Source organism: Dendropsophus ebraccatus, chromosome 3 (assembly GCF_027789765.1).
Source record: "Dendropsophus ebraccatus isolate aDenEbr1 chromosome 3, aDenEbr1.pat, whole genome shotgun sequence".
NCBI classification, from domain to species: domain Eukaryota; kingdom Metazoa; phylum Chordata; class Amphibia; order Anura; family Hylidae; genus Dendropsophus; species Dendropsophus ebraccatus.
The window spans coordinates 137644510-137918554 of NC_091456.1; the positions used below are offsets into that span (position 1 = coordinate 137644510).

At 42.9% G+C, this 274045-nt stretch overlaps 2 long non-coding RNA genes across 2 annotated transcripts; both read right to left on the bottom strand.

The window, feature by feature from the left end:
- Nucleotides 1–122764: 122764 nt before the first annotated feature.
- LOC138787347 (uncharacterized) lies at nt 122765–227894 on the bottom strand. The gene is made up of 3 exons (XR_011362348.1): nt 227785–227894; nt 210661–210772; nt 122765–123244 (listed from the first exon to the last, which is right to left on the bottom strand). It is a non-coding gene; the product is annotated as an uncharacterized lncRNA (long non-coding RNA).
- Nucleotides 172704–183486, bottom strand: LOC138787346 (uncharacterized). Its single transcript, XR_011362347.1, has 4 exons — nt 183405–183486; nt 181839–181981; nt 174344–174472; nt 172704–172794 (listed from the first exon to the last, which is right to left on the bottom strand). It is a non-coding gene; the product is annotated as an uncharacterized lncRNA (long non-coding RNA).
- Nucleotides 227895–274045: the final 46151 nt, after the last annotated feature.

Below are 274045 nucleotides of genomic sequence, written 5' to 3' on the forward strand. Positions count from 1 at the left end.
TTACTTCCATTTCATATAAATTAGAATTTCTACAGTGAATGCTGCTGGTCCAAGTCCAAGTGGAGTCAGCCCAATGTCAATGCAGATATCTTGTGTGTCTGGGTGGAATTCTGCTGCACACTGACAATAGCCAGATTATTATAAATGACCTTCACTGAACACGATTGCCATTGGTGAGCATTCAACCCATTGCCGCATTAATTATATAGATTATTACCTAATGTGATTAGCTGTCCTATGTATGGGTATATGCAGTGTCTCACTGGGATCCCTGCGGGGCCTGTAGTTGGGTGTCATCTGGAAAAGTGCTTTGTCTCATATGTGCTGTGATAGTTATGCTATTTTATACTTGTTTGCAATGTCTAATGTTTTACCAAGCTTTAGAAAGTACATAGCACTATTATTGTGATTGACTGGGCTATGAGCAATGAAGGTTTAACACATACATATGCATTGTCCTATTCATAAAAGATGGCAGGACTATTGTACAAATAAAGCACTTTAGTCCTTCTTCCTTTTGTCTCTAACCCTTTCCTTATAGATTGTAAGCTCTGGCGAGCAGGACCCCCATTTCGCATGTTTGACTTGATGGTTATTATCTGATTTTGTTCATATCTGATTTTGTCTATGTATGTACCCCCAGAATTGTAAAGTGCTCATATCCATATTAAAGGCCTAATTCTGATACAGGAGTTTAGATCTAATAGAAAAAGCCTTATCCCAGGAGTAGCCGCAGCCGCAGCTCTGACAGACAAGCTTTGAAGAACTCTTATCACCTTTCAGATAAAACGGCACGTGTTCTCTTTCATCTGCGCATTGCCCACAACAATACCTTACACAGGTTACTAAATTACACACCGAGATCCTTTACAACGTTCAAAGGTTAGTAGTGATAGATTAGATATAAAAGGGGAAATAACATTGTTACGTCTCCTCCGTCATATTGCTTGTGTTCATATCAGTTGTAGAGGCACTCTAGGAGGCTCCACAGATAGCAGCCACAGATAATAAAATAAGGCTATGTTCATATTCCATCCTAATCTTCTATTGGAATATGGCATTGGGAGTATCTCCTGACATATAGCTTACATGGAAGTATGCCATTGTATAGGCATTTAAAGGGGTAGTGCGGTGCTTAGAAATTATTCACAAAATAAAGCACATTACAAAGTTATACAACTTTGAAATGTATGTTATGTATGTGAATGGCCCCCTTCCCCGTGTTCCCCAACCCCCGCCCATGGACCCGGAAGTGTAGTGTATTATACATACTTGATTCGTGTCGACCCCCGTCCGCCGTCTTCTGACAGTGATGTAATCTTCGGGAGGCCGGCCGCCCCGCTCCTGCCGTCCCTCATGCCTCCTGCCCTCTGCCGCGTCATAACTGTGCTCAGCCAATCACGGCTGAGCAGCTGATGACGTGTGACGTGTTATAATGCCTTCTTTGTGTCCCCACTCAGTAACAGTGCCCCCTTTTGTCCCAATTGTTAATAATTCCCTCTTTGTACCCCCACTCAGTAATAGTGCCCTTTAAGAAAAAAAATATATTTATACCTAACTTCATGCACAAGATGAATTCTTCCCATGGCTTCTTCCTCTTTTTGCCATCCTCTTACCGGCTGTTTTGGCCTACAACCTACAAGAAAACGAGTACCCTGGAATATGTTGGCAGACCATATCGAGCTTGGCAAGCCTGCTGCCCATGAGAACAAATGTCAAGGCTCTCTGCTCTGCCAAAGTTTTCAACTGCATCCCAACTACTGTATGTGGTTACTAGGGATGCTATGGTACTACTCAGTGGCGTAGCTACCATAAAGGCGGGGCACGCAGTTGGGGGGGGGGGCGGGCCACCCATAGAAAAGCATGGCCTGCTTTTATGATGCTATGACATGCATATCATGATCCGCCCCGCCACCCACCCGTGCGTCGGCAACGACGCCGTGTTGGCGGTATATAGAAGCGTCCCCAGTGCTGCCCCCTCCCCAGGCTTTTCTCAGCCATCACCCCGCCCTACCTGGCATAGCTGCAGGAGCGGCCCACCTCTGTCAAATCCCCCCCTCCGCGTCCTGCCAATCAGAGCGCCTCCCCTCCTCTTCCCTGGTGCAGCGTGTCGGCGCGGCACAATTGCCACAGATACTGGTCCCTGCCGTCCCTCTGCAACCCCCTAATACTGCAGCGGTTTCCTGGAGCCCCCCAGATGGTGTTTCACGGCCGCCCATGACCCCCCCCCCCCCCCCCCCCCCCCCCGTTCTCCCCCTCCTCCTGGAGAGCCAGAGCAGGAACCAGGTCAGGTAAGATTACCCATAGAGAACTATAGCCCCCCCATGTCCTGCTAATAGTGCATGGTGGGAGTTGTAGTTTTGTACTACAACCCCCATCAAGCCCTATTGGCAGTACATAATGGGAGTTGTAGTTCTGCAATAGATTAGAGGATGACTTAGTATGGGGGGAGCAATGGCACAGTAATATACAGGACTACATCTCCCAGCATGGTCTGTGATAATATAAAGGACTACATCTCCCAGTATGGTGTGTGATAATATACAGGACTACATCTCCCAGCATGGTGTGTGATAATAGACAGGGCTACTTCTCCCAGCATGTTGTGTGATAATAGACAGGACTACATCCCCCAGCATGGTCTGTGATAATTTACAGGACTACATCTCCCAGCATAGTGGGTGATAATAGACAGGACTACATCTCCCAGCATGGTGTGTGGTAATATACAGGACTACATTTCCCAGCATGGTGTGTGATAATAGACAGGACTACTTCTCCCAGCATGGTGTGTGATAATAGACAGGACTACATCTCCCAGCATGTTGTGTGTGGTTATATACAGGACTACATCTCCCAGTATGGTGTATGTGGTAATATACAGGACTACATCTCCCAGCATGGTGTGTGATAATATACAGGACTACATCTCCCAGCATGGTGGGTGATAATATACAGGACTACATCCTCCAGCATGGTCTGTGATAATATACAGGACTTCATCCCCCAGCATGGTGTGTGTGGTTACATACAGGACTATATCTCCCAGCATGGTGTGTGATAATAGACAGGACTACTTCTCCCAGCATGGTGTGTGATAATAGACAGGACTACTTCTCCCAGCATGGTCTGTGATAATATACAGGACTTCATCCCCCAGCATGGTGTGTGATAATATACAGGACTACATCTCCCAGCATGGTGTGTGGGGTAATATACAGGACTACATCCTTCAGCATCCTTCACCCATAGCAAAGCATGGCCTGCTTTTATGATGCTATGACATGCATATCATGATCCGCCCCGCCACCCACCCGTGCGTCGGCAACGACGCCGTGTTGGCGGTATATAGAAGCGTCCCCAGCGCTGCCCCCTCCCCAGGCTTTTCTCAGCCATCACCCCGCCCCACCTGGCATAGCTGCAGGAGCGGCCCACCTCTGTCAAATCCCCCCCTCCGCGTCCTGCCAATCAGAGCGCCTCCCCTCCTCTTCCCTGGTGCAGCGTGTCGGCGCGGCACAATTGCCACAGATACTGGTCCCTGCCGTCCCTCTGCAACCCCCTAATACTGCAGCGGTTTCCTGGAGCCCCCCAGATGGTGTTTCACGACCGCCCATGACCCCCCCCCCCCGTTCTCCCCCTCCTCCTGGAGAGCCAGAGCAGGAACCAGGTCAGGTAAGATTACCCATAGAGAACTATAGCCCCCCCATGTCCTGCTAATAGTGCATGGTGGGAGTTGTAGTTTTGTACTACAACCCCCATCAAGCCCTATTGGCAGTACATAATGGGAGTTGTAGTTCTGCAATAGATTAGAGGATGACTTAGTATGGGGGGAGCAATGGCACAGTAATATACAGGACTACATCTCCCAGCATGGTCTGTGATAATATAAAGGACTACATCTCCCAGTATGGTGTGTGATAATATACAGGACTACATCTCCCAGCATGGTGTGTGATAATAGACAGGGCTACTTCTCCCAGCATGTTGTGTGATAATAGACAGGACTACATCCCCCAGCATGGTCTGTGATAATTTACAGGACTACATCTCCCAGCATAGTGGGTGATAATAGACAGGACTACATTTCCCAGCATGGTGTGTGATAATAGACAGGACTACTTCTCCCAGCATGGTGTGTGATAATAGACAGGACTACATCTCCCAGCATGTTGTGTGTGGTTATATACAGGACTACATCTCCCAGTATGGTGTATGTGGTAATATACAGGACTACATCTCCCAGCATGGTGTGTGATAATATACAGGACTACATCTCCCAGCATGGTGGGTGATAATATACAGGACTACATTTCCCAGCATGGTCTGTGATAATATACAGGACTACATCCTCCAGCATGGTCTGTGATAATATACAGGACTTCATCCCCCAGCATGGTGTGTGTGGTTACATACAGGACTATATCTCCCAGCATGGTGTGTGATAATAGACAGGACTACTTCTCCCAGCATGGTGTGTGATAATAGACAGGACTACTTCTCCCAGCATGGTCTGTGATAATATACAGGACTTCATCCCCCAGCATGGTGTGTGATAATATACAGGACTACATCTCCCAGCATGGTGTGTGGGGTAATATACAGGACTACATCCTTCAGCATGGTGTGTGATAATAGACAGGACTAAATCTCCCAGCATAGTGTGTGTGTGTGTGATAATATACAGGACTACATCTCCCAGCATGGTGTGTGGGGTAATATACAGCACTACCTCTCCCAGCATGGTCTGTGATAATATAAAGGACTACATCTCCCAGCATGGTGTGTGATAATATACAGGACTACATCTCCAAGCATGGTGTGTGATAATAGACAGGGCTACTTCTCCCAGCATGTTGTGTGATAATAGACAGGACTACATCTCCCAGCATGGTGTGTGATAATATACAGGACTACATCCCCCAGCATGGTCTGTGATAATTTACAGGACTACATCTCCCAGCATAGTGGGTGATAATAGACAGGACTACATCCCCCAGCATGGTGTGTGATAATATACAGGACTACATCTCCCAGCATGGTGTGTGATAATAGACAGGACTACTTCTCCAAGCATGGTGTGTGATAATAGACAGGACTACTTCTCCAAGCATGGTGTGTGATAATAGACAGGACTACATCTCCCAGCATGTTGTGTGTGGTTATATACAGGACTACATCTCCCAGCATGGTGTATGTGGTAAAATACAGGACTACATCTCCCAGCATAGTGGGTGATAATAGACAGGACTACATCTCCCAGCATGGTGTGTGATAATATACAGGACTACATCTCCCAGCATAGTGGGTGATAATAGACAGGACTACATCTCCCAGCATGGTGTGGGGGTAATATACAGGACTACATCTCCCAGCATGGTGTGTGATAATAGACAGGACTACTTCTCCAAGCATGGTGTGTGATAATAGACAGGACTACATCTCCCAGCATGTTGTGTGTGGTTATATACAGGACTACATCTCCCAGCATGGTGTATGTGGTAATATACAGGACTACATCTCCCAGCATAGTGGGTGATAATAGACAGGACTACATCTCCCAGCATGGTGGGTGATAATAGACAGGACTACATCTCCCAGCATGGTGTGTGATAATAAACAGGACTACATCCCCCAGCATGGTCTGTGATAATTTACAGGACTACATCTCCCAGCATAGTGGGTGATAATAGACAGTACTACATCTCCCAGCATAGTGTGGGGTAATATACAGGACTACATCTCCCAGCATGGTGTGTGATAATAGACAGGACTACATCTCCCAGCATGGTGTGTGATAATAGACAGGACTACATCCCCCAGCATGGTGTGTGATAATAGACAGGTCTACATCACATAATAGGAGTTGTAGTTCTGCATCAGATAAGATGATGACACAGTACACGAGGGAGAGACAGTGGCACAGTACACGAGGGTGAGCCAACACCACAATGTCTCACAACTCATGTGCTCTGCCTTCATGGCGGCTCACATCACGTTGCATGGCAGAGAGGGTTTCTTTTGTGGTCAGAGGCAGCTGTGCACCTCCAGCCATAAGAGCTCCCCCCCCCCCTCCACCATACACATACTCACTTTGCCCGGCGCAGCATTTCTTTATTCTTCCGGCTCCATGGTGCACGACTGGCATGCCGGGGAACTGCGCCAGGCGAGTATGTGTCCGGCAAGGGGGTGGGAGTGGGGGGCCCATAGAGTTTTTTGCTAAGGGGCCCCATGAATCCTAGTTACGCCTCTTGTACTACTTACACCATTGGTTGATTATATAACATACATTATTGAAGGAATATTATCCCCATTAGTAATACACATTATAATTTGTTAAAAAATAACCAACAAACCTTCAGTATTGCAGCTAGCTCCAATGTTATGAATAATGTATATTCACTCAAAAATCCCCAAATCAGACACACATATAAAATTGATTAAAAAAATAGGTAGATCTGCATTTTCAAACCAGAGGCATTCTCCTCAGTAAGATGTTCAGTGTACATAGTGTACAGGGGGCAGTGAACCATTGTTATGAATCAGCCTGGATGCTCAATAGCTTGGTAGCAATTAAAAGCACTCCAGTGAGCATGCAAATTGCAATTAGTAATGCAGAAAGAATGTGAATGCTGATTAGATGCTATAAAGTCACTTACTTGTTAATTCATGTAAATGCAAAACAACGGCCGGGCAGATGTAACATTTATTTAGTTGTGCTACATTCGATTTGATTAAAAAAGAAACGAGAAAACAATTAGGATAAGTAAAGCAACCATAACCCACCCTGTAATTTCTAAGTATTGTATGGTTGCATTAATGCCGGGTAACAATACTGTGGATATCAACATTTCATATGATGTAGAGACATGCGGGTGGCAGCAAAAAATATATTGATATACCATGTAACGTACATTTTTTCTGGAGTCTGAACATATGTTAAGTAATGGTTTATTTTTCTCTTTCACCTTTCTATTTTTCTATTTTTGTATTATTGTGAAGAAGGCGGCCCTGCAAAGGTCAGCTTGACACATAAGGAAGAGGATAGCATCTAAATTGAGTTGGCCCAGATGATTTGTATTTTAGGAGGTGCAGCTTTACAGCTTTAAACACCTACGGTTCGGTAAGCTGACATGGGGTAAAAATAAAAAAAAATCAGCCCCCGCATTGAGAGAAAGTCTTTGGACCAGATTGTTGACTTGTTGACTGGCAATAATAACCAGAAAAAATTTGCATGCCGCTCTGCACCTTGATATGTGTTGTAACTCAATACAATCTAAGATTTGTAATGTTGTTGATATAAAACTAAGCTTTAAAGAGTGTGGGTGATTTTGACTAGCACGAGTAGCGGGTGAGTCACAGTCTCTTTATCCCACTAAACCACATCACATTGGTCGGCTGCTGAATTCAAACACCTGGGTATTTCCATATCACTAGAACAAGGCAAGCACAAAAGATGAAGGGATCATTTCCACAATCCTAGCCTTTCATCTTTGGTAGAACATTGGTTTTCTGTTCTTGTTATGGAAATATCAAAGCAGTGTTGGAGAGACTGACAATGAAAATTTTTCACTTTATTTTTTCTTAAAAACTTGATTAAAGAAAGCCTGTCAGCCTTCATCTGGACACCCAAGGGTCAGGTGTTTGTTGGCCCCTTCAACAGCCCACTCAACCAAAGTCCAAAGAGCTTGTTGCTTGTAGGACCCCTCTCTCATGCTTCACCTAATTTGTAGGAGATAAGGTAGACACCAAAAGGTTTTGCCTTACCTTTTTGTTCCTAGGGAGGTCTTGTGTAGACTCTACTCAACTACAGAACAGATTTATGGGTCAACATGATGTTTTCATCTATTGGCTTTATAGCATCAAGGGTACTCCCTATTGGAAGTTATGCCCAGTGGGGTACCTTTAAGCCCTGCTTCACACTGTCCATTATGTGCTTACAGTGGAGACAATTATTTTGATATTTTACAATTGCCAGTACTGGAGCCCTTCGGGCACTGTTCTCCCCACCTGCCTGTCTCTCTTAAGGAATATCCATTCGTCAGTCTGCAGTGCTTTGCGGTCGAAGTGATGTCACTGCAGAACACCACCTTAATATTCATGAAGAGGCAGTGGGCAGATAAAGAAGTACATGACTGAGTGCTTTTTTACCTGTTCTCTTGCGTGCATGCCCAAGACGGTCCTATAGGCTTATATTAGGAGTTCCTCTTGGTCACATGGCAGAGAACTGGGAAAAAAAGTGCTTAGCATGCACTCCTCCCAGCTCATTCTAGCAATGGACTGGGGTCTCAACAACTAGACCCTGACCAGTCAAAAACGACTTTCGACTCTCACTTTTCAAGTGACAGTGCCCATTTAAAAGGAGTTATCCAGGATTAGAATAACATGGCTGCTTTCTTCCAAAAACTACACAACTCTTGTGCTCATTTTAGGTTGGGTATAGCACCGTTGTATTACCATGCACAACCTGTGATCCAAATTGGTATTGTTTTTCGAAGAAAGTTGCTTTAGTTTTCTAATTCTGAATAACCCCTTTCAGAACTTTTATTTGTCTTAAGGCCCTATTCCATGGAACGATTATCGTCCGTATTCGGCCGATATCGGCCGCTATGGACGATAATCGTCCCATGCAATAGAGTGCAGCGATCAGCCGACATCGTTCATGTTGAAAAACAAGCGACTGATATAGCAGCCATCTGCTGCCGTCGCTCCGTTGAATAGGAGCATCGGCAGCAGACGCTGCTGTATCCTATGGGCTGCCCGGTCGATCAGCGATCACCCGGGCAAGCCCCCCCCCCCCCCCCGCAGCTCCCCGCCACCCCTCCCGCACTCACCCGCTTGCTGCAGCCGCGTTGAATAGCGGCGGCAGCGAGCGGGGAACGAGGAGCAAACGCTCCTCTTAACGACCCGTGGAATAGGGGCATTACAGTGGAAAGGTTCTTTCACAGATACAAGATCAAACCAGACAGCTGTGAGCAGACTGTTATTTTACAATGTCATAGAACAGAGTTGGTTTCCTGTAGGGTTGAGGGGTGTGATGACTGACTGTTTTCTCAATCACAGTTATCTTTGCTGCCTTTTTCTCTCTGTCGATCTGCTGATAAGCGCTCAGAACCTGTGTGTGAAAGGAAAGGAAGCAGGAATTCCTTTCGGAAAGGGCGACCAATCAATCCCAACCATGCTTAAGGCAGATGTTCTTGGCAGGACTCTATTAGAGAACATTTTAAAACCATGAAATGCTGCCAAAAACACAATTTAAAAGATTTTTTGGCCCTACATTCTTATGTTGATGTTTAAAAAAAATATATATATTGTGTGGTGTTAACACCTTTAGCAGGAGTGTTAGTGATTAGTGAAAACCCTTAAAAGGCTTGGCTATACTCCCCGCACCTCCAGGTTTCCTTGCTGGGACAGTCACTCCCTTCTCGTGTTGTCAATTATAGCCGGAAAGTGGTTCAGATTCTTAATGACATTGCAAGTTAAGAGGGGCGTAGAGAAATCATAACAGTAACACAAGCTAAAGGAAACCCTCTGGGTAAAATGCATAGAACATCAGACACAGCTACCAGGGTGTGCACGAGAATTCTTGTCATTTCTTAAATTGAAATTCCAAGAACCCTGAAGGGAAAAAGTTACTTACTTCACATTAATTGTTTATTTTTAATACCAGGCTTAGATGCAGCCAAGGTCAGGTAATAAAGCCCTTTCAGCCTTATTTTTATTGCACAATGGCCTGCTGGCTGAATGCTGAAGATATTTGGGGGTTTGTTTATAAGCTTTTAGAGCTCAAGGTTCTCAGTTTGTACTTTAAACTTTTATTCTTTACATTTCTACTTACTTTGAACTTATTCTGTATAATGTAATATGGATGTTTTATCTATTATTATATAAGATGAATGTTTTATGTATTATTCATTATGCTTCTTCTGTAGCATTTTCGTTTATTAAAAATAAATCAATAAGACAACCCTTTCCATCTTAGACATCAAAGATGGAGCTCTCATTCAGAATTCAGAGTATAGAGATGCTGACATGTTACATTGTTGGCTGTTTATTTGGGTTTAAAACTACATCCCTCCTGCAGCGACTACAGTTAGTATTTCCGAGGGAACAGACCCATCTAGCAGTTGTTACCTTTCCAATTCCCTGACGCTTATACTCCAACAGTCCCCGGGTCCCTAGTGATCCCTATTTTCTTGTCACTCTCTCAACACAAGCAATGCCCACTCAGCCAGTCAGACCCACTATGGCAGATGACCACTATGACCAGCAATTTGCTGAGTAGATGCCATATTTCTTGTATGTCAAGATGGGGACCAGGAACTAGAGATTAACAGAAACCCAGCACTGTCTGAGCATAGCAGTGTGTGATCACTGAGGTAAGTATTTTAGTATTATTAATTTTTATTTAATTATTTAGTTTTTAACCCAGTCTACACTCTTTTGTAAAATTTTGTCCCACCACACATCTCTAATAAAAAAAAAGTATTGTATTGCCCCCTAAAAGTTATACAAATCACCAATATATAATTATTACGGTAAATGCACATAAAGTGCTTTTTTCCCTGCTCTTACTACTGCATTAAGACTTCACTTCCTGGATAACATGGTGATGTCACGACCCAACTCCCAGAGCTGTGGCTGCTGGAGAGGATGATGGCAGGGGGACACTAAGGGACACAGGGCACTGGAGGGACACTGAGCATCCCCCTTCCATCATCCTCTCCAGCAGCCACAGCCCACACAGCTCTGGGAGTCGGGTTGTGTCATCCCCATTTGATCCAGGAAGTGAAGCCTTGATGCAGTAATAAGTGCAGGGAAAAAAGCACTTTATAAGCATTTCCAATAATAAGTGTATATTGGTGATTTGTATAACTTTTGGGGAGCAATACAATACTTTAATAAAAATTTCCGCTGGACTTCTCCTTTAAGTGTGTAAATCTGAATATTGGCGCAATAGCCTGGATAAAAGGTATGATATTGTCACAATAATATTGAAGTATTAAGCTTAATATGTTGGTACTATAAGTTATGTTGGTATACTATAAATATGTTGGTATAAATAATGGATATTGAGATTTTTATTATAAAATGACTTGTTCTATGAACTATGTATTCTACTAGACAAGATCCTAGCAGGATTTTTTTTTTTTTTTGTTAAATCAAGGGGTTCTGTGATACCTGACACCCTCACTGGTCAACTGTTCAGGAAAACTTAGAAATATGCAGTGTAAATGAACCAGAAGCCTGTGTAGTGGCATTGGGTACTGCAGATCAGCCTTCATGGAAGTCACTGACGGACTGAGTGCGGCAGATCCTGTGTGATCAACCGGTCACAGGAACCCAGAAGTGACCAGTGGACCGGGAGCACCAGTGCAGCAGCTGTGGGGGTCCAAGAGAGGTGAATACAGCTTGTTTGTTGTTTTACATCACCACCAACAAAAAAAAACATGTTTTTCCTAGACAACCCCTCCTCAGGCTATCAATATTATATTGGTAGGGGTCTGACTCATGACAGCTTCTTCAATGTGTACAAAGGCTCTGTGTCTTCAATTGGTAGCATTGGCGCCAGCTAATTCAGTGATATCTTGTTCATTTCAATGACACAATGCGGCAATACCTTATACTGCGGCTACTAATAGTATGCTAATTGCAGGTATAAAGCACTTGGAAACATTGAAGCGCTTATATGATGAGTAAGCTGATCAGCTGATTAAAAGGGGTGCAATGAATTGGCCCCCTGCTGATGTAATATACATTGCTTATTAAAGCCGTATTAACTCCTTAATGGGAATCCCCCTTTGTGTAGGGGGAATCAAAATTAAACTGAGATATGCTAGACAACGCTAACGCTATATATATAGCATTAGATTTGTGTGTGTGTGTATATATATATATATATATATATATATATATATATCTTTACGAGATTTCCTCTTCTTTTTTGCTAAAATCACACAAAGGAAGGGAATGGCAGTGACCTAAATAGCAGTCATCAATCAAATGCAATAAAGAACATGTAACAGAATTCTGGCAGAAGAAACAAAACCTTATTTAGAGCTAAGTAATCGTTCAGTAATAATTACTACAGCTGATAATTACTCTGTGCCGTGACTAAATCCATTCTCCAGGCAATAGGAACAGAGAGATCATAGACTGGCATCCTATACTGTAAGTGCAGCCAACAAACAGAAAAGCAACAACAACCAGTAGCAAAAATAAACAAAAAACAACTATGGCAACAACAGCAGGGGACCTGTATACAGGAGGTTGTTTGAAGATCCCTCCATCCCTCAGTGTGCTACCATATTGGGCCTTTGTTTGTGGTAATGATTTTTTGTATTTAATCCTTATAAAAGGTACCAACACACTGCCCTACACACATGTACAATATATATATACACTCACCAGCCACTTTATTAGGTACACCTGTCCAACTGCACGTTACCACTTAATTTCTAATCAGCCAATCACATGGCGGCAACTCATGCATTTAGGCATGTAGACATGGTCAAGACAATCTCCTGCAGTTCAAACCGAGCATCAGTATGGGGAAGAAAGGTATACAGGACCCCAAAACTATATACTACAGGTATACAGGACCTCCACCAACTATATACTTCAGGTATACAGGACCTCCACCAACTATATACTACAGGTATACAGGACCCCAAACTATACATTACAGGTATACAGGACCCCAAAACTATACACTACAGGTATACAGGAACTCCACCAACTATATACTACAGGTATATAGGACCCCAAACTATACACTACAGGTATACAGGACCTCAAAACCATACACTACAGGTATACAAGACCTCCACCAACTATACATTACAGGTATACAGCACCAACTATATACTACAGGTATATAGGACCCCCGAACTATACAGTACAGGTATACAGGACCTTCACCAACTATACACTGCAGGTATACAGGACCTCCCTCAACTATACACTATAGGTATACAGCCCCCCAACTATGCACTACAGATATGCGAGACCCCTAAAAACTATACATTGTGGGTATACAGAACCCCTCCAACTATGCACTACAGGTATACACTAATTCCACTGATTAACTCAGATGAAACAATACCTTTAGCTTGGCCTCCTGGGCACCTTAGAACAAATCTAATTAACACACTGACACTTTATACCCGGGCAGCGCTGGGTAAATTTTCTAGTATATATATATATATATATATATATATATATATATATATATATATATGTATATATAGATATATCCAAAAGTAGGTGGACAGTATGTGTAATAGGGTTACAAGTCGGGGGAGATTTATCAAACATGGTGTAAAGTGAAACTGGCTCAGTTGCCCCCAGCAACCAATCAGATTCCACCTTTCATTTTCCAAAGAGTCTGTGAGGAATGAAAAATGGAATCTTTACACCATGTTTGATAAATATCCCTATTACACATACTGTCCACCTACCTTTGGACCACCATATATATATATATATATATATATATATATATATATATATATACATACACACACACACACACACTGTAAGTATTTGTTATACACACACATACAGTAAATGCCATTTACACAGAAATCTTGTTGAAATAACCGAAATTCTTGACTCGTCGACACCGGAATCCTCCCAGGCCATTAGGTTTTGATGAAGGTAAAACCAGTTTAGAGAGAAAATAAGAAATCTTTTCATGGGATGGGTTAGTCTGTGGTGTTCGGCCTTGTGTGTTTACACAGGGGGATTAGAGAGGAAGCCATTACAGGACACATGGATGTAATGAAGGAGAATTTCAGCCAAGTCCTGGGCCGTAGTTCAGCAAAGGGCATGCTGATCAGGAAGCAGGTACCTCGCGTGACGTCAAGGAAACTTGGTGGAGTAGTGTTAACCTACAGTACAAGAGAGCTCAGCAAAAATAGCAAAACTATTGGCAGATGTGTTTTTATTTATTGCTGCTGACACATTTCCATAGTTGACTACAGACTTGTGGTTAATAATAGTATTTTATTTGTGTTATATTTTCTATTATAAAAGTACGGGACATTCTAGACAGGGGGACTGCATGTAACCCTTGCATCTGCCAAGGGGCCCAGTAGGTAAGGAGTCTCAGTAACACTTTAAAAGGAGATTTCTATTGTACATTAGATTGCATGAATCGATAATGGATAAAAATCGACTGCTGAATTCATGGAGAAACTTAACGGTCAAACAATGTGCCACCTTATAATAACCAGTGTGATCTGGAAAAACAAAGTCATAAAGTCATGACAACTACAGTAGCTGTCTCATTTCTCTTCAATATGCTGTCCACTGCCTGTTGTCAGGGGAAATCTGTCTTTAAGGACAGCTATATCAGGACAAATTACAGGAAGTAGGTGTGGGTTTTATTATGTGATCTGTGCAGGAGAGAAAGAGAGAGAGAGAAAGAGAGAGAGATAGAGAGACCAAAATAGCATGGATTGAGTAACCTGAGGCTGACCCTTGAAGTGAAGTTGACCTTCACTGTTCTAAAAGGTAAATTAAGGCTTCCTTCTCATCTCTCACCACCGCTTCTGGGCAGCTATTCCTTTTGTAAATAGTAGTGTTGCTACTGCTGTATGCTCACGGTGCTGCAATATTGTCTCCTCCTCCACTCCTTCACCCTTCACCCAACAGTAGCAGTTCAGTGCTTAATGTAATGCTTTCACTTGTTGTATTCCTGCTGCTGTTTATTTCCTTTTTCTCAAATCTTGAAATCCCAGTGTATCATTAAGTCCTTGTTTTTCACATGCATCTATAGTACAGTACTGTGTAAATCGTCAACTTAGCATTGTGCTAGCCTCTTCATGTGTTTAGTCTCCTTTTTTTCAATGAGCATAAGACAAAAAATCTGCCTTCACGGGACTGGACCTGGATACAAGTAAGTATAGCTTTGTTAAAAAGCATGATAAAAAAAAAAGATTGTAAATGTCAAACATGCTTTATATTACATCTAGTGTTGGTTTAGATTTTAAAAGGTATAAGAACATTGACACTTTAAATCTTTTGAAGTGACAGATACACATTTTCCCACATTTTTGCTCAGTATTTTGCAACACAGAAAGACTATGTTCACACAATGTTGAGCGAACATGCCTTTCTGTGTTTTCAATCCACTCCTAGTTTTGGTTGCAATATACTGAGCAAAAATGCTGTGTGGGAACATAGCCTAAGAAGATAATTTCTGATGAGCTATGGGAGACTTAGTGGTCATATACTGCTTTCTCTGTCCACCCCAAGGTAATGAGTACACACACAGATGCAAACAGTTAGTGTGCCAAGTGCACCTCTTACTTTCTTAGGCTGGGTTCACACTACGTATATTTCAGTCAGTATTGTGGTCCTCATATTGCAACCAAAACAAGGAGTGGATTGAAAACACAGAAAGGCTATGTTCACACAATGTTGAAATTGAGTGGATGGCCGCCATTTAATGGCAAATATTTGCTGTTATTTTAAAACAACGGCTGTTATATTGAAATAATGGCCGTTATTTACTGTTATATGGCGGCCATCCACTCAATTTCAACATTGTGTGGACAGATCTTTTCTGTGTTTTTAATCCACTCCTGGTTTTGGTTGCAATATGAGGACCACAATACTGACTGACATATACATAGTGTGAACCCAGCTTTAAAGAGATTGATCATAAGGGCCTTATTACACCAACAGATTATCTAACATATTTTTTTTTAAGCCAAAGCCAGCAATGGATTTAAAAAGAGGAGAAATCTCAGTCTTTCCTTTATGACCTGATATCTGTTTATAGTCTGTTCCTGGCTTTGGCTCAAAAAAAATCTGTCAGATAATCTGTGGGTGTAATAGGGCCCTAAGGGTCCCTTTATAGTAGAAGCTACAGGATGCCTTATTGCTAGAAACAATCTGCGGAAGACAGTGATCAATACCCCTACAGCACCACCACAGGGGAAATTACACAATACACAGTATCCACTGAAATCTAATGATCTTCTGTATGATTTGAACTGTATGATCTACCTATCTTTAAACATAATATTCCTTAAAAACCTTAAATATAAAGTTTTCTGATCTAAACATCCCCATTAAATCTATGGATCTCCCTCTCTTCAGGCGGACAGCCCTCGTCACTGGCTATAGCAGCTGGCTGTGTATATATCCTTGAAAATGCAGGCACATATCCCTGCAGGAAAAACATTGTTTCCTACCGCCTTCAAACCTTTCCCTGTCAATGTTTATCAATAGCGGTCAGTGATAGTGGTTTATTTTGAGGCCATGTTCATTGATAAGAAACAAAGAGTCAGGTCTCACCACCTGCAGCATCAGTCCCCAAACCAGCATCACACATGTAGGAACTAGATGTATTCTGGTAATTGCATTGTGTTGATATTAGAATTTCCTCCGACCAGGGCTTCAGTGCAACATTATCTAGTGCATCTTTCCAACAGTGTGAGCTGCATTCCATAAGTCTATGCAGGATTTAGAAGAGTTTACCCATCTGAGCATGTTACCCCCTATCTACAGGATAGACAATAACATGCTGATCAGTGGGCTTCTGACCACCAAGACCCCCAATGATACCAAGAACAACATAAAAAGTCCCCGAAATTAGTGGTGCATGTTGCATGTCTCCAGGTGGAAATCTGCTCATTCTTTATGGAGCTATGGATTATTTAGTGCTTGGAAATGTTTGGAAGCTCCATAGAGAATAAAAAGAACACTGGCAATGAACACAAAGGGGGAGATTTATGAAAGGGTATAAATATACACCTGGTGTAAACTGCCCACAGCAACCAATCACAGCTCAGCTTTCAGCTCTGGTAAGATATAAGAGGAGCTGTGATTGGTTGCTGTGGGCAGTTTACACCAGGTGTATATATTTACACCCTTTCATAAATCTCCCCCAGGGTGCGCACAATTCATAAAAAAAAAAAAAACATTGTCCCTGCTTTTGGGATCGGTGAAGGTTCCAGTTGTTGGATGTTATACAATCAGCATGCTATTGCCTATCCTGTGTAACGGGGATAACCCTTGTAATACCCCTCTATAGCTCAATAGCTATTATTGTAAATCTTGACTTTAGAGCTTGCCCTATATTGTATAGCACCACATGGTGTACAGTCTTTATAGGAGCTGTCTAGAAAGCAAAAGGCTTCAGCCATCTTCTACTTGCTGGACAACCCCTCACTTTCTGAAATTCCATGTCCCAGTAAGCCTTCTGAGATGTGACAGGTAGGACTAAGAGCCGATCATCGTGTGGGTGAAACTATGTCTGCACATGGAGGGAGATTTATGAAAGGATGTAAACATACACCTGGTATAAACTGCCCACAGCAACCAATCACAGCTCTTCTTATATTTTACCAGAGCTGAAAGCTTAGCTGTGATTGGTTGCTGTGGGCAGTTTACACCAGGTGTATATTTACACCCTTTCATAAATCTCCCCCATGATGTCTAATAGCTGCACAATGTCTCCAATATTACTCTCATGATTACAACTTAGCCCCGCTAAGTAGGAGATCACAGGTGGAGGTGGTGTCCAACCTCCATGGCCCCCCGTGGATCTCTCTATCGGCAACCTGGCTCCTTTCTAACAAATCTAGCCGCAGATTCGTGCATGACCCGCGGCTCCATTCATTCTCTATAGAGTAGTTGAATGGAGAATGAAGTAGAATAGGAGAATGAAGTCGAGTACAGCTCTTTCTGGGGGCTCCAATTTGTAACAAAGAAGCCAGATCACGATAGAGAAATCCCTGGGGGGCACAGAATGAAGTTCTTTCATTTCAAAGTAAAAAAAACAAACATAATTTGCACCTTCAAAGTGGTTGGTATGTTTGGTACAGCGATTATAACAACTCCCCCCCCAAAAAAAAAAAAATAAATAAATAAATAAATAAATCTTTGTAAATTCCAGGTTGTAAGGCAACAAAACAGAATAAAAACACAAAGGGGCATTTACTAAGGAGTTTAATGTGTGCGACTATTCTAATGTGGGTTGATGTTTATTTTGTTCCAATATATTGTGTGTGATTTATGGAAAAGTCGAACTGTCATAGTAAATGCGTCTATATAAAAAGTTGCTAACATATTCACCTGGTACTGACCAGTTTTTGGGGCGCAATTCACGGACTAATGCGAAATTTGGGGTAATTACTCAAAATAGGCAGATTAAAAAAAGTCACATCTAAATAGGCGCAAAGCCCTTAATAATAATAATACATTTTCTCCAAAGAGCTAAATACATTAAAAAGGCACTACGTATGTTGTGGGATTCCTACAGAACAGAAATGTGTGGAAACATTAGATGATCCCTTCTACAGTGTTCAGACTGTACAACAGGGGCGGGGAGGATGGGAGGCAGAGTTGTGACTCACAAGCATCTACATTGAATATAAATCAGCTGCAGAGGAGACATTTTTTACATCAATAAATAATAGGAAAGATATTTTCGGTTAATAACAGTTCTTTTTATGATTCACCCTATGACCGCGCGCTGCTTACGATTTGAAAAGGAGATTTTATCAGAACATTTGAATCACTCCTGTCTCCACCAGGAATTGCTGCCTTTCCTTGTTCACTGTTCCTGTGTGAACCAGCCCAGCTCTGTGTGGATACAGCTGTATACTATGTGTTCAATGTGTTTTCATGTGATTCTTGTGTTTTTCTTTTTGTCCTTGTGCAGATAAAATAAAAATAAGCCACTCATGATGCACCTATGTACTGGTTTAACCCATGCTATGTTTTTAATTATATATACATATGTTTCTGGCTGTTTAGTGATTAGCTTTAGCCGTCCCCATTTTAGAAGATCATAGTTAAGGCCATGTGCACACACTGTAAAAGACCGGTCTCTGAAAAGATCATCCTGGCTGCTACTGCAGTACTGGCAGGATGATCTTTTCGGCCGCAGGGTTCTGATGTGGGCGCAGCAGTGCGCATCCGCATCAAAACTCCGCACAGCAGCCCGTCCAGAGCCGCTCACTCCACAGTGTGCACTGACATGGGTTTTCTGCGGCCACTATTCACTGAATAGCGGCCGCAGAAAACTGACATGTCAGTTGTTTGCGGCGCCGCTAGGGATCCCGGCCTGATCATATACTATGCGTATATAGGTAGAGGTATCGTATATTTTCGTAACAATCACGGCCGTTCTATAATGGCCATGATTTTCTTAAAATATACGTTGTGTGAACATAGCCTAAGACAGGAATACCAGTGAAAGTGTGCTGGACAGAGGAGGTTGGGGCTAAAGGAACAGCTATGTGGGCTGGTATATGTTATGTATTTTGAAGCTAATAGATGGTATGAAAACAGTGAAGGACAGGTTGGTTGCTTGACTTTTCTTAATCAAGGGCCATCTAGGTAGGATGGGGTCAGAGGGAAACAATGGGGTGGGATGGGGGGCTGTTCAACAAATGCCCCAATATGTCTAAAACAGTGGCATTTCCAGGCTGTATTTGAAACAGTGAATGAAACACAGTAGAGCTTACAGAGGACCTGTGGTCAGTTCCCATAAATTATATTTTTATGCAGTTATATAGTCTAGAATGCCCTGATTGTTTTTACTCTATTACTATGCCACATTATTCTTAAGAGATGGGGATTTAACTCTTTGGTTGAATTAGTCGGAACGTAATTCTGATTCATACCCCCTTAGCCTCAAATTAACAACCCCTGATTCTAGCATTCACACACCATCTTAAAGTGTCACTGTCTACATAGAAAACTTTTGATCATTTTCATCATCAAAAGTTTTGATCGGTTTAAGTCTAAGTGTTCAGACCTGTACTGATCAGGAGGATGAGCTGGGGGAAGATAACCCTGTAGCACATCCACTCCCTGCTCTGCGTCTGCTTAATTAGTCAGGCTCCATAGACTTACATTTTAAACCTTACTGATCATGTGAGCCGGGAGAGGACCACTCTTAGCATGGTCTTCTCCTGGCTCGTTCTCATGATTGGTACGGGTCTGACCAATCAAAACTTTTGACATGTCTCTATGACATGTCAAAGGTTTTCTATGATGACGGTGACACTTTAAGACAATGATCCACCCATCTTATTATTCAGTAATAATATGCAGCTAGTCAGTCAAATAGTTAAAACCCTTTATCTCGACGGGTGGCCTTATTGAGAAAGTAAAATACCATTGGAATATGGGCATTGTTTAGGGAGTGTTTAACATGATTTTAAAAACTCACCACTTTTTAAGTGGGCACTGTCACTATAAATAAATTTTGATGTGTCGTCAGACATGTCACAAGTTATTGATCACAGTTGGTCTCACTGCTGACGCCTGCTCAACCAGAAGATATAGCGTTCTGAGCTCTCCCCGGCCGGCAGTTCAAAACATCAAAATTTCTCATAGACTTCATTATGAATCTTTAACGGACAATCCCTGGCTATATCTTCTGATCAGAGCGGGTGTCAGCAGTGACACCCGCAGTGATCAATAACTTCTGACATGTCTGATGACATCAAAAGTTTCTTTTAGTGACAAGTATGCTAATTAAAAAAAAAAAAAACAAAAAACAAAAAAAAAAAAACGACAGACACCCCCTTGTGGTTGTAAAGGACAAATATGGCATTTTACCTTCCTTCTCTTCCAATACATTTTTGGGAGCGAGCAGTCATCAGTTCATAACCCTGGTCTTGACCTCATGTTTCTTGTTTATAAATAATTCCTTTATACTGTAGTTCTCCCAATACAAAAGCTGCACACGAACAGATGTATAATATATATGCAAACAAATTCTCCTATTCTAGTGACAAGGCCTAATTAGCATATCAAGGCCCGGCTGTGATACTCTGCCAGCCTGCACCATATCAGCCTTATAAAATTTGCCTCTAGGAAATATTTAGGATTCTTAAAACAATGTAATTGTTTCCATAGCAACACATGAGTCAATGCCCAAGGGTAGGACTGGAGATTTATTTATTTATATTTCATTGCTAAACATTCAATGAAGCAAGAAATGATTGGTCTGACATAGAAGGAACAGGCTGTTGGATGGCCGCAAAGTGATTTAATTGTGAAAAATGATCCTAAAAATCCATTACTTATCCTCCAGGCTTCCAGTCGAAAACCTTTTGTGAAATCTGCCTCCGTCTTATGTTAGGAAAACAGCTTTAATATCTGTGAATGACATTGGGAATGACAGCTCTGTTGCTATGATACATGACAAAGTCATTAAATATTCCGTATCGGAATCTGTCATGTTAACATACAGTGTTCTGTAACCCGCTCATCGAATTCTTACAATTCCTCCATACACATTTATGTATATTTATTTTTTTACTTTTGTGTTGTTCCTAATATGATTATAAATCATTGGAAATTATTGTTGCTATTACTATAAATCATTGGAAATTATTGTAGCTATTACTATAAATCACTGGAAAATATTCTTAGGTTCACACTGTTGTTTTTGCTGTGCTTTTACAGATCCATTTTTAAATGGCTACTTTTAACATACTGTACACATAAACATGGTCAACCACTTTTTTTGTGTACGTTTTTTTAAATAATGGAAGTCTATAGAAAAACGGAAATGCATTTATAACATTAAATGCATTTATAACATTAAAAAACATCCATTTTTGTTTTAATAATGGAAATCAAAGGAAAACGGATCTGAACAAATGCACACACATGCAGCTGTTTTGCATATTTTTTCATCTGTTTTTCCATTTAATGGATATGTTAACAGACTGCAAAAATGCAGCATGAACCCAGCTTAAGGCTATGTTCACATAACGTTTTTTTTTTTTTAGCTCCGTTTAAAATTATGTCCGCCATTTTGAGTCTAAAATAACGGATATTATTTAGCTGTCTGGTCTCCACTTAGTGCAATGACTGGTGTTTGTACATTATTCTAGTTTGGGTTACTAATTGGCCTTTGGATGCGGCTTAATTGAAAAGTCCATTGGATTTAATAGTAAAAACAGAAAGAACGGTGACAAAAGAAAAACTGTGTGAAAAACTAATAAAAAATGTCTGCTGTTTGCAAAAGACATCCGAAAATATTGATCATGTTCATTATTTTGACGTCCGTGGTAAAAACGTCCATTTTTGCATTGGACGTCCATCTTCCCATTGACTTTAATGCATTGCCATTGCAATCAGTTAAATCTATTTATGACGTTGTGTGAACATAGCCTAAGGATGAAAATAATGCAAATGGATGCAAAAATGTGGATTTTGTTGCTCACCCCCGTTTGGGCTGCGTGCTTCTCCGCCTGTGCCATAGACTCCATTCTATGCACAGGCGGATTCCGCCGTCATCCGACAGACTGAACCTGTTTATTCTGTGAGTGGATGGCGGAATCCGCCTGTGCATAGAATGGAGTCTATGGCACCGGTGAAGAAGTGCACGGCCACGAGCGGGGGCTAGTGGCGGAATCCGCGAACGGTGATCCATAGTGTGCACATACCCTTAAAGAAAAAGGATCAAAACAGATACATTTTTATAAAAATGTTTTTGTGTACATTAAAAGTAACCATTTATAAACATTACATGGTGTGCAAAAATGTAATGTGAACCCAGCCTAAAGAATAGAGTCAAATTTTTTTGAATCAGGGATTATTTACACAAAAGTATTTTTACTTCTTTTTTATTGGTTTTATCTTTTCATTGGGTTTTCATACAGGCAAGGATATATCAGATTTTACAATACAAAACATGTCAATAATACAGCATCTAAATGTCCTATAAACAGGAGATCAATTCCCCATCTTTCCTACTACCCCCCTCTCCATTTTCCCCCCTCCATCTCCCCTTGTGCTCGCAGATGAGAAGATGGAGAACCCTGTAGGGAATAATATCAGAAGTAACAACCTGAATATTTATCAAGACATTAAAGTGTCATTGAACGTTAGAGTATTTTTAACTTCCCCAGAGTGCCGGTGATATCAGCCGTCAGCTACCATTGTGTGTATTGGAATTAAGTCTTCAGCGCTTTTATTTCTATTTCTGTCAAAGGAACTTACAAATAAAGGATTTCCAGTTTTTTAAAGATATTTTTTTTTTGTTCCTTCAGTTTCTAATTTTTCCCTGCCTAAATTATGTTTTATCTGTTGAATCACATTATATTCTGTGGGGACCTAGGGCTGAAGTCACTTCATCAGGGGGTCATCTTTTGGATGTTAAAGGGATACTCTGGAGAAAAAAAATGTTTTCAAATCAACTGGTGTCAGAAAGTTATAGAGATTTGTAAATTACTTCTATCTAAAAAACTCATATCTTCTAATACTTATCAGCTGCTGTATGTCCTGCAGGAAGTGGTGTACTCTTTCCTTTCTGAGACTGTGCTCTCTTCTGCCACCTCTGCCTATGTCAGGAACTGTTCAGAGCAGTAGAAAATCCCCATAGAAAACCCTCTCTTGCTTCGGACAGTTCCTGTCATGGGCAGGGGTGGCAGCAGAGAGTCAAACTGGAAGGGAAACTTAATAGAGATGAGCGAACCTCAAGCATGCTCGAGTCGATCCGAACCCAAGCTTTCGGCATTTGATTAGCGGTGGCTGCTGAACTTGGATAAAGCCCTAAGGTTATGTGGAAATCATGGATATAGTCATTGGCTGTATCCATGTTTTCCAGACAACCTTAGAGCTTTATCCAAGTTCTGCAGCCCCAGCTAATCAAATACCGATCGTTTGGGTTCGGATCCACTCGAACCCGAACCCGGTTCGCTCATCTCTGAAACTTAATTTTCTGCAGGACAGCAGCTGATAAGTACTGGAAAACTTGATATTTGTTTTTAACTATAAATAATTTACAAATCTGTATAACTTTCTGACACTAGTTGATTTGAAAACTATTTTTATTCTCTGTAGTACTCCTTTAATGTGAGTGAATGTGAACCATGGTATGTTTGCATCATTATAAAATCACCAACAGCTTTGACCATTCTGTTCCACTATACTAGTAAGTAATGCTGCGTTTACACGGAACGATTATCGTTTGAACTTTTGCAATAATGATCGCATTTGAGCGATAAACGTTCCGTGTAAACACAGCAAACGATCAAGCGATGAGCGAAAAATCGTTCATTTTGATCTTTCAACATGTTCTTAAGTCGTCGTTCATCGTTCCCTAAAAATTCGCAGATCGTTTTGTGTAAACAGTCTTTCAAAGATTCACCCTATGTAAAAGATGGGCTTAAGCGATCTTAAAAACGATCGCGATAATGATTTTTGTTACGAATTTCTTACGATTTTTTCGTCTAAACGCTGATCGTTATAAAAACCAAATTGTTGATCCAAAATCGTTAAAGGATCGATTGGGCGAATTATCGCTCCGTGTAGCATAAGGTTCCATTTACACAGAAAGATTATCTGACAGATTATCTGCCAAAGATTTGAAGCCAAAGCCAGGAACAGACTATGAACAGATCATAAATAGTGATGAGCGAGTACTAAAATGCTCGGGTGCTCGTTACTCGAGCCGAGTATTTCCCTATACTCGAGTGCTCGTTTCAAGTAACGAACCCCATTGAAGTCAATGGGAGACTCAAGCATTTTTTGAGGGGACCCAAGTTCGGTAGAGGGAAGGTCGTGTGAAAACCTGTCAACCTCAGAAATTGATGGAAATACAACGGAAATGGACAGGAAACAGCAGGGGCAGCATGTATGCATGCCTCTGAGGCTTCCTAATGGCACCATTGTGCTTAATTTTGTGCAACAGCCTGGTTAAAACAGAGGTAGGCATAGGGACCATCCAAAAACTCAGCCTGACACAGCATGGCATTGAGAACACAGGGAACCATTAAAACAGAGGTAGCTTATCATGAACCACCCAAAAATTCAGCCTGACACACCATAGCGGGGAGGACAGAGTGAACAAGGTAGAAGCGGTAGCCTTCCAGTATGGATGCCAGTAAAGGCCCCCGCAGTAGTCAACATGGATGCCAGTAAAGGCCCAGCAGTAGTCAACATGGATGCCAGTTAAGGGCCAGCAAAAAAGGAGGCAAGGGCAGGCACACCTAGTGAGGCTCCCTAAAACTAGGCCAGACACTGCAGGGCCTTGAACACACAGAGAGCCATTACAAGTGAGTGAGGAAGCTAGTAAGGCTCCCCAAAACTAGGCCAGACACAGCATGGCATTCAGCACACAGAGAGCCATTACAAGTGAGTGAGGAAGCTAGTGAGGCTCCCAAAACTAGGTCAGACAGTGCAGGGCCTTGAACACACAGAGAACCATTACAAGTGAGTGAGGAAGCAAGTGAGCCTCCCAAAAACTAGGCCAGACACTGCATGGCATTCAGCACACAGAGAACCATTAAAAGTGAGTGAGGAATCAAGTGAGCCCACCCAAAAATTGGATTGAGTCCAGGGGCTGGGATATGTAGTGGACATGAACCCGGGTGCTGACAGCTAACTGGCTAGGCCTGCTCTCACTCACCACTCACCATCAAGAGTACTCTTGATGCCTCTCGACCGGGGGTGGTGAGGCCCCGGCCATGGCTAGACAAAAAAAAATAAAAATAAAACAGCTGGCTGGTTGGCGGGGGCCCGATCTGCGGGCCCCCGGCAACCAGTCCTGCTCCTCCACAGACGTAGTGTGACGTCAGAGCATGGCAGTGAGGACACAGAGAACCATTAGAAGTGATACAGAAGCAATACAGTGTAGTGCCCACTAGTTTATGGGGGGCCTGGCGGTGCTATCTGGTATGGGCAACAACTGTACACATTTTGTCACCCCAATACAATGAGCAGTGAAGTAAGTTCTATGCAGGATGCACTACAAATCCCAGCTATACAGTGCAGTACACACTAGTTTAGGGGGGGCTTAAAGGTGCTTTCTGGTATGGGCAACAACTGTACACATTTTGTCACCCCAATACCATGAGCAGTGAAGTAAGTTCTATGCTGGATGCACTAAAACTCCCAGCTATACAGTGCAGTACACACTATTTTAGGGGGGGGGGGGGGCGGCTTGACGGTGCTATCTGGTATGGACAACAACTGTACACACTTTGTCACCCCAATGAAGTAAGTTCTATGCACTACAACTCCCAGCTATACAATGCAGTACACACTAGTTTAGGTGGTGCTATCTGGTATGGGCAACAACTGTGAAGTAAGTTCTATGCGAGATGCACTACAAATCCCAGCTACACAGTGCAGTACACCAGGACCACCAGCCCCAAAATCGAAAAGGAGTACACTGAGCACTTCTTAGGGGTGTGTATGCAACACCTAATGCCCCCTTTCTGCCAGCAGCCGGTCACCACAGTGTGCTGGTTAAATCGCGGTAGTAGCACTGCAACTCCCAGCCAGCAGTCTCTAGTAATAGTAAAAGCTTTTAAGCCCTAAAAAAGGCTGTTTGTTTATATTGCTGGTATATACCCTGCCTACTGGAACGCTAAATCCTACACTGACGCTCTCCCTGACCAGCAGCAGCTATGTCCCTGATCTCTCACAGCATGCGTCTGCAGCAAGCACTGCCGGCGCCCAGTTTTATATGGCAGGGTCATCTGATCTGGCCAACCAATCGCTGCTATCGACATGTATGGGTCCAACGTCAATCGCAGGATGTACCAAAGAGTCTCCTGCATGTTTATTGGCTGAGAAATAGAGCCCAAACTTACAGGAAATGGATGATGAGATTTTCTAGAGTATCGCGAGATGCTCGTCCGAGTAACGAGTACCATCGAGTACACTAATACTCGATCGAGTACCAAGCTCGGACGAAACACGTTCGCTCATCTCTAGTCATAAAGGAAAGCCTGAGATTTCTCCTCTTTTCAAATCCATTCCTGGCTTTGGCTTCAAATCTTTGGCAGATAATCTGTCAGATAATCTTTCTGTGTAAATAGACCCTTGGATGTGTTGGCAATTAAAAACAGATTTTGGATATTACAATACCCCTTGATGGGGTTAAAGGGAATTGTGTAGTTCTGTTGAAATATAAAATTTCTTATATAATTTCTGATTTCTCCAGAAATTATTTGGAGGACTATGGCTGCATACGAGGGATGTGAGCTCTAGTCCTAATTCATATCCTTGGATGGGCTTGTAAACAGCCTATTCTTCTTACAGCTTTGTTTCATTAAATGTGACAGTGAATTTTATGGCAGATATTCTGAGCTTGTCTTATAACTTGTTTCACTGGGACAATGGGAATATTTCTATAAATTTTGAATGAAAGTCATTAAATATTTTATGTATGCTTTATATACAGTCATGTAACTTAAATCTATTTGGGCCCGATTCAAAATATGTAAAAGGGGCAGTAGCTTTTGTAGCCATAAAAAACACATCTTTGTGTAGTCCACACCTGATGGTTGTCAGATACTGGTGCCCTTCATGTAAATCTGTCAGCCCTTCTGCACACAATGAATGTAGATATGGGCAGATAATGATGCAATAACATGAAGGTTACCTTTTATAAAGTTATTTTACACTGAATTGTCAAGGAGGCGGAGCTGAGCAGCATTGCAGCTTTTATCCTCCTATCAACCTACTCTGTATAATAGACATACATGGCTATCCTGTCTGTATAATTATAGGGTAATGAGATAAAATGTGAAATATTTCCATAATAATCCTGCATTAAATTCCTATAATCCTATGAGATATTATTCTTTTTTCTTGATTCCAGGAAAACAAAAAGCACATTACAGTAAATCCCCTGTAGTCTCCTCCTACATACATAGTATATACAAGTGGATAGCGTCAGCCATTGACATGTGTCAAGTTGCGGAAATGCCTATTGATTTAAAAATGATCATGAATATTTGATATTGGAGCAGAGACGTCCTGCAACAGATGACAGCGGACGTGGAAACAGGATTTGGCTTCTAATTATCAGCTGACAAGAACACAAAATTTTCCGCACATTTCCACTTGTCTGTCACTGACAACCTAGATGAACTTGGATGCCCTTAGTCATCTGGGCTGCATTCCTTGCAGACAAGCTCTGTAATTTTTCTCATCTCTTCAAGGTTCATCTACAGTATATGAAAATATCGTCTGGATGCTGCTGACTGTCTGGTGGAGGATGGTGCGGCCCTATACATCATTCGGGCTGTTAATAATGCTCATCAATCTTTACTGCAAAATATTTGAATATAAGCTTGATGCTATTTTAAAATGAATTCTAGGGACCAGCAGCATCAACAATATCCCTTGCAGGGGAATATATACCATACATGCAGTCACATGTGTCACCTTTATTTACAATTAATCTCTATAATATATGTGAATATACTAGACTTCCCAGACCCTAAATCCTCTATCTCCATGGATCCTTACAATGTGGTAGTAACTGGCTTAGAGTTTAGAATTAAATTACTTTGAGCTACAAGGGGTTCACATACCTTTCTTCCTGTCTAGGTCTACGCCTATACTTACTACAATGTAATTGTCATAAAAGCTCCATATGTAAGTGGGAGTGTAGATACATTTGCAAAGTGGAAAAATGACATTCTATCCACTAATGCACTGCCTTTCCATTATGCACAGACTTACTCTTGACCCTAAAGCTGGCCAAACGCACCAGTTAATAAATGCATGTGCGTGTGTTCTAAATGTGTTCTGAGAGGGGTTAAAGCCAGACTCTTCTAGTGATGGCAACAAAATGGACGTTTCGGAATCCAACATGTCTGACCTTTTTCTTCCCCGACATGCTGTGAAGTCAGGCCTCCATTTACATTAGTTAGTCTCAATAGGAAGGAAAAGTAAAATAATGATGTCTCAATATAAGTATTGATGTGACAAAATGTACAAGAACGGGGCAAGGGTCCTTTTACATGGCCAATATGAGGCAGTGCAAGGACATAAGTAATGCAGTAATTTTGCAGTGACTTAAGAAGGAACGATAAAAAGTGAGGCTAGACCGCACAAACGATCACTGTATCATTTGTGTGATCAATTAAATACATTCGAGGATCAAGTGTTTTTCCGCACCTTGGCTAATCGCTGACCCTTTTACATGGGTCGATTATCGGCCAAAGTAGTGTTTCTAACAAGGCTTCTTGCCAATAATTGGCATGTGGAAATAAGGTCTTAAAGCGGTACTCTAGCGTGGGTACCGGGGAGGAGGTGGCAGAGGGAAAAGACGTCCACTCACCTCCCCGGTTTCAGCGGCGGGTCCCGCATTGCGGCACGTGATGTCTCAGGTCCGCTCAGCCACTCAGTGAAGGGGCGGGATCCGTTTCAAGTCCGATCAGATCCCGCCTCCTTCACTGAGTGACTGAGCGGACCTGAAACGTCACGTCTCGGGCACGCGTCAGACATCCGGAAGCGGCCAGGAACCGGCCACCGGAGCGCCGCGATGCAGGACCCGCCGCTGGAACCGGAGAGGTGAGTGGACGTCTTTTCCCTCAGCCACCTCCTCCCCGGTCCCAGCAAAAAAATGCCCCCACGCTGGAATACCCCTTTCAACTGGCTTGCCTGTAGTATTTTCTAGTGCCAAGGCTTCCATTTCTACAATAAATATCCAAATTTTATACATAATAGAGTTCACAAACTACAAGGACACCAAACCATTATATTAATGCTGGGATTATCCATTCCTCATTAAAAATAAAAGGTTTATTCAGACAGCTCTTGTAGGGTCGATGTCATCTGACATGTTTTACTCCCCTTTTGTAAGACTCTTCTGTATGACAGCATGGCTGTACCTGTAGATAGTGACATTTAAAGTTGCTTAACCCAATGGAGTGTTTTTGTCCAATTGTGCTATTGTAACTGTCCGGAGTGCTGCCATTGTTGGCCTTGTTGTCTATAAGGCTTCAATTAGTGTTTTTTTTTTTTAAGAATACAAAATACACCAGAAAAAAATAGAAATTTACTAAAGGATTTAAGATCAGGTCTTAATCCCAGGTCATGCAGAGGATGCAGCCAGATGTATACAGGGTGTTTTGTGCAAGTCCCATCATGTTTCCAGCAAAATCATCACAAGGGCACAAACTGTATAAGAGACTGTGGGTTATGCAATAAGCTACTATATCCCACTCATGAACCCGAACGCTTGGCATCAGATTCCCGCTGTCTGCTCGCTCCATGGAGCGGGCGTATACAGCGGGAGTAACGCCTGGAAAACTGGGATACAACCTATGGCTATGGCTGTATCCCAGTTTTCTAGGAGGTCCTCCCGCTGGATCCGCCCGCTACACGGAGCGGGCAGACAGCGGGAATCATTACCGAGGGTTTGGGTTCATAAGAACCTAAACCGAACTTGGTTCGGACCATCCCTACTTATGACCAGGGCCGTATTTGCCACTAGGCACCCGTGGTCCGGTGCCTAGGGCGGCGCCTTGCGGGGGGCGGCACCTGCAGAGAACAAAATTTTTTTTAACCCCCGCCGCCCTAGGCACCGGACCTCGGATGCCTAGTCCGCGCCCGGGGGGGGGGGGGGAGGGTTGGGTGGTGTCCGGGCCCGGCCGGGGGTGAGCTTCCGGCACACACTACCTCTATTACAAGCCGGAAGCTCATAGCTGCAGCCCCGCGGTCCCGGACTTCTCCCCTGCTCGGCGCGATGACGTCACGTGTGCTGCTGAGCAGAGGAGAAGTTCGGGACCGCAGGGCTGCAGCTATGAGTTTCCGGCTTGTAATAGAGGTAGTGTGTGCCAGAAGCTCACCCCCGGGCCGGCCCTGAAACTAACTAGCCTGCTTCTGCCCCTGGGCCCTGGATGCTCCCCGGCTGCTCCTTCCCCCCAGCCTCTCCCCCTGCACCTCCCCAGCTACTCTCCGTGTCCCCAGTTTCTCCTCCAGCCCTGCCCTCCCAGCTTCTCTCCTTTTACCTCCCCAGCTGCTCTCCGTGCCCCCAGGTTCTCCCCAGCCCCCGCCCCCCCCCTGCTGCTCTCTATGCCCTCAGGTTCTCCCCCTGCCCTCCCAGCTTCTCCCCTGCACCCACCCCCCAGCTGTTCTCCCTGCCCCCCAGGTTCTCTCCCTGCTCCTGTCCCCCAGCTTCTCCCCCTGCCCCCCCAGCTGCTCTCCCTGCCCCCCAGGTTCTCCCCCTGCTCCTGCCCCCCAGGTTCTCCCCCTGCCCCCCCAGCTTCTCCCCCTGCACCACCCCAGCTGCTCTCCCTGCCCCCATCTGCTCCCCCCCTCTGCACCCCCCAGCTGCTCTCCCTGCCCCCAGTTTCTTCCCCAGCCCTGCCCTCCCAGCTTCTCCCCTTTTACCCCCCCAGCTGCTCTCCTTGCCCCCAGGTTCTCCCCAGCCCCCGCCCCCCCCTGCTTCTCTCTATGCCCTCAGGTTCTCCCCCTGCCCTCCCAGCTTCTCCCCTGCACCCCCCCCCCGCTGCTCTCCCTGCCCCCCTAACTTCTCCTCCTGCACCCACCCAGCTGCTCACCCTGCCCCCCAGGTTCTCCCCTGCCCCCCCAGCTTCTCCCCCTGCATCCCCCCCAGCTGCTCTTGCTGCCCCCCAGGTTCTCCCCCTGCCCTCCCAGCTTCTCCCCTGCACCCCCCTCCCAGCTGCTCTCCCTGCCCCCCCTTCCCCTAGCTTCTCCCTCTGCCCCCCAGGCTCCCCCTGCCCCCATCTGCTCCCCCTGCCCCCAGGTTCTCCCCCAGCTTCTCCCCCTGCACCACCCCAGCTGCTCTCCCTGCCCCACAGGTTCTCCCCCTGCTCCTGCCCCCCAGGTTCTCCCCCCGCCCCACAGCTTCTCCCTCTTCACCACCCAGCTGCTCTCCCTGCCCCACAGGTTCCTCCCCTGCCCCCATCTGCTCCCCCTCCCCCCCTGCACCCCCTAGCTGCTCTCCCTGCCCCCCAGCTTCTCCCCCTGCCCGCATCTGCTCCCCCTGCCTGCCCCTCAGCTTCTCCCCTGCCCCCTCAACTTCTCCCTTGCCCCCCAGCTTCTCCCCTGCCCCCTCCAGATGCTCCCCCTGCACCCCCCAGCTGCTCTCCCTGCTCCTGCCCCCCATTTCTCCCCCTGCCCCCCCCGGTTCTCCCCCTGCACCCCCAGCTTCTCCCCCTGCACCCCCCCAGCTGCTTCTCCCTGCCCCCCAGCTTCTCCCCCTGCCCGCATCTGCTCCCCCTGCCTGCCCCTCAGCTTCTCCCCTGCCCCCTCAGCTTCTCCCTTGCCCCCCAGCTTCTCCCCTGCCCCCTCCAGATGCTCCCCCTGCACCCCCCAGCTGCTCTCCCTGCTCCTGCACCTCCGGTTCTCCCCCTGCCCCCCAGATTCTCCCCTTGCACCCCCCCAGCTGCTTCTCCCTGCCCCCCAGGTTCTCCCCCTGCCCCCCCAGGTTCTCCCTCTGCACCCCCCCAGCTGCTTCCCCCTGCCCCCCCAGCTTCTCCCCCTGCACCACCCCAGCTGCTCTCCCTGCCCCACAGGTTCTTCTCCTGCCCCCATCTGCTCCCCCTTCCCCCCCATGCACCCCCCAGCTGCTCTCCCTGCCCGCATCTGCTCCCCTTGCACCCCACCAGCTTCTCCCCTGCCCCCTCAGCTTCTCCCTTGCCCCCCAGCTTCTCCCCTGCCCCCTCCAGATGCTCCCCCTGCCCCCCCCAGCTTCTCCTCTGCCCCCAGCTGCTCCCCCTGCCTCCCCAGATTCTGCCCCTGCCACCCCCATTTGCTCCCCTCCCCATCACCCCAGCTACCTCCCTTCCCCAGTCACCCCAGCTGCCCACCTGCAGACTAGTTGTGGTCGGAGAAGTCTTCATGATGCTGCGCCAGATGGAGAAGAAAGCAAAAAGTGAGCGAGGGCAATTGGAGAAGACGTCACCTGTGAGTCATTAGTAACTGCACTGTAATCACTTCTATAGTGTGCAGAGCCTGTGTACCGTTGGGGTCTAAATGGGTCATTGTATGGTTTGCGGTAGTGTACTGACACAGCCCCGCGGTCACTACAGTACACTAGCACAAACTTTTAAACTAGAATCAAACTACAACAGCTGCAGGCACTACAACTCCCAGCATATCCTGAGGTCTGCAGACTGTCAGTACATGCTGGGAGTTGTAGTGCCTGCAGCTGTTGTAGTTGGGTCCTATACACTGGATGCCTTGTGGTATATAAGAATACATAGATCTGTGGGGGCTCAGTGCAGGGAAGTGACCCCAGAACATCACTAATAGGGGATAGAACAAAAACATCTCCCCCTATCCCCTATTAGTGATGTTCTGGGGTCACTTCCCTGCACTGAGCCCCCACAGATCTATGTATTCTTATGTACCACAAAGCATCCAGGATCCAACTACAACAGCTGCAGGCACTACAACTCCCAGCATATCCTGAGGGCTGCAGACTGTCAGTACATGCTGGGAGTTGTAGTGCCTGCAGCTGTTGTAGTTGGGTCCTATACACTGGATGCTTTGTGGCATATAAGAATACATAGATCTGTGGGGGCTCAGTGTAGGGAAGTGACCCCAGAACATCACTAATAGGGGATAGGGGGAGATATTTTTGTTCTATCCCCTATTAGTGATGTTCTGGGGGTTACTTCCCTACACTGAGCCCCCACAGATCTATGTATTCTTATATGCCACAAAGCCTCCAGTGTATAATGCACCTAGGACCCAACTACAAGAGCTGCAGGCACTACAACTCCCAGCATGTACTGACAGTCTGCAGACCTCAGGATATGCTGGGAGTTGTAGTGCCTGCAGCTGTTGTAGTTGGGTCCTAGATGCATTATACACTGGGTGCTTTGTGGCAGATCAGAATACATAGATCTGTGGGGGCATCCAGTGTATAATGAACCTAGGACCCAACTATAACAGCTGCAGGCACTACAACTCCCAGCATGTACTGACAGTCTGCAGCCCTCAGGATATGCTGGGAGTTGTAGTACAGTGTAGACAGATGTATTGCTGGACCCTCAGGGCTGATGGTTGTCACCCACAGATTGCAGCCACCAGGAGCCTCTGCACACAGAGATTTATTAAAGGGTTGTCCTCTCAGAGACTACAACTCCCAGCATACGCTGAGAGCTGTATAAATGTAGGGATTTGTCACAGATACAGATAAATCCAGGAGAGGAGTGGCTCAGCATGTTGTGTCTCACTGGTTCTATATTGGTGGGCCCCAAGGATCATTTCCTCTGGTGGGCCCCAGGTACCCAAGTCCGACACTGGATAGAAGCGGTCCCCAAAATAAGACGTCCCCGGCCTCCTTCCTTCCTCCATCATGTATGTTTCATGAGAAGAGCGGGCATCAAGCAGAGCGGCACCCAAGTGCCAGGGTATATACCATGCATGTAACCTGCCAGTGCCGGGGGGAGGGGGGCGCCTCAGCATGCAAAGTGCCTAGGGCAGCATGAACTCTAAATACAGGCCTGCTTATGACCTATGGACGCTTGAGCTTTATGTAATGCTTATATGTGCTACTATGTCCTCTTTGATCCCTGAGGGCTGAGGTTGTAGGGGGTACTGATTACTGACATGCTGCTTGTCTCTTAGGACAAGATAAGCAAGGATTTTCCATAGAGAACCATGGAAAGCTAAGATTACATCCTGTGTATTGAACTGTCTGTACAGACACACTGAGATATGGTGTCTTTCTTATTCCTATCCTGTCTGTCTTGCATACCGTAATAATTTTTGGGTGGTTACATGATGACATTGTCTTTTTAGTGACCCTATGTCATGCATGAATACCATATTTTTGTTGCTATACCATGAATGCTAACGTTGTGTATGCTTGACCGGTCACTTGCTTGATGGTAACGTGTGACACCACTTCTGTGGAGGTTGGTCAGAATATAGCGCAGCCAGATGTTAGATTGTGGTGACGCCAGTGCCGGTTGGGCACAAAAGTAGTGTTGGTGACCTGCTGGGATGCGAGGGGGTCCCTTGGGCACTTATCACTGTGGTCCGGAGTGGAGTTGTGACCCACCCAGACTATTGGTACCGCCACCGACAGAAAGGGGAGATGACCCAAAGCAGATGCAATGGCTGTGTAGGTGCTTAGTGAATAACCACCGAGTCCAGTTAAAATAAATAAACTCTTCTTTACTGCAGGAAGGCTTAATACAGTAATATACATTAGGATCTGGACTTGATAATATACTTTAATCTTTAGTGACACGACCTGTGCTGATAGCTGAAGGAGAGGTGCAGCCGTGCTGACTGAGTTGCATGCTAAGAGGTAGAAGACTCTTTGGTCTTTGCCTAACTATTGCCCACCAGTGTCAGGCGACCCGTCCTAGAGGGGGACACAAGACCCAGACCTGGTTACCTGGGATGAGCAGAGTGGTCAGAGTTCTCTAGAGTACGTAGGCTTCTAGCAACTTTGCTCTATCCGGATAAGTTCCCCTTTCTTCAGGATACTGTCATGCACTTTTAGACTGGTTCTTGGCGCTTACTTGTCCTCTCTAAGTGCCTAGTGTGTGGAAGTGCTGCTGTCAAGAAAAGAGTGCTAAGGTATCTCATGTGCGTCCGTTCACTACAGAGACCAACCCAAAAACTCCACAGGGTACTTGGCATAAGCCAGGGCCCTATTTGGCTACTGCAGAGACTGTTTTGGCTTGCATCCATCCTCTACCCAAGCCAGCGTAAGACTAACTAAGGTGTGGCTACAACTCCTCTCCCCATGTGACTTCCTCCTACAGCGTCTGTAACATGTGCTGTAAGTGGGTAAGAAAAGAGTGCAAGAGAAAGAGAAGGCTTAAAAAAGTAGAAAAAAAAGAGCTCCCATTAGTGCACAGATCCTAGAAACAATAACCCTTTCCTTACCAACAGCTGTGCAATACTTAGGTACACAATATACATACTAGCGACATCAAGTGGAACAACTTAGGTACTACTTCATTACCAGTTTTACTTTGAAGTACCGACTTTTGTGAGGGATGTAAAAACAAGAAACACCCGCGGTGGGACACCACACTAAGATGTCAGCATATATCGTACTTAAGTGCAACTGTGTTGGATATTGTCTTAAAGGCACATCATGGACTCCTCACCTCTGTATTTAATTAAAAACTGAAACTATTGCTATTGTTAAAATTTGGCTTAAACATGCCAACATCACCTTTTATTTGACCTGAGAGATCCGTTCAGCATGATTTATAGGCACAGCTGCAGGCAGCAGATCCAGCCAAGTCTCTGACTTATACAGTGCACTTACCATCTCATTACTATGAGATATGGTTTTTGGCTCAAACATGATTAAACCTTAGGCAATCTTTAGCCAATGAGGTAACTCAATGGGCCCTTAAGTAACAATTTTAAAAACAGAGTCTTCTAACACACCACTTGTATTCTGGCACCCAACATACACAAAGACAAGAACAAGTTAATTCTTACAGGAAATGGACAAAGCGACATGTCTAGTGCAGCTATATCATAGGGCTACTTTCTAATAAGTGTACTAATTCAATGGGCTGAAATAACAGTTGAAGGATGAAAGTGAAAATATATATTTTTAACATACAGAATGTACACATAAAATTATGTAACATAATGTAATGTAACATAAAATAAAAAAAAATCTGCATAGGGGGAGGGGACCCTGCCTCTGGGGGCTTACAAACTAAAGTATAACCGGTACTTACCTGCCTTTATCCCCATTAAAACAGCCACATTCCCCCCAAAACAATAGTACAGTAAGAAAATTTACAACAATGGCTGTGATTTGTACAAAACATATGTTCTATTGTAATTAATGGAATCCCGGCCGGAGTGTATACACATAGTATACACTCCGCCTAGGATTCCATCCAGCCGCAAGAAAAATGGACATGTCAGTTTTCTGCGGCTGCTATTAGTTGAATAGCGGCTGCAGAGAGCCTGTCAGTTCACACAATAGAACGTGCAGCTCAGGCGGCAGGCTACATTGTGTGCAGCAGTGAATTCGTATGCGGGCGCATACCGGCCGAGATGATCTTCAGTAACACCGGCCATTCTGTGATCCGGCCAGGTCACAGAACGGCCGGTGTTATACGCTACGTGAACATGGTCTAACAGTGACAACTACAGTACCCCACAACAGTGACAGCCACAGTGCCTGTGTAGCAATGACAGCCACCATGTTTACCATAAGGCTATGTTCACACAACGTCAAAAAAAGAAAAAAGGCGGCCGCTTTTTCTATTTCAAGACGTCTGTTATTGCCGCAATGCATTGAAGTCAATGAGATAATGGACGTCCAATGCACACAGTGTATTAAATGAAAGACATTGTGTGCATGGAAATCAAAATAACGCTCATGGCAATTATTTTTTGACGTCTTCGCAAACAGTGGATGTTATTTCCACAGTTTTTCTTTTTCCATGGTCCTTTCACCATTTTTACTGTTTTCAAATGCAATGGCTTTATAATTAACTCCTAGACGACTCAGGGCGTAAATGCCGCATGGCCCCCCTAGTATGCTCTGGCACAGCTAGGGGAGTTCAGAGGGGGGCCATGCGGCGTCCCCGCTCTGAACCGCCATGATTCTGGCTGCTATGTGCAGCCCAGGGCCGCGGAAAATTAGCGGGCAGCAGTCCAATCGCCAAGCCCGCTAATTAGCAATTTAAATGCAGCTGTCAAAGTTGACAACTGCATTTAAATGATACTTTCCCCCCATTCCTGATGGTCTAGTGGGGGGGATCACCCCTGTGCCTCGATCCCGGAGGAGTGGTCCCACCAACTTGTCCAGCCGGGGATCTGCGCCGCAATGGCGCTGATCCCAGCTCGACAATCTATTGGTCTCGGCTGCAGCAGGCCAGAGCAATAGATCGCCGATCTCGTTGATCTATACACTATATATGTACTGCATAAATCTCAAAGAGAGATCTATGTAGTAATACTATAGGTCCCACTGGGGGACCTCTAGTTAGTTTGTAAAAAAAAATAATGTTTTTTTTTATTAATAAAAAATCACCTCCCCTAATAAAAGTCTGAATCACCCCTCTTTTCCAATTTTATAAATAGAAATAAATAAATAAACATACAGTATTTGGTATTGCTGAGTGCACAATTGCCCAAACTATTAAAGTATCACATTCCTGATCTTACACGAGAAATGGCGTAAGCGCAATAAAATTTCAAAGTACAAAATTGCACATTTTTGGTTGCATCAAATCCAGAAAAATTGTAAATGATCAAAAAGTTGCACATACGCAAACAAGGTACCGATAGAAAGTATAAATCATAGCGCAAAAAATGACACCTCACACAGTCCCATAGCCAAAAGCATAAAAGCGTTATAAGGATAGGAATAGAGCAATTTTAAGGAACATTTATTTTTTAAAAGGCTTTAATTTTTTAAAAGCTGTCAAATAAAATAAAAGTTACACAAGTTACATATCATTGTAATCATACCAATTCGAGGAACATGTATAACATATCAATTTTACCATAGAGCAAACGTCATAACTCCCCCCCCCCCCCCCCAAATAAAAAAAAATATTTTCAATTTCACCGCACATATATTTTTTCTCTGGTTTCGCAGCATATTTTATGCTAAAATTAAGCCTGTCATTGCAAAGTACAATTATTGGCACAAAAAATAATGTGGGTCTCTAGGTGAAAAAATGCAAGCCAAAATGTACCAGCAGCTTTCATTGCAGCTGTCATTGCTGCCAAACAGCGAAAAGACGTCCATCATTTTAGACTCAAAATAACGGATGTAATTTTAAACAGAACTGCGAAACTTTGTGTGAACATAACAGTGACTACTACAATGCCCTCACATAAATGATAGCCATGGTATGTCCCCATTACGTGCCATCTGCAGGTGCACTTTTAGCAGCAGCCATAGCCTTTCTATTAGTGCCAGCCAGAGTGCCACCAATAATTGCTTGCCCCAAATTAACACCATCAGCTGTAATGCCCATCTGCAATAATACTTTATTTTCCCCCCTTTTTCAGCTGTTCCTTTCTTTATGGAATTTAGGACTGTGGGTTGTACCTTCCTGTTGTAAATGATTGACATGGGTGCACTGGCTGAGAAGCCCCCCCCCCTCGGTAATTTTCATAAGAATATACGGTAAGGGGGGGGGAGCGATCGGGACCCTGCTATGCATAGTGCTGAATCAGAGCAGGGGATCAGGGACAGATAGGGCTTAGATAGAACTGTAGATCCCAACACATATGTTGGTAGCAGCAGAGGGGCTGTTTCACTCCTTACTGCTGCCAGTCAACGGAAGTGTGATGAGCCCCCGGATGGTGTTATAGCTGTGGGACGGCCATTCACTTGCTAGATTGAAGTGTGCCGCCACTCCTGTGGTGGATGGCCGAGATAAAGCCGGACCTGATCTTGTCCCGTGACGCCAGTGCCAGGTGGGCACATAGGTGTGATGGCACACCTGCTTTTAAGATGTAAGTCAGGTTGTACCCTTTTCCCCTCCACAGAATCACGACTAAGACTCCTTCACCCAAGGGACTAACTTCCAATCCAGTGTGTAAGACGTGCTGTGGTTGGGTGAAAAAAGTGCAACAGAAGATCAGAGAGAAGAGGTGATAGGACAGAAGAAATTAAAGATTCTACTGGTCCACAGATTCTGGTACACACAAACCCCATTACCCTTTAGAGACACTTCAGCTGTGCAGCTTCTAGACTATAATGCATAATATAGCGACATCTAGTGGTTATCTCTTAATACTACTTTGGCTGCAATAAGACCACAAATAAGCACAGACTTTTGCGAAGGGTGTAAATAATAGTAACAACCCTATTGGGACACCACAGAAGTATGTCCGTAAAACTATAAATCTTTTTCAAAATAAAGTTATATTACAAAGTAAAAAAATTCCTTAAGTCTCCGGAGCACCCCTTTAATGGGAGATAGGTATAAATAAAGTATACAATACTGTAAACAATTGTTGGCATTATATTCCACAATAGCATATGTTAGCACTATAGCACATACTATACAGACACAGCAGGACTCATTTATTTGGTGCTGTGACAGTGACTGCAGACAAGCCCCTTACAGTCCCTCAAGCTGAAAATGATACTGCCCAAAAGAGTTACACCCATCTCTGCTCCATCATGACATATACAATGACCATTCGTCTTTAAATTCATTGAAATCTAATTGGAAACATTTCAGATGTGGTTTTGAAGCCTCAGAAATGTTGAACTCATATGTACATGCCCTGAAGGTCAGATATCACATTAACATTCGAGGACATGTGCCATGAGACAGAACTAGGCCACATACAGTAATGGGCAACGAATGCATTTCCGCTTGGAGCTAATGTTGTGTGTCGCTCCAAAGTATCATCATCTTATTGAAATTTGCAAGAAAAGGCCAAGTTAAGTGCAAGCCGCTGCCACTCTGATCATGGGCTTGGGATGAAATATTGACGTTATCTGGATATTATGCACGCTCTTCTCACTGTTTCCTGCTTCATGTTATTGTTCTTGGGATTTTGGCTTTAGGCTCCTTTTGACAAACAGTGACAGATAAGATAATGTGCGCTGCGATGGTGGCCAGTGATGGCCAGTCCACTCCTATTGTTACGTATCTGTTATTTTTGTCACGTTCTGTACATCACTAGCATAGTTTTGGGTTGAGATATCTGAACAGCTATTCGGGGGCTGAATTTTTAACATTTTTTTTGCTCCAACTTTATCATTTTATAAATATTTTCTAATAAGAAAGAATAAATCACCAGTAAATATAACTTCAAGTTTTTTCCTGTTATATGTGCTTCTGGGAAAGCAGGTTAATGGACCAAAATGGCCCCATTACTGCTCACAGCCATTACTGTCATGTTATTTTACAATTAAAGCCAATTACTAAAATAACTTTCTTACTGTAATTCTATTTTTGTACATTGTTATGGGGGCTGCCATTAGCAGCGGGCACCTTCCCAAGAGCACCAGCAGGGCATTGAGGGCAGATATATGTGTTTTATTACACCCACCACCATCACCACTATGAGCACTTTAAATATAATATTTCTCTCAACAACCTCATTAAATGAGTTTCATATACTGGAAGAATCATTGGTGCCATTTCAACTTACAATAAAAGTACAGTCGTGAATGATCATTATGAACTTTTTATTTTTATTTTACTTTTGACTTTATTTTAAAATAATCCTGAAATCTCGCAGTGTCCTTTCTCTTCACTAGACCTAAAAGTAAGCTGAGACTTACTGTTCTGTCTGTGATAATAGGGAGGAGGCTGCTGGAATGTGTTCCGTAAATCATTATGATGAAAGGTGGCACTAGTGGATAGAGGAGATCATACAGTAGATAAAGCTCACAGCTCAGCTGCCCCCGCCCTGTAAAATGACCTTTTAAAAGCCTGTTCCCAGTAATGATTTCCATGGATGTCATCGGGACATGTTCCTGGGGATTGCTGTAAAACAGAGGTGTCAAACTCGTGGCATTCCAGCTGTTGCAAAACCACAATTCCCATTATGCCTGGACAGCCAAAGCTTTAGTTGACCACCAGGCATTACGGGAGGGTCTCAGGTTAATATCACTAAAATGTGTTAAAACAAGACAATATAAAAAAAAGTGAAAAGAATGTTCTAAAAGCCGGCAGCCTACAGGGGGAGGGGGGAAATTGATTTCACCTATGCACTGACCTCTTCCTGTGCTCGCAGTGAGTGGCTGAAGCAGCTGCAGGATCCTAGTTAGATGTAATTTTGTGATAAAGTTGTGATGACATCACTGCTCATGGGAAAAGGGCTGTCCCGGGTGATTGACTGGCTGTTCAGCCAATCAGTCACTGGAGCGGCGTCCCGCCCCAGCCACTGAGTGGCTGAGCAGCCAGTTTATCAGCCGTGCCATAACGTGGACACCCTGGATAACCCAGAGGCTGCCAGGGGTCCCGCAGCCACTCCTGCTGCTTATTGTGGGCACGGGGAGAGGTAAGTTGCTACCCTCCCCCCTCCCCCTGCAGGCTGACGGCTTTTAAAAACGCCAGACTTTTCCTTTAAAACTAAAGGGTAAAATCAGGGGCCTGGCTATAGGGCATACCTCCCAAGTGTCCCTCATTTGAGGGACAGTCCCTACTTTTGACCAACGTCCCTCTGTCCCTCTTTGCCCTAGAAATGAGATTTCCTTTAATAAACTTTCTATGTTGTTCTAGAAAGTGTCTGGTTTCTTACTGTATAATAGACCCAAACTTGTATATGCTTCTATCATGTGGTGCAAGTTGGCTCTTAAAAAAATTGTTATAATCATATGAATCATGTCACATTATGGCCCTCTGTCACACATCATTTCACACATGTAGACTCTGATCTCTATGGTCCTATACACATGTCTGTAGGTGTTACAGATCTGTTTTGGGCACATGATCCATGCCACAAAAAAAATAAGCCATTGTGCGTCCGTGTCACCTATATGACAATGGTCCCTGCAAATGCGCACAGTTACTGAAACACATAGTAATCCTGTCCGTAGTTCCGTAATCACAGATAGGGGTACTGATGTGTGAATAGGAGGCAGTCACACATACAGGATCTGCTGCAGATTTGCAGATATCAATGTAACTAAATGCATCAATCTGCAGCAGATCCTGTATGTGTTATTGCTTCCTTGATTTAAAAAGTATAGAGATGTCTGTCAAATTTTCCTAGACAGAACCACAAGTGTCCCTCTTTGGCCATCCAAAAAGTTGGGAGGTATGTATAGAGGATGCAGAGGTAGCAGCTGCCACCAGCCAGCTTTGTGTCTGCGGGGATCTGAAGCTTCAGAATTACACCTCAGTGTAACAGAGCAAGCAGTTCAAAGGGCCCCAAATTCTGTGGATTGTCTCTTTAACCAGTGATGAAGGGAACAGAATTATGAAGCCGGCTTTTTACAAATAGTTTATCCAGAAAGTATACAACCTTTTCTGACCTGAGTTCATGTTTAACAGAGCTCAGGGTCTGTGTAAACTGTGGGGCGCAGATGTGTATTTTGCTCTGTGTAGATTCCCTCTGCATAGTAAACATGGATCTGACTGTAAAAACAGAGTCAAATGTCGCACAGTCTTCTTGGAACTACAGAGCTTCTTATCTTTTGTTCTATTATGTATTTATTTCTCTTTAGGCCATCATTAGTATAACTAAAGCACGTTGCAATGTGACACTAGTGGCAGTGTAGCTGAGGGTGTTGTGTGCACTAGAGCTGCACTCATAGGGGAATGCTGAACTGTCATTAAAGGGACTAAAAGTAGTAATTCTAGAAGATGTATATGAAAGGATCTTTAGTGTACAAATGTAAAAATGCTTTTAAATATCTTTGCTGAACAATTATTATCATACCTTCCAATGTCTCAAAATAGGTATCACCCTACCTGCCTACCAGGGGTAAAACTATGGCAGGGTGATATTCAGTTCACAGTTCACAAAATGTTATGCAACTCTCTCATATACTTTGTGTATCAGTTTATTATCCACAGATATCCTACAGTCATTTAATTGTGGCCATCATTGTTTACTCTGATTTAAAAACCAGTCCTGGCTATGATATGATCACAGAGGTTAATGGTTCAGGAAGGAGTAAGGTGTTATCATCACAAACCAAAAGGTCGCATTTCCGCATTGCAGACACTTAATATGGCCAGCACCATGCCCCCATATGGTCACCAATGCTGGATCAATCCCTGCAACATTGCACAGCTATTGTTAACATGGGGGTGTGGTTTCAGCTATATGCGGTGTCTGCAATGTGGAACTACAGCTTTATGACAATAGTAAATTGAAGAACTTTACACAGTTATTTGGGTGCAGCTTTAAGGGAACCCGTACTGACAGACATGCCACCAAAACCTCTGGTACCGTTAAGATAACTTTTTTTATTTGCATTCTCATTGCAGTGTGAGCAATAACATTACTTTGGTACATAGCAATAAAAGGGCTGGAACTTCATCATGGGCCTAGGGCATACATTCTTTAGTCCATACCTCAATAATACTCCACCACCGGAATAAGGGTAGCTTCACACATACCGTAACGCAGCGGATCCACAGAAGATTTCATCTAAATAATTGAACACAACATCAAATCTGCACCATCAAATCTGTTGCACATCCTGTATGTGTGAATGCACCCTAAAAGTTGTTTTTATCCCGAATACCAGCTCCAGCAGACATACAGACCACTTGTGTCCAGAACACTCCTATAAGTGTATTGTGACCAGAATACTCCTATAATAGATTGTGACAATAATCATGAGTGTTTCATTAAAATCTAGTGACTTTGTCTCTACTATGTCCAGTATTATTATTTATTGAATGCGGCTGTTCTCAAGGAGGCCAGATGATCTATTCGGGTGAATTGATCTATTTGCTTGTCATTATATAACATAAAGTGTTCATAAAAAACTGATATGGCACATTCCAAAACTCAGTGTAGCTTGTTCTGAACACATAATGTGTATGTAAGAATGTGCTAGATACACAGTATATATATACGTGGCTGGTGACACTGATAAAATATACAGTATCAGGCTATGTTCACATTACATGAACACCCGGTCGTTCCGTGACCCAGCCGGGGTCACGGAACGGCCGGTCTCAGCCCAGATCATCCCGGCCAGTACTTAAGTACTTAAGCCGGGTGATCTTTCCGGTGGTCATCAGCGTGCGCCCGCATCAGAGCTTCCCATAGCACACAGTGAAGCAAGCAGCCAGAGCCGCTCACTTCACTGACAGGTCTTTCTGCGGCCGAAATTCAGTGAATTCCTGACATGTCAGTTTTTTCCGGCGCCGCATGGGATCCCGGCCCATTGCAAATAAGGCTATGTTCCACCCTCAAAACTACGGCCGTAGTTCTGCGTCAAGAACTACGGCCGTAGTTTTACGTAGTGTGAACATAGCCTAAGGCTGAAAGGAAAAAAAAAGGGGGATAAAATACTGCTAGAGATGAGCGAATAGTGAAATATAGTCTATAGGAGAAAAACACTTGGGAACTCCTCTGTACGAAACATCAATACATCTAACAGATGAAGAGATTATTTTAAAAAAATTTGTTCTGCAATGCAGACTGTCACAAATAGGCTCTGTACCCACTCAGGATAAATTTAACTACCAACTCCTCCGTACCAATGATTGATTCATCTAACAGACTATAATATTCCAGACTATCGGACTAATATTAAATACTACATGATTGATATTGCAGACTACAGGACTCGTATTCCAGACTATCAGACTGATACGCCAGACTACAGGAGTCATATTCCAGACCATTGAAATGATATTACAGACTACAGGACTGATATTCCAGACTATCGGATTGAAATTACAGACTATAGGACACATTCCAGACTATTGGACTGATATTTCAGACTAAAGGACTCATATTCCAGACTATTGGACTAATATTACAGACTACTGGACTGATATTACAGACTACAGGATTTATATTACAGACTACAGGACTGATATTCCAGACTTTAGGACTAATTAGATGTACGATTAATTACTGGATATAACAGATGTTAGCAGACCAAAATACAATTTTGGGCACTATGTAAAAATTGGCAAATCCAATATGCAGCCTGCAATACCAAAGCTAAGTCTTGCTGTGACTGCAATGCAGTCTATGGACAGGAAAGTGCTTGTTGCAAAAATGCTAGTCTAACCTTGCTAAACACCCCACTAATCTCACTAATTTCACTGATCTCCCTAATCTCACTTCCTATCTGACTAATAAAAATGGCGGGATTCAATGAAACAATGAGACACCGAGAGAGCACTCTTTCCAGCACAATGAGTGAGCTGAAATTGGCGCCCAGAACACATCACAGTGATATATTTATATGACATGGACATGTGATTTTAGAAGCCAATGAGACCCCTACACCTCAGCAATGATGTTTCTGACACTTCTATGTGCTCTGCACTGATTGGCTGGCAAAAAGGCGCTCAAACTCTAACTCAAACTCGACCGCTAACTCGAACGAACAGTAAAATGTTCGGTTCAAGTTCGAAAAAATCGACTCAAACCTAACTTTTCTCGAACAGTTTGATCAACACTACTTGTCTTTAGGTAATCTAATACTATTTTCATTGCACATAGACCAACCGTTATTCTCCGTGTACTTGCCATCCTTGTATATTTCTCCTCTGAGAGTGCTGGACAGTACTTGGAAATGCAGCTAAAATGAAACTCTGACATGGATATTCCACAATTGTTGCTCTAACACCATCTTCCTCTGTGCTTCATAGACGCATCCTGCATCTATTATATAGTAATGTTCCAATTATTGTGACTTTAGTGCTTCAGCCTACTCACACAGCTGTCAGCCAGTCTCCGTCTTATCTTGTGTGTGGCCTCATGTGTCTCCGACTGGTTCTCTGCAAGTGCCAGCAATGTGCACTGTGGGTGGTAATGTTTTTTTTTTTTGTGTTCTGTACTTTTTTTTTTTTAATCTTCTTTTATATTGTTTAATGTATCACATGGAATGTCGTATAACATCTTATAGTGAACTTACAGTAGCACATATATACATATATCTATATATATCATATGGAATGATGGAGGCCCAATGCACACAGTGTATTAAATAATAGGCGCTGTTTGCATGGACTTGAAGAGCTGTTTGCGTGAACGTCAAAATTATTATCAGTTATGATTATTTGCGTCTTTTGGAAATAATGTACGTTTTTCACAGTACTGACTCAGATTATTGGCAACATTGCTAAGCTATTGGTGGAAAAAGAGGGCGTTCACTGCAAAAAGGGGGCACTCACTGCACTGCGTTTAGAATGGATTCCTAACACGTGGCAACACAGCCAAAATTTCAGAGCCCACATAGGCAGTTAGGCCCTAACTATGTTAAGAATAGTGATGAGCGAACATGTTCGTAAATGTTTGTATGTTGGTACGAATACGGCGCTAATTGTTCGTGTTTGCTGATCCTGAACAATTTGTTCGATGTTTGGAATGGTTATAACAATCATTTTCAAACATATTCTAACTTGTCAACGTACACAACTGCAAAATTTACGATTTGCGCCTGATAATTATGTGTGTAACTGTAGCCGAAACGTATGCAGTCTGTACGCAACTGTGTATTTAAATGAATGCAAATAAAATGCGTACGCAACTACGTAATTTACACTTTGTTATTTATTTGTGAATGAACGACGAACACAAACCAATCATGAAATTTTTTTTTTAGGTTTGGGTTTGGGATCTGAACCGGATGTTTGCTCATCATTAGTTAAGAAATGCAAAAAAACTGCAAATGTGGGAACAGAGCCTAAGAGCAGTCCTATACTTTCCTCTTCAAACTGGAGCCACTTCTGCCTTTAGTACATTTTTTGCAGCAGAACATAAGCAGTGTATCTGGAATAAGTCTCCTTTGTATCTGTTCCTGTGTCTCGCCAGGGGTGACAAGCTAATGCCAACAGAAGAGAACAACATATTTAAGAAGACTTCGTACAACTTTGTCCTCCATTATTCACTGTCATGGCTAACTTCACCCTACCCCTGAGTGGAGATGGGCCTCCTTAGTTACTGGGCCCCATAGCAGCTGCGGTGTCAGCTACCCTGGTAGTTACGCCCGTGTCTGTTCTTTATGCACAGTAATTAACACAGGTTTTCCAAGTATTCCTCATTAGCTAGAAGACTATTAAAATACCTGCCAACAGATCCAGTACACAGACATTATTAAACTCAACTGGCGACATGGAGTCAGGTAAACTCCTAAGGTCACAAATCATATATTTTTTTTGTAAAGCAGGTTACTTTTTTGTGCCGTGGACTTGTATTCTATGCAAAATAGAAAAATAACACTTAGGGGAAGATTTATCAAAGTGTGTAAAATTTAGACTGGTGCCAACTGCCCACAGCAACCAATCACAGCTCAGCTTTCCTTTCAGCACTGCCTAAAGCTGAGCTGTAATTGGTTGCTGTGGGTATTTTGCACCAGTCTAAATTTTACACCCTTTGATAAATCTCCCCCTTAGTGACTTAGAAATAATATATGAATATCTGTGTTTAAACTTTTATTGACTAAGTATTTTGTACTACAATATGCACTGTTTGGCTATATTACAGTTCCATACAAGGTTATAGGCACGGTATTCTGTGTCTCCGCCTCAGTGCCACAGATTTCTTTTGTATAATAAGATTGTGATGATGTATCTGTTACAATTCTTGGTAATTTTTTTGTCTTTGGTCTGTCTAGCCCAAGAAAACTATTACACTCGGTCTGCTGTTTCTCTGCTAAGGCCCGTATAATAGGACCTCTAGGCCTATGTATGCTGTATGACTAATTACCATGTTGCAAAACGATGCATGTTTTACAGCAGTTACAGCATTACAGTTATGTAGTTATTGGATGCATGTTTTTTTTTATTTGTTTCTTTGTTTTTTTCTTTTCTCAGGTCTAAAAATGAAGGTTCAGTGCAATTTTTAGTCAGTTGAAATAAAGTGAATTGTTCGTGCGGAGACACAAAAAAGCAAGCTTGCAGACATGATAGCTTTAATAGCCAACAAAAATAAAACAAATGTTGAATAGAGAGCTTTCAACACAACTCGGGCCCTTTCATCAAGCATGATATAACAAAGAATTTGAAGATATTAATCTTTATGACCTTGGAAGGTAAATCCTATAGATAAGCAGAGTGAGTGTTTTATTGTTCCTATGTAATCCTAATGCCCCCACTATGTCAGGACCACATTTCTGTAGAGTGCCATAAATTCCTCAGACAGATTCAGTCCTGTGTTCAGTATCAAACACTGCTATACACCAGTATTTAGGGCCCATTAATTTCAATTGGGCTGTTTACACCCTCCGTATATTTACGGATTCACAATCTGCAAAAATTGCATCTGAAAAATTTACTGACAAGCTCTAGTTTTTGCATATCCCTAATTTTTACAGGCAAACATCCTTAATGTCTGCAAATCCGTAAGAAATATGGATAAGTAATAATTTTACACATTTACCATTTGTTTAACTATCACCTTCCCCTTTTTTGCTGATCCACAAAAATATACAGTCCTGAAAAACTACAGAACGTGGTGAATGTAGCCTTAGAGTCTTCTAACTTGTTGTTAGGCCCTTCTTAACACATTCGTTTAAATGTAGACAGCATGTGGACCCATTGATTTATATGGCCCCATACACACATCTTGTTTTCTTTCCAGTGTGAGGCCATGTTCACACAAGTAGGTTTTGTATAAATCACGGCCGTTGTTGACAGGTCAGGAAAAACTAACAAGTCAGTTTTCTGCGGCTGCTATTCATTAAATAGTGGCCAAACAGAACATGCCAGTTCACACAATGGAGCATGCAACGACAAATTAGGATGTGGGGGTACACGGGTGCGTCAGCATCCAAATTCACCAAAAATGAAGATCATCCGGCTGGTACTGCAGTACCGTCCGACATTTTCTTTAGTAACACCGGCCGTTGTTATACAATGTGTGAACATGGCCTAAAATTGGTGTAAAAAAAAAGTTTCAAATATTGGTGCAATACTCAAATATTGGTGCAAAACATGTCTCATTTTTCTGTAAACATAAGACTAGCGCAAGCATTTGTGACTACACCAGTTTTCTAGTCTAAAACGTTTAATAATGTCCCTAATTATTCATGTCCATGTGTGTGATATTTTGCTGGGCACAACAATTCATTTTTACATCAATGTAATTTGCCTATAGTACAGGAACTCACATACTACCATTCCCATTGAAAATATCTTCCATTCAGATATGTGCTGCTGATACCCAGTGTTTAGCACATGGCACAAGTCACTTTATTGACATGTGATGCTGGTACTTGCTGAATAAGTGCAGTGTCATGCTGAGATAAGCTGGCATAGGTACAGGGTTCAGTGCTGTCAGGGTGTATTACCAGTGACACTACATGATTGTCAGACTGTGAGACTGTGCTCCAAATATTTACTCTCCAAAACAATGTAGATTAAGTACATGTAATATACTGTGGTTAGCACTCTTAAAGGAGGCACTGTTGATTTTAGTAGTTGTACTTTTGGGGGAACTGTGATAAATAAAGGTCATATTACACAACCTGCACTGCTCTGTAAAAGAGTACCCATCTCTCAGATTGTCACTTGATTACAGAGCCTGTTATACTGTTAGGCTGCATTCACACGTTCAGCATTTTTCCTGGTCCCTGATTGGGGTCTGCTAGCTACCTCCATGATCCGTGCGAAACCATCTGTGTTGTCATTCGTTTTTTATCCGTGTTTTCACAGATCTGGTTAAAATATTTTAAATTACATTGATTACATCTAGGGATGGTCCGAACCTGCTGAGGTTCGGGTTTGTACAAACCCGGACTCTCAGCAATGATTCCCGCTGTCTTAAACCTTCGTGCAGAGGGTGGATACAGCTGGAGGACTGCCTGGAAAACTGGGATACAGCCACAGCCATAGGCTGTATCCCAGTTTTCCAGGCGGTCTTCCCGCTGTATCCACCCGCTGCACGGAGCGGGCAGACAGCGGGAATCATTGCCGAGAGTCCGGGTTCGTACAAACCCGAACCTCGGCAGGTTCAGACCATCCCTAATTACATCACATTTGTGTACATGCTTGAAAAACACGGATCTCATTGATTTGTATGGGAATCCATTCCGTGCTTCCGTTACGACTTATGACATGTCCTATTTTTAAACGGAACAGATTGGAGATCCGTAAAAACACTGAACATGTGCATAGCCCAATACAAAGCAATGGGCTATTAATGTGTTCGTGCGCACGGACAACTTTACGGAACATGTGAATGTAGCCTTAGTGGATCATGCAGCCAGGGCTACATCAATGATCGTTTGATTGTTCTGCAGCTTTTTGCTTTAATCAGCTGCAGATCTATTACATGGAAAGATTTTACAGATAACTAGCCTATGTAATAGGGCCTTAACTCTTGGGTAGTGATGAGCAAACTTGCTGAACTGTTCAGGTTTGGCAAGCAAATTGAACCGCTCAGCATTTGATTACCACAGGCTGGAGAAGTTGAATGCAGCCCTACATAGTTCTGGAAAACATGGATACAGCCATAGGCCATGTTCCCACATTGTAAGACACCGGCTGTTCCGTGACCTGGCCGGGTCACAGAACAGCCGGTGTCAGAGAAGAATTTCCTGCTGCACACAATGGAGCGTGCGGCCGGAGCAGCACGCACAATTGTGTGCACTGACAGGTTTAGTTTCGTGCGGCGCCACTAGGGATCCCGGCGGGGATTCCTTAGAAGACAGCACTACGTAAGTTCCAAAACTTACGTAGTGTGAACATAGCCTCAGGTTGTATCCATGTTTTCCTAGCAGCTCTAGGACGGCATCCAACTAGGAGTCATATGTCAAGTGTTCAGGTTTGGAGAACAGTGCCAAACCTGAACAGTTCAGCAAGTCAGCTCAACACAACTCTTGGGGCACTATGGTTGGTACTCTTATGGGGGATTGTTGGTATGAGGCCCCAAGACATACAGTAGATTCTCATGTAGCTAGCACTCTAGAGGGACTGACATTTCATGGGTTACTGTGGCTGATATTGTTATGGCCTATACTGTGAGGGATCTGTGGGGCACATGACAAGTTTGACCAATCCATGGTTCACATTTTGCATGGTAGCAACTTTTTCTTTCCCCTAAGAGCATTATGAACAGATCCGACAGAACATTATCTAAAAACCACTAGTATTCCAGAAAACCTATTATTTCACCATTCTTTTCTTGTAACATAAGGATGTCCACATGAAAGCCCACATGCATCTTGGTAGGCAGAAATGGCCATACCTCCTCTCTTTTATATTTCAATAATTTTTACAGAGCTCATTGCTTGAAAAAATGAAAGGTAGATGGATATGACCAGTGTACAGTATACAGTATATACGTAAGTAAGTAGTGTTTTCCTCAGTTATGGGAGTGGGCCTTTCCTTTACATATCACTTGTTTTCAGTATAGGGTCTGTGGAGTGACCTCAGCTGCTGTGTGGATCATGTATAACACATGAGTCGTGCTACAAGCAGGGATGCAGGTGTCCTGATATCGTGGTGCGATCTACCGTGAAGCTGATTGGAGTTCAGTTCTTTGACTTCCTCCATGAACACAAGGAAAATGGCTAATTTTCCTCTCAGGAAGCAGGCTGGAGGGGGCAGGAAAGCTGTGTCAATACAGACTGCGAGCAGAGGGTTTCCTTATCAGCCCGGATTGTTTCATGCTGTAAATATTATGCAATGTGCTGCAGAAATGTTTTCCTAACCAAGCGCCCTCACTGCTGACATCTCAACAGGGGGAGAGGAGAACTTTGATGTAAACTTTATATCAAAAGCAAAATAATGGGAGACAATCCTATCTGAAGAGCGGGAGATGCCAAAGTAAAATGCATCGGGCCTGTTAGTGCCTTCATTCTGGCCAAACCGATCAGCATATTATTCCAGTGTCCAGTACCAGATCTGCCGATAACACGGAGGTTTATGAGTTTGACAGCCAGATTCACTGCTCATGTCTCTGTAGTAAACTGATGAGTCCAATACATAAAGCGAGAGTTACGTAATATGAACGTAATGTAATGTAATGTAAAATGTATGAACAATGGTTCTAGCCTGTGCTGTTATTTGTTAGTTCTATTTATCCAAAAGTAACCCATATTAATGTCCACTGTGACCAGGGCCATATTTACCACCAGTGGTCCAATGCCTAGGGCAGCATTAGGGAAAGTCTCCCCCTCCCGTTCATACCCGGTGTCTTTTCAAGAGAGGGGGGGGGGGGTATGGTGGTGTTATCCAGTCACAGTATAGGGTTATTGTTCAGGTCTGGTGTGGCAGTGTTAAATGTGACGCCTGGAGCTATTACCTACCAATCTGTGAAAATGTGGGAACACGGCCTAAGACTGTTCAGGTATCAATATGATGTTATGAAAAATCGCGATGCTAATTGGTGAGTGAAGATGGGGCGTCTTTAGGTTTAGTGACTAGGGCAGCAGCAGCTGTTAATATGGCCTTGACCGTGACAGCTCCTGGTCACTACCACTGTAATGTACTATTCAACGATTAAAGGTGTCTTTGGTTTGTTGAAAGGGTCTCTGATTATAAACTAATCCTGCAAATGCTATAAACTGTGGTGTGTAACTGTTCACTACCACTGCAGTGCCTCTACAGGAGAAGTGAAGCATTACACATTTGCCAATGAAATCAATAGATAGGCCCATCAGATTTAGGCAGAGAGTATATGGAGATTCCCTTTTGCAGAACACAGGATGGATTTTTTTTGTGACTGTGGGTTCTATGTGATTCACAACTTACTTTTATGAGTTGCACGAGTAGGCAGTGGTTCTTGCCCACACAACAGGGAATTGCTGGGAAGCCTAAACCTCAGAGATGCTTGCTGCACCCAGGGTCTTCAGAATTTCCCAGAGGGGTTTTCTCTCCATGTCTCATACTACCGCAAGTCCAGTCCTGGCAAACAAGTAATACAGATTAATAACTGAATATTAACAAATAAAGAAATAAATTCAATTAATTCCAACTATGTCATATATAGATGGCTTCAGCTCTCTAGAAAGGGAGCAGAAACGGGGTAACTATCCTATCACACTGTGTTTATTGTCCTTATTCTCTCAGCCACCTTGTTTTGCCCCCTAACAGCATGGTCAGCTTTGTTACTTAGAGGTATACAAGTAGTGATCTACGTGTATTATACTGTACATTGCTTTTCAATACATGTCAGCATTTCTTTGTGAGGTTTTTATCTATCTGCATAAGGTTTTTGTACCTTAGGCTCATCAACCTTAAATGATAGTACATCTGACTTAGTGGGGTTAGTTCACACGTCACCGGCTTTTGCACTACAAATTGCCCCCTAGACAGGTATTGACGATTTAAATATGACGTGTTCTGTAGATGATCACCTGCACTTCTGTATATGCTGTGGATCTTCAGGTGATACGCTGATAAATCCGCACCCTTAGATTTTATGCAGTCATGATTTTTTCTTTTCCATTGAACTTAATTCAACTCAAGACTTCTACATTACAGTTCATATTCTAGGTAGAAAATATCTCCATAGCATGTGGATTAGGATGTAACCTGCCCTAATCTGCAGTATGTCAGACCAGTGTGGCCCTAATGTACAGCTACATGACATTATAAATTGTAATACAGTCAAAATTCACACACTAGGTAGATGTTAGTGCCCTCTAGTGGATATATATAGTAGTTAGTTAGGCTGTTTATTTCAGCCATGTCTAAAGCTTAGCTCCAGCCCTCTAGTATTCCCAACACGTCATGTGTTTGGAATGATCTTAGTGTTGCACAAGGTGATACAAATATTATTAGTACATAAATTGCTACAGGTGTTGTCTTATGGGATATCCTCAAATCATGACCTGGTGTGGGATCCTTACTCAGTGGCGGATTAAATGTACCCTGGGCCCCGGGCTGTCCACCCAACCTGCCCCCCCCCCCCAGTCAATTCGCCCACATTATAATCTGCTACTGCGTCCCCCCCCCCCCCCCCACTGTCCCCAATAAACACTGTCTGCCTGCCTCCCCTCCCTGCTGGCCCCAATAAACATAATGTTTGGTCCCTTGCTGCTACCCCCAGTAAGCATTGCCCACCCCACCTCCACTGCCCCCAATAAACATATCGCCACCTCACCTGGTCCCCTGATGTTGCCCCCCCCCCCCCCCCCAAGGTCACAGCAGCACAGAGGATGTCAGGAGAGGAGGGTGCTGATCTTATAGGAGAGGTCCAAGCAGCAAAGAGGATGTCAGGAGAAGAGGGTGCTGATCTTATAGGAGAGGTCCGAGCAGCACAGAGGATGTCAGGAGAGGAGGGTGCTAATCCTATAGGAGATAGTCCCCCTTTATAGATGGTCCCCCTCTTTCCCCCCTTATAGATGGTCCCCCTCTTCCCCCCCTTATAGCTGGTCCCCTCTTTCCCCCTCTATAGCTGGTCCCCCTCTTTCCCCCGTAATAGCTGGTCCCCCTCTTTCCCCCGTAATAGCTGGTCCCCCTCTTCCCTCTCCCCCTTATAGCTTGTCCTCCTTTTCCCCCTTATAGATGGTCCCCCTCTCCCTCCTCCCTCATAGATGGTCCCCCTCTCCCCCCTCCCTTATAGATGGTCCCCCTCTCCCCCCTCCCTTATAGATGGTCCCCCTCTCCCCCCCCCCCTTTATAGATGGTCCCCCTCTCCCCCCTCCCTTATAGATGGTCCCCCCTCCCCCCCCTTTATAGATGGTCCCCCTCTTTTCCCCCCTTATAGATGGTCCCCCTCTCCGCCCTCCCTTATAGATGGCCCCCTCTCCCCCCTCGCTCCTCGCTTATAGATGGTCCCCCTCTCCCCCCCCCTTATAGATGGTCCCTCTCTCCCCCCTCGCTTATAGATGGTCCCTCTCTCCCCCCTCCCTTTATAGATGGTCCCCCTCTCCCCCTCCCTTTATAGATGGTCTCCCTCTTTCCCCCCCTTATAGCTGGTCCTCCTTTCCCCCCCTTATAGATGGTCCCCCTCTTTCCCCCCCTTATAGATGGTCCCCCTCTCCCCCCTCCCTTATAGATAGTCCCCCTCTCCCCCCTCATAGATAGTCCCCCTCTCCCCCCTCCCTTATAGATGGTCCCCCTCTCCCCCCCCTTTATAGATGGTCCTCCTTTTCCCCCTTATAGATGGTCCCCCTCCCCCCCCTTATAGATGGTCCCCCTCTTCCCTCTCCCCCTCCCTTATAGATGGTCCCCCTCTTCCCTCTCCCCCCTCCCTTATAGATGGTCCCCCTCTCCCCCCCCTTATAGATGGTCCCCCTCTCCCCCCTCCCTTATAGATGGTCCCCCTCTCCCCCCCCCTTTATAGATGGTCCTCCTTTTCCCCCTTATAGATGGTCCCCCTCTCCCCCCCCCTTATAGATGGTCCCCCTCTCCCCCCCCCCCCCCTTATAGATTGTCCCCCTCTTCCCTCTCCCCCCTCCCTTATAGATGGCCCCCCTCTTCCCTCTCCCCCCTCCCTTATAGATGGTCCCCCTCTCCCCCCCCCTTATAGATGGTCCCCCTCTCCCCTCTCCCTTATAGATGGTCCCCCTCTCCCCCCCCCCTTATAGATGGTCCCCCTCTCCCCCCTCCCTTATAGATGGTCCCCCTCCCCCCCTCCTTATAGATGGTCCCCCTCCCCCCTCCCTTATAGATGGTCCCCCTCTTCCCTCTCCCCCCTCCCTTATAGATGGTCCCCCTCTCCCCCCCCTTATAGATGGTCCCCCTCTCCCCCCTCCCTTATAGATGGTCCCCCTCTCCCCCCCCTTATAGATGGTCCCCCTCTCCCCCCTCCCTTATAGATGGTCCCCCTCTCCCCCCTCCCTTATAGATGGTCCCCCTCTCCCCCCTCCCTTATAGATGGTCCCCCTCTCCCCCCTCCCTTATAGATGGTCCCCCTCTCCCCCCTCCCTTTATAGATGGTCCCCCTCTCCCCCCTCCCCCCTCTCCCCCCTCCCTTTATAGATGGTCCCCCTCTTTCCCCTTCTTATAGCTGGCCCCCCTTTCCAGATGCCCCCCCAGTGAGTAAATAACACAAAAATAACAAAATATAACTCACCTACCCTGCGTTCCCCCGTCGATCCTCTCTCCGTCTGATGCGCGGCTGCCGGGGGTGTCCCGTACTCTCCCCGGCAGCGCGCACATCATACAGCTCCTAGTGCCGCCTGGGACCTGACTTCCGGTACGTGCGCTCCCAGTATCGGAAGTCAGGGCCCCAGGCGGCACTAGGAGCTGTGTGATGCGCGCGCTGCCGGGGAGAGGACGGGACACCCCCGGCAGCCGCGCATCAGACGGAGGCAGCCGGAGACTCTTGTGACCGCAAGCGAAACAATGCTTGCGGTCACAAGAGTGCAGTGGCGGGCCGGGCCTCCCGGGCGGCATTATAATGTGGGCGGCAAGGCATGGGCCCCCCCGGAGCCTCGGGCCCCGGGCGGCCGCCCAAACCGCCTACATTATAATCCGCCATTGTCCTTACTCACTGGCTGTTGTGAAAGGCTAATGGTCCTTTTACACGGAACGATTTATCGTTCGAATTTGCACGATAACGATCGAATTTGAACGATAATCGTATGTGTAAATGCAGTGAACGATCAAATGACGAGCGATAAATCGTTCATTTTAAACTTTCAACATGTTCTCAAATCATCGTTGATCGTTCGCAAAAAATTTGCAGATGCTTCCATGTAAACAGTCTTTCAACGATTTCACCTATGTGTGAGATAGACTTAAACGATCGCAAAGCGATCACATAGCGAATTTTCCGTACGATGTATCGTTCCGTCTAAACGCTGATCGTTATAAAAAAAACATTGTTCGTTTAAAATCGTTAATCGTGCGATCGTGCGAATTATCGCTCCGTGTAAAAGTACCATAAGTGCCAGCATGCACTACCATTTACTGGAATCCTATAAAACAGTGATCTCCGTTGAATGGAAGTGCATTCAGGAATTTAGCTTTCCACTACAGCCAGTGGACTAGTACAAACAATAACTTAGCTCTGCTTCTATACTTTAATGTACTATCAGCTTTTGTATTAACACTATCATTGCATTCTATTCATAAGCAGGGAAATATAAAGTACAGTGATACTTCTGTTCTTGAACTTAATTGGTTCTGGAAGGCAGATTAGTAAGCTGGGCTGGGAACGGCAATGGGAGGGTCCGCATTATGGAGTTTGAGTAACCCTGGAAAGAGTGCCCTGGGGATCAGAGGGTGGGACAGGCCTCGGCTGGGAAGGACGCAGGGAGAGTCCACGTTAAGGCTCTGAAGTAAGCCTGGGCTGGGAAGGGCGATGGGAGGGTCTACATTAGGGGGTCGGGGCGGGCCTGGGCTAAGAAGGGCGCAGGGAGGGTCCGCGTAAGGGGGCTGGGGCAGGCCTCAGCTAGAAAGGGTGACGCGAGGGTCCATGTTATGGTACTGGGTATGCCTGGGCTGGGAATGGCGATGGGAGGGTCCACGTTAGGGGGGTTGGCTTGGTCCTGGGCCCGAAATGGTGCAGGGAGGGTCCAGATTAAGGGGTTGGGGTGGGCCTGGGCTTGGAAGGGCACTGGAAGGGTCCCCGTTAGACACTGGGGCTGTGTTAAGGGGTTATAAAGAGTTCTAGGTAGGTTTTAGCAAAGCAAAGGTAAATTAAGGGTTGGGATGGGTAATCGGGTTAGGGTGGAGGGGCTCCCTCATGGTGCCTTTACCTTGACGTGGTGAGGGACCTTGCGTGCCTTTGTGATCCAATGAGCTAAGCTGGTGGGAGTAGTACTCCTGGCGGGGTCACCCATGCCAGACAGGTCAATGGGGAATAACCAGACTAAACAAGGCACCTAGATGAACGGGCTGGCATCCTAGAAATATTAGAATATTTAAAATATTAATGGGCGATTAATCAAATTAATTCTATTAATTTGCCTATAATTTTAGTATTATTTTAAATTTCTTCGAAATGCGATTTTCAAAAAAGGAAAAAAATTTAATTAAAATATGTGTGATCTGACCTTCATGGGGAGCAGTGGCGCCCAGAGCCCGGGCATGTGGTCTTCAGCATGAACAGGGCCTGGAACGGCAAGCTGCTCCTTCTGAAGGTCAGAGCGCGGCCTGCTGTGCCACCCCCCCCCCCCCACTCACGAGATGCCCGCATGCATTAAGGAGATCACATTTGACAACTGTCTCCCATCCCCCCACCCACTAACCTACAAAATTGCCACCCTGCCGCCCGCCAAATGAAATGGTAGCAGCAGCCCTTGGGGCAGGAGAGACCCAGAGCGCATGAGAGCGGATGAGGACTCGGCACTTTGCCCCTTCCCCCCCATGCCTACCAGGTAACTGCTACTACTCCCCCTACTACTGCTACTACTTCCCCCACTCCTGATACTACTACTCCCAACACTTCTCCCACTAATATTGCTACTACTAACACCACTTCTGATACTACTACTAAAATCACTATTGCTACTCTTACTCCCACTCCTGATACTACTACTCCCACTATTATTGCTACTCCTACTCCTGATACTTCTACTCCCACTACTATAGCTACTACTACTCCCCTTATCTACAACTACACCTCTCATCTTCTAAACCTCTACTATTACTACATCCCTCATCCACCAAGCCTCTACTACTACACCCATCATAATTAGCACAAAAACAACACAAAAAAAAATAATCAAGATTTCTATCAAGAAAGAGGAAAAGAAATAAAAAAAAAATCAAGATTTTATTTTTTGGCCATATCATCCAGCCCTACTCTCACTACATATATCAGTCAGCAGAACACACCAAACAGTTTTCATAACTGTGTTTTTTAACCCCTAGACGCACCAGGACGTTACTGAACATCCTGGCATGGCAAGGGGGGTTCGGAGGGGGGTCTTGTACAATGCTATACTGTATGGTAGGTCTCACCAGCGATAAACTCACTACGTACAATTGATGATCCATTCTAGCAAAAACTGAGCAAAGTTTGAGTTCTGAACGTTACTTCCAGGTAAATTTTTGTTCATGTACCGAACAGTTCGAACTCTAAGGTACCACCGTACTGTCTCGTTCCTAACAGATCCCACATAGATTTAGCCTTCAGGCTAACTGGGTCACATTCCATGGTGGCCAAATACCATTCCACAAACTGCAATTACACAACTTATATGTCACAAATATTGACCTATTTTGTCCCTCCAATTAGCATTCATGGCATGTTCCCATGCATGCAGTATTATACAGATATAATTGTTTTGGCTGATGGTACTATTGCACTATAATTTGCACCAGAAAGCTGGCACACATGCTGTCTACCCCATCTGGTATGAGTATTGTGTGCTTTTTCTGCCACATCATATAACAGGGCATTTTTTCACTGGATAGGAGCATGGCTTCACTATGACCAATCTGACCAAAAAATTCAGGTGCAAGAAAGGCCAGGTGGTGTAAAGTTAAAGCGTGCCACATCTATCATACAGCCACTGTAATAAATCTGGTAGATTATACAATACCACATACTTCTACATAGGCGCAGATTTAATATTTCTAATGCACTAAAAATAAACATCACTTGCATCAATTTTGTTATGCATTTTGGACACTCTTTAGGCACTTACATATTGTTTGACAAGGGGGTGTGGCTTGGTGGGGAAGGGGTGTGGCTTGTGGAAAAACAGCATTGCTTTTTGGCAACTCTATGTACCAAAAAAAAAGACAACATTTTTCTGTACACTAAGTCAACCGATAGGTGCTTGTAAATGCACCACATTTATTATAAAGCAGAAATCAATGTGATAAATTTGGCACATCTTTAGATTGTCTAGTCTAAATTTTAACTTTGCAATCATAAGGCTAGGGTTTGGCCTTTAGTGTAAAATGTAGCGGGCTCTCCTGAGACACCACCGACAGATTATGTCTGTGGAGATAGGGGTCGGCAGCATGGAATATCGCTGCCCAACCCCTTTGTTCTCTGAGAGATAAAAGCTTACCCCCTCCTGTTAGAGAACACAGGAACGCATGGCCACACCAAATGTTCCTATGTGTGGGGAAGACAGAAGAGATAACTGTCGGTCAACATGGCCACCATCACACTGCATTCCACCTTTGGTCCTCAGCTGTCACCCTGTGAATATTGTGCCATCGTAATTTCATCGCTCTGTTGTTGTATGGGTTACTCATTTGTGGCTACAGGCAACACACACGCCTATTACGTAAAACTGTGCACAACCCAAAGGCTCAGGTAATTTTGCAGATGAAGGCATTGGCTGTAATCATTGTAGAGGAGATGGTTTGTTCCCACAGGAAGGCTTGCTGAGAAGCACAACCCTACATCTCACTTCCCAGCAATTACAGGAAGAAGCCAGGATGCAGATGAATGTGGAAGCTGTAATTTACTGCTAATTACATCTCCTTAATCTGCTACCCAGATTGGAGGTTTGAGCTGCACTAGACTCCTGCGCTGTAACTATCTTGGCTTCTACATGACAGCGATATATTTATCAGACGTCCACATAGCTGCAAGTGACATCAGTGCACCCGGTCATAGCAGGAAGCATGAAGATCTGTCAGAGTGACGAGACGACTCAATATTACCGATTTTACCATCCAGATAATACATAGAAATCAATTAACATTGCCTTCTACTATAAGGTTTTATTTAAATTGCAGTATATTATTATTTGTATATGCGTGTATGGGTGTGTGTTGGTGTGTGTGTGTGTGTGTGTGTGTGAATCTATTTGTTATATTAAATGGGTACTAAAGAAATGTTTTTCTTTTCATATGAACTGGTGTCAGAAAATTATATAGATTTCTAATTTACTTTAAAATTTAAAATTTATTTTAAAATGTTAAGTCTTCCAGTATTTATCAGCTGCTGTATGTCCTGCAGAAAGTGGTGTATTCTTTCCAGTCTGATACAGTGCTCTCTCTTGCCACCTCTTTCTGTCTCCAGAGCAGTAGCAAATCCCCATAGAAACTTCTCTTGCTCTGGACAGTTCCTGTCATGGACTGAGGTGGCAGCAGAGAGCACTGTGTCAGGCTAGAAAGACTACACCACTTTCTCCAGGACACACAGCAGCTGATAAGTACAGGAAGACTTGAGATTTTTAAATAGAAGTAGTTTACAAATCTGTATAACTTTCTGATACCAGTTGATTTGGAAAGAATTCTTTAACTCAATAATGAATCATGGAATGGTACATAAAATGGTGAAGCATCACTCGCAGCCAATCCCTGTCTTTTCTATCCACTTTAAATGTCCATGTCCAAGAGAATATGACTGAGGTCCAATTGTAAGCAGCAGCTCTATATATCAATGGTAGACCCCCACACATGTAATTTTTGCAGGTTGAATTTACACTAATGAAATAAAACAAGGTTTAATATGTTAAAGCCAAATTTCATAACCCATATAATGAGTGTGTTGTTGATACTTTTTATGTTGCCGTGGTTGCAATAATGTGGTGAGTAGTCACGTAGCTCGGTCTATGAACATGGTCCCCTGTACAGTCTCAGCAATTGTCTGCCATATAAATGGTGGAATTCTCAGTGTTGTTAATTGTTAGAGGGAAAGCGCGCTCATTGTTTCCTGGTGGGTGTTACTCCATTATTAGGTAGCACACTGGTGACTAACCCATTCGGACACCCTAGTGGGCCCCTTATAGCCCTTGCTGCAACTATTGTGCAAATAATAAATGGCTGGAGATATTCCAATCATTAGCTCACACTTTGTAACATGTTCTATATTTAAAATATGACTTCAGTTCTTTAGTGAGTTTGCAGTGTAGCGAGCGAGATGCCCATTACGAGTAAGCCTTGTATGTGAGTGTAAACTACTATGGAGGAAAACCCAGAATGTGTAGAGGATTGAGAAACTAAATTATAGAGGTAAAAAAATTATTGTTTTTATAATTTAGTCTCCAATGACTTAAAGCATAACTATCATTAGAATACAGTACGCTGTTAAAATCCGGCTGCCGCTCTTCAAGCACATGCTCGAGGCGGAGTTCTTCTGGCAATGTTGTTGACTGCATTGACTAAATTGGCATCCATATATACCAATGGTGTCCCACTATAGGTTGGGGGAATATAACCCTACAATAGCTAAGTATTGTCAGTGTGGTGTGTTGTGTAGGTCACAAAGAGAAAGAGATTGTCTAGCCATCAATGGTATAATAACATTTTTTGTGTTATAGATAGACCAATATATACAGTAAGACAAAATGTTCTATGGTTCTAGTGGGTGATCAGAAATTACACCCCACGTCTTCCGACATGTTTCTCCCGCTCAGTTAAACGGATTCATCAGGGAGGTGGGGCGATGTAGTATAATGCATAAGTTTCTATGTGACGGCCCAATATCAGATGAGTCTGGAAACTTTCTTAGTCTTCCTTATTTGGGGCAAATCCGTTGGTTATGGAGGTTACAGAACAAGAGACCGTACCCCTAGTAACAATGCTTGCTTGTAGATTTAAAAATAAATGTATATTCTTAGTTGTAGAATAGTGTAGCATCAATATAATTGATAAATTATAGGTTGGAGTGGATCCAGAGCTTGGAAATATATTAGTGTGTCCACTCATGGTACCTTGATATGGTGTAAGTGCCTTGGTGTGGTGTAGTCATTGCTTAGGTACAGCGTAAATAGTGCCTGAAACCAGTATAGTTGGTGCCTGGGTGCGGCATGGACAGTATAACATTCCGATTGTTGTGTCACAAATGCGTGTGAAACATTGGGTCTGTGTGCTGGATGACAGATAAGTGCTGTGAGTGTTGTGTTCATAGATAGGTAAGTTAGGAGGCGTCCTGGTAAGTGTCCCCCATTCCTGGCTGTCTTCACAATGCGGGATACAAGCGCTGGCGTTCGTGGGATGCCCACACTCAGGGGACCTTGTTGCCAGGTAGGGTATAACAGGTCACCTCTTCAGTCACTGTCTATCCCAAACCGGGATTTGTTATTCGATTGTTTATTTTACTATACCATTCCACTTCTTTAGTGGCATTTTTTGTACATACCAAATAAAACTACGTTTTCATTCACTTAGTTGTGTATTACAGTTACTCTGCTTGTTCTGTTTGTAAATTGGCATCCAGCATCACTAACTTATACAGGATCTCCGAAATGCAAATATAAGGGGGATGTGTAAAAATCACCAGGTATGCCACAGAAGAGCCCAAATTTTAGAAACAGCCCATCCTTTTAGAAAGCCTTCAGAAGTAGCAGCAGCATGGAGAACATTATAAAACAGTACTAGCAGGACTCTCATTTGTTTAGTGGTATCATTTTGGGGCACCTATATTAATTAGCTTTTAATGAGAAAAATAAAAGAGAAGAAAATAAATACTTCCAGCATTTTCTTTATTTTTTGCTTTTTAAACCCATTTATCACACAGTATAAGTTACATTTTAACTTTGAATTCTACAGGCGGTTACATTTACAGTATATTGCGGTACATTTTTCTTATTAACATATATACATTTTTTCAGGATTTTTTACTGTATAAATAACATGTTAACTGTGTTATGTGTTACGTGTGCCAGTATCAAATATGTATATTTATTTTATTTACACTATTTTGCACTGCATGTAAGTTTTTATAGGATTTAAAAAAAAAAAAAAAATGATTGCAAAATGCTCTGCTTTCTTTATTATTTCATTGCAGGTATTGCAGGTATATTGCACAAATGCTAGGTAACATGGTAGAAACTCAGTGGACATCATAAAAGGGAAACTGTCAGCAGGTTAGACAAATCTAACCTGCTGATACCCCCTATAACCCCTGAGACACTGAGGAGGAAGGTATGTGTGTTACCTTCCTCCTCGGCGCCGGTCTGCGATGCTAGTCGGCGTATTCTTTGTCTGGGAGCACTGTTAGGTGCACTGCCCCCAATGGTCATCCTGCCCATTGATCAATGGAGCTGGTTGACCAAATTACATTGTGGGGGCAAGGCAGTGCTCCTAACAGTGCTCCCGGACGAAGAATATGCCTACATTTGTCTAACCTGCTGATAGCTTCCCTTTAAAGTCAATGTGATCCATCAGGCTTTGTTGATGTCAAGCATGTAAGGGATCCTGCATTGCCATTGCTTTAGTTCCTCTACCTCTGTGGGGGCATTGTGAATATGGCCTTAGGCTATGTTCACACATTGCTTTTTTTTTTTTTTTACTTTTTTCTTATGTTAATGGCAAAAAAAAAGTGCACCAAAAGCAGGGGAAAAAATAGTTTTTTTTTTGGTCAGAGTTTTCAAAGTGTTTATGGCTAAAAAAACAACAACAACAAAAAACTAGTCAAACTAGTAGTGTGTGCTGGTTGTACAGTATATTATTGCCTCAGTATTTTATTGACAGGCAGCTTGTTAAGCATTACCTAAGGCCTAATAGACAGATACAATGTGATGTGGAGTCTTTGTTCGGATGACAGTTGCCATGACATGTCAAAAGCACTTTGCAATGGTGTCAAAATGGCTGCTATTAGTCTGACAGAGGACAATAGCAAATGTGGTATCTAGGGGGTTAAATTGCTGGCACTGGTGTTAACACAGGTTGATGTCTCTTAGTTCAGTAAGCCTTATTACAGCTCCTGGACCCACACCATCATCATGTAATCTGCTTACTATGATGTACTATTACACCAGGAAGGGGTTAAAGTTAATGGGACTGAGTTGCTATACCAGACCCAGCAATGAGTAACGTGTCACTGTGGCAACGTTGCTTTAAGGGTCTGTATTGCTTCAGCAGGCGTCATTGCCATCTTTGTTAGATGTCCAAATGGGAGTCCAGTGATGAAGTATCCCAAGAAAAGATCATCAATGTAAAATCCCCCTTGAAGGGTCTTACCACAATAATTTACTAAAACTCTCCCACAAGGAAAGTCCTGTACTTCCTCTCCTCACAGTAATTCCAAATCTCAATGGGAAGTTTATTGAGGTTGTGCTTCTGCTGCCATGCAATCATAGGTGTTTCTCTAGCCTAGGCGGAACAAGATACACCCTAGTAAAATCTGCTGCCTTTGCTACTATCCATTGTTATTAATATCTAATTAATACAGGGCAAACAACCAGCTTTACAGAGAGGAATACATTATTGTCTAAAGGAATTTCTCATTGAGTTTCTTTTCCTTTTTCTCAGATAAGTGATCACTTGGTTTCGGATCACTACGATCATCTGTCTAACAGCACGTCTACATTTACTTAAAGCACCACCACAGGAGATAGGAAGCATTACACAGAGCGCATTGAAGTGCTTTGGCTATCTTTGCAATTTATAAACATACAGAGTTGTTTTCTTTGTAGCTTTATACATGGTGCAGTTTTGATTAAGTATATTGATACATTTTTGCAGTCACATTTTTTGCATCTGATACTATAACTAAACAGAATATATAGGAGGATGCAAAGGATTCATGGTGTTTCAGGATAATTGCAGAATAATGTAGTACCTGTAGACTGTATTGCTATACAAATGATTATTTTCTTTTCTGGTAAATTACAGAGATCATGGCATACAATGACAGGTGAAGAGAGCAGTGGTACATGATCTTGCACTGCAGCTCGGGAGCTTGAACTATTTCTTTGCTACTTCTCTCCAAGCATAAATACCTAATGGATGTTCCTTGTCTAGTCCAAATAATGATAGCCTATAATCTTCTCCTGAAGCTCTGACTACAGGCAGCCGTAAAATTGTTATTGAGTGGTCAGAGCGAAAGAACAAGTATTTAGAAATTCTGCTGCTGCAGCTCTTTGGTGTCAGATTAAAGCTACACTGGGAAAAGCCATAAATAGGTTTTTTGTCTGGTCATATGGTTTTATGTGTTTATTTTATGTGTTTTAGTTGATATACTTATGGTACTTCACAATCGTAATGTTCAACATCATGAAAAATGATGGTGACAAAGTTATTGCTGCTTTATTTGTGTAGACCTTTGTCTGATATTGCGCACTACTTTTCCCTTTGTGTCATGAAAAGATTATTTGTTTAAATAATGTTTTTATGTTAAACATAATTTTTAAGGCTTTGTGCTGTGTACCTCTCTACCTGCTCTGTGTGACATGCTTTTTCTAATGACAGGTACACTTTAAAGTGACACTGTCACACCCTTGTTGCATTCTGACTTCTCTACACAGGTGTAAAGGGCAAATTTAGCAGTTTTCATATCTTATTTTGCATCATACGTCATGGTGTTTGTTCAAGTACACGGCAACAGCACCACCATAGGCCCACCCCTCCATGGTGTCATCGACACATAGGCCCCGCCCCCTCGATGTCCATTGGTATGGGCCAACCTAGAGGGGGTGGGGCCCTAGACCTTTAGGCCAGCCTCTTCTAGGAAGAAAAGTCAGAATGCAGAAAGGGGGTGACACTGTCACTTTAAGTTCACGCCCATTTGACTATTAACTGAATTGTCAGACTGTAAAAACATATAAGAAACTGTAAAAAGTTGTGTAATTAGGGTACAGAAACCTGTTTAATCATAGTAAAATATCTCTGTGCCCAAACACCCTTTTGTCTGCCTCACCTGCAGGTTTATGGGACCCTCCTGACCGACCACCAACAGATGATGTTGTTGAAGATAGGGCTCGGGTGTGATGGAAATAACCACCTGGCTCCTTTGTTCTGGGAGAGACTCTATCTTTCTGCGACTTAACTCTCAACTTTCCACAGAGAACTCAGGAACATTCGGCCGTGCTAAATGTTCATGTGGTGGTGGTGGGGGTGGGGGTGGGGGGGGGGGGGGGGGGGGAGGGGACGGTTATTGAAGGAGTATGAGAACCTTTAAAGGTCGACCAGAAAACAACCTCATTTGGAGTTTAGACTTTGGAGACAGTAATTTGCCACTAGGGTTTATTTCTCATGTTCTGAGTATAGTACGATAACAAAGCTTTTGATAAAAAATAACAGATACGCATATGATCAATGCAGATGGAGGGTGAGCAATACCAATTATTTCCTATGGCAGGCCTATAAAACCCAGTAGAAAAACAAGAAACTAATAGAAAAGGCATCAATAAATTTGGTAAACTTTGGACACCCTTTGTCCACTATTACTATCTGTTCATGGATGAGAATGAACACACTAGTATATGCTGAATTAATGTGAAACCTTAATGGGAAGTTTACCACAGAGGATTGTATTATATTTATAATACTGAGCTGAACTTTGTAACATTTCCCAGCTTCCAGCACTTTGACGTTCCATACACAATTTCTTGGCTTCAAGCCTCAGGCTTCTTTGAAGAATCCCATTTTGGGACCTGAGGAATTTGAAGTTTGAGGTAATGGTAAGAAAAAACATTGCTTGTTCCTGTCACATAGCGAATCTAGGATTCCCCGACATCTCACTTGTATTTTGTGCCATTTTGCATTTACAAGTAAGTTTAGGGGAATGCATTTAGGGGAATGCATAAGTTATTAGGAAAAATTCCAAGTTATTTGTGGCTACCAGATTCCCCAAGGATGAATTTACTGTAAAACATTATAAGTAAAAGTTCACTGTTTCAAATGTGGTTTCACTATGCCAGTTACACTACCGTTCAAAAGTTTGGGGTCACATTGAAATGTCCTTATTTTTGAAGGAAAAGCACTGTACTTTTCAATAAAGATAACTTTAAACTAGTCCTAACAAATACACTCTATACATTGCTAATGTGGTAAATGACTATTCTAGCTGCAAATGTCTGGTTTTTGGTGCAATATCTACATAGGTGTATAGAGGCCCATTTCCAGCAACTATCACTCCAGTGTTCTAATGGTACAATGTGTTTGCTCATTGGCTCAGAAGGCTAATTGATGATTAGAAAACCCTTGTGCAATCATGTTCACACATCTGAAAACAGTCTAGCTCGTTACAGAAGCTACAAAACTGACCTTCCTTTGAGCAGATTGTGTTTCTGGAGCATCACATTTGTGGGGTCAATTAAACGCTCAAAATGGGCAGAAAAAGAGAACTTTCATCTGAAACTCGACAGTCTATTCTTGTTCTTAGAAATCAAGGCTATTCCATGCGAGAAATTGCTAAGAAATTGAAGATTTCCTACAACAGTGTGTACTACTCCCTTCAGAGGACAGCACAAACAGGCTCTAACCAGAGTAGAAAAATAAGTGGGAGTCCACGTTGCACAACTAAGCAAGAAGATAAGCACATTAGAGTCTCTAGTGTGAGAAACAGACGCCTCACAGGTCCCCAACTGGCATCTTCATTAAATAGTACCCGCAAAACACCAGTGTCAACATCTACAGTGAAGAGGCGGCTGTGGGATTTTGGGCTTAAGGGCAGAGTGGCAAAGAAAAAGCCATATCTGAGACTGGTCAATAAAAGAAAAAGATTAAGATGGGCAAAAGAACACAGACATTGGACAGAGGAAGACTGGGAAAAAGTGTTGTGGACGGATGAATCCAAGTTTGAGGTGTTTGGATCACAAAGAAGAAGGTTTGTGAGACGCAGAACAAATGAAAAGATGCTGGATGAATGCCTGACGCCATCTGTTAAGCATGGTGGAGGTAATGTGATGGTCTGGGGTTGCTTTGATGCTGGTAGGGTGGGAGATTTGTACAGGGTAAAAGGGATTGTGAATAAGGAAGGCTATCACTCAATTTTGCAACGCCATGCCATACCCAGTGGACATCGCTTGATTGGAGCCAATTTCATCCTACAACAGGACAATGACCCTAAACACACCTCCAAATTGTGCAAGAACTATTTACAGCAGAAGCAGGCAGCTGGTATTCTATCGGTAATGGAGTGGCCAGCGCAGTCACGAGATCTGAACCCCATTGAGCTGTTGTGGGAGCAGCTTGACCGTATGGTACGCCAGAAGTGCCCATCCAACCAATCCAACTTGTGGGAGCTGCTTCTAGAAGCGTGGGGTGCAATTTCTCCAGCTTACCTCAACAGATTAATAGCTAGAATGCCAAAGGTGTGCAATGCTGTAATTGCTGCAAATGGAGGATTCTTTGACGAAAGCAAAGTTTGATGTAAAAACAATGTTATTTCAAATACAAATCATTATTTCTATACTTGTCAATGTCTTGACTCTATTTTCACAACGTATGGTGGTGAATAAGTGTGACTTTTCATGGAAAACACAAAATTGTTTGGGTGACCCCAAACTTTTGAACGGTAGTGTATGTGTTGCAAATATTATTTTAGTACAATGCCTAATGTGCCATACAGACCTCAAATAATAGTTGTATTATTTATTCTATTTATTCCCACCCCAAAAATGTATGTCATAGCCACAGGATATGCCAGAAATGCCTGATAGGTGCAGATTCCAAGTGTGGGATTCTGACCTATTGAGAAAATTGTAATCTGGTGACTCCCCCCCCCCCCCCCCAATATGTTATTTCCCAGCCATTCCATGCTTAGCCATATTATGGACAATACCGTAAAAAGGTAACTTTCCACCAGTTTCATGCTACCTTACACTATCAAAGTCCCCCTGTGCAATGATGTATAATTCATACAGCAGTCATTGTGCCGGTCCACTGCGGCTTCTCCCCACCTGGCTAGTCCTGATCGAGCCATCCTTTGCCATACTCATATAGGAAGAGACCAATCAATCAGGTCCAATGGGTTGGGAAAACAGCACTGGGAATGCTCTGAAGGAATCCGTTCCTGGCTGTGGAACTATCTGTGTTTGTTCCAAAACACGTAAGCATTTCAAAGTGAATCATATATTACAATACAGAGGGATCCTGTCAGTGTTACATGCTGCCCATGGTTTGGAGACCAGGAAAAGCGTTCCCTTTGACAAAGCTGCACTGGTTAATGTGCAATAAAAACTTTATTTCATGTAGTTCATTTTGACATTATAAAAAAAAGAAAAACAAAATTATACGACCTGGAGGTCTGAAAGTAGACATTAAAAATATTAGTTGCCAGGGAAACTGCCCACACAAGTTCAAGGTGATGCAGCTAAATTTACTTTTGGCTGCTGATCTATAGCTTTCATTAATGATCTGTCTGTTTTGTATAACGTAGAGTAAGATATAGTAATTTAATCTTTTTTTTTTTTTTTTTTTTAAATAATACATACCTACATTCTAACTTCTTTTCTCTGTAGTTTATGTGAAGCTCCAACTTGAAGTCACTTTGAGATCTTATATTAAGGGGGTCTATTAACACTTACAGGGAGAAGCAGGCAGGAGTGCAAACAGGTAAGCATAGTTTCTTTATTGTTTTTAATGTCTCAGGAGCTAAATAGTTTTATCCAGTGTTTAATTTAAATATATATATATATTACAGCCCTTTTGGTAAACATAATAAACATGTTATGCTTACCTCTCTGTGCTCCCCTGGTGTCTTGATGTGGCCTATCCGCTATCCCCCACTGGCTGCAGCTCTGCTACTTCTGAGACAACTCATCCCGGGGTGCTATGCCATCTCAGCCAGTGACTGGCTGACTGGGCTGTCACTCCCAAGACAAGACAGATTTCACGCTGTGAGTGTCACAGTGAAATCTGCTGTAATACCCTGCACAATTACAGTCTATGGCCCTGCATTCTCACAGCGGATTTTCATTCCACTACAAGAATTTAATGAAAGCCATGGAATGAAAATCCACTGTGAATGTAGGGCTATAGACTGTAACTGTGCCCAGTATGGCAGCAGATTTCTCTGCAAAACTTGCAGTGTGAAATCTGCTGCTGATGTGGTATGTGTGAACACACCCTTAAAGGGGTAGTGCGGCGGTAAAGAATTATTCACAGACTAACACACATTACAAAGTTATACAACTTTGTAATGTATGTTATGTCTGTGAATGGCCCCCTTCCCCGTGTCCCACCCCCCCCACCCGTGTACCCGGAAGTGTGGTGCGCTATACTCACCTGTCACGTGCCGACACCCGTCTTCGATCTTCAGCGAGTGACGTCTTCTTCGGGCGGATGGCGAACAGCTCTGACTGTCCCGAATGCCGGCCGCCGACTGCAGCGTCATTCGATGCTCAGCCGCGATTGGCTGAGCATAACTGTGCTCAGCCAATCGCGGCTGAGCAGCTGATGACGCGGCCGCGTCATCAGCCGCTCAGCCGCTACTGGCTGAGCATAACTGTGCTCAGCCAATCGCGGCTGAGCACAGTTGTGACGCGGCGGAGGGGTAACGGGCGGCAGCGACTCGGCCGTCCGTCCGAAGATGACGTTTGGCACAAGATGGCAGACGGCCCTCGACACGGATCAGGTAATGTATAATGCACCACACACATAACATGCATTACAAAGTTGTATAACTTTGTAATGTGTGTTATTCTGTGAATAATTTCTGAGCGCCGCACTACCCCTTTAAGAACTAAGATGGTGGAGGAATCCAATTTCCAACCATTTGTCAAGAACAAGAAATTAAAGGGGTTCTCTAGTTATTTCAAATTGATAATCCATGTTTACGATCAGTATTAGACTAGAGGGGTCTAATACTTAACAATCCTGCCAATCAGCTCATAGGAAAAAGGCATTCTGGTCGTCTGGCCATACAATATTTTCATTGTAAAAGTCCCAAAAGTTCATACTAGTCATATACATGTTCATTTTACAAGGAAAATCTCATTCCAAGATACAAAATGGGTGCAGTATTTTAAATGACTTATAATGTGACTATAAGAACATTATATTACTCTATCTGTTCATTAGAAAAGTAGAAACTGTCAGAAAGTGTAGTCTGCTAAAAGAGCCTTCTTGGAGGTTGCAAAGCTTTTTCTGCTGTTCCTTTGATCTGCTTTTTGACTTAGTGGTATTCGTAGGCGTTATGAGGAAATTTCTGAATCACTAATATAATTTTTATAATGACTGCAAATAGGAGCTTCACTTACAAGTGGGCAAAGTTTGCTATGAACTATGGGTAGTAGTCAAAGGCCACTTGGGAGATGAGGTATCTTGCAGTGCTGTGCTGTTTGCAGAACTCCCATTAACCTTCAATAAACTGTGTAGATTCCCAACCACCTTCGGCAGCAGCAAGGAAGCCAGAGGGAGTCGAAAGATATCTTCTGTATATGCCAAAATGGCCACATAGTAGAACCCCTTTATGACTACTTATTCTAGGCCAGGGGTCTCAAACTCGCAGCCCGCGGGCCAACTGCGGCCCTCGGGACACTACTTTGCGGCCCCCACCTCAATGGTAACTTTACTGTAAGTGCCGCCCTGTGTCACTGACACTGTGCTCTCTGTGCTCTATGTAGTGCAGGCTGAAAGGAAGGAATCTGATAGCGGCTGTCTGCGTTCATGTAATAGGGATTCCTGGCTAGCCGAGAATGTGCCAGACTTTGCATTTATTTGTGCCAGACTTGTGGTGTGAACAGTGAGCTTTATGTTAGGTTGTGCAGGAATTAAAACAATACGGCCAGTGTGTGCCCCACTTGCTCGCATCGTTTTAGGGTAGCTTCAGACGTACCGACTCGCAGCGTTAATAACTCGGCTGGGTCCTGGCAGATCACGACTGCTGCGTGTATGTAATTCTGCCGGCCGCTTAACCCCTTCAGCTGCCGCCCGGCTCCCGCTGCGCTCCCGCTCTGTATACATTACTTGTCCTCGCTGCATGGGGTCCCGGCGTACTGCTCTCCCGCCCGGCCAATCAGTGGCTGCGGCTGGGCAACACACTGATTGGCCGGGCGGGAGAGCAGTACGCTGGGACCCCGTGCAGCGAGGACAGGTAATGTATACAGAGTGGGAGCAGGAGCTGGGCGGCAACAGAAGGGGTTAAGCGGCCGGCAGAATTACATACACGCAGCGGTCGTTCAGACCGCTGTGTGTATGTAGTAAAAGTGATCTGCCAGGACCTAGCCAACTCGCAGCGTTATTAACGCTGCGAGTCGGTACGTGTGAAGCTACCCTTAAGGTGGATCACTTTTCTCTTTTCTATTACAATGATTGCACTGTGTAAACAACATTCAAATTATCAGATTAAGGCTATGTTCACACTGCGTATGATTCCGGCCGTAGTGCAAACCGCGAATATACGCACGTAGTTTTGAGGTTGATGCGGTCGCTTGAAAGTATATGATATACGCCCGCACAATGCACACTACGTATAACCTTACGGCCGGATCGTATGCGGCGCCATGAAAAATGAACACGGCCATTGTTTGAGGACGGAAATGTTGAAACTCACGGCCGTGGATCTCCATGCGGTCCCGTACGAAGTACTTATTTCAGCCAAATTGAACTTGATTTTTCGATCCAAAAGTTTCTGTGTGGTTTACGGGGCTGGGCGAAGATTTCCAAGTAAATGACCTGCCTCAGATCGCTTCCAAACAAGCTAGGGAAGCATAACTGTACTGCGGGCGTATGTTCGCGGTTCGTACGCATCCGGCCACATGTCTATTTTTCCCACGCCCGTAGTTTCAGCCGCACATGTACGGCAGCGTACGAAATTCGGCCTGACTCGTACGCAGTGTGAACATAGCCTAAAACAGGAATTAGGTAAACGTATTGTTTATTTTGGATGCGCCCCTGGTGGGGTATAATGCTCTCGGAGGCGGGACATCAGCCGGGCTTATTGTGAAATTGCGCCATTACCCCGGGCTCAGAAGCGGAAAGGACCGTGGAAATTGCTGCTCAGCAGGAAAGATAAAAAAGCGGAAAAGAGGCTAAACACAGTGAAACCAAGTGAATATATATTACACAACCCCAAACATGTCTTCTTCTAAGCCTGCAGTGAAGAGAAAGGTTGGTGATGAGCACAGACAATTTCAGGAAAAGTGGGAAGTGCAATATTTCTTTGTTGAGCACAGGAGCATCCCAACATGTCTTATTTGCACAGAGAAAGTTGCAGTGCACAAAGAATACAATTTGAAATGTCATTACACAACTAGACATGCTGAAGAGTATGAAAAATACCAGGGAGATGAGAGAGCAAAAAGGGTTGCTAATCTTAAAACAAATCTATTGAGGCAACAAAATTTATTTAAGAAAGCAACCAAAGAGAATGATGCAGCAGTCAAAGCTAGCTACGTGGTTAGTGAAATGATTGCTAAAGCAGGAAAGCCATTCAAAGAAGGTGAATTTGTAAAAAATGGCATATTACAGGCTGCAAGTATTGTCTGTCCAGAAAAGAAAGAGTTTAGCAACATCAGCCTTTCTGCCAACACCGTAGCAGAGCGCATATCTGACCTGTCAAGTGACATTTATGACCAACTGTGTGAGAAAGCAAAATGTTTCAGTGTATACTCAGTCGCTCTTGATGAGACCACAGACATTACCGACACTGCCCAGCTTGCAATCTATGTTTGTGGTGTTGATGACAATTTTGAAGTCATAGAGTAGTTGCTCTCAGTAATTGCAATGCATGGCCAGACCACCGCTCAGGAGATATTTCATCAGCTGTATGATGCCATTGAGAATGCTGGTTTGCCTTGGAGGAGGTTTGTTGGAATAACAACTGATGGAGCGCCATCAATGACGGAGGAAAAATGGACTGGTGGCACTTGTTCAGAAAAAACTGGAAGAGGAAGGTGTGGAGGAGGCCATTGCACTGCACTGCATTATCCATCGGCAGGCCCTTTGCAGCAAATGCCTGAAGTTTGACAATGTGATGTCTTTCGTTGTGAAATGCATCAGCCAAATCAGATCTAGGGGCTTAAAGCATAGAAGGTTTTGTGCTTTTTTAGAGGAAATGGAGTCAGAATATGGGGATGTGCTCTACTTCACCGAGGTGCATTGGCTCAGCAGGGGAAACATGTTGAAGATATTTTTTAAGTTGAGAGCAGATGTGAAAGCCTTCATGGAGAAAGATGGGGTTGCTGTTCCCTTGCTAAGTGATGCAAAATGGCTCATGGACTTAGCATTTTTGGTTCATATTACACATAAGCTTAATGTACGGAATAAGAAGTTACAAGGCCAGGGGCAACGTCAGAGCATTCTCTACAAAACTTATGCTATGGAAAGCCCAGCTTTCTCAGACAGACCTTTGCCATTTCCCAGCATGCAAGGAACTCATGGATGCAGGCACACCATTCAGTGGTGAGGAGTATGTGGATGTCATTTTGAAGCTACAGGAGGAATTTGATCACAGATTTGCAGACTTCAAGACGCACAGAGCGACATTTCAAATTTTTGCAGACCCCTTCTCCTTTGATGTGCAAAATGCCCCTCCTGTGCATCAAATGGAGCTCATTGACCTGCAGTGCAACTCTGAACTCAAAGCCAAGTTTAGGGAGGTGAGTGGAAAAGCAGACAAGCTCGGGCAATTTTTGAGGGAATTGCCCCCTAGCTTCCCTGAGTTTTCACGAATGTTCAAGCGGACCATGTGTCTTTTTGGGAGCACATATTTGTGCGAAAAGCTCTTCTCTACCTTCAACTTTAATAAGTCCAAGTACAGGTCCAGACTTACTGATGAGCATCTTCAAGCCCTACTGAGGGTCTCAACTGCTTCCTCCCTTAAGCCAAATGTGGCTCGGCTATGCCAGAGTAAGCGCTGCCAGATCTCTGGCAGCAAGAAGTTGGCAGAAAAAGCCATGTTCAATGTTCCATTCAGAAGTTTATGTTCAATGTTCCATTAATGTTCAGAAAGTTAAATGTTAAGGAATTGTCAATACAGACATTTGAATCTGAATAATAATAATTACATTTCTCTAGTCAGCAACTATATGTGGTTTTAACAGATGAAAAAATAAAAACATTTGATGACATTGGAATGTTTTTGTAAGAGCTTTTCTCACCCAGATTTTACCTCCAGCGGCCCCCAGGTAAATTGAGTTTGAGACCCCTGTTCTAGGCGTAGTAGACCAATAAGTGGTTTTAGGCATTGACAGACTAATCCGTTACTGGTTAGGACCACCCACTGGTCTGTTAAACCTAGAATGAGGAGGGATTTAAGTTATACTTAATATTTTCCCTCAAAACAATATATACATGCACCCAGCTCCTCCTGCTCCATAACATGCTGGCCTCAGATCAAACTGCACTCTGGTTTCCTTTAAGTAGAGAAAGTTTCACCCATGTGAATAATTAGTTACAGTCAAATTAGTCACCATATACATTCATGAGAACCCGTAATCACTGGCTGAGAATGTGTGGGAAAAAAATGATGTCAGGTGGCCAAGAGGTATTTTCATCTGTACTGGGATGTGTTCTATTCTTGTCTCTATAATGAGTCTTGGTGTTACCCTGCCCTCTGTATATACACTAAGCATTCCCACGCATTCAACCTGTGGCATAGGAACGTGCTTAGCTCTAGGCATCCATGGCTCTAGTAGTTTCAATTTTACAAGTTCAATTTCAAGTTTCTATAAAAAGTCAACCATACTGTAAGTCAGCTTGGTTCTTTAGAGCGACAGGGATAGTAATATTTTCCTACCAACAACTGAAGGCTAAACGTTTGGCACCACATGGAGAGGACACATTTCAGAAATCCTGCCCTGGTCACCAAGAAAGCTTGCCCACCCAGTTAGTGGGTGCAGTGGGGGAGTAATACAACTCTTAAAATAATATTATGGCTTAAATTAACTTATTCAAAAAAGAGGTCCATGGAGCCTTAGTCACAACTGAGGATCCACGGACCCTTTTTTGTATATTTAAATTTATAGGGGGCAATGGAGACTCTTGAGTGAGTACTTCATTGGATTTTTTTCACTGGTCTCCCTGAGCTCAGTGATTGCTGTTTTTGTTTTGTTAAATTAACTTATCCTTTATCCACAATATAAGGGAGACTATAAGGGAGACTACTCCTCCCCATGATCTCCAGAACAGGGACTAAGCAGTTTTGAATTTTATTTTGCATTAGAGCAGTGGGTCAGCACACGCCATGCATTGTATTCTGTCATCTTCAGCAGACCCATAGAGAATGACTGGAGCAGCGGGACAGATGACAACATGTTGCCCATTCAAACTAAAAGAGGTCTTATTCCAGAGATAGCCGGAGTCTCCAGAATCTGGCCCCTTATGATCTCATACTTATCACCTATCCTGTAAATAAGGAATAAGTTGATGTAAGTTGGAGTACCCCTTTTATTTCTTGCTTTTCAGTAAATATAGGCTCATCCTTTTTGGTAGAGGTAACCTTTATAAACACAATAACAAGGGTAGGCCTTGAGGAATTTTGGTCCTGTAGGAAGTGTATGCCCCCAGGTCGATAAATTGCACTTCTTTCTTAGTATAAGCATTGCATGCACTTTTGTTCTACCCTTCTTTTATATTGAGCGTTTGGTCTAAAAATTGTACTTGATTATACACAGTATTAAGGAGCTCAGTATAGAAAGGATACATATGTTGAATGAGTCAATTCTCAAGAAAAAGATATATATGTTTCCTGGCACGTAAGACTCTCTTCCAGCTTGTTCCTTGTTCGGTTACTATAATAAAACACGTCTTTTATTTGTAGACATAGGTGAACGTGCCTTTATCTGAGTGATATGCGAGGAAGTGGAAATTGCTTCTAAAAACTGAATGCAGTGACAATGTTGTTTTTCCTGTTGTGCTAAATAAAGATCTCGCTGACTCTTTCATGCTTCCTTTTTCAGAGGAATAAACATTTCCCAGGCCCACAGGGCAAAAGGCATTTTCCTTGTTTCCCAAAAGCACCAAATGTAACTAGTAGCTGAAACCTGCCTGGATTTTCAGGTTACTGAAGAAATAAAAACTTGTACAGTGCATGCGTCTTGTTGAGGCATGTTAGGTTTCAGCTTTTCAGAACATAGAAAAGCAGGTAGACTGGAACTCCCCACAGTATACAGAGGCTAACTTAAAGACACATCAAATTTAAAAAGTTCATATGACTTTTTGGATAGTTTGTGATCACATAGTATCCTAATAGGGGTCACAATTGTCGCAATCTTATTTTACTATTATGTGTGTTCTTGCATAATTTGCCTTTCATTTGTCCATTGGAGTAGACAAATTTATATTTTCTTTCTGTTAATGTTCTTTGAACACCATTGCACACGCACATATGTTGGTATATACATTACATTTTATATTCTGTACTGAGGCTGACATTGTATACTACTGTCCACAGCTCCAAATGTAATTCTGATGCTGGCTATTCGATACAAGCAAAAAGCTTTCTCAACACACATATAACAACTTAGCTCCTATATCGTGGTGGAGCCGTGAATTTTTAATATAGTACATGAGATTACTGTACCATGTCTTGTGTAAACAGAAATCTTCCCAGCATACAAATCACCAGAGAAAGCTCTAAACTGGGAGGAACTAGGAACTGGGAGGTTTAAACTCTAACATCTACAAAATTATAAATAAAGGTACAGGTACAATATACTGTATATATATGATAACTTAGATTAGCACAAAAAATGTATATATGAACTGTTTAGAGATGGAAATTATTATACAGGGAAGTGATTTTTTTTTTTTTTTTTAGATATTTTGCTGGGGATGTGTTAAACATGGAAAAAGCTATACTCACCTACTCAATTCCCCCACAGCAACTGGTCTGACATCTCCCAGTCCTCACTAATATCCACTACCTACTGATTCCTGTTGATGCATTATCTCAACAGGAACTGCCTGCTCAGTCAATCACTGACACTGGGAACACAGAAGCAGCCAGTGTTTGGCTGACTGAGCAGTACTTACCAAAACGACATCTTAACCAGGAAGTAGTAAAGATGAGTAAAGACTGGGAGATGTCAGACCTGAAGCTGCGGGGGATTAGGCTTAGTGAGTGTACCCACACGTCTACAGCGAGTAGGTAAGAGCGGGGGGCTGCAGGAGGTGCTGCCCAATCTTTAGATCATCTGGGCAGCCCATAGGAGATAGCATCAGTATGCTGCCGCTACTCCTATTACATGGAGCAACAGCCAACAAACCATCGTTATCGTTGTAAATTTTTTCAACATGCTAACATTGGTGTAATAGTTAACATTAGCTATTACACCAAGCAATTATTGTCCGTAACGGGCGATAATTGGTGTAACAGGACCTTAAGTCATGGTTCCAAAATGTGCGCATTCCAGTTTATACTGTACATCTTCATTGTTTTCTTCCCAGTTATGTTTTTCTCACAGTTGGCTTAACATTTACTACTGGTTACAAAACATTGCCTATAAAACTGCTACCATCTTAAATAGTCTTCCTGTTGTTACCTTTTGTAGGTATATTTTTGTTGTTAAATTTAGAAAAAGTTAATATTAGTTTCTGCTAGTTTGACATTAGGGTAACATCAGAGCCAAAACAAGTAGTGAAAACACATGAGGGTCCATACGTCCAAGGATGTCAAACGTCACTGTAAGTAATGACTTACTGGTCAATTAACATTGTTTTCTTTAATAATTTCTTGAAGGGAACCTGTCTTCTTTCCTGACATGTCTTTTATACCATATTTCTCCGACAATAAGACAGGGTCTTAAATTATTTTTTTGCTGAAAAAAATTGGCTAGGGCTTATTTTCGGGTTAGGTCTTATTTTCAGAGAAACACAGTAGCCCCACTCTATATGGTAGTTAGCCACCATACTATATGTCCCACTGTTGCTTCTTTTTTGTAAGTTGCCATGTAGTTAGGCCTCCATACTGTATACATCCAGAAATGCCTCCTCTGTAGTTCTTCCTTCATACGGTATACATCCCCCCTCTTCAGGCTTCAGGTAGTCCCCATACTGTATACCTTCCTTCCGCCTATTTATTTTTTACCCCATACTGTATACATCCCTTCTCTGCAATAAGGCCCCCCATACTGTATACCTCCCTGCCTCCTCTGTAGTTGCTTCAACATACTGTATACGTCCCCTCTGCAGGCAGTCCCCATACTGTTTACCTCCCTGACTTCTCTGTAGTTGTTCCTCCATACTGTATACATTCCCCCTACAGTAAGGCCCCATACTGTATACCTCCCCCCTCTGTAGTTGTTCCTCTATACTGTATACATTCTCCCTCTGCAGGTAGTGCCCATGCTGTAAACCTCCATCCCTCCTCTGTAGGTCCTCCCCCATACTGTATATGTGGTGTCACACTAGGGGTGTTACTGTTGCTTACACCCTTCTCAAAAGTCTGTACTTTTTGTGGTCTTATTGCAGCTGAAGTAGTATTAAGAGATGACCACTAGATGTCGCTATAATATGTATTGAAGTGTAGAAGCTGCACAGGTGAAGTGTCTCAAAGGGTTATTGTGTTTGTGTGTACCATAATCTGTGGACCAGTAGGATCTTCACCTTCTTCTGTCCTATCACCTCTTCTCTCTGTTCTTCTGTTGCACTCTTTTCACCCAACCACAGCGCGCCTTACACACTGGATAGGAAGTTAGTCCCTTCGGTGAAGGAGGAGTCTTAGTCAGGATTCTGTGAAGGAAGGACGCAGACCAGATTTCTCTCCACAGTGGTCTTACCTGGGCCCTGGCCCTCTGCCAGGTCCCCCCGTAAGGAAGAGGAGTAGTCTTAGTCAGTACCCTGCTTGGATAGGACGCAGTGCAGTGCTCTGTTACAAACTTCTCTCTCAGTGCCTATACCCCGTATGATGCAGTGTTAAAGCTCTCAGAAGAGGACTAGCCAATAGATCTCCTCAACCCACACCGTGGACTAGGAGAAACAACAGTGCAGGACAGTATCCACTAAAGAGCCAAAGAGATAGGAACTGATCCGGGTGGAGCAAAGTTATTGTAAAAGTCTATGAACTCCATCTCGCAGCGTGAGTGTCAGCCAGGGAACCCTCAGCACTCTGCTCATCGCAGGTAACAAGATCTGGGGCCTGTGTCACCTATCAGTACGGTTCAGCCTACGCTAGTGGGCATAAGGTGGTGTGAAGATTCTAGAAAGGTCAATACACAGGCACAGGTTTTCTCATTCTTCTTTTTTTCTGAAAGTATTCTACTATATACTCCAACATCCTGGCAGAGCACATTACTACTTGGGTTGAGACTCTCACGGCACCCACCTCTCTACTATGCTACCTCAGTACAACTCTACCAACACTACTACATCCTACTCAGCAGTTATCACACATATCTGGTGGTTGTATATTTTGTATTTGTATTGTGTTGTGTTGTATTTATTGGAACTTTATCAAGTGTATATATCCAATCTCATCTGTATTGCCTGTTGCACATTTGCCAGTAGTAAATCAAGTCAACGCTATCCACGGAGTCTGTGATTATTCACTACCACCTACACAGCATATACACCGCAACCTTGGGACATTTCCCTTTTCTGTGGGTGGCGGGTGCTACTATTCGGGAGGGTCATTACACCGCTCTGGCCACCTGTGACTGCATCATCCGTGACTACACTATCCCAAGGGACCCAAGGATCCCAAGGTAGCAACCCGACAGGACACCCTGAAAAGGGTACAACCGACCTAACACCTTAAAAGCAGGTGCCATCACACCTGTGTCCCCACCTAGCATGTGACAAAACCTTAAGTTCCACAAGGAGTCGCTTCACACTTCCATCTGGCAAGTGACTGGGCGTCCAACCACTGTAACACCATTTGGGGGCTCACCACATATACAGTGCCTTCCCCCTCTGTAGTTGTTCCTCCATACTGTATATATTTCCCCCCTCCCCCCTCTGCAGGTAGCCCATATACTGTATACCCCCCCCCCCCCCCCCCCTGTAGTTGTTCCCCCATACTGTATAATTCCCCCCTTGCAAATCCTGCAAAATGAAGATTGGTCTTATTTTTGGGGTAGGTCTTATTTTCAGGCAAACACAGTAGTAATTGTTTGAATTCTGGATTTAATTACAATTCTGGGGCATCTTTATCTGAAAATTAAGAGAACAGGAGAGCTGACACATCCTTTCTAACTTGTAACCAGTATAATTGCACATCAGATCTGCATCATATCCAAGGACACTAAGAATAATTGATTATAATATCATAATCTGATACATCAAACTACTAACTTAGCTCTGCTATCTCTTCAGACTATTATTATTATTGCATGCTATTTTTATATTGTAGCGTAGTGGTTGAGGAGTATTGGGAGAAACACGTGTGTTGCCAAATATATTCAGATTAATAGCCCTGCCCTTGAAATCTTCAGTCACAATAGTTTATCCTTCATATTCACGTGAACTTTATTTATTAGTAAAATGTTTAAATGCCTTATAAAGTCTATTTATTCCCATAGAGTCTTCTAAGAAATCACTGAATTAGAGCGCAATCCTTCCTGTTTTATTAAAGATTTGCTGCATCATTGTTAATATACAACGGACTGTGAGCTCAGACAACATCCACTGTTCAGTGAGAAGAGCCAAGATCTGACGTCAATCATTAAACTACAGGGGAAATGCTGGCATCGACCACCATATCGCTAAACCGCCATGTCATGCGCACATTGGAATCATAGCTGTGTCTACATTATCATGTGAGGTGTCTGTGTACTGTATCCTATTAACCTTACATGACAGTGAGAGGGGACATAGAGATATCACAAGGTCAGTTATCGACTTGTTGCAAAATAAAGCCGCTGAACTATTTTATTATAATTGTCAAAATTGTCATTGGTTAAAAGCATGGGAGTACATGGTGGGTGGGAAATCTGCATAGTTTGTGCTCTATTGGTGTTTCTCAGATCCCCCTAGATACATGGTATTGTAGTGGGTTGCAGAAAGTAAAGTGCTTCTGATTTTGGAACAGCGACAGCAACACTAAAAAGATGACTGGAGCGGCAGTAAACATGCATAGACATCACTACACGTTGATTCATTTTTTAGGGCATCCAAACAATTGTGCATGTTGAGTTGTTATTTGTTCAGAGAGGACGTTTGTTCTCTGCCTTAGGTTCAGTGAGATCCGACCAATGGTACCTCTACTAATCTGCTAGTTATTCCCTATCCTGAGTTGCAATAAAATGGGTAACTTTAAATAGAACCTCATCTACATACTGGAGGCATATATCTGAAGCTGTTACAACAACAGTACCTAGTGATAGTAGATGGAGTCAGTGTAGTCAAATATGCTAAAGGGGTATTCTGCTTAAAATTAACGTTTATTATGTTGCCTACCCGGTACACACTCTTTCTGCTTAGAACTGCCTTCCCTGGTGATCAATAGACTTATTCCCAGTCCATTCAGGAATTTAAAGGGGAATTACTCTCAAAACATTTAATATCTTGCTCCCATTGAGAAACATACCAAGCAGCCTATTCTTAACTCTCTGAATTCACCTGGTGTCCTCCTGCATCATTTATGGGTTCCGGCTGAGCCATGCTGCCTCCACTTCCAAAACTGACTCATCTGGCAGCGACAGCCCACTCAGCCAATCACTGACCGAGATGGGACAGCACCATTACCAGTGATTGGCTGAGTGGGCTAACATCGCAAAGAAAATGGAGCCTGCACCACCAAATAATGGGAAAAGCAAAAAAGGAAGGTGTACTTCCTAAGACAAATCAATAGACAAGACACTAACAGAGAGAAAAAGATAGGTATAATTTAGGAGCACACCCAAAATATAATGTTAATAAATAAATAAATGTGTCAAAGATACAAAAAAAACATAAAAAAATGGCAAAGACAGACAGATCCCTTCACATTAAAAACATTTAAAATTCCCAAGAAGGGAAGACATGGTGGGACCCACACTGTAATAGGGACCCCCGGGCCAGCACACGGTCATGCAATGTAGCTCAAACAACTATGGGCTGTGACTATTAGATGAGTCCATCTTGGAGGTGGAGGCGGGATCGCTCAGTCTATGTTTCTTGTTTCTAAAATGCATGCAGTGCTGAGAACATTACTTGGTGAGATAGCGTTCAAGACACTTCCACTCATTAAAACTTATTGACATGTCTATTGTCTGATGAGATACAATGTATTAGTGCAGTGTCACAGCTGGATAGACATCATTTTCCTTCCTTTTTGGAGACCTGGATTTCCAGATCAAGAAGACAGCGGGATGAGCAGAAACATTATGTCATCCTTGTAGATACACAATGTATGCTGACACAGAAAAATAAGGAAGTGTTGTCCTGAATGCTGGGTACAAATAACAAGGAAGCTGAGAATTCATAGACTCCAGGGAATCAACAACCCTTCTTTGTATTTCAGCTAAATGACACATGGACATCATAGAGTAGGTTACTAATCCAGTAACCTTTCATTTAAAAGAAACCTGTCAGCTCCCCCTAGTGGAGGCTACAGGCAGTCAGAATTTTTACTTGTTTTACATAGGGGATTCAATTTTTATTTCCTTCTGGCACCAATTCACAGGTTAAACATCTTGTATGTTAATCTCTGGCCTTACTTAAGATACATACTGTAGAATCTGATCTAGTGCCTGTCTACCATCATGGACATCACCATCAAGTATATTTGTCAAGAAAAAGAATATTTCACAGGATTGCCCCAGCAATCCTGGGTGACTTTCCCATGCCCCAGACATCATTTATTACATGGACAAGTATTAATCTAATTTTATACTGTTTTCTACATAAATTTTGCCGGGATGTGTTCACTGATTATTTAATGCAGGAGATCTTTGGCTTGGTCATTTGGACATTGCATGTTTCATTATCGCTTTCTAGCTAATAGATCAATTCAGTTTTGTGTCATCTACACATTAATCATGCTGACATTTATGTATAGAGCTAAAGGCTGCGGAAAGCAGAACTGATCAGACCTTCCACATTCTTATTATTCACCAGTAACTGATGCAGAAACTTCACAGAATGAAATGTTATTATATTATAATTATTTTAAACTCACAAAACAATGTGGCTTCAGGGCAATTCTTATTTATATCCTATATTGGATCCTATGTATACTGCTTTAACAGCTAAAAATGATGTAATAACTTATACAATTACTGTACTTTGCTTGTTTTCCCCTAGCATTAGAGAAGTGCCATTTTTTTCTGGAATGATTTTACGCAAGAAAAGAATAAACTAGAAGAGTTATTGGCAAGTCAGCAGAGTTGAGTGACTTACAATCTAGTCAAAATTCTGTAGGAATGGAGCCATAGGGCAGGATAAAGACTACCACAGAGACAGGATACGAGGAGATCTGGAGCAGAGCAATAACAACACGTGGAACAGGATCTTATATATAGTGGACTGATGCTCCTTGGAACTGGATACCAAAAACAAGTAAGTGATGCTCCTTGGAACAAGATACATACAGTACCAGAAATTGGAAAGTGATGTCACGTGGAATATGATATTATATGCAATGTCTCTGAGCAGGGTCCACTGTCTTTTTCTAGCAGGAATAGGTCGGTATCCTGTATATGTGTATGCACTGCAATAGGTAAGTGTAGTATGCAACTCCTGATATTTGGTGTCACTGTTCTACAGTACACTACTCAGGTTCAGCTGAAAGTCAAAGCTATATAATGGGTTAACTGTTTACGATTGATTATATGCTGTGGCCTATGACAAAGCTTATTTGTAAGTTGTCCAAGATCCAATACTTGTAAAGGGTACCACATACAACAACCCCCCCTCCCAACACACACACACACACACACACACACACATACACTATCAGAGTCTTCTAATTAAGTCACAGGGTTGGTTTTGACCAATCCTACACCTCCCTGGGGATGTAAGTGAATAAGTAATTTCAGTCCTGTTCTGTTCTGCCTAGTCTGAGGAAAAAGGAGTATAGACTAGTCAGGTATCCACAGAGTGAGTTATTGAGAGATTACTAAAGAGTTCCAGAGCTAGTCATGTCTGTCTAGAACACCTTTAGGAGAGTTAGAGAGATAAAGATAACTTATTAACAGAGAGGGACCATTAAAGAAGGAAAGAAGGAGGATTTTGTCCACAGTCAAGCTGTTTCAACTCAACAGCTAGCTGGGAACTATTCAAGCCAAGACTCTGCTTTAAGTCACTAGTGTTCCTAGAGGGTCGCCCGGACAACTAGCTTACCCAGGTTTGGGGCCTGCATTCCCTGATCCTGTGTCACTCCATGCCTGCAAGATAGCAAAAGGCAGACATTCATCCCTTTTGAAGCAGGTACTGTTCTATCACCACCCCCAAAGTGATCAGAGTCTCTCTTGTAACTGCCCAACACCATGTCAAGTTACCCTTACTACCTACACCTAACAACATTTAGCTGCACCCTAACTAAACTACCTATTCAAACACACCACAGAGCAACCTTGTATAAAGGGGTCTTTGATAATGAGTTGCTTATCAACTGTACTGTTCACACTACTGTGCAAGAAACGCATAAGTTGTACTGTTTACCAAGCTCTTCAGTAAAAGCATTAACTGTTTAAGAACCGGAGTGTACAGTATTTTCAATCTCACACAACACTCACTACTCTGCCTAACTGCAGCAACTACAACTCCTAGTAGCTGTGGTGGTGCCCTGACAGCGAATCCAGGGGTGGCTAGCTGGTCACACTCCTGGCTTAACATGACAAGTGCTTGAGTGGTGCTCCATTCTATACCAACATCTGCCCCCCCCAGGTTTTCTGCGCCTCAGCCCGCTAGATATATACAGAAGAATGATATCCCTTGGAACAAAATATCTAAAATGGAAACGTGATGTCATTCAGAACTCGATACCATACAGAAATGGTGTCAGGGCATAGCTAGGATTTATGAGGCCCCATAGAAAGAAACTGTATGGGGGCTCCATGAATCCTGTATAGGAACTGCCCCCCCCCCCATACTCACAAGACCCAGCGGCAAGTGCAGTCCCACGCCATTCTCCCAGACACCCAGCATGCCAGTGACTTCACTCGAGCTGAGAGAATGGGACACTGAGGTTGCGGTTCACTTTGAGACGGTGGTGCTTGCTGGAAAGGGGGCCATGAGACGTTGTGGCCCAGAGAAGGTGTGTAGTTTGGGTCTGCTTTAACACAATGTGCCCATGGGGGCGGGGTAAGGCGCCCCTGAGACACAGTGCCGGGGGGGGGGGGGGGGTTCAGCTCTGACATGCTTTGCCAGGGGTGGGGAGGCTTTAAGAGCTCTAAGCTCTGAGTCGCTGTTGGGTTCAGCTGTCCCCCCGGCCATTTAAATATGAGATAACAGGAACTTGGAATATGAGATAACAGAAATGGGGCCAAATGCCAATAACACATGAAACAAGATACCAGGTACAAGACAAAGTCTAGGATAATGGGAAAGTGATGCCACTTATGAGAAAGGAAAAAAGAAACACAACAGGGTTGCCATTTGGAACTTGCTTAAAAAAAAAACAAAAAAAAAACAGGACAAGACAATTATACCACCTGGAGCAGAAAAGGGATTTTATTTGTAAAAGAATCAGAAGAACAGGTCAAGAATACTAAGCTTGTGTTATTATGGCTATCTAGTAAATTTTAAGTGGTCATTACTTTGTGTTATTATGGTTGTCTTGTACATTATAAGGCACCGTTACAATCTCTGAACTGTTCTACATACAGTATAAATAATGCAAAATGAATACGGCAATACAAGGTGCAACTTTTTAATTTTTTTTCACCTGCTTTACAGATTTTTTTTTGAATGAGTCACAAACAGCTTATGTATTTATGCTATATTTCTGTGTATCCCAACAATAGGAATAGGAGGCTTATAGCTGAAATGTTTCCCATATGAGCCAATTTTAAACTATGAGAGACAGCTTGAATCATCTGTTTAAATTCAGCACAACACTTGTTCTGCTGTCTCCATGGTAACAAGTCGATACGTAAAGACAGTCCTTTTAACTTAGCATTCTAGTATTCTAGCCTTTTTGTAGTAAGGAAAGTCATAGAGGTCTGACACCACCAATAAGAAGACATAATACTCCAAGAACATAGAAATGTTTCACTTTACTGCTTCTTTCCTGTGATGTCAGCCGGTGTGTCTAATGTTCTCCAATGAGAGCTCTCATGCAGTCATTAGGGTATTTCCAGCTCATCTCCGGCAGCTCCTCTCAAGGGAAATTAAAGCTTAGTAGATGTCTATCATTTCATACAGGTACAGAATATAAAGCACCAAACCTAGCGGAATTTCTACCTCTCAAAAACACCCTTGGTAACATTACATATGTTACCCGGGTGTCACCCGGACTGTGGAGTCCCTATAAAACAAATGCGAGATGCATTAAATTAACAGCCAGTGGAATGTTGTATAAGACAATACAGACCCCCTTGGGTTTACTGCCAGCAAAAACAATCTGCTTTAATGGTATGCAATAAAATATGTGCAAAATCTTTGTAGACTCCAAAACGGTAGCATTCCTGCACTATATTAACTGCTGGAAGAAAGACATGGCATATATTTCTCATACAGTTAAACCTATCCAAAAGACTATCTTTTTGAAAAGAGCATCACCTTATTCAGACAATATCTTCCATGAGAAACTGGCCAGCATTGCATTAGTTGTTGTCAATGCAATTTGGGTGGTCACTACAAAGAAGTTATACTGTACAGGCCTTCCTGACTTATTGCTTCTGTATGAAGTGTCTATGGGGCCCTACAGACAAGTATATTACATTTTTGACAGCCCCAGCCTGACTATTGGTCTAATGACGAAACTTGACAACTCAGTATGGATCATCAAACCTACCGTCAGGACTGGTTGCGGTTGTTATACAGATTCATATATCTGTGTGGAACTGGCCTGAAAGGTCCTCACTGCTCTGTGCTGGTCTCCACTGCTCTGTTGTCACAATTACCTTCCTGCTCAGCTAATCAGTGGGCTAAGGTGGGACACCACGGCACCCACTGATTGGCTAAGCAGAAAGATCCTTGTGTTGACACCACCACAAGGAAGCAGGGACCAATAAAGTGACAGCGGCAGTGGTGGGGGAGCAAAGAGGGTAAGTATAGAATTATTTTTCTTTTGAAAGAGACTCAGGTTGGAGAAAACTGTTTTGTAGAAAGTTTTTTTTTTAACTAAACTAGTCCGGGCTCAGACATTTTATTGCAGTGCTAGACAACCCTTTTAAGCACTTTCACTTACTAAATGAGTTCTAAATATCTTGGGACTATATCATTTGGACAACTGCTATTCTGACTTTGCATTAGTTTTCTACCTCTTGAGGCTCTAAACATATTTGGAATTGATTCATAAATAAGGAATAAACTTACATGAGTGACAGATTTATTGGACACAGTTTTGTGCAATCCACAAACCAGTGAAAGTTGCAATTTCTTGCATCAGGAAACCGTGAAATAAAAGTTTAGCTAAAGAGTCTGCAAAAACCTGATCTATCATCCTACCAGAACTGTCTACAGTGGCTGCCTTTAAATCTCATTTACAGGTTAAATCTATAATTGTATATATAGCAGGAATATACACAGCGTGTCCTGTGACCTGACCATATGCTAGGATTATTTCTTTGTTTCTGACAGTCATCCCTAGGTAAATGACAGTCTTCTTGATGTTACTTCCAAACTACACAAACTCACCTGTTCAAATATCCCGCACCAGTCAGATGTCGGAGCTGGCAGCTTTTATTTAATTGTTTTAGAATTATCCTTGTTGCCAAGGTTTGTCTAGTTAAACTGATCTTTTCTACTTTTAAGTCTGATCCTTTCAGGTGTGTAGACAGTGGGGTGGAGGTATGATGGGTGACAGGGACAAGAGTGTATCACGAACAAGTCACTCTAGCTGAGATCCAAACAACACTGCAAAAGGAAATGATTAGGAAAAAAAGGCCATAACTTTTACAAGAAAACTAAATACTCCTCCATCTAATACATGTACAAACCACTAGATACCTATAGAGGTGCCCCTTCTGTTATATTTATATGTCTTTATAGTATACAAGTCTGTTTTTCCAGAATCTCTGGAAGACTCATAGACAAGAATGCAAATGTGCCTAAAAGGGCATGTGGACTGAAAAAATTATAACAGAACAACTACTCTAACCCCCATAAATCACCATGTACCTGACATTGCTGCCTCCTTTAAGATAAAATGTAACCTCCCTGCAACTACTACTCAAAACTGCATAGTAAATGGCTCTTATAGAAGGGGGTTCCTTTCTAAGTAGATTCCCAGTATGGAAAATATAAGATGAAAATGGAAATCAGTTAAAGGAAATTTGGTCTAGATAAAGGGGTGGACGTCTGGAGAGGATGCACTGTAAATAACAGTGGTCTGGCTGATGACCAGTACCCTCCTCGTAGTCTCTCAGCGACAAACATCTCAGATAACTTTTCCCTTCACTCCCTGTTTTTCAAATATCAGATGCAGAATCGCTTTTAAGGATATTATGTGACAGGTCATCCTATCTAATCTTACAGCTGCAAAGACCAAAATAAGAGTTATGACTAAAAGGGATTTCCTCCTGGCCTGTGGTTAAGGCTTCCTAACATGTGTCATGAGGAGAGCAGAGCAACTGAGGTCATTCCACTTCACAGCATTGTTCTCTGTGAGGCTACGTGAAGTACATGGGTGCGAGGGGGAGCCCTCAGAGTTCCTGAAGTTCCTATTTCTCACCATTGAAATATGTTTGTATTCATATAATAATAAACACTAAAGGTATCAACGGAGACCTCCATCATTGTTCTGCATTGTCAACTCTATAGTCAGGTTAAACTTTGTGTTATGGGGCTGTACATAACCACAGCTACTTAATATTCTTAAAGGGAATCAGTCACTAGGTCTATGCTGCTTTAAATGAGGGCAGCATAAACTAGTGACATAAATGCTGAATAAAGTGGTGTATTACTTACATCATTCTGTTCATCTGTTCTCCTGATATGCAGGAGAATGACCTTCATGCCACACCACTCCCTTCGCCCACTGGCTGCTTATAGACAACTGTCTGCCTATACACAGTACATATGCAAAATATAGACAGACAACTGCCAATCAGCGGCCAGTGGGCAGAGGGATCTGGTACTCATGAATATCAAGGAATACTGAGCACATACACATAATGGAGAGGACTAGTGTGTGGTGCTGAGAGTCCTCTTGTTCAGAAGGATAACTCCAAATCAACTGCACAGAACAATGTGATACATCATTCTTCTCTTTCATTCATCTTCTCTCTAAAATAAAGAGAACATTTGCAAATAGACTATCAAATATTTCCTATCGTGCTCAGCCTGAGGCTCCTTAGTAGATTTACTGAAATTTTGCGGGAATGGACAACCATTTAAAATACAAATACATTAAAAGTTATATAGATGTGTCTATATAATTTATTACCATATCTGTGCGGTTCTGCCACACTGGTAGCTGATTGCCATCTAGGAAGTGAAGAAAACTGGCCTCTGTGCAAATCCACATTGTCTCCTGTTCCCACTGCCCCCCTTCCCCCCCCGAGGAGACAAAGATTACATGCCTTTGCTGAACACAGGCTGATGATGCAGACAGGGGGCAGGGTGTGATGTCACATGAGGCTTGGCTGGATCTTGTCTCCCAGTGAGTGATTCACCATCTCTGACCATCCTCTCCAGCCTACACCTGAGCAGGCAAGGAGTGATAGAGGCAGCTGCTGCAACTTCACTGACTTTAAATGATGCAGTAACACAATTAAATGATGTTAAACAGGAAAGAGGATCCGGCACTGCCATTCCCACCTGGACAAAAAAACAAGTATATCCCATGTAACATAATATCGGATAAAGTCCTTACTGTGGAGCTCAACTTTAAAGATAAAAGATGCTTGATCATAATACGTGCGTGGAGATTTTTTTCTTAAATTAAATTCAAAAAGTTTTTTTTTTACTTTATTCCAATATCGGTGTTACAGGTAGAGAATACAGGTAGCAGCCTAGATGTTCTGCAACAGTGTTAGGTGGGAAATATGCAGGGTGGAGGACTGTGATGCACTGCATTCTGGAGCCTGTAGTACTGCGCACAACTGCTCAACCAGGAAGTACAGCCACACAATACAGAACGAAGACCCCAAAATCAAATAGATTTTTGGTAGTTTCGAAACTGGGTTAGATAGGTAGGCAATGCTATTTGCTTCTGCAGCAGGTTTATTTATTTTTTTTACCTTTACCTGGAGTTGCCCTTTAAAAAAACAGACCTCGTAGTACAGTATTAGCTCCAGTGTCTGTCCCAAATCGGGTTCTTGGTGCCATTATTGTTCACTGGAGGATCCTCTGGAACTATGGTAGATTTGTCCAATCCCAGTCATATACATAAAATAACTGTCAATAGAAGGCTTATTCCAAAGCTATCTCTCCCGACTCCTCTATTCACATGAACCTACTCCTGGACAATTCTGGTGGCAGGTTATCTTCCTGAAAACAAAATAATTCTTTTCTCCCTTAACATAGATAGAAAAGGTGGCCATACACCTTCAATAACTGACAGCCGAACGATTGTTCAGTCAACAGTTATCTCTCCCATCTGGCCCTGTCTTTCCCAAAAAAGGGAACGTTTGGCATGGCCAAACGTTGCTTTGTTCTCTCTGGGGAGAGGAGAGTTAAGCTGCAGTCAGAGAGCTCTGGCTGCAGCTTATCTCTCCTAGAGCAAAGGGGTCTGGCGGTGTTTTTTCCATCATGCCTGACCCCTATCTCCACTGACATCCTCTGTCGGTGGTCAGTCGGGAGAACCCCATACCACACACCCTATACTGATGCCAAACCCGCCGCAAGGTGTATGGGGACCTTTAGGAGGCCCCCATATAATTTAGATGATAACTTTCTCTGTGAATTTTGGTATATCTACTTAGGAGCTGCAGACTGGGCAGAATAAGATATATTAATTAGAGTCTATTTCCAAATGTTATATTTATTTTGGAAATGTTGAAATAAGAAAAAGATCAAATTGATAAATCTAAAAACAAATCCTGTAGAAATATCAGAAACATATACTATAACTCTTTTCCTATTGGATCCTGTCTGACCCCTTTTTCTGCTGTCCTCTACTAATTAAATGCTTGTGAAAACAACAGAAGACCACAGAAGAACTTGGATCATCGCCCTGTGCAAGAAAACAAAACCCTAATTTTGGCTCCTTTACTAAAATAACTTCCTTGTTGTCGTATATTAGGAACATTGCATTTCACTTAGCAAACATAACATATGAAATGAGTCTGAGAATAGATGTTATTAATTCTTTGATCTTTTATGCCAGTGATGACATTTGCTTTTTTCATGCACTTAGAAAATGACACATAATGTAAGTATATATATACAGTATTTTGTTTAGATTATTAGATATTATATTATTTAGATTTATTTCAGGGAAGATTTTACATGCTCTTATGTAGTGTCCCAGTACAGGTATCACTAAGTCTTTTTCCACCTGTCAAGGTGTCACACTCCGGGATGATGGGTGCCTTTCCGCACCATCACCACTTGGTGTCTCACTCTCCCCTGTCTGTTGGCACAGCTGAAGGTATGCTAGGGATTATCTTCTATGTTCCACTGTTATCCAATCACTAGCTTGAGTGCCACACACTGTTCTCATCCTATCACACTCTTACACCTCACTCTTTCTAGCACTTTTCCCACCAATAGGAGGTTAGTCCAGGTCACCCCTATTTAGGAGTTAGTCCCTGGTAGGAGGGGTCTTTTTCAGTTGTCTGCAGTGAAGGAGATACAGAGAGAGAGTTGCTGCTGCAGGTTACAGCCACGTCTGGGTCATTTTCTGATAGTTCGAGAGAGAGAAAACTACTTAGGTGGGGTAATGGTCACCTGGGTTCTACCTTGCCTACACCTACGATTTGTCCATTGAGAAGAAAATAGCATAAGCTGAAGTACTCCATTGGTTCTTGCTTGGTCTACTCGGTTAATCTTGAGAGGTTAGCTTCACTCAGTTGTTCAAGTCTGAGACTTGTTTGGCAAAAGGCGGTCTTCTTCTTTACTACTTAGACAGTCCCTGAATCTATTTAGCTCAGCTACACTTCTCAACTCAGCTACACTTCCTTACTTACTATCTTCATCACAAGCACTCAAAGTAGAAGTTCTGTGTTGTTCATCACATTGTCAGTTGTGATTATTTTTGGAACACTTTCATATACAACAAAACTTACGACTGTAAAACACGAACTGGAGAGGAAGGAACGGCTGCACACCCCATCTATGGCTGATACTATTGCCGCTAGGCCTATATTAAAAATCAACACCAGAGTGTCTGTATATGATTTGATCAAGCCATAATAGCCCCGTGTACCACGTGCAGGTCCTCTGGTTCACTAGGGTCCCTACGCTAACTCCACACCGTGTCGGACAGTGACCGCCAACCCCCGCAAAGCGTGCACGTGCAGGGAAGGGAGGCCATGGAACGGCCCTGCAACCCCCATGTCACAGGACCAGACCCAAAAAGCCACACCAGAACCCGGCCAGCACCACCGGCGGGGAAGGCTGCCCCAAAACGACACAAGTATGGATATGGTATTACACTTACCATTGCTGCTCTCACAGAATGGGGAAGACATAAGGTCCAGACATGTGAGCACAGGCATATCCTGCTGATTATGGTCATGTGGGTCTTATAAAGGAGTGCAAGCTGTTCAGAGAGGGAGAACTGTAAAGAACGAACTAGAGAGGAAGGAATGGCTGCACATCCCATCTATGGCTGATACTATTGCCGCTAGGCCTATGTTAAAAATCAACACCAGAGTGTCTGTATATAATTTGATCAAGCCATAATAGCCCCATGTACCACGTGCAGGTCCTCTGGTTCACACGGGTCCCTACGCTAACTCCACACCGTGTCGGTCAGTGACCGCCACCCCCGCAAAGCGTGCACGTGCAGGGAAGGGAGGCCATGGAACGGCCCTGCAACCCCCATGTCACAGGACCAGACCCAAAAAGCCACACCAGAACCCGGCCAGCACCACCAGCGGGGAAGGCTGCCCCCAAACGACACAAGTATGGATATGGTATTATACTTACCACTGCTGATCTCACAGAGTGGGGCAGACATAAGGTACTGACATGTGAGCACAGGCATTTCCTGCTGATTATGGTCATGTGGGTCTTATAAAGGAGTGCGAGCTGTTCAGAGAGGGAGAACTGTAAAACACGAACTGGAGAGGAAGGAACGGCTGCACATCCCATCTATGGCTGATACTATTGCCGCTAGGCCTATATTAAAAATCAACACCAGAGTGTCTGTATATGATTTGATCAAGCCATAATAGCCCCGTGTACCACGTGCAGGTCCTCTGGTTCACACGGGTCCCTACACTAACTCCACACACTTCCTTACTTACTATCTTTATCACAAGCACTCAAACTAGAAGTTCTGTGTTGTCCATCACATTGTCAGTTGTGATTATTTTTGGAACACTTTCATATACAACAAAACTTATGACTGTATTGCACTGAAGAGTATCCAAGTAAAGTGTTATCCGTATTTAAAGTGTCACTGTCGTGAATTTTTTTTTTGCAGAAATCAATAGTCCAGGCGATTTTAAGAAACTTTGTAATTGGGTTTATTATCCGAAAAATACATTTTTATCATGAAAAAGCAGTTTGCAGCTCTCCCCCCTGTCTTCATTGTTCTCCTATGGAGAGAGCTAAAGTAAAGACCAAAACAGGACAACAAAGAGTTAATCTACAAATCCCTCACGGGATATCTCTACTGACCATCACCAGTGACCTGTCTGAGCTCGGATTACAGCTGTCACCCAGCTCCGTGCCTGTAATCCTCTGTTATCTGCTTTCTGCTGCCGGCTAACTCCCTCCTTCCTCCTCCCCCCTCCCCTCTCCCTAGAACAGACAGGGTACGTCTCCTGCAACAAGTCACAATTTTCTGATTTTTCAGAGTGGATGAAAAAGAGGAAGGAGGGGGGGACCTGGGAAAAGGCTTTTTACATGCAGATAATGGCAGATTTGGCTAATAAACCCAATTACAAAGTTTCTTAAAATCGCCTGGACTATTGATTTCTGCAAAAAAAAAAAATACGACAGTGACTCTTTAAGAGCTGGACTCTGTGTTCTTTAGTCTCAGTCACACCTGAACCCACACATTGGGGGAGATTTATCAAAGGGTGTAAAATTTAGACTGGTGCAAGCTGCCCACAGCAACCAATCACAGCTCAGCTTCCAGCACTGGTGAAAGGAAAGAGGAGCTGTGATTGGTTGCTCTGGCCAGTTTGCACCAGTCTAAATCTTACACCCTTTGATAAATCTCCCCTATTGTGTTAACTTTACAGAGCCCAGTGCCAGTGTATCCGGAGTGGGTATCACCACCACAGCTTCTCACAGGAGCTAGCAATCTGTCAAGAAATGGTCTGGTGGTAAAAGTACTTAGTTCCGCCACCTTTTATACACACAAATCTGTGTAGGGTGCCTGTTTAAGTTGATGTGTATTATTACTGTGGCAAAAAAGCTGTTACTCTGCGGAGGGGTGGTTGGCCAATGGCCTTGACCCTGAGAAGGCCACATGCTGGCCCAAGGCCTTACTATAGTTCATGCCGGGTTTTGACGACAGAATTAACCTCTGTGTTGCAGAATCAGCATGCAATGGTTGATCATGTTTCTGATTTATCCGTGTAAAGGAAACACGTGTGTAGCTGTGACATTTACAGTGAGAGTATTAGTCACCCACCCCCACCACAGACAGCTATGTGTCTAGCAATAACTTGCCTACTGGATTACTTTTAGTTAGCAAGGTTTCAGTACTCTGAATAAGGAGAATAGGGCTTTTAGTATGACCTATTACATCAAACAATTATTGTCCAAGTAATCGTTTGGTTTAATAGGGCCCTTAGTAAGTGTAAACTAGACCTGCTGCCTGACGCATCTAAAGTTTGGCTCTCATGACAGCTGCTCGCACCCCACAATCCTGTTATGGGGGTAAAGGCAGAAGGAAAGAGTGATAAGATGATAGTGATGATAGTGGGCCTTCCTTCTGTTACCTTAGATGCCATGGTCAATAGAGATCTAAGCAACTGGGGTTATGTAGGACGCACATGTACATTATATGTCGGGATGAGGTTAATACCGCCCAGTCACCCCTTACCACTATTCTGCATAGTTTGGTCATTGATATGATTATACACTGATAGGACCATTTATGTTGTAGCAACGTTCTTGAAGACTGGAAGATGAGCCGTCCACGCTTGTTATTGCTATCATGCTGCAAAGCAAATCACTTTGACTGTAGTGACCTAGAGGAACACACCCCTTCTCAGGCAGATCATGGTTATACAAAAGGTGAGCAAAGCATCCTGCTTTCTCTGTGCCCCATGCAAACATCTGTCAGATGCAGTTTCACCTTCTGTATACCTAATGTTAATCTCTCCATTACATCTAAGTAATATGAGTCATACAAAAGGTGGTTAACCCACTCCTGCCCTCTGTTGTGAAACACAAAAACATCAGTATATATATATATATATATATATATATATATATATATATCTCAACATGTCCGACTTTGCAGCATAGCTACAACCTTCATAGCTGCACCAGATCTAAAAGCTGAGGGTCATTTGGATCATTGGACCATTTCAGCCTATGGGGCACTGGATGAATCACCAGGTGCAACAGGTCCAGCTTGTTGCTTCTGACATTCCTATCCAGGATGGCTTAGTATCACCAGACATGTAAACTTGTTTCTTTTGCTGGACCATGACTACCTTCAGAACCTGCTAGTCCTTCTTTGGACAGATCTGTTATCTATCGGGTTTACTATGATCGGCATGGCCTGTGCAGGGTGGTATACAGCACTGTACTCTGACTCTGGAAATCTCTCACCTTCCAAATCATAGCAGATCCACTTCATGCTGGGGCTTGCATCAGGGGACAGGACTTTGGATGTAGTCTCTTCACAGCTGTAACCTCTCTCTCCCCCAGACAGTGAGGCTAAACTGTCCCACATATGTCCTGCTCATTTCTTCATGCTCCCTGCAGTCTCTGTTAGCCCTTGCGTTTCCCATCCTCTGCATTCCTGCTATAATGTGCCTACACTCACACTCAGCTATACATACTGCTGCTATAATGTGCCTACACTTACACTCAGTCATTCACACTGTTGTATAAAAAAGTTTCTGTCTCTGTCCCCCTTCACAGCTCTGTGATTCTCACTTCCTGATTAGTCACTGATTAGAACACACACACCTTCCCCATTGCTGTCATATGACCACACAGACCTCTGATATCAGTCCTGCTTCTCTTTTCTAGCCTGTTGTACTACACTACTGCATTATGGGGATCTGTAGTTCAATCTTGTATCTACAAACTGCTGCTGTGTTTTTCCAGGTTTATGCACTTAATATACATTATACTCCACATGCTGATTGCTATATTGTACAGTAACTTATAATATAACATATTAATCTCTTTCTAAATGTTTGTTTCATTTGTTTTACATGTTATTCATAATTTTAAAAAATATATATTATTTTGGGGGTGTGGAACCAATTGTCTGCATTTCAATGATTAAACATTTGTGATTTGCCTTGAGGGTGACTTTCTTTTATGGAGCTGTTGTACATTAACTTCTTACAGGACAATGAAAGTAGACTATGGATACACAGTCCTGCATTTACACTATTGTCCTATGTGTGCAAAAACATCTCTATATGTAGTTGTACAAAGGGTTAATTCCCTTACTAGCTCATTCTTATTTCTGATGGCAGAACATCAGTGTATAGTCTATACGATACAGACATAGTTGTGGTTCTTGATACGTGCGGTAAGTGTTGATGCCAGTGTTTCCATACAGAAGAGAATCACACTGTGTATCTCCAATGAATGACTTGAAAAGCTTTGTGAGTAGAACACTTGATGTGAAATAGCTTTGTCGATTGAGAACATTTCTGTTCCATGGCTATATTAAGCTTTGCTTGGGCACCGTGGAAATACGTCAGAGCAGAGCATTTTGTTTTGTGTCTGGCAAGGTCAGTGGCGATATCTCTTAGTGAGTATTGAAAATCATAATGACATATTAAATAGCGTTACTGTCCAAGAACATAGTCATATAATGAGAAGGCAATTTGTTTCTTTCTGTCTCTTCTGTATAATTGCCTCAGCCCTGGATGTGAGATGTTAGAAAAGAGAAGATTAAGTGGTGGCCAAGGGAGCAGTGACATCATGTTTTATCTGTCCTGGAACTGATGGAGAATCAGTTTGTTGAATTATATGTTTTCTTTGTCTTTTCCAAAGAGAAAGGTGCAAGAAGACAAATGAATGACGTGAGCTCGCCCTGAGCACACCAGGCCACTTTATTTTAGTATTTTCTTACATAAATAAGCTTCTTTAAAGAGACTCCAGCACACTCTGGCAATTGTGTATCTATGCTGCACATCTGTCAATCAGCAGCTGGGGGCCCGGATAGTAATACAGTGTTGTTTATACTGCCTTCATTTAAGGCAGCATAAACCTACTAACAGATTTACCTTAAAGGGAACCATTCACCCCGTGGCCCCCGTTAGAAACAGACAAACAGTTACATAAAGGTCAATATACTTACCATATCGCTCCCGGTCCCGTCCCGGATCTCGTTGTTGACACAGAGAAATCGCCGATTCTTCTTCTCCCGCCCATTATGGTAATGAGCTGAGATGAGTCCAACGTCCATAGGAAACGACGGACGAGTCCAACTTATTCATGAGGTCCTCTTCTCGTCGCCGCCCATCCACGCCTCCTGGAACTTGATTGACGTCTTCAGTCTTCAGTCTCCTCACGAATTCCCGCGCAGGCGCCGTTGCGAAGGTCTCGTCATCTCTTCTGCGCCTGCGCGGTAAACAGGATACGTGCTCGTGACGTTCCTGTGTACCGCGCATGCGCGAAGTCCAACACGTCACTTCAGCTCTGACAATCGGCGCACGCGCAGTAAACATTGAAGCTGTGGAGCGGCTTCAATTGTGAACTGCGCATGCGCCGAAAACGACCGTCACGGCGCCTGCGCGGGATCCGGCGAGAAGAAAGAAGACGAGGAGGAAGAAGACCCGGCGTCAATCAAGTGTCGGAGGCGGGGAGAAGGCTGGACTTCGGGCCGGCGGCGCTCATTACCATAATGGGCGCGAGAAGAAGAATCGGCGATTTCTCCGTGTCAACAACGAGATCCGGGACGGGACCGGGAGCGATATGGTAAGTATATTGACCTTTATGTAACTGTTTGTCTGTTTCTAACGGGGGCCACGGGGTGAATGGTTCCCTTTAACTACTTTCTGCTTTAGTCATAGCCAATGTTACTAAAGGCTTAGAAGGTCTTATACTAAATAAGGTGTTTTACGTTGACCGGGGGCTGCACAATGATGAGTGTTGATGTTGTTGCTTAATTATGAGTCTTTAGATTTACACAGAAAGATTATCTGACAGATTATCTGCCAAAGATTTGAAGCCAAAGCCAGGAATGGATTTGAAAAGAGGAGAAATCTCAGGCTTTCCTTTATCACCTGATCTCTGTTTATAGTCTGTTCCTGGTTTTGGCTTCAAATCTTTGGCAGATAATGTTTTAGATAATCTTTCTGTGTAAACGGACCCTTATGCTATGTTAACACGAGGCGATTATTGGCCCGATAGTACGATTAACGATTTTAAAGTAACGATTTTTTTTTATAACGATCAGCGTTTAGATGGAACAATATATCGTACAGAAAATTCGTTTTGCGATCGCTTAAGCCTATCTCACACATAGGTAAAATCACTGAACGACTGTTTACACGGAACGATCGGCGAATTTTTTGCGAACGACGAACGATGATTTAAGAACATGTTAAAAGATCAAAATGAACGATTTATCGATCGTTCGCCACGTTTACACGTACGATTATCGTTCGAATTCGATAGTTATCGCGAAAATTCGCCCGATAATCGCTCCGTGTAAACTTTGCATTAATCATCTCAATCCAACTGTACGCTGGGCCACACCAATTATCTTTGGGTCATTCATACAAGCCTTTTATTTTATCATTGTCAGAAGCATATCACTGGTTAACACTGAGGGATGTGCGACTAATAACAATGATTAAAAGGGGTTATCCAGTGCTACAAAAACATGGCCACTTTTTTTCAGAGACAACATGACTCTTGTTTTCAGTTCAGGTGCGGTTTGCAATTAAGCTGCATTCACTTTAATGGAACTGAGCAGCAAAACCCCCATCTGTGCAATATCATCTACAAACGGCAACTATAATGACTCCAGTTATGGATTGCTGTTATTGCTGTGGAAAGTGAAGTGAAGATTTTCCCTGCAGAAATCACACGCCACTTGCAATATAGTTTCACACATGTGTCTTGCACCTTAAATAGGGCTATATAGAGAAACCACAACTTTTCCTGCAGAAGTGTTAGGCTGCATTCACACGTACAGTGATTTTCCCGGTCCGTGATTGTGGTCCGGCAGCAACCTCCGTGATCCGTGCAAAACAGTCCGTTTTGCATCCGTTTTGTATCCGTGTCCGTTTTTTTCACGGATCTGTCTTACAGCATTTTAAATGACATTGATTACATCACATCCGTGTTTTTCACGGATGAACACGGATTTCACATCCGTGTACATCCGTGAAAAACATGGATCTCATTGATTTCTATGGGGAATCCTTTCCGTGCATCCGTTCCGAGTAATGACTTGTCCTATTTTTTAACGGAACGGATCACGGATCCGTGAAATCACGGAACATCTGAATAGCCCCATAGAAAGCAATGGGCTGTAAAATTGTCCGTGCGCACGGATCGGTGAGCACGGACAACTTCCCGGAACGTGTGAATGCTGCCTTACTGCACTCACACGTTTATCTGAAGCCTGCCAGATTTATAAAGTATCATATGAGCCTTCTAAATGTGCGTGCATCCGTATATATGAGTATTTTTAGCTTGTTGTCTGACATAACGCAGCAGGATTTGTTAGATGTATACTGCTCCACTGAGAACACTATAAGGAAATGATATCATGGCTTTGATGGTGTCACTGACACACTGTGATCTCAGCAGGGGACTACAATGATATCGTACAAGAAATAACAATATAACAACCTCTTTTCCTAATCTCCTTTGTGATCTTCATGTAAACCGGTAACTTCCCATAAGTTGAGGAATATTTGAATATGAGAAATATGTCCGCTTACCAGTAAAGTCATAAGGTGTTCAGCCCCTTTTTCTAGGGTGTGATCCAAATGTACAGCCAGTAATGAAGACTATTATGATCCAGAGTAGACGCCCCTTCTTATAATCAATTTGGTTCTCATCAATCAGCTATATATTCCCTATTCTCTGGATAGGATTTTTTTTTAAATCTTGGGCTTTAAGCACACAACAGTTAGAGATGAGAGAACCTGCCAAGGTTCGGGTTCGTATGAACCTAAACTCTCGGCTTCTGACTGCCACTGTCTGCTGGCTCAGTGGAGAGGGTGTATACAGCCGGAGGACCGCCTGGAAAACTGGGATACAGCCTAGCTGGGTTCACACTATGTATATTTCAGTCAGTATTGTGGTCCTCATATTGCAACCAAAACCAGGAGTGGATTAAAAACACAGAAAGGCTCTGTTCACACAATGTTGAAATTGAGTGGATGGCCGCCATTTAATGGCAAATATTTGCTGTTATTTTAAAACAACGGCTGTTATATTGAAATAATGGCAGTTATTTACTGTTATATGGCGGCCATCCACTCAATTTCACCATTGTGTGAACAGAGCCTTTCTGTGTTTTTAATCCACTCCTGGTTTTGGTTGCAATATGAGGACCACAATACTGACTGAAATATACGTAGTGTGAACCCAGCTAGCTGTATCCCAGTTTTCCAGGCGGTCCTCCGGCTGTATCTACCCTCTCCACTGAGCGGGCAGACAGCGGGAATCAGAAGCCGAGAGTTCAGGTTCATACGAACCCAAACCTCGGCAGGTTCGCTCATCTCTAACAACAGTGTGACACAGAAGGAGAGGGGGGCTTAGCTTAAATTAGCTTTCATACTAAAGGGGAAACCAATAGATACAGTGGAGATTTACTGCGCAAAATGTTGGCATGAATGCGCCAAATTTTGTGTATTATAATGTGACTTAACCCCTTAACGACATAGGGCGTATATTTACGCCCTGATGCCGTTAGGGACGTTCAGAGCGGGGCCGCGCGGCGGCCGCGCTCTAAACCGAGGCGGTCCCGGGTGCCCGGACGCAGCGTCATCCCTGGTGTCTAGTGGGGAGATCGCTCTTCCGGGATGTTATCCCCGAGGAGCGATCTCCGTTTCTGAAGCCGGCCGGGGACCGCTCCAAGATGGCGCCGTCCCCGACTCGGCACTCGTTTACTTCTGGCTGCAGCAGCCGGAAGTAAACGAGTGCCTATCTCATGGATCTCTGCAGCATATCTATGCTGCAGAGATCTCTATGAGAGATTGAAGTGTATATACTAGAAGTCCCCCAGGGGGGCTTCTAGTATAAGTGTAAAAGAAAAAAAAAAAAGTGTTGTTAATAGTAAAAAGCCCCCTCCCCTAATAAAAGTCTGAATCACCCCCCTTTTCCCAGGTTATTAATAAAAGTAAACAAACAAATAAATAAATAAATAAGCATGTTTGCTATCGCCGCGTGCGTAATTGCCCGAACTATTAATTAATCACATTCCTGATCTCGCACGGTAAACGGCGTCAGCGCAAAAAAATCCCAAAAACCAAAATTGCGCATTTTTGGTCGCATCAAATCCAGAAAAATTGTAATAAAAAGCGATCAAAAAGTCGTATATGCGCAATCAAGGTACCAATAGAAAGAACACATCATGGCGCAAAAAATGACACCTGACACAGCCCCATAGACCAAAGGATAAAAGCACTATAAGCCTGGGAATGGAGCGATTTTAAGTGACGTATATTTGTTGACAATGGTTTGAATTTTTTACAGGCCATCAGATACAATATAAGTTATACATGTTATATATCGTTTTAATCGTAACGACTTGAGGAACATGCATAACAAGTCAGTTTTACCCCAGGGCGAATGGCGTAAAAGTGAGTGAGTAAAAAAAGAAAAAAGGAGTACATACTCACCTGCCCTGATTTCCTGCTGCTGTTTTTTTTTGTGTTTTTTTTTTTTTTTTGGGGGGGGGGGGGCAGAATTTCCCCTTTGAAATGTTTTTCTGGAGATTCACATTCCCAAAATGGTTTTTGGGGATTTGATTCCTTGGACTCTCATTGATAAGCAGTTTGAGGGAGCCCAAGTTCTTTTTAATTTTTTATTTTCCCTGCAGTGACAGTGGCACATCCTTGCCAAGTCTATGCTTAGCACTGCCCATTCCCATTTCAGAAGAGCTTCATTCACACATACCATACATATAACATTTGATTTTAGTAGATGACTGTCATATAATGATGCAGTTTTTGCAGTTATAAAAATTATAACATAAGACATGATTTTGTAGACCCTCTCTCATAATTTACACATCTGAAAGAAAATTGCTTATTAAGCAAATAGATTATAATGATGAACATTGAGAGATAAGAAAAAGTCACTGACCACTAAGAGCCTCTATAGAAACTGCAATGCTGGGAAAAAGGAAACTGAGGATGCGTTCAGCAAGACTGATTTCCTTACAGGAAACTGACAACTAATGAAAGCAACAAGACCTTCATTGCTATTTCTGTGAGCAGAGTGTTTCCCCTGTGCATGGGAATGCTCAGCTGCGAATCTCTCCATGGTTCAGTCTATCCACAATAGCTGGAGATTCAGAGATTATACCAAACACTCGGGGGTTACAAATCATCACAGTGTATAATAGCAATTGTTGTCCTATCGTACAGGAGAAATGATTTCAATAGTGGAAAAGAGGAGTGTGCCCTGTTCTTTCTCCTCCACACAATGGACGAGAGAATAAAGCACGTTTGTAGACAGAAGTAACAAAAGAAATTTAGTGATAATGCATTTATATTTGGAATGATAACAAGCTCTTAATATTGCAGGATTTTGATACATTTAGTTTTTCAATATATTAAAGAGATGCTGATCAAAGTCTATGGGACTTCCAGGGTTCTCTAATTACAGCAGCGGTCTCTGGCAGTCCCATAGAGCTTAAATGGAGTCAGCTCTCTCGTCGTTCAACAGGGTGTGCATGGGATTAGTGCCCATGTTATTGTTGGGGGATCCCAGCAGCCAAAATCCACTGATCAGACACATAGCAGCTCTCCTGTGGTGCTCAATTTTGATTATGGGAAAACCAGGGTAAATTTTAAGAAGGTGGAAGACCCAGATAAAAATGTGTGGAGGCTTCAAATGATTTGTCTATCTGCTGCCGCAGAATGGGTTTGCGATCCATGTGTAAATGCTATCTCCGGTCAGTGCACTGTCTAGTGTACACACTGACCCTGGTCAGTTCATAGCTTCGTATAACCGCTGTTCTTAGTAATTCCACAGCCTAGTTTAAACATTGGCCCTAGTCAGTCCATAGTTTAGTGTAAATGTCGTGAGCCCCCGTGGTGCTATGGTGGAGGAATGGCCGGTCAATTGCTAGAGGGTGAGATGTGACGCCACTTCTGTGGTGGTTGGCCGAGATGTAGCCGGACCCTGAGATGTTGTGTCGTGACGCCAGTGCGGGTTGGGCACACAGGTATGGTGGCACACCTGCTTTTATTAGGGATGAGCGAACATTTGAAAAGTTCTGTTGGGTTCAATCTGGGAACTTTCGTGAAGTTCGGATTTGTACGAACCGAACCTAAAACGAACCTTGCTATAACGGCTGAATAATTGCAGCTATAATAGTGGGAGTCTGATAGGGTATAGTTTCGTTTAGTTGCAGTTGCTATTACAATGAAAAAAGTGGAAAAAAAATCAAAATCAAAATAGTGAAAAAAAATTAAGGTGTAAGTGATTACACGGGACATAGGCCACAAAGTTCCTTTGACCCAGAAGGGTGGAAAGCAGACATTTGACAGTGGAACCAGCAGCAGTAATAGTACTGTATTGGACCCAGTATGGTTGAGAACAGACAACTGACGGAGGAGGAGGAGGCAGCAGCACTTGATTGCACCCAGCTCAGTATGGTTGAAAAGAGACTATTGGAGGAGGCGGCACCACTTAATTGCACCCAGGCCAGTATGGTTGAGAACAGACTATTTGAGGAGGAGGAGGCAGTACCTGATTGTACCCAGGCCAGTATGGTTCAGAACAGACAATTGACAGAGGAGGAGGATGTTCAGCCTTGGAGTGGTGGCCTGGGAATCCTCGCTGATGATGTTGTTCAGCGCACTTTCCAGAACACGGACAAGTGGGATGATTTTGTTGATCCTATAGTCATGCCTGCTCACAAACAGAGTCGTTTCCTCAAAAGGGATCAACAATTGGCAGGACATGTTCGAAGAAACCTGTGCACTATGAGGTTTATCACATGTGCCATACAAGGTGTATGACTTAGTCCTCCCCGCTGCACTGCAGAGACAATGTTGCTCCCTTTGTGGGCTACAACACTTCTCATCGTTAGTTGACCTGGGGTCAGCCATTCATATATCTCCTCCCTGATGGTCCGGAGGAGCTCCTGCCCACTGTGGTTCTGTTCACCCAGGCTCACAAAATGGAGGAAAGCCTGAGCGCGCTGGTCAAAGTGGCGGATGGTTGCAAGGTGGTGAAGGCAGAACTGGCCCCCCTAAAGCACCGGGGAGGTGACAGTGGCAAGAATGGGCTAACTTTCTGATGGTCTTCTGGGAGGATGTTGACCCAATGGGCAGTAACAGACATGTACTGCCCTTGCCCATAGCTAAAGGACCAGACATCAGCACTGGGGTGCACGGTCTTGGACACCAAGAATCCCAATGAGTCGCCAACATTTTTCTAAACAACTGTGCAGTGATGGGACAGTGATGAGACTTTTTTTGGACTGTCTTTTTTTAACTTTTATGGTTGCGGCCAAACAGGGTTTCTTCTATTATTTTTTGAAGCTTTATTGTAAAGATATAAACTGAGATTTTCATTTAATAAAGTAGATCAGCTTGAACACTGAAGTTGCTTTTATGTGTCTTGGTTGATACTCACAGACAGCTGTCACATTACATTTTTGATTAGGCAGCACCCAGGTATATCTGAGGAGACTAATTTAAGGTCTCACCCTAACAGGGATGGTAGATGAAGTGTCGGATCCTCGGGGTAGGCGGGGACCACAGGAGCCAGAATGACGGCGCTTCACGGCTTCAGGTTTAATTAAGTAAAACGATGAATTTTAATGGTCTCATAAACAACGCGTTTCGAGGCATAAATTGCCCCTTTGTCAAGTAGAGATGTCTCTCCTACTACATGTTCGAAGAAACCTGTGCACTATGAGGTTTATCACATGTGCCATACAAGGTGTATGACTTAGTCCTCCCCGCTGCACTGCAGAGACAATGTTGCTCCCTTTGTGGGCTACAACACTTCTCATCGTTAGTTGACCTGGGGTCAGCCATTCATATATCTCCTCCCTGATGGTCCGGAGGAGCTCCTGCCCACTGTGGTTCTGTTCACCCAGGCTCACAAAATGGAGGAAAGCCTGAGCGCGCTGGTCAAAGTGGCGGATGGTTGCAAGGTGGTGAAGGCAGAACTGGCCCCCCTAAAGCACCGGGGAGGTGACAGTGGCAAGAATGGGCTAACTTTCTGATGGTCTTCTGGGAGGATGTTGACCCAATGGGCAGTAACAGACATGTACTGCCCTTGCCCATAGCTAAAGGACCAGACATCAGCACTGGGGTGCACGGTCTTGGACACCAAGAATCCCAATGAGTCGCCAACATTTTTCTAAACAACTGTGTAGTGATGGGACAGTGATGAGACTTTTTTTGGACTGTCTTTTTTTAACTTTTATGGTTGCGGCCAAACAGGGTTTCTTCTATTATTTTTTGAAGCTTTATTGTAAAGATATAAACTGAGATTTTCATTTAATAAAGTAGATCAGCTTGAACACTGAAGTTGCTTTTATGTGTCTTGGTTGATACTCACAGACAGCTGTCGCATTACATTTTTGATTAGGCAGCACCCAGGTATATCTGAGGAGACTAATTTAAGGTCTCACCCTAACAGGGATGGTAGATGAAGTGTCGGATCCTCGGGGTAGGCGGGGACCACAGGAGCCAGAATGACGGCGCTTCACGGCTTCAGGTTTAATTAAGTAAAACGATGAATTTTAATGGTCTCATAAACAACGCGTTTCGAGGCATAAATTGCCCCTTTGTCAAGTAGAGATGTCTCTCCTACTTGACAAAGGGGCAATTTATGCCTCGAAACGCGTTGTTTATGAGACCATTAAAATTCATTGTTTTACTTCATTAAACCTGAAGCTGTGAAGCGCCGTCATTCTGGCTCCTGTGGTCCCCCCCTACCCCGAGGATCCGACACTTCATCTACCATTCTCCATTCCCTGATCTCCTGGCTTGGGATCTCGGCATCTACCCTTGGAGCCTGGCTGCTACGGCTACTACCTCTCTCTTCACTGATACATACAGGTGTTGTGTTCTTAGCACAACACCATCAGGTGAGCAGTTTTATTATCAGCTTGTTCGACCTACAATCTGTCGTTTACGTTATCACCCTATGGCGCCCTTTCCACTTTTTTAGCCCTACCCTAACAGGGATGACGTCACACATCTTGATATTCACAGAAAACCAGGATACAGGGTAATAATCCGTTGTATCCTGGTCTATTCTGTGATTTTAGTTGTTGTTGTTTTAACTAGATTAGTCACAAACTCTGGTTCTTTACAGTTCGGTTCGCTCATCCCTAGCTTTTATTTTAAAGGGCCAGTTACACCTTGTTCCCCTGTGGTCAGTGACCTGCCGGGTTGCTGTGGGGTCCCTTGGGTTGTTATCACAGTGGGCCGTAGTGGTGTAGTGACCCTCCCGGACTATTGGTACCGCTACCCACAGAAAGTGGAAATGTCCCAAGGATGTAGTGTACACTGTGTGGGTGTGAGGCGAAGAATCACAGAGTCTCTTTATCATAAATAAGCTCTTGTTTACTTTGAAGGTTCTGGTGTACAGCAGAATATACAGCTGTGCCTTGACAGTATACGTTTCTCTTGAGAAACCCCTTGATAATACACTTGATAATACACTGGGTAATACAGGATCCTGTTCTGTGATAGGAGTATAGTGAAGAGTACAGTCATGCTGACTGAGTAGCGTGTTGAGAGGTACAAAAAATCAGAGGAGCAGAGAGGAGGATGTCGTGAGAGTCACAACCCAAGTAGTACTGTGCTCTGCCGGGATGTTGGAGGATGAAGTAGAAGAATACTTTAGAAGAAGAAGAGAATACTTGTGCCTGTGTTTTGACCTTTGGGACTTCGCACGATCTTATGTCCACCAGTGTCGGGTGACCTGTCCTATGAGGGTGATACAAGCCCCAGACCCTGTTACCTGGGATGAGCGGAATGCTGAGAATTTCATGCTGACAACCGTGCTGCGAGATAGAGTTCCTAGGCTCCTAGCAACTTTGCTCTATCTGGATCAGTTCCTAGCTTATTGCTGTCTGTAGATACTGCCCTGCTGTGTGACTCTTCTAGTCCACGGCGTGGGTTGATATGATCTCTGACTTGTCCTCTCCTGTAGGAGTTTAACACTGCATGATGTTGTGTAGAGTAAACCAAGGAGAAACTGTCAGCTGTGTCTTGTCTTGCTTCCTACCCATACGAGGACCTGACTAAGACTGACCTTTTAGGGTGAGGGGACCTGGCAGAGGGCCAGGTCCCAGAGGGACCACTATAGAGAGCTTTCTAACTTGCGTCCTTCCCCTACAACATCCAACACAAAAGACTTTTACACTTCCTCTACCCATGTGGCTTCCTATTTCCAGCGTATCTAAGGGGCACTGTGAATGGGTGAAGAGTGCGTAAGAATAAGTAAAGAGAGAGATGATAGGACGGAAGAAGAAGAGACTCCTATAGGTTCACAGATCCATGTGATATACAAATAAACAATAACCCTTTCCATACTTCGGCTGTGCAGCATCTGTGTACATACATCTATAATAGCGACATCTAGTGGCGAAACTCTATTACTACTTCATCACCATTTGCTCACAATAAGTACAGGCTTTTACGAAGGGTGTAACCAATAGCAACACTATATTAGTACGTAGACGTTGGCATAACGTCATCACGCAGCCTAGACGAAGTGCCGAGAGGCAGGAAACAGCTGTCGCTTTGAGCGCGTATGGCGTCCTCTCACTGTTTGTAACCCGTCTGTATTCCTATCTTGGATGAAATAAAGTGTATGCTATATGAAGACATCTATTGGTGAGTGCCATATCTCTTTATACCTCTCTTGGACAAGGTAACTACCCGCTGAGCCAGTCAGTGACTGCAGAGATGTCCCACCTCAGTCACTGATTGACTGAGCGTGCATTTCTGAGCTGGGCTGTTACGTTACACGATCGGGGGCAGGTGACCATGAGCATTGGTGCTGTGGGGGGCTCTAGGACAGGTAAGTATCACTTTATTATAATGTTCCCACCATCCCCTTCCCTCCCTGTTATTTTAACTTTTGCCCCCAATAGCCCTGTAATAAAAATTGTGTCTGGCTCCATCATTGTGCTAACATTCACCATGTTACAGGGTTAAAGGGTGTGGTCCAGCATCGTGCACCCCATTTTCTACTACTGTGTCAATCTGGAAAGTATACTAAGGCCAGAGGTGTCACTCCTGTTGTTGTGACAATGGGCGACGACAAGCACTACAACTGCCAGAATACTGCCACCAACCACTGACTCCAGGTTCACCACACTGCACAAGTATCCACCATAATACATATGTAACCTCACCTAAACCTATGCTGTGGTATTATTTTTCCAAAACTATAAAGTTAATTTTAAAACATTAAATCAGTTTCAAGGTGTGTAGCTTTACTGCTCTCTCAGGTGTTATATAACGTATGCATATTACAACCTTGGTCCAAAACTGTGTTAGTAAATTTTATTGGATATCATTAAATTGCTTTTATTATTTTATACAATCACTTTCTCATAATACAAACAGATTGGACTCCCACAATAAATATCTTACAACAGGAGTTCACAAATTGACATAAATCACAGAACATTGTAATCATTTACAGTAACAGCCGCCCACAGACAATGTGTAGTGTGTTGTTTTCCCTCTGAGTCTTTATTGGTATTATCACGGTCATAATGTGTGAGAGCAGATATTGCATGTACATTGGATTCATGTAGACAACAGTCACAGTGAAAAAGATTAAAGATTTAAAAGTCATGGATTTATGTGCAGCAAGCAACCAGGAACAGGTAGATGTTAGGTGTGGGGTCAGCTAGACTTTGAGATCCTGGGGTACCTGATTAGCTAATGTAATAGTAGCTAGAGAGGACCACCAGCCCCAGGGGCAGACATAGACTGCAAAGGGCCCCTGTGCAAAAAATGTGTTTGGGCCCCCATAACCAAATCGTTCCTTCTCGGGAGGGCCCTACAGCGCAGCACAGATTCCAGGGTCCACTAAAGGACTGTATTGCAGTCTGTGCAGGCCCCAGTGTGGGACTGGGGTACCTGTGGCCACTAATAGAACTGATAATGGGGGGCACCCAATTAAAAAAACAGTCAGAAGTGACATGCTGACCTTTTCCCATCCTGTACTGATGTATCTGTGAACACAACTCCCAGAATAACAATAACTACAACTCTCAGAATGCCTTACACTTATAAAGCTCTCAGAGAATGCTGGGAGTTGTAGTTTCTGGGGGACAACCCCTTGAGTTTTCTGCTCATTTGTACTTCAAAACCCAGCATATCCAAAGGACTTCAGACTGCAGTAAATGCTGGGAGTTGTAGTGTTTGCAGCTTTTGTACTTGGAGGGTCCTAGGTGCATTGTACACTGGATGCTGTGTGGATGATGAGAGTATATAGCTCAGAGTGTGGACGTGACCCCAGAACAGCACTAGGGGATAGATCCAATGGGCCCTTAATCACTGTGGGGGCACAGGTGGGAGACATGTACTTTATGTTGCTGCACAGGTGGGATACATGTACTGTTTGTGGCTGCACAGGTGGGATACATGTACTGTATGTGGCTGCACAGGTGGGATACATGTACTGTATGTGGCTGCACAGGGGGGAGACATGTATTGTATTTGGCTGCACAGGTGGGATACATGTACTGTATGTGGCGGCACAGGTGGAATACATGTACTTTATGTGGCTGCTTAGCTGGGATACATGTACTTTATATGGCTGCACAGGTGGGATACATGTACTGTATGTGGCTGCACAGGTAGGAGACATGTACTGTATGTGGCTGCACAAGTGGGATGCATGTACTGTATGTGGCTGCTTAGCTGGGATACATGTACTTTATATGGCTGCACAGGTGGGATACATGTACTGTATGTGGATGCACAGGTGGGAGACATGTACTGTGTAGGGCTGCACAGGTGGGATACATGTACTGTATGTGGCTGCACAGGTGGGATACATGTACTGTATGTGGCTGCACAGGTGGGATACACTAACTGTATGTGGCTACACAGGTGGGATACATGTACTGTATGTGGCTGCTTGGTGGAGATGAAAGAGAAATACAACCATGATGCAGGGGGAGAGGGTGGCAAAGATATTGGCAAAAAAGGCATAAACTTACAATCAAACATCAACATCAGTTCCCCCTCTATCTTACAACTTCCAGCAGCCTGACAGACACACTGACAATAATCCCTCGCTGTCAGAGCTGCTGCTGTTGCTCTTCTACACAGTCCTGTCCCTGGCAGCAATAACCCTGCAGGATCCCTCCAGCCCCTGTCATCACACACTCTTTCCTCTTCTCCTCACATCAAGGTATGCCGGACAGTGGAGTTCAGGAGGGGGAGGAGCTGTCAGCAGCAGTGTGCAGGAGGAGAGAGGAGAACCAGCCCCGGCCAGGCACAGCATCCAGTCACTAAGTGGGCCCCACAGGAGCAGGGGGCCCGCACTTCCCAGGTGCTGATACCACCTGGGGGGCCCACTACAGACATGTGCCATGCTGAGCTGACACTTTAGAGTCTGAGCCAGGTGGGCCCCTCTACTGGCCTGGGCCCCTGTGCAGCTGAACAGGCTGCACAAGTGATAGGTCTGCCTCTGACCAGCCCTGAAACACCCTTCATATGGCAGTATTACTAGTGTAGCAGCCCAGGGAGGTATAGCACTAGCTTGGATGAGAGTGACAAGCTGGGACGGACATGCACCTGCCTGGGACTTGTGGTGCTCCACAGGCAGAGGTCATGGTCACTGTCAGGCACAGGGGGCTCCCATGGCCGGTACAGAGGTTAGGATGACTGCACCAATGTTGGTGGACATTTTTCTCCAGGCACATCCCTATACTGTATCTGGCCGGTATATTGGGGGGGAACGCCCAAGATGTATAGGCATACCTCCCAACCGTCCCGGATCTAGCGGGACAGTCCCGATTTCAGGGTCATGTCCCGCTGTCCCGGAACGGGCCCCAAGTGTCCCGCTTCCCAAAATGTACCTGGCCCTTTAATTGCGAGCGCTCCTGATGAGCGCTCCCAGATGCGGGGCTGTGCACAGCTTCCTCTAGTGGCCGGAAGCTGCATTCTGCCTCCGGTCACTAGAGGCCTCTCTCATCCCCTGCTTTCCCGCGCGGAGCAGAGGAGTGACGTCACCGGCAGAGTGGTGAGAAGAAGGAGAAGCTGGAGCCGGCTGTAACACAGAGTGAGTATGTGCTTATTCTTTTTTTTAATCAAAGGAGGGATGGTGGGGGGAGGCTAGCTGACAGGGAAGGTGTTCATCATGGCAGTGCTGGGGGGGGGTTCTTCATCACGCTGTCTGACTGCTCTGCATTCCGGCTGGGGTCAGAGGGGGAGGGGGGGGGGGGGTGCAGTCAGACAGCAATGTGATCAGCAGTGACGAGGACCGCTGCCAGACTGGAGGGGTAGGGGGCCGCAGTTACAAGCAGGGGGGGAGGGGGGGTGCCGCTGCTGCCACACACTGACCACTGACTGACACTGAAGGCCCATGACACTCAGCAGCTGCGGCCTTCAGTATCAGTCAGTGGCCGCTGACAGAGTGAGATGCTCTGTCCCTTTCAAAGCCCTGAGCTCACATACCGCACAGCTACCAGCCCCCGAAGCTCTTATCTCCAGCCCAGCGGCACTTGCATTCATCTTCTCCCCTGCTTATCTTCCCCACTGCTGCTGATGACGTCACAGGAGTGAAGAGAGTGCAGGGGCCTCGGGACTGGAGATATGAGCTGCAGGGGCTGGGAGCTGTGTGTGAGGTGTACAAATAGCCACTACTGGGGAGAAAGCCACTGCTGTGCAGCCATGTGAGTATCTTTTTTATTTTTCTGGTACACATCTATCTATCTATCTATCTATCTATCTATCTCCTATCTATCTATCTATCTATCTATCTATCTCCTATCTATCTATCTATCTCCTATCTATCTATCTATCTATCTATCTATCTATCTATCTCCTATCTATCTATCTATCTATCTATCTATCTATCTATCTATCTATATATCTATCATCTATCTATCTATCTATCATCTATCTATCTATCTCCTATCTATCTATCTATCTATCTATCTATCTATCTATCTATCATCTATCTATCTATCTATCTATCTATCTATCTATCTCCTATCTATCTATCTATCTATCTATCTATCTATCTTTCTCCTATCTATATATCTATCATCTATCTATCTATCTCCTATCTATCTATCTGTCTATCTATCTTCTATCTATCTATCTATCTATCTATCTATCTAATAGATAGATAGATTGATAGATAGATAGATAGATAGATAGATAGATAGATAGATAGGCAGGCAGATAGATAGATAGATGATAGATAGGAGATAGATATGGTGCGTTTACACACAGAGATTTATCTGACAGATTTTGGAAGCCAAAGCCAGGAATGGATTTGAAAAGAGGATAGATCCCAGTCTTTCCTTTATGACCTGATCCCTATTTATAGTCTGTTCCTGGTTTGGGCTTCAAAGATCTGTCAGATAAATCTGTCTGTGTAAACGCACCATTAGATAGATAGATAGGAGATAGATAGATAGATAGATAGATAATAGATAGGAGAGAGATAGATAGATAGATAGATAGATGATAGATAAGGATAGATAGATAGATAGGAGATAGATAATAGATAGATAGGAGATAGATAGATAGGAGAGAGATAGATAGGTAGATAGATAGGAGATAGATAGATAGATAGATAGATAGATAGATAGATAGATAGATAGGAGATAGATAGGAGAGAGAGAGAGAGAGAGATACATAACAAATGTCAGCAGCACAAGCCATGATGTTGGTGCCAGCAAATTAAATCTTGACCAGAGATAGATGTCTATACCATACGGATACTTCACGGCACTCCAACTTCTATGTTGCAAAAGAAGTGTTTATTCCATCAACGTGCAAAGCATTAACAAATAGTGCAGCACAGCAAACAGTCACAAACGCGAGGTTTCGGTGAGTCAATCACCATTTTAAAGCGTGAAAATGGTGATCGACTCGCTAAAACAGTGCGTTTATGACCGATTTAGGGCCGTGTCTTAGGGTTTAGGGGCGTGTCTTTGGGTGGGGTTAGGGGCGTGTCCATGTCCCTTTTTCCTCTCAGCCAAAGTTGGGAGGTATGGGTATAGGTGCAATCGAAACCAGACACAGGATGACGCGGAGGTGGTGCAACTGTCCTGGTGGCATTAAAAGGGTTAGCTGTGTGGAGAGGTTTTGCTGGAGAAAGTGTGTAACTAGTCCTGGTGTTCTGCTCTGAGGTGGCTAAGATCCCTCCCTTGGATCCCAAAGGGTTTTTTCATTACTTCTGATGGAAGTCCCTGTTTCCCCTTCCCTGAGGCACCTACCTTAACTAAATGCAGTGCCCAGCCAAGGGTATGTTGGGGTTTTCTTGATGTCATGCAAGTGCAAATGCAGCTGGAGCAGTAGGAGTAGGAAGATTGAGTGCAGTGTGATGGGAAACTTTGTCCAGCAGCAGTTCAGCCACATACATGGAGGCACAGTTCTTAAAGGACAACTCCCGCGGGACCCCAAAAAAAAAAAAAACAGACACACACAGACACCATACTCACCATCTCTCCGGTGACGATCGCCACTCGATTCGCCCGCCGTCCGCCTCTCCGTCGCCGCCGTCCGCCATCCAGCGATGTCTCCGACTTCCGGGTCCTGGGGATGGAAAAGGCTGCCAGTGCGCTTGCGCACCGGCAGCCTTTTCATTGGCTAGAGCGCATCACATGGCTTCCAGCAAGCTCAGCCAATCAGGGCTGAGCAAGCTGGAAGCCATGTGATGCGCTCCAGCCAATGAAAAGGCTGCTGGTGCGCATGTGCACCAGCAGCCTTTTCATCCCCATTCACTTTGCATGAAGACGCCGAGGAGGAAGAAGACCCGGACCGCCCCTCGGCTCTGACGTCGTCGTCACCAGATGCCGCCCCGGAGAAGAGGACCGTGACGATCGTAATAGGTAATGTATACATTCTTTAACTTCCGGGGTGGGGGGTCGGGGGTCCGAAAGTGGGGGAAGGGGGCCAGGCCGGGTATTTAACCACATTACAAAGTTATATAACTTTGTAATGTGTGTTAAATGAGCAAAAAAAAATTTTTGTGGGAGTTGTCCTTTAAACCAGGTACCACAACTGCAGATTGTCCCTCTCAGCAGTCTGGTCCTTTGTTACCCTCTCAGGCCATGTTTTTTGCATGGCCACTAGCGATCCTGGCCGTGATTTCATAGGCAGCAGCATATTGTAAGTTTCATATTTATCATTGCCGTTGTTGCAAATTGGCAACAACGGCCGTGATTAATATGGAACTTAAATATTGAGAACATGGCCTCAGACTGTAAGGAATGTGATGATGGTCTTCTTCTTGAAGCAAAAAGGTTTATGAAATGGGACCCTTCAATCTTGGGTGCCAAAACCTGGTAACATGAGCGGGTCCATTATGATTTGTGCATGGGGCCAGGGACCTGTTTTACACTATATTCACTTACATCATGCTAGATAAGGATAATTTAAAGGATTTTATTAATTTAAAAAAATTAAAGCTTAACTTTAAATCCAATGTTCCTGGAAATTAGCCGCTGGGACCTGACTTTTATGAAAAGTGACTGAAAATTTTGATTGCCGACTTCACATCCCTGCCGCTGCATTTGAGTCTATTAGAAGTGAATTTGCAGAACACAACGTTAAGGCATATCTTTTTATCTCCAGAGAACTAATCTTTTACAATCCCCTAGTGGAAGATGTGGAACCAAAAACAAAGGGACATTGTTATGTTAGTGTGAAACCACTGACTACTGCTGGTGACAGCATTATATGGAGAAGTGCTGATACAGAATCACAATGTGACAATTACACCGCTCATTCACAAGACACATGGGTTCTCTGAGCCAGCTGCTGTAATATTTATAGCATGAGCAGTATATGAGCATGTCCCTCATGATATCAATTGTAATCATTCATAGATTATTCCTGAAAGACTTAATTCATACCTTCCAGAATCATCAGCATTTATGGTGCATTTGTAGAATGTACTGTATGGGGGAACCTGTGGCTGGTCCACTGCAGGGGCACCTGTAGCAATGTTTGTATTGTGGCATGTGCATGAGGCGCACTAAACCATAGCTCATACACAATTATGGATGCACAAAGTACATTAATGAACATGTATGCAGACAGGCACATTTCCAAATACCTTCTATGGACGAGATTTGTAATATTGTAAAGATGAGCGAGCTACTCGATCAAGTAGCTATTCCATTGAACACTACACTATTCAAAATACTTGTTTTCGATGGAGCATACGACCAAAAACGCAGTGAGGCTATGTTCACACTGCGTATATGTCCGGCCGCATATGTCCGGCTACGTACGGACCGTACTTACGCCTGTAGTCTACTTACGCTTCCCGAGCGCCCTACGTAGCGATCTGACAGCGGTCTTTTACTTGGAAATCTTCGGCTAACCCCGGACACCCCACAGAACCTTTTGGATTGGCACAAAAAGCTGCAAAAATGAAGAAATCACCACTATGTACCGGACCGCATGTAACTCTACGGGCGTAAGTTACGGCATTTTCGTCCTCAAACAATGGTCTGGTTCATTTTTTACGGCGCCGCGTACGATCCGGGCGTAAGTTCGTACGTAGTGTGAACTGTGCAGCCGTACATCGTATACTTTCCATTGTACGCAAACTACGTAAGTCTCTGGCCGCTTATTCACGGAACGCGCTACGGCTGGAAACTTACGTAGTGTGAACATAGCCTAAAAATGTATTTCTCCTTCCACCTTGCCTGGCACCTTTTTTTTAGCCGATAACTATGCAGGGGTGTGTGACAGGCCCTTGGAGTACGCTGACATTGTGAGAACAGTATTTACATTCATTGGCTGGCTTACTCATGTGACCTCCAGAGTATAAGAACTTGGCTTTTTCTTGTCATCAGATGCTTTCTTGAAGGTAGTGAGGGAGAGAGGCTGGAGCAGGAAGAGTGAGGATTTAGCTGATTGTACACAGGAAAAACCCAAAAGCCCATTTTAGGGCTACAATTTTAGGCTATGTTCACACTGCATATGAATCCGTCCATAGTGCGAACTGCGAATATACGCACGTAGTTTTGAGGTTGATGCGTTCGCTTGAAAGTATACGATATACGCCCGCACAGTGCACACTACGTATGAGCTTACGGCCGGATCGTATACGGCGTCGTGAAAAATGAACAAGACCATTGTTTGAGGACGGAAATGTTGAAACTCACAGCCGTGGATTTCCATGCGGTCCCGTAGGAAGTACTTATTTCAGCCAAATTGAACTTGATTTTTCGATCCAAAAGGTTCTGTGTGGTTTACGGGGCTGGGCGAAGATTTCCAAGTAAATGACCTGCCTCAGATCGCTTCGAAACAGGCTAGGGAAGCATAACTGTACTACGGGCGTATGTTCGCGGTTCGTACGCATCAGGCCGCATGTCTATTTTTCCCACGCCCGTAGTTTCAGCCGCACATGTACGGCGGCGTACGATCTACTGACGGATTCATACGCAGTGTGAACATAGCCTTACATAGTACAGCATATATCTGCAGATAATCAGCGAATAAACCAGCTACCAGCACATCAGCTTATTCTCACAGACAGGCAAGCAGCTGCTGTTCGCTGTGAAGAATAGGCTGTAGTGCATCTACTTCCTCCTTCAGTGTACGTGTTGCAGGTAGTTGAATGGATAGATTCTGGAGTAGGGACAGTGAGGATTTTAGAAGATTGTAGGCAGGAGAGTCCAAAAAAGCCCTTATCATTGCTACTACACAGCACAAACAGCATATAGCTGTGCATAGACTGTTTAGCAGCATATTAGATAGTGGCAGACAGGAAGTAACAAAGCTTACAATAATCTTGCACAGACTTAGGTCTGACTATTTTGTCCTAGTTAGTAATTGTTACAGTAGTTTATTTCCCTCTGCGCCTCATTGAAAGCAATAAAACACCTGGCACCTGTTGGCACACATAAATGTTGAGATATAGTATATACGCCTGTGTAGGAATAATTGAACCAAAAAAATAAATAATAAATAAATAAAGTGTCACAGTCTTTTTTTCCTCTCTGCACCTCACTGTTAAGAGGCTGTGATAGTGGTGTGATGCTTCCCCTGCTGTCCCAATTGCATTCCAAAGGTAAATGCATTAATTTGTAAGGTGTGATTGTGGACTTAGAAACCTAAATTTGACCACTTGGAGGTCACAAAAAAATGAGCATTTTTCCCCCCATAGAGTTAATGGGGTTTGCTATTTAATCAAATAGTGGAACGTCATAGTCTGGTTGAATCGAATTTCGAGCTTTCAAAATCACAACTCACTCATCTGTAGTAATATTCAATGTAATCCTCTATCTAAGTATTGTTTCCAGTGGTAAGCAATAAGCAAAAGTTAAATACATGGTTAAATACATAGGTTTAGGAGCAGACTGCCTTCTGCTTAACCACTTATGTACTGAAGTGTGTGACACAATCCTCACGTGCTTCAGCACAAAAAAGGGTTAAAAGCAGAAGACAAGAAGATCTCTGCTTCATGGCTCATGCACGGATAACCCTTGACCTCTGCAGGAGATCCACGAACAGAAGTCCAGGGTTATCAAAGCAGTAAAGCAGAGATCTCATTCTCTCCAGCTTTTTATCCCTTTTTTTGGGTTGCAGCATGTAAATGAACTTTGGGTCACTTGCACACAGCAGTACATAAGGGTTTAAACAGAAGGACACAGGTTGGCTCTTCCCTGTGCACCCCTGAGCTTTTCTGTGGCACGGGCCCCATAGCAGCTGTCTGGCCTGCCTCTATGGTAGCTACGCCGCTGTAAACCGGTACTACTGCCTTCCTATATATTACCAGCCAAGTCTATAGTTTGCTTGTAATGTCGGTTATTATGTAAGCATCATGATCCTTAATAATGACCGTTGTTTTGCAATAACGGACGTTATTTGGCCTTATTTTTACATCGTGGGAACATAGCTTGTGTCTCTAATACAACAAGATAGAAGGAATGGGATACTTGGCCTCACAGAACTCTCCAACTACAGACTTTTAGTCTCTGCCACAACAGATGTGACAGCCTTCACTCTTTTGGCATCACTAAGCTATCATTGCCACCCATATGCCTAACCATCAAAGACCCAGTTGCAGCAATAATCCAATGGCTCCCAGTTCATGCTTGTCACAGCTTTTTCCTGATTTTATCACTTAAAAAAAAATAATACCACCCAAACCCATATATAAAAACATAAAAAGTATAAATAAATATATATATATATATATATATATATATATATATATATATATATATACATAGTAGGAAGAAGGCTTGATCTTTGGTGCCACCTATTGGAAGTAGTGCCCATGCCAATAAACACATACATTATGTCATCATCGTAAAACAGGGACCATCTATACATAGATAACCCCTACACTGTTACAGCCTCCTAAAACCAGCCCTGTATAAATAGTCTCTTTTCTTTCAGTCGCATCCTTTGAATATTGCTCTGTGAAGATCTCATTCATGCTTCTAATCAAATCGAATACCTCCATGGAGCCACTAGGTTCTTTTGTGGGCATAATGCCTACACTCTATATTGCTATATGGTTTAATGCTGTATGATATATCTGATGTATCTATTCACTCAAGTTGGGGCCTTGTGTAGGTTTCTTCCTCTTTTACAGCAGCTATATCCTTCACATGTCTTTTGTTACGGGTATTCCTGTCACCACTAACTTTTTACGAGTTTCTTTCTCGGTGTAATTTATCCTCTATATTACAGTACAAAGTTTGCTTATAGCTTCCTTCCCTGCGGAGCCTTGCTTGCAACATAACTACTATCATCTTGTTGGTTGGTTTCTTTCCTTTCTTTGAGTGTTTTACTAAGATAGGCAGTAAATCTGCATTACTCATCATATAAAATCACTTGACTAGCGCCACATGCTACTAGGTAGAATGTATGAATACAATAGGGAACAGAAAATAAAAAATCTATTTGTCTGGCTTTACGTATCATTAATGAGGTCTTTTTTTGCAGCTTTTATGTGTCTTAAAAATTTCTTCTAGGAAACTTGCAGACAGTTTTAAAGGGTCTTGAAAGGGAGGTTGTCTCCAACATCTTGCAGAACTAACCACAGATATTCTGTGGTAGTAGGCTTACTGAAATCCTTCTCCATTTCTATCTCTTCATGTAATCGTAGACAGACCTGATGATGAGAAGATCAAGGCTCTCAGGGCATATCATCACATCCAGGACTCCTTGTTCTTCTTGAATGCTGAAGTTAGTTCTTATAGGCAATCTGTCAGCTCTATTTGCTGCTAAGTACTGCAGACATAGTTGGATTGCTGTTAGGGTATAAAACAAACTCCAGCTCCAGGAAAGGTACAGTCTGTTTTACTACATTAACAGCAATCTAATTGTGTTTTCAGCTCTAAGCAGCAAATACAGCTGATAGATTACCTCTAATGACATTTGCTATATGTTTGGGGTCATTGTCCGTCTCCAGAATAAAAATTTATAGCCAATTGTGTCTTCCTGATTAAAGACAGCAGAGTTTTCTGCCTCTCTTAGTGTATTATAGGGTAATAATGCCATCACTAAAGGCCCAACTGTGCCACCCACTCACTAATATTACCCCATTTGAAGGGCCGAACTGGCCATCTTGTATTGCCAGTGCCACATGGGCTGTTCCCATCTGTGGTCCAGTCTTGTCTGTCTCCTGGTGATGTGAAGGGAAATAGCGGACTGGTTGGGTGCCTTTACATATACACGCTCCTAATGAGTGAGTATAGTTAAAAAGAGTGCACTGGAATACCCCTTTAAAGGGAATCTGTCCTTGTATCATTCGTGCAGCCTGGGAAACCGACAGCACAGATATGCATATACCTATGCTGTCAGTTTCCATATCACAGAGCAGTACATATATATGTATATCTGTGCTGTCAGTTCTGCATTATCATCCTTATCTCTGTTTACAGAGGAAGATGTTTGGCCGATGGCAATAAATTTTAAAGCTTGCTCTAATCAAAAGATCAGCCGAGGATCAGACGTGTTGGCCGCTAATCGCTGTCACTGTAACACAGGCCTATTATTGTCTGAAGGAGCTTTTCTTATAACCCTCCTGCCCGATAATCGGCCTGTGTAAAAGGCTCTTAAAATACAGGCAAATGTATTATTCTCATAGGTCTATGTGGCATAAAAAGCTAAAGGGTATTAATTTTTTTCAAAAACAGAGTCATAGTATTGTAGCATGGCAAACACCCTCTACTTGTGAAGGATCTCTATAGCAATGTTATTTTTCTAGATACTGTTAACAGTTAACCCCACTAATAGCTCCGGTACAGCTCCATACAGTGGCGTTATCTATCAGACAGACAGTGGCACAGAAACAAATATAAGCTTTTTTAATAATTTGATTTTGAGCATTTTATGTAGTGTCACGTGAACCGAGGAGCATGGTTTCTTTTCACCTGCCTCAGATTGCTGAGATGCTTGTTATAGAGAAAACGAGGAAAGCTTGACATACTGTATGCAGAGCTTTCACGTTTCTTCTGCATTTTCAATAACGTGAATTGGAATCACAGTAACCAAGAACATGATGTTCACGTGGCGTCTACGCGTGTGTGATACATGAGTCAAGTGTCTGCTGAAGCTGTGATTCCAGCAGTAGGAAACAGATGTCAGGTGAAATGTATAGGCATATTGCAATAACAGCCCGTAGAACACTGCATGCGCTTATCTAGAGTGTCACATGTCAGAATGCACCATTCCTCATAATCACATGAAATTATGATGTCGTTTTAACAAAATATAATCTCTTGATTGTTAAAGGGGTTTTCTTGGCTTCTGAAAAGGCAGAGAATAGGAGGTAAATTTAATTGACAACTTGCTTTGATAGCTCTCTTGACTAGTATCCTATAACCCGGTGGACCTGCAGTCTGGGACACCCTAAAAATGAGAAACATGAATTATGACCAACAGCATTATGATTTCAATAAGAAATGAATTAAAATTTTAATGTCATATCCAAATATTCCTCGTTTTTTTCCTCACATCTATGCTTTATGCAAATCTCATCTATTTTATATAATCAACAGAAGCCGAGTGTTCACAGACAAATAAGCATGACAAACCGAAGGATACATATATTCTTGCACATTGCTTGATAAATATACAAAGATTTTCTATTTAAAATGTTGACAAATGTTTTATAGATTGCACATGAAATTAAAATTTCCAAAGTCATGATGATGTAAGTTGAGTACAGACATAGGGGAAGGAAGGAAGTGTAAATCTTTGATTTTGTTTGTTATTGTTATTTTAACCAGATTCGTTACGAACTTTCTCAAAGTTCGGTTCGGTGACGAACCAAACTTTTTGCAAAGTTCGTAACGAATCTGGTTTGTTACGGTTTGGTTCGCTCATCCCTAATCAGGGGGTTGTTGTTCATGGTGTATCTTCTGAGCAGAGACTAGTTACAAGTAGTGTACCACAAGGGTCTGTTCTGGATCCTGTTCTTTTTAAATATGTGTGTAAGTGACATAGGAGAAGGTTTGGTAGGTAAAGTTTGTCTGTTTGTTGATGACATGAAAGTGTGCAATAGGGTTGATATTCCTGGAGGTGTCAGTAATATGGAAAATGATTTAGTTTTGCTAGATAAGTGGAATCTGCAGTTCAATGTTTCTAAATGTAAAATAATGCACTTTGGGAGGAGGAATCCTCTATCCGAATATCATATCTGCAGTTCTGTGTTGGCAAAAACTTCAGAAGAGAAGGATTTAGGAGTAGTGATTTTTGACAGCCTTGAAATGAGTCACCAGTGCAACCAGGGGGTGGGGAAAGCAAATTGTATGCTGAGCTGTATAGCTAGAGGCATAACCAGTAAGAAGAGGGAAATTGTAAACCCATTGTATAGAGCTCTAGTGAGATCACATCTGGAATAATGTGTCCGGTTCTTGAAACCTAAAAAAGGATATTGATAAAATAGAACTTTTAAAATATGTTAAAGGCCTAAACAAGGTTCAGGAGGGAAGTGTGTTTAGAAAAAACTGAACTCGAGAAAAAGGGGACACAGTAAGAAGTTAGATGTGGCAAAATAGTAGTTTCGTAGTGTGCTGGTAGTGTGCTCGGTGCTCTGCTGCTGTGCTTACAACATGCAGCCGGGCTCATTGATGACAGGTCAGGCTGCTGAGCTACTAACTGCTTTTTCTTCCCTGCGGCCCTGATAGCGGTTACCAGGACTCAACAGGCAATCGTTACAGCTTGTCCTGTCATCCGATCTCTCTCCCCCAGCTCACATAGGAAGGGGACATTACCTGGCTCTAGTATATGAGGGGCCTCCATGTGACTCCCGTCTTCTGTCAAAAGACGGTGGCTGTGGTGGAGGAGGAGCTACCCTCACCAGTGAGAGGCGCTGGTTTAAAGGGGCAGAGCAGCCCATCAGCAGTGCGGTGGGACCGGCTGGGGAGAGGTGCGCGGCAGCGGGACACATGGGGGCTGTACCGGGACGGCGGGACATGACCCCAAAATCGGGACCGTCTCACCGGATCCGGGACAGTTGGGAGGTATGCCTTTGTAAGCCTCTATGTTAAATGTTGTTCTTAAAGCATAAACAAATAAAGTTATTTATATCAAAAAGGTATTAAAAAAACACACCACATCAGCTCAGGGATGAGCTACTGCCCTTGGTTTGTTTAGAACCTCTTCATAATCCAACATAGCAGGAACCACAAACCCCGGCAGAATTTTTGCTTTCTTGTTTGTTTGTTTGTTTTTTTCAGAGAATATAAATGATAACCCCCCCAAAATTTTCCACTCTTGGTTAGTGGTTGGGTGAAGCCATTTATTGTCAAACTACTGTTTTCTCTTTTTAAATTATAAAGATAACCAAAAACATCCGAATGACCCTGATCAAAAGTTTACATACTGTACCTCAGTTCTTAATACCATGTTTTGTCCCCTCTATCATCAATGACAGATTGAAGTCTTTTGTGGTAGTTGTAGATGAGGCTCTTTATATTCTCAAATGGTAAAGCTGCCCATTCTTTTTGTCAAAAAAGCCTCCAGTTCCTTTAAATTCCTGGGCTTTACTATATGCTTTAGATCTCCCCAGAGTGGCTCAATGATATTGAGGTCAGGAGACTGAGATGGCCACTCCAGAACTTTCACTTTGTTCTGATTAGAGATGAGCGAATTTGCAGAAGTTTGGGTTCGTATGAACCTGAAATATTGGCTTCTGATTCCCGCTGTCTGCAGTCTCCGTGAACAGGGTGGATACAGCCTAAGGACCGCTTGGAAAACTGGGATACAGCCTATGCCAATGTCTGTATCCCAGTTTTCCAGGCGGTCTGTAAGGCTGTATCCACCCTGTTCACAGAGGCTGCAGACAGCAGCAATCAGAAGCCAATAGTTCAGGTTCATACGAACCCAAACTTCGGCAAATTCTCTCATCTCTAGTTCTGATATGCAAGAAATTAATAATGCCAGTCAACAGTGTTTAAAGAGAACCAATCATGGGCGAAAATGATTTTTTTTTTAATTCCCTAATAAGATGTAAATCCTGATTTTAACAATATTTGTAAATATAATTAATTAATTTTACAGCTGCATTTCTTAAGTATTCTCGTTTTACTTTCCTGCCTCTGTGCCGGTGCAGCAGGGCCGGCGCCGCCATCTTGATTATGTCCTTGCGTTCCACCGCTGGAACGCAAGTTACGTCATCAAGATGGCGTGGCCGGCCTTGCTGCACAGAACAGAGGATTAGGTAAAGTAGAAGATACAGACTGTAAAGGCAGTCTGTATCTTCATAAATAGACTTTATGAAGATACAGACTGACTTTACAGTCTGTGTCTTCTACTTTACTTACTCTGTTCTGTGCAGCAAGGCCGGCGCCGCCATCTTGATGACGTAACTTGCGTTCCAGCGGTGGAACGCAATGACGTAATCAAGATGGCGGCGCCGGCCCTGCTGCACCGGCACAGAGTAGTAGGTAAGGCATAAGATACAGACTGCAAAGGCAGTCTGTATCTTCATAAATAGGCTTCATGAAGATACAGACTGCCTTTACAGTCTGTATCTTCTACTTTACCTAATCCTCTGTTTCTGTGCAAGCAAGGCCGAGCGCCGCCATCTTGATGACGTAACTTGCGTTCCAACGGTGGAACGCAAATGACGTCATCAAGATGGCGGCGCCCGGCCTTGCTTACACAGAAATGAAAGAGTAGGTAAGGAAAAAGATACAGACTGCAAAGGCAGTCTGTATCTTCATAGATAGACTTAGGGAAAGATATACTTATTAGGGACAGTGAAATTTAGATGATAGGTTCTCTTTAGGGTATAAACCCACACACCGTATACACAGCGTATTTACTGCTGCGATACGCAGCAAATACGCAGCAAAACGCAACAAATACGCAACAAAAACGCAGCAGATTAGATCTAAATAACTGAACTCAGCATTAAATCTTCACCATCAAACTGCTGCGTATTTGCTGCGTATTTGTTGCGTATTTGCTGCGTATACGGTGTGTGGGTTTGTACCCTTAAACTGTAATTAACAAAATGAAAATCTGGGACTCTGTAAAAATCAAACCACAGTCAGGTAGACCAACAACTGCCAGAAAAATTGTTCAGGATTCAAAGAAAAATCCACAAATAGCATCAGCTAAAATCCAGGACTCTCTGAAAAATAGGGGTGTGGCTGTTTCAAGATGCACATTAAGGAGGCAATTGAAGAGAAATTAGCTGCATAATCGAGTAGCCAGAAGAAAGCCATTACTGCACAAATGCCACAAAGTATCTGACTTACAATATGCCAAACAGCACAGAGACAAGCCTCAAAACTTCTAGAACAAGGTAATTTGGAGTGATGAGACCAAAATCAAACTTTTTGGCCACAACTATTAAAGTTACATTTGGAGAGTTGTCAACAAGGCCTATGATGAAAGGAATACCATTTCCACTGTAAAGCACGGAGGTAAATTGGAGATGTTTTGGGGATGTGTGGGCTACAAAGGCACAGGAAACTTGGTCAAAGTTGAAGGAAAGATAAATGCAGAATGTTATCAGCAAATATTGGAGGCAAATTTGTACTCAACAACCTAGAGGCTGCACATGGGACGTACATGGATGTTCACGCATAACAACAATCTAAAACACAAGGTCAAGTCAACCTGTCATTGGTTATAGCAAAGCAAAGTGAAGGTTCTGGAGTGGCCATCTGAGTCTCCTGACCTCTTTACTTTTGGAAGATCTCAAGCATGGAGTTCATGCAAGACAGCCCAGTAATTTAAAGAAACTGGAGGCCTTTTTGCCAAGAAGAATGGGCAGCTTTACATCTAAAAAAAAGAGCCTTATCCACAACTACCACAAAAGACTTCAAGCTGTCATTGATGTTAGAGGGGGCAATACAAAATATTAAGTGGGGTATATACACTTTCGATAAGGTTTTCGTTGACAATAAATGCTTCACCCAACAACTAACCACGAATGGGAAAAAAAAATTTCACTGATATATATATACACCCTTTGCAAAAGTCTGTACTTATTGTGTTATTATAGTGATGAAAGTAGTACTAAAGTTTGCCATTAGATGTCGCTATATTATGTATGTGTTTATGGAAGCTGCACAGCTGAAGGATTGCAAAGGGTTATTGTTTTCTATGTGTCACCTGAATCTGTAGACCAGTAGGAGTCTAGCTTTCTTCTTTCTTATCATCTCCTCTCTTTCTTCTTCTATTGCACTCTTTGAACCATTCACTGCGCACCTAGCATGCTGGGGAGGAAGTAAGCTACATGGGTGAAGGAAGAGATAGGTTCTTTTCGTTCTGGATGTTGGGGAGGAAGGAAACATGCTAGATAGCTCTCCACAGTGTTCCTGTCTGGTCCTGGCCCTCTGCCATGTCCCTGTACCTAAAGTCAGTCTTAGCTAGTACCCCGCATGGAAAGGACGCAAGACAGCACACTGCTACGAACTTCTTCACTTGTTACACACCAAAGCATTGTTAAACTCCTCTTAGGAGAGAACAAGCTAGAGATAGCCTCAACCCACGCCATGGACAAGGGGAAGTGACAGAGCAGGACAGTATCTACAATAGAGAAAAAGAGCTAGGAACTGATACGGACAGAGCAAAATTGCAGTAAGCCTAGGAACTCGGTCTTGCAGCGGTGTCAGCAGGGAACCCTCAGCATTCCACTCATCCCAGGTAACAAGGTCTGTGGCCTGTGTCACCCATTAGGAAGGTTCAGCCGAGTCTAGTGGGCATAAAGTGGTGTAAAGTCTAAAGTCAAAGGTCAATACACGGACACAGGTGTTCTTCTTATTCTTCTGATACGTCTTCTTCTAAGTATTCTACATCATCCACCAACATCCCGGCAGATCACAGTACTACATGGGTTGAGACTCTCACTGCATTTTCCTCTCTGCTACTCTATCTCTTGTATCGCTCAATACAACTAAACCAATCTCCTACACTGCACTTCAACTTCAGATCTGGTCGTTCGATTGTCAAGTGTTTATTGGAACTTTGTCAAGCGTGTTTCAGAGACTTTATCTAAAGGAACCTTATACTGTTTAACCTGTATTACCTGCTGCACATTTACAAATATTGACATTAACATTACACCCGTGTGCCTACCAGGCACTGGCGTCACTTTACAACATCCCAAGGTCCGTCTGTATCTCAGCCATCCCCCACAGAAGTGGCATCACATCACAACACCTAGCAAGTGACCAGCCGCTCCTCTGTTATAACACCTACGGGAGTACACTACATTGACATCTATTTATCATTGCCCGCAACATGTTGCCGCACCCCCCCCCCGCTCATCTAGAAAGTTATCACCGGAGAAGGTCAGAGGGAGGAAGTGGAGCACTGGAGAGGACCTCTTCTCCTCTCTGGATAATCCCTTTAAGTGCAAATTGTGTGCCTAAATCTACTAGCATTTCACTTAATTTGTTAGCATGCTTTTGTATAAGATATTTTACAGAGGATTTGCTTAGTGAAAATCTTGATCTTGTGAACATAACCTGGGTCCACATTCCAGGTTGACATCCAGTAGCCATATAATCACTGTAACGTTTCTGTTTTGGCCACACATGCATTATACTAACTTCAATAAAGATGAATTGTTGACACACGCATGTGTTCACTTGTGAGTTTGCTGCAGAAGTTTATTTAGCATAAGATTTGCAAATGTTATCTTTATTGTTCCTATAAAAGATAATGGATGCAAATACCCCGGCTGAAGGAAGCCAATGTTTAGTTGGATGTTATTAGCGGGGCTTTTATTCATAACTGAGGAATGCCATGTACCACTATTTAAGCCAACCTGTTGCCAACACAGCTGAAAGTTCTTCTGCGTTCTGTAGTGACTCAGCAGCAGGTGGCATCTGTTGACAGACAACTACCTAAATACCAAGGAGCCATTTGGCTAAATTAACATTAAAACCAACAAGGTCATAGAAAAGAAGACATATGTAGTGATGATAGCGTGATCACAATACTATCACCTACATAAAGGTGTCTTCTTTAACTAATATTAAGTATATAATAAGTAATATAGTATCATAATGAAGAATGAAATTACCCAGCAGAAAAGTAAATGAACTGCAATGTGCAATGTGAGAAAACTCTCTGACTCAAACTAATCCAACCTTTAAAGGGGTACTCCAGCAAAAAAAACAACAAAAACAACAACAAACCTTAAAATCAACTGGTGTCAGAAAGTAGTAAACATTTTTAATTTTTAAAACATTTTTAATATTTAAAAATCTTAAACCTTCCAGTACTTAGCTGCTGTATGTCCTGCAGGAAGCGGTGTATTTTTTCCAGTCTGACACAGTGCTTTCTGCTGCCACCTCCGTTTGTGACAGGAACTGTCCAAAGCAGTAGCAAATCTCCACAGAAAGCCTTTACTACTTTGTACTGTTCCTGACATGGAAAAAGGTGGCAGCAGAGAGCACTGTGTCAGACTGGAAAGAAAACACCCCTTCCTGTAGAGAAAACTGCAGTTGATAAGTACTAGAAGACTTAAAATTAAATAGAAATACTTTACAAATCTGTATTACATTTGGACACAAGTGGATTTGAAAGGAGGGCCCCTTTAAGTCAAGTAATTAACATGTTATTTAAATAGTGCTATACATTGCCTGATTATATTGACCATAATGTTCTGTGTGCCATACAATGACCATTATCCCACAACATAATCAGTAGGGGGAATAAATTGCACTTTTCCCGTAACCTTTTTTGTTTTCCTTCAGTCCTTTGGTGTAGTGCACTTTGTGCCAAAATTTGTGGCAAATAAAAAAATCTGAACATTTGCCTAAAAAACCTCAATACAAAATTGAATTACATGAGGACCATGTACATTTGATACCATAAGGGTGCCTTCATACACACCAGATCCGCAGCGGATTTCCCTATGAGAATACTTACTCGCAGCAGGATTGACATCCCGCTGCGAGTATGTAAGTTAACCCCCTGCCGGACGGAGCATACACCACCTGTTCCCAGCTTCAGCTTGCTTTGAGGGTTCAAGGATGGACGTCCCGCTTAGACAATCAGTGGCTGCAGCGGGGCAGCGCGCTAATTGGCTGAGCGGGACAAGCAAACGCCCAGAACCCCAAAGCAAGCCGGAGCGGGGAACAGGTGATCTATGCTCTGGCCGGCAGGGGTTAACTAACATACTCGCAGTGGGATGTCAATCCCCCTGCAAGTATGTATTCTCATAGGGATGAACAGGCACTGGATCCACAGCGGATTTCACTGCGAATTTGCAGCGTGAAATCCGCTGTGGATCCGGTGTGTGTGGAGGCATCCTAAGTTTAAAGTGCTAAGCAAAGTTTTCCTCAGCCACACTACAACCTTGTAAATAAAGCAGCTGGAATTCAGGTACTGGGACATTGCACCTGTACTTGGTATTGCAGACTGTTAGGTTAGCAGCCAGCAAGTAGTCACTGGTAATGTGGTAACATGCCTCTTGTAAATACAGCTGACATAATACATACAGTATGTACTGTATCTGATATATTCATTATAGGTTGATAAAAAAAAAGGCCACAATGTGCACACTTTTGTCGCTTTTTTGTTGAAGTGTAGTTCTCCTGGTGCTCACAATGACCTTAGCTGTTTACAGATCCTTCTTCTAAATCTGCAGAGCTTCAGCTTGTGTTTAACATGGAGCGTAGCCTACTGTCATTTCCTTTGTAATGTCTCCAGTTATAATCAGAACTGGCAGGAACAGCCGTATTTATTTATATAGCATCACATGAAAGTAATTACATTCTTCAGAACAGATAAGATTTCTAGCGCTGCTGATGGAGACATACTGTATGGCTGCTCATCCCTTTGTTGCTGAATACTGTTAATATGAGTGTTTGGTATAAGAAATGGTATAAAAGTCATTACTGTGTATTTATAATGCTATCAAGGCTATTATGTCCAAACATCCCTATGTATTAAGTATCTGTATTAAACATTATCAAGTAATCATTACTGAACAAGTCAGGGCTATTAGTTATAAAGTATTTACCGCTCTCTAACACTTCGTAATTTATATATCTTACTAGAAAATGTACCCGGCGCTGCCCGGGTATAAAGTGTCAGTGTGTTAATTAGAATTAGATTTGTTCTAAGGTGCCCAGGAGGCCAAGCTAAAGGTATTGTTTCATCTGAGTTAATCAGTGGAATTAGTGTATACCTGTAGTGCATAGTTGGAGGGGTTCTGTATACCCACAATGTATAGTTTTTAGGGGTCTCGCATATCTGTAGTGCATAGTTGGGGGGCTGGATACCTATAGTGTATAGTTGGGGGGGGGGTCCTGTATACCTGTAGTGTGTAGTTGGGGGGGGGGCTGTATACCTGTAGTATATAGTTGAGGGAGGTCCTGTATACCTGCAGTGTACAGTTGGTGAAGGTCCTGTATACCTGTAGTATATAGTTGGTGCTGTATACCTGTAATGTATAGTTGGTGGAGGTCTTGTATATCTGTAGTTTATAGTTTGAGGGCCCTGGATACCTGTAGTGTATAATTGGTGGAGGTCTTGTATACCTGTAGTATATAGTTCGGCGGTCCTGTATACCTGTAGTGAATAGTTTGAGGGTCCTGTATAACTATAGTATAGAGTTGGTGGAGGTCCTGTATACATGTAGTGTATAGTTTGGGGTCCTATATACCTGTAGTATATAAAGCTGGTGGAGTTCCTGTATACCTGTAGTATATAGCTTTGGGGTCCTGTATACTTGTAGTATAGAGTTGGTGAAGGTGCTATATACCTGTATTATAGAGTTGGTGTAGGTCCTGTATACCTGTAGTGTATAGTTTTGAGGTCCTGTATACCTGTAGTGTATAGTTAGGGGTCCTATATACCTGTAGTATTTAGTTGGTGGAGTTCCTGTATACCTGTAGTGTATAGTTTTGGGGTCCTGTATACCTGTAGTGTATAGTTTGGGGTCCTGTATACCTGTAGTATATAGTTGGTGGAGGTCCTGTATACCTGAAGTATATAGTTGGTGGAGGTCCTGTATACCTGTAGTGTATAGTTTTGGGGTCCTTTATACCTGTAGTGTAAAGTTTGGGGTCCTGTTACCTGTAGTATATAGTTTTGTGGAGGTCCTGTGCACCTGTAGTGTATAGTTTTGGGGTCCTGTATACCTGTAGTGTCCTCTATACCTGCAGGGTTGTATTTAGCCGTATGGCAGTGTTATTCAGTCACAGTGTGTCGGTATTGGTCATGTCTGGTATGGGGGTGTTATCCAGTCACAGTATGGCGGTATTGATCAGGTCTGGTGTGGCGGTGTTATCCAGTCACGGTATGGTGGTATTGGTCAGGTCTGGTATAGCGGTGTTATCCAGTCACAGTATGGCAGTATTGGTCAGGTCTGATATGATGGTGTTATCCAGTCACAGTATGGCGGTATTGGTCAGGCCTGGTGTGGCGGTGTTACCCAGTCACAGTTTGCCGGTATTGGTCAGGTCTGGTATGACAGTGTTATCCAGTCACAGTATGGCAGTATTGGTCAGGTCTGGTATGACAGTGTTATCCAGCACAGTATGGCGGTATTGGTCAGGTCTGGTATGGCAGTGTTATCCAGTCACAGTATGGCGGTATTGGTCAGGTGTGTTATGACAGTGTTACCCAGTCACAGTATAGCGGTATTGGTCAGGTCTGGTGTGGCAGTTTTATCCATTCACAGTATGGTGGTATTAGTCAGGTCTGATATAACAGTGTTATCCAGACACAGTATGGCGGTATTGGTCAGGTCTGGTATGACAGTGTTATCCAGTCACAGTATGGCAGTATTGGTCAGGTCTGGTATGACAGTGTTATCCAGCACAGTATGGCGGTATTGGTCAGGTCTGGTATGGCAGTGTTATCCAGTCACAGAATGGCGGTATTGGTCAGGTGTGTTATGACAGTGTTACCCAGTCACAGTATAGCGGTATTGGTCAGGTCTGGTATGACAGTGTTATCCAGCACAGTATGGCGGCATTGGTCAGGTCTGGTGTGGCAGTGTTATCCAGTCACAGTATGGCGGTATTGGTCAGGTCTGGTGTGGCAGTGTTATCCAGTCACAGTATGGCGGTATTGGTCAGGTCTGGTGTGGCAGTTTTACCCAGTCACAGTTTGCTATACCTGTAGTGCCCTGTATATACATTTTCTGTATAGATGGAGTAGGGGGTCCTGTATATACATGTGCTGTATAGATGGAGTAGGGGGCCCTGTATATACATGTACTGTATAGATGGAGTAGGGGGTTCTGTATATACATGTACTGTATAGATGGAGTAGGGGGTCCTGTATATACATGTACTGTATAGATGAAGTAGGGGGTCCTGTATATACATGTACTGTATAGATGGAGTAGGGGGTCCTGTATATACATGTACTGTATAGATGGAGCAGGGGGTCCTGTATACATGTACTGTATAGATGGAGTAGGGGGCCCTGTATATACATGTACTGTATAGATGGAGTAGGGGGTCCTGTATATACCTGTACTGTATAGTTGGAGTAGGGGTCTACCAGTTATTACTGTGGATGTTGTGAGGCAGCTTCCCTAGCAACCATTGCTCCCTGTGAAAATGAAAGCAGTAATCCTATTGGTTGCTAAGGCTCCAACTGCCGTGTCTGCTGCAGCTAATTATATCACCTGTGTTTGCAGTGAGGAGATTTTCCCATTCATCTCTATGGGGCGCCTCTCTTTCCCCTCCCCCTCCCCTCCTGTACATCTGGCGGGGACGGGACCTTCGCAATAACCTTCCCGGGCACCCTATGTATCTGTGTGCCGAATTTGGGGTCAAACGGTTCAGGCGTTTGGAAGCCTATTTGGGACAGACAGACAGAAGGACAGACAGACAGACTTTCATTTTTATTATATAGATATATCTTGTATACCTAGTTAGGGGCTGCCACAGAAAAGCCTGGGGTCAGCAGTCATTAGATAAGAATGAGTTTACTTCACTTCCTGGTGGAAGTATGATTTTTTTTTTAAATATATTACAAATGGGGGATACTTCCAGTGGGGAGGAGGAATACCCACATGAGGAGGAATACTCACAGGGTGGAAGTGGATTTCTACAGGGGAGGGTGCTTACTACAGTGGGTTTGCTACACAGTATTACTATATGGGGAAGGATCACCTACAGTTATTGCCGACAAGTGTGTGTGTGTGTGGGGGGGGCTATATGGGACACAGCTATATGGATACACAGAGAGGGCTTAACTACTATCTTGGGCTACCACTATATCACTAGGCTTTTGGCTGCCATGACAAGCACGTTGTAATAAGGAATCAGAGGGGCAGAACACAGAGGGAGCCCCCCTGTTACCTTATCACAATGTGTTTATCATGGCAGAATACCGATAGCGGCGCTTGGTTGGAGGGGGGGGGGGGGCAAGTTGACCTCTTGCACCAGGGCCCAAGAAACATTAGCTACGCCCCAGCACAGCCTGAAGTAGGGGAGTCTGATTTTAGCTCTATGAGGCACACAGGGAGCTGCTGTCAGTATATACAGTGAGTACAGTTACTTATACTGTACACTGACCTATTTTACTATTAAGTGGCCAACCCCTTTAAATATAACTTATAAATGTAACGTTAAAAGACCTTCTCTGAGAACAGGAACTGCCTTGAAATTAATGAAACTAAATCCATACAAATAAGTAGCTGGTGAATAAGAGAATATCAGCGCAACAATACTGATTAGTGGAGAGCACTAGAAAATCAAGCCGGGTTATAATTATATTTTTCCTTATGCAAATTGCTTTCTCTGTATGTGTAATTTCACCTGACATTTATCAAGACACATTTAATATTCCCATCTAATATGCACATCTTCAGCCAAGCAGGAGCCTTTTCATATCCCCTTCATTTATTAATTCACGCTTTTGTTATGTCCTTACTGGCCATGTGCTTGGTGGGTCCTGGAACCAGAGCCTATCAATTATATTGTGTCACATTTTGCATTTGCATGTACAGTAGATTAAACTTGTAAGTATACAGGGGCTACTTGTAAATCGGACTTTTACTTTTTACTTTTGCTTTACTTTCCCTTTGGTGATGCTATAATGAGAATATTATCTACAGGATTTCTTTACAGTTACAACTATCACTATGGTTATAAACAGAAGACAGGTTGGGGTAGATTTACTGTGTAATTTAGATTTTACCAAACCACTCCACTTTGCCAAGCTTAGTGTATTTTGGTGCAGATTGTGCCAAAAGTTTGCCACATTGCAATGGTAAGGTTGACTTTTCTGTTTAACTTATTGTCAAAGACCCTTCAAATAGAATGGTGTTGTCCATATTAGACACAGCTTTTCTAGGACTAGTGTTGAGTGGACTTGCCAAACTGTTCAGACTTCACAACGTTCTACAAACATGAATGCTCAGCATTTGACTCCAAGTGGCTGGTGAAGTTGAATGTCACCCTAGGGCTGCCAAGGAAACATGGATGCAGTCTATGAATGTGTCCATGTTGTTCAGGATCTCACCAGCCACTGGGAGTCAAATGCAGAGGAACTTCAAATCTGAAAATCCGAATGGTTCGGCAAGTTTGCTTAACACTGGTGGGTGCAATTACAACATCTGTACCCTATATAGTTACGCCACTGATTATGGAAGTTCAACCGCTTGGACTCCCACCAGTCAAGACACACTGGAGTCATCCATACAAGCATCTTTGTCTGATATAAAAGCTTATTCTATCCCATTCTATTTGCATTGAATTTTACTATTTGAAGGATTATAAAATAATAAGAAAGGTTCTATTCATTACAAAGGGCCAGACCTTACATGGCGGAGGCTGGGTTCACACTACGTATATTTCAGTCAGTATTGTGGTCCTCATATTGCAACCAAAACCATTAGTGGATTAAAAACACAGAAAGGATCTCTTCACACAATGTTGAAATTGAGTGGATGGCCGCAATTTAATGGCAAATATTTGCTGTTATTTTAAAACAACGGCTGCTGTATTAAAATAATGGCCGTTATTTACTGTTATATGGCGGCCATCCACTCAATTTTACCATTGTGTGAACAGATCCTTTCTGTGTTTTTAATCCACTCCTGGTTTTGGTTACAATATGAGGACCACAATACTGACTGAAATATATGTAGTGTGAACCCACTATAGTGGATTGTTACATGAACCTGCTGCTCACTCCATTCACTTTTTTGTACTGGATTATAGATTTATTCTACAGCTTAGAGATCCACTTTAACATTGACCTAAGACCAGATATAGAATTCTGCGCCCATGTACATGCCCTGGCTAATATAGTATAATGCAGGCAGTAAAATTAGCAGTTGCTCTTCTATAAGGATTTAGCTTACAGCTGCAGAGCTTATTTGCAATACAGTAGGGAAGTAAATTTCATTTCTCTTGCCTTCCTTAGGAGAAAGATAAATGGGATATGTAGGAGTTGTGACAGATGTATCACTAATAATTGATCGGCTTCAGACTACGTTCTGTTCCAGCAGATGCTGAGCTGGTGATCAGCTATAAGTAGCTTTCATCTTATGCATCACTAAGCTTACTGCTATAAGCCAGATCAGTATTTGGGTCCCAAACAGCTAGAACAGGATTTCCCCCATTAATTTCCACTAGTGTTTCTTAGGCTAAGATTAATGAGCTTTTTACATGAAGTGAAATTAGAAATAATCCATGAAAGCTTCATAAAACTATTCAATGGTGGGACAGTGTCTAACCTTGAACTGGCAGGCCAGGTTGTCTTTCATAGCCCCAGGTCTAGAGTGGTAGAGATGCATGTTTTTATTGATTTTTTGCATTCCATGTTATTACTGCATCTTTATAGCTGTAAATGAACATTGCTGATGGTACAGTACAACTATAGTGGTGTCACCTTACATCATGCTTACTGGCTCTACCCTGTAAATACTTTGGAAAGGGGTACTCCAGAGAATAAAAAATATAATCAAATGGGGTCAGAAAGTTAGATACTGTATATTTGTAAATGACTTCTATTTAAAAATCTCAAGTCTCCTAGTACTTATCAGCTGCTGTAAAGCCTACAGGAAGTGGTGTATTCTTTCCAGTCTGACACAGTGCTCTCTGCTGCCACCTCTGTTCCTGTCAGAAACTGTCCAGAGCAGGAAAGGTTTTCTATGGGGATTTGCTACTGCTCTGGGCAGTTCCTGTCACAGACAGAGATGGTAGCAAAGTGCACTGTGTCAGACTGAAATGAATACACCACTTTCTGCAGGACATACAGAAACTAAGAAGTACTGGAAGGCTTGACATTTTTAAATAGAAGTCATTTACTAATCTATATAATTTTCTGACACCAGTTGATTAAAAATAAATTCTCCTTTAACCCTTAGGAGACATAGCCAGTTTTCATTTTTGCACTTTCCTTTTTCCTCCTCGTGTATATAAGGCCATAGCGCGTGCATTTTTCCACCCAGAGAGCAAAAATGAGCCCTTATTATAAAATATATATGTTCCTTGAAATTTGATCCATTCCATTTCCTAGCTATTGTGGCCTCTGTAGTGCAGTCACTACATGGGCAAACACAATAACTAAACAAAGCTTTTCACTGTGCTGTTGTTATATATTCAGAGACAATGGTCAGGTGCCCAATTTCAACAGATCTGTCTTCACATGCACACATAACGGAGCTCATACAGCCAGCAGTCCTGCTATTAGCTACCAATATTTCAATGGATCAAAGATTATGATTGTGCCTCTAGATCACAGACCAGAAGCATTGTTGTGTTCCTCGTGTCAAGGAGGTTGAAAAGGCTCTGGCTGAATTGACTTTTTAAGGTTTTTAGTGTAATGTGTGTGGTCTACAAGCTCTTCATTCTTTATTCAGCCATGACATTCTTTATTTAATACCATGACATGAGAACACACATTATGAACATCAAAATAATTTTAATTGACAGATATAAATCATTTGTAAAATTGATTTGTTCCTTAATTTTTTTTTGAACACATGGAGTCCCGGAGGGTCCTGTTATGTTATGTTATCTTACCACCCAAGTGCTTGTTATCTCCCTGCAAATATAATGTAGTTATTTTTCTCATCATAAACTCAATAGAAGGACATGGAGAGAAAAGAGCTGCTGCTCCTCACACCTATGGCTGACACTAATGCCTCTCGGCTACATTTAAAAACCAACGCCAGGATGTTGGTATATAATTTTATCAAACTATATTGCCTAATGTACCACATGCAGGTCCCCTGGCCCACATGAGTCCCAACATTTAATTAACACTGTGTCAGTCAGCGACCGCCAACCCCGCAAGGCAAGCGACAACAGGGGAGGGCGGCTCCAGAATAGCCCTGTAACCCCAATGTCACAGGACCAAACCCACTGGGCCAACCCACACCCCGCAGGCACCGCTGGCGGAGAAGGCGGCTGGCAAGCAACATGAGTGTGAACAAGGTGTTACTACTCAACACTGCACCGAAATGTAGAATGGGAGAAAGAGGTGGTACTTACAATGTGTGCACAGGGGTTGGCGATCACTGACCAACACAGTGTTGATTTATTGTAGGGACTCATGTGGGCCAGAGGACCTTCACGTGGTACATGGGGAAATATGGTTTGATCAAATTATATACCAACATCCTGGCGTTGGTTTTTAAACGTACCCGAGTATCATTAGTGTCAGCCATAGGTGTGAAGTGCAGCAGCTCCTTTCTCTCCATGTCCGTGATAAACTCAATAGACATGGATAAAAAAAAAAACATGAAAAGAAAAAGAGTGTTGTGGGCCTGGAATTTAGATATATTGATATAAGGAATGCAAAAGTACCTAGACCCTGGTACTTTAGGGTCCACAATCAACCATTTCACTCCATAAATCCCATGGTTATTAGAGACCATTTGTGGGGCTGGGGGTGGAGTAAAAATAGAAAAGTGATACTTACTTTCCCCAATCCCTTGCTGCTGTTGTTGTTCTGATGGCTGCTGATTTTTACTCATTATGATATCTTCCTGGTTTCTGTGATGTGACCCCTAACAGAAAATTCCATACGTAGTCACTGATTGACTTAGTGTGTAGTTCTTGTGAGAGCAATATGTCACTAGAACCAGGAGGAAGTAATAATGGGCTGCTGCCGATCAGGAAAGGTATCACTTTTTTTTTTATACATCACCGTTAACCATATACGATAGATAAATAGGTAGATAGTAGAGATAAGCGAGTAGTGAAATATTCAATTTTTGAGAATTCGAATCGAATAGGCACCGATATTCGACTAATCGAACGAGTATTCGTTTCTATTCTAGCCTATGGGAAAAAAATTTGCGGCACTTGGAAATCAAAATTTGACCACTTGGAGGTCACCAAGTCCCCCATGAAACCTGCCTAAACGATGCAAACACCTCCGGAATGACACTGGGACATTAGGGGGAGCATGCCTGGGTGCACCCAACACCCCAAAATCGCAGTATAATGCCACGCTCTGCAGTTGCAAAGGAAAAATATTTGCGAACGCTTTACGAACATTTATGGCAATGTTCACACATTTCCTTCGCATTTCTTGCGCAGTGTTACATACATGATTCCAATGTGCATCCGCAGAGCGTCATGTTATTGGCGCGTATCACGCGTAATGCTGTACGAACGTTGCTGGAACAAGATGTATGACGTGCCTTTTTCTGGGCTACTGGAACAATATGTATCACTTGCCTTTTACTGGGCTACTGAAACAGTATATATCAGGTGCCCTTAGTGGGCTACTGGAACAGTATGTACGTAGTATGTAGGGACACTATAAGTCACTTGTACACACAGGGTACTGGAATGAATACAGCTGCTGCTGCTGTTATATCATCTATGTCTTAGCACTGAGAAGTGCTTTTGATTCAGAGATGACTTTTCTGCTTGATCTTAGCCCTGAAAAGGACTTTTGGGTTCTGTAGTAAGCCTGCCTAACCAAAACGCTACTAAAACCTCTCTCTCCCTGCTGCGAGATCTTTCCCTGGCTAGGTTGAAAGCTCATCTGCGGTTCAGAGGTGGGAGCCAAGTATTTAAGATTCAAGGTCATGTGGTTCAGCTATTCAATAAGGGTAGACGCCGTTTTCGCACTGTGTGCGTACTCCCAGGGTCCCTCATGGCCTCCCTGCATGGTCATTGGTTTAAAAAAAAGCGCCAACTGCGATGGGAGGGCTTTCGAATGTTTCCCGCGTATTCGCCTCACTACTCAATTGAATTTGAATCTTTCGAATACCGCAATATTCGATCGAATACCGCAATGTTCGATCGAATACCTACTTGATTAATTCATTGGGACTCATGACTCCACTACGGTGAACCGCTATTGTCTATCTACAACTACCACACAGCTCATCTGCTGGACACGTCCATAGAGACCAGGATTTCACATGGCACTCAGGATCTATCTTAATACCCCTTGTCCCATTATTACTCCCCTGGTCACCTGTTAAACAGTGAGCATGTGTATTTATATAGATAACTCGATGACAAGAGCAGTCCACCACCTTCCATCCCCTATAGGGAGACTTCCAGCCTTGGAAAATACTCCTTAAATCGTCATTTTAAAAGAAACAGACAACCACAAAAAAGAAAAAAAAGAGAAAAACATAATTAAAAAAACATATACTAATAAAAAAAGAAAAAAGAGATTAAAAAAAGAAAAAGAAAAAAAAGAAAAAGGTCTCTCTCAATTCTTGTGGGTCCCAACAATAACAAACCAGTCCGATAGCACCCTATCGACACAACACGATAAACTCATCAACCCATCTCCCGTCTACTAAATCACGAATGACTATATTAACTCCTAACTTCACCCCTAACTCCTCTCGGACAGAGGTCCCTCCGATCGGCCCACAGATCACAGAGTTTAAACGAAAATTAAACCCCACACCACAGCTCAGAGAATATCAAATATCACATAAATACTCTCCACGTACTGTATAATGTACAATAAAAAATCGAACCAACACCCCCCATCCCAGTAACGCCACCCCCCCCCCAAAAAAAAAATTAAAACCCAAAAACAAAAAAAACAAACAAATTGAAATAATAATGAGTCTCTCACTCCTCACCTCCTCCCCTCCTACGTACACCTAGAACCTACTAACTAATAATTCTCATACTCCCCGATCTAACCACGTCCCCCATATCTCGTTAAACATCTCGGATTCCCCTCTCTTCTTTGATTCAAACTGCTCAAACATAGCTCATTTCCCTTTTCCAATCCCCGAAAGTTGTTTCACAGGGAATTTTCCATTTCTTTAATATACAATTCCTGGCAGCAAACAAGGCCCTATGTAAGACTCTTTTTTTTAACTGGTGGGCAGGGGCGTAGCTAATGTCTCCTGGGCCCTGGTGCGAGAGGCCAACTTGGGCCCCCCCCCTCCTTTCACGACCAAGTGATGCTATTGGTGTGTGTGTATATATATATATATATATACACACACACCAAGACAGATATTACCACTAACACCAGCATATTGGAAGAGAAAGTATTATCACCGTACATATTACCGCCATACTGTTACCGACCAAATCCTGTATACTGAGACCTATATTACCAGTAATACCAGTATATAGGAAGGAAACATTACTGCCACACCACAACCACTACCATCACCACCATATTGTTACTGACCAAATCCAGTACACTAAATCACCTCATCCAGTCATATAGAGGTGGCCCCAGCTCTACACAGGCTCTATACACCATATACATTACAGTGCAGATATATCAGGTGACTCACAGGGGGACGTCTTCTCTGATCGGAGTTCTTCCCTTTTCATCTTCTTCTCCATTTGCCCTGGGCCGTTATGAGAACTTCTCCGAGCCACGAATCCACAGAATCTGCCAGACAGACATATTAGTCTCCTCACTCTGGCACCATCCTCATCTATATACACACTGCACATCTGTATTGTCCCCTTTACACACTCCTTTAGTGGGTAGCCTGACTCTATGTGACCCCCTAATAATATATGCCCCCCTCTGTGTATTCCCTCTCCCCCTATGTTGCCCCCCCCCAAATGGATGGCCCCTCTCCCCCCATGTTGCCCTCCTTATAGATGGCCCCCTCTCCCCCCACCCTCCCTTATAGATGGCCTCCTCTCCCCCCTCCATATAGATGGCCCCCTTTACCCCCTCCCTTATAGATGGCCCCCTCTCTCCTCACCCTCCCTTATGGATGGCCCCCTCTCCCCCCACCCTCCCTTATAGATGGCCCCCTCTCCCCCCCTCCCTTATAGATGGTCCCCTTCCCCCCCCTCCCTTATAGATGGTCCCCTTCCCCCCCTCCCTTATAGATGGTCCCCTTCACCCCCCTCCCTTATAGATGGTCCCCTTCGCCCCCCCTCCCTTATAGATGGTCCCCTTCGCCCCCCCTCCCTTATAGATGGTCCCCTTCGCCCCCCCTCCCTTATAGATGGTCCCCTTCACCCCCCCTGCCTTATAGATGGTCCCCTTCACCCCCCCTGCCTTATAGATGGTCCCCTTCACCCCCCCTCCCTTATAGATGGTCCCCTTCACCCTCCCCTCCCTTATAGATGGCCCCCTCTCCCCCCCTCCCTTATAGATGGTCCCCTTCACCCCCCCTCCCTTATAGATGGCCCCCTCTCCCCCCCCTCCCTTATAGATGGTCCCCTTCACCCCCCCCCTTATAGATGGTCCCCTTCACCCCCCCCTCCCTTATAGATGGTCCCCTTCACCCCCCCTCCCTTATAGATGGCCCCTTCACCCCCCCTCCCTTATAGATGGCCCCCTTCACCCCCCCTCCCTTATAGATGGTCCCCTTCACCCCCCCTCCCTTATAGATGGCCCCCTTCACCCCCCCTCCCTTATAGATGGCCCCCTTCACCCCCCTCCCTTATAGATGGTCCCCTTCACCCCCCCTCCCTTATAGATGGTCCCCTTCACCCCCCCCTCCCTTATAGATGGTCCCCTTCACCCCCCCTTATAGATGGTCCCCTTCACCCCCCCTCCTCCCTTATAGATGGTCCCTTTCACCCCCCCCCCCTCCTCCCTTATAGATGGTCCCCTTTTCCCCCCACCCTCATAGATGCCCCCCTCTTTCCCCCCACCCGTACAGGCTGATAAAAAACAAAACTTAACTCACTTAACCACGTTGATCCTCACTCCTTGGGTCTGTCCCCGGCTGCTGCGCGGCTGCCGGAGGTGTCGCGTCTTATCCCCGGCAGCGCGCGCATCCCAGAGCTCCCTGCGCGCCGGAACCGGAAGTCAGGGCCCAAGGCGCGCAGGGAGCTCTGGGATGCGTGCGCTGACGGGGATAAGACGCGACATCCCCGGCAGCTGCGCAGCAGCCGGGAGAAAACAGAGTCGGACTCTTGTGACCGCAAGCAAAACAATGCTTGCGGTCACAAGAGTGATTGAAAGGGAGGGCCTTGCGGGGCCCTGAGGACCCCGCGGGCCCCCCTTTGTGGCGGGCCCAGGCGCGGCGGCGACCCCCGCGACCACGGTGGCTACGCCACTGCTGGCGGGCAAGCCACATCCGAAAGATCTCCCAGGAGACACAGCTTAGTATTCCCACATATTTTAACTCCAGTTACCTTAGTTATTTGTTGTATAATATCCCCCCAATACCGATGGAGTTTGGGACATTGCCATAGAAGATGGATTAGGTCTCCCCCCTCACTCTTACATCTATTACATTTATTTGACTGGACTAATTTCATTCTAAATAATTTCACCAGTGTATAGTGCACCCTATAAATAATAAATAGTTGAGATATCCTATGACTGGATCTTAAACTAGTGCAACAAACAGATTCAAACACATAATCCCAATCAACATCCGACCCAACGTTGTATTTCCATTTATCCTTAAATGTAGTGTCGTTAACAACTTTATCATATTGTGATAGTTTTTTTTTATAGATTCTGGATATAAGACCCTTCTTTACTCTTGTGACTTTCTCATCAAATAAATCATGTGCTGTAACCAACAATTTGCTGTGATCAACTGTGCTTTTAGTTGCATGTGCCACTTGCCAGTACCAGAATTGTGAAGTGCTAGGAATATCAAACTCTGTGACCAACATATCTAGCGATTTAAGAACCCCACACTCATCAAACATGTGATTAACTTTTGTGACCCCATATTTACCCCAAAAATTATAGTCAGAAATTTTATAAAAGTGAACAAGCGAGGGATTACCCCATAATGGGGTGAATTCATTACTATTGTGCATATTCAATTTTTTCTTTACCACCTGCCATACTTGTCCCATCATATACCAAATGGGTTCTGTAAATCTATCGAATTTTTCACTGGACTCAAGTATAGAAGGAAGATCAGGTCGTATTCGCCCACTTATTGGTAAAATCAAAGTCCTTCCACCTAATTATATAGGACATTTGTGCTGCCAGGAAGTATCTCTCAAACTCGGGCAATCTCAATCCTCCTTCTTTCCTCCCATATGTGAGGGTTGCGTATTTTATTCTTCCCATCTTGTTCTTCCAAATTAAAGCATTACACATTTTAGTAATTATTTTAAAATAGCGTCTACCTATCCATACAGGATAATTATAGAGCACGTATAGAATTTTGTGCAAAATCACCATCTTCACTATACCAACCCTAGAAGCCATCCCCGCTGGGAGTTTATTCCAGACCTTAATTTTCCTATATATATCATCAATTATGGGCAACAAGTTGGTATCCAAATATAACTTTAGATCAGAAGAGATTTCGATACCAAGGTATTTAAATGTCCCCCCAGGAGGAACAGCGCTCAGCTGACCACAGTCTGCTCTATCTCCCTCAGAAAGAATTTGCCAATTGATAGAGAATCCTGAGTATAAACCAAAATTGTTAATAACCTCAATAAGTAAACCTAGGGAGGAATGGACGTTGGAGAGAAAAAGTAACATGTCGTCCGCAAACATGGACGTCTTCTCTTCCTTATCACCATATTTAAAACCCTCCACACCAACAAAATTTCTCAAACCAATAGCAAGGGGCTCCAAAGCAATATCGAACAGTAAGGGCGAAAGGGGACAACCTTGCCGTGTACCCCTAGTTAACATAAATGAAGCTGATAAGCAAGAATTAACCAATACCCTAGCCAACGGCTTATTGTACAACAATTGAATCCATCGTATAAAAGTAGCACCAAAACCCATTCTCTTAAGTACTATCCAAAGATATTCCCACTCAATGCGATCGAAAGCTTTGCTGGCATTGAGAGCAATAATCGCCTTACCCCCTGGGGCATTACCAGACTCTTGTATATTAACAAATGCCCTTCGGATATTATAATACACCCCCCTAGCAGCCAAAAAACAGGACTGATCTTTATGAATCAGCTTATCAACTACCGTCAGGAGCCGATTAGACAATAATTTTGCCAAAATTTTGACGTCAGCATTGATCAGGGAGATGGGACGGTATGACTCGGGGCTCAACGCATCCTTCCCCTCTTTAAGAATTAGGGCAATTGATGCTTCTCTCATAGACTCGGGGAGGACACCCTCTAAATATGCGTTATTAAAGACCTCCAAGAGTTCCTTAATTAGCCTACCCCCTGTTCTATAGGAATGCCGTCAGAGCCCGAAGCCCTACCGTCGCAAATCTCCCCCACCACCTTCAGACATTCGCCCTTAGTAAAAGGAGCCTCTAAAGCCTCTCTCTCCTCGCGAGATATAGACGGTATTTGAATCTTTTCCAAATAAGCTTCAATTTCAACATTACTACAGGTACACTCCGAGGTATAAAGATCTCTATAGTATCTCTCAAAAACCTTTAGGATAACATCTGTGGATGTACTAACCACCTCTCCGTCTTTAATTGCCACAATCCTACGCTTCCTTTCCTGTACACGAATAATTCTCGAATACAGAAATCATGTCAGCTTTACTTCATGGTGAATAGCGTAAAAACAACCCAATTTATTAATTGAGTCATTGAATTTACAAACCCATAATGCTAATCTTGATACCTCTGGTATGTCTCCCAAAAATGAATTCAATATTAAGAGGGTGCCATGTGGAGGAGGTAAATATAGACATGCCAAAACACATTTAGAATAATTTACATCACAGGACCAAAACTACAAATCTGCTTTCCTTATCTACTCTACTACTAATTACATTACAGCTAATAGCTTGGTGAAGCAGAACACCGACACCACGAATGTAATGAGAAAACGGGGAGTGATATTGCTGCTTAATCCATCATTTATTAAACCTCTCTAGTCTGTTCCATGTCATATCATGGAGTCCCCACAATGTTGGCTATGCACATTCAAAAGAGAGAGTGTAACTCTTTATCATAAATTTCCCTTGATCCACCTGGATTAACTCATGTGATAATAAAGAGACAAAGTATAATAAAATACAACTAACAGACAGTTATTTATAACACACTCATATTTGTTGTCTAATACAGTGGAGGCCATCAACCTCTATAAGGGTCCTTTTAGCGGGGCCAAGTGCCAAGCTGGCAGAACAGTGCTTGTTTAATGGCTCAATCATTGCAAGATCATTTATGTAGCCCTTCACTTGCATCACTGTTGGCTGCACATAGCCTGTTTATATAAGGTAAATGCATGGGACATCAAAAATTATTGTAAGGGTCACACAATTCCATTAATCAGTCAAATGACTGTATGTTTACTAGGTCTTTTATACTAAGCGATAATCGGCCTCTTCTGCCAATAAATACTGCCTCCCCCCACACACACACCTGTATAAAACAGCATTCAACACCATTATTCTTTACAGCTAGACACCCTTTTTTTTTAGATTTACCTATCTAAAAAGTAATATTGGTCATACAGTTAGTTATTTGATGATTGATGATTTCACAAATGCAACCATTTGAGCCTATATTGCCCATACATGATGAATCAATTTTTCTGGGAATGTTCAGAGAACTTTAATTCCTGAAAGTTTTTATGGACAAATATTTTACACACAACCAACATCATTCTGGGCAAAGACTAGAGATGAGCGCAACCAATCGTATGGCATTTGAATCCTGTATCCATGTTTGCCTGGACTCCCTAGGGCTGCATCCAACCTCTTCAGCTGCCAGTATTCAAATGTGGAACGATCAGACTCGAGCATTTTTGAGAACACTCATCTGTAGCAATGACCAATCAGTTAAAACCACAGTTCATTCTTATAGTTCACCCAAAAAATGATTGATTTGCATTGAAGTCAATGGAAAGACGGACGTCCAATGCACACAATGTGTTGAATAACGGATGATATCGATGCGGACGTCGAAATAATGATCATGACAATTATTTTCGGACGTCTTTTGGAAACAGCGGACGTTTTTTATTAGTTCACACACAGTTTCTTTTGTCACCATTCTTTCTCTGTTTTTAAATTCAATGGACTTTTCAATTAAGACACACCCAAAGGCCAATTAGTAACCCCAAACTAGAATAATGTACCAGCAGTGGTCATTGCACTGAGGGAAGGCCAGACAGCTAAATGACGTCCATTATTTTAGACTCAAACTAACGGACGTCATTTTAAACAGAGCAGAAAAAAAACGTTGTGTGAACATAGCCTTGATCTGCTTTCTTATAATTAAAGTTAATTATAAAGAAAGTGGATTCATTTTCTTCTTACAAAGCAAAACTGATCTGCGCTCATATCCCTCAGGCTGCTGGCTCCATGCAGAGGGAGAACACTGCCCGGGGACTGCCTTGAAAGCATGGATACAGCCATGGCGGTAGGGAACCTTAAATTTGACTTCTCTTGTAAAACGTAAAGCTTCAACTATATGATCTTACTAGGCCTTAATATAACATCCATGGCAAGGGCCAGGTCAAAGTCTAGATAAATAATAAAAGTGATTGTGTTCTTCTGTGCTTTGTGTGATTTTGGCCAGCAGCGGTTTTGGCATGGTTGCAGAACAGACACTCCTAAATTGTCTATTTGAAGACAGCTAACAAAGAAATTGAAATTACAGCACTGTGTGTTCTCCTAAGCAAACAAACATTTTAGGATTGTCCTGAAATAAAATATAAAGCCAAAACGCTCTTAACCACTGTCAGGGCCTAGGGGAACAAATAGATAGGACAAGGACTCTGCTCTTTCCTGGTTTTTCCTCCTATCTCTCCGACCGCTCCTTTAGCGTATCACTGTCTGGCTCCACCTCATCTTCCCTCCCCCTACAGTCAGGGTTCCTCAGGGATCAGTCCTGGGTCCTCTCCTTTTCTCACTTTACACTTTACCCATCGGACAAATCATCAGCAAGTTTGGTTTTCAGTACCATCTCTATGCTGATGATTCCCAGCTGTATACCTCCTCCCGTGATATCACCCCTGCTCTTCTACAGAACACCAGTAACTGTCTGTCTGCCGTCTCTAATGCTATGTCCTCCCTATTCCTAAAACTAAACCTTTCTAAGACTGAGCTTCTTGTCTTCCCTCCCTCTGCTGAACACCCTCCACCTGACATCTCCATCTCTGTCTGTAATGCAACCATAACCCCTACACAACAAGCCCGCTGCCTTGGGGTTATATTTGACTCGGATCTGTCCTTCACTCCTCATATTAAATCTCTTTCACGTTCCTGTAATCTGCATCTAAAAAACATCTCTAAAATCTGTCCCTTCCTTACTGTCGAATCTGCTAAAACTCTTATTGTCGCTCTGAACCATTCTCGTCTTGGCTACTGCAATTCCTTACTTATCGGCCTTCCTTCCTTTAAACTTTCCTCTCTCCAGTCCATTCTCAATGCAGCTGCCAGGCTCATCTCCATGTACAGCCGCTATACCAATGCCTCCCCCTGTGCCAGTCACTACACTGGCTCCCTATTAAACACAGGATACAATACAAAGTCCTCCTGCTAACCCACAAGGCTCTCCACAGTGCTGCACCTCCCTATATCTCCTCCCTCATCTCTGTCTACCACCCTACCCGTGCCTTACGCTCCTCTAATGACTTAAGACTAACATCCACCTTAATCCGCACCTCTCACTTCCGTCTCCAGGACTTCACCCGAGCTGCACCAGTTCTATGGAATGCATTACCCAAGACTGTCAGACTCACCACCAATACACAAAGTTTCAAACCTGCCCTCAAAACACATCTGTTCAAGCAGGCTTACCAGGTTCCCTAATTTTGACTGCTACCCTCAACCTCCCCCCTCCCCCCCCCACACACCTACCTCCGCCACACACACACACCAAGCATTTAAGCACTTAGAACTGTGCATGCAGGCATTGGCTGGTGACAGGTTCATCCACCCTTACCTGCACTGCCTTATTTATAATGATGGCCGGACCATAAGAACAAGGAAGCACTTTGCCCCTCTGCCATTCTGTCTCGCACCCCCTCCTGATAGTGTGTAAGCTCATGCATGCGAGCAGGGACCTCACTCCTCATGTATGGATAATTATATGTATCTCTCTGTAAAGTCTATTTTTGTATGTACCCCAGAATTGTAAAGTGCTGCGGAATCTGTTGGTGCTATATAAATAAAAATTAATATTATTATTAAGTGGGCCCTAAAGCTAATACCTTCAATGCTGTCCCTGCTTACCAAACTGGATGACCCTGCTCGGAAATAAGTTCAAGAACACAAGACAAAACACAGACAGACAAAAGATAGACAAAAAGACAGGACGTGGAATAAAATGGTGAGTCAGTCCAGGTCACCAACAGAGAGGACGAGCAAGGAACAGTGACAGCAGATAAAGGCAAAATCCCAAAAATGGGCAGAAATGGGAACTGAGAAGGCAGAAAAAACATAATCTCTGCCACAGAGGTCGTAACTTCACCCTTCATATCAGCACTAATGTCTTATTAGGCATGGACATGACACCGCATAAATCATCATATTGGGCTAAAAGGAATTAAAGGAATTGTTATTATTCCAGAAAATTAATACTATGAAATAGGAAATTATGATTTGTTACAAGCCAAAAATAAAATGTATCTGCTTAGTCCAGAAATATCCTGAATTAATGTTATTTTATTATATTAAGAGATGATACTGCTAATTGCCCATTTATAATGTTGGCTGGCATTATCGCCAATGTCTACAGCTAACTCCTCCATCTGACACAGGTAACTCAATTTGATTTCCACAGATGACAGGGATGACAGAGCTAGCTGCCTGAAGCAAAAATCGTATGAGACCCTTGGACAAAACCTTAAGTTTACCTGGTATCGTAGACAACAGAAGGGGGACTGGGTTATTTTCAAAAAAGATCATCTGTGTAAAAATGTGGCTGATCGCGCTCCTGTGTGAGTGCATCAACTAGAGGAATAGATTACTTGGCTAGATGGATACCCTGTCTAGCCAGATGAAACAAACAGTTGTATTAGTATACACTAATATCTCTCTATGTTTGCTGGCCCTCTTCCTATGTTATGTGATGGTATATGTGCAAGTGGACTGTCAAGCAGTCCAAAAACGTTCCTCTGCCCTGTTTGTTTCCACGCGGTGATGGTCAGTGTTTAAAAATAATACGATATACAGTATGGGTATCACTCACCCAGCAGTGTGGTTTGTCTTAATGTTCTCCACATTGGGTGAAATCAGCTCCCGGATATCCGAGTAGTATTCGGCTGTCTGAGTCCTCGAAAATATAGTATAAGGGGGGGGAGGGTCGCGTTCCGGCTCTTCTTGACAAAGAGGGGCGTATCCCTCGAAACATGTCGAAGGTTGTTTGACCATTCCAGGCTTCCTTAGGAGACGTGACGTCACGTTGGAATCTGAAGGACTCTGTTCAAAGTTCTGCAGTGGGAGAGAGGAGCGTTACCGGCCGGAACGCGACCCCCCCCCCCCCCCCCCCCTTATACTATATTTTCGAGGACTCAGACAGCCGAATGCTACTCGGATATCCGGGAGCTGATTTCACCCAATGTGGAGAACATTAAGACAAACCATAACTGTTTGTTTCATCCGGCTAGACAGGGTATCCATCTAGCAGAGTAATCTATTCCTCTACTTGCTGCACTCACACAGGAGCGCTATCAGCCACATTTTTACACAGATTATCTCCAATTTACTGATTACAGGTAACAGTAATCTGACACGCAGCTCCAACAACCTAAATTAACATCTATATTGGGTTGTGCAAACAATATAATATAGGCAGCACTTTTTAAGTACAAAAAAAAACTATTTTCAAAAAAGACCCCTGTAATAGAACGAATGAGTGGGATCACCTCTTTCCATATAGGCTGAAACTTAGGACCATCAGTTTTTCTAATAGCAACCTTTAGACCATTAAAGGAACCTGTGAAATGAAAAACATGAGTGTAGGTGAGTCCTTGGCTAGATATGGCTTGTCCTGAGTTATAAGCCTTTTTACTATGAAATTAGGGCTCAAGTGCCCAAGGGGAGTTCCCCAACATAGCAGGAGCCCTAACTAGTCCTTACAGTTTAATATAGTCATAGTACATGGTACCTCTATATATGCAGTACTCAAGCAGGATGTCCCATATTTCCAAAAGAATGCTTTCACAAAATGCTTAGATAATTTTTTCCCCCCATTTGTCAGAAGTTGCTGCCATGCACTGCTCAGGTAATACACTGTTCCAGAATATAATAATGTTGTGTCAGTTTGTGTCAGAGGGCACTTGAAAATTAAGAGTCAATATATTTTGGGAGGAAATAGTTAATAATTTATATATGACTAAATAATGTAAATTTTGTGTGGCACAATAGCATATATGAATAAGAAATAGGATTCTTGTGAATAAGCAGTTCAGCAGAGCAGCCCACACTAACATTCCCCTTCAGTTCTTGGTGCATTAAAGGATTCCCTGACTCTCTCACAGACAGGCACTGATTCCCCCTCCTACACACATATGCTGGGTATTAGGACTGAATGTATTAGACACAGAAAACAGCAATTCTCTTGTTGAATGACTTCAAACCGTTTGGATGATACAAAGCAACCAGAAGAATAAAAAAAAGAAGAAGAAAAAAATCAGTTTATCTAAATTATCACTTTGTTTCTGAAATGTTCACCCAACTTTTAATGATCCCATAGAACTGATTGAATGTGGGTCGGATTAGATTGTGAGCTTTGCTTGCACAAAGGTTGTCAGGAGTATTTCCAACCTGTGCATAGTATAAAAATTTGTTAATGCTTCTCTAAATCAATCAACCAGTCAATAAATAATTGGGATGTCTTGGGACTCCATTGTATTGTTATAAAATAGAAAAAAGGGTACTGGAGCAAATTGTTGAATTTGGCTGCCTTAGGGTTTGTTCACACTTAATGTGCAAGCCTTTTTTTTTTTTTCTGCAAATCCAGTGTATCAGTAGCCCATTCTGCTCCCACAAACTATATAAAGTACTTAGAGATGAGAGAACTTCAAGTGAACCTGAATGGAATTGAACCTGATAACTTGGCCATCGATTGCATTAGTCTGCAGCCTGGAAAAGTTCAGGATGACAGTCATAAGTCTCCTAGGGCTGTGTCCATTTTTTCCAGACAGTGTTAATTAACAACTGATCCATCTCCATGGGGCCGCAGTAGACAAACAATTTAGCAGATGCTGAAGTTTTTTTTATACCAGTAGTGTATTTTTTTATTATTCTATAGACGTTCAGAATTACAGAAGCTTCGCCACTCAGATAAATGCACTACTATGTTTCTGGGTACATTCCAGGATCCCTTAAGTCAGGGCATGTTAAAATTTCTTCCTAAACTTGCTGACTAGCAAGTCTATGGTACAGAAGGATATGCATGCAGTGCCAATAAAAACATATTCCTAAATCAGCACATTCCAGTAACAGCGCTGCAAGGTATCTTCCAGTAGCATCATGCACAGTATCCAAATCCACATTTATCAGGTTTGTGTAGCAACCACATAATTTATACATAAGGGAGAAGGAAGAACATAATGTAATTGGGACCCATATGACCTATCTAGACTTTAGCAATATTATTGCAGGAATGTGGAATCTTCTAATGAGTAGATTCATTTTGAGAAATATGCAAAGTAACATTACCTGGAGATTACTTATACTCCACATCTATGGATAGAAAAGCCCTCTGGTAAGGTATGGATTGCAGTGCTGTAATTTATTTATTTCTTAAGGAAGCAGCCAATTTTTGTTTTTACATTTACATTTTTTCCTCCACCCCTTCTAAGGACAAGAAGTCTTTTATTTGATGGGACTTCAATCTTGCTTTCCCGTAAAACTATATCAACCATAGATTCTGAAATAAATGCACAAAAAGGCTATATTCTAAAATACATACACAAAAAGGCTATGTCCATGTTACGTTTAACAGCGTCCGTTGCTATGCAATGGACGCTGTTGAACTGCAGGCCGCCGAGCTGCATTTAGCCCGTTCCTGCAGCTGATACCTCTGTTTTGGCTGCAGGAATGTTCTTTTTTTACTATTGACTTGCGGGCACCGTTGGGTGTGCCCGCAAATCAATTAGCCATTCACTTCAAGGTCATATGCATGTAACTAGAAATGGCTGGGCCCCATAGCAAGCTTTTGATTGCCCCCCCCCCCCCCCCCCCGACTGACGACTAAACGGTCAAGTGAATTCATAACTACATAACTGCTAGCTCTGGTCAGGAGTGCTTGCAGTTAAAGGGACATTTGCAAAACCCAGGAGACCAGCAGGTGCTGCAAATGATGACGGCTCAGGGGGCCCAGTGTATTGCAGGAGCAGGCCATGGGGCCCCCTGATGCAGCGGGCCCCATAGCAGCCGCTATGGCTGCTATAGTGGTAGTTACGCCCCTGGTCGCCACACTCTACATTGTGTGGACAGTTATTATTTCCGGACGCTGTTCACTATGTACATTATGTTAACGTCCGTTCTAAAGAATGGCCAAACACATATAATGTATAATGCTATGCCATTTAGATTAATGAATACTGTAAGATTTCCAGATGTGTGTCAAATAATGCTTGCACCAGACAGCAATAGGGGAAGCATACTCTAGCTTGCCATTCTAGTAGACACAGTGTACTTTAGAGGACCAATGAGTCTACTGAAGATCTTCACTCTTAGGCTGGGTTCACACTACATCTATTTCAGTCAGTATTGTGGTCCTCATATTGCAACCAAAACCAGGAGTGGATTAAAAACACAGAAAGGATCTGTTCACACAATGGTGAAATTGAGTGGATGGCCGCCATATAACAGTAAATAACTGCCATTATTTCAACATAACAGCCGTTGTTTTACAATAACAGCAAATATTTGCCATTAAATGGCGGCCATCCACTCAATTTCAACATTGTGTGAACAGATCCTTTCTGTGTTTTCAATCCACTCCTGGTTTTGGTTGCTATATGAGGACCACAATACTGACTAAAATATACGTAGTGTGAACCCAGCCTTAACCACTATATCCGCTCTTGGATGATGTTACCATTATGACATCACAATGATGCATTTGTAACTTTTTAACGGTTTATGCTAGTCACAGACCTTGATGCATCTCTATCCATCCATCCATCCATTAATCATCTAATGTTACCTTACTGTTAGATATTGTTTAAAGCCGCTTAGATTTGCTTGTACGCTGCCTTGGATTAGTTTCTTCAGCCTACTGAAAGACAATATGATTATTTGTCAGTTCATTTGGGCTAATGATCTATTAGCTCTAATGTAGAGATCTCTTCTTGGTGTGCATGCTCTTCCTTCTGCACAGCAGGCATGCCTCAATTAATGGGAGTAATTTAATTTTACAGTTCATCATTTTGGCTTTTCAGCATGTTAAGCAGTTAAATTTTTATAACACGCTGCACTAATAAGAACACAAAGTGCTGAAAAGCTAGATCTTTGCCAACATTTCGGGTGACATACGCCCACTTTGTAAATGGATCGTTGTCATTTAACAGACAACTCAGATTCTTTCTAATAATAATGAAATGAATAAAATTAAACCTTTCTTTTGAGCTCCTTAATAAAGCTGGTATAAAAGGCTGAGCTGTTGGTAGGCCCTGCTTAACAACAAGGCACAAATTCATTGTGCACAGTCCCATGCTTATATTAAAAGGGATGAGAAAAACATGGCTGCTTTCTTCTGAATACACTGGTACACTTGTTCATTGGTTCTATGTAATGTGTCAGCTCTACCCACTCACTTCAAAGGAGTACAGCTGCAAACTCATAGACAAGACATAGACATTTTTCTGATTGTGGGCAACCTGTATAAATTTATTAGTTTGTAAAAAGAAGATGCTGGTTGGTTCTGCCGTGTCTCGGGGCGCTGGATGTTGGTGTTGCTCTAACTGGTAGGCTTTGGTGTTTTGGGGCAATTTTGTCATGGTGGTCAAGTTTGGTAGTACCCATCCCTGGAAACACGGACACAGAACCTTGGTCTAAAGTGCAGGTGCAAGGTGCAGTGTAAGTGATAACAGAGTCCTGACTTAAACAGTGGCTTAACTTTACTTGGAAAAACTTCAGTGCAATACACAGCAAGAGAAACACTGCTCACAGGTGCTAGCTCAAAAATACCATACAATTTCGATACTTGAGGTAGGCTTGAGAAAGTGAAGATTTGTGTGCGAGGGTAGTGTAGGGGCCTGAAAGGAGCCCTTGTTTAAGTAGTAACAACACTCTGGCGGGATGTAGGTTAAATAGTATACTTGAAGAACTTCTCATACTCACATTTAGATATCTTTTTTTTTAAATCTGACCGCCTTCTGTCTGCACTAAATCGGAGACCGCCAAGTGAGGTAGTACGAGTCCCAGGCCACTGTCTCTAGGTTCAGCTTCCTTTGCAGTTATCCCTAAATGGACGAGCATCTGTCAGTAAGGTGCCTTGGCTTGTAGCAACTTTGCCTTACTGGGAATCAGTCCCTCTGCCTTGCCTTTTATGGGGTGATTGCCTTGACTGAAGAAATCCACAGCATAGACATGGTCCTAATATTACCCCGGTTACCCCACCTTTAGAGTTCAGCACTGCATATTGGCTGATAGGCTCTCACTAGAACTGAACTCACTCCTGTCTGGAACAAAACTCCCCTTACCACACTGCACTGAACCAAAAGCTCCTACCTTATATAAGGGTGGTGTGACAGGAAGTAAAGGTGAGAAAGAAAATGGTGTAGAGAGAGAAGGCACCTGTTATTGGTCAAACACATAAACAGGGCTAAATCTTTCACATATACTGCAGCTGTGCTTAAGAATAGGCCATCAACGCCTGACAGATGCTGTTCCCTCTCCAAAGACCCACATTTATCTTGAGAACAATGGCCCCCTGGCCTGCAGCAACCAGAATAGACAGGGAAGTTGAAATAACTGCACACGCTGCCGATCAAAGATGGATACAATTGGATGGACCACTTTGCAAGCTCTTAATAAAACAGTGGAGTATGTCTGATCCATGACATTGGCCAAAGTTTTCTTTATTTGATTGTTTTATGGAGCACATTGTTATTCATTTTAAAACTATAGAGGAGGTTTACTTGATCCACCACAGTGTTAGCAGTCTACAGTTCATTCTGTCTTTCTAGAACAGTCATGTCAAACTCTGGCCCGCGGTGCTATTATTTTTGGCCCGCCTGGCAATTCAGGATTTGAATTACATCTGGCCCGCCATCACATTAGATTATGATATGGTTGGTCCGGACAGTTGCTCGGACATATTATAATCTTGTAGGCCACATGCAGTTTTTAGCCTGTGGTCTAAGAGTATGAGAGCTGTGTCCCCATGCCTGCAGCGCAGTAATGTCATCGCAAATGTCCTGCATGCCTCTGGGGCCACAGAAAAGGGTGAGTCCAAGCTAATGGGACAACCTGTTTCTCTGGATGGCCCCACCATACTTACATGAGAAGATGAGTGGGCGACCATATTTCTGCGGCGGGATCGGCATCAGAAGTGGGACCGGCAGGATGGGGTAAGTATGGGGGGGCTATATATAAGAGACTATGGGGAGGACAGGCTACTATTTAAGAGACTATGGGGAGGGCTGGCTACTATATAAGAGACTATGGGGGAGGGAGGGCTACTATATGATACTATGGGGGAGGGCTACTATATGAGACTACAGGAAAGGGCTGGCTACTATATGAGACTATTGGGGAGGGCTGGCTACAATATGAGAGACTACAGGGGGAGGGCTGGCTACTATATGAGATTAGTGGGGAGGACTGGCTACTATATTTGACTACAGGGGAGGGTTGGCTACTATATAAGAGACTATGGGGGAGGGCTGACTACTATACAAAAGACTATGGGGGAGGTCTGGCTACTATATGAGACTACAGAGGAAGGCTGGCTAGTGGCTACTATATGGGACTATTGACTACGACTGGCTACTACAGTATATGGGACACTTATGGGGCTGGCTATTATTTGGGCACTATTGGGAGGGCTGGCTAATATGTGGGTCAATTTTGGTTAGCTTGGCTACTACATGGGACAATATTGGGGGTTAGCTATTACATGGGTTGGGGTTTCATCATATCATAGCAATTTAGATGTACACCACTGACAGTGACAGGAACACTGCATGCTAGTCTGACAGTGCCGCATTCACACTTCAATAAATATCAAGGTTGGCCCGTGACTTTGTCCAATTTTTAAATTTTGGCCCACTGTGTATTTGAGTTTGACACCCCTGTTCTAGAACTTGCCATTTCCACAAATTAAGTCAAGTCAGAATAAGGAAAAAAAAAACACCTACTGTATATTACCTACTTGCAGCCAATGTCACTGGCAAAACTCATCAGATCTCTGCCGCTGAGAACAACATATTTGGTATATTAGGACATAATAAATCTAAGGCCAATGTGTCCAAACTCTAGATTGGCCCAAGAGATACAGCCCCATGATGTAGAATGTCCCATTTGTGGATACTGGCAGATGATCAGTTGGCAGACACACGTCCGTATGCCCATATTTGTGGCTTTCATTAGTTTCCTGGAATGTATTTGACATTGCATTTTGGTACCATAAAATTTTACTTCCTATATAGGGACAAACGTGGTTATTTGAAGATCTTATCTATTGGCATGGAGTTCCTTTGATCTTGTAGCCAGCCTTAGGATGAACATATTACCATTTCCTAATTAAAAATCCCAGTTCCTCAGTGATTCCTTAGCAGGGAACCATCATGTTATTTTCATATGTATGCTCACGCTCCATCTGTCACACACATTTCAACACAGACCAAAATGTCATCCAACCAATTCTTTGCTTTATTTTAACATAAATGGTAAAACTATTCTACCGCTCAAGTTGAAAAATAGTGCCAAGAAACCGGAAAAAAAAGACATCTGATCAGAAGCACCCCACTTATCGCACGTGGGTGGATGAGACATCTCTGAGTTGCCAAAAGTCTGTTTTACAAGAAAAGGAGAATTTATACTTCCGGCAATCCTTTTGTAATTGGTATGAGTTTCCTTAAAGGTTCCAACCACCATCACATTCTTCGAGGTGTACTCTTCTCGGACCTTGATACAACTTGTTTTAAAAGGAATGTAAAGAAAAGGGTGTGTAATATTTCATAGACATAGCATGCCAGTAAGATGATATTGTATAAACACTGGTATAAGGAAGTATTTGCATAATCTTTAGCATTATGCGGAAATTGATTGTCCTATAATACAATACATTTTAAGCATAAAAGTATCAATATTAGCTAACATACATTTTAAGGATTATAAGGATTATATAAGGATTGGCTTTATAAGGGTTTGTCTTTCAGCACTGAGCCCTGTACATCAGTCATGCAGTGAGGGGTGGGGGAGGAGAAATGTATGCTGCAGCTCAGCCCAGCTGAGCTCGAAAGACAAAGTTCATTTTATAACTTTGTAAAAAAGCTATCAGCTAAGAGACTGGTATAACTTTATCTACCTGTGTCTGAAGCTCTGAGCATGATACAGATTCCGATTAAGTTTATTACAGTCTGAGCATGTACTGTACATTGGATGCATCTGCTGTTTTTTCATATGTGCAATGCCACATTTCCCCTGTAGTTTAGTGTCACTGCATATTTAAGTGGTTGAGTACTGTAGGACAATGATATGTACTGATACAATAGAGACTGTTACTTGATAACTTTCTACATATGATATTGGAAAACTAAGACCATCTCTTAAAGAGGTTGTCAAACAAAAAAAAAGCTGCAAAAATATTTCTATTTATAAGAAAAACTATACTTATCTCCCTGTTTCCCCCTCATTTGCTTTTACCATTGAGCCCCAATCCCAAAGCACGGGACTTCTGTTCATCAAAAGACATTGCCCATTCAACCAATCAGCAGCTGAGTTAGAACGCCACTGTGGATGTTTATTGGCTGAGCAAGCATTTTGTGCGGACTCCAGAAGTGCTGTGCAGTGAGACTGGGGCTACATGACACCAACAGTGGCAGAAAAACAAGAAGGTAACAATAGGATATTTTTATGTTACCACCTGCCTGTGCATATTTTTTGAAAAAAAAAATAAAAATAAATTCCCAGACAACCCCTTTAACTTGTGGAATCACACAAAGTCATGTTTGTTTGAGGCTTTACATTGTACAGTAGCTTGGGCCTCCAATAATTTTTTGTTTTGCATTTTCAAAAACTTCTCATCAATTGGACAAACCCATACATCTAAGTTTATTTACATTTTATCATAAGAACAGAATGCAGTTTAACACAGAAGCCCCCGAGTGCTGTTCCCTTTCCTCCTTTTGCAGTATATTGCATGCTTCAAGCTATTTTTCACCCAGACGTCTCCATTAATTTTACTCACAGCATCTGGAAATTAATGTACAAAGTTTCAATAAACCCTTCAGTGAAATAGCCCATTGGATAATAATAGTGCATCCTGCTGCTTTCAGAGTAAAACATGGAGCAATTATTCTTTTTCATTCTTCAAAGCTTTCATATGAAAAAACGCTTTAGGAGCCCAGTAGGATGGCACATTACCTACAAAACAAGACGTAGCCACTTCATATCCACAGACAATTGAGGGTCTCTCTGCCCGCTGAGACGTCTGCTTTAATACATGAGTTGACTATGATGAGGTTACTTTGCTGGCTACCAAGGGAAGGACAATTTTACAACTCTGCTTCCTCCTGTTCCAGGAGTGACAGCACATATTGATTGGATGTTAGTCATGCACCAAAAACAAAGAAAAAAAAAGCTGTACATGGCTCCAGGGTATGGCTCCAGCACAGACAAGACATGTTATAAAAGACAGGACTTTATCAAATCTCCAGTGGCTTGAATCTTCTGTTGCCTCACATATGCATTTAATGTATTCCCATTAGGTGACTAGAATATCTATTATGGCTAGGTACAGCTATAGCCTTAGGTACTGCTCATACTAGAAGATATAAAGGCTATTTATTGGTGAAGTGTGTAATACATGGTAACCGTGCAATAATGCAGCTGCTCTGCCCATGATAGTGCTCTAATAATATAATCTTCTATATTTCCTGCATGAAATAGCATTCAGGAAATTTAGCTTGTTAAAGTGGTTAATTAAATTTTAGATTTTCTTTCCGTTAAATATAAATTTCTACCATAAAGGGAAAAATGCATATGAAAAAATTAATAGGAAGGTTTGTGTTTTCCTCCACTAATCCACTAAGGAAAGGGGGTATCAATTCTACTTTACTGGCAATGTAAAGTAGCAGTATACAACACAAATAATTATTATGCAGTATCTGTAAACCAACAACTAATATACAATATTTGTAAATTGTATGTTAACAGTTCTCCTGACATATATCTTTTAGTAAATATTTGTACATAAAGGCTATGTTCCCACATAGTATTTTGGTCAGTATTTTTCAACCAAAAACAGGAGTGGATTGAAAACACAGAAAGGCTATGTTCACTGTTGATATTGAGCAGATGGCCGCCATTTTATGGCAAATAATGTCTGTTGTTTTAAAAATACTGTTGGTTGAAAAATACTGACTAAAATACTGAGCAAAAATACTGTATGTGAACATAGCCTACAATATATAAAAATTTTGGACCCTGGACATGGGAGTGGTAAGAAGTAGAATAGTGGTGGGAGCTAAACAAAAGCCTAAAGCAACTCTGTACCCACAATCTGACCCCCGCAAACCGCTTGTACCATTGCTTTCAATAGCTGCTTTCAATTCAAGATCTGTCCTGGGGTCCGTTCGGCAGGTGATGCAGTTATTGTGCTAAAAAACTACTTTTAAACTTGCAGCCCTTTGTCAAATTGGTGTGGTCTTGAACAGTGCTTCTCAATTCCAGTCCTCAGGCCTCACCAACAGGTCATGTTTTGAGGCTATCCCATACAAAGGACACCTGTGATAATACCTGATGCACTGAGTATAATTAAATCACCTGTGAAATACTAAGGAAATCTTCAAAACATGACCTGTTGGTGGACCTGAGGACCGGAATTGAGAAGCACTGGTCTAGAATACCCATGCCCTAGGGTTGCGACACCCCTCTGTCCCTCCTCCCCGCCCTCTTCATTCTTAGGAATGCCCCTAGAACAAATTCTTCTATTCATCACCTGTCTGAACACTGCACATGTGCTGGATCGTTAAGGCACCTGTGCAGTGCTCAGACAGGTGAGGAATAGGAAAAATCCTTCCTGGGGCATTCCTAATGGTGAGGAGGTCAGGGAGGAGGGACGGAGGGACTTTGCAGGCCTAGGGCACACACACTCTAGGCCATGCCAATGTGACACAGGGCTGCAAGTTTAAAAGTAGTTTTTTAGGACAATAACTGCATCACCTGCTGAACGGACCCCAGGACAGATCTTGGATTAAAAGCAGCTATCTGATGGTACAAGTGGTTGGGGGGGGGGGGGGGGCGCAGATTGTGGGTACAAAGTTGCTTTAACACAGTATACTGCACAAGGTATACAACAATTTCCCCACAGCAGGAGCACAGAATGCAACCTGATGGACAAAGCAGACAACAGGAGGATTGTACTAGTGTCTACTATGTTGAGATATTTATCAAAAACAAATTTCAAAAGTTTTGGATTTTTGAGAAATTCTGAATGAATTTGTTTCCAATCAATTTACTCATCTCTAGTCTATATTTGTAGTTTGCTGTTTTATAATCTCTATTTGCAAAGTTTTTCATTACACTCTATAATTACCTTTTTTTTTTAATTTAGGGACATCTAGGGACAAATTTGTAAAGACTGGAATATTAGTTCATAGGAGGGACCTTCTGTACCAGGAAAATGACTCCTTGTATTAAAAATTTGTTTTAATTGTTCTCTGCCACATGGCTGCTGGAAGGGAATTAACAATAGAATGACCTCAGTGATAAAAGCACCAGACATTATCTAAAATGGCTGCTCTGTTAATAGAATATGGTGCTGATGCCATGTCCATACTATAGAGAGGCAGGAGATCACCACTGGGAAAATATATTAATGGGCTTACAATTGATTAACAGGTAATTGAAAACCTGCTGTTCTGGTTGTTAATTAAAAATGACTTAGATTCTTACTGTACATTGCTTCCTTACACCACAGAAGGCAGACAAGTGGACAACTCTACATTAAATTTTGTTCTTGTTCATTTGTTTCTTGAATGCAAATGAAGCAGATTACTAAATAGTCTTTATTAAAGGGGAACTCCGGATAAGAAAAACTTGTTTTCTATTAAAAGTACATTAAAAGTTATATAGATGTGTCTATACAATGTATGGCTGGGTTCACACTACATATATTTCAGTCAGTATTGTGGTCCTCATATTGCAACCAAAACCAGGAGTGGATTAAAAACACAGAAAGACTCTGTTCACATAAGGTTGAAATTGAGTGGATGGCCGCCATTTAATGGCAAATATTTGCTGTTATTTTAAAACAACGGCTGTTGTATTGAAATAATGGGCGTTATTTACGGCGGCCATCCACTCAATTCCAAAATTGTGTGAACAGATCATTTCTGTGTTTTTAATCCACTCCTGGTTTTGGTTGCAATATGAGGACCACAATACTGACTGAAATATACATAGTGTGAACCCAGCCTATTACTGTATCTGTACAGTTCTGTCACACTGGTAGTTGATAGAAATCCAGGAAGTGAAAAAGAAATGGCCTCTGTGCCAATTCACATTGTCTCCTGCTCCTGCTGCTATCCCCCCCCCCCCCCTAGGAGACAAATCTTACATGCCTCTGTCTCACATTGTGTGTGTTTGCTGATGATACAGACAGGTGGCAGGGTGTGATGTCACAGGAGGCTTGGCTGGCTAACCCAATCCCCTGAGTGATTCACCATCTCAGACCAGCCAGAAGCAGGTGCAGCACTAATTTTCTGATTGTAATGGGTGGGGGCTGTGATGGTCAGCTGAGGGAAAGCATTGCATTCTGGGAAATGCTAAACCAGGAAAGACAAACACAATACAGAGCAAAAAAAAAACAAACAAATGGATTTTTGGTAGTTTCAAAACTGGGATAGACAGGTAAGTAATGTGTTATGCTTCTGCAGAAGTTTCGTTTTTATCCGGAGTTCCTCTTTAAAACTTTCCTACCATTTAGCTGCTATTCAGAGAAACATAAAATAAATTAATGAGACAGGCTGCTTACTCACTAGATATTAGAAGTAGTAGCAGTAGAGGATAGTAGTTAAACACAAGCTCACAAGGTTGATATAAAGAAGAGAATTCATGGAGGGTAGACAACAAAGGCTGTAAAAAGAGGTAAACAGATAAAAGGTAGTTTGTAGAGGAAATGGCATGGGCTATGTACATGTATATAGAGAAAATAGAGGTGACACAGCAAAATACAGAGATTGTAGAGGCAAAACAAAGCAACATTTTAATAAAGAAAAAAAAAATTAACCATAGTGCAAAACAAGAGTTAAAAATGGTGCCTGTATCCTTTAGCTTGACTTTTTCCAAAAATACTCACTTTCTTTAGATTTTTTTTTTCTATTTCTATCACTCAGTTTTGTTTTTATTCTATTATGCTCCTCTTTTAGCTTAAATATAGGTTCAGGTAGTGGGGTAGTAACACATGTCATTTTCAACATAAAGGTTGGACCTATACTAGTAGAGATGGCATATCCTAGAGATAGGTTATTGTTTTATGAGGTTAATATAAATGATTTATATTTATGAACATTTAGAAAAAGTGTTTAGTACCATACACATTAATTTTCCAACATCCAGGAGAGGATACAGTGGCATAGGTAGGGATAAAACAGTATTATAAATTATATTAATTAAATAATTATAAGATAGGATTAAAGGCAACCGCACTAGATTTTGCATTCGCTCCCAGGAATTTCATGCTTCTTCATATAAAGACAAGAACATCATTAACCTTCTCTTACCATCGTCTTCCATTTACCAACATGTTTCTAATAGTAGGTTCCATATTTAATATGTGCACGGAATTCAATTACCTAAGATCCTCATTGAACTGAGCACCTGTATATGAGTTCATATGCAAATAACTGTCAGCAAATCATTGCTGTAAGATACATTTGTGTGATGTATGCCATTTACATGCCAAAGCAATTATACAGTACATCTAGTAAATGTATGTGACTAATATCTTGTAAGCAGGAAAAACAGCTGGGTCCAAAATGAAAAAAGTCCCAGAAGGCTGATCGAGCACCAATTCCTTTATAATTGAATAAAATACATTTAGATTTCATTCTTGATTATTGCTATGCTATGCTAGTGAATAAAATGGGCAATAATTAAAACTCTATTGTAACATCAAAATTTCCTATCAATGGACCTGCCACATGATCTCGAACGCAACGTGTGTTCTCAGTCTACACAGTTCTGCAGTTGATGTCCCTCAAGTTCAACCAAGGAACAGATGCAGAACAGATGATTAGTTGGAATGCCGTCTGTCAGCACTAGGGATGGTACGAACCTGCCGAACGCTCGGCAGCAGATTCCCGCCCTGGCTATGGCTGTATCCCAGTTTTCCTGGCAGTCCTCCCTCTGGATCCGCCAGCTCCACGGAGCGGGCAGACAGCGGGAATCATTACCGAAGGTTCAAGTTTGTACGAACCCGAACCAAACTCGGTTCGGACCATCCCTAGTCAGCACCAAACCTACCGCATAATGCTCCCTATACAGAGGGCAGGACATCAATCCATGGGCCAGAAAACAGAGTGTCTATGATCTAACCACTCCAATAAATGAAGCATTGAATGTAACATGGCCCACTTAGAGAGTGAAGGGCTCCTATTATATGGTAGGTGGACCACCACTGTATACTACCGCATTCCTCGGATGTACTGGATATATCAAAGGAAGCATTTTATGACACAATTAAAATATGCTCAACTTCAGTGTGAGAAAATAGAAACACAAAAAGCTAATAATAGGAAAGGAACCGTTGTCATTTTAGTGACAATTGTAGGTGTGTAATCTGATTGTCACTTTTCTTTATCCTGACTTGGAGCAATGTGCCAAGTTCCCATGAAACATCTGACAGTCTCAAACCACCTAGAACATTGTGCCTGATAATCATTGTATCAATCACAATATATATTAGGTGATCCTTTTTATATAACATTTTATTAATTAAAAAAAAAATAAATAAATTCTGGACATATGGCATGGAACATGCCAATAACAAGAGCTATACAAACCCAAAGAAAGCCACACAGTGCAAGAACGACCCCCCCCCCCCCCCAACCCAGGACTTTGCATAGCTAATACATTATTCTAATAAATTATGCTGCAATATGTATTATATCAAGGCTTAATCGCATGCAGTGAATTTTTTACATAACTTATTCACATTTTATGTTGAGGATGCCAAAGAAAAGTCATTGTGAAAGACAAGTCATAACATAATGCCTTCGTCAGAATTGTCTCTTTCAGAGGGAACACTCCCAATCTTCAGGCATTTCAGCGCCCGCAGTTCACGTTATGTCCTTATTAATTAGATGTTTATGAAGGAAATTCAATTGTTCTACATCCTGCTGACACCTCAGAAGGAGTTACACGTACTGTATATCCCCTTTAGCAAATGTTAACTGCACAAATGGTGATAAAAGCCAATGTAACGCTACATCCAATGTATACCATGTCCTTATAAAGTTTTATGTAGAGGAAATAAATGCAGAATTTATAGGTTTTGCAATAAAGATAATGCTGATGGGATAAGGTCATTGGGTTACTTGCCAATAAACTGAGTTTCTATACAGTTAAGCCTGGGATCATCGCTGAAGAGAAACTGCACTGATCTAGTAGAGGACCTAAGGGACATTGGCAGGCTCAGACCACTTTTTACTAAAGTGTATAGGAACCTTTAAAATTAGATGTATAGCGATATTATTTATTGCAGTACATAGTTCTGTTCATTGTTTATTGGTCATTGTTTATGCATGTCAACATTAATATTTACATTGCTCAGGATAGTCCATCATTATTGCGACGGCCACTATGAGAGTGCTGTACCTTCTTTACTATTTACCTTTGCTCATAATGTACCTGCAATGGCAAGCAGTTAGTAGTGCCTGTTAGAGATGAGTGAACCGGGTTCGGATCGACTCGAGCATGCTCGAGGTTCGCTCATCTCTAGCGCCTTGCAAAGTAAAGAATGAATGTCCCAATTCAAGTGAGTAGGACAAAGCGGCATTACTTAGCACTACTGCTACCAATAGTACAGCTATTGCAGGTATTAATAGTAACCTAAAAGAGGCTGCAGTACTTGCAAGAGTGCTATGATCCCTTTAATCAACTTATCAGCCTATGTGGCAGGAGTCGGACCCCCACCACTCTAATATTGATAGTCTATCAATTTTGCAAGGCTTGGTAGCCCCTTTGAAGGAACCTTGTCACCATGAAAATGCTACCTAAGCTGACGGCATCATGCAATACAACAGGAGTAACTAAGCAGATTGATGTATGTCTTTATGGGAAAAGTTTCAGTATAACTTGTAATTTATTGATTGAAATCTCTGATATTTCCATGCTAAGGAGTCCAGTCCATTGAGTGACACCGCCCGCTGGACTCCTTCGCCCGTATTGATCAGGGATTACAATCAACAAGTTACAAGTTACACTGAATATTTTCCTACAAATATATATCTCAATCTGCTCACTTCTTCCTGCTCTAGAACATGATAGTGATATATTACATAGCATTGTCTTGGTGATAGGTTTTCTTTAAAAAAAACAAGTCTATGTTGGTCAATCCTCTGTGCCGATCTGTGCAGATGTTTGTTGTTTGCTATTTTGGATATGACTCAAACTGTTTGCTGTTCCTTTCATTTGGATGACTGACTGTCATGACCTGTATTTGTCTTACTATGTTTTGTGAACTGTGTCAGCTCTGACCTCAGATTATTACTACCATGTTTTGGTGTAGCTGGCCTCAGAAATACCTTCTGCGAGCCATCAGTGCTTAATATTGAATAGTCCTGCAATGCACCTGGTCATTCCACAAATATGTTCATTCCCCCATGACCCTTTTTCTGCAATAAGCCATTGGCTACATGTTCCCTATTACATTGGTTGATGTGCAACAAGTCTGAACTGTCCAATCAGTGTTCATCGGCTGCTTACTAGCCCTATTACACAAGGCAATATCTACCATTTTAACCAATAATCGCCCCATGTGTTTTACAGTTTATTTCAGTATATAGTCATGAGAGAGGACTGAAGGTCATATTACACAACTCGATTGTTGGGACACGGGCCGTGCGTTCAGCTCAGTGTCAATTTCGGCCATAATGCTTCTCTTTTTTTTTCACATACTCTGCTCTGCTATTCTTTGATGTAGCAGAGGCCAGGGTTTCACTCCCCTGGCTGATCAGCATAGGTGTTTTGAGTGTTCACTGATTGTTGACTGACAGCAGACTTACGAGTTAGCTGTCTGTATCTGGACAGGACCTTGAGCCTCAGCCCCAATCAAGTCTGGGGCTGGGACTCCAGGCTCCATAAGTATCAGGCTTGTGGTCTCATTTCTTGCCTGCGATAGAATCTGGTTCCTCCTGTGTATCTTGACCTAGCGTTACTCTGACTTTGTACTTCTGATACCTGACCTTTTGGCTTGGACCTTGACTATTCTTTGGATCACGATTTTTTACCTATACTGACCGGCTGTTACCGACTCTTTCACTTCCCCTCACTCGTTTCTTAGTCTTGTCTCTGTTTTTCGTGTATTCACTTGTGCCAGGTTAGGGAACGCTGCCCAGTTGTCCGCAGCTACTGTACTTAGGGCTGTTGTGGCAAGTAGGTAGGGCCAGCTAAGGCGGGTGCCAGTTATAGGGCTGCACTCATCTTGTTTTCCCAGACCCCCACCTGACAATGATATAGAGGAGCAAGCGAGCGCCGACCTGTCAGATCAGCGCTCACTTCCTCCTTGTTCCCTGCTTGCTGGTTGTGGTATTAAACGTTCAGACAGCACGCAGGGAGCAGCGTGAGGGGCTGCCTGGACAATCCTTAGATCATCCGGCTAGCTGATTCAAGTCTGATGCCTGTTGTTGCCTCTCCTGTTGCGTGATGCAATGTGCTGTAGACCGTCGCTATCGTGATTATGATTTTTTAATATGTTGAAAGACCGCTATAAGCCGACATTGTGCATGTGGGCTGATCGTGGTCTTTTAATATAACAAACGATTATTGGAAGTACGTTCGATAATCACTTGGTGTAATAGGGCCCTAACAGTCGTAGCTCAAAATGTTTTGGTGTGTTATGTCCTTTTTTATGCTTTTGTATGGATATTAAATAATATAATAAAAACTGAACATTTTATTCCATGACACTGGACCTTTTTCCCTTTTTTTGTACAGTTTATTCTTAGCCAAATCCGAAAATGGCACACTGAATCCATGCTCCTATCCTAGTGTTTGACCATGGGAATATGTGAGTGAAGTAGATGCTAAAAACTACAAGCCAATCAATGTGGAAAAAACTAGTACAATGCAACTGGAAGAATAATATTAATTTATATGAAAACCACACGCTCCATTTCAGACTCTGCCAGCAATCCAAATAAGCACAGTCAGCAGTTTGGAAATGTGCTCTAGCGTCTCATGTTTATCCTCGGATGTATTCAGTAAGGAGCAGCAGATGTCTGATTGCAGCGCAGTCCATTAATTGCTTTACAAGTGAAGGAGAACTAAGATGAGAATAGGGAGGGAGACTTCCTGACACTTGTTTTGGAAGCTCTGAGAAAGTTTTCTTGCAGGAATTCCTACTTTTTTTCTAGGGCTTAGTACAAAACAGGAACAATAGTGTGAACACAAGGTCGGGCACACCCAGGTACAATGCTGAGAGATCCAGTCTTTCAGTGAGCAATAATTTGCTACTACACATATCTAAACCGGTGATCAAAATGCTTGTTTTGTAAGCAAGTGTAAATATAACTTAAAACTATCAGATCCTCCCCTTACAATTACAGTGTATTTTTTGCATTTGTTGTTCAAAAATAATCTCATGGGCAGAGCTATTTAAACCAAAATGAACACCTTCTTTTGAATACTATGTTGTTGTTTTTTTATCTTAATAGGTTTAAAACCTTGTGCTGATATATTTCTGAATAAGCCAGCATGTTGCAACTCCCATGCCGTTTTGCAAAGTTTATGTAGAGCTGTGTACACATAGTTTCTGTGACACCTTACATGAAAGGCAAAGAGTGCCATGGAAAGTCTGTAAGTAAAGCAGGCATCATATCAAAATCTAACATGCGACCAGTAAGCCAGCACTGCTTTATGCATCACTAGCTTACTGTCTGGCCTTTTAGAAGTAATCAGGTCTTATGCATCACCAGATGAAAATTCGCTCTGCGGCCTTCTAAGTGAGCCATTTACATTGGCAGTGTACACAGTAGCAGGGGCTATTTCCATTGTTCCATGCACAAACATCATAAGTTGCCACAGAAAGTGTGCAAGTGGCACTTTGACTCCTGTCAATGACAAGCGCTCCTGCTCCTTGTAAAGCATGCGACACTGACAGCATAGTGCACTTGGAAACAGATGTAGTGTGCCAACTATAGTATAAAGTTTGAGCTGGGTACTTCTGCAAATCTGATAAAAACTTAGACTGTGATTTATCAGCCCCCTACATTTGCATTTTGATGTTAAAAAAAGACTTTACATCTTTTATGCAGCCACCACTGTGTAAAAAGAAACACCCACAGAATTTACTACAACTTACACCAGAGAGCTGACACAGATTGTAGCAGAAGAGCTCAGAGATTTCAGTGAAGCACACAGCACAACTACTGAAGATTTATTAAGACACAGATTCAAGCTGCCTATAGTCACCACCAGATGGAGCTTAGGAGTTTACTGTTAAATATTGAGTTCAGCAATAACTATAGCATGCGGTAAGCAACTAAAGCCTCTAGTGGCTGCTGCAGGCAACCATGGTGATAAAAGGTGGACATTTAGCTTGTACCCAAACCTCTAATCAGGGAACATATATTAGTGCTGTTTATATGTGAAGCAATATTTCCCTTTCGAATGATTGGTCAATACAGGTCATTTAATTGACTTCAAGGCACTGTTGCTTATTCAAGTTTGAATTTGCACGATAACGTTCGAATTCGAACGATAATCGTAAGTGTAAACGAACGATCGATCAAGCAACGAGCGAGAAATCGTTCATTTTGATCTTTCAAAAACTTCTCAAATCGTCAGTGATCGTTCGCAAAAAATCCGCAGATCGTTCCATGTCTTTCAACGATTTCACCTATGTATGAGATAGGCTTAAGCGATCGCAAAACGATTTTTCCATACGATGTATCGTTCTGTGTAAACGCTGATGGTTATGAAAAAAGCATACTTCATTCTTAATCGTTAATCGTGCGATCGGGCGAATTATCGCTCCGTGTAAAAGTACCATTACATACTCATCAAATATACATTATATTTACTGGGAGTGGCACTATTATATATCCACTAATTTATCCTTAAAGCGAATGTACCATCAGGGGGGGGAGCAGACCGTCTGCCTCCAGCGCTTAACCCCCGGGTGAATCAAACGTTACTGTATGCCGGAAACGGGCCGTGGTTCAAAGAAAGGACCGCAGCGCCATTCTATACATAGGCAATACTTAAAGCGAATGTACCTGATTGTACGTTCGCTTTAAATCCAATTTAGTTCTTTAAAACTTTCTAAGCATGCATAATTATCATTATCGCCTATTGTCTATTCTGGAACTGAAATAGATAACCACCATATCAGTAGTGATCCCATTTCCTCAGCCACCACCACTATTCCAACCTTATGATGTTGCAATATCCTATAGTTAATAAACCCCTATGGTTTTAGTTAAGAAAAAAAAGCTGAACAAGTTTGCGGGGTCTGTTATCTTCCTATTGTCATTGAGTTAAACACCATCTGGAAAAATAGCGATTATACACTTTATCATTTTTCTCTTCTAACTTAAGTAAACTAGAGCTATCATCCGGTACATGAGAAGTGTTGACACATAATGATACAATGTATTGTTTGTCGGGACTGACTGAACATCACAACAGGACACAGTGTGTAGGAGAAGAGGTTATAATAATATCAATATGTTATGAACAACACATCTCCAAGAAGCAGAAAGTTAGTGAAATCCGAGCTGTGACCTGCAATGCTTCTCAACCTCTTTAAGCTGTGAGTTGGTGGCTCAGCTGTTGGGATTAAGAACAGATAGCTGGCGGAAATTCACTACAAACATGTTGTCTTGTGCCATGAAAAAGGCTAAACTAATGCTGCGTTTACACGAAACGATAATTGGCCCAATCGTACGATTAACGATGTCGAAGTAACAATTTTTTTTCCATAACAATGAGCGTTTAGACGGTACGATATATCGTACGGAAATTTGTTTTGCGATCGCTTAAGCCTATCTCACACATTGGTTAAATCGGCGAACGACTGTTTACACGGAACGATCTGCGAATTTTTTGCGAACAACGATTTTAGAACATTTTGTAAGATCAAAATGAACGATTTCTCGTTCGTCGTTTGATCGTTCGCAGTGTTTACACGTACGATTATCGTTCGAATTTGATCGTTATCGTGCGAATTTGCACGATAATCGTTGCATGTAAACTCAGCATAACTCTAGTCTTTAATTCCTACCTGTTTGCACAATCTTTCTCCAAGTGTAAAGTTTGTATATTAGTGATTTCAGAGTCAAAAAGCTCAATTTATAACACTTGCTGATGACTGTTGGCACCTGTTTGGGACATGAATGAGAATATACAAGAGAATGTGACAGATATGGGCCTAAAGGTCCCCCATAAACTTTATAGCTATGCTGGCCAAACCTTCTTCCTGTTGTTCAGGGAGTTGTATGGCTACCATTAGGCAGATACCTATGAAAATGCAATCTGGTGTTTGTTTGTTTTTCAGTTAAAGCAATACTGTATCCACCCCCAACCCAAACCGCTGGTACCGTCCATTTAATGAGAGTAAGTCCTTCCCGGCCATGTTTTTTAAAATGCGCCAGGTGCCTTGGTTAAAAAATGATATTTTAATCTGCAGCAGCTGAGTCAATGTGGCATGACCTAGAGCAGTGGGTCAAACTTAAATTCAAAGTGGGCAAAAATGAAAAAATTGGACAAAGTCGCAAACCAAAATTGATAATTATTGAAGCGTGCATGTGGTAGTCCTGGCACTGTCAGAGCAGCATGCGGTGTTCATGGCACTGTCACTGGCGTGTGTCTCCCAGCCATCCCTCCCCAATAGTCTCATATAGTAGCCATCCTTCCCTCCCCAATAGTCTCATATAGTAGCCATCCCTCTCCAATAGTCTCTTATAGTAGCCAGCCCTCCCCCTTAGTCTCATATAGTAGGCAGCCCTCCCCCATAGTCTCATATAGTAGCCAGCCCTCCTAATAGTCTCTTATAGTAGCCAGCTCTCCCCTGTAGTCTCATATAGTAGCCAGCCCTCCCCCATAGTCTCATATAGTAGCCAGCCCTCCCCAATAGTCTCATATAGAAGCCAAACCTTCCTAATAGTTTCATACATATATATTTTAATAAATATATAGTCTCCTGCCAAGTGAAAGTACTGTAACTAAACATGTGCATCCGCCATTACGGCTGCCATGTTTAGCAAATTTGTTGACAAATCACGGATAATTCTCTTCACAGAATGAGGCAAATTGACAGGGCACTGACACATGGCATTTTGCATGTACAGCAAATCACCCAATTGCTCTGAATGTAGCATCAATCTGTGCAGTGCCCAAGCAAGTGCAATTGTCCTGAATTGTCCTGGGCAAGTATTACAATCTCACAGTGATGCCAATGCAGGGAAATAACAGTAAGCTGATTCTCATTTGTTCCAACTTGCTCCATGGTGCCATCTGTAGTCTTGTTTAGCACATTACACCTATGCAAGCCAAACAGCTCCCCCAGTATGTCCTCTGCAAGTGAATCTACTGTGAATCATTATTACAGTCATGTGTCACCTTCTCTACAGTTTCTCTATGAATGATTTTACATTACTGCAGAAATAGATTTTGCTTACAGAATAGGCATATTGCTATTTTTATGTGAACCAACTACAATAGGTCAATAGGGAATCATTTACTGACATTGAGCATGTGGCTACTGCGGTAAGATTCTGGAATGAAGACCCAAAAGTGTCCTCAAAAGCATAAAACTTATGTTACTGCAACGCAATGCTGTCACATTAAAATTTCTTGTTTTAGAAATGTGATAACAAAATGTTGACCTGAGCACGAGACGTTCTGTTCATAAATCTGGTCTTTACTGACCTCTAGAGGTTTATTGTGTTATGAATGTTGTGAAACCAAAGGCTTCACAAGCAGGAACACCACACTTCATCATACTTTTTGCATTTGCAACTGCTATCTTGCATCGTTCTGTTGACTTGCAGGTCCAACCTGTAATTGAAACAAGATAAATGTTCTGATTGTTTTGGTGTCTGAATACAGTTGCATCTCTACACCCAATACTAAAGGCCCTATTCCACGGGTCGTTTAGAGGAGCAATATCGTTCGTATTCGGCCGATATCGGCCGCTACGAACGATATTCGACCCGTGGAATAGAGTGCAATGATCAGCCGACATCGTTCATGTCGGCTGATCGTTGCAGTCGCTTGTTTTTCAACATGTTGAAAAACAAACGACTGATATAGCAGCGATCTGCTGCCGTCGCTCCGTTGAATAGGAGCATCGGCAGCAGACTTGCGCTTTGAATAGCGGCGGCAGCGAGCGGGGAACGAGGAGCAAACGAGCACTAATAGCGCTCGTTTGCTCCTCCAAACGACTCGTGTAATAGGGGCATAAGATGGGTTAGCTGTACACAAATATATGCTAAAGTCAGGTCCAGAAGTATTTGGGCAGTGACATCATTTCCTTCATTTCTGCTCTTCTTCACCACCAAAGTAATCAGTATGTGATTGGAGAGTAGACATTTAGCTTAAATTCAAGGGGTTTAACATAAAACATTTAACTAACCGTTTAGTCAAAAAAATATATAATTATTAGAAATTATCATGACTCGAGCATGCTTGAATATGCTCACTCTCCATTTGAATACCAGTGGCTAAAAAAGTTGATGCAGCACTAGGGAGACCTAGAAAACATGTGTGGTGTCCCTAGTGGTGTTGCTAGTTTGTACACCCTTCGCAAAAGCCTGTACTCCAAGTTTTGCCACTAGATGTCGCTACTATTTATCTATATACTTGTATATTGCACAGCTGTGGTAAGTAACAAGTTACTGTTTATTTGTGATTGGTGCACCAATGAGAGCTCTTCCTTTTCTCCACTTATCTCTAATCTTTTCTTTGCACTTTCTTCTTCACCACTCACAGGAGTTATTACATACCCTGTAGCAAGTTGTCACATGGGGAGAGGAAGTACACACCCACACTTAAGGAGTCTTATCCAAGTTATGGTAGAGAGAGGATGCAAGACAAGGCGGTCCCTGCTGTAGTTCAGCTGGGCCCTGTCTCGGCCAGGTCCCCTTTCAGGGACAAGAGAACAAGTCCAGTGTAGTGTAGTCTGGAGTGTGGTAGAAGGACACACATGGGAGACACAAAGACCTTCTTCTTAAAAGCTACCTGTATCCCAACTATGTAGTGCTAAACCACTCGAGAGAGCACAAGTCAGGGATCATCCCAACCCATGCCGTGAACATCTCTTAAGGTGCGGGACAGTATCCTGAAACAAGAGGAACTGATCCAGACAGAGCAAAGTTGCTACAAGCCTATGTACTGTATCTCGCAGCGCAGGTGTAACCAGGTAATTTTGGCTACCTTACTCAACTCAGGTTACAAGGACTGAGGCTTGTGTCACCTTGTTAGGACAGGTCACCCGACACTGCAAGGCAATAGGTGGTATCACAACAGAGGTCAAAACACAGGCACAATTATTCTTTTACTCTCAAGTACTTTCAAGTATTCTACTTCTTCTAAAGTTCTGGCAGAGCACAGTACTAAATTGGGTTGGGACTCTTGAAACAAACTCTTATCCACTACTCTAAACTCTTATGATCTACTCTACTCCGCTATTCCGAGCTTACTCTACTTGTCTGCATGCAACCAAGTCAGCACTATTGGTCTACCTCTTAAGCTCTCAGCACAGATTCTGTCCAGTCAAGTCAGAAGTCTATTGTCAGCTGATGTATTAAGTGTTCCTTCAGTAAACAGTTTATTTATGCTAAGATGACTCGGTGGTTATTGCTCAAGCACCTACACCGTCCTTGGGTCATCTCTGTGGGTGGCAGTACCGACAGTCCGAATGGGTCAAAACTCCGCTCCGGACCACCGTCATAAGTACCCAAGGGACCCCCTCACAGCCCAGCAGGTCACCGACGACAGGGAAAGGGTATTGCCAGCCATCCTAAAATAAAAGCAGGTGTGCCTCCATACCTGTGTGCCCAACCGGCACTGGCGTCACGACAACCTACCATCCGACTGAGCTATACTCCGAGCAACCACCACAGTAGTGGCGTCACACAGCACCATCTGGCAAGTGACCGGTCAACCATACATGGATAGAGCCATAGGCCCAGACTCCCTAGGGCTGCAGGCAAGTTCATCAGCCATCAGTATGCAAATGCCGAAAGGGCAGACTCAAGCATGCTAATCTCCAATCATTATAGAAATCAGGAATACTGGGATGCAAAGTCTGTCAAAAACACACACACACACACACACTTATTTCTTTAGGCTTTGTCATTCCACTTAAGAGTATATTACTTTTACAGTCCCTTACCCTTCGTAACCCATTCTCTAACCCTTAGGGCCATATTATACGGCCTAATAAGCAAGACTGGTGCTCTTTTACAAGTCTTGAGGATTGTGCAGGGCTGCACAGACATTGTTAGTGATGTCCATGCAGCCCTTGCTGCATATATAAAATAATATAGAAAATAATAACATAATAACAAACTCCCAAAACTTTACTAAGCATCCTAAAGATTGTATTACTGCTTAATCTAATCATATTCAAAATGCAAATGCAGGTTATATTATGCACCTTTTCTTGATTGGGATACATAACAACCTGTGCAGCGGGATGACATCTTTCATTTTAGAACAGTTGTTTCATGATTTTTTTTTCTTCTTTCATGATTTTTTTTTCTATTTCTCCCTCAACAACCATGAGAACTGAGATCCCTTTTCCACTGGGTAAATGGAGCAGCAGCAAACATGGTCCAATCTGCTGTATGCACTGTCTATAACACAGATGTCAAACGTGCAGCGCTCCAGCTGTTGCAAAACTAGAATACAAATCATGCCTGGACAGCCAAAGCTGGTTTAACACCTGTGGTCTATAGGATTTCCCACAATAACCAAGGACATCACTTAGGTACTTTTTGGAGTCCCGTGGAGTGTAACCCTCTTTGAAGTGTATCTGTCTCTTTAAAAATAACTTATGATATTGTAATGATTTGATTGGTCAGGGTCCCAATTGTCAGAATGATTCGGATGAGAAGTACATGGTAAACACTTCTCTTTGTGTCCTCTTTGCGTAAAAACGAGATGATCCAATAGACTTACTTTAAAGGGGTAGTGCGGCGGTAAAGAATTATTGACAGAATAACACACATTACAAAGTTATACAACTTTGTAATGTATGTTATGTCTGTGAATGGCCCCCTTCCCCGTGTCCCACCCCCCCCCCACCCGTGTACCCGGAAGTGTGGTGCGCTATACATACCTGTCACGTGCCAAATCGTCTCCGATCTTCAGTCTGCGATGTCATCTTCGGGCGGCCGGGCCGAATCCCTCCGAGCATCCTGAGTGCCGGCCGCCCTCATTAGCGTCATCGGCTGCTCAGCCGGGATTGGCTGAGCATAACTGTGCTCAGCCAATCGCGGCTGAGCATCTGATGACGCTGAAGAGGGCGGACGGCACTCAGGACGCTCGAAGGGATTCGGCCCGGCCTCCCGAAGACGACATCGCAGACTGAAGATCGGAGACGAGTCGGCACGTGACAGGTATGTATAGCGCACCACACTTCAGGGTACACGGGGGAGGGTGGTGGGACACGGGGAAAGGGGCCATTCACAGACATAACATACATTACAAAGTTGTATAACTTTGTAATGTGTGTTATTCTGTCAATAATTCTTTACCGCCGCACTACCCCTTTAAGGTTCTGTCTTGGTCATGTGACAAAGCTGGGAGAGAACACGCTTAATGTACACTTCTCCCGACTAATTATAGCGAACTAGAGATTATTGGGGGGAGGAGGGGGGTTGTCGCACCTCTGTGCCCCCTCACCCAAGAAATCTCTAGATTGGCTCCTCGACTCCTTGGCTCCTTGTTATGAATGTGACCCGCAGCTCCATTCATTCTCTATGAAGCTGGGGGAAAGAGCTGAGTTCTGTACGCCGATCTAGAGATCACTTAGGCCAAGAAGGTTGGAAACCCTACGATCTCATATCCTGTGCATAGGGAAGAGTAAGGTTAAATTGAGAAATATGAAAACCCTTTAAGGGTTTGTCTTGGACACAGATGTCCTTAGAGATGTGTACAATAGGGACACAAATTGGTGCAGAGCTTTAAACGTAATGTATCATTTAGATTTAAAAGAGCATTGCTATACGATTTTATTTATGTATGGTGGCTACCTTTTAGTGTCTGTAAAGTAACATTAATTTTGCAGCAGACAACAAATGACACTGTATCATCCATTATGACCCTAACAAATCACCATGACATAGTATGGCTTACACCTTTTTAGGCCCCTATACTATACTTAATGTACCAGCAGGTATAACAAATAGATCTACTGTAGCTAGCTTAACCCTGGCCTTGGATGTAAAGTTTTTAGCGATGCACCAAATTATCAATCTCCATCTAATTCTTAAAGACAGAAGTCATTTTTTTGCCACTAACACAAAATAAACAAGACCTTTAAAAGCTGAGAAGTCAATAATGTAATTTGATACAACGGAATGGCTTGTCCATAGATTTTTCATGTCTTTATCAGTTTAGTAATGTTTTTTGTCACACAGATAGATCAGTTGGGTGATGCTGTAGCAGCATGAACGTTTGATTTCCGCTCACTGTCAGTGTGATGTGTGCGGTGATATCAGTATCTTGGCCTGCATTATACAGGAGAGCACAAGACAAATTGTTTTTTGTGAATAAGTCTACAAGAGGCCTATCCAAGTCCTCCTTTCCACATGATATCATAAAACATGCTTCAACGATAGAAGCAAGTGAGATATGCCACGGAGATATGGAATCATTGCCTTCCAAGTCACAGAATTATATTACTCATGGTACGATTAACACGATTCATTAATGCTTTCCATAAAATGTTGGCTTTAACTGTGGTTTGTTATAACACATAATATTTGCTGACATTTGCAATGCTAATATTCTATTTTATGATAAAGCATGGAGTTTGGGTTGTCTTAAAGGGAACCTGTCACTCCGGCCAGCAAACCAACCCCCCCCCCCATCCCACCTGAACCCACCCCACTCCTGGACTGGGAGCAGCATACATACCCGCTCCTGTGTGTCCTGCTCCCAGTGCCCATCCCACCTGCTCCAGTGATTTCCTATAGCTATCGGACTGATCTCTGTTCATTTGTATTTTGAGCGCACAAATGAGCCGCAGCCAGATCGAGAGCGGCACACGCAGGAGCGGGTAATGTATGTGGAGGGGGTTCAGGGGTAGGGTGGGTTCGGGGGAGCTGCCCGGGGGTGACAGGTTAACTTTAGTAAGGGATGCTTGGGCATATGACAGTTATAAAGGGGTTTCAGTACTTAGGGCCCTTCTATAAGCCACAGGAAAGACTCACTTAGTAAGGATTTGATCCCATACAGTGGTACAGATAGAAATCCATATAATGTTCAATCATGTTTATTTTGGTGGTGAATTTTCTCCTGCAGAAAACAACAAAAAAGTGTTGTAATTGTGCTGGTGAGAATACTTCCCATAGACAGCTGTGCTCTCATTCTGTTTGAACCAAGAAATTCCTTTGATAGTTACAATGCCAAATGTGATAAATGTCTGTAATTTGTCTTTAAAGGGTTAAGGAAGATGATCAGTATACATAATACATGAAGGAACTTAAAATCTGAGAAAATATGGTCTAAAATAGATCACAGGTGTCAAACTGCGGCCTTCAAGGGAATGCAGAGGTGATCTTATCTAGGTCACAGGGGTCAATACAAATGGGGAGTTTGTATAGAGATGAGGATGGTGCTGGAGCGAGGAGCCTAAAATATTTGTTTGCCAGATCCTGTGAAGACGAGTCATGGTCGGAGTAGTCTTCGTGATGGCTGGAGCCAGATAAAGAAGAAAAGAAAAAGTGAATTACTTTGATTAGCAAAAACATCCCCTGCAATTCATACAGAGAAGAGGCCTCCTGTGAGCCACTGGATGTAACTGCACTATAATCACTTCTAAGGTCTGCAGAACCTGTTTACAACTAGATCTACATCTATATGGTCACTGCTGAGGAAGAATACTGCTCTTTATAAAGTAGATTTTATTTTGTAACAATATAATGGTATGATCCAGTCACTCTATAGTGAAGATAGTGGTCATGGTGTTTATTTTATTCAGTGACCATATAAAGCTTTAGCTTGGGCTGTCCAGGCATGATGAGAATTGTAGTTTTCCAGCTGGAGGACATGAGTTTGACACCCCTGTTCTAGATGAAAGGGTAATCTTCTTTAAGGGGTTGAGGCCACTACATTAATTATAATCAATGCAGGAGAAGATATTCCTGCAAATTATTGGAGGCATATCGGAGGCATCCAATTCTTAACAGAGTTCATTATAGAGTTCACCACCCTGTAATTCCCTATTGTTTACCTAACATCACCACATTGTAATTAAGTTGCATCACAGAGACAAAAAAAAAATCGAAACTGTGTGAGGCGAGGTGTTGAGCGTTTCTTCAGACATGGACATTACGCAACAAGAGTCTCATCTCTTATATCATTAAAACTTTCCTCATGTTAATGAATTATTTTAATTTGGAATATTAGACAATGTTATGAAGCCCATTATCTAGATGCTCGTCTTAGGGCAGTATTACACGGCATGATATTAAGGAGAAAGGTGGCGCTGACCTGTCAGCTCCATGTTTCCCGCACGCATAGGCAGCAAGCAGGGGGTTTTGGGAGCTGCAAGTGGGGCTGCCCGGATGATCGTCCTGGTGGCCCATTAAAGAAATCAGCAGTGACTCCGCTCCTATTACACGCAGCGACATGCAGCAGACCGGGGCTATACTTATTTTGTTAGAACATGAAACACGAAATGATTATTTTTTTTTTACAGTTTTGTTTGTCTTAGGCTGTGTTCACACACTGCATTTATTTAGCTATTTTGACACTATTTTGCCACAAACTGCCCAATCGCAGTAAATAGCGCTATTTTCTCATAAAAACAATAACCATATCAAAATATGAAATATCAGATCAGAACACTCAAAAGGCTTAAATGGGTACTCCGAAGAAAAATATTGTGTATAAATAAACTGGTGTAAGAAAGTTATAGAAATTTGTATAAATGTAAAAAAAACTTAAGCCTTATCAGCTGCTGTATGCCCTGCAGGAAGTGGTGTATTTTTTCCAGTCTGACATAGTGCTCTCTGCTGCCACCTCTGCCCATGACAGGGACTGTCAGGAGAAGCTTTCTGTTGGGGATTTGCTACTACTTTGGACAGTTCCTGGTACAGACAGAGGTGGCAGCACTGTCAGGCTGGTAAGAATACAGTCCATTTATATGATTTGACCAAATCACGTTGCTGTGAAAAGCATGTTATCTCACCTTGTACATCGCAGGATTTGTTGAGTATAGAAATAAGTTAAAGAAGCACTTCAAGTTTTCTTTTTAGTCCATATAATGCACACTCGCCATCAGTATTCCTGTAGTGCCATGTTTTACCTCTGCATCCATTGGTATTGAATTATCTCAATTTTTTGTTAAAAAAAAAAAAACAATTCTGCCAACCAATACCACATATAATCTCCATACTGCTACTAAAGAAAAAAGGATACACACAGACTGATATACCCCTAAACAGTGCAGTCTCCAAAGACCCTATAAGTGACCACATAATGTTAATAAGATGCCAGCAGTTACCAGCCTTATAGCTGGCATTTACGAAACCATAAAATGCAGCCTCTGTACATTGAAATGAAATATGAATTTGTTTTTACTGCATTCATTTTTTATGTTTATGTTAAATTTGATTACCGCTATGGGATTAGATTGAAAACCATCATGTGATAACACGTTAAGAGTTTGTAATTGTTTAATTGTTACAGGGTGATTCTGGCTTTATAGCATTTACTACAGAATGACAATATAAACACTGGTCGTGGTTTCAAAAACCTTAAAGTGTTTATGGTTTTTTTAGTTTTGGATAAAATGACTAACCTAAGCCTATGTAGCTGGAGGGATCAATAAAAAAACAGTACATATACATTACACATTATCAGGTGCCTAACAAAGCGCCTATGTACATTGTCTTAAAATGATACTGTCACCACAGTTTTCCTTGGTGCTTTTATCATTGTAGGATAGCCTCACTAAGATGGGGCTTAGCTTCCATTGAACAGTCTCTTTCTGCCATAACCTAGGCGACATGTGGCTATCAACACTGGCCCGAAGCAGGGGGAGAGGGGGCTCAATGGATTCTAAGCCTAGGTGACACTGTGCACCCATGAACTAAGGCATATTTAGAGCATGAAGAAGACAAAGACAAGTTTAATATAGGTATATATGGATTGTGCAGCTGGTAAGCTTGTGGATGGTGCGGAGAACCGCAAAGTATTACTTTAAGAGTAGCTTCACACGTACCCAATCCGCAGCAGATTTTAACGCTGCGAGTTTGCAGCGAAATCCGCTGCAAATCCTGGTAGTGTGAAGGTCTATGGGGTTACATATCCGAAGCCGAATTTTCATTCCACTGCGGATATGTAACCCGGCCCCTTCAACCCCTGTCGCCCGCAGCCCCCTGCTCTGTGCTGCAGCTGTGTGTGAGGCTCCCGGCTCCTGTTGGTCCCCATCAGCCAATCAGTGCTGCCGTCATGGGGAGCGAGGGGAGCCGGGTGCCTCACACACAGCTGCGGCGCCGAGCAGGTGATGTATGCTCTGGGGGCTGCAGGGGGGGGGGGGTGTTTAAAGGGGTTACATATCCGCAGTGGAATAAAAAATTCCTCTGTGGGTATGTGACTCTTTCAACTTCACACTACCAGGATCCGCGTGAAATCCACTGCGGATCCGGTACGTGTGAAGACACCCTAAAAAGTTATATAGCACTCATAGAATTCTTTGGGGTGAGCATGCCAGTCACGCTCACACTATAACTACGATAATTACTATAATTACACTGCATGTAAGGAGTCCATGTGTGGTGTTCACCCTATTGGGCTTCTGGCTACACAATTGTTGGTGCCAGTGGGTAACCATGGTAACCTTGGGCCTGCCTGAGGCCCCTGGGCCTGCAATAGGTACCTGAGCACCCAGCAGTACCTGCATTATGTTTGCAGGCAGAATACAAATCTCTTGAGTACTAGTGCAGTGCACTATATTAGCAATTAGGGCATTACATCTCAGTCCCCTTGTTGGCCTACTAAGAATAAATAAAAAAAATATATTTTTCTTTTAAATTCTCCTTTTGTTCACATAAAACACAATGACTGATATCAACAATCAACAAAAACTAGCTCTGTTATTAAGAAGCTATAACATAAAATAAATTTAGTATTGCTATTATTCAAATTCTTGTTAACAGCCATAACATGAAAGCTACAAAGTTCCAAGTTCCCATAGACAAGAAGCTCTCATATGGCTATGTTACTCGAAAAAATAAATAAAGGGGTAGAACAGCAAAAATGTTCTTCTTTCATATCAACTGATGCCAGAAAGTTCTAGAGATTTGTAATTTACTTCTAATAAAAAAAAAAAAAAAAAAAAAAAAATTTCCAGTACTTATCAGCTGCTGTACATTCTGCAGGAAGTGGTGTGTTATTTTCAGTCTCGCTTCTGCCACCTTATGTCTCGAACTGTCCAGAGCAAGAGAGGTTTTCTGTTTGAATCTTTTTATTAGAATTTTATAAAAAAAAAAAAAAAAAAAGTTTTTATAACTGTATACATATAAAACTGTATACTATATAACTGTAACTTATAAACAAGGCACAATGAATATACATATAGAAGTTTGCATTGTATATAATAAGCATATAAACATAGCTAGCAGGAAAAGTTTTCTGGTTCAATGTTTTTTCTTAGTTTTTTTAGAACATATTACAAAAGAGGAAGTCTATAAGCACTGACTTAAGTGCTAACAGTAATGCTACGTTTACACGGAACGATAATTCGCCCGATCGTACGATTAACGATGTTGGAGAAACCTTTTTTTTTTCATAACGATCAGCGTTTAGACGGTACGATATATCGTTCAGAAATTAGTTTTGCAATCGTTTTGCGATTGCTTAAAGCCTATCTCACACATTGGTTAAATCGGCGAACAACTGTTCACACGGAACGATCTGCAAATTTTTTGCGAACCTTCAACGACGATTTGAGAACCTGTTGAAAGATCAATCGTTCGCTGCATTTACACGTACGATTATCGTTCGAATTCGACCGTTATCGTGCGAATTTGCACGATAATCGTTCCGTGTAAACTCAGCATAAAGTTAACATGTTTGTACAAAGTTTTCCAAGAGGATTTGCTACTGATCTGGACAGTTCCTGTAACGAACAGAGGTGGCAACAGAGAGCACTGTGTCAGACTGGAAAGAATACCCCACTCCCTTCAGGACATACAGCAGCTGATGAGTACTGGAAGACTTGAGATTTTTAAATAGAAGAAATTGACAAATCTGTCACCAGTTTTCCTCTGGAGTACTCCTTTAAATTTATCTTACCACATTGAACCAATTTAATCAGAGAGTTACTGCAAGATGACTTTTATATATTCCAACATGGTTCACAGTGCACCAAAGGAGAATTGTAGTTTCCCCAAAATTATGCAATATACTTACAACCGCTTCTACGGATTTCAGCACAAATTTGTTCAGTCTATCCAATTACATTTTATATGTAGCTTGTCTCTGAAATCTAGCAACATGTTAACACTGGTGTAATAAGTTCACTCTACATTTCTGGGATTAAAGGCAGGAATGTAAATAACTTGCTTGGTGTGAATGCAGAAGCAAAGAAGCAGAGGATCGCTGAAATGTGGGTGGAAAATTGTGTAAATGTTATGACACCTTAATTTACATAGCGTTGTACGTGAATGTTTATATTTTGATCTTCTGGGAAATGTTTACAAGGAAAATGTGGAAGAAGTTAATGCATCAAGAGAAGAAATATTTTACATCTTTTAATTTTAGTTATAAATGTAACAGGGTTAAAATTTAAAAGGATCTAGAATCCTAGTCTTATGGTTACAAAAATAGTGCTGCAGTAGCATGAAATAGAATCCATATACAGTATAACTTTCTAATATATAATCCATGTCACTTGTGAATAAATTGCAAAGAAATTACATATTCAGCCTGACTTAAATGGTGACCTTTGTTTCAAACAATATCCATCTGTTTGGTTGCCTACATGATCCCTAACATTTCTGTGTATCACTTAATTTACCAAAAAAATCAATCCTTAAAGAAAGCTTTAAAGCCTTGGCCACTAGGTGCCGCCTTTCCCTGCCGTCTGCTGTCCACTGCCTGTTGTTAGGGGAATTCTGTCTCTAGTCTCTGTTTATAGTCTGAAGGAAAAAAGGGAAAGTGAGGACATGATTTAAACCTTTAAATGTGTTAAAGCCTAAATAAGTAAACCTTTGTTCAGCTGCAGGTTGGAGTGCAGAAAGATGCCTTTGGCCCAGTATGCAGAGACTTAAGAGTACCCACTTACTCACTTAAAATACAGCAGTGGACCATCCACTCTGGGACACTGATCTCTTGACTCCTGTTTTTGAGATTGCATAGGGATTGTGGATAGAGATAAGTGTTAATGGTAGAGAGACCCCTTTAAGGGATACACTGAGTAGAAAAGCGAACAAACTTTAAAGGGGTTGACAGGGGAGCAGAAGACGGTTGCAACTAATGCCATCGACGTTACAGAAATATAGTGCTGCCATTACACATCACATGTGGGTGTGGTTTCACCCACACACAATGATCAGGATATACATCTGCCCTTTCCACTTCTTGAAGGTGTACTTCTGAGACATTGAATCACAGAAAGTGAGCGTCAGGGAGCAGAAAGGCTTCCGGCATCTTTTCCTCCCTTGACCATCCCTTTTAATACATTCCTTAAAAAGGCAGCTATTATTGACATTCAGGAAAAAGGTGAAAGTTACTAACATAACATAGTCTACATAATCCATATGTTAGTCACAGTCAGCTGCATGACCAGAAATGACATGTGACAATAGCCCACAGTACTCTTAACTGCAGTCACTAAAGACAAGTCTTAGAAGTAACCCAGCCATAAAGCCTTCAAATACCATTGTAATTTAAGGTTTCTATTTATACCCTATAGTCACTCAAGGCAATTTCAATATAGCAAAAAAAAAAAAAAAAAAAAATCACACATTTATGTAATTTACTTAGTTTAGCCTTTGTATCTTAATGTGTGTAAGAGAAATATAGCTAGGCACTGCCTCTCCGTCTGCGTATAGCGGGTACCGGGTGAGTGCGTAGTGAGGCACTAAAGGGTGGTGCTCTGCCCAAAAACAGTCCAATGCAAACAAACAGAATAACGAGAAGGCGGCCACTCACCATGCAAGTGCTGGGTTTATTGTCTCATCACCATAATAGGTTACAGGCAGTCATGCTTTGTGCGTCCCACTAAGGCTACGATCGTTTCGCGTTTGCACGCTTCCACTGGCCTCGTAGTACGTAATGACGTGGGCACGTCTAGGTTATATGCCCTGCGTGCCTCACAAGTATAAACATGGCGAGATATTTAAAGTGATAGTAACAACTGAAATGTATATGCATAAAAACCTTATCACCAAACTCACATAAACACACTCAGATCATTACGATCGTTCAATCCAAGGGGGCACAAGGCGCCGGCTTTTAAAATCCACATTGCTTCCCGTTGCAGCAATAATTTTTGACGGTTGCCGCCTCTCTTCGGGGTGTGGACAATCTCTAGACCTGCAAACCGTAATACACTAGGGTCACTATTATGTTGTTGGATGACATGCGAACCTACACCTGTTCTCACAGATTTGTAGTGTTCCCTGAACCTCCCATATAGATGCCTAATGGTTTTCCCCACATAGAAGAAACCGCAAGGACACATCACTGCATACACGACATATTTACTTCTGCATGTAATCATTTGGTTCACGCAGTGTTCATACCCTCCTAAATAGAGGATCCTTGTGCTCATGTTGAACTGGCAAAACCTGCAATGTCTACACTTAAAATTTCCTTTGGGTGCACTGTCCTGTAGCCAATTAGTCCGGGAGCATGCTGCTAGTCAGATTATCCCCTAGAGTCCTGCCCCTTCGGTAAGCTATAACTGGTTTCTGACATGTGATGTCTGCAAGATCGGAGTCTGTCTGTAGTATGTGCCAATGTCGCATGATCGCGGCTCTAATGCGATTATCCATGCTGGTGTGTTTGAAGGAGAAACAGAATCTATCCTCCTCTTCTCTTATTTTGCCTCTATCATTCCCTCCTTCTACTCTCTGGAATGCTTCTTCTATGATGTCCTTGGGGTATTCCCTACTACCCAATCTGACCTTTAATTCGTCTGCCTGACGTAGGTATGACTCTTGACTGGTGTTGATACGCTTTAACCTGGTGAACTGACCTATGGGGATAGCTCTCTTCACATGCTCCGGGTGGTAGCTCTTATAGTGGAGGAGGGCATTTGTGGCAGTAGTTTTTCTGTGGCCCTCAATGAGTAAATAACCCTCCTTCACTTTGACTAATGTGTCCACAAATTCCAGCTGATCTCCACCATAATTAGAGGTAAGTACCAAATTGTAAGTGTTAATGTTATTAAGATACTGTATAAACTCTGAATAGATCTCTGGGGTCCCCATCCACACAATAAAAACGTCATCCACATATCTGTGGAGCGTTTTTATATATTTTATGTATGGATTTTTGGGTGTGAACATGTACTGTTTTTCAAAAGCAGTCAGGAATATATTAGCATATGTACACGATACAGGGGTGCCCATCGCGGTGCCGGTTATCTGGAGGTACCATTCGTTACTGAACATAAAAGTGTTGTTAGTAAAAATTAGCTCCAAGGCCTCGCAAACAAATTGGATGTACCTCTCAGATTTCCCGGCATCTATGAGGGCACGCCTGATGGCATAGATGCCTGCATCGTGCGGTATCCGCGTGTATAAACTTTCCACATCTGCGGATGCGAGAGCATCTCCTTCCTGCCAAACTACATTTTTGATGATTTCAAGAAACTCGCTCGTATCCTTTATATAGGAAGGGGACGCTACAAGTAGGGGTCTCAGAATCCAGTCCAAGTATCTTGACAAAGGTTCTAGCACTGAGCCGATCCCCGCCACGATGGGACGGCCGGGGGGTCGGGTCAGTGTTTTATGGACCTTTGGCAGAAAGTACCACGTCATTTTTTTAGGAAATTCAACAAAAAGTTTTTTGGCTGTACCTTCTGACAATACTTTGTTTTCAATGTTTTTTCTTAGGAGGGATCTGAGTTTGTTCTGGATTTTAACTGTGGGATCAGAAGTAAGTTTTTTGTATACCTTTTCGTCTTTCAACTGCCTCTCTGCCTCTGCAATGTAATATTCACGTGTCATTACAACGGTATTCCCACCTTTATCCTCCCTTTTAATTACCAGGTCCTTTCGGGACCTCAGCCATTTTAGGGCTCTTGTTTCTCTGGTGGTTAGATTCTGAGGATCACGTGGATACACTAGGGACTTAACTTCTTGGAGGACTGCTTTTTAGAACATATCTAGTGGGGTACCGGTTTGTAAAGGAGGGGTGAAGGAGGACTTGACCCCCCTTTAAATTCTGTTATGGGGGTGCTGTCTGTCCCCTCCATTCCCGTATTCATGGGGCTATCTAGTAGTGCTTCTAAGACTACACAATCCGATGAGCTGGCATCTATAAAGGCTGAAAAACCCAGATTACCTATTGTACACGGTATCTCGCCTTCTTTTCTATCTGGTACTAGTGTAGTATTTTTGTTAGAAAACCATTTTTTGAGATTAAGCCTCCTAACAGATTTATACAACTTCAAAGTCCATTTGGTTAAAGTCCTCTGTAACACAGAAATTAAGTCCCTTGCTAAGAAGGGTAATGCAGTCATTGCTCAGGTGGACATCAGACAGGTTAATGACATGGTTATCAGACATGTTACCTGTCTCCATCATTGTCTCCACGACACATGTTTCCTTTTCTGACCCCTCCATTGACCTCTTCCTCTTCTTCCTCCGTCCCCTTCTGTTGTGTTTCCTAAAGGGCCGGCAGTTGTCACTGTATTGATTTGTCCTCTTGTTGCCGCTTGTCCTCTTTCCTCTGATGTACTTGAATCCGAGTCTGTTGTCCAAAAGTCAGATGCTCTCTTGTTCCTCCTTTGTCTGAATTTCTTTAGTTTTTTCGGTGCCCAGTTGAAAACTTTCCCTTTGTCATAATCCATCCGATCTCTCAGGTATTTATCTCTTCTTTTGTCTCCTGTATTGGCATGTTCGGATTGCACTTACTCTTAATTAATGTTTGGCTCTACATAGTTCTCCTGTTACTTTCTCATACTCCTCGTTGTTTCTTTCTAAGACCAGTCGCATGAGGGTTAATGCATGATCGTGATGCGCTTTTTTCCACGCTTGCGTGAACACCTCGTCATCTTGGTACATAGCAGGCTCTTTATAAGTGCGCAAGCCTCTGGGTGCTCTTTCATTGGCATTATACGATTTAAGTGAGTTAATAGTCCAAAAGAGCCGTATTTCCTTTTCCGCTAGGGTAGTGATTCTGTGCTCTAGAGATTTTATGCTGAGCACCTGGAGCTCCTCCTTATCATTGCATAACGAAAAGAACGCACTAGCATTCTGTCTGCCTGTATTCACATTCACGTCCATGGTATCAGGTACTTCTTCATGCTCCATACTGGAGTTCCTCCCCCCGCTCTCTATCGGCAAGCGTGCTCTTAGCTCAAGAGACAAGATCCAATTACAGTGTGTAAGAGAAATATAGCTAGGCACTGCCTCTCCGTCTGCGTATAGCGGGTATCGGGTGAGTGCGATCAAGCCCGGGCGGAGAGAAGGACTCATTGGCTGCAGGACAGTGCACCCAAAGGAAATTTTAAGTGTAGACATTGCAGGTTTTGCCAGTTCAACATGAGCACAAGGGTCCTCTATTTAGGAGGGTATGAACACTGTGTGAATCAAATGATTACATGCAGAAGTAAATATGTCGTGTATGCAGTGATGTGTCCTTGCGGTTTCTTCTATGTGGGGAAAACCATTAGGCATCTATATGTGAGGTTCAGGGAACACTACAAATCTGTGAGAACAGGTGTAGGTTCGCCCAAATTGATAGAGCATGTCATCCAACAACATAATAGTGACCCTAGTGTATTACGGTTTGCAGGTCTAGAGATTGTCCACACCCCGAAGAGAGGCGGTAACCGTCAAAAATTATTGCTGCAACGGGAAGCAATGTGGATTTTAAAAACCGGCGCCTTGTGCCCCCTTGGATTGAACGATCGTAATGATCTGAGTGTGTTTATATGAGTTTGGTGATAAGGTTTTTATGCATATACATTTCAGTTGTTACTGTCACTTTAAATATCTCGCCATGTTTATACTTGTGAGGCACGCAGGGCATATAACCTAGACGTGCCCACGTCATTACGTACTACGAGGCCAGTGGAAGCGTGCAAACGCGAAACGATCGTAGCCTTAGTGGGACGCACAAAGCATGACTGCCTGTAACCTATTATGGTGATGAGACAATAAACCCAGCACTTGCATGGTGAGTGGCCGCCTTCTCGTTATTCTGTTTGTTTCCTTTGTATCTTAGAAATTTAGGCCATGTTCACATGGCGTATTGTACCTCTTTGGTCTCTGCAAAGATCATCCCGGCCGGTACTGCAGGATGATCTTTATGGCCGTAGAGTTTTGATGCAGGCACATCGGCGTGCGCCCGCATCAGAGCTTCCCATAGCACACTGTGAAGCAAGCGTCCGCAGCAGCTCGCTCCACAGTGTACACTGACATGGTTTCCTACGGCCGCTATTCACTGAACTGACATGTCAGTTCTTTGCGGCGCCACTTGGGATCCCGGCCGGAGCGTATACTATACTGTGTATATGCTCCGGCCGGGATCCTATAGAAGAACATGGAGTGTAGCTATGAGTACAAAGTATGGCATTTGTTGCCGATTGCAACAATAGGCGTACTTTTACACTGTGTGAACATAGCCTTAATGTTGCTGGCGGATGGATAAATTCTAATTACTAATTCTTGGGAACCACTCGTGGGATGTTGATGTCCAGCATCATGTGTATCATGAAGTTATGAGGAAAAGGCTTCTTATTTTAATAGGTCTCTGTTTTTATTTATATTATGGTTTTCATTATACAGTAAATCCAAAATAAAATATACGTTCAAATTCATTTCATTACACAACAAACTTTGGCTTCTAATAAGATTTGTTGCCCAAATATTGCCCCAATCACAAGGGCCCCACAGCTGAAATCACTAACCAGTCATCTTTAAACCCTATGGGGGCCTGTAATCAAATGTTCATATCTCCTTCAGCACCACCAAAAGAGAAATGAAGCATTCGAGAGTACTCAGTGAGCTGTACAGTATGTGCATGAAGCGGCATTTAAGGGGTTAATGGTGGGCTGCTGCGAGATTGCGGCCACCCGCCATTAACGGTGAGGGCCTGGCTGCAGATAGCAGCCGGTCCTCACCTGCTATGGAGCAAGCTCAGCTCCATAGCCCGCTCCATAACCCGGGACCCCTGCAGGGAGTACATTTACATCCTTCTGCGTCAAGGCCCAGGCTGCAGGGGAGTAAATGTACCCCCATGGTCATGAAGGGGTTAAACAATGACAAGCTATGAAATGTACTGCAATGCAGAATTAGGCTGTGTTTACATTATGTAAAAACAGTGGCCGTTCTTTGCCGAGTCAAAAAACGGCCGCTATTTGACATGTTTTTGCGGTTGAGATTACCCTATCGGCTGCTGGAACATCATTTTATTTTATTTGGATTGTGGGCACATTTGGGTGTGTCTGCAATCCAATTAACCTTTGAAGTCCAGAACGGCATACATTGTGTGAACCAAGTGGAAACAACTAATGTTCCTGCATTAGCGACCGCAAATAATTAACAAGTCAATTATTTGTACAGCTGTAGGGGAACAACGGACGTTGTTCAATACAGTGTGTAAACACCATAAGTTATTTCCATAGAGTTCAATACTGTGCATTATTTAACCCGTTAACGACCGCGGGCGTATATTTACGCCCTGCGACTGCCTCGGGGAGTTCAGAGCAGGGCCACGCGGTGACCCCGCTCTGAACCGCCACAGTCACGGGTGCCACATGTAGCCCAGGACTGTGGATATTAGCGGGCACAGTCCGATCGCGTGCCCGCTAGTTAAGGATTCAGATGCAGCTGTCAAAGTTGACAGATGCATCTGAATCCTTTATGCAGCCTCATCCCTGGTGTCTAGTGGGGTCAATCCCCCCCCGGGACGTTATCCTGCTCAGGCCAGGGTCTGTGCCGTAATGGGGCTGATCCCTGCTCAGCACTCGATTGCTTCAAGCAATCGAGTGCCTATCTGATTGATCTATGCTGTATAACTATACAGCATAGATCCCAATGAGAGATCAGTGTGCATATACTAGAAGTCCCCTAGGGGGGCTTCTAGTATATGTGTAAAATAAATAAATAAAGTGTTGTTATAAATAAGCATGTTTGGCATCGCCGTGTGTATAATTGCCCAAATTATTAATTTATTTCATTCCTAATCTCGTATGGTAAACAGCGTAAACGTAAAAAAATCCCAAAGTGGAAAATTGTGTATTTTTGGTCGCATCAAATCCAGAAATTTTGTAATAAAAAGCAATCAAAAAGTTGCATATGCGCAAACAAGGTATAGATAGAAAGAACACATCATGGTGCAAAAAATGACACCTCACACAGCCCCATAGACCAAAGGATAAAAGAGCTAAAAGGCTATGTTCACACTTTGTAAAAGACCGGCCGTTCCGCGACCCCGGCTGGGTCACGGAGCGACCGGTCTCTGCCCGGATCATGTGTATACGCTCCGTCCGGGATCCCATAGATCAATAGGCAGTGTCGATGGCAAGAACGGCCATACTTATACGTAATGTGAACATAGCCTAAGCCTGGGAATGGAGCGATTTTAAGGAACATATATTTGTTAACAATGGTTTGAATTTTTTACAGGCCATCACATAAAAGAAAAGTTATACATATTACATATCATTGTAATCGTAACGACTTGAGGAACATACATAAGTCAGTTTTACCTCAGGGGAATCGCGTAAAAACAAATACCCCCCAAATAAACAGAATGCGTTTTTTTGTTTTGTTTTTTCAATTTCACCACCCATTTATTTTTTTTCTGGTTTTGCAGTGTAGTTTATGAAAAAGTTCAGTGTGTCATTGCAAAGTACAATTAGTGGCGCAAAAAATAAGGGCTCATGTGGGTTTCTAGGTGAAAAAATGCAAGTGCTATGGCCTTTTAAGCACAAGGAGTAAGTCTTTAAGGGGTTAAGGGCAAGAAGGCCGTTCTTGTCTTTAAAAAAAAACACACTGTGTGAACATGCCCAAATAATAATAATAATAATAATAATAATAATTATTATTATTATTATTATTATTATTATTATTATTATTATTCACGCTGTACAAGGAAAATGCAGAGCCTGGTAGTTGCTCCAGACTATTTCAATATTCAACTATTAATAATCATACAAATAGTTTGGTGACTTTCACAAAAAAGTTCTCTGCTACAAGCATCATGGAAAATAGGTCAGCCTGAGACGTGAGGTTCTGTGGATTACTACCATGGTGGAATAACATAGAGGTCAGATATTTGCCTGTTGCTTCTCCTATCTAGGCCAGAATGTTTCACATTGAGCTGAATACATAAATACACTTCATGTCATTAGCTTTGCTGTGTTTTGGAGCCGGTGACATGGCCCTGATTCTTGCTCTCTTGCATAAAACATAATGTATGAGAGGGAAATAATGATGTGGCTCCTGACAGTATGTGGGAATGAGGGCATCGGCTGCCATATAATCGTCACTGGTTTGATGAGAAAATGCCACCTGCTACAATCTGCCCTGGTTCACATCTTTTAATCTGTGACCTTTCATCTGATTTTAATTTCTATTTATGTTTTGTTGTGCAAACACTTTAATTAACATTCCTGTGTGATTAGGGAGATGCTACATACAGAATGTATATACCAATCGTATGAAAATATGCTAGAGCTATATATGGCTGATAGTCTACAAGTACAGACATTGTGCTAGTTCCAAAACCATATCTGAATCCATACTTGGCATTCTTGGCTCATGTAGTAAAATGCATTTTAATTTTGTGTTATGTATGCATAATTTACCAGTGTTATATAAAGGGTGTTATAAAGGGTTACGGGCACCTTCACACTTTTTTAAAGTGATGCTTTATTTAATAAATGCCGAAGTAAGCAACTAAGGCATTGACATTTTTGGTAAGGTTATATCCAATACGATTGTTGGCCTTTGTTGCCATTAATTGTTTGAGTCTAATGAGTCACTGTTATTATATATAATTTTTGACATGTCATCAAGTATACCAAAAGTTAGTGATTGCAGTGGGTCTCACTGCTGAGACATGCTATGATATGAAAATAAAGCCAGGGAGAGAGCGCGGCAGCAATGCTATAAAATCCCCGGCCACCAGCTAGTTCGACATTTTAGCCTCATAGACTATAATAGGGCTAAGGCTATGTTCATACTACGTAAGCTACATAGTAATCACGGCTGTTGTTGCATATTTGCAACAACGGCTGTGATTGCTATGTAGCTTACGTAGTGCTGCCTTCTATGGAATCCTGGCCAGAGTGTATACACATAGTATACACTCTGGCCGGGATCCCTAGTGGCACCGCAAGAAACTGACATTTCCTGTCAGTTCACACAATGGAGTGTGCGGCTTCGGCTGCACACTCCATTGTGTGCAGTGGGGAATTCTAGAGTGCTGGTCGGGATGATATTCTTAGACACCAGCTGTTTCACGGAACGGCTGGTGTCTTACCACGTGTGAACATGGCATAAAGGGTCGGAATTAGCAACCAGTCACAGAGTGGATCACACTGTTTTCATGCTCTCTCCTGGCTGTATCTTGGTATTGCTGCAATAAACAGCTGATGACATGTCAAAAGTTATTTATAATTGACATGTATTCTATAAATGTCCTACTTTCATTATATAACATCATTGTAGCATTCACTTTTTATGCTTTCCATAAATTTCAACAGCAAGCCAAATAACCCTAACTTTTTGTGAGTAGTGTATAAACTTATGATGCTGTCCATTCTCTGCTACAAGAGTATTGCACCAGGGAATGAAACAGAAAGTTGAATCACATAGGCTGCTTCTTTGTGGAGAGAGCACCAACACAGACTGTGCAGGGAAAGGTGGAGAATCACACAATTCTCAAAATCATAGAAAATTCCCCATATAACTAGTGATTTACAAATGTCATCTGCACTGATACAAGAGACTTACTTATGAGGGAGAACCCTGGACAGTAAAGTCACATCCAGCAGGTATTAATGAGAGGTAGACCAACCGTGTGCAAAGCTGTGATTATAGTGCCCCTCTACCTTTATACCATGACCAAAGTGTGCTAGGCTTCCCTCTTAATCACTGTCACATTTCTAGCAACAAACATCTGCAAATGGGGCCGGAGATATGTAGGCATATGGGTACATTCCAGGTGTTTATTCTAAGGCTCAGAGATGTGGACATATGGGTACATTCCAGGTGTTTATTCTAAGGCCCAGCCTTAAAGGGGTACTCGGAGGATAAAATGTTGGCTAATACATTGCTTTAATAAAGTTATATTACTGTATATAGCTTTAATAAAAATAAATGTAAGGTTTATATATTCACTTCTGTTGACTGGCAGCAATAAGGGGTGACACCCCCTCTCTGCTTCCACCCCTGTTTGAATCAGGAACTGCAGGGCTGTCTTTTCTGCACAGCTTTATACAGAGCAAGGTCCCATTCCTCCTGTCTACTGTATATTCTCATATACAGTACCTGCAGGGATGCTGCCTGATACTATCATGGTGTCGGAAAGTCTCTGAACAATGAGCAGTGATTATTAGTAACTCTAGTACAGTGAGCAGTGATAGAGCGAGAAGTCAGAGCAATCACCACTCCCTGTGTAGAGGCTGACACACACAGCCATTGTGCCTGTGTGGGGGCGCTTGAGCAGAGCAGTGGATCAAGAAGTACAGGGCTTAGACAGTCCTGCAGTTCCTGAGACAAATGTTGGTGGAAGCAGAGGGGGTCATGTCGCCCTTACTGCTGCCAGTCAACAGAAGGATCTGTATAAATAAAAACTATACATTTATTTTAATGAAATTATTTATTAAAAGAAAAAAGTAATATAACTTTATTAAAGCTATGTATTAGCAAACATTTTTTCTTTGGAGTACCCCTTTAAGCACTTTTCCCCTATTAGGCTACGTTGACACAATGCATTTTTTGAATAAATCACAGCCGTTGTTGCAATTTGCAACAACGATTGTGATTAATTCAAAAGATACTTTGCATAGAAAATGAATGGATTCCCATCCGCAGTGTATACACATACAGTAGTATGTACTCTGGCCTGGATTGCAAGTGGTCACACGGAAAACTGACATGTCAGTTTTGTGCGGCTGTTATTTATTGAATAGCGGCTGCACAGAACTGTAAGTTCTCACGCTCCATTGTGTGCAGCGGTGTATCGGCCAAGATGATCTTCACTGACACAGGTAAGTCTGTGACACGGTCAGGTCACAGAACGGCCGGTGTCATACAGCGTGTGAACCCGGCCTTAAAGTGATAGACATCATGACAGAAACTGATGGATCACATCAGGGGCGTAAGTAGAAATGGCTGGGCCCAGGGGCGTAACTAGAAATGGCTGGGCCCCATAGCAAACTTTTGATTGGGGCCCCCCCCTCCTCGACCAACCACTATGCCATCAACACACCCAGCTCTACACAGGTTCTATACACCATATAAATTACACTGCAGTTATATTAAGTGACTCACAGGGGACGCCTTCTCTCATTAGAGTTGTTTCCTTTTCATTTTCTTCTCCATCTGTCCTGGGCCATTATAAGAACTCCGAGCCACGAATCCACAGAATCTGCCAGACAGACAAATTAGGCTCTGTGTAGACAGCTTATAGATTGCCCCTTGTTCAGTCCTCCATATAGATGGCCCCATGTGCATCTACTATAGTAGAGATCCCGCTCTGTGTAATCCATTTATAGTAGATGACACCCTCTGTGCATCACCTATATCAGAGGTAGGGAATCTCTGCTCTCCAGCTTCTGCAAAACTACAACTCCCATCATGTATGGACAGTCAAAAATAAAGCTGTAGTTTTGCAATAGCTGGAGAGCCAAGGTTCCCTATCCCTGCCCTACAGTATATGGTCCCCTCTGTGTAGTCCTCTTAGATGACCCCTCTGTGTCAACCCCCCCAGTGTAGTTCCCCTTATAGATGCCCCCTAGTCCCCTTCATAAATGGCCCCTCTGTGTAGTTCCCCTTTTAGATGGCCCACATTCCCCATAAAGGTAGCCCCCAGTGTTGTCCATCCCCGTCCCGCATATAGGTAGCCCCCAGTGTTGTCCATCCCGGTCCCGCATATAGGTAGCCCCCAGTGTTGTCCATCCCCGTCCCGCATATAGGTAGCCCCCAGTGTTGTCCATCCCCGTCCCGCATATAGGTAGCCCCCAGTGTTGTCCATCCCCCATATAGGTAGCCCCCAGTGTTGTGCATTCCCATCCCCCATATAGCCCCCAGTATTGTGCATCCCCCCCATATAGTCCCCAGTATTGTGCATCCCCCATATAGCCCCCAGTATTGTGCATCCCCCATATAGCCCCCAGTATTGTGCATCCCCCATATAGCCCCCAGTATTGTGCATCCCCCCATATAGCCCCCAGTATTGTGCATCCCCCATATAGCCCCCAGTATTGTGCATCCCCCATATAGCCCCCAGTATTGTGCATCCCCCATATAGCCCCCAGTGTTGTCCATCCTTAGCCCCCAGTATTGTGCATCCCCATCCCCACATAGCCCCCAGTATTGTGCATCCCCTTCCCCACATAGCCCCCAGTATTGTGCATCCCCTTCCCCACATAGCCCCCAGTATTGTGCATCCCCTTCCCCACATAGCCCCCAGTATTGTGCATCCCCTTCCCCACATAGCCCCCAGTATTGTGCATCCCCTTCCCCACATAGCCCCCAGTATTGTGCATCCCCTTCCCCACATAGCCCCAGTGTTGTGCATCCCCTTCCCCACATAGCCCCCAGTATTGTGCATCCCCTTCCCCACATAGCCCCCAGTATTGTGCATCCCCTTCCCCACATAGCCCCCAGTATTGTGCATCCCCTTCCCCACATAGCCCCCGGTATTGTGCATCCCCTTCCCCACATAGCCCCCAGTATTGTGCATCCCCTTCCCCACATAGCCCCCAGTATTGTGCATCCCCTTCCCCACATAGCCCCCAGTATTGTGCATCCCCTTCCCCACATAGCCCCCAGTATTGTGCATCCCCTTCCCCACATAGCCCGCAGTGTTGCTCCTCTGATTAAAAAAACAAACAAACAAACACATAACTTACCTAACCCCACGCTCCCCCGTCGGTCGCCGGTCTCCTCTTCTCTCTGCCTCCGCCCGATGAGCAGCCCTCTGGTGAAGTCCTGGCAGCGTCATCGCTGAGCACTCAGTGTGCGCCGCGGCGGCTGGGACTTCCGGTTTGTGTTCTTAGTACCGGAAGTCCCAGCCGCGGCGGCGCACACTGAGTGCTCAGCGATGACGCTGCCAGGACTTCACCAAAGAGCTGCTCATTGGGTGGGACACTCTTGTGATCGCAAGCGGAATGCTTGCTTGCGGTCACAAGAATGATTGACAGGGCGGGAAGCCTATGGCTTCTCGCGCTGTCAGTCAGAACACTGAACACCCGGGAGGCCCGCTCGGCCGCCGGGTGTTGCAAGCGGTCATCTTCGGGGGGCCGAGGCCACGGGCCCCCTGATGTTAGGGGCCCCGTAGCAGCCGCTACGGCTGCTACGGCGGTAGTTCCGCCCCTGGCTGGGCCCCACAGCAAACTTTTGAGTGGGCCCCCCTCCTTTCCGGACTGACCACTAAGCCATCAAGTCAAAACTGCATAACTTCTAGCAATCGTCAGGGACATCTGCAGAACCCGGGAGACTCGTTTGGCCACCTGGTGCTGCAAATGACAGCTTAGAAGGCCCAGTGTATTATCTATTAGCTATAGCTGCTACAGTGGTAGTTACGCCCCTGGATCACATTGTAAGTCATTGGGGTCCATCATGTGACCAAGCTGTAGCTTATGGTTTGCTATTTCTATGAATGAACAGAAAAGCCAAAAAAAGGTGTGAGACTTAGATCTCTTATGAACTACACCTCAACAGATGAACTTTATGAATATTTTTTTTATTATTCACACACACCATTGGGAGTAAAAACTCAGTAAAAACTCCAATGCTGCTCTACTTTTTCTGGCCAAGATCACAGAAGCACTGCAGCTGAGGACACCATTATGTTTCTCTATACACAGCTACTTTCTTATCCTCATATATCCTTCTCTGTTTGATATTCATACAATCAGGTTTCGGAGATGAAATAAGTTTCACCATCTGGAGATATTTGGATTGTCTGCTGTCCTTTATGCTGATAAATACTACTAAAATAGAGAGGTCAGCGGGTTTCCTAGCAACCAGTATTCCGTCGCTGTTACTAATTAGCAATTTAGTTACGGGAATTACATTTTGATTCAGTAAACAGGTTCTGCTATATACCAGGTGATTCACTGAGAACTGTGAACTAATGCAAGAATATCATATAGATCACAAATTAACCATCTATTAGCAAACACATTGCTGCATGTTTCATTGCATACATGTTTGTGTGTATTGATACATATATCATTACTTGACATAAATCAGGAGAGAGGGGTCAGTCCTAACATTTTTGCAATTAGATAAAGGATCTTTTGTACAGAAATGAATTGTTACAAAACAAAGGGCCATGGAGTTGGCCCAATGACCATTAAAGAGTACCTGTCATGAAAAATAAGTTTTTTTTTTTTACAACCAATTTTTTATTGAAATTTTCACATTTTTTCAAAATACACTAACAGAGGACGAGAACACGTCCCAAATCACATAGAACGACAAAACAAAAGAACAAGGAAAACACAAACACAAAATGGCAGTGCAAATCAATTCCTATCCACAGAAACAGAAAAGAACAAAAGAAAAAGGCGTACAGCATAAAAGTAAAGTTACATACAGGTAATAATATAGGTAATTCTTAATCTCTTAGTCTAGAGAGTTAACTGTAGTCGCAAGACATCCGACTTACGTAGGTCGTTGAGAATAATTGGCAGTATAATAATTATCCCATTTATCCCAATACTGGTTGGATATAGCCCTCCGGCCTAGTGAGGTTCCTATCGTTTTCTCCATGGAAGAATTAAGCTGAACTGTATGGACAATCTCCGCCAATACTGGAAGGAGAGTATTTTTCCACTTTTGGGCCAGTTTAGTCTTGGCCACTGTCAGTAAATGAATTGTGATAGACAGATCACATGCTCTCATTTCTTCTAAGTTTAGGTGCAAGAGAGCCACCCCTGGACCCCATGGCGGGCTAAAGCCCAACACAGAGCTAAGTAATGTATATACGTGTTCCCAGAATGGGATAACTCTCGGACAAGTCCACCATATATGAAATAGGGTACCGACATCCGCATTACATCGCCAGCAGAGATTAGTACAAGAGGGAAATATTTTGGCAAGTCTGTGTGGGGTGAGATACCACCTATATAGTAATTTCCTTGAAGCTTCAATGTGACTAGCACAGCGCGAGAATCTGTGATTATAGGTGTATACAGCTGCCCACTGTGAATCAGTAATGGATGTTTGTAAATCTGTTTCCCATTTATCCTGAAAAGGGTAATGGCTGGTTACAGGGGTAAGGGCCGTATATGCAATCGAGATACCATGTCGCAACTGTGAAGCACTATTAAAGAATATTTCATATTTGCTTATCGGTAGATTCTGGTTAGAAGGAAGGGTAGCCAGAAAATGGCGAAATTGGAGATATTTAAAGAAATCTCTGTCAGCGATGCCATACTGCCGGACTAGTTGGTGGAAAGGAAGTAGACTATCACCGTCTAGTGCATCTCTAACAGTTTTTATCCCGCTCCCCACCCAATTACTAAAGTTAGTGTTAGGAATGCAATACTGAACCACTTCCAAGGGAAGGTCATAAATGCGAATAGGAAGGAGTTCAGGCCTATGCGCCACTGCAGTCCAGATCTGAATGGCGGCCTTAACCGTAGGATAAATGGGGGGAGATTGCTTATATGGAAGTCTGGCTTGCCAAAACAGGACCTTAAAATTTGGTGGATTCACCAGTATTCTTTCCATTTCCACCCATTGTTTAGAAGAATCAGCTATCCACATGCTTTTGGCTTGGTCTAAAATAGTGGCATGGTAATATTTCAGTAGATTAGGGCATCCAATACCCCCTAGTTTCAGAGGAGCGCAGAGAACTCTCTCTGACACCCTAGCTTTTTGCCCATTCCACACATAGGACATTAGGAGTCTCTGCAGATGACGTATACGTGCTTTAGGCCAGAGAACAGGTAGGTTTCTAAAGTGGTATAAGACCTTCGGGAGTAATATCATTTTTGTTATCGCAACCCTCCCCAGCCATGATATGGGCATAATGGAGAAGGATTGGATATCTTTGCGAAGGGAAGAGGAAAGACTGCTGAAATTTGTGGGGATTAGTTTAGAGGTAAGGTAAGTAAGGGTAACCCCTAAATAAGGCAATGTACCTTCAGACCAGGGGAATGGAAACCGCTGTTGGAGAAGTTGTTGGGAGTCCGGGGGGATATTCATATTCAGAATAAGCGATTTTGAATTATTAACTTTATAATAACTTTGACGCCCGAATTCCTCTAGAATATGCATAATACCTTCCAAAGAAGTGGTAGGTGCTGAGAGGCATAGTATAACGTCATCTGCAAAAAGCCCAATGCGGTGTTCCTTATCCCCAATTCTGATACCCTGGATAGTGGGCGTCTCCCTAATTTTTTGGGCCAGCGGTTCCATGACCAGAGCAAATATAAGTGGGGACAAGGGGCACCCTTGGCGCGTGCCATTGGTTATATAGAATTGGTCAGATAAAGTTCCAGAGGTATAAACCCTCGCAGAGGGTGAGGAGTACAAAGCCATGATTGCTTTGTGTATGTCCCCACTAATCCCAAATCTATCAAGAACTAAACTAAGGTAACCCCAATGCACGCGATCGAACGCCTTCTCCGCATCCAAAGTAAGGAGCAGAGAAGGCGTTCGCCGATGCTCAACAACAGAAAGTAAAGTAATAAAACGGCGTGTGCTGTCCAGGGTTTGGTGTCCCTTCACAAATCCCACTTGGTCATTGGAGATGAGTGTAGGAAGGATGTCCAGCATGCGTCTGGCCAAGATTGCAGCGTACAACTTCAGGTCGACATTGAGGAGCGAGATCGGCCTAAAGTTGGCCGGGGCATCTGGGGACTTGCCTGGCTTAGGTAGGGTCACTACCAGCGCCGCAAGCATTTCATTAGGAAAGGAGCCATCTTTCATTGCTTTATTGTACAGTCTGACTAGATAGGGAATTAATACAGATTTGTGGAGTTTGAAATATTCACTAGTAAGGCCATCAGGCCCAGGCGATTTATTGTTTTTGAGGAGTTTAATGGCAGTGGAGATCTCATCTAACGTTACAGGAGAGGATAGCTGGGCCAATTGTTCAGAAGAGATAGAGGGGAGTGAAAGAGAGTTAAGATAGCTACTAATTCCTACATGGTCAGGTTGTGGCGTGTTGGCGTCGTGACTCAAATTGTATAAGGATGCGTAATACGCAGCCAAGGTATTGGCAATGCCTTTAGGGTCTACTATTTTTTCCCGAGCACCATTGTAGATGTATGGAATACGGGATTTGAGAATCTTTCTATTAACTTGCCTCGCTAATTGGGCTCCCGTTTTGTTGCCATGCCAATAATGTGATAGTCTAAGCCTCTTCAAGGCTAACTCATACTTATGGGAATGTAATTCGTGAAGTTTGGCTGAGATGTTGGATATCTCTCGGGCCCTAGATTGGTCATAGGTGATTTTATTTAGTCTATGTAGATCTGAGAGTAAGAGTTGTAAGCGGGTCGTTTCCGCTGTGTGCTGTTTTTTAAAATGAGCAGCTTGCTTGATGAAGTGACCCCGTAAAGTGGCCTTATGCGCGCACCATAATGTGAAATCAGATACTGAGTTATTATCGTTGATTTCGAAATATTCCTGGAGTGCCAAGGAAGTGGCAGGGGAATATTTGGAATGGGATAAAATAAAATTGTTAAGTCTCCATACCGAGTCATAAGAATGGGCGACTCCATCAAGCAGGTCAAGAGTTATAGGGGAGTGATCCGACCATGTAATGGATCCAATAGATGTAGCCCGGATTTGCGGAAGAAGGCTTCTATCTGTTAGAAAGAAATCAAGACGGGTGTAAATTTTATGAGGATTAGAAAAAAAAGTAAAATCTTTCTCTTGTGGATGCTGAATCCTCCATGGATCGATCAGGTTATGTAAGGCAATCAGTTGAGCTAGAGGGGTGGGTTCCGGACTAGGTGAAGGGGAGGTGGAGTCTAGGGAGGGCCAAATAGTAAGGTTGTAATCGCCTACCATTAGGAGTCGTCCTTGTTTTATGTTAATGGCTTTCTGAATAGTTTTCCTAATGAAAGCATGCTGGCGCCTATTAGGCGCATATACGGACACTAGGGTGTATGGGGTATTATTTATAATGCACACCAGTATTACATAGCGCCCTCTTTCATCTATCAGATGTTGTTTTATGGTAAACGCAACAGTATTCCTAATCAATATGGAGACACCTCCCTTTTTGCGCACCGCTGGAGCCGAGTAAACATGTGGGAATTCTCTATAATTTAGTCTATGAAGATCTTCTAGGTTCAGGTGAGTCTCCTGAATACAACATAAATCAGCTTTCAATAACTTCATTTCCTTACCAAGGAGCGACCTCTTAAACGGGGAGTTGAGACCTTTAACGTTCAGTGAGACTATACGTACCCCCATGGGAAGGAAACAAAGCCAATGCTACTCATGCTGTTACATATCGCGCAAAAGGGAGATGTCGCCTGCAGCTTTACAAATGAACAAACAGAAAATGCTGTACCTTTTAGTGAGAGATGCTCTTCCATCGCAACTAAACACAAATAATCATAAAGAAGAAAGCATGCAATAAAAGAAAAAACAGAGTGTGTGATGGGTGGAAGAGGCCCATCCTCAGGGGTTAACTATCAGGCAGAAAGAAAAATAAGGTGCCTGAAGTTGAAATGCCTAACCGGCATATGGATAGCACCGTATCGTAACCCATATTGGCAAATGAAAGAGAAATAAAATGTGCTCATAACAAAATAAAGAGAAATAAAGATAAAAAGGAGATACATTGCAGGAGCAGGGGAGTCCCAGAACCTGGAAGAAAAGGGTTAGGATAAATTTCAACGTAGGCGCTTCCTATTATAGTTCACAGTGGACCATTCAGGTGAGAGAGGGCGATGTGGTGGACGTTTTCCCCCGCTTGGTCCATCCTCCTTAGAGGTCAGATCCCATTCAGAGCATAATCTGGTTGCGTCTTCTGGAGTGTTGGCGATGACGGTATTTCCATTTCTGGTGATGATCAATTTAACAGGGAAGCCCCATTTGTACAGGATTCCTTGATCCCTAAGGATCCTGGTACACGGTGCAAATTCTCGTCTGCGTGCTAAAGTAGATGCAGAAAGGTCAGCAAAGATGGTGATAGATGAGAACCGTTCTGGGATATCTGTAACCCTCCTTGCCGCTTCCATGATCTGTTCTTTTATATGGTAGAAGTGAATCCTTATTATCACATCCCTTGGTGTAGCTGCTGGCAGGTTCTTCGGTTTAGGGAGCCGGTGTGCTCTATCAATAAACAGATCCCTGTCCCCAGCATTAGGAAGTAGTAGCACAAAGTAGTCAGTTATGAATTCTTTCAGTTGGTCTGGCTTGACCGACTCTGGAATGCCTCTCAGGCGCACATTGTTGCGTCGAGATCTATCCTCGACATCCGCAAGCTTTAATTTCAAGGCCTCCACCTCCTCCTCTAGTGAATTGTGAGAGTCCACTAGGTCATTGTGCGACTTGGTGAGTTCAGCCATTTTAGATTCAATGTGGGAAGTCCGCTCCCCAACAGCATCAATGTCAGTGTGTACCTTGCAAATGGCGCAGTCAATTTTCCGCTCTATAGAAGTGTTCAGCTCCTGCAGCAAGAGCTTCATCACAGACTCAGTGATCGGTCTATCGGTGGTTGATGGGTTTGCAAATGTGCGTTGCATGGTGGGCCCCTCTCTAGTCAACGGGGTAGTCATATGTCCCTGGGAGTGGGTCACCTTCCATGAAAGCGGTGTGGGAGGAAGGGAGGGGGTATCCACCTCTAAGAAGGTACCGGAGCCAAATGCCGACGTGGCAGTGGCGTCCACGCACCTTTCCGCTGTGCGGTGTGGAGCTGGACTCACTGCAGAGGTGTTATCAGGTGACGAGTCCAACGCCAGCATAGGGGCCGGGGAATGTAATGTCCTGTTTACCTCCGAATTTGTTGTTGCAGGAGACTGGTTGGAGGCGGCCTGTTTGGTACGTCGCGGAGGAACATGCTGGGACGGACCTGCGGCGCTGCACTGACTGTGACCGGCGCCATCTTGGATCCTGTCGGTGGCGGATACAAAGTCAGGTATTTTCCTCAGCCCCTTCTTCTTTCTGGACCGGGTCATGTCTGAGCTCATAGAGTAGCCTGAGAGGAGTTCGGTGCAGTAATTTCGGGTCACGGGAGGTTGTTTGAGCCGTTGTACAGCCGGAGCTGGCGGGAGCTCAGGACTCACACGTCCGTCCTCATCGGCAGCTAGACACGCCCCTGATGAAAAATAAGTTTTGACATGCCATCAGACATGTCAGGGAACTGGGGAGAGGACGGGATCACCCCCCCCCCCCCAAACACACCCTCACACCCCTGGTAGTGTCATAGACTTACATTGATGGACTAACGGTATAACGAAGATATATGGCCAGGGAGTGATTGACACGTTCTCTCCCTGGCTATATCTCCAGATCGCACCAGGTGTCAGCAGTGAGACCCAGAGTGATCAATAACTTTTGCCGCGATTTAACTGACTGCAATGTAATGCATTGAAGTCAATTAAATGATGGACGTCCAATGCACACAGTGTATAAAATGACAGAAGTTATCTCTGCGGGCGCCAAAATAATGATCATGTAAATTATTTTTGGATGTCTTTTGCAAACAGCGGACTTTATTTATTAGTTGTTCAGACATAGTTTTACATTTTTTTCACCGCCCTTTCTCTGCTTTTTCTATTAAATTCAATGGATTTTTCAATTAAAGACACACCCAAAGGCCATTCAGGACATAATTAAAAAAATTATAAACGAACAAGAAAAAACATTGTAGGAACATAGCCTCAAGGAGCAAGAATGGGGAACCAAGTCTTTCTGTCCTGGGTGTTAAAACCTAGCACCATAATAGGGTTTCATTCTGATCTCCCGTTTTAGGTCCCTTTTTCTTCTGTGTACATCACTGACTTAAAATCACAATTAAAAAAAACAAACATGGCTGATAGCTCACAGTCTCAAAGGAATGGCTGGAAAACTTTAAATATTATTAGGTACAATCCACATTACTAGAGATGAGCAAACTTTCCGAAAGTTAGGTTTGTCAGGTACGTCATACTTTGGAGAAAAGTTTGGGTTCGGTTCAGACAAACCCGAAACTTCTCTTTATTAAATTTTCTTAAATTTTTATAGGGAATTAAGCAGTTGCATACAGTTTCCTGTATTCTAGCTTTGCATAGACACAATCCTCATGTATGCCGATTGCTTTCTCCCTGCCTGCTTGTTTCTTTGATATTTACTTGTTTTCATTTCAATTCTGTTGTCAGAAACAAAAATAGCAACATTGGACTAAAAACAAGCTGTACATAAGTAAATATGCACAAAACAAGTTGTCAGGGGATGCCAGAGTGTCATAGGAGGACACAGGGGGAGCTTGGACAGGTAAGCATAGGCTCTTTTTTTGTTTTTTTGCAGCCGCCATTTATTACTGGTCAAGTATAGTTAAATAACATAATAATAAAATGCTGGGACTTGATGACACCTCATAGACTGCTGCCTAAAAGTCCCTTTCCTCCACTGTGAAAAGGTAACACAGTTCAGCCTTACAGCACAAACATATTATGTATCCCACCTCCATATATATATATACTGTATATATATATATATATATATATATATATATATATATATATATATATATACAGATATAGCCTGTGTTAGCTTGATCACAGTGACGCATTTAACTCGATACTCTAATTGACTTAACATACCTCCATGACACAATTGTTGCGTCAGGGATCATGTTAACCCTGGCTACAATAAAATGAAAGAAAAATTCCAAAAAAGGGGATATAAACACAAACAAATAAATAAAGCACTAACCAAAAATAGTAAAGAGAGAGGAACATCTTCACAAGTACAAAATGAGCAGAGACAGATTTTTGTTACAACCTAATGTCATCATGTACCATTGATACGTTTAATACAGTTAATACAGTTCGGCCAATTATGCAGAAGGAACCCAAGTTTTGCCGATTGTTTCAAAACATCCCCATGTTAGTTCCTAAAAAAGGAAGAGCCATTGCCAATAAGGTGATTAACCCCTTTAGGACCTGACTAATTCATTTCATTTTTTTTGCGCTTTTGTTTTTTCCTCCTCGTGTTTAAAAGGCCATAGCGTTCGCATTTTTTAACCTACAGACCCACATGAGCCCTTATTTTTTGTGCCACTAATTGTACTTTGCAATGGCAGGCTTGAGTTTTGCATAAAGTACGCTGCAAAACCAGAAAAAAATTGTGTGATGAAATTGAAAAAAAAAAATGTAATTAAAACCCTTTTTAATAAACTAATGTTCCTTTAAAATTGCTCTATTTCCATGCTTATAATGCTTTTATCCCTTGGTCTATGGGTCTGTGTGAGGAGTCATTTTTTGCACCATGATCTGTACTGTACTATTGGTACCTTGATTGCGCATATGCAACTTTTTGATTGCTTTTTATTACAATTTCTCTGGATTTGATGTGACCAAATATGCACAATTTTGCACTTTGGAATATTTTTTGCGCTTGTGCCATTTACCCTGCGAGATTGGGAATGTGATAACTTAATAGTTCAGGCGATTACGTGTGCGGCGATACCAAACATGTTTATTTATTTATTTTTATTTATGAAATGGGGAAAGGGGGGTGATTCAAACTTTTATTAGGGGAGGGGATTTTCTACTCATAAAAAAACATTTACTTTTTTACACACACAAGTCCCTGGGGGACTTCTAGTATGCCTGCTCTGATCTCTCATAGAGATCTATGCAGTAAAGTAATACTGCATAGATCCATGAGATACTGTAGGCACTCTATTGCTTTCGGCTGCTGCAGCCGAAAACAATAGAATGCTGAGCCGGGATCAGACCCTGGTCCAGGTCAGATGCGGGGTTCACTCCTTTGTGACGACGTAGCGCGGGGGGCGCAATCCCCCCCAACTAGACACCAGGGAAGAGGAAATTGAGCATTTTAAATGCAGCTGTAAGCTCTGACAGCTGCATTTAAAAGCCTAATTAGCGGGTACGGCGATCTGACTGGTTCAGAGCGGGGTCACCGCGTAGCCCTCCTCTGAACTCCCCCACCCGCATGAGGACGTACAGTTACGCCCTTGTGCGGGAAGGGGTTAAGAGTGACATAAAAAAGATTAAAAGATTGTTCATCCATTATAAAATGAGAATATCTTCAACATCCAACACAAGGATATAAAATTCAGATAAAAGGGTTCCATACATGCAATACACAAAGCTAAGTACATAACATACAACACTCATTACTGTACCTAACTGCAACAACTACAACACCTAAGAAGTGATGGTGCCGACTCAGTGTCTGTGCAGCCGCCACAAGAGCACAGAATTGTTTGACATAAATCAATAAATATTTACTTTTGCAATTTACTCCGGTATTGGTGAGCTGACTCATATCTTCTGTTATAAAAGACTGTACAATGAAATTGGAGGTTAACTATGGTGGTCTTGTACCCAAAAACCTCTTGAACCAGTGTAGTGAGTACTACCTCACACCAGACAGCTCCTGTGGGTATGCCTGAAGGGAATATACCTTTTAAGGCTATGTTCATATAAATATAAAATATAAACAGAATACATCTGTAATTATCAGGTAAAAATACAGCCGTATTTCCAATAAAATAATGCACTCTTTTGAAGTCAACTGGAAATTGTAATTTTGCAACAGCTAGAGGGACGCAGGTTTCCCATCCCTGCTTAATAGAATAATGACCATAATTGAATACAACCGTCTAAATTGTCATGCTTGCAAAATACAAGTGACTGGACGGCACACTTTGGTGCATTTAGAGAGAAGTACAGACAAGAGGAGAGGGGACTGGCAGTATAGATTTACAGTTCAGTAAATTCATTTGTGTTTTTATTCATAAGTCTATAGTGTCCTGTGCTGGTAAATACAAGATTGTGGGATAACCCCTTTAGCAGGTAATTTCTGATATACTGTACCTCTATTGTATACCGCAAAAATGAATGCAATCATTAAAATGCAACTTTTGTATGAAGAAACAAAGCACATTAAGAGTGCACACTTATATATGTGCATATATTAGACCTAATGGTGGCTCGCTGATCTATGGATCTATCTAAACCAAGAAGATATGTATAATAATTAACCATATTAGGCCGCTAATTGCCTCTTGTCATTGCACTGATTGCCGCTGCACTAATGACATCTGATTAAACTAATTGGTTTCCTCATATTTTATGTTAAAATCCTGGAATGGGAGGAATTAAATGGATGTAAGGATTCGCATTTGAAGTCAAAGCACAATAATAGACCAGTGTTAATGTAAGAAAACATTACCATAAATGCAATATTGTTATATGGTAATCTCCTCTGCAATCAATTGAACTAGTCATAAATGATTGCAGGTCCAGGCCTATTTTGGCAATTGAAACCACAGAATTGTTTTCTGCTTTTGTTTCACACCATTCTGGTAGGTACAACTTTTTCATTATTCCTTTTTTGGGAACTTTTTTATACAGATTTTTTAATGGTATTATTTTGACCATTTTGGAGCACAGTACATACAACTTATTGAATCACTTTAATGTACTGATTTGAATGTGTTACCTTTATTCTATTAGTCGGTTGGTTCAATCATAGAGATTAGACTGTATCCATGTTTTCCTAGAATCTTATCTTCACTCAATTGCTACAAGCAATTGCTGAGTCTGGACAGGACCTGAAGCAAAGAAGAAGCAACGGGCTGTAAGTATAAAGGGTCAGTTTTCCGCCATCCCATTGCCCAATGAAGGTATTTACAGGCCAGTAAAATGCCCCTGTCAGTTGTCGCAGCGGGATCTAAATGCTTAATAAAGGCTGATTTACATAGAGAAAACTTTAAAAAAATTTAAGGTGTTGGCCATTTTATAGTAAAAAAGTTCAGTGTACAGTATTAGTAAGTGTACTCACTGTATATACAGAAGCTCCCTGTGTACAACTAAAATATGCTTCAACTTATTTTAGTTTTTAAATAGGAAATACAATTGCACAGGTATGTTCACCCAACACACATGCTTTTCAGAGTGCAGATGCTGTATGAAAAAATATAAGTCTTTTTCCTGCTCAATCAGAGCGCTGTCATCTTATAGAAGGTGAACGACGTTGCGGAGGCATCTGCAGACATCAACGCTTGCCTACGCAATGCCGTTCACCTTCGTATTACACACGTATGAGAGAACCTGTTGCAGCTAATTGTGCTTTATTTGGCCTCATACAACTAAAATCACAATCCCCTCCTCCAGACTGGGCTGCCCTGTTCTGTGGTGAGTCTGTCTTATAAGATGGCCAACATGGAGGAGCATGTGACTTTTCCCTGCCCCCCAGTGTCCACCATAGGAATATACAGGCTCAGTGGTGGACAGTGGGGGCAGGGCATGGTCACATGCTCCTCCATGTTGGCCATCTTATGGACAGACTCACCACAGAGCAGGGCAGCGGAGGGGATTGATTTTGGTTGTATGATGTGCACAGGGCGCTGCTATCAGTATACACAGTGACTACACTTACTAATACTGTACACTGAAATATTTAACTATAAAGTGGCCAGCCCCTTTAAATATGTTTATTACAAAGCTACTTGGATTAACCCCTATTGATTCATTTAAAACAAAATTGTGACAGTATCTCTTTAATCTTTAATAGAAGGATAAAGACTTATTGTCCCAGTAAGGGACACAACTTTTGTTGTTTTGTGCTTTTTTTATATTTATATAAAACTTATAGTTACTCTGATAAAACTTTGAATCAAAGATGAGTTGTAAAATTATAGATTGCTCTGAATGTTCCTTGCACACCCAGATGTGCTGCAGACAATGCAGATGCTCATGAGTCTGCCAGGCTGGAAACATTGCCTCAATAAATAAATGGACTCTATTAAATGGAAAACAACATGTTCCATACCACAATTTAATTATAGTTTTGTAAATTTTGCCCACTGATGTAAGTTATTAAAGTGCAGAAAGGTAATTAGTCTTTGTACAGTTGGCAGCTGTTGTCTCCCCGCTAGCAGGGAACATTCCGAATTTAGTACTTTCCTCAAATGCCAAGATGTTATGATTAATCCCCCCAAATATACACTCATAATTACATGTATATGCAAACATAGCATTGTCATTAAAGTAGTGGCTGTGAAATAATATGCATGAAATACTAAAAGGACTTCTCAGATCTATAATTACATCAATTTGTTTCTTATTCCTTTACTGTTAAAGGGGTTGTCCGGCGAAAAAAATTATTCACAGAATAACACACATTACAAAGTTATACAACTTTGTAATGTATGTTATGTCTGTGAATGGCCCCCTTCCCCGTGTCCCACCACCCCCACCCGTGTACCCGGAAGTGTGGTGCGCTATACATTACCTGTCACGTGCCGACCACGGTCTCCGATCTTCAGTAGTGACGTCTTCTTCGGGAGGCCAGCGGATCTTCCCGAGTGCTGGCCGCCCTCTGCAGCGTCATCCGAAGCTCAGCCGCGATTGGCTGAGCATAACTGTGCTCAGCCAATCGCGGCTGAGCAGCTGATGACGTGGCCGCGTCATCAGCCGCTCAGCCGCGATTGGCTGAGCATAACTGTGCTCAGCCAATCGCGGCTGAGCGGCTGATGACGCGGCCACGTCATCAGCTGCTCAGCCGCGATTGGCTGAGCACAGTTATGCTCAGCCAATCGCGGCTGAGCTTCGGATGACGCTGCAGAGGGCGGCCGGCACTCGGGAAGATCCGCCGAACTTACGAAGAAGACGTCACTGCTGACGATCGGAGACCGTGGACGACACGACATGCGGTGAGTATAATGCACCACACTTCCGGGTCTAGCGTGGGTGGGGGGAAACACGGGGAAGGGGGCCATTCACAGACATAACATACATTACAAAGTTGTATAACTTTTTAATGTGTGTTATTCTGTGAATAATTTTTTTCGCCGGACAACCCCTTTAATATGAGCATAAACTTGGGTGAAACATCGACAATGTGCCACCTCATTCCATTGCGTAAACTCCCAAGTGCTCGTTTACTAGCCACGCTCTTTGTCAATCATATTCTGTGCTTGCATGGTGTTGCGGAAAACATTGTTTCCGACAGAGGTGTCCAGTTTGTGGCTAGATTTTGGAGGGAGTTTTGTGGCAAGTTGTCTTTCTCATCTGCCTTCCATCCGCAGACGAATGGGCAAACTAAGAGGGTCAACCAGTCTTTGGAACAATTCCTGTTTCGTGGCTAATATTCAGGACAGATGGCGGGACTTCATTTCTCTAGCTGAATTTGCTATTAACAATCATGAGCAATGTTCTATTAAGATGTCACCATTTTTTTGCAATTATGGTTTTAATCCTAGGTACTCGTCCGTTCACTCCGCCGAATCTGTAAATCCCTCAGCTGAGGCTATATTTTCTAAACTGTGCACAGTTTGGGCCCAAGCTCATCAGAGCTTGGTTAAAGCCCAAGAGTCTTACCAAAAGCATGCTAACAAAAGACGCATATCTGGCCATCAATATGTATTAGGCGATAAGGTCTGTCTCTCAACTAGAAATCTGAAATTGAGGGTACAATCAGGAAAACTGGCTCCCAAATATATTGGGCCATATACTATTGTAGAGGTAAGTAATCCTGTTACCTTCAGGTTGAAACTACCTCGTCTCTTAGGATTCATTCAGTATTCCATAAGTCTCTGTTGAAAAAATATGAGCCGCCAGTATCCCCATCGCCTCCCCCTGCTCCACTTATCATCTAGGGTGAGTTGGAGTATGAGGTGGAGAAGATTCTGAACTCTCTTTGGGTACAAGGCTCTTTACAGTATCTGGTCCACTGGAAGAGCTTCAGACCAGAAGAACGTACATGGGTTGCGATTAGGGACATGCATGCTCCTCATTTGGTCCACAATACCATGCACTTAACCTGTCTAAGCCTGGTCCAGTAGATAAGGGTCCTGAGGCCCCTCTTAAGAGGGGGGGAAATGTCAGGAACTTACCTTGCCGGGATCCACGTGACTGTCAGCCGGACAGCCGGCACACAGCTGAGCGGCTTCATACTCAGGCTGAAAGACGGATCTCTCTGCCACTCAGCCTGCAATGCCGCAGCTGTTCCATAGCTGGATTCAGGAGGCCGGACCAATCAGCCTTTGGTCGGGGCTCCTGATCCAGTATAAATAAAAGTCAGAACCAGCTTCATATCGCTGGCTATTAGGTTAACTCCTGCTCCCAACTTCACCATGTCTATTCCTGCGTACCCCATCCTAATTCCTTCTGACTGCTCGACTCGTGATTCTGACCCCCCGCCTGACCTGTGACTATCTTTTGTATTACCGATTCTGTACTGCGTTGCCCGTGTGGTTTGACTTGGCCTGTTCACTACTCTCCATTGTGTTTTGTTTGTCTGTCTTGTTTAGTGTGTCATGTACTCAGTGTAGGGAACATCTTCGTGTCCACGGCCGCCTGGGGCCGGCTGAGACAAGTAGGCAGGGACAGTGGGTGGTTCAGACCTAGGGCCCACTGTCTGGTTGTGTTTCTACCTCTCTGCTCTGACAAATAGCTTTTATTTAATTAAGAGGATGCCAGGGGAATGTAGATGGGTAACTATTGTATACTTTACTAAATCAGCTAAATAATTTTTTAGCTGTTTTAGTAAAGCTTGCTTAGATTCAAATTTTCAATCGGATACTCGATAAAAAACGAATCTTTCGAGTACTGCAATACTTGATTGAATAGCTACTCAATTGAGTATTGCTCGCTCATCTCTATCTGCTACTAGTTTCTACTACGGAATATGCGGTGGACTCTGCATGAAGTTCCACCTGTCCCATAGATTCAAGTTCCACCTGTCCCATTCCTGACTGCCATCATCTTTTTTGTTAGTACTTATAAGAAATTTTGTTTCCTTGCTTGTGTCGTAATTAGAATTGATTGAACTTAACGTAAATTAGAGTAAGTTTGGGTTTGCCGAAAGCTGATTGCTTGCCATTTGAATCCCACAGTCTAAAGGTGAGGAATGTAGCTCTAGGGCTGTCTGGAAAAATGGATTCAGCCTATTCCTATAGTGCAGCAAAGGGAATGTGATTGAGCAGGAATGCTTAGACTATATTAGTACTATACACCTGCCAGAATAGACTATTATGCTGTCAGTGGCTGTTGTTTGAGGCATTCATATATGTAGACATAGCAACACTTCTGAGAAATTTTTATTATTTTTACCTTGTACAGAAATGATTTTAGCAAATCTCTTCTTAGTGTACATTTATCCTCAGCTTGTTGGACCATAACCACCAGTTTAAGTGATTGTTACTCGTCATCACAGTGAATTAGTTTTGTGTATTGTATGTATGTAGTGAAATGACTCATCTTTTTATATGCAGTGTTCCAAAATACGTCCTTGGATAGTGACTTACTGGCATCGCTCCCTTTGTGTTCCACTCAACAACGGCTATGTAAAAGCAAAGCCTTAATTGAATCAACGTTGCCGTCCTACGTATGCTGTGACATCAGCCGCATTTTAGAGCTGACCCACTTAATGGGGTTTACTTCACTCTGCACGTCACTTCCACTACGCTTGATAAAATAAAGTTTTGTCTCTGGGAAACCTTTAACAACAATTGCAGTGTCACAATCAATTAAAGGAGACACTTAAAAAATATTGTAATACTGAAAAGATTAAACCCATTAGATTGCGTAGATAATGATGACATTAGATCCCTGTTTAATTAAAGAAATACATAGAGATTCAAGGACAGGATGTATACTATAGCATCCAGTGAAACATTTTTGAAGGCATACACAGCAAGGACAAATGGAATTTTCAAGTGTGTTAACCTGAGCTGTGTTTTTTTTTTTCAATGTAGAATTAAAAATTATTTGTTTCAAAGCAACCATCCAGTTAATAAGTTACTATTGTTTATTAATATGTTGCTGTTGCTTAAAAAAAAAACTTTTGTCATGTCAAACAGACATGTCAAAAGTTTTGATTGGTTAGGGTCTGGTTAATCAAACCTCCAACCGCCGCCCCCCATCACAGCAAAGGAAGAGGTGAAACGCTTCTCCCTATGTCTCACTGCACTTTAAATCTGTAGGATGTAACCTCCATAGATTTACAGAGCCCATCATCTGCAGCGAGATTGGGGAGCACAACAAGCCATTACAACCAGTGCTCAGCCATGCGCTTCTCTCAGCTCTATATAATGATCACTGGGATGAAAGCTACACTTTAACCAACTTTAACCAAAAAGTTAACTTTAAAAAAAAAACTTTTGATGTGTCATAGTAAATTTTAATCAGTGTGGGTTGGATGCTGACATTTTTACCTATTACTAAAAGGAAGGAGCAGAAGTGATCTGCTGCAAACTGTGTCCCTTCATTCTTGAGAGACTATAAATGGATTCGCTTCCACAAAACATATCCTAATAAGCAGTGCTAACATACTAAGGTAGGATCCACATCCTTGTGACCTTCCTCTCCTCATAGTCTGTAAGCTCTTGCTAGCAGGGCCCTTATTCATCATTTATGGTTTAATATGATTTGATGACTTAATAATTACCGATTCCCATCATGAATCTCCTCTAAAGGCCACAATTCACAAAATGAATATTGGCCGTACTTGGCCGATTACCAGCAGTTTGGCCGATTATGGTTTGGTGTAATAGGACATGTTAAAAGACCATGATCATGCACAATGTTGACTGATCGTGGGCTTTTAACATTTTGAAACAACACTATCATGTCAGTAATGGTCTGCTGAGCGTCGCTTTGCAGTGGGAGAGTTGGCACTGACTTCAATAGGCAGCCTGTACGATCTAAGGATTCTTCAGGCAGCTCCCCCGCTGCTCCCTGCTCCTCCCTGGTCCTCCCCACTAGCTGTTTGTGAGTGTAATAGCACAGACAGCGAGCAGGGAATGAAGGGTAAGCGAGCACTGACCTGACAGAGCGGTGCTCGCTTCCCCCTCATAATCGGAACATGTAATATGGCCTTAATTCTTCTCTATTATATACTAAATCAGACATTGCCATTACGACAGCTGAGAATATATTCTTCTCTCCGCTTATGCATTATTACAGTCATTTGCTCATTTGTGTACATGAAATTTTGGAAACTTTTCTGCAGATTATGTAATAATGTCAAATTCGGCAACTCCTATGAAGAAAATCAAGTGGACTGTACAAACAGAATCTTACATAGTTACATAGTTACATAGTTAATATGGTTGAAAAAAGACACATGTCCATCAAGTTCAACCAAGGAGGGGATGGATACAGGGAAAATATTGTTTTTCATCAGCGTGCAAGTGACTCATTCACCCTTGTAGATAAATAAGCTCTGCGGTCCAGATAAACAAGAGTAAATAATGGCATTATTAGAAAAAATAAACTAACACTAGAGTCACAGGCGGCAACAATTACTGTACATATAAAGCAGAATTACTAAGTACCAGCATAAACGAAGGCCAAAAGCTGCATACGACGTATTTCTAATGAATCACAGGCAGATATTATAAACATATTGTATGTATCACCCTGTTATGCAATCACTATTGTACAAGTGTAATATACATCTGTATTAGGGTATTGCAGCACACTGGGGTCACTTTCTTATTATTAGTGAAAGGAACGTTAGTGAACAGGAATTTAAAAAAATCTGCAATACTGGTGTTTTTTTTTTTCTTTTCATGTTTTTTTCTTTTCGAGTTTTTTCAGTGTTATCGTGATCTATGCATAGAGCCTGCCTGAGAGCATACTCTATACATAGATTGCCCATCCGACAGGAGGAGGTAAGTGACTTACCCCCACCCCTCTGTACAAGCGATCGGGACCATGCTGCGGGGGTCTCGATCAGTCAGTTACAATAGCTTGCCCTGTCACTGAGTAGCTTAAACGCCACGATCGCTATAGATCACAGCATTTAAGGGGTTAATAACAAGTAGCTGCGGGATCGCAGCTGCCTGTCATTATCCTCGGCCCCCGGACACTGATGTTTCCGGGAGTGCTCTCACTGCAGTGGTCCCGCACACATCAAAAGCCCCTGAAGTCATGAACGTGCATATACATTCCTACTGCACAGGGTATGTGCAGCAGGAACGTATGTCTACGTGAAGGGGTTAAAGATGTCCTGGCTCCAATTCTGACATGGCTATTGTAGTAATTACAATTCTTAAAGTGCTTAAAGTGACACTGTCACCAGCTTTTTGCATTATGACTTCTCTACACAAGTGTAAATGGTAAATTTTGCAGTTTTCATACATTATTTTATATCGTATGTCATGGTGCTTGTTCCAGTTAAAAGTGATCTTTTATCATCTGTGCATTGTACCCCCTGGATGGGACTTCTCGCCCGTCCATAGATGATAAAAATCCCTTTTTACTGACATATAATGTTAGGATCAGGACAGAGAGACACAAGGACAGGTGAGCCCTGAAGCTGGCACCCGCCCCACTGCCCCTACCTGCTTGCCTCAGATGCTCTAATTAGCAAACGGACAACTGGACGGCAGTCCCTGATCTCACTACAGTGAATACACAAAACAAGACAATACATAACACAATAAAGGGAAGGTCAGAAGTCCGAGTCAAAACCAGCCAAGCAACAAAGTACCAAATCGTGTCCAAAAGAATAGTCAAGTAGTCAAAGCTCGAGTCAGGTAACCATAATATGAATGCAGGAACGCTAGATCAAGTAACACCAGGCAAGCCAGGGACTTTCCCAGGCGAAGCATAGTAGACTGGGGAGGATACTTATAGGTCCCAGACTCAAGATTACTGACAGCTGATTGGCAGAGTCAGCTGTCAATCTACAATCAGTTCAACACACAAAACAGCTATGCTGATCAGCCAGGGGAGTGAAACCCTGGCCTCTGCTACAACACGGAGTAGCAGAGCAGAGTAGGTAAAAAACATGAGAAGCAGTCCGGCTGCTATGGCCGCCGCCATCGTCGTGCCCCTAGCAATCGGCCTGAGCGGTTATGTATGCTTTGGCTGCACGCATCGGCGACGCCGGGAGCCGAATGCACGGTCCAAGTCCTAACATATAATATAAAATCAGGTATGAAAACGTCAAAATTTACCCTTTACACCTGTGTAGAGAAGTCATAATGTAAAAAGGGAGTGACAGTGTCACTTTAAGAACTCTATATTGTGCCATTCCTCTTTTATTCCTCTTGGAAATGTATGTTGACAACTGGGCGTTACCATTTCCTGTCAATAAGGTGTATCCCTGCCCAGAAGGACAATCCTAGCACTGTCTTGGACAATGTCTCACAGTGTTGGGGCACAACCAATTATCAAGGGTAATGGCAATGCCTAATTCTCCATTGATTGTCTACCTATCGAATATCATTGAATAAAATGGTTAAGGTATTTAAAAAGAAAAGCCATCTTTAAGGTAATTAGACTATATGTACAACAAATAACAAAAGGAAAATGAAAAAGTAATAAGCAATAGAGACAATACATTTATTAATGGAGATAAGGCTGTCGCTATTTGAATAGCTACTTCTGCTCAGCATTTTTTGGCAGGAGGCCTTCACAATCACAATATGGTTGGACATAGCATTGCTTCTAGTTGTATGGCTTCAGCTCCATTGTTTTCAGAGGAAATTGACCATTTAAAGTTGAATAAGGTCATGGGTTCAGATGGCGTCCACTCCAGGGTGGTACAACTCTGATCTGTGATTGCTGCCTCCCTGACGGATCTGTGCAACCAATCCCTCCTAACAGATGATTGAAAACTGGCCTCTGGTATACCCATTCCCAAGAAGGATAGAGCCCAGCCACTACAGGCCAGTTAGCTTGACATATGTAGTTTCTTAACTCTTTCACAACCTGGGGTCATTGATGCATCAATGCCCAGGTCGTTTTTGGACATCAGCTTATGGGATCATAATAATCCTATAAGCTGACGTCCCTATGTCTGCCCCCTCTCCTCTGTCCCCTGCCACTGTTACAACCCTCCTTCGCCCCGCTGGCCTCCGTAGCCAGGATCACTTCGCAGAGCCCTAATGGACAAAAGACACAAAAAATTCTTCCTCCGTAGAGGAACCCTATAGATGCTGCGGTAGTGCTGACCACAGTATATATAGGTTTAACTCTCAGTACTGGAGCGCTGCACCGGTGCTTAGAGTTGCGGCGGGTCCCCACCTATCACTGATAGCCGGGACCCACCACGGATGACATACTGTAGGCGCAGCTTCTGCGCTTGTGTTATCCTCAATCGTAAATTAACATCGCTGCAGCATCAGGCATAGGCTGATTTACATAGGTTAATTTACAGTGCAGCAGCGGGAAGAAGTTAAAAAAAGATATTTGATCACCTAAAAACAAAGAATTTAATGCATCCAAACCAGCATGGCTTGACTGTGGCAGATCATGTCAGAGTAATCTTAATGATTTTGTTCACAATGTCATAAAATGTCTCAAAAGTGGTGGTGTGGGTATTGCCATGGCAGATCTGGACTTCAGCAAAGCCTTTGATAAAGGTCCCCATGAAGAGCTGATAGAGAAGTTAGTGAAAACTCGTCTTAATCGCTTCATAGTTCAGTGGATTTATGGCTGGCTGAAGGATAGATATCAGAGGGTTGTTGGTAATGGTGTGTATGCTGAGCAGGGACTGGTTACAAGTGGTGTACCACAAGGGTCTGTTCTGGGTCCTGTTCTAATTAATCCTTTTAATACTGGTCTGATTTTGGTTTAGGACTACACAGGCAATTGTCTGCTGAATCAGGCGAGGAGCTAGCAATCATTCACTCATTGGCTGATAGGAGAGGTTTTCTATGGGGATTTGCTACTACTCTGGATAGTCGAGGAGTAAGCAGAGATACGGATTGTTCTTGTACTTTAAGTCAGTGTTTGTTTTTTAAATACATTTAAAGGGGTTTTCCAGCGCTACAAAAACATGGCCACTTTTCCCCCTACTGTTGTCTCCAGTTCAGGTGTGGTTTGCAATTAAGCTCCATTTACTTCAATGGAACTGAGTTTCAAAACCCCACCCAAACTGGAAACAACAGTAGGGGGAAAGGGGCCATGTTTTTGTAGTGCTAGATAACCCCTTTAACATTTTGGGGGAAATTTTGTGGCAAATTGGAAAAATTAAATTTTTCTACAATTAATATGTTTGTTAGAAGGATATTCATGCCACAAATATTAGTCACTAATTCACATTTACGGGTCACTACAATTACAGTGATACAAATTTGCATAGTTTTTATTTTAACTTTTACCACTTTGGAACAGTCAAAACTATTTTTTTGAAAAAAAAAAAAAACAACAAAAATTGTCGCCACATTGCAATATCCATGGTGTTTGTATTTTTCTTGTGACATAGCTGTTTGCAGGATCATGTTTTGTGGGAAGATGTATAGTTTTTATTGATACCAATTTTCACACATATACATGATCTCTTTTATGTTTTTCTGAGGGAGACCGACAAATTAAAGCAATTATAGCACTGTGCTTTTTTAAAATATATTTTTATAGCATGAATCATGTGGTATGAATGATAGTAGCATTTTATAGCTTGGGTCGTTACGGACGTGCCAATACCAAACATGTTTATTTTTTTATGTTTATGAAACTATTTATTTTGTATGGGGGATAAACTGCCATTTTATTATGGGGGGGGGGGGGGTTTACAGCGGCATTTAATGGGTTAAACTACCCAAAGGGGACTGTTCTCTGCTTTAGGTACTTACAGTGGGAGTCCAGCTGTCACACTGAGAGCTGATCTCCCTTGATGCGGTCACAGGAGTTCAGAATTTATTTATTCCAAAGGCGTTTGTATCAGAATAAGGCCTACTTCTTAAGTCAGTAAAAAGGCGTATTGGCAGTCACTAACAGGTTAAATCAATGTTATCTGAACCTGAAAACTCCGCTTATTATTCCCCATAGCTGCATTGTTAATGTACTATTAAAATCCTTATGTAAAGAGAGTGTTGCTGCCACCTAGTGGTTGTATCCTGTTAGAATAAGCAGGGAGGAATAAACTTCTACTAGCCTATAGACTTACATTTAAAAAAAAAAAAAAAACCTCCTCATAAGTAGGAGGTTACCAGTATAATTCCTGCCTTTCTCAAAGGGTTTATCTAGAAATGGGACTTTTTAGTTACATGGTAGGTGGTGATTGAAAACAATAACCTACACTGATCTCCCTGGCTCCGGCATGGCCACCAGTTTTGCACTATGCCATCCTCGCTGTGCGACTACTTCAGCCACTGGGGATGCTAACCAGGATATCCATTACCTTCTGGGACCTGTTTGGTTTAAGGCTAGGACTAGTCATCTACATCACTGGGAGAGTTACACCTCAAGCATCCTGCACTCGCAGATTGGGCATTGCATAGAAGAGACAGAAATCCAACCAGTTTGAATTAGTTTTAGTCGAGATTAATTTGTGAGCTGAATCTGTTACTCCTAGCCTAGATCCTACAACAGGACAGAGATTAACCCAACTGTCCACTACAGTGTATCTCAGGATAGCTGTTTAGCTGTTGGGATATATGTTAAGGCTATGTTCACACAACATATTTTATTGTATTTCTATAGTTAATACGAGAAAATACGTTGGGCGGGTGTCTATGGGATCCCGGCCGAAGCATATACACATAGTATACGCTTCCTCCGGGACCCCTAGCGGCGCCGCAGACATGTCAGTTTTTTGCGGCCGCGATTCAGTGAATAATGGTCGTAGAAAACCATGTCAGTGCACACTATGAAGTGAGCGGCTGTGGCCGCTAGCTTCATAGTGTGCAGTGAAGAGTTCTGATGCAGGAGTGCGCCGAAAGATCATCCGGCCGTACCGGGGAGGGGAGATGATCTTTTCAGAGACCGGCTGCTCTTACACCATATGAACATAGCCTAACACCGTATTTGCCTTTGCCTTTTTAAACCAAGTAAAGAGAAAATTAGTTTATATATTTACTGCATTGCATTCATCTGTGAAATTGGCGATCTACTAGTGCAGCCTGCCTGCCTCAGACCCCATTTGCAGCTATTTCAATTAACCTTCTAAAAGCCATATTCGCTATTGGCGACAAAATGTAAGGGGTTAAGTGAATAGCATTATCACTGGGGTCAGTCATTAAAGGTGAGTGTTGGATGCTGATAGCAGTAGGCTTCCACCGTGTATCAAGCAAGCCCAGCTCCTGAGCTCATCTCATACAGCCTCAACACATTTCTGCTACATGTATGGTGGATGTTGTCAAGGGATTGAATATTATTCCTCCTGTTCTTCTTATACTTCAACCTTGCAAGATGTTTGTCAATATGATCTCAACTAAACTAAAGAGAATACAAGAGGTCAAGCGAACCTCAGAGGCCTTAAGGTGCTTGTGAATGTCTTGTTTGATCTCATCATCAGATCAGCCACATCTCCAAGCCTCCAACATGTGAGAGTTCCCTTCCTCATGGCTTTAATACATTTGCTTTCATAAAAGGAAAAGCTCTTGGCATATTTAGACATTTCTCTCGGCTGATAACGTTCTCTCTCAGTAATTGTGCAGGGTATATTTACTTCCCAGATAAGAAAAAGAAAACATTAAAGCATCCTGTTTTTCATACCAAACATATAGTCATTAGAAATAATTTCATCAAATAAATCTGAAGAAGGTCTGACAGTAAAAAGCTGCAGGCAATTCAGATTTCCCATAGCTTCCAGAGTCCAGACTGGGAAAACCCATGTGGTCCATTGCTGCTGCACCATGGATTTTCCAACGTTGGTTCTGGCGCACATGTATCCATTCTTATAGATTTAAAGGGCCTACACAAGAGCTGATGATGATGTCACACTTATGTTACACAATCATTATTAACGGCCGTCATTATATAAAAAATTGCATTTTTTTACCTTAAAAAGACAGCCTTAAACTGCAATTTTGTACATATAGTTTATTATGAGAGTGTTCCTTTAACCTCTCCCCAATATTTCTACATACTTAAGTACACTGTAATAAGTTTAAAGGGCAGAGGACTGTACAAACAAGTCAAATTTCCATATTTTTTATCCCATACAGTGAGCACTAAAAATGAATTTAAAAAATACCCATGTCTGAAAAATAACAATAATAATCTTTATTTATATGGCAGCAACAGATTCCACAGCACTTTACAATTCTCTGAGTACATACATAGACAGATCAGACATACTCCGGTAGTCATGAAGTAAGAGAGGGCCCTGCTCATAAGAGCTTACAGATTATGAGGAGAGAGACAAAAGGAAGAGGGGCAAAAATGCTTTATTGTTATTTTGGGTCAACTCACATCCCATGGTGGTTCTTAGAACTAAGTCCCCTCTGCCCACCCTGGTCTGACGCTTGCTGCCTTATGATTGTTCACTTCTGGCAATGTCACAAGGGGGAGGTGGAGGTGGGGCGTGAGTTACAGCATCGGACTGAGGTCAGGAAAGAAGACTCAATGGCCAAGGAGCCTGTCCACCAATCATTAAAAGCCTTTTTTCACCTAATGGGGCACTTTTCTGAAAGGTACAGCAGGCAAAATATGTACAGCAGGCAAAGTATCTGATAGTGGCAAAAAAGCAACCTCCCCCCACCCCCCAAAAAGGGGGGGGCGATTATAGTATCATTATAACTTTTTTTTCTGACAGGTGCACTAAGAAGAAATGTACAGTATGCTACACAGATGTGCATTGCTTTTTGTCCCCCCCCCCCCCCCCAAAAAAAAAAAAAAAGTATCCCTGGTATCTCTATACATTAATGTATCCAGCAATAATACTGTATAAACCCTTATAAAACTAACAAAAGTACATCTTTTACTAAGATCTTTTAGGAACAGAAGTAAAACTTGAAAAAATAGGAATCACTATGGTGGAAGGGGTTAAGAGCAGGAAGATGACCATGGATGGAATATAACAATTTAAGAAATATACCAGACTGGATGAATCTCTGGGAAAAAACACAGGCTCAGCAATGGGGGTTTTATTTATATCTTAGCTGAGCTCTTGCTGACATTTGCCATTACAGCTGTAGATTTACATGCACAGAATTTATCTAAGGCTTCGGAGACCCAAGAACACGCATGTTATGTAAATATTTATCCATGATTTACAGTCGGAAGTGACATGCACACTCAGCTCTATAGTGTTCAGACCTCGAATTATGGAAATTCTATGGAAGAAATGTCACTTGTTAATAAGATGGGAGATTTACAAATCCCTTATGTGACTCTAAGGCTACAAACACAAGCGCCGGATCCGCAGTGGATTTCATGCTGCAAATTTGCAGCTAAATCGGCTGTGGATCCTTTGCTGGTCATTCTGAATGAGAAAACATACTCGCAGCGGGATTAACATCATGTAATGGGTTTCCGTGGCCACGCAGGTATACCACGTGATCGTGAAGTCCCATGGCGAGGTCCAGGTTTTACGATCGTGTCCATGTCAATCCCAAGGGCCTTCTGAAGGGTCCCGGGATTGCCATGTATATGCATCTACACAGTCATGCCAGAGGCTGTGTCAGCCTGAAAAGTAAACATTTCCTACAGGACATACAGCAGCTGATAAGTATGGGAATACTTATGAATTTTAAGTAGAAGTAAATTTAAAATCTATATAACTTTCTAAAACTAGTCGATTTGAAAGAAATCATTTAAATTCCAAGGTAATGGGAAATGCTGGAAAACTAGACATGTCCACAGATTTTACATATTCCCTTAATTTTGTGAGAGGTAGCATAGTATGTAAAGAAATGAAAGCAGGTTTTGTCACCACTCCCCATTTAATCAGCACTATCCTTTCTTGCATGACAGAATGCTGAACCTATAATCAGGCCCTTTCGTTACAGTGTGATGCCTTACAAAGAAGCACTCTGTAGAATCTGCAGGTGTCGACTTCTAAAAATAAAAGCAGACAAAAGAAATTATAAATGTCTTTCAGTTTCAGAGGCTTCTTAAAATAATAGCCGGGTACAGCAGAAGTAGACAGCAGTAAATTATAGTTTAACACTTGTCACAAATGGCAGCCCTGAATGCTAGCAAGACTGCAGCCATGGTGTCCTTCATCCTGTGAAGCTTCTAGCATGAAGGTACCAATTTAAATACGCTTACATCTATAGTGCTAATAGTGTTAAATGGCTATTACTAAGAGCAAGAGCAAAATACTAGTGGAACAATCACACTGACCTTGGAACCCAGGTTTACGAAGGCATTAAATTAGCTGAGTTTTTATTTACATTATACAGAGGCTAACCATATGTTTCTCTGTAAGGAATGCATTTCAAGGTATAAGAATCGGTAAATTTTGATATAATGAATTACATGTTTTAGAAGCCTATCTATCAAGAAGTTGCAGTTAAGTAGGAAGGTTTAGCCAGTTCTATACATACACACACCAGACACTTCTTGAAGTTAGGGAGTTGGAGCCTAGCTCTAGACCAGTGAGGAGGTGTTCTAGCCCAGCTCTAGGCCAGTCAAGTGTGTTCCTTTTCTTAGTGTCAGGGACTATGGCAGTCATGCACTGCTGAACTTAGCAGTGGGGACTTGAGATAAAGAAGCAACCCCCTTGCCTGTGGCGTGAATTTGTTTGTCTGGACAGCCCCCTAAAGAAGGAGAGGAAAGAACGGGTTATCCGCAGTAGAGCACAGTGCAAGATAGCCGCTCTCTACTGAACTTCGATCGACTAAGTAGGAAGGAAACTACTAGTTAGCTACCCTCAGAGACAGAGGCCCGGGACTCATACTACTGATCAGGGTTTTCACCAATCTGGGAGGCAAAAGGCAGTCAAATAAGACAACTAGGACTTATTTATACGAGTACGAGGAGTTCTTCAAGATATTTTACTCACTTCACCTACATCCCAGTGTACTTACTTATTAGGCAAGGGCCCTTCTATCTGGCCCCTAAACTTTATACATTACCTGTCCAGGCTGCTCTTCACAGATGCACAGGGCTCCTCTTGTTCTGTGCATCTCCCGCAGGTCCGCAGCCTGGATAGGTAATGGATAGGTAATGTAATCTTCTTTGCATATCGTCAGCGCCGGCCGCACACCACTATTACACTTAGCGATGCACAATCGGAGCCCGACAATTATAGGTCAGAGCCTATATCAACGATCAGCCGATGACAGTGATCATCGGCTGATAGTTGTCTTTATTACACAGAACGATAATCGGCCGGATAGGGCTGATTCGGCTGATTATTGTTCTGTGTAATAGTATCCTAAGCCTGGATAACCCATTTAACTGTTATATATTTAATAATTTGGGAAATATTCTATGCTATCCATATTTCAATGACTGAATGACACAAAACTTCTACTTCTTACTAAGTCAGCAGCAATATTGGAGAATCATCAATATAAAATTATAGATAGATATATAGATAGATTTCTGTATGTAGTACTATATGCTTTTGCAATAAATATGTTATATAAAAACTATTTACCATTAAACCTTTCAGAATATGTGAAATTGGAACACGAAAACCTGCAATGAGTGTGTAAGGTGACTTATATATAGACCTATTTATTTATTCAAATAGCTTGTTATGGTTCCCAACTGTAATTAAATTCAATCTAAATCGTAAGGAATTCCTTCTATTAACTCAACACTGCTCCACCTAGACAGAGCTCCATTCAAAGGATTCGACTGAGTTCATCCCGTCAAACCTTCAGCAGATTAGACTGAGTTCATCCATTAAAGGGGTACTCCGTCGCTGATAAAAAAAAAACAATCAATCAATCAATCAATCAATCATACACATAGTTTTCCCATTTACCATCCCTCCTGAATCTGTCTCCGTTTGAATTTCCTGCTGTTTGCAGGTCCCTGAAGCACCAGTTGGTGTCTTCATGTTTTCTTTGCTTCCTGGTTCGGGCTTTCCCATGATGCACTTTGTCTCCTGTGACGTCTAACTGACTCTGTAAAACTGTTAGATGGCTTACATCTTGCTCAGCCAATCAGAGCTGAGCAACCTTAGTCATCTGACAAAGGGAGGTTGGCCTAACAGGGCTTAGACCGGCTGCCACAGAAAAGCCTGGGGTCAGCAGTCATTAGATAAGAATGAGTTCACTTCACTTCCTGGTGGGAGGTTCAAGGGAGAAAAGATAGGGAAGGGGGGGCAGATAGGTGATTGAAGCATATTACAAAGTTATATAACTTTGTAATGTGTTTCAGTTACTGGGAAAAAGCTTTTCGCTGGAGTACCCCTTAAATCTCTCATTCTTCTCACCTCCTACATGAAAGTAAAAGGATAATTTCCAACATAACAGGCATGCTTCTCAGCCATAGAGTAATCGACACCCACGTTTTCATTGGAAGGACTTATATTTTTTCTGTGTTTTGTACATACGTTCTCAGGGTATTATCTTCCGGTGTCTGTGACAGGATGATGTACATGGTGAGGAATTTTCATAATTGTCTCCTTCACATTGAACACAGCAGGGAGGATGTTTACAGTATTTATGTGCATTGTTTACATAGGTCCTTTCTTATTTTATATCTGTCGGAAATAAGACTTTCTGTTATACATTCCAGGATTACACTTGTTATGTTCTTTAAAGTGTCACTGTCATTTCGCAAAACTTTTGATCGGTCCAGGTCTAAATGTTCAGACCCGTACCGATTGGTAGAATGAGCGTGGAGAGGACCTTCCTGCAGCTATGAACTATGTAATAAAGACAACAATCACTCAAATACAGATCATCGAATAAACGTTGTCTCTTGGCAGCCTGTCCCTTCAGAGACTAGACCAGAAGTGTGCTGCAGCTGATGGTGGGATGCCTTAGACAGAGCTAGAGGACATAAGTATATCTTTTATAATTTTACACCAAAGTACGGGCTACATGGACATCACTAACAAGATATATACAGCCTTTGATGTCTGAAAGCTATGTAATAAACTCTGCAAGCCAGTAGCAATCTAGCGGATCAGCGCTCACTTAGCTGCAACATTGGGTCATGTTATATGTCCCAACACTCCTACTGACTCAACACAAGTAGACTCCTTGTTATCATCTGACATCCCAGGTACCACTTATATGGAACTGTTTTGGCTGAATGCCTCTGCACGATGAAAGAAATTTAGATTTTTTTAGGTAAAGTTACCTTAAAAATCTTGGTTTTCATCTGCACATAAATTAGGTAGGTCACCCCAACTTGCACCAGGCATGACACTGTTAACCAGGAAGTACCCAATTGGACCAAAGCACCTAGGACCAAAGAGCCCACTGCAGTCACTGTAACATCTCAGCTGCTGATTTAGTGCAATGTACATCTCCAGTTGACCATAGAAGGACTGTATCTTTCAGTTCTATTGTTAGGTACACTTTAATGTCCAGTGCATACAGATTTAGGCTGGGTTCACACTACGTATATTTCAGTCAGTATTGTGGTATTTTTTATAAGAAAATGAAGAAAGAATAAAGTATTTAAAAAAAAGACGAACTTAAGTATCTTCCGCCTTTTCTAGCACCAAACACTTGCAATTAAAATTACAAGAGAACTGTCTATATTCATAGAAGGCCTGTCTGATACCATGTAACCTCCAAAAGGCAGGTGTTGCTTTATTAAACAGAACTAAAACTAAAGAAAGTTTCTAGCAGACATCTTGTTTTCACTTGTCTGCTGTTCCCTTACATCATGACTTAAAAACAAATGAGCAGATCTGTTTCTATAAATCTTCCAGCAGTGTCGTCCCTTGACAATTCTTTGATGTTTCTCAAAACAAAATGATGTAATTTCTCCTGCATAATAATCACTTAACCATCAAAGAAAAGGATGTGTCAGAGAGAGAGAGAGAGAGAGAGAGAGAGAGAGAGAGAGAGAGAGAGAGAGAGAGAGAAGCTCTATACAAATGTATAAATTTACAAGAACACTGAAGGAATTTACCCAAGCGCGGATTAAGGGAATGGTGATAGGGGGTGGGATAACCCCCATCTCCTGCAAGGGATCGCTGAACTATCTTAGATGGGTACTGTAAATACCAATAAATAATGTTAAAATAGCAGAGGATGTGATATACTACATTTTTGCAATTTACTTGCTTTATTGTTTTGCCTTGTTTCTATATAAAAACAATGCTATACATTTGCCCACTAGGTGTCTCCCTTACTAGGAACCAGAGTTTGAGTTTCGTCACTAAAGCCATTTGGTCTTTTGTAACATCAAAAAGAGACCAAATGCAGGAATGATGTCAGTTGTCCCTCTGCTCTGCACAGACTGGCCCAGTGACGATGAATGCTGATAGGCCAACAGCTGGATTCGCCCCTGTACACTGCTACAACTAAACTAACTAATATAAAGGCCCATCCATAGGTATAGAGTAAAATGTAGACATATCAGCCGCACAATGAGGCACTAATTTGACTACTGAAACTGCACACATTATGACAGGTACACTTTAATGCTTTGGCTGCTACTTCGAAGACAAACTTTTCTTGGTAATAAACTTTATAAGGAAAGCAGCACTATGATACCACAGCCTGGATGTAGATGAGTGCCAGCCTCATTGGACTAAACATACGTCCAGTTAAACCCCAAAAAAACAAAAAAAACACAGGAGACAGCACTTCAGTGATTAAACATGTCTTTTTACTCCCCACCGCTACTGCAACATTTTGGCTTTACAGGAAGCCTTTCTCAAACATGTATAAGTTACTGTCAGCTAAATAAGCGATATTTATGATTTGTTGTTGCTTCAGCTCACTATCTGTTTAATCAAAGATAAAGCAGTGTGTCTGGCCTGGATAGTAGATCATGAACGGGTCAGCTCTGCTACATCATGCCTAGGTCAGCTCTACTACATCACGTGTGTGTTGTACATCCATGTAATTTAACAGAGCTGATGTGCACTTAATTTAGCAGAGCTGATGTGCACTTAATGCATCACTTTGCTACGTAATATGTGTATCAGAGCTAGAATGGCACACTAGGGTGATGTGATGCAAAATCAGTAATAAAAAACAGAACTGTGTTTACTGTGCAATAGTAATGACAGCAGTGGCCAGGAAAGAAAGCTATGGGGGCAAGTATGCAAAAAGACCAATCAGGAAGAAGCACTGCATGATGGAAAATGTAGTTTCCTCGCTGGCGCCATCTTGGATATAGACCAGCTTTTAGAAAAACTTGTAACTTGTAAGCAGTTAGAAAGACGGTAGACGGCTCAAAATACTCAGGGGGATTTCAAGACCAGCTTGGGGTTTGGGAGCATTTCATTTTTCAGCTCTTAGGTGGATAACCCCTTAAACAATCAGAGCTATGTTGGCGACACAATATTAGGCAAATGGTTTATCCTTGTGACTGATCAGTGAGGACTCAACTAAACATAAATTCTATACTGAAACAGTATGGCCACCACAGCCACATAATAAGATGTCAGTAGGTTTGAGTTCCTTGTATAGGTTTTGTATTGGGGCCCATCAGCTTAACATGATGCCTATGAACAAGCTCTTTGCATCTATCTAGTACTGGGGATTCCTAGCTCCTGCAATCTCTCTGCGTTTAGAGGCTTCTCCATAAAATGGATTATTTATTTAAAGGATGAAAAACTGATGTTCTGCAACCAGCTAGGGGTTTAGAAGAATTACTCAGCATTCATGTAGAATGAGAAGTTACAGCGCGCTGCAGCAGATGGCTGACTTCCTTTATTTCCATTAATTTCCTATTGTACGTTCCACTCTTTGAACAGCTGTTGGAGACAAACCCTCATTACAGGGACAGGATGCTGCGCAGTATTTTAAGCACAAGGGACTCAAGACAAAGATGGTTCAGAAGATGGTGCATTGAATGCATTACCAATCAAAGTGGCAATCGTATTAGGAAATGCAAATACAATGGGGCACACGCATCACTACTTTATAATGTAAAAGCTGGTCAAAGAGTTTATTAATGCTAAATTTAACAAACAGCTGGGCCTTGGCTTCATGTACAGTTCCTAAAGGATTGCTGTACTTATTCTCATTGCTTAGTAGTGTTTTGCAGCCCACCAATGAATTTAAGCTTTGCAAATGCTCAGTTTCTGTCTGTAAGGCTTGTCACAGGAAGGAGGAAAAAGGGAAGTAGTCCAGGCACTTGGAAATACAGCAGCAGAAAGGGGAGCCCAGAAAACCCTTTTAAGTGTTACAACACTGGCTGGTCACTGGACTACAGAACTTGATTGTGCTTATAGCATTCACTTTTCCTAATAACAGTCCTAACACTCCAAGTACTCAGATACCCACAGGACTGGGTATCTGAGTACAAATAGGGCAGAATAGGGTGACCAACCAGTCACAAGGAATCATAAAAGCATGTTGTTAGCAGCTGCTATGCTGCTCACCTCCGTCATTCTTAGAAAGAACATGGGGAGTTAATGCCCATGCATTTTCTGGAATGAATTCTAGCAACATCTTAAAGGAGAAGTCCGGCCAAAATTATTTTTTTATATGTTATTACTGATGGAAAGTTATACAATTTTCTAATGTACATTAGTTATGGGAAATGCTCATATACTGCTATTTCCCTTAATTTAGTGTATCAGGAAGTGTTAGAATTATCTCAGAAGCAGTGATGTCACGACGAATGGTGTAATTCCTATGGAGTGTCAAGCAGGTGGCGCACTATATATAGAAGTCAATGAGTACCATTGACTACTATATATAGTGTGCCCCTGCTGGACACTCCATTGGAATTACAATGGATGTGTATGTAAATGTAATATACAGTGTTTTTGATTGAATACATTTATGAAATACTTTGGGGAGCAAGTGTCCTTGCTCCCCAAAGTATTCCATAAATGTAAGCAATCAGTACATCACAGTAAGCCCGCCGAACCGCCGCCGCCCGCCGCTACCGAACACCCGCCGCCGCTCAGGACTACACTCAACTACTACTCTCCCCACCTGCTCATAGCATGAGCAGGTGATGGGAGAGTAGTAGCTGGGTTATATCTCTAAAATCGCCACCGCCGCCACCGCTGATGCCGTGCAGGGGAGCCGCTCATCACTGCAGCCATTATCCCCCTCCTGCTGCTTCTTCCTTACACTATCTGATGGCTGACTCCCTGCCTGGCCGCCAGCACTTGTGATCGGAGAACGGCAGCCGGACGGGGAGTCCGCAGTGGCTGCAGTGATGAGCAGCTCCCCTGCGCGGCATCAGCGGCGGCGATCTCAACTACTACTCTCCCCATGCGCAGTATCTCTGAGATCGCCGCCGCTGATGCCGCTGATGCCGTGCAGGGAGCTGCTCATCACTGCAGTCATCATCCCCCTCCGCTCCCCCCCTCCTGCTGCTTCCTTACACTATCTGATGGCTGACTCCCTGCCCAGCCGCCGCTCTCCGATCACACGTGCCGGTGGCCGGGCGGGGAGTCAGCCATCAGATAGTGTAAGAAAGAAGCAGCAGGAGGGGCATGATGGCTGCAGTGATGAGCGGCTCCCCTGCGCGGCATCAGCGGCGGCGGCGATCTCAGAGATATAACCAAGCTACTACTCTCCCATCACCTGCTCATGCTATAAGCAGGTGGGGAGAGTAGTAGTTGAGTGTAGTCCAGAGTGGCGGGCGTTTGGTAGCGGCAGGCGGTGGGCTTACTGTGATTTACTGATTGCTTACATTTATGGAATACTTTGGGGAGCAAGGACACTTGCTCCCCAAAGTATTTCATAAATGTATTTAATCAAAAACACTGTATTTTACATTTACATACACATCCATTGTAATTCCAATGGAGTGTCCAGCAGGGGTGCACTATATATAGAAGTCAATAGTTCTCATTGACTTCTATATATAGTGCGCCACCTGCTTGACACTCCATAGGAATTACACCGTTCGTTGTGACGTCACTGCTTCTGAGATAATTCTAACACTTCCTGATAGACTAAATTAAGGGAAATAGCAGTATATGAGCATTTCCCATTACTAATGTACATTCGAAAATTGTATAACTCTCCATCAGTAATAACATATAAAAAAAATAATTTTGGCCGGACTTCTCCTTTAATGGTGCCATGGCAATGGATTTATGTATAGATACCAATTTTAGATTCTAACATTGCAATAATACCGTATAGTGTATGTGTTGAAACTTCACAGACATCTATTCACATAATCTATTAGTCTAACATTGTTTGTAAATACAATGAGGGTAATATATCAAAACTTAAAGGCCAGTATTATTATGTACAGAAGTTGGAATCTTTTGTGCTTGCCTCATTACAAGTTTACATAATTCAATAAGAGGCAGTTTGATAAAAAAAATTTGCAACTGAAGAACAAAATGAAAGCTTGAAAAAAGATGTAAAAAAGGTCAGAAATGATAAATTTCCCCCAGTATCTACTATTCAGGGATCCCATAACCATCTTAGAAACCCTTGGGGGGACATGTATCATCCGGCGTACGGATGATTTTCAGCGGAAAGTGCCGATTTGCGCATTATTTTATTCGCAAATGGCCAATTTGTGAATAAAATATTCGCAAATCGGCACTTTCCGCCGAGTACGCCGAGGGGCGGGGAGGGGGTGTGAAGTGGGCGGAACGGAGGGCTCGTACTCAGAGTCCACGCGATTCACCATCCGTTCCGCCAAAAGATATGCCGAAAACCTACTCCAGTCCTCAGCTGGCGTAGGTTTTCGGCGGTGCGCACCAGAGCACACAGGATTTATGTAGAGCCAGTCTGCCTCTACATAAATCCCTGTATCGCCGTAGATGCGGGGACATTTATAAGTCCAGCGTAAAAAACGCCAGACTTAATAATTGTCCCCCTTGGTGTCAGTCCAGTCCGGAAGATGTTTGCTTCTGATTTTTACAGACTAAAATACAACCCCATTGTTTTTATACACTGTAGGGCTATGTTCACACTGCGTACGAATCCGTACACAGGTCTTACGCTGCCGTACATGTGCGGCTGAAACTACGGGCGTGTGAAAAATCGACATGTGGCCGGATGCGTACCCACCGCGAACATATGCCCGCAGTACAGTTATGCTTCCCTGGCTTGTTTGAAAGCGATCTGAGGCAGGTCATTTACTTGGAAATCTTCGCCCAGCCCCGTAAACCACACAGAACCTTTTGGATAGAAAAATCAAGTTCAATTTGGCTGAAATAAGTACTTCGTACGGGACCGCATGGAAATCCACGGCCGTGAGTTTCAACATTTCCGTCCTCAAACAATGGTCTTGTTCATTTTTCACGGCGCCGTATACGATCCGGCCGTAAGCTCATACGTAGTGTGCACTGTGCGGACGTATATCGTATACTTTCAAGCGAACGCATCAACCTCAAAACTACGTGCGTATATTCGCGGTTCGCACTACGGATGGATTCATACGCAGTGTGAACATACAGTAGCCTAGGGCTGTGTTCACACACTGTATGTTTAGCATAATCCAGGACGTTGTTGCAATTTGCCGCATGCTCCATTGTGTGCAGCATTGAACTGGGATGCGGGCGCACCCATGTGCGCCCCCGCATCTGAATTCGCCAGAAATGAAGATCATCCGGCCGGTACTTCAGTACCGACCGGGATGATCTTCAGTAACACAAGCCATTCTGTGAACTGGCTGGGTCACAGAACGGCCGATGTTATACCATGTGTGAACATGGCCTAATATGTTATGGTTTCTAAAAATGTAGTGTCCCAGTACAGGTGTGCCACTAAGCTTTATTCCACCTGTAAAAAGGTATCTCTGTCAGGTGTCACAGAGAGGCCTTTCTGGGCTATCACCACTTGGTGTCTCACTCTCCCTTATCTCTGTTCACACCTAAAGGTTGAAGGGTTAACTTGTCCGTTCACTGCTGTTCTGTCCAACCACTGGTTCAAGTGCCTCACACTCTTTCCCCACCGATAGGAGGTTAATCTTAGTTCTTAGTTCTTGGGGGGAGGGTTCTACTTAGTTGGACTTAGAGAGAGAACAGTTCTATAAGAGTCTGTGAGAGAGAGGTGATGCAGTGCTAAGACCAAAGGTGGGGTAATTGTCACCTAGGTACACCTTGCCTATGCCTGGGATACCCTTTACAGTCAGCACAATCAACCAAGAATCAATTGATCTGTAGTGGAGCAAAAAGCACAAAGCTGAAGTAGTCCATTGAATCTTGCTTGACCTACTCGGGAAACCTTGAGGGTTAGCTTTGCCCAGTTGTGCAACCCTGGGACTTGCACTACCAAACCTGACATTCGCTGGACTTGTTTGACATAAGGTGGTCTAGATCTTTCTTCCTATCTTAACTGTGAGTTTGAGATTCTTCTTCTACACCAAACACTCTAAAACCATCCTGGCAGTGTACTATACTGTTAGGCAAGGCCCCAAGGCCGCCCCTGCACCTATCTAGTCTCAAGCAAAACACCTGCTACCTCAACACTTCAAGCACCTGAACCTAAACCTCCTGTGTTAACCATCAAGGGGAAAGGACACCGTTACATTCCAATTTTTGTGAATATCTTTTGCACCCATTTCATCTGTTGTTGAATTACACTGAAGATCTTAATTAAAGTTATACTTTGGTTAAGTCCTGGACTCTGTCCTTTTTCTGCACCTGCACCCACACAATTGTGCTACCATTACAAAGCCCAGTGCTAGCGTGTCCGGGGGTGGGTATAACAACTCCAGGCCACCGTGACAAGTGCCCATCAAAAACACCAATTATCCCACCGCTGTTACCAGCTAGCAACCCTATGGCAAAGGAACATACTGTATGAGCCGGCATCTTAATTTAATTAGAAAATTATTCTGTATAGTTACATTCTGGTGCAGCAGATTGTATTAAGAGAGGCGCACCAACAGCCCAGCCATCCAGAATAAATTCCTTTTTCCTGTTTTCCTCTTTCCATTCATTTTTCTTTTTGATTTGGCAAATGAATTGTATAGGCAGTGGTGCAGTAGCATTGGATGGCATGTCACTTGTTTGATACAGATTAGAGCCCAACTGTTAATGCTGATGAGGACTGTCACTGGGGCAGATGAGTGGCGATTGAGTGTTGCCAGCACTGTTTACTGTATTCTTGCAATACAGTGTGTGATCAGTAAAGGAGGAAGTCGGAAGGTGACTTAACACCAGGTATTAACCCCTCCACAACCCTAGACCACCTTGAAAATAGGAACTAACATCGTCTCTACTGTAGACCACCAGGAAAATGTGTATTAACCTCTCAACTGCTCTAGATCACCACAAATAGAGCCAATAAACTCTCCATTACCCCAGACCATCAGGAAAAGTATCCATTACCCCTCAATTACCCTATCATGAAAGAGCGTCAGCAAATAATCTTGCCACTACCCTAGGTCATTAGGGTAAACCAAGGAGGAAGGCATTAAAGGGGCACTAGAAGAAAGATTTTTTTTATATAGATCAACTGGTGCCAGAAAGCCGAAATAAATTGTTAGTAAATTATTTCTATTTAAAAAAAACCTCAAATAATCCAGTACTTATCAGCTTCTGTATGTCTGCAGGAAGTGGTATATTCTTTCCAGTCTGACATAGTGCTCTCTGCTGGGGGGTATTTGCTACTGCCCTGGACAGTTCTTGTCATGGACACAGGTGCCAGCAGAGAGCACCAAGTCAGATTATAAAGAATACACCACTTCCTGCAGGACCTACAGCAGCTCATAAGTGCTGGAAGGCTTGCATTTTTTTTCACCCTAGACTAGTGCACCCCCTAGTTGTTGGTGAGGCACAGCTGGGTAGGCAGTTTTCACAAAGGCTATAAGAGGTATACTCGCGCCGGCCAGCATCAGCACTCCCCATAGCACACTATGAAGCAAGCACCTGGAGCCTCTTGCTTCATAGTGTGCACAGACATGGTTTTCTACGGCCGCTATTTAATGAATAACGGCCGCAGAAAACTGACATGTCAGTTGTTTGCGGCGCCGCTTGCCATCTCATAGTATACCCTCCGGCCGGGATCCCATAGAAGAACATGCAATCGGCAACAACTGCCGTACTTTTACGCTGTGTGAACATAGCCTACATCTGTATATACTGTACACCAGCCAGACCACTGCTGGGAGGGAAAGAGCAGTATATTAGGAGAAGGCAAGTTTGCTAAATAAATGTATTTGCAAAACCTTTTATTTTTACGAGCCCTCCAAGTGTAACTATAGTTGAAATGGGAATCCTTTTAAGCAATTTAATTTAAACCTGCTCATTTGGAGATCAGGTATGTAGATCAAGCAAATCGGTGGGGGCCTGTCTACTGAGACAACTTAGTCTAGAGAACAAAGACATATTTGTCTCTGGAATTAAGGGTGCAGACTCCCTCATTGCAGCCACTGCTCTATTCATTCTTTATGGGGCTACTGACTGCTTGTTATCACCTTTTGCATTTATGCCATTTTAACAAAAATTTAAAGGATTTTTTTTTTTTAATCCTAGACAGAAGATTTTATAGTGGAAACCCAGGGCAGTCAGGTGGTGTTAGCTAGGGCAGGTGGTAGCATTCCTCTTCAGCCCTTGTCATGGGGAATGAGTGGAATGTGCCCTCCCCAGGTCCCAGACACACGCCCATTAAGGTTCTGTAGGTGCAAGTGTAGTACAGAGGAACTATCTACAGAGTCTAGAATAGGAACCGAAGTCCACTCAAACAATATAAATCCAATGCAAAATAATGTAAAATAAGTGTAACAAAGGAAAAGAGCATTTCTAAGGATTAAATGCGTTTATTCAACATAGTTTGCTGAAAACTTACAATGCACACGGCAAAAACAGATAAGACAAAACGTAAAAAATAAAAATGGGACCAGTACCGTACACACAGTAAAAGACTGGGGCTGGCATGATATATGTCTTCAATTCGGCCGTTGATGGAATAAAGACCAAATGGGAAATGTGCCAAAGCGAACCACTTAACAGACAACAGAATCAGACCTTAAACCTGTCAGGTAAATGGTTTGTATCCAAACAGAGGAACCACAACCACCATCAAGTCAAAACTACCAAAGAGAAATCAAATGTGTGTATAATGTAGAATCTGGAGCCCCGAGACCTGACGCATGTTTCGCTGCCATGTGCAACTTCTTCTGGGAACTCCAGAAGAACATATTAAAGCTCCAGCCTAGTGATAGCTTTGACTGTGTTCATGGTATTGTGGATTCCATTTTACATAATCCTTGAAAATATATATGGGTATCACCAATCCATTATAACCCTAGTATCCTAGTATTCTGTTATGATGTGTTTATTAGATCTGTTGTGCTTCGTTAGGCTCATTGTTATCTATTTCCCTCATATGAATTACAGTGGGTCTATGATACAATTTCTTATATTGGATTCATACACACAGAACATGTAGCATCTTTAAACAACGACACCTGTCCACTTCCAGAGGTAGAAAATGTATGTGTCTTGCATTCAAAGGACTGTGTCTGTCTATTCCTTACTATACCATCTCCACGTGCAAAGTAGTCAAGGGGAAACAAAACAGGAAACTTACTGTGCAGAACCTGTTTATTTCCATAATGGAAAGAAGTGTAGATGCTGCTGGCTGTAGAATGTAGCTGGATGTGTTATGTTTAGAATATCTGATAAAAACAAGTTAATGCCAAACTCACGATTCTTAAACTTATGAACTTCCTGCGCTATACAAACATATAGACCGTGCTCAGTAAAAATATTATTCTATGCAAACAATATTGGGCACCACTTACACTATCTGTTGGCTTTTACTGTGAGCCCGTGCCATAGTAGCATTTTTCACACAAAAGAATTGCAAAGATATTTAAATAACTATCAGAATTAAAAAAAAGGTTATTATTATTATTATTATTATTATTATTATTATTATTATTATCATTATCATCATCATCATTATTATGGCCACATTTAGTTAAAAAAATAAAAAGTTTTCTATAGGCCTTATTAAGTATAGGTAAACCTTAATTTTAAAAAATAAAAATAAAAAAAGTTAAAAAAGTCAAAATGAGGGAAAGAAAGATCCAAAATCAGAATCAGTAGTGTAGTGGACGTTAATATTTCCCTTGTACAATGGTTTGCAATAAATTAGAATATCAACAATTTTTCAGTAATTCAATTAAAAAAGTGACCTCATATATTCTATTCATTACATACAGAGTGAACCTTTCCAAGCGTTTATTTCTGGTAAAGTTAATGATTATGGATTATAGCCAAGAAAAACCCAAAAGTCAGTATTTCAGAAAATTAGAATATTATAAAAAACCAACTGAAAAAAAAAAAAAAAAAAATGTTTTTAACACATAAATGTTGACCAAATGAAAAGTCTGTACAGTAAATGTAAATGCCTTCAATACTTGGTCAGGGCACCTTTTGCATGAATGACGGCATCAATGCGGCAATGTGGCATGGAGGCGATCAGCTGATGGCACTGCAGAGGTGTTTTGATGCCCAGGTTGCTTTGATAGCGGCCTTCAGCTCATCTGCATTGTTGGGTCTGGTGTCTTTCATCTTCCTCTTGACAATACCTGGCGAGTTTGCTCGCCAATCAAGCACAGTGATGCTGTGGTTAATAAACCAGGTATTGGCACTTTTGGCAGTGTGGACAGGTGCCAAATCCTGCTGGAAGATGAAAATTCCATCTCCAAAGATCTTTTCAGCACAGGGAAGCATGAAGTGCTCTAAAATTTCCTCGTAGACGGCAGCGTTGACTTTAGTGTTGATGAAACACAGTGAGCCTACACCAGCAGATGACATGGCTCCCCAAACCATCACTGATTGTGGAAACTTCACACTAGACCTCAAGCAGCTTGGATTGTGTACAGCCTCTCCACTCTTCCTCCAGACTCTGGGACCTTGATTTCCAAATGAAATGCAAAATTTACTTTCATTTGAAAGCACCTTGGACCACTAATCAACAGTCCAGTTCTTCTTTTCCTTGGCCCAGATAAGACGCTTCTGGCTTGTTTATTGGTCAGGCGTGGCTTGACACATGGCATGCAACCCTTGTAGCCCATCTCCTGCAGGCGTCTGTATGTGGTGGCTTTTGAAGCACTGACTCCAGCAGCAGTCTACTCTTTGTGAATCTCTCCCAAATTTTTAAATGGCATTTTCGTTACAATCTTCTTAAGACTGGGGTTCTCCTGGTTGCTTGTGCACCTTTTTCTACCACACTTTTTCCTTCCACTCAACTGTCCATTAATATGCTTTGATACAGCATTCTGAGAACAGCCAGCTTCTTTAGCAATGAACTTTTGTGGCTTACCCTCCTTGTGGAGTGTGCGAATGACTGCCTTCTGGACATCTGCAAGTCAGCAGTTTTCCCCATGATTGTGTTGCATACTGAACCAGACTAAGGGACCTTTTATAACACTTAGGAAGCCACTGCAGGTGTTTTGGGTTAATCATTCTAATTTTCTGAAATACTGTCTTTTGACTTTTCTTGGCTGTAATCCATAATCATTAACTTTAACAGAAATAAATGCCTGAAAAAGTTCACTCTGTATGTAATGACTCTATAGAATATATGAGGTCACTTTTTGAATTGAAATATTGAAAAAAATTTTTTTTATTGATATTCTAATTTATTGCAAACCACTGTATATATATTGTATATTATCTTCTTTACCAATCTTATTTAGCTCTATAGGTTCTCCAAGGATCACAAATCATTTTGTACCTAGGATAACTTTTTTTTATTATACTCCTACGTTCCTCTAATCTGCTGATTTGATTAAGCTTCATCAACCATTGTTTCTTTGTGGGGATGGCTTCTCTTAACCAGAAGAGAGGAACTAGGAGTTTTGCTGCTGCTATCTGTTGTGCTATTAAAGAGAGGCTGTACTAGGGGCTTTAGCCTAAGGGGAAGCCGACATGACAGGGTTTGGAGGGACCAGTAGCTTGTGCAGTCATGCTTGTCATGCATGTGCTTGTCATGTCAAGGGCAGCAAGGGCAGACAGGTGACATGGGGGGGGGAGCTGAGCTGGGATTGGTTGGAGGGGTCTGAGGAGGTTGGGGGGAGGAGAAAAGTCATATAGGGGGCTGCAGGGAGGAAGTGGACAGCCACTTTTCAGTGAGCCAGTACTGGAGTGGAAACTGTGGTATCTTTGCTTACTGACTGTCTGCTATGGAAGCTGCCAGGATGCTAGAGCAGTTGAGGAGGATGGCAGAGGAGAGAAGGCATCAGTGGCTGCAGGAGCAAGTCCAGAGCCTGCAGCAGGGGTCGGGGGAGTCCGCAGCCAAGGCCTCTCCCAAAAGGAGACAGCCGAGGAGGACATGGCCTCCTGCGCGCTTGAGCCCGAGTGAGACCCCTCGGGCCTGGCGCCGATTGGGGAGCCCCTCCAGGGACCCTCCGAGCCTTCCTGCCAGGGGGTCACCTGGTCCTGGTGCGTGGAGGTGCGGGAGGAATCCCACTAGAAGGTGCGACCCGCATCGTGGGGAGGAATCGCCTCTTCTCCCTGCAGCACAGTTGGCGGTGGTGTCCAGACCAGGTTCGGCGGGCTTACCTCCAGATCCAGGGTGCGCACGGCGCGGTGAGCGGGGGAGTCCCAGCGAAGTGCGGAGCCGAGGGGGTTTGGTGTCTCAGACAGGTTCTGTGATGGGCCGTCAGGTGACGGGTTTGACAGGTTCCGCCTGCTTCCAGTGCATCCGGATAGTCAGCATCTGTTGGGCTGTCGTTGGGAGGGTTTGTTTTTTGTTGATCGGTGTCTCCCTATGGGCTGCTCGATCTCCTGTGCCTTTTTTAAGGCATCTAGCAGTTTTTTGGAGTCGGTGTTTCGGGGGGAATCGGGGTGGCTGTCCATCATCCATTATTTGGATGATTTTCTGTGCATTGGCCCACCAGGCTCAAACGGCTGTTCGGTCTGTTTGCACATTATTGAGCGGGTGGCGGAGAAGTTTGGGGTTCCGCTTGTGGCAGAAAAAACGGAAGGGACGGTTACGGTTTTGAGTTTTTTGGGAATTGTATTGGATACGGACAAGATGGAATGTAGGCTGCCGGTATATAAATTGGAGGACCTGAGGGTGGAGGTTGACAGGGCAGTCAAGAAGATCTTGTTGCGTGATTTGCAATCTCTGGTGGGCAAGTTGAATTTTGCCTGCCGCATTATGTCCATGGGCCGGGTGTTCTCTAGGCGGCTGGCGCAGGCGACGGCAGGAGTGCGGGCCCCGCATCACATGGTGTGGTTGAGGGAGGAGCTCAAGGATGACCTACGGGTTTTGGCGTCCTTCTTGTTGCAATACAATGGCAGGTCGCTGTTTATTGACTTGGTGGTGGAGGCGCCGGATTTTGAGCTGTATACCGACGCGGTGGGGAGCGGTGGTTGTGGGGGTTACTGTGGGGTAGTTGGTGGGCGGCTGAATGGCCAGCGACGTGGTGGGGTGCGGAATTGCTTGGGAATCTGGTGTTGCTCAAGCTGTTCCCCATTGTGGTGTCCATTTTATATGGGGGGACAGGTTCATGGATAAGAAGGTGCGGTTCCACTGTGACAAACTAGGGGTGGTGTCAGCAATTAATTGGCTGTCGGCCTCGTCGCCTCCGGTGGTTCAGTTGCTCCAGCATTTAGTGCTGATGTGTCTGTCGCTGAACGTTTGGGTGGTGGCTGTTCACGTACCTGGGATACAGAACAAAATTGCTGACGCTATCTCTCATTCACAGTGGGACCGGTTTCGTCGGTTAGCTCCAGAAGCTCAGATCCAGGGGGAGTCGGTGCCGGTGGACCTGCGGAATCTGCCATTCGGGCAGTTCGGGAAACTGTGGCTTGGAGAGGTGGGGGGTGGTGAAGAGGTGATGAAGTGGCAATGTTGCTGTGGTTGGGGCATGGGAAGGAGTTGGTTGGTAGCACGGCTTAATAGCTTGTTGGCGGTGGTGGCTTTTGGCTTTCGGGCACGGGCTTTGTCGGATGTGACTAAGTCTTTCTTGGTCAAGCAGGCTTTGAAGGGGTACAGGAGGGGTTGGAGGTGTGTTGATCGGAGGCCTGATTGGACGTGTTGTGCTATATCGGTGTATTTACTGTGGTTTTGTCTTTTAGATCGGCTGGCCTGTTTGGTGTGGATCATGGGCCACTCCTACGTTTGTTGGGGAGCGCTGAGGGTGTCGGTGCGGCCGGACAGATGCCAGCTGGGGTTAAAGAGGAGTGAAGCAGTGGTTCGCTGGCTAGGAAAGAGCGGCATGACCTGGGACAGGGTGCTTCCAGACTTCCACAAGTATGTGTTATATGTTAGACAGGGCCCCGGACATCGTGGTTTTGCATGTTGGGGGGAATGATTTGGGGGCTCTTCCCCTCCGGAACTTGGTGGCGGATATCAAGTTTGATGTCCTTCGACTTTGGTGGATGTATCCGCGCTTAGTGGTGGTGTGGTCGGATATTGTCCCGTGCAAGTGATGGATGGATGCCAGGTCAGCCGCAGGGATCAATAAGACCAAAATTAAAGTGAATCGGGCGGTGGGTGGTTTTTATGTCAAGAAATGGAGCTATTGCCATTCGCCACGTGGATTTGGAGTCAGGGGAGAGGGCCTTTTGGAGGAGGGATGGGGTTCACTTGAACGCCATCACCACGGATATGTGGCCACTAGGATTACGAGATGGCATTGAGCTGGCGCTGAAGGTGTGGGGGGACACAAACGTTTAAGGTTTCAAGCGTTTGTGTCGTGGCGGTCCTCGAGGTTGGAGTACATTACATAGGGATAAAGGTAGGGGGGGAACCAAGGAGGTTCTGGACTCCCTAGTTAATTTGAGCAACGTGACGGGCTGCAGATGTTACAGTCACTCCATTAATACCACCACAATGTGACCATGCAAGCTGGAGATCTAACAATGACCCCCAGGTCTGTCATGGTTATTTGCCTATAAGGTATTGCCAGATTCAGGGCCCAATAAGCCCCCTGCCAGTGTAAAACTGATGACTCCATAGCACTCTTTTAGATATTAGATATTTTACCTCCTACATGCTTACCCCATGGTTCTGGATCCTTAAAAGGGTACTTTTTTATTTTATTACATATGGAAAGTTATACAAATCACTAATATACACTATTTATGGGAAATGCCTCAGCGCTAATCCCGCCTCTCGGTCCCGTGCAGGAGCGCTCACCTTGACGGGACCGAGAGGCAGGATGAGCGCTGAGGCACAGCAGGGCACGGGGCTGCAGGGGCTGAATGACAAGATGGATAAGTAGAACAGAGGAGACAAGAGGAGGTGCTGGAGCGCTCACCCCGAACAGGACCAAGAAGGAGGTGCAGCGGAGTGAGCGGCAGATAAGCATCGTTTACCCCCCTGCACGGGACCGGGCGGGAGACAAGCAGAGAGAAGGGAGGGAGGGGGGACATTGCCAGCACGGGGAGGGAGGCAGGGACGGAGGGAGAGAGCACTGCACTTCTACATAGACGTTTATACTTCTACATGCGCCCCCTGCTTGACCCTGCCAGAAGACATGCACTTGAGACGTGACATCACTTTTTTTTGAGGAAGTGAGCCTGCCCGATCTACTCAATTGAGGGAAATAGCACTTTATGTGCATTTCCCATAAATAGTGTATATTAGTGATTTGTATAACTTTCCATATGTAATAAAATATAAAAAAATAAATTTTGCCCGGAGTACCCCTTTAAGATTACTTACCATAGATTCTGTCATAATACTGTTACAACAATTTTGCTAGGTGTCCATTACATGTATTATGCTTTACCTTAGGTACTAGGTTACTTTATCTACTAGGTTAATTGAAATTTTATCTTTTATTGTCACCAATTCATACCATGTACTCATATGCATATTCTTTCTTCACAGCGTCGTTGAAACGTCAATCAGTCGCCAAACAAAACTCAAAATTCTGTATTCACCAGTGTGGTGATAAATGTTGTATATATACCTGGCCTATTCTTATGCACGCTGTAAATAAACTGTTGAACACTTTTGCATGAAAAGAGTGCTACGGAGTCTTCTATTACTATATATTGGGGTGAAAAACCGTCCGTAAGAAGCACCTACAATCTACACCCGTTGTGCACCCCTGTCTCTACCTATCTAGTGTAACACTGATGGACATTATACATTGCAATGCAATATTGTAACATTCTGTGTTATTAAAGTGATTAAAGGCCTGGGAAACTGGGAGAAGTTTCCCAGGACTGGATCCAGCTTTTCCCAGCAGCCGGGAAGGAGTGGCATGGAGCAGGGCAGACTTCAAAGGCAGCAGCCCAATAAGCAGAATGCAGATAGGAATAACAGCAATTTGTTTTGTTCCTACTGAAGATTCAGTCATCTCTAGTACCTATGAATACAACAAAGAATCCTTGTAGGCTCCATCACAAGAAAAATGGTATCGGACCTGGAATGCGGTAACACAAAAAGGTATTATAAAATAGAATAGAGAATACAGAACACAGTTAACATAAAAAATCTATGGAAAAATAGATTTTTCCTACCCTTACCCCAAAACATAACAAAGAATTTAGAAAAAAGTTACACAATACAGAAAAAAATTAAAACTACTACTCTAGAAATGCAGAGGTGAAAAAACAAAACATGATCAGTTTATTCCTTATGCATTGTTTGGCTATGTTCACACAGCGTTTTTTCAGCTCTGTTTAAAATTACGTCTGTCATTTTGAGTCTAAAATAACAGATGTCATTTAGCAGCCTGGCCTCCCCTTAATGCAATGACTGGTGTTTGTAGATTATTCTAGTTTGGGTTACTAATTTCCCTTTGGGTGTGGCTTAATTGTAAAGCCATTGAATATAATAGTAAAAACAGAGAATGAACGGTGAAAAAATAAAAACTGTGTGTGAACAACTAATAAATAATGTCCACTGTTTGCATGTTCATTATTTTGAAGTCACGGTAAAAACGACCATTATTCAATACATTGTGTGCATTGGATGCCTGTCTTTCCAAAATCAGCTCTATTTCTCTATTTTTGAGGTTGTGTGATTATAGTCTTTAGGAACATTATCCTGTTTATCTGGCGTCTGCTTCAGCCACTGATTGAGCACATCCGTAAGTCAGAATAGAGTCCAGTAGTTATCAGTGGAATGGCAGCAGTAGAAACTTTTGGCTGGTAAGTACACTTACCAGCCAACTTACCACTTACCACTTTTAGGCTATGCTTCCACTTCAGGAACATTGCGGGGAATAGCGGCTGTCTTGTTATTATCACATTATAATCATTATTCATGGCTATGATTATAACAAGACAGCCACCTTTCCCCGCTAAGTTCCAGAAGTGGGAACATGGTCTTAGGCTAGGTTCATACACAATAAAATAAAAAGCTAAATATAACCGTTATTTTGAACAAATCAATATGTGAACAGATGAAATAATGGCCTTATTTTGAAAAGACAGTAAATAATGAGCATGTTCATTATTTGGACACACATAATCAGTTACGGTGTGTGCACCGCTGGCCAATTTGCTGTTGTCTCAAATGGAGCGCATTATTATATTGCATAGATTCAGGATGCATGTGAAGCAAGCGCAAATGTTGGCTGGTATGCTTCACATGTAATACCTGAGTTTTTTTCCTTTTAATAAACCCCCACAAAGGCTCCACCTAAGTGTACCTAATATGACTTTATAATGCTTCAGATAAGCGCATGCAATGTTTGAAAGGTTTATAAAAAAAAAAAAAAAAAAAAAAAAAAAAAGCGGTATGTGTTGGATTGTTTCCTATTGTCCTCTGACATTTTTGTTTTGAAAGGAAAGTTAAAACTTCCTGTTCAAACATATTTCTAAGCAAAACAAAATATGGGCAACGGTGCTAAACATAGAGCTGGTTTATAGCTTGTTCCATTATACAGTTCACAAACAGATTCAGGGTGAGCAGCAAGTTTTAAAGTGTAATTCAGTGTACTGTAAATCTTTATTTTGTAATCTTTTATCTTTTAGGCACTTGTCCCAAGAGAAATTATAGTCCTGGTGGCAGTACTGGCTGCAGCAAAAGGGCCAGAAAGGTAAGTGTATTTTATTATTTTTAATCAGGGCTGGCTCCAAGTTTTTGCAGACCCTCAGGCGCCAGAGCCTCAGCGGGCCCCTCATATATCCACTATGCACAATCACTTCTGACACCACTAACATACACATTATTGACACATTATTGACACATTGATACACTAAAAAACACATTATTGACACAGACACTGACTGATTGACTGACTGACTGACACTGACTGACTTTGACTAACTGACACTGACTGTATTACACTGACTGACTTTGATTAACTGACACACTAACATTAACTGACTGACACAGACACTGACTGACTGACTTACACACACACTGACAAGCATCTGATGAAGAGACCAGTCCGGTCTAGAAAAGCGTAATGCTGAGCCTTTCATACATGTTTTTATTATTTTAATAAAGTAGTTTTTATACTTTATCTGTTGGGAGTAGCTGTGCCTGTTTATCCTGCTGGGATTTGGAGAGGAGGTCTGCATGTTGTTACGGCCCCGGCGTGGGTTTGCAGGAAGGCTACTGGTTCCCTTCTTGAGTATACGCATGGAGAGTTGTGCCTCGATCTTGCACAACTTAGCCAGGTGAGAGGGGACCCGGTTATACTCCATTACTGGAATTCTATCCATCCCATTGCATCTGATCCTGCATATGGAGCGCTGTCTTTGATCTCTTTTACTCTAACACACACTGACTGACACTGGCACTGACTGACTGACACACTCAGGCGCTAACACACAGCACTTATGGCTCAGTCTTCTCCCTCTTCCTCTGTCATGGGCTACTCTCCACACTGAAAGGTTAGGACCTTGGAGTTGGGCGATCAGGTCCTTCACCCTTTTCTCTCTCTGTGCAGGTTCTGCTTTATCTTCTGTGCCTTCTGATGTTCAGCCCACTCACCCTGCACTACAGTCAGCAGACTGAACATTAGAACATGGGCCCCTTTCCCTCTCTGGGCCCCTAGAGGCACTTGCAGTAAGCTCTGTGCTGACGCCAGCCCTGCTTTTAATCATCCCCTCTCCAGGTATATAGCTAATTTGTCCTCTGACTGGACAAGCCCTTCCCTTTAAAAAGCAAAAGAACACAGATAACTAATACATATAACATAAGGCCTTATGAACAAATGTCCAAAAGAGCTGCTGGAGGCAGCGAATCAGTGTCTAAGTAAGGATAGGAGCTTCATAAGGGTCCTGTATATAGAGCACACAGTGCAAGGCTGCGGCTACATCTTTTTCACTATATTCACTACACTCACAGGAGCTTCCGACATAAAGGGATGTTGATAAAGTTGGCTGAATTCCCAGCTAGAGTGCACTGCAGGAATAAGAAGTCCATGACAGGTTGTACACTACATAGGAAGTTGTACTAATAAGTATAGGCTTGTTATGTCTTGGCAAGGGGCCTGATGGTGGCTACCTCACTGAAAGGGATGGTGCAGTAATAAATGAATAGACATGCTCTTTTGAATGCAGAAGCCACAATAATTTTGTTTGCTGTAGATACTGATGACTGGCAGTTTCAGGGACATATATACATATGCCTGATTGGTTCATGATGTAGCAGAACTGATATCTACAATATATAGCAGAGGTGAGGTAGTGACATTGCAGAGGTGAGGTAGATAGGTGGACAAGTTGAAGTAGGGAGGTGGCAGAGTTGAGTTAGTGAAGTAGAAGAGTTGAGGTAGTGAAACAGCAGAGTTAAGGTAGTGCGATAGAAGAGTTAAGGTAGTGACATAGCAGAGTTGAGGTAGTGACATAGCAGAGCTGAGTTAGTGAGATAGCAGAGTTGAGTTAGTGAAATAGCAGAGTTGAGTTCTACCTCACTACCTCAACTCTGCTATTTCACTAACTCAACTCTTCTACTTCACTAGTCTAAAGTAAAGTGGTATCCCAGCCAGATACGTATCCAAGATAGTTTTTGTCCCCACTAACTACGTAAGACAATGTAAAATTGGGTAGGAGTAGAGTAAGTGGTGGACTCAACACTGAAAATCTACAGTGTGAAAAAGATATTTATTAGGTGAAAGAATATTGTTTCATATATACAGTGAAATCCAATATACAAACATACAGATAGCTGGCGTACTGGCGTGTCTGGCCCGTACTCTATGTATACCTGTAAGTAACGCCGTATACCTCCACCATGAGGAATCACTAATAGAGTGCTATCCAGGCCAGTACTGAGACACTCCCGGGCACCTTCCGGAGTACAACACCAGTGCTCACTCACATACCCGTCAGCATCCTATCCCTATCCATCCTAGCTACCTCATCTCTACAGAGCAATCTAGGCACCAGGCTGAACAGTTTGAGAGACTCTTTGACGTTGTATCACATGGCTTAATATCCACGTACATCCCTGATGAACCCAGACATCCTTACCAGGAAGAAGGGGGAAACGCGTCGGATGACTTGTGGAATCACCCAGACTTTGTTCTAAATTAAACAGCCTTGTTACCAGTCAACACAAGAGTATATACTGCTCAACTCCGCAGACTCTAACTCATCAGCAACCAAGCATATTTTGTATGACATTCCCTATATCTCAGAGTGACGGCACAACCCACTTTACCTGACTGTCTCTCTCACCTAGCGATAGGGGAAGTTTTTCCGCTTGGCATTGGGGACGCTCAACCCAAGTGGCTCCCTAGAAGTGAGGCAGGGCGTAACAGTTTACCTACATGCACACCCCTCCTCACTAGGTATCACACATATGATCGCCAGCTATCTGTATGTTTGTATATTGGATTTCACTGTATATATGAAACAATATTCTTTCACCTAATAAATATCTTTTCCACACTGTAGATTTTCAGTGATGAGTCCACCACTTACTCTACTCCTACCCAATTTTACTTCTTCTACTTCACTAACTCAACTCTCCCCCCGGTGAGCGTCGGTGGGGGGATCTGTCGCGAGTGAGTGCCAGAAAGGGGCAAAGTCCAGGGGTGGGGTCTGGTGGGGGCCGCAGGTGAGCGCTCCTGTGCTGTGACACTTCCCTCTTCACACAGCCGATGGTGCCCGCTCCAGCTTCTGTGCCAGACTGATCCTGTGCTGTGATACCCATGCTTACATTGTGCAGCAGGGGCAAAGCACGGGATCGGGCTCTCACAGAAGCTGGAGCGGACACTGCAGGCTGTGGGTGTGGAGGGGAAAGAGTCACAGCACAGGAGCTGCTGGGGGGCTGACAGGAGCAGGCATGGTTGGATGTGTGTGTGAGAGGGGGTCACAGCAGCACCGGAGGAAGACTGTAGCTATCCTGCCTCTCTTCAGTGGGCAGGGCTATAATAGCTAACCCAACCCATTGAAAAGACAGAGAACACATGATCCCGACACGGAGGGTGTGGGCCAAGAGCAGGGAGCGGTGTCTGCGTGGACTGAGATTTGATGATTCTATGCGTTTAGCGGGGGTGAATGCATCTAGATAACAGCAAAGCTGTGCAGAATCCATAATACATTGATATTGGAAAGATGGAAAGGTCTGGGTGGGCAACATATTAATGCAAAAAGTTTTTTTTGGGGGGGAATACCCCTTTAAAGCCTTTTACATTGGCTACCTGCTTTACAGACTCACAATAAACACTGTATTATTACACAGTATTATCTTGCCACACTTGCCACCAGGACATATATACTAACACTAACTCTGTTACAAAGTCTAGTCACAAATTACTTGTCTTCCGACCTGTAATTTATCTTTTCTGCTCAGTCTCACTGGCTAAGGTATGCAAATTTCTCTACCCACAGCACACTGCTCATCACTCACATGAAGTGTGCTTGTACCCATATCCCAAGGTATGTTGTTGTGTGGTGAAATATCTTACTTAGCATGTTAAACTGTGTTTGGGTATGGTATATTTCTTGTATGTACTGCCACGCTGTTTATTGGTCACGCTGCTAAACAGCATATACTAAAGGTATGTTGCCAGTACAAAGAGGGCCACCTTTCAGGATGACAACCAATCCCTGCGAAGTCGAACCCATCACCCCTCCCTGTTCTTCAGTTTGTGTGCTAGACCTCGTACCAGGCCTTAGGCCTAGACAGTTTCCAATCCCTATCAAACTTGCTAACATAAGTAAAGTTGCGTCATTACTCTACATTTCCTATGTGAGAGTAGGTAAAGCCACAGAAAGAGACGTCCTTTCCTCTTCAGGCCTCAGAAATCAATCCACTTAAGGCTGCCATATGTGCAAGAAAGTTAAGCCCACAGTGAAGAGAAGGTTTTGCCTCTTGGGGCCTCTGAACCTAATTCAGTAACAGTCACCCTGCTGCTTGCATGTTACCTTACAACCTGTTCCAGTTGCTTCCAGATCCAGGCTGCATTCAAAGCAAAATCATGGCTCCATGTGGAGTCAGATGTGGTGCCTACAGTCTACACTAAAAGAAAATTTTAATCATACACCGAATTAAGAGAGGGAAATATGGCTACTTTAGAGAGATAACCATTTCTCAAGGACTCTCTTGCTTTACTTAACTTTTGCTGGCATAAACCAAATGTTAGCTTATAAATTACAGTGGGTCTACTTGTTATGTTGGATTCCATACACACAAAACATGTAGCATCTTCAAACAACTTCAATAGTCCTTGTCCATGTGCTCAACGGGGCTTTATTTCTCATGTTTAAGTAATGTGTTCTGTATTCAAAGGACTGTGTCCATTTATTTCTTGCTGTGCCACCTCCTCTAGCAGGATGGTCACCACTGAATCTCTTGCTTAACCATCACAAGCCCGGGGGAATGACCCTCATCTGTGGCATCTCCCTGAAACATATAACAAAGAGAGTGCCCAGGTTCATAAAAAAGGAAACTTACTGTACAGAACCTGTTTACTTCCATAATGGAGAGAATTGTAGATGCTGCTGGCTATAGAATGTAGCTGGATGTGTTATGTTTAGAAAATCTGATAAAAACAAGTACATTAATGCCAAACTCACTATTCATCAACTTGTGAACTTCCTGCGCTATACAAACAAATAGACCGTGCTCAGTAAAAATATTATTCTATGCAAACCATATTGTGCATCACATATGTACACTGTCTGATGGCTTTTATTGTGAGCCCGTGCCAAAAGCAGTCAGTGTCAGCTGTAACATACAGGGATAAGATTGGATGTGATCCCGGTTATTTAACCCCTCTGATGCTGCAGTCAAGAAGTTACGTAACTCCTTTAATATCACCGCAATGTGACCATGGTTCGCTAACAGATTACCTTTGGGGCTGGAAATCCTTACAATGGCACCCAGCTATATAATGTACATATGTTTATAAGGCATTACCAAAAGCATAGCCTGATAGGCTGCCTGCCAGTGTAACAACCTGGCAATATCCAAAGGCTACCTGGCAAGGTATCTGGCAAGGTCCAAAGGATAATACAGATGGCTGTCTGTCTTGGTACTGGGGCCCATACTACTACTGGACACGCCACTCAGTATCCTCACCCAGTGTTAGAAGAAACTTCATAACGCCCGGATCGTACGCGCCGGCGTAAAAAATTAACCAGACCATTGTTTGCGGACGAAAATGCCGTAACTTACGCCCGTAGCGTTACATGCGGTCCCGTACGTAGTGGTGATTTCTTCATTTTTGCAGCTTTTTGTGCCGATCCAAAAGGTTATGTGGGGTGTCTGGGGCTAGGCGAAGATTTCCAAGTAAAAGACCGCTGTCAGATCGCTACGTAGGGCGCTCGGGAAGCGTAAGTAGACTTCAGGCGTAAGTTCGCACTCCGTACGTAGCCGGCCACAAGTAGCTTAATTCCCGGCCGGAGTTTACCGCATATATGTCCGGCTGCGAAAATATGCGGCCGGACATATACGCAGTGTGAACATAGCCTAAAAGGGATTCGCCTAACTGACTAAGCACCCAAGCTAAATCCACACATCATGAACAAGGACTCTGTATTAGTTGCACTATATTCTTGAAATATATATATAGTTTGTGTCGCTTTAATTTTGAGCTTTTAATCTTCCAGCTGCAGGCAGTGAATCCCAAAAAGACGTCATTCATTTTAGCCGGCCTGATTACATCTACTGCAATATTTCCATGTGCAGAATCCATTTCATTCTCAGAACAAGTCCCCTATTACTGTAGGAAAGGCAATTAGCATCTGTAAGGCCTTCAGTCCCTCATATCCATAATGAAAATTAGACAGCCACCAATTACAAGCGCTTTGTTAATGGTGATGAAAGTCGTCTTTGATGTACACATCCTGTGATTGGGAATCCTATGTGATAATGTGATAGATTCTACTATGGATTGTTACCTGGATGCTGGGCAGCATTTGAAGGAGGTTACAGAAAATCTTTATCATATGAATGGTGTTGATGATTAGGACATGTAAACCGGTTCACTGGAATATCTAAATATCGGAATAAAAGAGTTTTGCTGATGGGGATTTTGGAGCAATTAAAAAAAAAAAAAAAAATCCTGAATAATAAAGAAAAAAAAATAATATTTTACTCCCATAACTATACACAGTATGGGCAGATTGTTAAAATACCACCCAGCATTTTACACTCATGAGTATAGTGTAGTATAAAAAAAATGAGATTCAGCCCCTCATTTATTCAATCATGAAGATCCCGAGTAGTTGGTGTTTAGAGATTACATAGGTAACATGACAAATCTCAAAGTCAGTGAGACTGTGAGTGTAACGACTGGTTGCACTGACAACTCCTTTACCTTTTCTATGATAATTTTTTACACATGAATTATCTGATGAATATTAAAAGAACATTGTTTAATTGAGTTACATGCTGTGCATGACGTTTATTTATTAAAGGACAAGTGCCATGAAAACCTTTTTCCCAGTAATTGAAGCACATTACAAAGTTATATAACTGTGTAATATGCTTCAATCACCTATCTGCCTCTCTTCCCTGTCTTTTCCCCCCTCCACCCCCCACCAGGAAGTGTCCTGACTCACACAGACCTGATTACTGTCGTCACTGTCACCAAGCTCTTCTCTCAGCTTCTTCCCCTGTTACAGCAGCCCTCCCCTGCCTTATCAGGTGACAGGCTTGCTCAGCTCCCATTGGCTGAACAACTGCAAGCCATCACTTGGACTGGGGAGGGGGAGGCTGGTGTAACAGGACCTAGAGCAGCCCTCCTGCTGATGACTCATCCTCACAAGAAGGAGCTGCCTGGTGACGGTGACGACAGTAATCAGGTCTGTGTGAGTTTCTTACACTTCCTGCTGGGGGGTGGAGGGGGGAAAGGACAGGGAAGGGAGGCAGATAGGTGATTGAAGCACATTACAGAGTTATATAACTTTGTAATGTGCTTCAATTACTGGGAAAAAGTGTTTCATGGCACTTGTCCTTTAAATATTAATATTACAGCATACAAACGGCTTGCACATTGTAATTCTACGGTAGGCACTAAATTGTCCTAACAGTGATTTTCCAAAGCTCTGCTTTATCTAAGCAAACAGGCACAGTTTGCTGACCTCTAGTGTTATCTTGTAGTATTGTTACTAGTCACCGAAACAGCAGATCATATGCTCAGCTGACATAATGTATGTCTTCTACATAATGTATGGCTTCCTTGTCCAATCTTAAGAATAATGTTAGACTAAGAAGGGGAAATGATCATGTGCCCCGCCTTTCTGACTTTTTTTTTCCATTTTACAGGATTTCTCCTTTCCTGCATTAGCAGCATTTATAATCAGTTTTGCCTCCTTCAGTCTAATTTTATACACCTCTCTGTCAGCTACACTTCCAGTCTCTTTATACCTCCTATAGGATGACTTTTTTCCTTCACTATAGCCTTAAAATCTCTAGTAAATCGTAGAGGGTTTTTTTTTTACCCCCACCCGTTCAATTTATTATATAAATACTCCCCCATTGGCTATGTTCCCATGACGTTTTTTCTTGTTTATTTAAATTTTTTGAAAATGATGTCCATCATTTGGCTGTTTTGCAATTAGTACAGTTCTAGTTTAGATGGACTAGTTGCCCTTTGGATGTGTCTTTAATTGAAAAGCCCATTAAATTTAATAGTAAAGACGGTGAAAGGACGGTGAAAAAAGAAAACTGTCTGTGAACAACTAAAATAATAACGTGATCTGCTTGCAAAAGATGTCCAAAAATAATTGTCATGATCATTATTTTAACGTCCGCTATTTAATACACTATGTGCATTGGACACCCATTATTCCATTGACTTCAATGCATTTCTTTGAGGTCAATTAAAATGCGACAATACTTACTGTGAACATAGACATATTCTTAAAATCTGTCTTTCTAAAATCCAGTGCTTTGGGTTTAGTATAGGATTGCACAAAGTCAGTTTGTATGTCAAGCCTTAAACACTGGAGTTCACTGGAACCTAATTTTCTTCCATGCTAGCGTCTAACTTCAGAAACCCAATCGCTATTAGTAAATACAGCTGATAAATTGGCCCCCTCTGTGTCCCCATATAGAAGATAGGCCCCCTGCTTTTTTATTATAATTTATTTCTAAAGCACCCTTGATTCCAGAGCACTATACACATATACATAAAAATTACAGTTGCTAATGTACAATAAGATATAGGAGAGGGAGGAAGAACTGATCAACTGTGTCAAAGGCAAGAAAGTTCAAGGAGAAGGAGCACAGGCTTGTGGCAGTTAACAGATCATTGGTCACTTTGGGTAAGGCAAATTAAATTGGATGAAAAGTGAGAGAACAGTTCAAAATAGACATGTTGTTGCACCTATATAGTATACAGGCCTTCTTTGTGCGATAATGTAGAATGTATTCCCCCACTGTGCCCATTATAGCATACAGGCCTCCTCTCTGCCCAATATGGTATACATAGATCCCCTATGCGCTCTCCTGATGTGCCCTCTTCTTTCTTGGCACAGATAGCATGGTGCAGAGACATTGCCTATGCTGAATGTCCTTGCCAGTCTGAATTATTTAGGCTATGTTCACATAACGTAAGTGTTTTAGAAATCACGGCTGTTGTTGCAAATTGCAATAACGGCAGGGATCTATACAGCACACACGTTGTATGTGAAAGCATAGGATCCCAGCCGGAGTGTATACACATGGTATACACTGCAGCCGAGAACCCCAGCGGCGTTGTAGAAAACTAACAAGTCAGTTTTCTACTGCCGCTATTTACTGAATAGAACCCAGAAAACCCTGTCAGTTCACACAATAGAGCGTGCGGCTGGAGCATTGTGAGCAGTGGGGTATTATGATGTGGCCACACACAGATGCGCCCTCATCAGAACTCAGGGGCGGTAAAGATCATAGGGCCGATACTGCGGTTTCTGACACTGGCCGTTCTGTGACCATGCCAGTTCACAGAACGGCCGGTGAAATACAAAGTGTGAACATAGCCTTATACTGCATGTGTGTCTTAAAGGCACACACAGATGAATGATATGTTAGCTTGGGAATCTGCGACATGTGTCCTGCATTTCCAAGAAGGCCTTGCAGCCCAGCACAGACATCAGAGCCCACTGGAACATTCTTTGGTTGGCCTCGACATCTATGCTGTGCTGCATTTTGAGAAGGCCCCCTTCCCTGTCCCAAGCAATATGTCTAATGCTGCTTTTCCCATCCAACATATGAAAAATAACAGCATCATTCAAATTATTTACATTTTGCATAGTATTGTCAGTCCGTGGAAACAGAACATGAGAACTGCTGTATACCCTACTATATCTATGTTTTGTGAACTCTTTTGTGCTGTTCATCTACTATACTTTGAGTAACATTTGTTTTGTAGTGTTACCTACTGTTATGTGTTTTTGATTAAGTCTTAGTTGTATGTTCAGCTTGCAAAGTATTAACACGAATCTTGTAAAATACTGAAAATCTTTTCATTAAGTTTTCACCTATTGAAATAAAGTTGACTTTTCATGTGTCATCATGTAAATGGATTTTATTTTTAGCAGTCCAATCTTTACTTTTCTTTCGCTCACTCCTTCCTGTTTTCTCTATGGAAAAGCTTGAAGCTAATGGAGAAAAGTTATCAACATCTCAGCAGATTGCAGCAAACAGGGATAAACTGTTTACCTTACTCAGCCTTTGTTGATATAGTTTTATGGCTTTGCAAAATTTCCCGGAATTGGGTTGTGACGCAGTTTTGATCTTCATTTGATGGTCATTTCATTTCTACTTTGCATGTCAGTGATCCGGATTAGTCACTTATTAAGTTAACCACACGTTACACAAACTCATCGTGTTGTCATCAAAAGATTTTAGCTTGTATAATTACATTAGATAAACAAAAGAGGTAAAATGAGGCCAAAGCAATGATTGGGCGACAAAATATATTTATACAACACAAAACCACACACAAAAAAAAAAATCACAGAAAAAAGATGGTTAGCTAAATGCCAAGTTCAAAGCAGTCATGTTAGGTGAATGCAGGTCGAGAGCTAGAATGGACAAATTGTTAAACTTTGAGGTAGGAAGAAGAATTCGGGCAAGATGATTGTCCATCTTCCTCGGTCTGTAGCTCCATGCAAAAAAAGGTCAGGCATGGTAGGACCTAGTCAATGACCTGAAGAGAGCTAGGAGCACAGTCTCAAAGATTATTGTTAACACACTACGCCGTCATGGATTAAAATCCTGCAGGGAACGCAAGGTCCGCCTGCTCAAACCAGCACACGTCCAGGCACATATGAAGTTCACCAATGATCAGTCTGGATGATCTAGAGGTGGCGGTCAGATGAGACCAAAATAGAACTGTGGTGTGGTGCACCTCTAGTGTAGAGGCGACACAGCCGGTCACTTGCTAGAGCCAGTTCTGTGGTGGTTGGCCGAGATATAGCCAGGCCCAGGGAAAATATGTTGTGACGGCAGTGCAGGTGGGGCACACAGGTATAGTGGCACACCTGCTTTTATTTTAAAGGGCTGGTTATATCTTGTTCCCCTGTGGACAGTGACCTGCCGGGTTGTTGCGGGGTCCCTTGAGCTGTTGTCACGGTGGTCCGGAGTGGAATGATGACCCACCTATTGGCTATTGGCACTGCCACCCACAGAAAGGGGAGATGACCCAAGGAGTGTATGTGTACTGTTTTGGTGCTTGACGAGGAATCACAGAGTCTCTTTATCATAAATAAAATCTTTTTTACTCTGAAGATACTTGTATGCAGCAGATCGTACACCTTTGCATTGATATAAAACGTTTCACTTCATAAGATCTTTAATGAGAGCATAGAGAGTGGTACAATCGTGCTGACTGGATTGCATGCTGAGAGATATATAGAAGAATCAGAATCAGAGTAGAGAGGAGGATGTCATGAGAGTCCCAACCCAAGTAGTACTGCGCTCTGCCAGGATGTCAGAGGTAGAAATAGAAGAATACTTGAGAAGAGAGAGAGAATACTTGTGCCTGTGTTTTGACTCTTTGGTCTTTGCACCACCCATTGCCCTACCAGTGTCGGGGTACCTGTCTTAGTGGGTGACACAATCCCCAGACCTTGTTACCTGGGATGAGCGGAATGCTGAGGGTTCTCTGCTTACACCCGCGCTGCAAAATAGAGTTCATAGGCTTCTAGTAACTTTACTCTATCCGGATCAGTTCCTTTACTTTTCTTTATGAATACTGTTCTGCACTGTGTCTTTCTTTGTCCATGGCGTGGGTTGGGATGATCTCTGACTTGACCTCTTTAATAAAGGGTTTAACACTGCATAGTGTTGAGTGGAGTTACTTAAGAAGAAACTGTATGTTGCATGTGCCTAGTGTGCTTCTAGACTGCACACTGAGACTGGGGACCTGGCAGAGGGCCAGATCTCAACTGGACCGCTGTAGAGCGCATTTTGGCTTGTGTCCTTCCTCTACAGAGTCTAACGACAAAAGACACTACACTTCCTCTACCCATGTGACTTCCTATCTACAGACCCTGTAAGGTGTGCTGTGAATGGGTGAAGAGTGCATATGTGAGAAGTAAAGAGAAAAATGATAGGAAGTACTCTCATTGGTCTACAGATCCATGTGACATACAAATAAACAATTACGCTTTTAATACTATAGCTGTGCAATAACTAACTACAGATATTTACAACAGCGGCATCTTGTGGCAAACCTTTAACACTAATATATCACCACTTACATCCAAAAAGTACAGGCTTTTATGAAGGGTGTAACTACTAGCAACACCTGTGGTGGGACACCTCAGCGTATTTAGAGGAAGAAGGATGAGTACAACCCTAAGAACACAGTCTCAAAGCATGGAGGTGGAAATATCATACTCTGGGTGTGCTTTTTCAAGGTGACAGGATGACTCCACCGAATTAAAGGGAGGTTGAGTGGGGATATTTATCGAGAGATGTTAGCCAACAACCTCATTCCTTTAGTAAGAGCATTGAACATCATGGCTGGGTGTTCCAGCATGACAATGACCTGAAACACACAGCCAGGGCAACTAAGAAGTGGCTCCATAAGAAGGATTTCAAGGTCCTGGAGCGGCCCGGTCTCTCTACACATGAACTCAATAGAAAATCTTAAGACAGAGCTTAAACTCAGTGACCCAGTGCCAGACCCGAAACCTAAAAGATCTGTAGAAGATGTTTATGGAGGAGTGGGACAAGTCCATACAGAAAACGTCCAACCTCAGTAACTGCAAACAAAAGTTTCTGAACAAAATATTAAGTTCTGTTTTTCTATTGTATCATATACTTATGTCATGCAATAAAATGCAAAATAATTATTTAAAAATCATACAGTGTGATTTTTTTTTATAGATTTTGTCTCTCACAATTGAAGTGTACCTATGATTAAAAAAAAAAAAACACTTGCAATATCGGCAGTGTACCAAATACTTATTTTCCCCACTGTGTGTGTTTATATATTATATTATTATTATTATTATTATTATTATTATTATTATTATTATTATTATTATTAATATATATTTATTTATTTTTTAGTGAACTCTAATTTGTTGTGTACTGGCATATATAACTTATATGCCTCATTTCACAAAGGGATATTTCTTTTTTTTTCCTACTTAATATGCTCAGCCAATGCGTGGATGTGTAGGGGTGATGACATACAGTACAAAAGCATATACTTACCTGCCGCACTCCCAGTGCTGTTCTCCTGGAGACTGTCCCTTTTAACAGTCAATCAGTGGCTGAAGCAGCTCCCCCACAGGCTACGCATATACATTTAAAATAAATTGGAAAAACCCTTTAAGTGTTGCTAAGATAGATAGATAGATAGATAGATAGATAGATAGATAGATAGATAGATCCAAGAATTTTGCGGCACATCCGTATAGTGAAAAAAGTTGTGGTATTTATTGGTACATCAAAAAGCAAGTGCACGTTTCAGTCTCATCTCGAGACCTTTCTCAAGCTCGAGATGAGACTGAAACGTGCACTTGCTTTTTGATGTACCAATAAATACCACAACTTTTTTCACTATACGGATGTGCCGCAAAATTCTTGGATTTATTTAGTTGGAGATTTAATCCAATCTCCGTTGCTAGGCACTCCAGCACTGAAACTGGGAGTGCGCTCTATTGTGGACATTAGATAGCTAGATAGATAGCTAGATAGATAGCTAGCTAGATAGATAGATAGATAGATAGATAGATAGATAGATAATGTTATACACTGTACATATAATACTTTGCATCTTTGTTTTTATTTATCCCTAAACTGAACATATCCAGAAATGTATGAGATTACCAGCTTTTTAAAACATGATTTGGCGACACTTATGGGATGTATATGATGTGTTTTATGTATGTACAGTCGTTACCTAAAGATTGTCATGTAAATGAAGAATTTTTGTGTGCTTATGTTTTGACATTGTGTCAGATTGATAGAAGTAACTGTGAACGATATAAATATAAAATGTCTTCTCATGGTGGCCTGGTGGCTGTTGCACATACAGTGGGCTCAGGAGCTAAGCCTACACTATATGAGGCAGATATGTTACAGCTGACACCTGCCTGTAACTTCAGTCTGATGCTAGCAGTTTAACCCTCTACATGATGCAGTCAATATTAATTACATCATGCAGAAAGTGACCTAACAGTTGGTCTGATTGTTACCCCCCACAACAAAAAAACTGGGTGCCGATCTGTTGCTGTGGCTGCCAGAGGTCTTTAGTAGACCTCGGTAGCAGCCATAGTGTCTCTTTCTGGGACCTGAGGCAGACCTTTACAGCAGTGCACAGATCTAACTGATCAATGCTATGTAGAAGTACATGCAATCCAATGAGGGATTATTATACCAAACACCAAAATTGCAGATTTTTTTGGTCATATCGTATATCAAATAATTATCAAATATTATAAATATCAAAAATTAAAATAAATGTCCTCATCTATCATAATGTGGCACCAATAAAAACTACATATCATAGAGCAAAAACATAGGCCATTATACCTCCATGACCAAGCGAACGCCAAACGCGCATTGGAGGCCACAGCGCGCAGGAAAACAGCAGTTTCCTAATTGTGTGTCATACTTGATATATGTATTTGAGTTACAGACCAGGTTGAGGGTGTTTTTCGTACTGACCATTATTGTATCATAGGTCAGAGGGGACTTGTGCTATACATTTTGCTACAAATTGTGGTCAGCGTATGGTATTACTTTATTTAAATCACTTGGACTTGTAAATTGTGTGTGTGAGCAGCTGCTCCATTTTCTAGACTCTGTTTCCCTCTTGTATACTCAGTCACAGTGATATTACAACTCTGTGTTTGTATTTTACTCCTGTCTGTGGTTTTAATTGTACAGTGATTTATTTATATATGAATTATTGAAGTATTGGAAATATGAATGGTGTTGTAGCCTGATTATAGGAAATACATTATACTTTTCTGTAGACTAAAAAATGACATGGTTATAGAAGTTAGAATATAGTAATTCAAAATAATAGTTCTTTTTTCTATTTTTTTTTTAAGTGAGTAAAACGTATATAAATTGGGTATCACTGTAATTGTATTGCCCTACAGACTTAAAGCGTAACTGTCATTTCAGGGCCATTTTTCTGAAAACATTAAATATCAATAGTACAAGCGATTTTAAGAAACTCTGTAATAGGTTTTATGTACTAAAAGAGTTTCCTTCTGTAGTGAAAAAGCAATCTCCCAGCCTCCCCCCTCACATCAAATGAAGCAGGGTTTCTGTGTCCATTATGTGGCTATGGAGAGGGGAGGGGCTGTTAGGAGTGACTGAGCACGGAGGATTTCTGCAAAGCACAACACCCTGCAATCTTCTCTCAGTAAGTTCATAGATAAGCACTGACCTTTCTGACACCTGAGTTTAGCGTTTTAGGTGCCCAGAGAGTCTACAAACAGCTGACCTTCATGTCACCTCTTCCTGCTCCCTCATCTCCCTCAGCCCCTCCCCCTTTCATAGGCTTACAATGAAGAGAGCAGAACCCGTCTTCACTGGCTTCTCTGTAATGAAGACGTGTTTGCCTGATAATGCACAGATAAGAAGTCAGGGGGGGAGGCTGGGAAATTGCTTCTTGAGTACAGAAGGAGGCTTTTTTGGCTGATGAAACCTATTACAGAGTTTATTAAAATCGCTTATCGCTGAGTGCAACGATCAGCCGACATCGTTCATGTATAGTAGCCATCTGCAGCCGTCGCTCAGTTGAATAGGGGCATTGTCAGCAGACGCTGCTATATCCTATGGGCTGGCCGGACGATCAGCGACCCCCCGAGCAGCCCCCCCCCCCGCAGCTCCCCGCCGCCCCTCCCGCACTCACCCGCTCGCTGCAGCTGCGTTGAATAGCGGCGGCAGCGAGCGGGGAACGAGGAGCAAACGAGCGCTGAGAGCGCTCGTTTGCTCCTCTGACGACCCGTGTAATAGGCCCTTAAGCCAAAATAAGTCCTCATATGGCTTTTAGAATGTAAATATCTCCTACAGGGGAGAGCATTTTAAGGGGCACTGCTTCCCATGTAAGAGTTGTGTACACTTACTCTGAGTAAATATGCTATCTGCTTCTGGATATTATTTATGAATAGTGGCTAATTGGCAGTCTACAACTATGTATAACAACAGTAGCAAATCATTTATCAAATGATTTATGGCACTGACTGGGAGCATGCATTGTGTGAGTAAAGTTTCACATAGAGGTGGGAGAGCACCACCTAGTGGTAAAAGTCAATTATGATTCATGCCAGAGCTTTATAGGGAGAATCTACAGTACTAGGCAAAGGTTATACTAACAGCTCTAGATAAGCCAAGTAAAATATCAGTAAGTGCTGCCTGTCTGTAGTGTTTTCACTGCACAGTATGTTATAGGGACCTGTCTTGATCTGTAGATGTTGAGTACACTTTTTTTGTTAACCATGTGTAGATACTAAGGCTCCTCTCAGACACAAATTTTGCATGTTTGAGTTTTTTTGGTCTGCCTTTTGGCCTTTTTTCTGGCTGTTTTTATTTTTAGTAAAAGCCATTTGCTCCATTATCATGTGATTCCTGGTTTTCTGTTACAGAGTTGGTTAAAAAAAAATGTTGTTTTTATTCCCTTATAAAAGTCTATGAAACCCCCCCCCCCCCAAATTTTCCATTGAATAAAAAATGCAGGCCCTGCTTGGATTTCACAAAAGAGAAAATGCCCTGTGGATGTTATGTTTTATTTCTCCCCAATGACTCTCAGCTAACACTTAGCAGCAGATTTTGTTTACCCAAAAAAAGCCATTTGCCAGGTCCAGCTTGTTCTATTTACAGACCTAATCCTCCCGCCTTGGGTCTGCTGCCCACCCTTATTCATGACCTGTTCTCCTGGCTCTGCCTTGTCCATGACTTGTTCTTCTGGCTCCGCCCTTGTTCATTACCTAATCTCCTGGCTATGGCCATGGTGAGTTCTGGTGGGTCTCTTCTCCCTTTTTCTCCCTGTCCAAATTCTTCCCATTCCCTACAGCCTTGCCATGCCAGCTCCAGGATTAGTGACTTTGTGGTGTGGTACTTTCTAGTATGGCACTCGGCCAGTGATAGTAGTGTTGTGACACCAGTGCTAGTCCAGCACCCAGGTGTGATGTTGGTACCTGCTTTAGTGTGGCCGGTCTGTAGTGTTCCCCAAATGGCCAATGACCTGACAGGTTGTAGTGGGTCCCTTGGGCTCTTGTCACAGTAGTCCAGAGTGGCAATTGACCCAGCCACCCACCACCCACAGAAAGGGGAAAAATGACCCAAGGGGTGTGGCTACTGTATATAGGTTCTGACACCTTCTGACCTACAGTGTCCAGTTTTCCGTCCTAATAGACGCCCCCGCCGTGGTTATCTGGGAGAAGCTAAGTGTCCGAGCCTAGTTCCTTTTGTGTATCAGGATACTGCCCTGCACCTTTTAGACTGGTTCATGGCGTGGGCCAGGATGATCCCTGACTTTTCTCCCTCAGTAGTGTCTAGCGCTGCATGATAGATATAGTAGAAATACTGAAAGAGCTGAGTGTCTCTAGTTGCTTCTGCATACACGTATCTTTATTAACTCACTAAACACACTATCTGAACTGACTTGTCCTGGACAAGGGTCCTGGCACAGTGAGGCCCTGACTTGGCTACAGCAGGGACGTCTGCTCTGTGTGTCCTTCTCCCACGAGAATCTGGGTAAGACTTAAGCTACACCTCCTCCCACCAAGTAACTTCCTACAGGGACTATGTAAGGAGCCCTGTGAGTGGTGCAAGAAAAGAAGAAGAGTGATGCTATTGGTTACACCCCTCGTAAAAGCCTGTACTTATTGTACACAAGTGGTGATGAAGATAGTGATTTCTCCACTAGATGTCCCTGTTATAAATGTATGTATTCAGATGCTGCACAGCTGAAGTATGTAAAGGGTTATTGTTTGTATGTCACATGGATCTGTGAACCCATAGGAAACTTTTCATCTTCTCTCCTATCATCTTTATCCTTTCTACTGCTATTGCACTCTTCACCCACTCACAGTGCACTTTAGATACACTGAGGAAGTAAGTCACGTGGGAGACAGGAAGAGTAAGTCAATCTTAGTCAGCTCACAGTCTTTTCTACACTCACGCTACACAACACTATGCAGTGTTAAACCCCTTTCAGGAGAGGACAAGTCAGAGGCAACCTCAACCCATGCCTTTGACTAGGAGAGTCACAGAGCAGGACAGTATCCACAGACAGCAGTAAGCTAGGAACTTATCCGGACAGAGCAAAGTTGCTAAGGCCTAGGAACCATATATCACAGCGTGGTTGTCAGCAGGGAACCCTCAGCATTCCGCTCATCCCAGGGCCTTGTGTCACCCTCATAGGACGGGTCACCCAAAACTGGTGGGCATTAGGTGGTGTGAAGACTAAAAGTCAATACACGTGCACAAGTATTCTTCTACCTCATCCTCTAACATCCCGGCAGAGCACAGTACTACTTGGGATAGGACTCTCACGTCATCCTCCTCTCTGCTACTCTGGTTCTTTGTATCTTTCGACATGCTACTCAGTCAGCACGACTGTACCCCTCCCTCCTGTCGCAGATCTGGTTATTGTACTGTCAAGTGTCTTATCAAGTGCTTTATCAAGGGAACTATCAAGTGTAACTTATTTTGTCAAAGCAAAGCTGTATACCTTGCTGCACACGAGTAACCTTCAAGTAAAAGCGAAACTATTTATGATAAGGAGACTCTGTGATTCTTCAACCCACACCGACACAGTGTTCACTACATCCTTGGGACATTTCCCCTTTCTGTGGGTAGCAGCTCCAATAGTCCGGGAGGGTCACTACACCAATCTGGCCATCATTGTCTACACTAACCCAAGGGACCCCATGTAGTGCATTATACATACCTGATTCGTGTCGACCCCCATCCGCATTTCTTCTGACAGTGATGTAATCTTCGGGAGGCCGGCCGACCTGCTCCTGACGTCCCTCATGCCGGCCCCCCTCTGCCGCTTTAAAACTGTGCTCAGCCAATCGCGGCTGAGCAGCTGATCACGCGACACACATCATCAGCTGCTCAGCCGCAATTGGCTGAGCACAGTTATGCTTAGCCAATCGCGGCTGAGCACAGTTATGACGCGGCAGAGGGGGGCTGGCATAAGGGACGGCAGGAGCGGGGCAGCCGGCCTCATGAAGATTACATCATTGTCAGAAGAAATGCGGACAGGGGTCGACACGAATCAGGTATGTATAATGCACTACACTTCCGGGTCCACTAGCGGGGGTCGGGGAACACGGGGAAGGGGGCCATTCACATACATAACATACATTACAAAGTTGTATAACTTTGTAATGTGTGTTATTTTGTGAATAATTTCTTAGCGCCGCACTACCCCTTTAAGGTCCGGCTGTATCTCAGCCAACCACCACCGGAGAGGTGTCACACTTACCCATCTAGCAAGTGACCAGCCGATCCTCCAACACATCATCACCGGGGGTTACCACAATAGGCTAGAAAGAAAGAACATCTCCCATATGTTGGCAAAAGCACATGGTATACACAAAACAGTAACCCTTTGGTGGCTTCAGCTGTGCAACACATAACAGCTTACATATAAAATACTGAAATCTTGTGGTGAAACTCTAAAATACCTTCATCACCACTTAACCTGGAGTAAGGAACTTTTGCGACAGTTATATGGAAAAGAACACCCGTGGTGGGATACCAAAACTTCACCAGTTCTAAGCCCCTTTAATTGTAAGTAGCAGCAAAAATTTCCAAAGCATAGAAATACAATATACATTTATTTAACAAATACGGTAGTAATAGCACAATCACCAGGGGCGTAGCTAAAGGCTGATGGGCCCTAGTGCAAAATTTTAGCTTGGGGCCCCCCCATCTCACCCGATCAGTCAAAGTCATATCTAACGTTATATCCAATTACTCTAATGTGCCACCATGTTCTAATGCACTGCTACTGCCTCCACCTCATGTACTACACTACTGCCCCCTATAATTAATGGACTGTACTGTGTCATTGTCTAATCATTGTATTAAAATCTTTGACTCTCCAGCTGAAAAACTACAACTCTCATCATGAACTGCCAGTTGGATATGATGGGGGTTGTAGTGCTGCAACCTGAAGAGCCACATGCTGCAAAACTCCCATAATAAACTATCAGCAGGGCTTCTGCAACCTGGAGAAGTCACCTGATGTCACCTGCAGTCCTATGTAACACCACAGATAACACAGTGATATCCCTCTGAGTACAGATAATTTAGTAGTCATCTGCAGTCCTATGTAACACCACAGATAACACAGCGATATCTCTGAGTACAGATAATGTAGTAGTCACCTGCAGTCCTATGTAACTCCACAGATAACACAGTGATATCTCTGAGTACAGATAATGTAGATGTCACCTGCAGTCCTATGTAACACCACAGATAACACAGTGATATCTCTGAGTACAGATAATTTAGTAGATGTCACATGCAGTCCTATGTAACAGCAGAGATAACACAGTGATATCTCTGAGTACAGATAATGTAGTAGTCACCTGCAGTCCTATGTAACAGCAGAGATAACACAGTGATATCTCTGAGTACAGATAATGTAGTAGCTGTCACCTGCAGTCCTATGTAACAGCAAAGATAACACTGATATATCCGAGTACAGATAATGTAGCTGTCACCTGCAGTCCTATGTAACACCACATATAACAAAGTGATATCTCTGAGTACAGATAATGTAGTAGTCACCTGCAGTCCTATGTAACATCACAGATAACACAGTGATATCTCTGAGTACAGATAATGTAGTAGATGTTACCTGCAGTCCTATGTAACCCCACAGATATCACAGTGATATCTCTGAGTACAGATAATGTAGTAGTCACCTGCAGTCCTATGTAACAGCACAGATAACACAGTGATATCTATGAGTACAGATAATCTATTAGTCACCTACAGTCCTATGTAACACCATGGATAACACAGTGATATCTCTGAGTACAGATAATGTAGTAGATGTCACCTACAGTCCTATGTAACAGCACAAATAACACAGTGATATCTCTGAGTACGGATAATGTAGTAGATGTCACCTGCAGTCCTATGTAACACCACAGATAACACAGTGGTATCTCTCTCAGTACAGATAATGTAGTAGATGTCACCTACAGTTCTACGTAGCACCACAGATAACACAGTGGTATCTGTGAGTACAGATATTGTAGTAGTCACCTGCAGTCCTAGGTAACACCACAGATAACACAGTGATATCTCTGAGTACAGATAATGTAGATGTCACCTGCAATCCACTTCTCCTCTCATCAGTGGTGTAAGTGGCTCCCGCAGGGATGAGGCTCCTTGAGCTGGGGCCTTCCGCTGAGGGTAGTAGTAGCTGGTAGTACTAGGTAGGACCCAGGTAGCCAGATGTTAGATCACGGTATTGGCACGAGGGGAGCTGACTAACCCACGGGAACCTGACCATGCGGGGCCCGGGCAATTCCTCGTTGTCAAGGCACCAATAACTAGACCAATGCCAGGGTTCAGAAACAATGGTAGTTGTGCGTTTATTGTAACGGTCGTAACTAATAGCAACAGTCTCTCTGGATGCAACCAGGATTGAGGCAGACTTGAATATAGCTGTGAAATGGGTGATGCTGCAATAGGCTGTGATGGTAGCGTTACTTTGAGCAAGGAGAAACTGAATGATGGGAGTAGTAGTGCCGGAGATATGATACTGGGCGGAATAAGCTGACTGAAATACTTGCTGTTGATGAGGACGAATGATGAGGAGAGTAGTAACTGAGAACGACACCCAGATCTTTGCTGAAGATGAGAATCTTGAGAATGAGGAAGGTCCCGACTGGACCGGAGTACTCTTGAGGTAATGCTGGAGCAGCAGAGAATAACTCCTCCCCTGAAGGTGGAGAGAAGGCACACACACTCTTCCTTCTTGAAGGTAGAGGAAAGAACTACACAACCTCCTCCCTTGAGGGTAGGGAGAAGACTACTGAGGTAGACAGGAAGTGACATAGCATCCCCAGCCAAAGCTCGACGGCTATTAGGGTTACTATGGCAGCAGGGGAAAGTCACGTGACACCAAGTCCATTGCATCATCACACCATTGAACCATAGGCAGATACATATGCATGAGAAATACTAGACTTGAACACTGGGGGGGCGACATATTACCAGCAGTTTGCAGTGGCCATTAGTTTCCAGAACAGGAACAATAGAATACAGACAAATCCTGACACCAATATACACTTTTAGGAGAAATTAGAGAAAACCTCTGTTCTGGGACACTGCATACCTCCCCACTAAGAATGAGCCAACCTCGGCGAATCTGAAGTTGAGGTATATGTGAAACATGGTTGACCAAGACAATAAGACAAAAGGAAGGAATGTGGGTGTGAGTATGTATGTGTTTCCCACGCTCAAGGCACAGGTGACGAGAAATGCGAGGAAAGAGAAAAACCCTAGTGGCAGGACTTCACCCAGGGGTGCCTAACATACTCTGGCGACCAGGTAGCTAGTGCGTGAACCATGTGACATGGAAGTCAGGACTACTCAACTGCTGGCGGGTGACCCTCAAATTCCATACAGTTTGGACAGTAGATTTTCAGTGGAAATAGGTTACCCTACTGGAAAAGAACACTTGAAGTCCTGTGTTGTACCTTGGGTACTTTTGCAAACTCGAGCAGATGTGTTGTGCATGTAGTGGTTTGGACATCTGGAAGAGAAAAAAGAAGAAAATAATAAAGGCAAGCATACATTTGGGGTACCCCATACATACCAGTCAATCATACGGTCCAATTGTTTAATAGGCAATGCACACGAACAGGTGCCAAAGGTGCAGTATGTATGAACAAATATGAGTGTTGGGTGTTACTGTGTGTAGCAACTACTGTGTGTTGAGACAAAACAGGGATGAACAAACAAGGGAAACACAAGGAAAGGAAACATGGAAGACAAAATACTTTGAGGTCTTGAAGAAAACTGGCTCAAAGAATCTTTTCAGTTGAAAATACAATAGTACAATATATGATGAGAAGTACAATACTCTTTCAGAAAATACACTTTCTCTGAGGCTATCTAGATAAACTTGCTTCTTACTCAGAGGAGGAGAAAAAATATAAGACTCTTATATGAGATTAAACTCTGGTTACTGAAGTGCAATACTAGAGTGCAATAATCAACTTTAGAACCATATACTTATAGAAGTGCTTTTGGAAGAACCGAACAAGTGTCTCTGTATTGTGGCAATTAAACCATCTTCCATGAAAAGGCTCTAAGAACAGGCACTGAAGAACTATGTAACTTAGTGTCCTTTCAGCTCATGGCTGGATAGTGCAAAGTTCTTGGTCAGAAGGACCAGGTACGAACCTTAACCCCTTAGTGACCGCCGATACGGCTTTTTACGGCGGTCACTAAGGGGCCTTATTCTGCTGCCGTCAGCTTTTTACGGCAATGGCAGAGAATAAGATAGCGGGGCCGGGAAGGCCCCCACCCCATCCCCCCAGCTACCGGAGGTAGCTGAAGGGTTGGGCAGTGTGTGGCGTCCCTCCCAGCACTTCTTATCCCCTGTCACCATAAATGATTGGTGACGGGATAAAAAGTGATGTGTCCGTCCCCCCAGTCGCCCCCCACCCCCCCAGTCACCCCCCGTCCCCCAGTCACCCCCCCTGCTCCATATACTCACCTGATCCAGGGAGGTCCTTCCTCCTCGGCGTCCAGGCTGGTTATGAAGTGCGCATGCGCTCCATAACCAGCCAACTCTGAAAATTTTAAGTGACAGAGACCAATTTGGTCTCTGTCACTGATCTATAATTACTGTGATAGAAAATATCACAGTAATCATAGTAATACAGTGAACATGATTGTGTAAAAGTACAAAAGGTGAAAAACATACAAAAAAATAAAACACACACTTTTTATTATAGTAATAATTGCAGTTTACTCCCAAATTACCCCTAACTCCCCCAGATTACCTGTAACCACCGCAGGTTGCCCGTAACCACCTCAGGTTGCCCATAACCACCCAGGTTGCCCGTACCCCCCCCCCCCCCAGATTACCCGTCACCACCGCAGGTTACCCGTAACCACCCCAGGTTGCCCGTAATCACCCCAGATTACACATAACCACCAGACGTTGACCGTAACCACTCTAAATTGCCAGTGACCCCCTCAGGTTGCCCGTGGTCACCCCAGATTACATGCAACCCCCCAGATTGCATGCAACCACCGCACATCGCCTCTGACCACCGCACGTCGCCTCTGACCACCGCACGCTGCCTCTGACCACCGCACGACGCCACTGACCACCGCACGTCGCCACTGACCACCGCACGTCGCCACTGACCACCGCACTTCGCCACTGACCACCGCACGTCGATACTGACCACCACACGTTGCCTCTGACCACAGCGCTTTGCCTCTAACCACCCCAAATTGCCAATGACCCCCTCCAGATTGCCGTAACCACACCAGATTACAGGTACCCACCCCAGATTACCTATAAGCACTTCAGTTTATCCGTAACCATCGCAGATTGTCCGTAACCACCCCAGATAGCCTGTAACCACCCCACATAGCCTGTAACCACCCCTTGTTGCCTGTAACCACCCCACGTTTCCCGTAACCACAGCAGGTTGCCTGTAACCACCCTAGATTGTCTGTAACCACAGAAGGTTGCCGGTATCCACCCCTGGTTGACCGTAACCACCCCAAGTTGCCCATAACCACCCCATGTTTCCCATAACCACAGCAGGTTGCCTGTAACCACCCTAGGTTGTCTGTAGCCACAGCAGGTTGCCCGTATCCACCCCACGTTGCCTGTAACCACCCCACGTTGCCCTTAACAACCTCACCTTGCCTGTAACCACCCCAGGTTGCCTCAACCACAGCAGGTTGCCTGTGACCACCCCATGTTGACCGTAACCACCCCAGGTTGCCCGTAACTACCTCCAGATTACCCGTAACCACCCCAGGTTGCCCGTAACCACCCCACATTACCTGTAATCTCATTTTTTTTATTGTATTTTAGTATTTGCGCTATTCTAATAACTATTACTAGCTGCTGTTTTGCTCCAGCAAATCGGCGCTCCCTTCCTTCTGAGCCCTGCTGTGTGCCCATACAGTGGTTTATGCCCACATATGGGGTACCGTTCTACTCAGGAGAACCTGCGTACAGATTTTGTGGTACATTTTTTCTCTTGTTCCTTGTAAAATTTAGAAATTTCAAACTAAACCAACATATTATTGGAAAAATGTGAGTTTTTCATTTTTACTGGCCAATTTTGAATACTTTCCTCTAATACCTGTGGGGTCAAAATGTTCACCACACCCCAAGATAAATTCTTTGAGGGGTGTACTTTCTAAAATGGGGTGACTTTGGGGGGGTTCACTCCACTGGCACTACAGGGGCGCTGCAAACACACCTGGCGCTCAGAAACTTCTTCAGCAAAATCTGCACTGAAAATGCTAATTGGCGCTCCTTTCCTTCTGAGCCCAGCTGTGTCCCCATACAGTGGTTTATGCCCACATTTGGGGTACCATTCTACTCAGGAGAACCTGCGTTAAAGATTTTGGGGTAAATTTTTTCTCTTGTTCCTCGTGAAATTTAGAAATTTCAAACTAAACGAACATATTGGAAAAATTCGAGTTATTCATTTTTACGGTCTAGTTTTGAATACTTTCCTCTAATACCTGTGGGGTCAAAATGCTCACCACACCCCAAAATGATTTCTTTGAGGGGTGTACTTTCCAAAATGGGGTGACTTATGGCGAGATTTTTCTCTGCTGACACTACAGGGGCTCTGCAAACGCACCTGGCGCTCAGAAACTTCTTCAGCAAAATCTGTATTGGAAAAGCTAATTGGCGCTCCTTCCCTTCTGAGCCTCGCTGTGTGCCCATACTCTGGTTTATGTCCACATATGGGGTACCTTTTTACTCAGGAGAACATGCGTTACAATTTTTGGGGTGCTTTTTCTCTCATGTTCCTTTTGAAAATGAGAAACTTTAATCTAAACGTATATATTATTGGAAAATTTTAATTTTCCATTTTTTTTTTGACCTAATGGTGAATACTTTCCTCCAGCCCCTGTAGGGTTAAAATGCTCATTATACCCCAAGTTGAATTCTTTGAGGTGTCTAGTTTCCAAAATAGGGTCACTTATGGGGGTTTTCAGGATACAAGCCTTCTAAATCCATAAAAAAAAAAAATGGTCCCTAAAAAAAAAAATCAGTTTTGGAAACTTTCACGAAAATCGGATAATTTGCTGATAAATTTCTAAGCCCCATAACACCCTAAAAAAATAAAATATGTTTACCAAATTATGCCAGAATAAAGAAGACATATTGGTAATGTGACTTAGTAA